Source organism: Pogona vitticeps, chromosome 1 (assembly GCF_051106095.1).
Source record: "Pogona vitticeps strain Pit_001003342236 chromosome 1, PviZW2.1, whole genome shotgun sequence".
Classification (NCBI taxonomy): domain Eukaryota; kingdom Metazoa; phylum Chordata; class Lepidosauria; order Squamata; family Agamidae; genus Pogona; species Pogona vitticeps.
In genome coordinates this window covers 353,944,967-354,228,668 of record NC_135783.1, presented here as the reverse complement: position 1 = coordinate 354,228,668, position 283,702 = coordinate 353,944,967, and the positions used below count along the sequence as shown (strand labels likewise).

Genomic DNA, 283,702 nt, shown 5'->3' with positions numbered 1-283,702 from the left:
TTCTGGCTGCAGTGACTATATATATATAACTAAGAAACAAGCTTCATTCTCAAGGGTTCCCAGTGGTGATGAGGAGTAAATGAGCAACGTAAACAGGAGCCACCTCAGTGGAGTTAAACGCCTCTTTTAAACCATGCCCTTTCGCCAGTGATAAACTTTAGGTTTAGTCGACGGTAAAACCACACACGCAGCCTAAAAACAGCTTGCCGAGCCTTGTCCAGCCTGGCATTCGCCAACATGGGCTGGGCTACCGTATCTGTTACTGCCAACCACTGCTGAGGCTGCTACGCACGGAGATTCGAAGTCCCTGAGGAGGAGGAGGCTGCTAGGCTAGGCCTTTCCCTCCTCCCACATAAGAAACTGGATGCCAACTGCTTGTACGGAGGCCCTGCGAGGTTGGCATTTTGGGATTCAGAGAGAAAGGAGTACAAAGCAGGCCTCCCTGAGTCACCACCAGTGCCCTCATGAGGACAAGAGGCCCCGGGGGACGTGGTGGCTGTTCCATGCCATCAACTCACCTCCATCTTAGGGCAGCCTTAGGAATGTCCTCTCATGAATAGACCCGCTCAGGTCTTGCAAACTCAAGGCTGGGGTTTCTTTGATGAGGTCAATCCACCTCACATATTCTCTTCCTCTTTTGCGTCTACCTCTCCGTTTCCCAGCATGGCTGTCTTTTCCAGAGGGTCTTGTCTTCTCTTGATGGGCCCAAGGTACCACAGTCTCCATTCCAATGTCCTGGCTTCTGTTGGAAGTTCCTTCTTTACTAACGCAATTTAGAAGGCACAAAAAAGGACTTCCTCCAGGAAAGGTGCCCACTGTATGCTCTTGTTGTTTAGTCATTCAGTCATGTCCGACTCTTCGTGACCCCATGGACCAGAGCACGCCAGGCCCTCCTGTCTTCCACTGCCTCCCGGAGTTGGGTCAGACTCATGTCGGTCGCTTTGATGACCCTGTCCAAGTATCTCATCCTCTGTCGTCCCCTTCTCCTCTTGCCCCCACACTTTCCCAACATCAGGGTCTTTTCCAGGGAGTCTTCTCTCCTCATGAGATGGCCAAAGTATTGGAGCCTCAACTTCAGGATCTGTCCTTCCAGTGAGCACTCGGGGTTGATTTCCTTCAAAATGGATAAGTTTGTTCTCTTTGCAGTCCAGGGGACTCTCAAGAGTTCACAATTCAAAAGCATCAATTCTTTGGCGGCCAGCCTTCTTGATGGTCCAGCTCTCACTTCCATGCATGGCTACTAGAATAACCATAGCTTTGACTGTGCGGACCTGTGTCGGTGATGCCTCTGCCGACAAAGTGTGCTCTTACACTGCCTCAAAGCACTCCTCCTCCAAGGAAACAAGGAATACAAAGCACGCAGATGTGACACAGAAGCGATATAGCTATTTTGCACTCTAACCCAGCCCTTCCTTTGCTTTCCTCCACTCCGTGCTTGGGTATCCCACTCTCACCTGATCCAAGCTTAAGCAACAGGAGCCCTAAGCCCTGGCCAGTAAAATAGCTTGTTGCCGTCCAAGCCACATGCACCCGGCACCTTGCAAATCCATTCATAGACACATAATTACCTTTGCAATGACTATACCACACTACAAAGAGTAATAATATTAATAATTGCACGTCATCATGTCCATTTTAACTTATGGTGACCCTCTCCAGAGTTTTCCAGATAGACAATGTAACATCCACCTCTCCCAAAAGAGAGTATGATGTTCGGACAAGGAGTCACTGTGAGCGCAAAACTTTAACTCCAAGGTAGGTCCTTTATACCCCAGATGTGCATAGCGTAAGCCTCATGAACTATTTTGACCTTAAAAGAAAACCTTTGCCTACTTTCCAAGTAACCAAGCATTAGCTCTGTGCTTCCTTCGAATGCACAACAGCCTTACCAAGTAGGACAGTTGGACCTTTTAACTTACAGTATCGACTATTGACCTTCCTTCATCTACCCTGGGTTTAGAAAGCCCTGCTGTTCAAGAGACAAGCCTTCTGTAAGGATTATGTTTGTTTTTATCAAGAAAATAAAAGAGTTCCATTAGTCTACAGTTGTTGCATTAAGCATAAGCTTTCGACATATCCAACCGTTACAACGGTTAAATAAAGCTGCTAGTTCTAAATAAAACAAGAAAAACTAAAATCTAAGCTAAGTAATCATCTTGGCTTCTAAGCTGAGCTATTCGCTCCCCCTTGTCTTCTTTTCAAAAGGCGAACCTCTTTTTTTTCTCTCTTACATTCTGCAAGCATTCCTCCACATGCTAAGAAACCAACATTTCACATACACAAACCATCAGTTTTCTACATGTCTAAGACCTCCTTCTTCCCGGCACTTTCTAGCTGTCGTCCAATTAATTGCAAGAAAGCTCAACACAACTCTCCACCCCTGTTTCACATAAGATCCACAGGTGCCTTGTCTCGCTTCTCATTAAGCGGTATTATTGTTTGGTCTTCCTTCCATCTTCTTTGAGCTTGCTGTCTTACTTCTGTACCGGGCAACTCTGCAAAAAACACTCTCACACATTCCTTTGCTTTTAGCTCATCTCACACAGAACCTAATAGACTCCATCTTTATGTGACTACTATTCCCAGTATCCTTCAATTCATTACAGACAATACGATGGTGCCTCGCTTAGCGACGTTAATCCGTGCAGGAAAAAACATTGCCAAACAAGTTCATTGCTAAACGGATTTTAAAAGCCCATAGAAACGCATTAAAACGCCATTAATGCGATCCTATGGGCTTAAAAACTCACCTTAAGCGAAAATGCTCCATAGGGGCGGCCATTTTCGGTGCCTCTAAAGCGAGGCAACACAGCGGGTGGCCCTTTTGTTTACCCGGTGGCCATTTTGAAACCACCGATCAGCTGGCCGAAAATGGGGGCTTTGCGATGATCGCTTCCCCGCGATCATCGCAAACCGAATTTTCCCCATAGGGACCATCATTAAGCCATCGCTTTTGCGATAGCTTAAACCCCGTCGCTAAGCAATTTCGTCGCTCAATGGAGCGATCGCTAAGCGAGGCACCACTGTATTCAGAAGTGCTTTGCCCTTCCTTTCTTATAGCGGGCTCCCTGGGACTGTGCAGATTCTGCCCAAGGCTAACCAGGCTGGCTCTTCTCTCTGGAGATGCACCACCGGGGAATCGAACTCCCAACTTCTGTCTCCCCAGCCAGGTACATAAGCCACTGAGCTAGGCTGCCACCGTGTCCCAAACTACAGGAACATGCCCGTGTGTGTGTGTCGTCATGATGTATAATTTGGTTGCTTTTAAGAGAGTGGGAGAAATAGATAATTATAAGCGAAGACTACATCATAGAAGACTTTGACGGATGTTGGTTGGGGCTAAATCTTGACAGCCAAACGGGATGAGCAACGGCCGTGGCGGCTCTAAAGACATTATGCTGCAAATGCGGTTTATTTTCTGTCATCCCTAAACTATGCAGTAAATAACACATTATAAAAGACATCCAGAAATAACATTAGGCTCAAATGGAACCATCCATTACTTTTTCCTTGCTCTCGCCTCTTAGAGGACGCTTTGTTGTTCCCTGAAGTATTTCCACTTATTTTTCCCTTTGCTGATAATTCCACATACCCCCGCCCCCCCGCCCCATTCATTTGTTGTAATGGTGGTTGGGCGCTTTTTGCAAAAGGAAAAAAATAATAATAAAGAGGAAAGGAAAGAAAGTACACACTCGTGTTTCCTAAGATGAAACAGGAGGAGAACAATCTTTAAGTATATCTCTCTCCTGCCGCCTTTCATCTGGAACCTCATTTAAAATCCCGCATGCCTTTGATTTCTCCTGCATACTGCGCTTGCGAATGAAGGCCTGTTGACATCAAAGTTCAGAGGCATTTGCCAAAGGAAGTTTTGCTTTTCTACTGCCGGGCTGCGGACCGCTCAGGTAGGCTCGTACGGGCCCTATTCTGCAAAGTTTGACAGATTTTCCCTCCAACATAGGACACTGTCTGATTCAAGTTCCTTCATTCGTTCATTCATCTATAATGTTTTTAACCCACCTTTGTACTTAAAAAAACCCAAAGTGAGTTACGACATTAAAAGACATTATAAAAGCTAACAGCAGTTGGGATGCAAATGCTAAAAAAAAGATCAAACAAATTACGTATCAAAAACAAAAGCAATGTCAAAAAGACATTCCAAGCAGTAAAGGTACAACCATCCATTTTAACAACCCCACTCAGGCCAGCAGTCACTCGGGGAAAGCCTGCCTGAAGAAAACGGTCTTTGCCTGATTGTGGAAGGACAGCCAAGATGGGGCCAGGCTGGCCTCCAGTGGGAGGGAGTTCCAGAGTCTGGGAGCAGCCACAGAGAAGGTCCTCTCCCGTGTCCCCATCGAACGTATCTGAGAAGGTTGTGGGAGTGACAGAAAGGCCTCTCCTGATGATCTTAACACCTGAACCAGCTCATAAAGGGAGATAAAGTCTTTGAGATAGCTGGGACCAAGTCCGTTCAGGCCTTTGTAAGTTAAGAGCCTGAGAAATCTATATGTGGGACAGGAAGCAACAGTTAGAACTGGATATGGAACAACTGATTGGTTCAAAATTGGGAAAGGAGTACGACAAGGCTGTATATTGTCCCCCAGCTTATTTAACTTATACGCAGAATACATCATGAGAAAGACCGGACTGCAGGAATCCCAAGCCAGACTTAAGATTGCCGGAAGAAATATCAACAACCTCAGATATGCAGATGATACCACTCTGATGGCAGAAAGTGAGGAGGAATTAAAAAACCTCTTAATTATGAGAGCCTCGTGGCGCAGTGGTTAAATTGCTGTACTGCAGCCAAAACTGTGTTCACGACCTGGGGTTCAATCCCAGGTAGCCCCAGCTCAAGGTTGACTCAGCCTTCTATCCTTCCGAGGTTGGTAATATGAGTACCCAGCTTGCTGGGGGGGGCAATGTGTAGCCTGCATAATTAACTTGCAAACCGCCTAGAGAGTGCTTGAAGCGCTATCGGGCGGTATATAAGCAGCACGTTTTGCTTTTAATGAAGGTGAAAGAGGACAGCGCCAAAAATGGTCTGAAGCTCAACATCAAAAAACCTAAGATCACGGCCACTGGTCCCATCACCTCCTGGGAAATAGAAGGGGAAGATATGGAGGCTGTAACAGATTTTACTTTCTTGGGCTCCATGATCACTGCAGATGGTGACAGCAGCCCCAAGATTAAAAGACGTCTGCTACTTGGGAGGAAAGCGATGAGAAACCTAGACAGCATCTTTAAAAGCAGTGACATCACCTTGCCAACAAAGGTCCGAACAATCAAAACTTTGCCTGGAGAGGGAAGAAAATCCTTGGGCCGTCGTTAAAAGGAGAAGACTCTGCTGGGCTTCAGTCTCCTGCGAGCTGCTGCCGTTCAGAGTCAACATCACTGGGTGGGATGGACTGTGTGTGGCCCTCGTCTAAGCCAGCTTTCCCTTGTTCTCAGTGTACCTGGAGCCCAAGAAAGTACTTTCTCCTACCTCACTTCAGAACCACTCAGGGAAGCAGAGCAGAACCCAAAACCACTTGCAGGGCATCCTCACCCAACACCCATGGACTCAGACAGCCATCCTGTCCTGCACCCACTTCTCCGCATACCGCACAGGTATTGATTCCAGCAGGGGCAGAAAGCTTCATTTCTGTTGTCTTAGAAGTCAGAGGGCGTTCGTATAGGTTGCAGATCCTCCACACATTGGGAGTGGAGGGTGGAAGGAAGCAGGCCCCATTTTGGTTGGGCGGAAGGTTCAAAAAGTTAACTTCCCCGGCCACAGATTTGCTGTTTCATCGGGGATGAAATCCCTTCCCTGAATCCCCATGGCTATGAACAGGCTGTCACTTTCTCTCTGCCAGGGAGCTGAGCGCTTGGGTGGCGTGATTTAATTTGAATCCGTCGGGGAGGGAAAGACAAACTCTTTGACCGTTTAGGGAGGTCGTTAGCCCGCTGCCTGACGAGCAGTCAGGGCTCATTAGCATAAGGTGCCATCTTGGCCTGAAGGGTTCCTTCATTAGCATCCGAGGGTCAGTCTCTGTTTTAGCTCCGTCTTTGCGGGTGGCCATCGGAATTTCAGATGAGAAGCCTCTTCGGCTCGTCACTCGTGGCGACAGGAGCTGTGCCACGATGACGCACGATGCGCAGAGGGGTACAGATCTCTCGTCACTGCTGACGCTCGGGAGCAGAGTTGGGAGGTGTTCCGAGGAGGTTAAGAAGGAAATGTTGAGGTCTGTGAAGGGTGAAAAGCAAAAGCATGCTCATTATATACCAACCCATAGCATTTAAAGCATTCTCTAGGTCAGTGGTGTCGAACTGTAGCCCTCCAGATGTTCTTGGACTTCAACTCCCAGAAGCCTTCACCACCACCTCTGCTGGCCAGGATTTCTGGGAGTTGAAGGCCAAGAACATCTGGAGGGCCACAGTTCGACACCACTGCTCTAGGTGATTTAAAATTTAATTATGCAGGCTGCATATCCACCCCACCCCCCAGTGAGCTGGGTACTGACCTTGGAAGGATGGAAGGCTGAGTGAACCTCAAGCCAGCTACCTGGGATTGAACCCCAGGTCGTGAGCAGAGTTTTGGCTGCAGTTCTGCAGTCTAACCACTGTGCCGTGAAGTTCAATGTAGGTTTACTCCTGGTAGGAGTACACACATGGTCCGGAAGGCCTTTTTCTCCAGAACCTGAGTCATGAATTTGCTATTTTCACATTAATCCTTCACGTCAGACAGCCATCCTTTTCTTTAGCCTTTTCTCTCTTGTGCGGAATTAATCTATGGAGGTGTGTGAGAAAAATATTGAAGCTGAAGCTGTCCTACTTTGGGGAGAAGGCAGGATTCGCTGGAAAGACAATAACGCTGAGAAAGGTGGAAAGGCAGCAGGAAAAGAGGAAGACCCAATACAAGATGGATTGACTCCCTAAAAGAAACCACAAGTTGAGTTGTCAAAAGCTGAGCCATTGAGATCAAGACCGTCATAGGGTCTCTGTAGCTCAGGAGTGACTTGACACATAACAACGACAGGATGATTTTTGGCAAGTACTACAAGAATTATTTCAAGATTATTGTGATAGCTGAGCTCCAGGCTCAATACAAAAGGCTAGTTTACGGCCACCATGGGAGTCAACTGGAGCTTCGAGGGCTTCAATGGAACTAACTCGTGTTTACTACTGCCAGGAATCTTAGGGACAGACAGCAAAATTTACTACTTCTTGTGTTAAGGTTATTCTTGACCTTAAAGAAACCATTTGAACATTTTCCCGCCCCTCCCATTTTTTTCATTACAGAAAACAAATTCTCCCCACTTCCATCACCACCCACCAATGTTTGATCATCTGTCTCTTCTGTCTAATGACCAAAGTTACACTTACCATAAAACTCTTTTTATTGGGTGAGTAATCGTAAGCAACAGCAGCAGAAGTGACTCCGGATTCCAGATGCCTTGCTTTATTGGCTTGCTCCAGAAAGGTCTTAATATTCATATGATTTAATGATCATTTGGAATGGCAGCTTGGCCATTAGAGATGCATTTTCGTGGCACGTCACCTAATTTCGGAGCACATAATTTCTTTATAAACAGACATGTTATGCTGGAACATTAATCAAGCACCCTTTTCTACCCCCATTAGGAAATGCCATTTGGAGGCGCCCTTGCGAGGGTTTACAAATGATGAACTCCCCTAGCTTAGGAAAGCAGGCGCGTTGGAACGTGGGCCAACTGGGACACGAATGCATTGCATAATGAAACGATGGTCGTGATTTATGGTGAGGATGGGGGAGAAAATTCAAGGGAATCACGGATGGCCTTTCTCTTCTCAACAGTTGGCACAATGTACTGAATGTCAAGAACACGGCCCTTAACGTCCCGCCGTTTGGTTCACTTGCGCACAAGAAAACTCTTTATTTTATTTTATTTTATTTTATTTTATTTCTATGCTGCCTTTCTTCCAACTCCAGCACCCATGACGGCTCACAAATTGCTCTATTAAAAAAAAATTAAACAGGCATTAGTATTAAAATAGCCAAAACTGTTTTAAAAAACCTTGAAACAGATTGATTGATTGATTGATTGATTATTTGTTTGTTTGTTTAGACTTGTGCCCATCTGGAACACAATTACTCGGGGCAATTTACACAAAAAACCTGTGAAAATATAATGTATTTAAAAAAACGACCCAAATTAACAGCAGAATCCAAGATGGAAAAGAGAAAAAAGGAAAATAGGCTAGGTGATGGCTGTAGGGAAGGCCTGCCTGTATAGCTAGGTCTTCAGTTTCGTCTTAAAGGCCCTCAGCGAGGGAGCCAGGTGGATCTCAACAGGTAAGTTGTTCCAGAGACGAGGGGCCACTGCCGAGAAGGGCCGATTTCTAGTTTTTTCCCCTTCGGACCTCTCTTGGCATTGGGCCCCTCAGCCACCCAGCCTGACTGGAGCAGGTGATGTAGGTAGAACTGGGCAGAAGAAGGCGCTCGGCCAGGTATCGAGGGCCTAAACTGTTTAGGGCTTTATATGTAATAATCAACACCTTGAAATCAGTGTGGAAGCTCTTATGTAGCCCATGTAAGGCGGCCAAGGTGGGGGAAATAGAGTGAAATCTTTTCAGGCTCCAGGCATATTTATTTATTTATTTATTTATTTATTTATTTATGTATTTATTTATTTATTTATTTATTTATTTATTCATTCATTCATTCATTCATTCATTCATTCATTCATTCATTCATTCATTCATTCATTCATTCATATAAAGTGTTCTGTTCTGGGTAGGTTACCATTTGATTATGCATGCTATACATTGCTCTCTCCCACCAGCAAGCTGTGCATTCTATTTACCAACCTTAGAAGGATGGAAGGCTGAGTGTACCTCAAGCTAGCTACCTGGGATTGAACCCAGGTTGTGGGCAGAGTTTCTTCTGCAGTCCTGCAGTTCAACCACTGCATCACAAGGCTCCTGTTGAGGACATGAAGATATAGAAGTACTTCCTGCTCTGGTAGACAAGGTCTTCCTGAGCACAGATGTTCTCCAGTATCTTCCTTCCTTCCTTCCTTCCTTCCTTCCTTCCTTCCTTCCTTCCTTCCTTCCTTCCTTCCTTCCTTCCTTCCTTCCTTCCTTCCTTCCTTCCTTCCTTCCTTCCTTCCTTCCTTCCTTCCTTCCTTCCTTATTCTTATATACCACCCAGTTTAGTGATGGGCACTACACTACACTACTCAGACCTACTGGGATCTGCCACACAGTTACACTAAGCTGCCACCAACCATTCCCCGTAAGAAGTCACACAGACCAGGGATGGATTTTTAAACAATAAAAAGAATAAGGTTTATTTAAACACACACATGGAAAAATAAAACAATCAGGTGAATAAATAAAGTAACGTGGCTTATTCTCACTCATACAGGCATACAGTTTGGTTCACCCAGAACCCTTAACTTGAAGCACAGACCCTGAACCTATCAGTTCTGGCTAACCAACAGACACCTGAACCTATCAGGTTGGTACTCTGACACACAGTAGTACCCTGTCTGACACACAGACTCCCACAACAGCTTCTTCTTCCCAGCTGCTGCTTCGTCACAACCCAGTGTCTCTCAGCATCACCTAAACTCTCCACACACGCTTCACATATTTATACAGTACAGCCCCTCCTCCTGATGTCCCGCCTTCCACTCCCCATAGGATGGAACTTTCCCTCCAAACCCATGACAGACAGGTAACATCAGTGCTGTTATGTAACACCTCCCCTCTTTATAAGTTGTTTTGTAGGGGGAAAGCTAACGTGCTTTTCACCAAAAAAACAACCTGTATAAAATACACAACAACAGTTATACATACCATATTATACTTACTCATACTTACATTCTAAGTTAAACATAGCAATTATGCATTTAAACATTTACCATTAACATTACATCAATTTACCTTTATTCATACAAACCAAATTCAGAAAAACCAGGTACATTTAACCTTTGTGTCATCAATATATACACATAGTCCATGTTCTTTCGCCGTCTTCATTCTTCAGGTCTTCTTGATAAGGCGTCAGCAACACAGTTCACTGACCCTCTGACCACCTTCACTTCAAAGTCATAGTCCTGTAGGTTTAAAGCCCACCTCATAAGTTTGCTATTGTGGGTTTTCATTGTCTTTAACCATTGCAATGGTGAATGGTCAGTACACAGAACAAAATGTCTTCCCCAGATGTAAGGCTTGGCCTTCTGGATCGCGTAGACTATGGCCAAACACTCCTTCTCCACGGTTGCCAAATGTCTCTCACCTTTTTGAAGTTTCCTACTCAAGTAGGACACTGGATGTTGGTCACCATTCTCATCCTCCTGGCACAGAACTGCTCCTACCCCGCTGTTAGACGCATCGGTGTAGATGATGAACTCCCGGTCGAAGTCTGGAGCACGCAGGACTGGATAGTTGATTAACGCCTCCTTCAACCTCTGGAATGCCGCCTCACAGTCGCTGGTCCACGGGATGCGGTCATCAGCCTTCTTCCTCGTCAGATCGGTCAGCGGAGCCGCAATCTCGCTAAACCTCGGGATGAACTTTCTGTAGTAGCCCACCAACCCAAGAAATGATTTGACCTTTTTCTTGGTGTTGGGTCTAGGCCAATCACGAACAGCTTCTATTTTGGCCTCCAGGGGTTTTATCATTCCTCCCCCTACCATGTGACCCAAGTATTTTATTTCTGGGCTACCCAGCTGACACTTGCTGGCCTTTACTGTTAGCCCTGCTGCACTTAACCTCTGCAGCACTAACTCCAGGTGTATCAGGTGATCTTCCCAGGTATTACTGAAGATCCCTATGTCGTCAATGTAGGCCACTGTAAAGTCACTGAGCCCTGCCAAGGTCTGGTCCATCAGCCTTTGGAATGTGGCTGGTGCATTTCTGAGACCAAAGCTCAGGACTCGACACTCATAGAGACCAAAAGGGCTGCAAAAGGCAGTCTTTTCTTGATCCCTGGGATCAATTCTTAATTGCCAATATCCCTTTACCAGGTCCAATGATGAGATGAACCGACAACCCCCTATGGTTTCAATCAGGTTGTCTAGCCTGGGCATTGGGTAGGCATCAGGAGTGGTTACACGGTTTAATTTCCTGTAATCAACACAAAACCTAATGCTCCCATCAGGCTTGTCCACAAGGACTATCGGAGAGGACCAAGGACTAGAAGAGGGGACGATTATGTTCTCCCTAAGCATCTCGTCCAGCTCCTTCCGCACCTTGTCCCTATAGGGTCCCGTTACTCGGTATGGGGATACTGCCTGCGGGGGTGCATCCCCTGTGCGGATCCGATGCATCACTCCCTTCACTATCCCCGGCTTGTTGGAAAACACCTGTTGATATTTACTAAGCAGCATTTTTAGTTCTTGCTGCTGGTCTTGGGTGAGCGCAGGACTGATCTTTACCTCCTCTGGGTTGTATTTTACTTCCCCTCTACCCTCCCAGAAGGGTAATTCAGCTTCCTCACTCTCAGCTGCTTTTATCGCGAATAAAACCCTCTGTTCCCCTCTGTAGTAGGGTTTTAGGGCATTCACATGAACCACCCTCCTTGCTTGGTTCTCCTCCTGCTCTATTAGGTAGTTCAGGTCTGACATCTTGGAAATGACCCTATATGGTCCTGCCCATTTGAGCTGCAGTTTATTTTCTCTGCAGGGCCTAAGCCAAAGCACTTCCTCCCCTGGGTCAAAGTGCCTCTCTCTAGCTTTGTGGTCATACCATGTTTTCTGTCTGACCTTCTGAGCTTGCAGGTTTTCTGCTGCCAGCTCTAGATTTCTCCTTAGGTCATTCATCAAGGTGTCTATGTATGTCACAACGTCTTGTGGGTCATCCTGGGTGATCTGCTCCCAATTTTGCTTGATCAAATCAAGGGGCCCTTTCACCCCTAAGTGTGCAGCAGACATGTCAGAGTGACCCCTTTGTAAGATCATGGGGCGATCCTTTTCAGGTACCACCAGCTGACTTCTGATCCCATCTCCCCCTTTTGAGATATTCCTCAGGGTTTCTCTATATAAAATCCCCTTTTTCTCCAGAAATCTCACTGGGGTTTGAGGTGTTAGCTGGGCGTCAGTCACCTGTTCAAAACACTTTTGGAGAGTGGCGTCTGCCTTTTGCTCCTGTCCAAATCTGCTGTCTGTGGTTAAGGTTTCCACCACAGCTTCTGAACTCCCCTCTGCTTCCGTCTCTGGCTCATCATTACCCCCCTGAACTGTCCCTGTGGTGGCTTGTGAGCGTGTAATCACTAGCACCCGTTTCACATGTTCAGCCAGGTCATTTCCCACGAGCACGGCTGCTGGCAGAGTCGATGAAATCGCTAGCCGCCAATCTCCCCTCCAGCCTTGAAAGTTGACAGGTACCTCTGCTACTGGCAGAGAGATTACCTGCCCCTCAATCCCTGCCACCTTTATGCTCTCATTTGGGATTATAAACTCCCTAGGGATGATATCTGGATGGCACAGGGTTACCTGGGAACAAGTGTCCCGCAGCCCCCTATACTGACGGTCAAGTATTCCTACGTCCACCCCTGCTGTCTCAAACAACTGAGAATCTGTTTTTATCAGCAAGCAGCGCTTTACCTCCATAAGAGGACCATTTTCCTCAGCCTGATCAGCATAGGTAGCTGTTCCAGACTGAGTAGCCATGGCAACAGGCTCCCTCAGTGACACTGAGCCTTGCTCTTTCTGGACACAGAACACAGCTTTTGGCTTGGTCCCACTAGAATTCTGAGGCACCATTCCTTTTAGCTGCTTTAATGTCTCACACTCTGAGATTAGATGACCCTTTCCCTGACAGAAATAACATTTTCTGGTGTATTTTGATTCTCTCTCCTCTTGTTTTGGTTTTCCCTCCAAAATCTGAGGTCTTAGTTTCATGTCTGAGGGCTTCCCTTCACCATGGGCCCCTCCCCCTTGCTGGCTTTTCCCTGGTCCCTGAGAGTACTTGCTGTAGGTTTCTTTGGGTTTACCTACAGATTTCCCCTCACCCAAGGGCTTTCTTATTTGGGAAATAAAATCTGCAATCTCTGCGGCTGCTGCCACAGATTTCGGTTTCCTTTCCCTCACCTGGAATTTCAATTCCCCCTGCAGGACTGAATAGAACTGTTCCAGTGCTATCAAGTCTTTAAGCTGCTCATAGGTCTCTGTCCCTTCCTGCGATAGCCATTTCTCAAGCAGCCTCACCAATTGGGCCCCCACTTGGGTAAAAGTCTGTTCTGGTTTTTTGGTAAGGGACCTGAATCTTTGTCTCAGCTGCTCCGCATTTATCCCATGTCTGGCAAACACCAGTTTTTTAAACTCTGCAAAATCTTTCATCAGTTCCTCAGGCATCTCGGCATAAACCTCAGCCAGGCTACCACTGATTAAAGATCGCATGATGGTCATCTTCTCAGTTTCCCTCACTGAGAAGTCCACAAACGCTCTTTCCACTAAGGAAAAGAACACCTCAGGACAATCTCCCTTGTGGTACACAGGGAATTTCTTCAGGTCAGCCTTAGACAATTGGCCTCCCTCAGAATCCCTATTATTATTATTGTTCTGGTTCATCAGTTCCAGTTTTCTTAATTCAAACGCCATTTTCTCTCTCTCCAATGCCAATTCAAATTGTCTCTGTTTCTCCCTTTCCTCCCTTCTTTCTCTCTCTAATCTTTCTTCCATTTCCCTCACCCTCAGTTCATGCTGTTGGGCTAGGAGTATTTTTCTGAGTTCTGGGTCCTGCTCTCCTGTGCTGTCACCTTGCACTGAGCCAAATTCATCCTCAGAACCTTGGTCAATCTGGGGGTCTTTCACTTCACTCATGTCTGCTACTTGGCTTCGAGTCAAGGGCATAATCCCCCCTCAGAACAGGCTGCTTTAAAAAGTCAAGCCTCAAAATAAAACGACCACTTTTTTCCTTTTTGCCTCAGAACCAGCTCTCCCTAGAGATTGCTGCTGTTCTTCAGCACTAACTTGCAACAGTATCGAGTCAGAGCCTACCCCCCTCTGCTGGGCCTCTCAGCTGGCAAGCTAGCTCGCTGTTGCTACGCAGTTTTGCCTCAGCGTTTTCCCGCCAAAACTAGGCTGCCTCAGAGCACCTTAATCTAAGTCTCCCCAGTTGGCACGTTCTTCTACTAGCGCACCTCCCCGTGAGGTACACCTAGAAGATTACCTACGCGCCTCAGACTGTCCCTGACTAGATCCCCCTTGCTCTGGGCACACTTGCCAAGGCTTTGCTGGACCGCTGGACAACTGGACCAGTCGTATCCCACACGCTGGACACCAATCAATGTGACAAACCCAGACCTACTGGGATCTGCCACACAGTTACACTAAGCTGCCACCAACCATTCCCCGTAAGAAGTCACACAGACCAGGGATGGATTTTTAAACAATAAAAAGAATAAGGTTTATTTAAACACACACATGGAAAAATAAAACAATCAGGTGAATAAATAAAGTAACGTGGCTTATTCTCACTCATACAGGCATACAGTTTGGTTCACCCAGAACCCTTAACTTGAAGCACAGACCCTGAACCTATCAGTTCTGGCTAACCAACAGACACCTGAACCTATCAGGTTGGTACTCTGACACACAGTAGTACCCTGTCTGACACACAGACTCCCACAACAGCTTCTTCTTCCCAGCTGCTGCTTTGTCACAACCCAGTGTCTCTCAGCATCACCTAAACTCTCCACACACGCTTCACATATTTATACAGTACAGCCCCTCCTCCTGATGTCCCGCCTTCCACTCCCCATAGGATGGAACTTTCCCTCCAAACCCATGACAGACAGGTAACATCAGTGCTGTTATGTAACACTATTTACCAACCTTAGAAGGATGGAAGGCTGAGTGTACCTCAAGCTAGCTACCTGGGATTGAACCCAGGTTGTGGGCAGAGTTTCTTCTGCAGTCCTGCAGTTCAACCACTGCATCACAAGGCTCCTGTTGAGGACATGAAGATATAGAAGTACTTCCTGCTCTGGTAGACAAGGTCTTCCTGAGCACAGATGTTCTCCAGTATCTTCCTTCCTTCCTTCCTTCCTTCCTTCCTTCCTTCCTTCCTTCCTTCCTTCCTTCCTTCCTTCCTTCCTTCCTTCCTTCCTTCCTTCCTTCCTTCCTTCCTTCCTTCCTTCCTTATTCTTATATACCACCCAGTTTAGTGATGGGCACTACACTACTCAGAGCCGTTTACAGTAAGAGGAAAAGAAGAAACACAAAACTTAGTATACTCAAACCGCAAAAGAACATTAGACAATAAATTACCAACAGAAGAAAATAAAAACACCAAAAATCCAATCTAGTAAGAGAGGGCAGAACCGGCGGCTAAAATACAACATGACTCAATTGAGGATGCCCTGAAAAGCTTCGTTAAATGGCATTGTCTTGAGTATCCTCTTAAAAGCTGGAGGGGGGAGCTTGGTGAAGCTCTAACAGAAGCTTGTTTCCTAAGGATGGGGCCACAATTGAGAAGGCTCTGTCTCTTGTGATGGTCTTCTTGGCCTCTCTCCGTGTTGACAACCCATAATAGCAAGGCCTGTGAGGATCAGATGGCGAGGGCTGACGTTCTTTGGGATACCGTATGCTCCTGCCTCTTTGCTTGTTCTGTTATGGCTTTCTCTTTCACCAGTCTCGTCTTCCAGCTGGTCCCTGTGCACTTTTTTTTTACAGTTCCTGGAAACCTCAAATTGCTGGCCACCCCAACACCTGGTTTTGTGTCACTGTTAAGTGTGCGCCCTGGTGGGGGAGAGCCAGGTTATGGCTTGGGTTTGGAAAGAATAAACCAAGCAACTTCTCCGTTTGAGAAAAAGTATCACGACTTGTTTTTGAGCCTACACTCACACTCCCCATGGGTGGCTCGTACCTCTCTTAACATCCAAATATGCAAGATATTATATATATAAATGGGGAACGTTGGGGGCACAAGGTCTTTGAGTCTACCATTTCCTTTAAACAGCCAGCCTCCAATTTTCCCAATGGGAAGGAATGGCGAAAATTATAGTTCAAAACCTCTAGAATTTTGGCAGTTCTTTGCATGAGTAATTAGCTCAATCATCATTACAAGGATCCCTCACAGTCATCATTACAAGGGTCCCTCAAAATGTTAACGACCATTACAATGGTCATTTTAGAAATAACTCTTTACTTTCATTTCTCTGAAAGTAATTGCAATTCTTCATTTTAGTTACTGAGCGGGGGGGCGGACTGAATGCTACTAATGTCTGGCTTGCAGTACAGAACGCCCTGTCCTCTCATCTCTCACACCATCTTCTCAACACCAACAACGGCGCATGATGCGCACGTGAGCCATGACATGCTCTTTTTTCTCCTCCATTTAGTGAATAAGGCCACCGCCCCCGTAACTCTGAAAGTACCTGAAAAGTTACCCTTCCTGTAAGAAAGGAGCAAAATGATTCTTTATTATTCTTGTAAGGTGATGTCATTATACCTTTGTTACTGGGGAAAGGAATGAATGGAAAGTAAATAGTTACAAATAACTAGTTACTTCCAAGCCCCGACACTGAGGCTCCCACCCCTGATCTAAAAGAGGTGGAAAATTGTCTCGCATCTGAAGCTTGGCTGAGTAACAGAGCAGTTTATTGAAATTCTGCTTATGTCTTAAACTAATCCATGCACGGACACTAAGATAAATAAGAAAGATATGCCAGTTGTTGGTGAGGCATACTGACCATTAGGAGGGAAACGGCTAAGGAAAGTCCATTCTTGTGTGCCAGCGCCCATGGGCCTCTTTCAGACATTCCCTTTCGCCTCAAAGCTGCGCCATGCCTCAGATCTCTCCAGAATCTAGCAAAACAGCCACCAGTAAGAAAGAAAGGAGGCCACCAGGGAGATGTTACTGGCCGCGATGCCTGCCTTTCTCCCTGTCTCCCGATTCCAGAATGAACCCAGGCTTAGCGCTGGCCTTCTTTGTTCCAGATTTTGAAAAGCAGAACATGGAACCGATCCTTCGGAAGCAGCTGAAGTGAAAGAAAGCCATTTCTTTCTGCACCTTCCCTTCCATGCATTCCTGGAGTGCATGGACAGGGAGGCAGGGCAGCTCGGAAAAGACAGAGCAACTACACCATCACGTGAATGGGCCCAAAGACTTCCACGTGGCCAATGGCCAACGTGGAAACCAAGCTTTGTGAGGAAAGAGTGAAGGAACTGGGCAGGTTTATTTATTTATTTATTTATTTATTTGATTTTTACCATGCCCCTCTAGCCTTGAGAAAAGAAGACGGAGGGGTGATAGGATAGCACCTTTCAGATACTTGAAATACAGAGGAGGGCAAGATCTGTTCTTAATCATCCCAGAGTACAGGACACACAACCATGGATTCAAGTTACAGAAAGCCAGATTTCAGCTGAATATCAGGAAAAAAAACTTCCTAACTGTTAGAGCAGTAGGACAATGGAACCCATAACCTCCATAGGTGATGAGCACTCCAACACTGGAAGCCTTCAAGAGAAAATTGGACCACCCTCTGTCATATCTACTTTAATTTGGATTCCTGCACTGAGCAAGAGGTTGGACTGGATGCACTTACAGGCCCCTTCCGTCTCAATTATTCTACAATTCTATGATTCTGTAGTGAAGGGTTTGGAAACCAAGACCTCTGAGGACCAGTTGGCCAAGTTTGAGATGCTTAGCCCAGGTAAGAGAAGATGGTGAGATGCTGTGAAAGCCATCTTCAAATATCTGAAGAGCTGTTGGGTGGAAGATGGGGCAAACTATATACAGTGGTGCTTTGCTTAACGATTGCCTCACTTAATGAGGAAATCACTTGATGATTAGGTTTTTGCGATCGCAAAAGCAATCGCAAAACAATGGTTTAAATGGGAAAAATCCACTTCACAATGATCGGTTCCCTGCCTCGGGAACCAATTTTCGCATTACGACGTCTAAAACAGCTGGTCGTCGGGTTTCAAAATGGCTGCCGGGTGTACAAAATGCCCCCCGCTGTTTTCTAGGACAGATTCCTCGCTTTACAGGCACCGAAAATGGCCACCCCGTGGAGGATCATCGCTGGACGGTGACTTTTCAGCCCATTGGAACGCATTGAAGGGTTTTCAATGTGTTTCAATTGGCTTTTTTATTTCGCTTAACGAGGATTTCGTTCTACAGCGATTTCGCTGGAACGGATTATCCTCGTTAAGTGAGGCACCACTGTAGTTTGTGTCCTGGAAAGCCATACGAGTAGATTCAAATCAAAGGGAAAGAGATTTTTGACTAAGAATTGGGAAGAACTTTCTCACCGCAAGAGATGTATGACAATGGAACTACCTGGAAGGTGGTGGAGTCTTGAGAACCTTCTCAAGGAGAGAAGCCATCTCGTCGGAATGCTTCGGCTTTGGACGGCCTGCATTCGGCTGAAGGCTGAATTCGATAACCCTCAGGATCCCCTCAACTCCACACATCGGTGACTGAGAATCCCAGCTGTTCAAGGTCTTGATCACCTGGTTGCCACTCAAGGCAGCTTGCTGCGCATGCCGAGTGTGTGCCCTGAGAGACGTGAAGGGTGTGGCCACAGGATGGGCTCATCCTGTCCACAGCTTCTGAGTGTGCATGGAGGAGAGGCCATGCTTTCAACAGCAACAACTAATTCCAACATCAATGTGGCCAAGAACCTTAGCCAAAGGTTTGGCCAAGCTGCCACCACCCTTGAGAATGGACTGCCTCATTCCATTCCATTCCATTCCAGGGGGAGCCTCTCCTTCGACCCAGAAGGTTCATCTCTATGCTGAGCGCATTGCAGCCATCCAGCCTTGTTTTCATTCCTACAGACTAACATTGTCTGAGACATGCAATGCTACCTACATGTGTTCAGTCTGTGCCTTTGGTTGTACGCTGTGCAACGCCCGGCTGTTTTTGAGCCTTTCCACTGCCGGAGGTTGGGAAGGATCCGCGGGGCATCCAGGACGGCTGGGTTTTTCTTCCCTTTCCGCAGAGCAAAGAGGAAGCCAGGCATGCCAAAGCAAGGCATCCGGGTCAAAAGGAAACCTTCGGCGATATTAATGGAGGGGAAAATACTCCAGCTCTTCTTTTCAAGAATTCAGCACCTAGAGGCAGACACGGTGGGAGACGGCAGCCCTCAACCAGGTGGCCGGAATTTATGATACGGACTCTTCTTCTTTTTACCAAGCTCCTATTAACTCGGTGAGGGGGGAAAAAAGCAGTTCTAGAATCTCACCTCCTGGACATCAGCTTCGCTGTGCTAATGGAAGCTTTGAACTGAGCAAAGAGATCAAGGTTCAGTGTTTCCACAGTGATGGTTTGCACATGCCGGTCGTATTGATTTACATAATTGGAAAGCATTAAACAAAGAGCCAGAACTAGGTCTTACAGGAGAATTATATCCGTAGCACAGGTGGTGATCCTCGAGTATCCGGAGGCGACATACCTGTATCCCCGGACCTTGAAAAGTCACACCTGCTCCCATGATCCCCATCCCAGGATAATTTTTTTTAACCAAAAGACATTATTTGGACTGAGAGAAAAACCCTTTCACCCTCTAGTGGCCATTTGTCTTTTTTTTAAAAAAAATAATGTTTTATGGAATATCTGACCTACCAGGGCCAGAAGAGTAATTATTGAACCAAAAAAATAGTTTTATATATATGTTTTTTTAATTAGAATATGGGGGCACTGAGGGCCCCTCGGATCTGCATGTAGTCTGTGGGTCATATGCGGGCTAACTGTAGCCATAGGATCATAGAGTTCGAAGGGGTCTCCAACCCCTCCTTGCTCAAGGCAGGAATCCAAATCAAAGCCGATCGGATAGAGGGTGCTCCAGTTTTCTCTTGAAGGCCTCCAGCGTTGGAGTGCTCACCACCTCCCCCTGAGGTCATGGGTCCCATTGTCCTACTGCGCTAACAGTTAGGACGTTTTTCCTGATATTCAACCATAATCTGGCTGCCTGTATCTTGAGCCCATTATGATGTGTCCTACACTCTGGGATGATTGAGAACAGAACCTGTCCATCCTCTGGTTTCACTACCTTTCAAGTCTTTGAAGAGTGCCGTTCTGTTTACCCTCAGTCTCCTTTTCTCAAGGCTAAACATGCCCATTGGAAGGAAATCATCCCTTAAGTGCTCCCGGGAAGGACAGATCCTGAAGCTGATGCTCCAATCCTTTGGCCATCTCATGAGAAGACTCCCTAGAAAAGACCCTGATGTTGGGAAAGAGTGAGGGGAAGAGGAGAAGGGGACGACAGAGGATGAGATGGTTGGACAGGGTCATCGAAGTGACCAACATGAATTTGACCAAACTCCGGGAGGCGGTGGAAGACAGGAGGGTCTGGCGTGCTCTGGTCCATGGGGTCACGAAGAATTGGACATAATTTAATGACTAAAGAACAACAACAAAACATGCCCAGTTCTTTCAGAGCTAAGGGTATTCTGACACTCCTTGCTATACTGCATCCATAAGACAGAAGAACTGTATTGTAATTCAGAAATGTCATGAAACATATAGCATCAAAATTCTAGTGAATAAAGCATATTCAGCTTTGGTTGTCTGGTGAGAATGTTTTGTCCCGGGAGGTGATATCCTGACTTTGAATATGCAGAACTTGGAAATATCCATTTCTGGACTACAATTCCCAGAATCCTCTGTAGCTAGGGGGTTGTGGGCAGTGTAGTCCAAATAAGATTCCCATGCTCTAACCAGCTGCCCAGCCACACTTGTCTTCTTAAGGACTGGTGGGTTTTTTTTTTTCAAAGTTTGCTTGTGCTGGTCTCTAACGGGCTTGGCTAAATGACAAAAATATGCAGATGCCATGGAAGAAATAGGTGCGAAGCCAGATTTTCTCCCAGAGGGAGAAAACAAGGACCCGGACCTTCTTCGCGGTCACTCCTTGGCTTTGGAATCAGCTACCACCCAAAATTCACCTCTCCGGGGGCCTTCAAGAAAACCGTCAAAACCTTTTTATTTTGGCAGGCTTTTCAAATCATGCCATCTGAAGAGCCACTGAGAGAACCCTCCAACTAATTTTAATCGCTTCCTGTTTTTAAATGTAACAGGAACTTAATTTTAATTTTTCACTTTGATAATGTTTGTTGTAAATCTCCCAGAGTGACCATCGGTCATATGGGCATTATAGAAACCAGACAGACAGATGGACGGACAGACAAACGGATAGATAGATAGATAGATAGATAGATAGATAGATAGATAGATAGATAGATAGATAGATAGATAGATAGATAGATAGGTAGGTAGGTAGGTAGGTAGGTAGGTAGGTAGGTAGGTAGGTAGGTAGGTAGATTTATTTATTTATTTATTTATTTATTTATTTATTTATTTATTTATTTATTTATTTATTTATTTATTTATTTATTTATTTATTTTATATCCCGCCTATCTAGTCCCTCAGGACCACTCTAGGCGGCTTACAACAGACATATAACAATATAATTAAAACAATTTTAAATAAGGGGAAAAACATTAAACAAGATGGGGCAAACACTAGGAGAGAAGAAAAAGGGAAAATCAGGAATTAGCTGATGGGAAGGCCTGCCGATAAAGAGAGACAGACAAACAAACAAAGAGGGGAAAGAAGCTCTCTTTAAGAATGAGAAAAGAGCATCTAAGGCAAGAAACCACATGGGGATTTCTGGGAAACAAACAAAAAACGGCACAAAACAATAAGAAGCTGTGAAGGAAATAACAGCCCGGCTGCTACGGGAGGTTTTTAATAGCTTCGAAGCATGGAACGGCGTAATTGTCTTTGCTCTGTTATCTTTGATAAACCTCCTCTATAAATGTCACCCGTGGAATCCAGGTTGGGGCTCCCATATCATTTCTGCAATCCAAGCCATAACCCCGGGATGAACATGAGCTTTCTCCAAAATTAACACCGCCATATCCAAGCAATTTCTCTCTCTAAAGACCATATTCTTGGTTGCGATAACATCTGCCAGACGGGCCAGCGAACTATCAGCCCTTAGATCTGACTCACTTTATATATAATTTCATCCAGATAAAACCACCCTCTACCCTGATGTTTCATTTCTCCCAAAAGTTGTGTCCGACTTTCACCTTAATCAACCTTTAGTACTGTTCTCATCTCCTCAGATGGATACTGAACGCATGCTCCATATGCTGGACATCAGGTGGTCCTTGGCTTTCTACATCGACAAGACTAAGTCCTTCCAAAATTCTCTGGGGCTCTTTATCTGCTTTCATAAAGGTTAAAGGTTAAAGGTTCCCCTTGACAATTTTTGTCCGGTCGTGTTCGACTCTAGGGGGTGGTGCTCTTTCCCGTTTCCAAGCCATAGAGCCAGCGTTTGTCCGAAGACAATCTTCCGTAGTCACATGGCCAGTGCAACTTAGACACGGAACACTGTTACCTTCCCACCAAGGTGGTCCCTATTTATCTGACCCCCAGGTGTATGCAGTGCTATTTGCCTTTCCTAGTTACCAGATCAGAGTAAAAATCAGATCATGGACTTGATAATGGTTGTCGATGTGCTTCGGCATCGTGTGTGATGAAGCTGGTTTTGTCCAGGAGCGTTGAGCGGTGCTAAGTAGGGACGGCAACATGGAAATGTGGACGAGAGTAGTTGTATCTTTGGAGATCAGATCATAGAGATGATCTGTTGGCTGAGCTGTGGGTCTATATATCTGGAGATAGAATGGTGAACCCAAGGTACCCAAAGCAGCACTGAAATCAAAGCCCAGAAGGCATTCCGGCTTTTAGATGGAAACAGAGGAAGGGGCTGGAAACCGAATCCGGGTGTGGTGGGCACGATCTAAATTTCTGGAGGTTACTTTTTTCTGATGCACCCGTCCATTCACATGAAACTCTCCTAAGAATATTACTTCCAACTGAGGGGGGGGGAGAGATTTTTTTCTAGAACAAGGTGTCTGGTGGGGGGTTGAGATCTTGCTTTAGAGAGAGAAGCACAATCCTGGATAGTATTAGAAAAAAACTGTTCCCTTTCCCCTAATTTGAGAGGGGTTTCTGGCCCAAGAGGCAGGAAAAATAGCTTGGGGGGGGGGGGCAGGCAGACTCTGAAATTCTTGATTCTCACCTCTGAACTAGATTACTTTAATGGGATGCTTGAGCCTTCAGCATCTGTCTGAGAACCAGGAGAGCAACAGTCCGACTCTCCACGTCATCCGTACGATGGTCAGAAGGAATGATAAGGAAATGATAAGAAAGATGATGATAAAAACACAGTAAAAGTCACTTGAATTACGGGATCAGTAACACCAAGAAGCCAGAAGCAGACCTTAGAAAAAGAGCCCATTAATGAGATCTGAACATACGTTGCTATTGAAGAGGGGTGATTGAGGTTGTCTTTCTATGTATGTGAAATCAGACTTCAAAGGAATCCTGGGCTGAAGTCCTAAAAACCAAGCACCCAACAAAGGAAACCGGTTTGCATAAGCTGAAAATGACAGAAACTTGTGCTGTGACACTCCGTTAGCTAGGGATCCCACCCTTCCAATCACGGGTTAGCTCTAACATCTGCTGTTGTCCTGACTTCCTTTTTAAATTTGGGGTTCTGGCCTGGAGGACAGTAGAACCTGATGGAGATGACCCTCTCTGAAAATGCAGGATGACTATTAAATTGGAAGAGTAGACCCAATGGAGTAATAGGAGTTGTGTCAATACTGCGCTCCCATGCAGCGAAGGAACCTACAGGCAGATGGGAGCCCTGTGGTCTCACATCCATCCAGGCACATGGCCGGAGCTTGCTCCTTTTGGGTGAGCGGGGCGGGGGGGGGGGGGTTGGAAGGAAGAAAAGATCAAACGAAGCTGAGTTTCCATGAGTTTTCCTTCGCCTGTCCCTCCATCTGTGTTCTTTTCACATTTCACCGCTCCCCAGTGGCAAGATGGTCAGCTGCGGAAGGGCTTGGAAGGGGAGCAAAAAAAAAATAATCCTTCTGGACAACTCATACATGTGCAATATTACAAATATGACCGAGACCACCAACATCCAGATGGAAAGACAGATGGGTGCAGGCTAAGACTTTCTCCTCCACCTTCTGCTCGTTTCCTCCTTTTACCAGTAAGGATTAGATTTCTGGACAAGCTGGATAGGGGACAACAGGAGGAGAATAACTAATTGATATCCTTCTTTCCAAGTTGTTTACACATATAAGCCGGGTGCCAAGCCACAGCTGCTGCAAAACAACGGCTCTCCCGCTTTACTTCTACCAGTGGAAGCTGGCGACGGCAATAGTATTGAGGAAGGGGTCGGATCCGCTTTGGACTTTAGTCCAAACTTTAGAGGAAATATCCAAGGTGCTGAACTTTATTTATAGGGGTTGGAGGAAAGCCCAATGGCATTATAGAAACCGGCTTCCACAGACTCCTAGAGGGGTTAATTAGCGTAATGGCCTGGAGATTCCCTTTTCTAAATGATTCACATCCACATTTCTTTCTAAGAAAATAAGGAAGTGGGTGTTTATGAGAAGAATAGCCATGTGAGAGAAAGGTGTCAGGGACCGTGTCTGCCCCTTTGGTTCTTGGAGAACAACGGTGAGACAAGAGAGACAAAGTGAAAGTGTGAGAAGGAAAAGAAAAGAGCACAGCAACGCTAAAAACAACCGTCTAAGGCAGGGGCTCCCAACCTTGGCTAATCCAGGTGTTCCTGGACTGCAACTCCCAGAAGCCTTCACCACCAGCTATGCTGGCCAGGGTTTCTGGGAGTTGCAGTCCAAGAACGCCTGGGATACCCAAGGTTGGAAACCATTGGTTTAAGGTATAAGGAAGCTCGGCACGTGTCGGACCAGGGAAATGAGGTCACCGGACTACATTTCCCAGCATTCCATGCTATGAGCTCTGCTGGTCAGGGCTCAAGGGAGATGCAACCCCATCAAGGTCTGATGTGCTGATATTGCACAACACACACACACACCCCAGCATTTTCAAGGTGCACCTCCTCACGTGGCCCTTTCAATGGATCCAGGCAGACCAGGACCGCGTTCAGTGGACCCAGTCCCCTTTCTGCTATCCTTCCACATCTTGACCATTGACCCTGTTCCATAGACCACAGTTGTCCTGGGCAAAGTGTTCTTCTTACCATGTTGTCCAGAGGAGGGCAACCAGGAGGACCAGGGGGCTGGAAACCAAGCCTTAGGCAAAAAGACTGAAAGAATTGGCCATGTTTAGCCTTGAGAAAAGAAGGCCGAGGGGAGGTCGGAGAGAGCACTTCTCAAAATGAAAGGCTATCCAACAGAGGAGGGTCAGGATCTGTTCTCCATCATCCCAGAGTGCAGGACACATAACTATGGGCTCAAGTGAGAGGAAGCCAAATTTCAGCTGAATATCAGGAAAAAAACATCTTGACTGTTAGAGCCGTAGGAGAACAGAACCCATGACCTCAGGGGGAGGTGGTGAGCGCTCCAGCGCTGGAGGCCTTCAAAAGAGAATTGGACCACCCTCTGTCCGATCTGCTTTGATTTGGATTCCTGCCTTGAGCAAGAAGAGGTTGGACTCCATGACCCGAGAGACTCCTTCCAACTCAGTTCTTCTGTGATTCGATTTTATGACCTACAGTGGATGCCACCGTGAAGAACATCTGACCCTCCAGCAGGAGAGAGAGAGAGATCCTGATGAGAATCCTGCCCTTCCGCTGGCAACCTCCGTTTTTCAAATAGCTGCTCTCACTCTCTCCCTTCTCCCCAACCCCCCAACAACATTCATTTTAAGGACAGGTAAAATAGATGGGGAAAATATATCCTGTTTCCATGGAGACCCCGGGATGGCAAGGCACGGTGTTGATGGAACCTTGACGTGTTTTTTTTCCTCGATGCTCATTATAACATTATGCAAAAGAAGTTAATTTTTTAAAAAGAGCAAAGTGATTAACATTTTTTCTAGGGAAAACAGTCATCCTGATAGGAACAAGGTAACAATTAACAAGTGCGTGTTTAAGAGTGAATCATCTGAAATAATGATATAATGATGCCCCCTTCAATTAATGAGTAATGGCAAAGAAAAAAAAAGATTATATCAAACTGCAGGGGGGGAAGGACCAAAGATAATGGAGGTAAACTTGTGTGTGGATACCCCCTGCTGTCTAAATCAGCTTTCTTCCAGTCTGGTACCGTTCAGCTCCACCAGACTACAACTCCCAGAAGGCCACATTATGGGATTCAGAGAAATTGCACGCCAACACATCTGAAGGGCATCAGGCTGAGAGCAGCTCGGTAGCTCAGTGGCTTTGGTGAAGCCAGAGGTTGGGAGTTTAATTTCCCCACCATCACCACTGGGCTTCCTTGACAGGGGCCGGGACCCAATGGTCCATAGGGCCCCTTCCAACTCTGCCGTTCTAAGATGATGGCCATGATGGTGATTAGAAAGAAGCCTGGTCTAGCACCAGTTTTCCCAGCACCACTTGAAGCTCTTGAGATCATCAGAGATACCCACTGAAACCTCCTGGGTGTCCATGAACTCTTGTGACATGGTTATAGGATCCTTGGCACAGGAGGCAAACCGATTTCGATCTGGAGATCTTCTGAACCACATGCCTTCTTGGGATGGTCGCCGCCCTAGATCACAACACAGGGAGATTAGGAAAAGAGGGGCCTTCCCTCCACACCCTGCCAGCTCTCCTTCTGGCTGTTTTGATCTCCTGGACGTTAGGTAAAGGTAAAGGTTCCCCTTGACAATTTTTGTCCAGTCGTGTTCGACTCTGGGGGGCTGTGCTCATCCCCGTTTCCAAGCTGTAGAGCCAGCATTTGTCCGAAGACAATTTTCCATGGTCACATGGCCAGTGCGACTTAGACACGGAACGCTGTTTACCTTCCCACCAAGATGGTCCCTATTAATCAAATCACATTTGCATGCTTTTGAACTGCTAGGTTGGCGAGGAGCTGGGACAAGCGACGGGAGCTCACTCCGTCGCGTGGATTCGATCTTACGACTGCTGGTCTTCTGACCCTGCAGCAGACAAAGGCTTCTGCGGTTTAGCCCGCAGTGCCACCACGTCCCTCCTGGACGTTAAGCAATGACAAACCCGGGCTCTGTTTGTGTAGCCAACATGGTGCTGCTCTTCCGTGTCTTCAGGCGCTGCTCTGTGGCAATGGCTGTGCCACGCTGGACGCCATCAGGCTCGGCTAAGAACTAGAGAGCTGAGGTGCAACCCAGACATGAAAGGAACTCCTCTACTGAGCAGTTCTTCGGCTTCAAAGGAGATTCAAGGTGTCCCGAAAGAGGTTCGTCTGCAAAGTTCTCCTCCAGCACCACATTTCAAATGAACCCATCATCTTCCTGCCAGCTTTCTTAATCACCCAGCTTTCACACCCATACATGGCGATCGGAAACATCATCAGAGGGGGGACGGTCTCGGTCTCCAGTAACTCATCCTTACACTTGATGGTCTTTTCTAATTCCTTCATTGCTCTGCTTTCCAAGTCTCCGTCTTCTTCCGATTTCTTGGATTGATGATTGGACCAAGCGGAGCCAAAGGTTGGGAGTTCGATTCCCCGCTATCCATTCTCTTCTGCGGGTGTGACCATTAATTCCTCATCTTGGTCGGTGCCTCAGCTTTGATCCCACCAGGAGCCCGCAGTTTATTATAATACCATCTAGCCTCTGACGGCCTTCCTTGCAGCTTCCCTGACGCATCAAGCTTCTCACCGTGTTGATGGGTGTGTTAAAGAGGGGAAGTATATTGAAGCATATATAAATAGCACTAATCAAATAAAGGACACTTCTAAAAAAAAACCACATGTCGGGCTTCTGGTCACATGGTGAGAAGTCTCCAGATGAAGTTGAAGCAAAGCAAAGACTTTCTGATTATGGAGGGACTTAGCTGCCTCCCCTCCTGGAAATTGCTCCAAGCTTTGAGTTGACTTGGCCACGTACAAGGCCATATGGCTTATCAGCTGCCATGCAAGGATACAAAGCAGGCAGGAGCCAGGGATCAGAGAAAAAATGGTAAGCTGCTTTTCAAAAGGACGCTTGCTGGGCTTTGTATCCTGATGCTTAAGAACACCGGGGCACAGTTGTATGAATGAGCAGCTGGGAAAACCAAGCAAGGTACAGAGAACTAGGTTTGACCTCTCCCCATTAAAAAAAATGTCCTGGTGAACCTCCCCCCCCCCCCCCATCATCTCCCTTCTGCACAGCCTGCCAGAGACAGGAGCGCGGTGCACCTGTTTGCCTTCGATCCCTGGAAGCCAAACCTGGCCCAGAATGGCTGTCAACCAGGCGCGGGGGGGGGGGGGAGGCTCTTGACGAGCCGTGGCTCAACTACAAAACATTCATCAGAGCTAATGAGGCGACACAACAGAACACTTTGATGGCCGGATGTGACTTTGCTGATGGTTTCTTTGCTGTTTCTCCGTCAAAGAGTCTCAAAACAAGAAGTGGGAGGGGTAGAGAACGAGCAAGAGGTGGTCCCCACCCATGGAGGAGGAGAACGTGGACCATCTCAGTGGGTCAGAGCAAAACTCCCTTTCAGGTGCGTGGAAATGTACTGTTCGATTCTGCATTTGTCACCGACAGAAGTTTCTTTACAGCTCAGATGTGTTCTACTTTGAGGAAGGAAAAGACAGGGGAATGTACTAGGAAACTGGACATGGGATCTTTGCCAGCATCTCCTTCCTCCCCAACCAGGAGATTAACGGTAATGTCATAAAGTCCCAAGATTGTAGATTTTTAGGAGTTCCCAAGAGTCACCTGCCAAGGCAGGGATCCAGAACAGAAGCATTCCTTGAATTGAATTCAGAGGTCACCCAGCCTCTGTTTAAAAACCTTCACAAAAGCAAACTCTTTGATTTTCCAAGGTTCTCCATTCCAAGGACAGACAGGACTTTGGCCAGACAGGCGGTATAAAAACAAAACGAAATGGAATGGAATAAAAGACCACATATGAGTTGGACTGATGCCATAAAGGAAAACCCTTGAATTTGCAAGAGCCGAGCAAGGCCCTTAATAGGATGACATTTTGAACCTCAGCCATTCATGGGGTTATTTTAAAAAATCAGCACCGACCTGAAGGCGTATGAGAACAACAAAGCATATCACCTCTTCGTCTTTTCTTCTCTAGGCTAAACAGACCGTCAGCCCCTCCTCTTGGGGGTCCTAGTGTCCAGACTGTTTACCATTTCGGTTCTCCTCTTCTGGACCCATTCCATCTTCTCTCTCTAACCCTGTCTAGCTTTTCCATCATCTCTCCTTCTTGAACGGTGGTGCCCACAGCCGGATTTTTTAAAAACAGGAATATGTGCTCATTTTGATCATCCTTCCCCTCCAGATATGAGGGAATATAATTCTCACCACACAAGCCAAAACATAAGCAAAGAAAACAGTTTGTTTCAAGGTGGCTCAGTTCTGTACCAGCCCGGCAGCCAACCAGAAGACACTCAAAACGCTCTTAGAGGTTAATAAGGTTTGCAGATTTGTGGGTGGATGTGATTCAGCCACTGGATTCTGAAAATGAGGTCCCTTATTTGCCCCCAGGGAGCAAAAGGTGTAGCCAGAGAGGATCTGAGGCCGTTCACAGCTGCAACTCATTGGAAGATTTGTTTAAATCCCAGCAGATCAACCGGGGATAAGCCCCACGAAATGAAGGCACAATATAAAAGAAATCAAAGGAAAATCAATGAATGTCTAATACAATGCAATGCAATGACGGCATGAAAAATACAAAGCAGAACAGTCTGCATTAAAGTATCAGATGAGATTATAGTTACACAAAATCAGCCGATTTATAAAACACCCTATTTGTCCCTAGACTTCCACCAACCTTCTGGTTGAAGGTCACTATGTTCCAGCTGTCTGGTCTAGAGGCTGAGGAAAAAACAGACACCGAGCGAACAGGTTCCAAGGAACAGATTCCTGAAGATGGAGGGGAATGTGCAGAAGAATCCAAATGGGGAAAAAATCAGGAGGAAAAATGAAAAAATAAAGTAGTGAAGTTACTGGTGTGGCAGTGTGTGTAAGGGATACGTGAAGGGAAACAATGAGGGAGGTGCAGAGTCTCCCAGAAGGAGTCATTAACCCATTGTAAAAAAACACTTGAAGTTTCTCAGAAAATAAAGTCAAAATAAGGCACAAAGGCCCCCCGAGCAGCCAAAACCGGCGAGAGTAAAAATTACATGAGAAATAGGGAACAGAGAAGCCTCTGCACGTGAGGGTGAATGAATGAGAGTCTGAGCCTCCTTGGCCTGGGCAAAAAAAGGTGTGTGTTGTTTTTTTTTGCTCCATGGATGCCCCTCATTTTCCTCCCTTCCGGCTGGCTTCTTTACCTTCACCCCTAAAATTCGGTTCTGTCTTGGTCGATGGCAAGCTGGGAGAGAACATGCATGGCACCCCCGATCTTTATTTCCAGAAAGTGAATCATCCCCATAGGGCCGCGACGTGGCTGTAGCATCTGATCAGGGGACCCTCTGGGCCCGGCTGCGTTCTGGAGGAAGGTGGCCAGCCTCGCTGCCTCTCCATCCTGCTCCCTGGTCTTTCGGCCCAGCCTTGGGGCCACAGCAGTCATGGAGTCGTCTTGTGGCTCCTTCCGTCCTGCCAAATCCCAGGTGGAAAGGAATCCTCAGCCCTTTTTGGCCAACAGGAAATGGTCAAGTGTGCTGTGTATGAAACAAACCAAAGATTTCCTCCAGACCATTCCCTAGGCAGACGATTCCATAGGTCCTATATCTATAGACCAGATCAGTCCACAGGATTGTTGTGTAGTGTACCCTTGTCCCTAAAAGTAGGATGTGATTAACAGAAGGGCGCTGTTCTATTAGGAATATTTTCACCGCTTTCATTTTCCGTAGTGTGTCCCAGGTTCTATGCCCTTGCTGAGGAGCAGCACATCAGACCCATGACTAGGCGCAGGATATTGGTGCTCATATCCCTGGGGATACGAATTGGAATATTAGCACCACCAGTGCCTCAGAAGACCAGTACCTCCTCCTCAAACCATCTGGCCCACTCATGAGTCACCTCATGGTCCATGCAGCCCTGGTCTTCATCGTTGCGACAAAGGCAGAAGCCACTTGGCCCGTTCTTCCCTGCCTCCCCACACGGACACACAGAGGAGGCAGGGGGCAAAGTCTCCTTGCTCAGCTGTTGAGCGGTCGGCTGCGTGGGGAGGCAGGGAAGAGCCAGCCGGGCTGCTTCCACGATTGGCGTGACAACAAGGATAGCAGCCACATGCGCCACAAGCCGATCCGTAAGTGGATCAGCCAGTTCGAAGGGAAGGGACTGGATTTCCACGGCATTTGTTTCACCAGGGAAATGAATGCGAATACCCCATGTCATGAGAACAGAAAACATAGGTTATCTCAGCTGCCTGCAGACGTGTTTTATTACGACATGCCATTATTATCATCTTCACCTCAGCAAGCACCAGGGCAGCTTCATTTTTTACCAGGAAGTGAGGCCAGCAGCTCGGCCTTTCTCCAGGTGACCCCCATTTCGGTGCCTGTAGGTGGGGGCCTGTCAGTCACAACTGCCGGGATGAAAAATCCGGGGAGATGAAGTCCAAATAATACACGTATGCATGTATATATGAGGTTCCTCTTCTTTGGCCAGTGTAAATAGAAAGAGTTTTTGTTTTCTGTGGGGGGGGGGAGTTTTATAAGATTTTGCCCAAAATCTTCAAATTGCATATCAAGGATGGGAAAGTATGTAAACAATTTTAAAATGTAAATCAGATTGAGGGAGTGAAACCAGCAGATCTTCCTTTCCATCGCCCAGGCAGGCACCTTGCTCACCACAGAGTGACCAGAAAGTGTACCTTAGAACCAGAAGGTGAAAACATTAAATGATATTGTTCGGTTCTCATCCCAAGTCTGCTACAACTCAGGTGGTCCCTGTTTGCTTCCAGTTTAATCCGATCAAGTTTCAGAGTGGTTGAGTACACATGAACCAGTGAATTCAGCAAAGCCTTGTACAGGAACATTGATCTATAAGGTGTTATTGTTGTTTAGTCATTAAGTCGTGTCCGACTCTTCGTGATCCCATGGACCAGACCCTCCTTCCTCCATCTCGCTCTCCGTCGTCCCCTTCTCCTCTTGCCTTCACGCTTTCCCAACATCAGCGTCTTTTCCAGGGAGTCTTCTCCTCCTCATGAGATGGCCAAAGTATTGGAGCCTCAGCTTCAGGATCTGTCCTTCCATTGAGCACTCAGGGTTGATTTCCTTCAGAACGGATAGGTTTGTTCTCCTTGCAGCCCAGGGGACTCTCAAGAGTCCAGGGGACCCCTCAATAAGATACATTACAGTGGTGCCTCGCTTGATGATGTTAATTCATTCCAGCGAAATCGCTGTGGAGTGAAAAAATCATCAAGCGAAATTAAAAAACCCATTGAAACGCATTGAAAACCATCCAGTGTGTTCCAATGGGCTGAATACCTGCTCATCCAGCGAAGATCCTCCATATGGTGGCCATTTTCGGTGCCTGAAAAGCAAGGAATCCGTCCTAGAAAACAGCGGGGGGCTATTTTCTTCAGCCAGCGACCATTTTGAAAACCGATGTAAAGCGAAAATCGTAAAGCAAAAATCAGTTCCTGAAGCAGGGAACCAATCATCGTTAAATGAAAAAAAAACCCATTTAAACCATCGTTTTGCAATTGCTTTTGCGGTCGCAAAAACCTAATCGTATAGTGATTTCCTCATTAAGCGAGGCAATCGTTAAGCGAGGCACGGCTGTATTTATAATGATCATGAACAGCACATTGGGTTGGAAGCAAACCTATAGATCTAAATTATTGGAATTTGGTGTCAGCCATAAGTACTATAAAGCATGCCTAAATGTTCTGAAACAAAGAAATTCTAAGTACTGAACAAAGAAATGTGTGTGGGTTTTTTTTTTCATTTGTACTGTTTCATTTTAATTGTATGGATCAGCAGCATTTGGAATAGCTGAAAACGTCCATTAGAAGTTTTCCCTGTGAATGGTTCACTTCAAGGGTTTCCCCCCTTCAAATTATTGAACTAAACGAGGGAAGCCGAGGAATCTCAGCATTAAACAGAGCCTGGATTACGATTCTGTATTCCTTTAAAAAGTTTTATACTAGCTTTTGGTCTATTTGATTTTTGATGGGTTTTAAATTCAAAACGGAATGCTCCTTCAGGGCCCTGAGATTTCAGGGGCAAAACCTGAGGCCTGGGGGTGAGTTTGTGACCTTCACAAGGCCACGCAAGGTGGGATTTTCCTGAAACGTGCCCGACAATGGTGTGTGTGTGTGTGTGTGTGTGTGTGTGTGTGTGTGTATGAGTGTGTGTGTGTGTGTGTGTCCTGAGAGACAGAGAGGGAGGGAGAGTACACAAAAAAAGCTTATGAATTTTGACAAATCCTATTCCCATGGCATCTGCCTCACCTACCCACCCAGTAGTATGGCTGCTACGAATTGCAATTCAAGAAAGTAACTTTTCCAAATTCACATGGATGCCAGTCTTAACCTCTTACCTGAGCCCATAGCTGACCCCACTGAATTAACTCACCGCTCTCTTTTTCTTTTGCTTTTTTTCATTGTTCTTTCTTCAAGCCCACAATATCTAGAAGCTACTTTATGGCAGGAACATTGTGAGATATTTACAATAGGATATTGATACTGTATTTCATATGGGTGACACACACACACACCTCAAAAAGATGGCTTTATTGATTGTTTGATTGATTGATTGATTTGATTTGATTTGATTTGATTTGATTTGTACCCCACGCATCTGGCCTATAAGGCCACTCTAGGCGGCTTCCAATATAATCTAAACAATAAAATAATACAAACTATTACATAAATCATGGTACAACAAATACAATACAAAAATAGTATAGAGAATAAATAAGGAGAATAAACAGGAAAATTAGAAAAATCTTTCTTAAAATCTTTTGAAACCCAGCTTTTACTAATTGCTAGTTGAACAGCACATAGCATTCTGAGCAGAGAATTATTGTTGTTGTTGTTGTTGTTGTTGTTGTTGTTGTTGAAGTCAGTGTATTGTTTATTTTGTTTGCTTACAATTCACAAGGGTAAGTTAGGATGCCTTTTTATTCTTTCTACTGCTAACGTCTCAGAGTTACTGAGACCTTAAGTGCCAGTTAACAAGAAAGGGGTGGATTCTCTGGAGAACTTGAAGCTATTCTCCTCTGTGAGTCTCTGTACTTAGCAAAAGGGAATTTTACAAGAAATTCAAAATTCTGCAATGGAAGCTTGGGAGAAGGAAGATTTCTAGTGTGGTGTGGGGAAATCCTTTGATATTCCTCCTTACAATCTTAAGTGGTGAGTTCAAGAGTTGTCAATCCACTCTATTTTCTTCCTCGTTCTTGGAGGGTGGGCCAAGAGGACCGAATCCCTTTGCAATTTCCATTATCTTTGTCTTCCTATTTTGGGGGCCGATCTTCCTCTCCCCCAGCAACCAGTCACACACACACACACCCCAACCCAATTGTGTTGTTGAGTGCTTTCCATCTCAAACCTGCCTCTGTGATTCAATTATTTTTATGAAGTCAATATTTTAGGTTACAGCTTATGCATCAACAACAGCCTCTCCGGGGGCCTGCATTCAGCACGCTGAAATCCCCGGGCCGCTCCATCTAAGAGAGTCGATAAGCGATGCGTGTTTCACTCTTCTGAGCCGCAAAATTATTCTGCAGTTTGGTAAAATTAAGCCACCTCGAAAAGGCAGAACAAGCCCGACTTCATTATTTCCAGGCAGATAACAAGCTGGCAGTATTGTTGTTATCTCTGGTTATTTGTATTTTGAAATAATTCTGTACAACTCCTTGGTTAAATGGGATCTGTTCACAGACACAGCAAGCAGGCTGGCTACATATCCTTTCCAGCAAGCAAGAGAAGCGGAATGCAGGGATGCGGGCAAGTCTTCGGACCCGGGTTCCAAATTCCAAACATTGAGTTCGAGTCTCAAGTCGTTTGCCCCACCCCACCCCCAAGGCTGGGGATTCAGGACTCGGACCCCAAGATTTGGGATGTGCATGCACTGGCCAGCGGAGAGACCGGTAGGTGAGCTGAGGCAGCAGGCCTCCCTACCTGCCACGGTCTGCCCCCACCCCTGCCACCCACCACTGCCACTGCCTTCCTGGAACCAGCCTCTGCCCCTGCGCATGTGCCAGCCTATCGCCTGGCCAGCCCATGCGTGGGCGGAGGCAGCAGCTGGCCCTGGGAGGGAAGCCAAGCCTGATGCCTCTGAAGATGGCCAGCCCACCGGGACTCGACAACACAACTCGGCCAGATGGGTCCCAAGTGGAATCACGCGTCAATTCGCCAGTGCGACTTTCGTCGGACTCAACAGCGAATCGCGAATCATGAGTTTCTATCCCTGGTCACGCGCAATTTGTAAGGACCAGCTTGCAAAATTAAGAAAGAGCATCTTGCAACAGCTCGGTTACTCTCCAAAGTTAACATGAGAACTCAGGGCTAATTGACCTAAGTCTTTAATATGAAAGATACCTTCTTGTTAGGGAAGAAGAGAGCACAGAATACATCCAATGGGTTCACCCTAATATTTTCAAATAGCCATGAATAGTAAGTGGAAACTCCATTATTATAGGATCTACTGGAACCATTTGGCCACAGCCATATTTGCTGGCTTCCTCAGTCCACCCAGGCCTTCCCCCATAATCCCTCCTGTGTGTTTTTTTTAATGATAACAGTGTATATTATAACGCTGGCAATTACCCCAATCGTATTGTTGAAACGGTACTTAAAACGAGAACGTATTACAAGAGTTTAAGTTGGTACCACCAGTTTCCGAGTTTCATTTATGAATTCTTCTGTTGCGTCTCGGACAGCCGATGTACCAAATGAGGGTTTACTAAACTCTAGAGGTTCAGTTACCGGAATCTAGAGTTCTTCCAAATCTCTAGACCATTTTGTGAGGTGCCTCCAAGTCATTTCCGAATTGTGACGACCCGGATACTATTCCCCAGGCATGTGAGATCTTTAAGGCATGTTTTACTACTGCCGCTCTCCGGTCCCCAGTGAGCAGGAAGTGGAACCCAAGCCTTCTGGGTCCTTGTCCAACCAGTTGTCGTCCGAAACCAGTGGCTCCCGACCTTTTTCAACTTGCCGCCCTCTTGGCTCACCGGCCACTGGCCGAAGCTCCCCAAATATGATGCTCTGGGTGGGGCAGGAAGAAGGGAAGGGTGGAAGCCCAGCCTGCATAATGCTTCTGCAGATTCCGTGGCACCCCTGGCTGGATCTGTGCTGCGGCGCACAGTTTGGGAACCACGGTCCTGAAACAGAGATCCAAGCTCTTGAGCGGTTGCCCTGTCAAGTGGTTCTCATTAGAATGCAGAAGTGCTAAGAGAGCTTCCTAGGGAGCTGACCTGTCTCTTTTTTTGCTTTGACGGAGCAAACTCCGCGCTGGCAATTATTTAACTGGGTTGTCAATAGCATCGCACAGGGAGTCATAATGTAGGCCAAAGGCAAAGTGAGCGAACGCTTCAAAGCAGGGAGCGAGATTATTATTAGATTTTTTTTAAAATTGTACTCTTCCTCTGCAGAGAAAAAACAGGGAGGACGCGGGCAGCTCTCTTGGCTAGAAAACGACACCTCACTTTTCACCGGGTCCTCGGCGACACCTCTGCCCGTCAGGAAATGGGCACAACAGGGTCAAAACGGAGAAAATTTACGAACTTTGATCTTTATGCACTTTGGAGTCCCATGTAAGAGGCTGGGAGTTTTTTTGTGGTCGTTCTTTGGTGTCGCATCACCTCTGACTTCCAACAACCCTAAGAAGGCTTTCAAAGAACACGAGATGTTCAAGAAACGGTTTGCTATTTCCGTCACCCCCAGGGAGTTCCTGTGGCCAAGCAAGGATTTCAACCCATCATGAGCTTGAATCTGACTTAAGGCCATCCTCCAGGTATCTCGGCAGGTGGTTTGGCTCGGTTTGGGCTTCCATCTTTCTCCCACATCTGGATGTCTGTAGGGCAGTGGTTTCCCAACCTTGAGTTCCCAGATGTTCTTGGACTAAAACTTCACCCCTAGCTATGCCGGCCAGGATTTCTGGGAATTGTAGTCCAAGAACATCTGGGGACCCAAGGTTGGGAACCACTGCTCTAGAACAACGTCGTGGAAGACCTTTTGTAAAACCAAGGAGATGTCATTATGAGCTCAGTTTTATTCTTCTGCTCAAGTTTTCTTAAACCTCTAGGTCCACATGCGTGGCTCTCTATCTTGTAAGATATCTTTAAGGACCTTGCTGGTCCTCAGCACAAGTCAGCTCTGTGTTTATAGTTTCATTTTTCAAGTTTCAACCCTCTCTTCATGCCATTTGCTTGACCTGATCAATAACTGGAAGTCCTTGACCAAGGATGTGGTGATGGCATCTGGCCTCTAGATGCCTTTCAAAGGGGATCCAAGCTTGTTTTCCTGGAGGAAAAGTCCCAGCGCGTGACAAGTCATGATGGGGATATACAATCTCCAGGCTTCGAAGGAAGGTCCCTCCAAATGCTAGTTGCAGGGGAGGGCGATCAGGTCTCTTGTTGTCTCGTGTGCTCCCAGAGGCATCTGGTGGGGCCACCGTGAGATACAGGAAGCTGGACTAGAGGGGCCCTTGGCCTGATCCAGCACACAGGGCTCTTCTGATGTTCCGAAGGAAGGAAGGAAGGAAGGAAGGAAGGAAGGAAGGAAGGAAGGAAGGAAGGAAGGAAGGAAGGAAGGAAGGAAGGAAGGAAGGAAGGAAGGAAGGAAGGAAGGAAGGAAGGAAGGAAGGAAGGAAGGAAGGAAGGAAGGAAGAATGTAGCTGGTTGAGAAGGAAGGAAGGAAGGAAGGAAGGAAGGAAGGAAGGAAGGAAGGAAGGAAGGAAGGAAGGAAGGAAGGAAGGAAGGAAGGAAGGAAGGAAGGAAGGAAGGAGAGAGGGAAGGAAGGAAGGAAGGAAGGAAGGAAGGAAGGAAGGAAGGAAGGAAGGAAGGAAGGAAGGAAGGAAGGAAGGAAGGAAGGAAGGAAGGAAGGAAGGAAGGAAGGAAGGAAGGAAGGAAGGAAGGAAGGAAGGAAGGAAGGAAGAAACAAAGAGGGAAGGAAGGAAGGAAGGAAGGAAGGAAGGAAGGAAGGAAGGAAGGAAGGAAGGAAGGAAGGAAGGAAGGAAGGAAGGAAGGACAGGGCTGCTCTTATATGCTTATAATGGCCTGGGAAAAGGCCCATCCTCATTGGGAAAGATCTGCTGACTAAAGGCTAATTAATTCAGGACGAAATGTGTTGCACCAAAAGACATAATTAACAGGATCTGGGCCAGGGAGCTGCTATACTTCTACACTGTCCTGGGATGCAAGGACTGAGGATGATTACTGAAGGGAGATAAGCTAGCACTTTTCAATATGACCAGATAGGCGGGGTATAAATGGAATGAATGAATGAATGAATGAATGAATGAATGAATGAATGAATGAATAAATAAATAAATAAATAAATAAATAAATAAATAAATAAATAAATAAATAAATAAATAAATAAATACTTGAAAGATGGTCATCCAGAGGAAGGTACAGGATCTGTTCTCGATCATTCCAGAGTGCAGGATGTGCAACTGTGGGCTCAAGTGACTGGAAGCCAGATTTTGTTTGAATATCAGGAAAAACTTCCTAACTGTTAGAGCAGTACAACAGTGGAACCATCAACCTCGGGAGGTAGTGAGAGCTCCTACGCTGGAGACCTTCAAGAGAAATTTAGGCAACCATCAGTCAAATATATTTTGATTTGGATTCCTGGGTTGGACTCGATGGCCTTATAGGCCCCTTCCAAATTCATTATTTTATAATTATATGATTTTAGAAGATTTGACTACACAATAATCAGCTTTATGTACAACGAACAAGTTTCATTGAGTTTTATGCACTTCCAGAATGACCCGAAACTTGTTCCCCATTCTCGGTGTAAAATATTGGAGTGGGCATGAGTACAGACACATCTGTGTGCAACTTTGAATAAAAAATGCACCCAGATGATACGGCAGCATCTGTCAATATTTAAATAGTCTGTTCTTATGCTCAATCTGCAAGTAATTACCATTTCCCACAACCGTACAATAATTACCCTCTGTCCATTTGCCCATTGCAAAGAGCTTGCCATAACTAAAAACTAATATCATCAAAAGATTTAGTGGCAGCAATTTTAAAAAAAAGGATACCATTTTTATAAAAGAATAAAGTATATCCATTTCAAGATTCTTGCACACAGAGATAACTACAATGTTTGATAACACTGTTAGATTTGCAATCATTTTCAAGCAAATGAGCCATATAATGGGGCTGGTTTTATGTGTTATTCTTAAACGGCAAACTTTCCAATTATGCCAGAAGAGAAATTACTATATGTTGCTAATTACAGAATTTTTAATCTTCAGTTCACATAAAAGTAGGAATGGCAGTTTCACCTAAAATGCTAAAGAGGCTTCTAGCACCTTAAAAACTAACGGGTTTTATTTGGCGTAAGCAGTCGTGGAAAGCTTGCATTGTTGATTTTTATGGCGTTGCAGAAGTCTTTGGGGTTGTTGTTTTCCTGCAACAATCTAAATCAAGGACCTCAGAGTTAAACCAAGATAGGAAAATAAGTAGTACATCACCAGCGAATTCCATACCACAGAATCAGGTCCATCAAGATCTGTCAGTGGCTGTGATCTTAGATGGCATCTTAGACAGCCAGACAGACGGACGGACGGACCCCAGTATCTGCAGGTGATTGGTTCCAAGCCCTCTGTGAAAAAGCGGATTACAACAGTACTACAGTGGTGCCTCGCTTAACGAGGATAATCCGTTCCAGCGAAATCACTGTAGAGCGAAATCCTCGTTAAGCAAAATAAAAAATCCCATTGAAATGCATTGAAAACCCATTCAATGCATTCCAATGGGCTGAAAAACTCACCGTCCAGCAAAAATCCTCCATAGGGGTGGCCATTTTTGGTGCCTGTAAAGTGAGGAATCCGTCCAAAAACAAAGCAGGGAGCCATTTTACACAGCGGGCGGCCATTTTGAAGCCGCTGATCAACTGTTTTAAAAATGTCGTAATGCGAAGAATTGGTCCCCGAAGCAGGGAACCAATCGTCGCAAAGTGGATTTTGCCTATTAAAACATTGTTTTGCGATCGCAAAAGCGATCACAAAACAGTCATTGTATAGCGGTTTCGTCGTTTAACGAGGGAATCGTTAAGTGAGGCACCACTGTATTTTAATAGTGGACATTACACATAGGATGGTTTCTGTCTCCCTCTAATGGCCAGTTTTGGTAATTGCATTGTCAGAAATGTATATGGATTTTTTTAAAAATATTTTCAATATTTTCAGACTGCGAATAAATGAATAAGCAGATACTGTAAGCAGGAATTCGCTAACATTTCTCATTTTATGCTGAAGGCGAACTTTCATATCTGGCCTTTTAGGCCAGATGGGCGGGAAATAAATAAATAAATAAATAAATAAATAAATAAATAAATAAATAAATAAATAAATAAATAAATAAATAAATAAATAAGATATCTGAAGCTAATAGGCTTGCCTGAAAAATTGAACTTCTCTGCATCTTTGAATTGGTCGATTTAGCTAGCATAAAGCACAGCTAGCATGGCACAGCATGAGTCAGACATTATGTCCTTTATCTAAGTTGCAAATAAAAAAGTAAACATTCACTTCACCAGGATGGGGAGGGTTCATGTGTGGTATAAGTAAGGCCACGTGCAACCGGCAACATCAACCACTGCTCCCAGAGCTGAGCGCATTTTGCTGTCTGGCAAGCCTTTTTTTAATAAGCAACATCTGTTTGGCTTCCCCGTGTGACTGTTTCATCCGTCAGCTGGTCCAAAAGCAGTTCCAGGGGCCCCTGACTGAACAACGGCTTGTTCCCCTATGATGTCATAAGGACCCACCTGTGGGTTTTCGGTCCTGGCCCCGAAACCTCGCGGCAAGGGATGCTGATGAACTGGCAGTCTTTAACGAGCACAGCTACAGTTGTTCTCTCATCAGATTTTAATCCAAAAGTTGCACTTTTTGGCACCGATGGTGTGGAAAATGACAGCCTCGAATGTGAGAAGGGGAACCTCGGTGGCTTTTGGTGTTTTTAAAATGTCTTTCTGCAGCACCCGGGCTTCGCAAGACTCCAGCGAACAAGCCAAATCAGCAGCTGGCTGGGAAATGAGGGGGCGCTGCCAGTCTGGGCTTGTCGTGGGCTGGGCATGGCCCAGAGAGCAGCACTGTGGCGCGCGCACCGCACAGATGTTTTTTTTCCTCCCTGTCGGTTGTCACCCTCCCAGAGATGACAGTGACAGCTTAATCCTCCTCTGGAGAGCAGCGCCTGCCAGCGAGTGGCACTGCTCGGCTCTTTCATCATCCGCACAGACGGAGCCGCTTGGATGAATCCAATGTGCCGTGCGCAGGCTGTGGCAGCCGGAGGCCCTCGTCTGAGCCCAGGTGTTGCTCGAAAAGTGGAAGGACTCAGAGGTGATGAGTGGCCGAGTCTGTATCAGAGAAGACCAGAGAGACAAGCCTTCCGTCCACACATCGAGCCGAGCATCCGAAACCACAGTGGCGCGTCCCGTTGCTGCGGCACCCCGGGGCCCCCAAGCAAGGCAAACAAGCCGTCTAATCCCTCACAGTCATTTCCAAATGTGATTACTTAAACAGCATGTGCAAAACCCCTCATTTGGCTGCTTAATTAGCTGGTGGGCATGTAAACGCCTGTTTTGTGTGTCGATGTGGTGAACAGAGCATGGAAATGGTGGGGCTGGGATGGCGCATTAAGGAATCAAGCAGGCAGGCTGGAGAAATGGGCTCGCTCTAACCTGTGCCAAAAACGAACTCCTGCACCTTCAGAAGACCTTCCTTCCTTGGGAGGAGGGAGGGTCTTCTGAACAAAGGGGTCTTCACAACAAAGGGGGGGTTGGGTAACTGTGACCTATGCCTCAAACCCCATTTGTAATTGCCATCCATGTTTTCAAGATGACAGATTGAAAGCTAAACTGTCAACTTGCTAGGAGGCTTACTGTGGGCATCAGGCCAAGCAGGGTGGCATAATTATAGTTTGTTCGCTACTTGTATGCTTATAACCTATCACAGGCAAAAAAAAAAAAAAAAAACATTTGAAGGCCCATTTGGGCCACCAAGGCTGGACACGAGGCTCACTCTTTGGCCAACTAGCATGTCATGTCTGCGAGCAGAACACCCAGTCGGTGGCCTATCGCTGAACTCAACCGTGGTAAGAACTGCAGGAATTCTGTAAGCAAAACACTTTATAAATGTTTATGCAAAACACCCTATAAATGCTTGTGAACTGTGTCCTAGAGCATAAGACATCCGTTTTATTGTATTCCCATTTTTCCTCACCATCAAGACAGCTTAAAATCAAACCTGAAACATCTGACATCACTTTACATGAAGATGGTTCCTTTTGCCACATTCCCTATTTGGACAAGCAGTGGCTTTCCAGGGGATGTTGGCCAAGATTGCTGATGAATGTCTTTTCTAGATCTACATGCAGATAGGGATTCCTAGGTTTCCTTCCCCCTTTTAAAAAAATACAGTCACTTCTTACTTCTTCTTCATCCATACACTACAGGCTGCTTTTAGAGATTTATCAGGGACCTTCCAAGTTCTAGGCATGCTATAACACTCAGCTTTGGCTTCATCTCTCCCTCCATGCAGCTTATTGTCCCAGTACAGAAGCTTTTGGAAAGATAATCGTTCCTGCCTCTGGTGAGCCCTGAAATTGAACAACTGCCCCGGGGTCACCCCCAACTTTGAGGGCCCAGAACTGATGTTGTCTCCGCTCCACAGATATCATTTGGTTTGCTGAGAATGTAGCTTCCGGTATCTACTTTTCTGCCCATAAATTTCTCACTGGTGGCCACTGGTTTGGTTTGCCTGCCTCACACGTTGTCCTGCTTACCTGCTGCTGGTATAATGGCCAGCTTGTGCTGAAAGGCTGTCACACTGCTAGCATTTGTTTAGTCGTTAAGTTGTGTCTGACTCTTCGTGACCCCATGGACCAGAGCATGCCAGGCCCCCTATTTTCCACTGCCTCCAGAAGTTGGGTCAAATCCATGTTGGTCGCTTCAATGACCCTGTCCAACCATCTCATCCTCTGCCATCCCCTTCTCCTCTTTCCTAACATCAGGGTCTTTTCCAGGGAGTCTTCTCTTCTCATGAGATAGCCAAAGGATTGGAGCCTCAGCTTAAGGATCTGTCCTTCCAGCGAGCACTCAGGGTTGATTTCCTTCAGAATGGATAGGTTTGTTCTCCTTAAAGTCCAGGGGACTCTCAAGAGCTTCCTCCAGCACCACAATTCAAAAACATCAATTATTTGGCAGTCAGCCTTCTTTATGGTCCAGCTCTCACTTCCATACATCACTACTGGAAAAACCATAGCTTTGGCGATGCGGACCTTTGTCGGCAAGGTGATATCTCTGCTTTTTAAGATGCTGTCGTGGTTTGTCATCACTTTCCTCCCAAGAAGCAGGCGTCTTTAATTTTGTGGCTGCTGTCACCACCTACAGTGATCATGGAGCCCAAGAAAGTAAAATCTGTCACTCCCTCCATATCTGCCCCTTCCATTTGCCAGGAGGTGATGGGAGTGGCCATGATCTTAGGTTTTTTGATGTTGAGCTTCAAACCAATTTTTTTGCTCATTTTTCTGTGGGCATTGTCCTTCCCTAAATGGTTGAGGGAGTGAGTCTTTTCACCTTTCTCAAAGGAGGGGGTGGCCCATCGGAACTGTCAGAAAGTAGCACACCATCCATGAAGGACTCCCATTTGGTGTGACCCCGAAGGGTGGGCAGAAAGGCTCCAAATGTCCAGGGGGACCCGGCTTCCTTTCCCACTCCCCCACAGAGACCCAAAGCACCACAATGATGCAAGGCTGAGCAGCTGGAAAGCGTTTGGCTCCGGGAGGCAGAGCCACCGGCCAGCTCACCCGCTCTGGGCAGACATTCATGGGGACATCTCACAGAATCATGCTCGGGTTTCCTGGTGACATGACCTCACAAGGGCCACCGTTCTCTCTTTCGGTCTCCCTGAACTTTAAGGAGGGATATTGGCAAGTTTGGGGCTCCAAGTCCCAAGTCTGAGTCTTTGCTCTCCCAAGTCCCTAGTCTAACTCTGAGTCTTGGGTCCTGGGTCCTGAACAAGGGGCCGTTGATCCACCAGAATGAAGGAAGGTATGGGTGGGTTCTACATTTTTGGGGGGGGAGCGGAGTCGAGTCCAAGCCAAGTGAACCGTGCGACGAGTCTGACTTGCCAGCGAGTCCCACGACTCAAGTTCCCATCCCTGGAGAGCTTTTTCTTGGCAACACCGCCAGAGCGACATCCTCTTGAGAAAAACAGCCCTGAGAAGGCCCCGGAGCCTCAGCGGCTCCAGGTACCAATACCGAGTTCAGAACTTAGCTAGCTTTCTTTACCCATTGATTTCTGACAAATTGGGACAAGTTCAGAGGAGGGCAACAAAGAGGATCAGAGGACCTGAAAGACACTCGGAGGAGGAAAGGCGGCAAGAACTGGGCAGGTTTAGCCTTGAGAAAAGTAGGCTGAGGGGAGAGATCTTTTCTGATATGTATTCTTACCTTGAAGTTGGAGTTGATGGCTTTAGAGGCTCCTTCCAATTTCATGATTCTATGATTCTATGACTCCATGATTCAGGGGGTGATGATGGTGGAATGGGATTGGCTTCCTCCCCACTTGCCTTAAGAGCCCAAGCATATCCATTGGGTTCATACATCTATATCTGGCTTAAACATCGCTGTTTGTCTTCGAGGTTTTTATCCATTTCCTAATTTCCTGCATTCGAGAACGTGTCCAGTGTTTGGTATTGCCAAGATCAAAAGTTCTGTTTTTCAGACAACAAGATGGTAATGAATTCAATTACTGTATATACAAAAAGTTTTTTTAAAAAATAAGGCCAACGGCCACTCGAAACAAGCTTCATGCAAACATGGTTTCTGGCTCTGGGTATACGGAACGCATTAGATCCTGCCCATGGAAATACTTGGTTGGCCCCCGAGACATTTTTACACCTCACGCTATGCTGGAGTTCTCATTGATGTTCAGAAAATATCTCTCAAATTTCCCCCGTGCAATTTCTTTTATCTTGCTGGTTGAGGGTTAACCCATGCACATGCATTCCACCTAGGCTGAAATAAACCATGTCTCTTTCTTTCCTCTTTTTCTTTCTTTCTGTTTTCTTTTCCCTGCCCTGGAAACAAAAATCTTATTCCGTGTCTTTTGCTTTTGTTTTTTATATACAAGTACTTTCCAAGTAACAAACCGCGTTTCATGTTTTGTTCTTCTCGTGGAACAACAACAGAAGCCAAACGAAGACTTCCTTTAGGCGAAAAGTCAATTTACGCATGAGAAGAAAAGACGGCCATTTCTGGGGTACAGAAACAAGGGGGAACATTTTCCCCCCTCCTCCACTTGTCACAAGGCACCTGCTGCTACAAAAGCCCCATTGAAATCAATCGGTGACACGTCTCCCATTCCTTTCAGGAGGGCTCCAGCTTCAGAACTTCCCAGGGGGAACGACGCCCACCATCTGCTTCTTGTAGCTGCTCCTGTTTAATCTTTAAAAACAAAACCACCACAGGAACAACACTAGACCTCCAAAGACTTGTAACTGGTAAATAGATCTTTCCACCATCTTGAAGGCAACAGGCATAAGAGAGAGAGAGAGAGAGAGAGAGAGAGAGAGAGAGACGCACCTGTCTTGACAGCTATCTATCAGGTGCTATCACTAAAAATATTATTTTCAGCAGTTCATGGCTCATTTCTTTAAAATTAAAATGAGCCTTGTAGCACAAAAGTGATATATCTCCAGCTGTCTCCATGGAGAAGAACTTGGGCTTCCAGAATTTAATGAATGAAACTTTTTCTGTCATTCAAAGAAAAATCTTCCTGCCAACAGCGGTGATCCACAGGCTCAGCATTTTGTGGAAGGCAGTTCTGTCTTCCCGATGATATCCACGGCAGGCCGAAGTCTGATGTATTTATTCCCAGGCAAGAGAGGATACGATGGCTGTTGCTGAACACTGCCCTACGTAAAATGCTGATCTGATGGATTGGTTTAGTTTGTTGATGAATCAACTGACATTTAGTTGATTAAGTGGGACGCTGACATTAATGGGAAAAACTAGATTGTAAAGAGTGGAGCGGTGAGGCTCAAAGAAAAGCCTCTTCTCTCTTCTGAGACCTTTTCCAGATTGGGTTTAGTCGTGAAGTCGTGTCTGACTCTTCGTGACCCCATGGACCAGAGCATGCCTATCCATTCTGAAGGAAATCAACCCTGAGTGCTCACTGGAAGGGCAGATCCTGAAGCTGAGACTCCAGTACTTTGGCCATCTCATGAGAAGAGAGGACTCCCTGGAAAAGACGCTGATGTTGGGAAAGTGTGAAGGCAAGAGGAGAGAAGGGGACGACAGAGGACGAGATGGATGGACAGGGTCATCGAAGTGACCAACATGAATTTGACCCAACTCCGGGAGGCAGTGGAAGACAGAAGGGCCTGGTGTGCTCTCTGGCCCATGGGGGTCACGAAGAGTCGGACACAACTTAAAGACTAAACAAGAACAAATAAAGCAATGGTCTGCAACCTTGGGCCTCCAGATGTTCTTCAACTACAATGCCCAGAGAACAAACCTATCCGTTCTGAAGGAAATCAACCCTGAGTGCTCACTGGAAGGACAGATCCTGAAGCTGAAGCTCCAATACTTTGGCCATCTCATGAGAAGAGAGGACTCCCTGGAAAAGACGCTGATGTTGGGAAAGTGTGAAGGCAAGAGGAGAAGGGGACGACAAAGGGCGAGATGGATGGACAGGGTCATCGAAGTGACCAACATGAATTTGACCCAACTCCGGGAGGCAGTGGAAGACGGGAGGGCCTGGCGTGCTCTGGTCCATGGGGTCACGAAGAGTCGGACACGACTTAACGACTAAACAACAACAAGAAGAAGTAGGTTTGCCTTACTTTGGGGCCACCTGTGAGGAGGCAGGATTTTCTGGAAGGGACACCCACGCTGGGAAAGGTAGAAGGCAGCAGGACAAGAGGAAGGCCAAATACACAGAGCACCCAGCTACAGTATTCCTCATGTAGGTGAGAGGCAGTGTAAATCTGTTTAAAGGTGTAAAATGGAGTATATTTGCATCAGCATGGATGGGGGGGCATAGATGGCACCTCCACGGAGAGTAGGAAAGCATTGTAAGTACTGTACACCTGGGTGTCCCCTGTGTAAAAGCATGCAGCTGGCAAATCCAGATGTCTTGTTCCGGGGCAGCGTTGAGCCTGCCCACTTGATGGACGCCGACCCCCTAAAAGATGGCTGGAGTCAAGGTCAGGTTTCTGCACACCTCTCTGCTTCTGATCAAGCATCGTCTGATGGTCCTGACATTTAATTTGTTGCGTTTTTTTTAATATGGCCTATGTTACATGTGTGTCCGTGATTTTGAATTCTGCGACGCTCTCATACAAATACAGAAAAGATCTGTATGGATCAGTTCACATATGCAATGGATTTATTTTATTTTATTTTATTTTATTTTATTTTATTTTATTTTTATTTATCTATCTATCTATCTATCTATCTATCTATCTATCTATCTATCTATCTATCTATCTATCTATCTATCTATCTATCTATCTATCTATCTATCTATCTATCTATCTATCTATCTATCTATCTATCTATCTATCTATCCATCTATCTATCTATCTATCCATCTATCTATCTATCTATCTATCTATCTATCTATCTATCTATCTATCTATCTATCTATCTATCTATTTATTTATTTATTTATTTATTTATTTATTTGGTTTTTATACCGCCCCTCTGGCTACCAAAGCCACTCTGGGTGATTTACAAAAGCAGCAATAAACGCAGTAACATTTTTAATCGATAACAACCAAACAAAATATAAGAGCAATGAAAACAAAATATGTTAAGAAATAATGTATCATAAAAGTATGGTGGAGGGTTGAATGTTAGCTGTTAAAAGTACTGTTGTATCGGGATGTTTTAAAATCCCGGAAGGCCTGTCTAAATAACCATGTTTTTTAATGAAGGTTCCCAGTGAAGGAGCGAGGCAAATTTCGAGCAAGAGAAAGGACTATTCCAAAGCTGCAGGACAACCACTGAGAAAGTCCGGATTTTGGCCAGGAATTTCAGCTGCCTGGCCTGAGATCTTACAGGTAGGACAGATCTAATCAGAGGGAGGCGTTCTGTCCAATATTGAGATCCTAAACCATTTAGGGCGTTATGGGTTAACACCATCACCTTGAAGCTGGTACGGAAGCGAACAGGTAGCCAATGCAGGGCAGCCAGGGTGGAGAAAGTACACTGGTGTCCCCTTACTCCACTCAACAATCTGGCCGATGAGCTCTGGACCTGCTGGAGTCTCCATGACAGACCCAAGGGCAGCCCCATGTAGAGACCATTACAGTAGTCTAATCTCAAGGTGTCAAGGTAGGGAGGCAACTGGGCAATCCGCCTGAGATAGAAATACAGTGGGGTCTTGACTTGAGAACTTAATCCGTATTGGAAGGCGGTTCCCAAGTCAAAAAGTCTGTAAGTCAAGTCTCCATTGACCTACAGTGCATTGAAAACCGATTAATCCCGTAACAGGCTGTTTTTGTTCCATTTTGGTTTTTTCTGGTCTGTAAGTCAATTCTCAGTCTGCAAGTCAAACCTAAATTTTGCGGCCAGAGAAGTCTGTAACTCAAAAAGTCTGTAAGTCAAGCCGTCTGTAAGTCAAGGGTCCACTGTAGGTGAAACGGATCTGCGCTTCCATCGACAGCGCTGTGTTCAAAACTATGCCCAGGTTGCAGACCTCGTTCTTTGCAGAAGGAGTCATCCCTCCAAAAGAGAGGGAAGTACCCAGAACAGAAATACTAGGTGCAGCCACCTGCAGGATTGCCATCTTGTCCAGGTTCAGCCTCTGTCTATTATCCCTCATGGCTTGTTTTGTATTGTGAGAACCCGATCAGAGGATCACAGAATCCTGAAGTGGGAAGGGGCCTCTAAGGCCATCAAGCCCAACCCCCTTGCTCAAGGCAGGAATACAATCAAAGCATCTCTGCCAGGGAATTATCCAAGTTTATCTTGAATGCCTCCAGCGTTGGGAGCCCTCGCCACCTCCCAAGCTCATGGGTTCCATTGTCGTACTGCTCTAACAGTTAGGAAGTTTTTCCTGATATTTAGCATAAATCTGGCTTCCTGTAACTTGAGCATAATGTTGCATGTCCTGCACTTGGGGATGATGGAGAACAGATCCCGCCCCTGCTTTGTATGACAGCCTTTCAAACTATTTGAAAAGCGCTATCCTATCTCCGTCTCCTTTTCTCAAGGCTAAACAGGCCCGGTTCTTTCTGTCTTTCCTCCTACAGCTTGATTTCCAGCCCTCTGATCATCGGTGGGTGGGGGGATGGGACGTAAATAAGCCCCTGCACTCTCATTTAAAGATCCTCCTTATGCTTGTTCTGCTAGCCATCTTCCTATAAACAAAAGTCATCCCAGCATTGATCTGGTCAGATGAGGGATCTAGTAAGTGTTATGTGTGGTCCGTCGGAGCCCTGAGGTCTTTCTTTGAAATGAAGACTCTCTGGCGGTCCCCGGCCAGGATCCCCGATCTTTCCAGTCCCTCTCAGCCCCGCAAACGCTCTTAATTCATTGCGAGTGAAATATGTACTCCAGAAAGCCATGTTGCGAGTCCCCGTGGGGGCCTCCCCTGGGTTGCGCCACAAGCAGAATTTGATAGAGATAACTGTCGTTTACATATACATAACCAAAGAGGAAAACGTTGCCGGGAAAAAGGAATCCAGGTGAAATGAGGTATGAAATTGGAAATGTGCGCTCGCTGCACCGTTCCAGCGGCAGGGTTTAGACTGAAAAGTGGCTCTCGCTGAAAAGACAAGCAACGGAAAATTGGATCGGAGGCAAGGCGCTCGAGGGTTGCCCACCTTCCGGAGTTCCTGCAGGCTCCGTGAACATCTGTAGCAGCCACTGGCCGGGAGGGAGAATGGGCTCCGAGGTGCTACGATTTTGGGTATGGGGTGGAGGTCTTTCCTCAGAGATTAAGCCCCCTGTCACCCAAGGCTCCACTCTTTATGGGCTGTGTAGTGCATGGGAGAAAGCATATGTATTTTGGTACAAAGAGAACAAACCTATACATTCTGAAGGAAATCAACCCTGAGTGCTCACAGAAGGACCAATCCTGAAGTTGAGGCTCCAATCCTTTGGCCATCTCATGAGAAAAGAGAAGGCTCCCTGGAAAAGACCCTGATGTTGGGAAAGAGTGAAGGCAAGAGGAGAAGGGGACAGTGGAGGATGAGATGGTTGGACAGGGTCACTGAAGCGACCAACATGAATTTGACCCAACTCCGGGAGTCAGCGGAAGACAGGAGTGCCTGGCGTGCTCTGGTCCACAGGGTCACGAAGAGTTGAACATGACTTAATGACTAAACAACAACAACAACAACAACAACTCTGCAAGCATGGGATTGGTGTGCCACTATTGTCATTATGTGCCATCCATTTGCTCCTGACTTATGGCAGCAACCTCCAACCTGATCAGATCCTGCAAACACAAGTTAATGGCTTCCTTTACTGGGTCAGTCCATCTCATGCTCACTTCCTCTTTTCCTGCTGCCTGCTGCTTTTCCTGGTGTTATCTGTCTTTTCTAGTGCGTCTTGACTTCTCATGATGTGTTGACTAAAATAAAAAAGAAGTTGCCTTTTGTAGAATCTCAGGTCGAACTAGGTGATACAGTTAATCTGTCACGAGAAGCAGACCTCACAGAAGGTCTCCTTCCGGCTTGCCAATCCCTTCAAATCTTTTTCGAATTGAAAGTTCATTCCTGATCCTGAGATCTTTATAAGGATGGGGGGGGGTGAATGGTGCTATATTTGATTAAGCTTGTTGTTCTTTATGGGCTTCCTTGGTTGTGTGGCAGCTCCTCCCATTGATCAAATCTTGGTAGTGACATACACAGTGAATCAATCTCTCTTTCTCTCTCTCTTTCTCTCTCCCTTAACTCCCCTACCACATTTCTTTCTTTCTCCTTGGCTTAAATGAGATGATAGGGACAAATTCTTTTTGCAGAGAGATCTTTTTGTCTTAGCATGTGCTTTTCCTGTCCTCCATATCTCAGATCTTGCATGCTTTGTTTTGTGCTCGGTTCTTGAAATGTAAATGTGGGTTCAATTTGCTTCTTGGTTGGCAGAGACGCAGAGCTCAGAGGAAAGGGAATGCAGTAGTGAATTCATGCTCCCCTTAACACCTGCTTTCTCTCTTTCAAATATATCTTGAGTCTTGAGTTCAAGATTAACCACCTGTGGGAGTCAACATGAACTTGATTTAAAAAAAAAAAAAGAAAGAAAGAAAGAAAGAAAGAAATGTGGGAAGCCTTCCTTGAATTTGAAGCTGAGGAAGAGATGGCCCTGACTTGATTTCAGCCGCCTAGAGTGGTCTTAATCGACTAGATAGGCGGGATATAAATAAATAAAATAAAATAAAATAAAATAAAATAAAATAAAATAAAATAAAATAAAATAAATAAATAAATAAATAAATAAATAAATAAATAAATAAATAAATAAATAAATAAATAAATAAATAAATAAATGCAACTCGATGCTGCAAGCCAGTCTTTGCATTTGTAATCTCTAACCATTTGCATTTAGAACCACAGAATCATAGAATAATGAAGGGGTTTAGAAGGCCATTGAGTCCAATCATCTGCTCAAGGCAAGAATACAAATCAAATCCCAAACAAATTTGATTAGCCTTCCCTGCACCCCCTGATCCAGGTCATTAATGTTGAAGAGCACTGGGCCCAAGACTGAGCCTTGGGGTACCTCACTTGTGACCTCCTCCCAGTTAGAGAAGGAAGCACTAATCATCATCTTATGAGTACAATTCAGTAGCCAATTGTGTATCCACCTGATACTTGATCTATCCAGCCACACCTCGTTAGCTTGCTCATCAGGGTATCATGGGGCACTTGGTCAAAAGCGTTGCTGCAGTCAAGATATACTACATCTACAGCATTCCCTCTGTCTATCAGGGAGCTGACCTGATCAAAAAATGAGATCAAATTAGTTTGGCAGGATTTGTTCTTGACAAATCTGTGTTGGCTTCTAGTTATTACTGCCTTGTTTTCTAACTGCTTGCATTGTGACCGCTTAATAATCTGTTCCAGAATTTTCCCTGAGATTGATGCTAGCCTGACACTTAGTGTTTAACAAAATACAGACTCAGAAATAGTCAGGGCACTAACATCCCATAAGTTGTTCCCACCTTTATGCAGGTCAAGAAGCACACACTGCTCCCCTGGATCAGCATCATCCATAAGCATGTGTCAGAGCATATCCAGATGGGCATATCGTAGCTCATTTTTTGATCGCCTTTGGTGCTGTTTAGTTTGAATTAAATGGTGCATCTATGCATATTTTCACTTAGAGTGACCCATCCTGCCCATTTTTTAGAGCTGTCCTGCTCCTTTTTGGCACAGCACTAGAGGCTTCTTGGGGGGGGGGTCACATGATTGAGTGTGCTCTTACCTCATTGCAGATGATTAGTTTGCATCAAATGCAAACTGTGTTATCTGAGGTCACAACCCTATGGTGTCTTTGGTGGGTTGTGGCATTGAAAGGAGCAATTGAGTAAAAATACACACATCTTCTATTTTCATCTACTCCACACGTGTCAAACTCAAGACCCGCGGGTGGAATACAGGCCACCAGGCCCTTTCATGTGGTGTTTCATACGCAGGCGCTGACTCAGTCACCCATAATGCTCCGCAAGAATGCTGGGAATCCACCCGGCAGGACTTCTAATTCCAAGCAACGAAGAGTCAGAAAGTGATAATGGGATGAGGAAGATTATATTTGATATGATAAATAGTAGGTACATTTACTGTATTTTTTGCACCATAAGACTCACTTTTTCCCCACAAAACAGGGGTGTGGAAAGTCTGTGCGTCTTATGGAGCTAAGAAAACAGATTATATTTTCCTGTTTTCTTCTCCTAAAAAATTGGTGCGTCTTATGGAAAGGTGCGTCTTATGGAGCGAAAAATACGGTATATAGTCTTACAGATACAACCCGCCCTTTGACGGCAACCCTAATGCCGGCGCAGCCCAAGGAGAAATAGAGTTTGACACCTCTGATCTACTCTGACATTTTAATTTTTAAAATCTATTTTCCTATTGATCTAGCACTATTCTAGATTAGGAAAATACTTTGGTGGCATTATGTGTACTAAGTTAGCCATTGCTGTTTTCCTGTGTCGCTTACTTTATTTAACCAAAAAAAAAAGAGAGGAAAGTTGTCACATCCCACTGAATGATGGTCACGGGAAAAGGGGGGGGGAAAGGGGTTGGGAAGGGGAGTGTTATTAATCAAAAGGCAGACAAACTGGAGTGATCAGAAGACCCAATTTGGACTCTTCTCGCAGAGAAGAAACATCAGCCAGCGTGAATCTGAGTATTCTTTACCTGACTGCATCTTGTCAAAGCAAGCACCACTCAAGTGAGAAATAAAACAGACTGCACTAAAGTTAATACCTATCTTTAAGATTTTTAAGTGCAAACCAGACTGTCTCAACGTCCCCATCTGGATGGGCCCTAACTTGCATTAAGTGAAATTTTGTCAGTCCGCAGTGTATGTTCCAGCTTTCAGCAGAGTAGAAAGAGTTAAACTGTATCCTTCTGGAAGAAAACTATCCCTCTGTTGCATCCTTCAGCCCTCTGTGCTCATTCCAGAGTCTGGTGCTTCCTGAGTTGCAGGCTGCATCCAACCGGGGAGGTCAACTGTTGGATGCTCACCTGCCTGGAAAGGAGGAAGCCAACTATGGGGATAGAGCGCCACCTGCTGGATCTAGAAGCTCACCTGTGCAGAAACTCTTCCGCCTTGTTATTTGTGGCCAATTCAGAATTGCAAGCCATTGAGGGGAGGGAGAAAAAACAGTGTTTTTTTTTCTTGCACAGGCAAAACGGGTTCATGTAATCATTCCACCCAGGATTCTTTCAGCTGCATACATACCCTGCAGCAATGCAAACCTGAAAAGCTGTTTTCTGACATGGCTAGGAGAAGCAACAGCGGTGAAGGGACTCTGCTTTTTCTAAGCTGAGAGACACGGCCAAGTGTGTTTAGCTGCAACCTACTTCCAAGAAGTGGCAAAGACTTCTGCATTCTCCTGAGATCCAGTAAACACGAATTGCTTAGATCCACTGCCAGGGAGGCGCTGAAGAGTTCCATTAGAATTCCTTCCAGCGAAAACAAATGCTACCGATATTGCCAAATACAAAACCTCTCTCTGCAGGAGCCTCATTAAACAGTTGCTTTCCTCTGTGGCTGTTTCTCCCCCCCCCCCCCCCAAGACATCCGAATAAAATAAGCCACCTCTTCCAGGAGAACAACAGATTTATTTCAAGGGGCTTATAAATCGGCTGCCGTGGTCTGACCTAGCTTTTCAGATCACGCCCACTCCAGAAAACACATGCACCAATAATTGCTTTTAAAATGTATTATAAACTGGCTGGATCATGTTACCAAGTTAAGAACACTTTTCTGTACTCCCTGGTTGTATAAGATGCCATCAGGCGCTTTTAAACATTGGTTCTAGTGCAACTTTTTAAAAAAGCATCAAATGTTTAAAATCACCTGATGGCATCTTATCAAAGCAAGAAGCACAGAAAAAGTCTTAATTTAGTAATATGAGCCAGCCAGTTTGTTTTAATTTAAAACTGGATGGATAGCTCAGTGGTTTTAGTCTCTGGAGCTGGAGGTTGGGAGTTCGAATTCCCCCACTGTGCCTCCAGAGAGAAGAGCCAACCTGGTTGGCCATGGGCCAACTGCACAGCCCCACGGTGCCCCCTAGAGGAAGGGAAGGGTAAAACACATCTGAGTATTCTTTACCCGGTAAACCCTGAAAATATATATATATTCTGTACTGTTCGTAGTGTTTTGGACTTTTTTGTATTTTAGTTCTAACATACCTTGAGTCCTTTGTAGGAAGAGATGCCCAAGAAGTGTATTAATGAATAATCAATCAATTAAGCAAACAGGTCTCTGGGCAAGGCTAGGAGCAAACAAATCATAGCCCAGGTTAGGGCGTTGGGAAGGCGACGGTGAGCCACCAAGATGTATTGTATCATGGGTGGTCTTCTCTGCAGGGTTTCTAGGCTCAAGGCGTTCTGGGTGAGAAGCCCATGGGTTCTAGGTCACGCAAGGAGGATTAGGGGATTTACAGGCCCACCGATTAGAATAACAATCATTTGCACAATTCAGTTCAAAGCCACAAAAAAGATGAGATGAAGCACAAGAAGATAGTGCCGGCTGGGCAAAATGTTTCGGATACACATGCAGAAAGATTGGACCTGCACAGGTTTAGCAATTACACACAGACACACATATACATTTTAAGCACACAGACACACACACATAGGGAGGTCGTACAGCAATGCATTCCGTTCATTTGAGACTGGGAAAGCAAAAAGCAAAGCGTGCTGCTTATATATCACCCCACAGCGCTTAAAGCACTCTCTGGGCGGTTCACAAGTTAATGATGCAGGCTACACATGGCCACCACAACCCCCAGCAAGCTGGGTACTCAAGTTTATCAACCTTTAGAAGGATGGAAGGTTGGGTGAACCTTGAGCCAGCTACCGGGGATTGAACCCCAGGTCGTGAGCACAGTTTTGGCTGCAGGACAGCTCTGACACAAGGCCTCAGGAAGGAGTACATGGAACTTAAGCAACAATAAAGCAGGTGCTGGGGAAGTCTTGAAGGGGAGAGCCTTTACTTGTCCCACCAGTGCTCAGAACAGGCAGTCGTTGCGGATCACTATCTGCCATATCTACAGGTGAGGAGGCCATCCACCCACTTGTGAGCGGAGGTGGAAGCTAGAAATCCATCGTCTGTCTTGGACCTCCGGTGCTTTCAGTTGAGCTAAAATTCAATTAGGCGTCCAAAAACCCGTGTGGATCTCAAAATCAACCAGAGACTGGAAAAGTTCCTTTTGTACGACTAGACATGGGCATGAACAGGTTCGTCCCATTTCGTCCCAGTTCATAAAGTCGGCAGCACAGATGATGCCTCCACTGGGCTCCATCGGTCCCTCACCAGGCCCAGCGTGCCTGCTTCCAGCTTCCCCTCGACGGATCTCCCAGTCCAGAACAAAAGCACAACTTCTCTGCCCCGCCCTCTCGGCTTATCTGTCACTCAGACAAAAAAGGGCGGGGCCAAGAAGCCTGTGCTCTTGCCTGTGATTGGGAGATCAGCCCAGGAGGTGGGGAAAGCCAGCAACCTGGGCCTGGTGAGTGGCTGGATCAACTGAGGAGGCAGGGGAGGAGTTCTACGAACTCGGATGAACTGGGACGAACCGGTTCATGCCCATCTGGCACTGTAGTTTTTGACGGCTCAACATCAGACCCCTTTGACATCCAAAGCGGAGTGAAACAGGGCTGTGTCCTCGCACCAACACTTTTTGGGATCTTTTTTGCTGTCATGCTGAAGCATGCCTTTGGAGCTGCAACCGAGGGCGTCTATCTCCGGACTAGATCAGATGGAAAGCTCTTTAATCTCTCTAGATTGAGAGCGAAGACCAAAGTCCAACTGAAATGCATGCGGGACTTCCTCTTCGCAGATGATGCAGCCATTGTTGCCCACTCTGCTGAAGATCTCCAACAACTCATGAATCATTTCAGCAAGGCCTGCCAAGACTTTGGACTAACAATCAGCCTGAAGAAAACACAAGTCATGGGCCAGGGCGTGGACTCACCTCCCTCTATTACCATCTCCACACAAGAATTGGAGGTTGTTCATGACTTTGTGTACCTCGGCTCAACCATCTCTGACACCCTCTCTCTAGATGTCGAGCTGGATAAACGCATTGGGAAAGCAGCCACCATGTTCTCTAGACTCACAAAGAGAGTATGGCTCAATAAGAAGCTGACGACACATACGAAGATTCAGGTTTATAGAGCCTGTGTTCTAAGCACACTCTTGTACTGCAGTGAGTCCTGGACCCTTTGTGCACGGCAGGAGAGGAAGCTGAACACCTTCCATATGCGTTGCCTCCGACGGATTTTTGGCATCACCTGGCAGGACAAAGTTCCAAACAGAGCAGTCCTAGAACAAGCTGGAATTTTCAGCATGAATACACTACTGAAACAGCGACGCCTACGTTGGCTTGGGCACATCGTGAGAATGGCTGATGGTCGGATTCCAAAGGATCTCCTCTATGGAGAATTAGTGCAGGGAAAGCGCCCCAGAGGGAGACCACAACTGCGATACAAGGACATCTGCAAGCGAGATCTGAAGGCCTTAGGAATAGACCTCAACAGATGGGAAACCCTGACATCTGACCGTTCAGCCTGGAGGCAGGCAGTGCATCACGGCCTCTCCCAATTTGAAGAGACTCTTGCCCAGCAGGCCGAGGCAAAGAGGAAGTCACATAAGCAGCAAAACCAGGGAGCCGGACAGGGGACAGACTGGGTTTGTCTTCAGTGTGGAAGGGACTGTCACTCTCGAATTGGCCTTCTCAGCCACACTAGGCGCTGTTCCAAGCCCTCCATACAGAGCACGCTACCATAGTCTTTCGAGACTGAAGGATGCCTAACAGCCAGCTACGATTTCCAGAAGGGCATGCATCAGGCTCAGAAATGACCCTGGCCTCGATCAGCAAGTGCCACACTCTCTTCTGCTCATCTCTACAGAGTCCCCTCCCAAGAGGGTTGCTCACCACAAGGCGGCAGATCATTCATTTGCTTTCTGTGTGACACACAAAGTTTGCCCAGGGGGGGATTTGCTTGAGCAAAGGCAGAGGTTTTCAGCAAGAGTCCTATAGGCCAGTTTCCGAGACAGATGTTTTGCGGCTTCCAGAACCCCCCTGATTGTGACTGACATCATGAGCCTGCCTGTCCATTTGCGTCACTCTTTGAAACCGACTTCCTTTTTAGCATTTTTTAATTAAATGGGCTTGCGTCTCCTTGGACAAACTATTATATTCAAAGATATTGCCTTTCACTCAAGTAGATGAAATTAGACTTAATTAATTTCCACTAATTGAAATTCAAGCAGAATTTGAAGAAAGTTGAGGTGCCGTCTCCAGTAACGTGGTGGGTACATCAGATTGCAAATATTAAGCATTCAGGGAGTGTACCTTTCAGAAGAATGAAGAAATGCTGAATTTCGGCTGAACAGGAGAAGAGTCAGTAAATCGCAACATATTAAGGAAACATGCTTTTCCTGATGATGAAGTTATTTCCACGTAGCATCTTCTGCTCCTCCGACAGAGCCAGGAGAGATCCGGTTCCTATACAGTGGTGCCTCACATTACGATGTTAATTCGTTCCAGCGAAATCGCTGTAGAACGAAAACATTGTAAAGTGAAATTAAAAAGCCCATTGAAACACATTAAAACCTGTTTAATGCATTCCGATAGGCTTAAATCTCACAGTCCAGCAAAGATCCTCCATAGGGCAGCCATTTTCGCTGCCTGTCTTGTGAGGAATCCATCCCTAAACACAGCGGGGAGCCATTTTATTTACCTGGCGGCCATTTTGAAACCACCGATCAGCTGTTGGAAAATTGTCATTTTGTGAAGAATCAGATCCCCAAGCAGGGAACCGATCATCGCAAAGCGAATTTCCCCCATAGGAAACATCATTTTGCGATCGCAAAAGCGATCGCAAGAAGTTCATCGTAATGCGATTTCGTTGTTAAACAAAGCAATCGTAATGCGAAGCACCACTGTATTAGCCCAGAGAGAGGCACTTCGGAAAATTGGTTTGAAAACTGGAGGGGATTTCAGTCTCCTGTGGCACTGTAAAACTCACTGGTCGACCTTCCAACCTGCCCTTCCTCACAGGGCTGTTGTGAGACTTGAGGGAGGCAGAGGACAACCTTACAACCTTTGAGTTCAGCGTGGAAAAAATGTTCAATAAATATAGGTTCCTTCGCCCCAGTGGTTCTCAACTGCTATGCCTGTAGCCCTGTCAGGATGCAAACTCAATTTAGGTTTTCATGACAAAGAGAATGAATTCACTGGCTTGCAGCCCACATGCCTTCCTGCAGGGGTGACAGACATGTTGAGGCCCTTCCTTGGGTTGTCCACCTGTGATCTTCTGGCATGGTAGAAGCTAAAGAGTTCTCTCCGAATCCACTCCTCCGATTTGCAGTAAACGATGCTTACGAAAACAGAAGGCTTGGGTACTTGTCCTTCGTGGGTTATTTGTACCTGTTAGGGTCAGATCCAATTTCTTGGCTTCAATGAGCTCAATACAACAACCCTGTGAGGTAGGCCAGGTGGAGGGAGGCTGTCTGCTCACTCAGTGGGCTTCCTGGCCAGGTGAGGATTTGAGCCCATCACCTTTCCAGCCACCCCGTAAAAATCACAGGCATTCTTTCTCCTCCCCTGCATGAAAGGATTCTCTCCAGATGTGGTCAGACAGAGGAAATGTTACTCGGAGCTGTAGCACAACATTTGGGGACCCAAGGTTGGGGAACCACTGCACTAAAATAAGACAGAAGTCTGTGCAATGTTGATCCTTGTTTTTCTTGAGATTAAAGGAAATCTCTCCGAGTGGGGCATTTCTGCACTATCTTGGAAATGGAATCCTCGGAAAGAGCAGTAATAAGGACTCCCAGGAAGCCATAAACAGAACCCAAAAGCTGAATCAGATGAAACGGTTACGTTCATTTGTCCTGCTGTTTCCAACAAAAAAAGCAAGGACCCTTAAAGGTCCCCCATCTAGACACCTTTGGGAAATCCTGCATAATTAACTTGTAAACCGCCCAGAGAGTGCTTGAAGCGCTATGGGGTGGTATATAAGCTGCACACTTTGCTTTGCTTTTGCTTTGCACCAGCTCAGAACAAGCATGTGGCTTGGGTAACAAAATGGGCCGGAGCAGCATCACCTTGGAAGACAACAGAGAACTCTCTTTCTTGCACATGAGAAGTTCCTTTCGCAGTTTGGCAGCTCTCAGATAGAGAAATTCAAATTTGAACAAGTCTCTTCCAAAGTGACTTCCAAAAGGTTGCGACAGAGCGAGTCAGCAGCTCACTGAACCTCCTGGTCAGATTCAGGACCAAGGCCCTTGTTCAGAGAAATGTTCCTCCTCTTACAACATTTTCCCCTCGGCCATATGAACTGCTTTGCAGTGCTCCACTCTAGAACTCGATATATAAAAGAAACCATTGTATACATTCCAGAAGTATTCAAAGGGACACAATTTATAATCATACCTTTTTCACCGCTTGTGGGAGCACTCCATATAGAAACGTGTTTCTCTGAACTGAACTTTGGCCCATTTTCTCAGAAAGCAAAAGGAAGGGAGATCAGATTTGTTACAGAGGTTTCCTTATACTGTAGCTCTTTTACACCTGTTGTTACACCTGACTATAAATCCCCGAAGGATTTGCGAGTCTACCTTTCACTTTGACCTCATCAGCAGGATGGTTGCTAGGAGTCTTCTGAGCTGTGAAATAGCAGTCAGCATGGGCTAGGTGCAGATTATGCCACTCAGGGAGGCGCTCACTCTTCCTTTCATTTTGAAAATGTCCCCATTAAAAGCTGTAATGAGCCTGTATTCTATATACCTCTGTCACGGAAAAGCACGCCACATATTTAAGAGAGAGCTGAAAGTCTCTAACTGTTTTAAAGCCTCGAGCTGATTTTTTCACCATCTGAAAGAAATGCCTTTAGCCTGGAGAACAAAAGGACCCAGAAGTCTATTAAATATTGTACTGGAGAGATAATAGCTCAGCCATTTGTGCTAAGCAGATTTTTTTTTGCATGGTATGTAAGGATGAAGAAAGATCCCTGAACCCTGGATAATGCTGTCGAAAATTGAGAGTTACAAAATCTTAACCGCAGCTGTGACATTTAAACTATAATCTGAACTGCTAGCGCATTCGAAGCTAAGAAATTTTGAAATTTCAAATATATTTTTAAACCTCCGCGGTGGCCAAATTGCAGGAATTTCTTCCTTCCTCCTCTTCATGACTAAGCAGAGACAGACAATCCAAAAGAAGAGTTCATTAATCTCACGTATGACAGCCCTTCCTGGAGTGTACCCTCTCAGATTGCTGAAGGGAGTTCGCTGGTGTTCAGTCCGAGGAGGAACCGGACAATGTGATTCCCCCCTCAGACCTCCTGGAGAGCATACAGTGGTGCCTCGCTTAACGAGCGCACCGTACAATGACAAAATCGCATAGCGATCCCTTTTTTGGGATCGCTAATGCGATCGCTCAACGAGCTTTAGATAGGGCGAAATTCGCTTTGCGAAGATCGGTAAGCGTTTCGCTTACCGATCTTCGCAAAACGAAGCTCCAACGATCAGCTGTTCGGCTGACAAAATGGCTGCCTGAAGCCCCAAAACGGCCGCACACAGCGTTTTCGCGCCCTCCCCTTGCTTAACGAGGGCACGAAAATGGCTGCCGGCCATAGGAAACTTCGCTGAACGGTGAGTAAAGGAGCCTTTTGGAACGCATTAAACGATGTTTAATGCATTCCAATGGCTTTCCCTGTCCCGTTCAGCGATGTTTCGCTATAGCGAAGGTTAATCCAGAACGGATTAACCTCGCTATGCGAGGCACCACTGTATTTGGCTGTGATTGCAAACATCCGATCCGCATTGGGCACTAGCTCTGCCTTTAAGCTCCCAGAAGTGGCCTCTTTGACTGGAGAATTCTGAGAGTTTTGGTCCAAAAACGATTCCAATCGGACTATTTCTGATTGGAAGCACTTCGGCGAAAAGAGACTCTCCTGGCCAGGATGCCCGGGGGGGGGGTTGTTTGCAATGGACCGCTCCTTTCTTCACAGCTGAAGGAAAACAGAGTCAGGGGAGGGGCCTCTCATTAAAAGACCCAACCAGTCCAAGGGAAGTTTAAAGATGAAACCCCACACATTGTGAGACACTTGGTAGAAACAAAGAGATGATGTACAGAAGAGTGGAGCAGCTGAAGAGCTGGAGCCCCAGAAAGAGGAATCTGCGGAGTGAATGTTAGGGAACTTCGTGGTGCAGTGGTTGAACTGCAGTACTGCAACGAAAGGTCTGCTCACGACTCAGGATCAATCCTAACTCGAGGTTCGCTCAGCCTTCCGTCCTTCTAAGGTTGGTAAAATGAGCATTCAGCTCACAAGGGGAGGGGAGCAAAGCAAAAGCAAAGCATGCTGCTTATATACCACCCCATAGTGCTTCAAGCACTCTCTGGATGGTTTACACGTTAATTATGCAGGCTACACATTGCCCCACCCCAAGGAAGCTGAGTACTCATTTTACCGACCTCGGAAGGATAGAAGGCTGAGTCAGTCTTGAGCCGGCTACCTGGGATTGCACCCCGGGTCGTGAGCACAGTTTTGGCTGTAGTGCAGCAGTTTAACCACTGCGCCACGAGGCTCTATTTATTTATTTATTTATTTATTTATTTATTTATTTATTTATTTATTTTATTTTATTTTATTTTATTTATTTTTTTATTTATTTATTTATTTATTTATTTATTTATTTATTTATTTATTTATTTATTTATTTATTTATTTATTTATTTATATCCCGCCTATCTGGTCGGTTAAGACCACTCTAGGCGGCTATGTGCAATATGTAGCCTGCATACCCCTTTTTCTATGTATAAAACAACATTTTTTCCTAAAATAATTAGAGAAAAAATTGAGGGTTGTCTTGTACATGGTACTAAGGAGGGGGGAGGGATTAAAGCACTTTGATCCCTGCTTTCCCCCTCCACTTTTTGCAAAGAAAGAAATTTCGGGTTAGAAAAGTGGGGGGCATCTTATACATGGGGGTGTCTTATACACGGAAAAAGATGGTAATTACGGTAATTCTCCCTGCAAGGAGAAAGCAGGGATCAAAGCGCTTTGATCCCCGTCTTCCCCCTCCACTTTCTTGCAAGGAAAGAAATTTTGGGTTAGAACAGTGGGGGGTGTCTTATACATGGAAAAATACGGTAATTAAATTGTAAAAAAAAAATCCCCAGAGTTTTTGAAGCACTATGGGGTGGGATATAACCAGCACGCTTTGCTTTTGCTATGCTTAGGACTATTCTTTGACTCAGAGCCTTGCAGACAGTGGTTTCTGTATCACCTGTGCAACAAAAAATCAAGGAAGAAATCTGGGTTTCCATAACATGAAATGACGGGATTATTTTTTTCATCGTTGTTGTGATGGACCATCAAGTCTTTTGCAACTTGAGACAACCCAATGAATGAATGACTTCCAAAACGGCCTGTTTCCCTTGTATTGATGCATTTTCTTTCAGTGATTTTTTTTCTCTTTTCTTATCTTTGCATTTGGGATTTTGTAGCAGCAGAGCCTACATTCAATGTGTGTCTAACTATGTGTGGAATTAATATTTGTTATTTGTGTTTCATCCCAAGAATCCTACTGTCTTTTACACTTAATAAATGATAAATACAATACAATGCTACCATTCGCACTTGTCAAAAAACAGCTCTGACCATTGCTTTGTGTTTGGGTGAGAAGTGGTGAACAGATGAAAAAAGGAGCCCATTTCTGAGCGTTTCCCTTGCATGGTTTCCCTTGGTGAAGGGTCGTGAGCACAAGAGGGGATCCTGTAGACCATATTGATGGCTGCCATGGGTGTTGTCCACATTCAAGCTGCCCATTGCTATGCAAAGCTTGGCATCCTTTTTCTTGCTGGCAACATGGGCACAACATTATGCAGCAATATATATTTGAATCACGGGCACAAAACCATAATATTTCCCATTCATAAACCGGCGGGTTGTTTGTTTTTTTCAAAAATTGAATTACGATAAAAGCCTGTCAGAAGCTTTAACAAGCTACAGTTCACATCACAACATGCATGGCTATGCAGCCTGCAGCCCACAGAAAGAAGGGTCTCCCTCCTCCCTCTCATTCCCCATGACTAAAGAAGCCAGCCATGAAGTTGCCGACCTCCGCTTCGAATCCTTTTTTCCTGCTGGCAACACAGCTAGTTCCTGGCATTTTAAATCATGGATACAGAAACACAATGTGTTTCATATCATGGATACAGAAGCACAATAAACTAGAGCCTTTGGAAAAAGAATTTAATTTCCTGTTGTGGTTTTAAAGGAATTTAAGTATACATACACTGCAAACAAATTCCAACAGAAACTTCTCTCATGTAGGCAACTTGAGGAAGAAATGCTATATTCAGCCAAAAGCCCTACAAACAAGTTGTGTGTGTGTTTTCCAAAAGGTAATCATTATCTAGGGGATGTGGTGGCGCTGTGGGTTAAACTGCAGAAGCCTCTGTGCTGCAAGGTCAGAAGACCAGCCGTCGTAAGATCAAATCCACGCGACGGAGGGAGCTTCCGTCACTCGTCCCAGCTCCTGCCAACCTAGCCATTCGAAAGCATGTAAGAATGCGAGTAGATAAATAGGTACCACCTTGGTGGGAAGGAAATGGCGTTCCGTGTCTAGTCGCGCTGGCCACGTGACCACGGAAAGTGTCTTCGGACAAACGCTGGCTCTACAGCTTGGAGATGGAGATGAGCACCGTGCCCTAGAGTTGGACACGACTGGACTCAATGTCAAGGGGAACCTTTACCTTTTACCTTTACCTAATCATTACCATCGTCTTAGACCTGCAGAGCTGGAATAGACCCTGTGCATCATCGAATCCAATCCCAGCATGGAATCAAATTCCCAATCTCTGGCCCCACATATAACCATGTCAATGTCAGTGGAAACGTACATAAGAGTATCTGGGACCTGGGTCAACATGCAGACAATACAGTAATATCAGCAAACAGTTTAGATCTTATGCTGAGGTTCCTCAATCAAGCCAGAGGAGCAAGGAAGTAACAGGGATCTGAAAACGAATGCTAAGGAAAACAGGTTTGTGCTAATTTGTAAAAGGCAAGAAGCCCAAGAAATACAGTTAAACATACAAAATTAAATTGGGAACAGTGTCAATAAAAAATGGGCATCTTGGAATTTGGTTGAAAGTACCGTGGGATCATTGCCACGTGACAGATGTCAAAACAGAGAGGGCCCAGAGCAGGTTCCTCAAGGTGAAAAACAAAATTTAATCAAACTTAAACTTGACCTTGAGATTCTACATCGCAGGGCGCCACATATTTTTAGCTCAATGGTACAGCATGGAATGGTAGACTTTAATAGACGCTACTGTTTTTTTTTTTTAAAGGAAGAAGCGTTGAAATATGGATTTTTTTTCCACAGGCTGCTACAATTTTTTTTCAATGGAGAGGATGACAATTAATAAACGTAAAAACAAATACATAAAGACTGAGAAATCATAAAAGATTCGGGCCAAAATCTGGCCAGAGAAAAACAGAGTATTTATTTATTTTATTTATTTTTTTAATGAAAAGTGACATAGAATCATAGAGTGACTGACTTGGAAGGGGCCTACAAGGCCATTGAGCCCAACCCCTTGCACAGTGAAGAAATCCAAATCAAAGCAGATCGGACCGAAGGTGGTCCAATTTTTTCTTGAAGGCCTCCAGCGTTGGAGCGCTCACCAACTCCCCTTGAGGTCATGAGTTCCATTGTCATACTGCTCTAACCATTTTTTCCCTGAAATTCATCCTAAACCTGGCTTCCTGTAGCATGAGCCCCTTGTTATGTGCCCAACACCCTAGGATGATCGAGAATAGATCCTTCCCCTCCTCTGTATTGCTATCTTTCAAGTTTCCAGTCCCCATGCTCATTCTCGTTGCCTTCCTCTGAACTTGTTCCAGTTTGTTGACATCCTTCTTGAAGTGCGGTGTCTGGAACTGGACACAGTATTCCAGTTGAGGGCTAACCAGTGTCAAATAGAGGGGGACTAGCACCTCATGGGATTTGGAGACTTTACTTCTATTCATGCATCCTAAAATAGGATTGGCCTTTTTTGTAGCCACATCACACTGTTGGCTCATCTTCAGCTTGTGATCTACAACCGTTCCAAGAACCTTTTCACTTGCAAATATTACTAAGTATCACCTATCTTGTTACTGTGCATTTGTGTTGTTGTTGTTGTTTTTAACCCAGGTGTAGAACTTTGCACTTATCCTTGTTAAATTTCATTCCTTTGTTTTCAACCCGGTGCTCAAGCCTATCAAGATATTTTTGAATGTTGTTCCTGTCTTCCAAAGCATTTGCAATTCCCCCAATTTTGTGTCATAATCAAATTTAATAAGTATTTAATAAGTAAAAAAACCCACAACAACCATTAGAACCCAGCCATGAAAGCCTTCGTGAATTCATTTAATAAGTATTCTCTGCACGCTCTCCTTCAAGTCATTAATAAAAAATGTCGAAGAGCACCGGGCCCAGGACTGTTACATCCTCTCAGTTGGCAAACACTCTCTATGGAACCAGCCATGTATACACCTGATACTTGTGCTATTTATTGAGCCCATCAAAGAGGGGGTTTCCCCCCCTCCTGCAGGCAACCTTTTGTGTAGCCAGTTAACACACCTAATTTGCAAGACAAGGTGCACAAAACATAGCCTGCCCCCCCCCAAAAAAGCAGAAAGAAATATTTGCAGCGGATTCATTTTAACAGTAGCAGAAGTTCGCACAGGACTGTGAGCACTCAATGCGGGAAGCCAGCCTGCTCGGGTCACGTAGGACGAACCTGAAAGTACAGATGGCTACACCTGATCATTCAGGAGGAAATACACAGGAAAAGTAGCGCAGAAAGGAAAAGGACCTATTTGTCGAGCAGCCACGGAGACAGGTTTGAACGCAACACCGTTTCATTGTCAAGAGCAGCCACATCCGAAGTCAACCTAAGCACTGCCGCATCCAATTTTTGACAGAAGAGGAACAAGGAGATTTCCCAATTTACATTTATACATATAAATTGGCCCTTTTCCTCAGCAGCGACATGTTGTGTTGTTCTTTTTTTTTTAATTGTCTTGTTCCTCTTGGAAAGGGGCTTGGGCGCAGGGACCTGTGATTTCCTGTGCACCTCTGCGATGCAAGCGATTGTTCTCAGGGGTTTTGGAAGTGATCCCAGAAAATTTTGCTTTCCGATTGTCACTCAGACCTTTTCCTGCTTTTATTAATAATCTCTGCTCAGTCTCTTCAAGAACGGAGCTAAGTGGCTCCGGAACATTTCTCATAGAAATAAGACACACACACCCCGTCTTTCTCTTCAACAGGCTAATTTTAATGTCTCCCACAGCTCTTTAAAAGCACGCCGACACATGAAAATGTCCACGATTTGGTTGTCACTCAGCAGAGAAATTAGAATTCTTGGTCTTTTTTGTCAAATTCGGGAAGGTGGGTTTGTCATTCGTTCACTGCACCCTCCACCGTGGTTTGTGTGTGTCAGAAAAACGTAAAGCAACGCCATCAGGAAGGGAAGACTCCATGATGAGCATGGGACTTCAGGCAGGATCACCGAAGGTGCAAGGGTCACAGCTGAGGCACCAGACTAAGACCCACCCACCTTCTTCAGGAGTAACTTTTGTTAGTACAGTGGTGCCTCGCTTAACGACGTTAATTCATTCCAACGAAATCGCTGTAGAGCAAAAACGTCGTAAAGCAAAATTCAAAAACCCATTGAAACGCATTAAAACTCGGTTAATGCATTCCAATGGGCTAAAAACTCACCGTCCAGCGAAGTGGAATGGGACGCTGAGTTTTTCCTGTGGAAAGCATGAGATGTCCAGAGCTGGCCATGCAGATTCTGACCTAGCATCAAGACCTCGCCAGTTGCAAAGCTCACAGGTTGCTGGAAATTTCAGCCGAGAACGTCCAGTCTTCCATCTGCTCCAATTCAAGTTTACTTAATTCAGAGGTCGGGCTAACCACCTAATAAGGTTTCAATGTCTGCTCAAGAGAGAGGGTTCTGTTTGTTCTTGCAAAACCTTCCTTCCTGAAATCTTCTGAGGCACAAGGAGCTGGCAGGAGGCTTAATGAGAGCAGTTATGGAAAAACAGTGTTTCTCTCAACTTTTGATCTCCAGTTTAATCTTAAGGAACCTTGGTCAACCGAGGGTGGGTTTCTTGACCCAAAGAGTGCTAATCAGTCCCGAGTATTCTGGCTCTTCAAAGCAGGGCACGGCGCAGACTCTTCCACGGTGACACCTTTTTCTACCGTGACTCCCGACCTAGAATCTCTCTTCACCCTTTCATTCATTTTCACCTTGTTCCTGCTAGCCGCTCAGATTGCAGTGGGACTCCACGCTCATGCTCTGTCGCTCCTCCAGGTCATTTCAATTAACCTTGGGTCTCTGAAATCAGATGGATTTGTTCGTCAAAGGTTTGGCACGGATGGACTGCAGAAGCCATTTCCCATTTTGCCAGCTGGCCAAGGTGAGCCGCAGGTCTGGACCTCAAACGGCTGCTCAGTTCCCTTGAGTCCATTGGGGAGGACAGTTCTTGAGACACTCAAGCCTCTGGGAATCACTCCGTTTAGCCATGTGAGCAGGCAAGGAGAGAAACCTCAGAGGGAGTGGTGCTGGCGTCATGTGGCACAGCGGTTAAACTGCAGTGCTGCAGCCCGAGACTCTGCTCACGATCTAGAGATGGGCATGAACCAGCAAAAGGGCAGTTCGTTTTGGTTCGTGGTTCATAAAAGTCTACAAACCACAAACTTCTGAACTTTTCCAAACGAACCACAAATTGGTTCATTTGGGGTTTTTCTTAAGTCAGCCCAATTGGCTACCCCACCTCTCAGCTGAACCCAAACCAACAAACCAGTGATTTTCCACAAATGTTCTGATTGGCTTTTCGGTTCTTGCCTACCTCTCGTTCATTCTTGACGGGCCCAGATAGCCAGCCTGGGATTGACTCAGCCTTTCATCCTTCCAAGGTCGGTAAATTGATAAACCCGCTGGGGGAAGGGGGGAATGTGTAGCCTGCCTATTTATGTTGTAAATCGCCAGCGAGTGCTATGGGGTGGCATATAAGCAGCACACTTTGGCTTGAAGCAGAAGGAGCTTTAGCTCTGAGATTGGGAAAACTCCTCATGTGTAATGTATGATGCCACTAAGCCCACGTTGGAGGTGAGCCTTGGTGGCTGGTTTGGGTGCATTTTACTTCCAGAATCCCCCAGCCAGCACAGATTCCGTGACTTTAGTCCAAAACGTTAGGACAGGACACGCCAGCCTTTGGGGTGTAACTGTTGGTTCTGGAAGGAATATTAGCCTCCCGGTTTGCCTTTGGGAGTAAATTCTCTCGATCTCCGCAGATTAAAGTTTGTAGCCTCTAAGCACTTGAGTGGCCCTTAAGCAGGGAGGCAGATGGGGTGAGACTTAAGACATTTCCTGAATTTGGGGGCAGGGGGTAAGTATGGCTCACAAGCCACATACAGGCACCTGGGAAGCGCCCTACTCGTGTGTCACAACACTTCCGCAGCAACTTTAAACCCTCAAAGCACACACACACAGTATCCCGAGGGGGGGTGAATTGTAATCAAAACTACAAGTTCTGCAGAACTGTGAATATAAAAAATAAAATAAAATAAAAGCAGGTGTGATCAGCCTAGAAGGGGGGCAATGTATGCTTGAGGGTAGAGGTTTGCCTTTAGAGGTCCATAAATTGGAATGTTTTGGAGGGACACAAGTGACAGACAGACCTTTCAAGGGTGAAGAGAGGGGCCAAAACAGCTTCTGGAACCATGACCTTGATCCAGCTCTGCCCTAAACGCGGGGCTGCAAAGGTGCTCACAGGGAAAACGTGGGCTTAAGAGTGAGCTAAATGAGAGGGGTCAGACACCCATCGATACATTGGGGCGGAGAAAAGTCGGATGAAGCCGGTATTTCATGTCAATCCAGAGCCCTGCAGCTCTGCAGGTGTTAAAAAAACGACTCTAGCAGAGAGGATGAGTGTCATGAAAGAGCCATATCATGGAGGAAGTATCTTGAAGGATGGATGATGACCTAAGAAGAGAGATGTTCTTGTTTTATGCTCCTTGCAGGGGGTGTCAGGTTTAGGAGCCTTTGTTTTGTTTTGTTTTGTTTTGAGCATCCGTTTCCTTGGGAGGAACCCAAAATCACAGACTCACAGATTTGGAAAGAACCTTAAGGGCTACTCGTTCTAGTTCCTGTTCTCATGATGACAACAACCGCTGTTCACCTGCCGGTTGTTTCTACGTTAAGAGTAACGGAAGGCACGGTCACCCTAAAGAGGTAGGTTTTGCCATCAAGACTGGTGTTCCCCAGCCACCCACCTAGTCAAGAAAGGGCTAAGAGGTTAACCTGGAGCCACTGTTAGCCAGAAGGAATTTTGATGCAAGCTGAAGACTTGTAGATGTTGTTCTGTTGTGGCTCCCCGTTGCCTTTCCTGGCCACTGAAGGGGGAGGCATTTTGGCTCATTGTGGATTGTTGTTGTTGTTTAGTCATTAAGTCGTGTCTGACTCTTCGTGACCCTCATGGACCAGAACACGCCAGGCCCTCCTGTCTTCCACTGCCTCCTGAAGTTGGGTCAAATTCATGTTGGTCACTTCAGTGACATTCTCCAACCATCTCGTCCTCTGTCTCATAAGCTATCTAATTTTCTTTGCCCATTCTTTAATTAAATCGTTGAGCGTCAGCCCATCTGCGTCTGCGTTTTTCTTCAAATCCTGGAAAAGGCCTTGGCCCTTGGCAAAACACAAGCAGATGGTGGTTTTGGAAGCCAAGCCCCCGACAGGGAGCCGAGTCAGAGAGATGGGTACCCTTTCTGGAGCTCTGGATTGCTCCCTTAGCAAAGCTAATATGGAAAGGGCACATTTTAGGGCATCTGTGGAAGAGCGGAAGCTGCGCCATGTGAACACTTGGGCTAGTTATCCTTTGGCCGGTCCCGGCTAGAGTAAACCTAGTGACTTAAGGGACTTTACATACCTGTTGAATTAACCAGGTGGGAGCAATTGATGCTGTGGGTCTTGGTGGGATCCTGGCTCAGATGGAGTTGCAAATAGACATAAATAGGGCCAAATGCCAGCAAGTGATGTTACGGCCAAGCAGAAGAACACAGCCTCGTGCCCGTGGCATTCATTCCCCTCCGAAAAACTGGTGTGTGCAACTGAATGCCAGAATACGAGGATGTGGATATACTGACCATGACAGTGAGGTTGTCGTCATTTCTCTTCCAGCCCCATCAAAATACTCAAGCATTTTATTTGTCGTTGTCGTCTTCGCTTCTCTGTTATGCCCTGAAGGTTCGCAGGTATATTAATCCCGCTCTGAGGAGCGTCTCTCGCTGCATGCATAAGCAGCTCATTACGCCTTGTACGACTATTAACGGAAGGACTCGGCTTTCCTTGCAGCACAGAAGGAGCCGGTCATTAGAAAGCTTCATAATCACGCACAGTGGCCCGCCTAAATTTACTTCGCCTCGTAAAATCTAATTATCGGGGGGGGGGGTGTTTCAGTCTTGCCATCGTTCAAGGCTGCAGGGGAACAGTGCAGGAGCAAAAACGATGTGCAATTTTCCGGGCCCTTGCCACTGTCGGAGAATGCCCATGCTGTTTGCGTTGTGCTTCGTATTCCGCCACCCTCAGGAAGCAGCACAACCGTTTTCTCCTGGTTCTGCTCTCACGAGCAGAAGCTGCTGCTTTAACATGCTGTGCCCTGCCCTGCATGGCTGGCGAATCTGAAGCAAGCAAGGAGTTGGAAGTAGATGACTTTCAAGGGCCATCCGAGTTTGGGAAAAGGTGACACTTGTTACGACAACTCCAGGATTCAAGCAGCTGACATTCCAAAAAAAAAAAGGCCACTTTACCAAGCTCTCACTCTTTGAGGGTACAGTAAGACCCCCCATTTCCTCGGGGAGTTGGTTTCGCCCCCCATGGATGCTGAAACACATGGATCCTAGCAAAATGCTATGACCCTGTTTCCTCGAAAATAAGACAGGGTCTTACAGTGGTGCCCCGCATAGCGACGTTAATCTGTTCCAGATTAATCATCGCTATGCAAAAACATCGCTAAAAGGATTGAAAAACCCCATAGGAACGCATTAAACTTAGTTTAATGCGTTCCTATGGGGCCCAAACTCACCGTTCAACGAAGTTCCTCCATAGCACCGCCATTTTCGTGCCCTCAGTAAGCAAGGGCATAGCGCGAAAACACTTGCAGTGGCCATTTTGGGCACTCGGCGGCCATTTTGGAACCACCGATCAGCTGTTGTAAAAACATCGCAATGCGAAGATCGGTAAGCAAAACGCTTACCGATCATTGCAATGCGAGTTTTTGCCTATCTAAACGTTGCAATGCAATCGCTTTTGCGATTGCAAAAGCGACATCGCTATGCAGATTTGTCGTTAAACGGTGCGCTCGTTAAGCGAGGCACCACTGTATATTAATTTTTGCTCCAAAAATGCATTAGGGCTTATTTTCAGGGGCTGCTTTTTTCATGTATGATCTACATTTATTCAAATACAGTCATGTCATCTTCTGGTTGCTGCATAAGGGTGGAGGGCAGGTTTTCAGTTAACTAGGGCTTATTTTGGGGGCAGGGCTTATATTACAAGCATCCTGAAAAATCCTACTAGGGCTTATTTTCAGGTTAGGTCTTATTTTCAGGGAAGCAGGGTATAATAGTGAACTCTATCCATAGCATACTGGTTTTTCCAGTAGCGATGTATGGAAGCGAGAGCTGGACCATAAAGAGGGTTGACTGCCGAAGAATTGATGCTTTTGAATTGTGGCGCTGGAGGAGGGTCTTGAGAGTCCCCTGGAGTGCAAAGAGATCAAACCTATCTACTTTGAAGGAAATTGACCCTGAGTGCTCACTGGAAGGACAGATCCTAAAGCTGAGGCTCCAATACTTTGGCCATCTCATGAGAAGAGAAGACTCCCTGGAAAAGACCCTGATGCTGGGAAAGTGTGAAGGCAAGAGGAGAAGGGGACGACAGAGGACGAGATGGTTGGACAGGGTCATAGAAGCGACCAACATGAATTTGACCCAACTCCGGGCGGCAGTGGAAGACAGGAGGGCCTGGCGTGCTCTGGTCCATGGGGTCACGATGAGTCGGACACGACTGAACGACTAAACAACAAAAATGCATAGCATAGTCTCTGGCTCCCTCTAGTGGTAATGTCAACCTTAGAATTAGAGAGCTTCATATTCGTCTCTTGGGAGATATGAATACAAGGCTCGACAGCACAGGTGCCCAGCCCGATTAGACCCTCGCCCCCCCCAAACAGGGCATCATCCCTGCTCGACTGGCCACTCTGGCAAGGGGGGGGCAGCTTCCATGTTCAGCTGCCGAGTGACTGGCTGAGCATTGAGATCAGGCAGTGCCGGTCCGGTTGCTGCCATGCTTAGCACACTTTCAATGATGTTGGCCCCACAAGCTATGTGGGTGAGTGGTCCCTGGGCACCTGGTTCAGGGGGGAGGGTCCTGTGCCGGTGAGCTTCATATTCATCTTCCCCCAGGAGAGGAATGCAGGCTCTCTGGTCTCGTTAGAATGCTTTGATTCTGTGCTGTCACATTTAAATTGTTTTAAATATCTTTTTGCGAGGGTTCGTCACTCTTATCTGGCCATCCCTTATTCTTTCCATCCCTGGCATCAATAGAGGAGTCTTTCTCCAAATTCAAGGATTCCCACATTGATTACAGGCCACTCTAAGAAACGATGGACATCCACTTTAAGGATCTGCTTCTCCTCCTCACTCAACGGAGCGAAGAAAGGCTTCCCACTCTTCGTTGCAACAAACGGGTTTCCAACCACAGCATCCCAACGTCCCTCAAAGTCTGTGGGCTTCACCTCCATTAATGCTGGCTCTGACCCTATTGGCAATAAGGACAGGTCTTGTTCCCCCCCCCCAAGTATCTCTGATTGTGGGGCCCGCTGTCCTGCGTCCAAAGATTCCCAGTGGCTGGGGGCAGACACCCCTTCGACTCCTCCATCGGTCCTTTTCTCTCCTTTCTCTGCTCTCTCTTCTTTTTTCTTGTGGCCCCCCACTCCCTTGCTTTCTTCTCCCCCCAATATGGAGTCTTCTCTTCTTCTTCTTCTTTGTCTTCTCCTTCTCCTCCTCCTTCTTCTTCTCCTCCTCCTTCTTCCTCTTCCTCTTCTTCTTCCCTTCTTCTCCTCCTCCTCCTCCTTCTATCTTCTCCCTAGGAACCATTAACCTTTCCCATGTATTGGTCCAAAGATGCTTAGCTATATATCCGCTCCCAAGCTGGAGGAAGGACCATTTCCTCTTCCTCCGCTTCAACCTCTCCTGCTTCTCCCATCCTTCCACCTGTCCCTGCCTGCCTTATAGTTTCCCGGCCTCCTTCCTCTTTTCCCACCCTTTCTAATGGTTTCGATGCCTTTGCCTGGGTCTTTTCCCATCACTCCGGCCACCTCTTTCTTCTCCCAAGTGGGTGCTGCCTCTTTTTCCTTTCTGGACGGCAATCTGGCGGGAGAGATCTCTATTCCGCCCATTTTATCCTCATTGTTTATACAGCTTTGTAACCCACCCTGAGGATCCTGGACTGCAAGGTGGTCTATAAATGTCTCAATGAATAAAAGAACTAGGGACCACCACATCCCTCCACCCTCCTCTTCCTTGCGTGTGAACAGGATGAACGAAAGTGCTCTTGGTGGTGCCCGGGAATAGTGCGAAGGCTTATGGGAGTCTCAGAGGCTCTCTCCATCTAGAAAGCCTGCAAGGCAGTGAGACTGCCTGAAGCTGGAAGCGACGTGACAGCACACAATTAAATTAATTAATTTGGGGGGGGAGGGTTTCAGCAGCCAGGATCCTGCCTGGGGGAGTTCCTTGCGAATTTGGGGAGCGGCAGTCCAAAAGAAATGAAGTCCCAACCCAAATGTGTTGGGGTGGAAGTCTGGGGCAGCTGTCCTTGTTTGCCCCTGGCTCGGTGCTTGTCACTCTGAGCCTGCCCACCATGGGTGAGCCCCATCAACCCATTCTTTCATTGCCACCCGCAGGGATCTATCGTACCACAGTTGTTGGAGATCCTCTCCCTTGCGCCCTCTTTGCTCTGAGTTGGAGGGGAAGCCTTCCATGGGGAGCATTTCCAGGTTGCCCCCACACACACACCGTGTGGACCATGAAAGAGGATTGATCGTGGGTCTTTGGAAGACAGATGACCGGGGTGGTGGGATGCATTCAGGCAGGCAGGTAGCTGGGCGTAAACAGCTCTCTCCGCGCTCGCCATGCGCCGTGCTCAGTGACACGGGCTGCTACCTGTCTTTGCTGGTGAGGCAAGTTTCTCTCTGGGTACCCCAGAAGGCAGGAAGATTTATGACTTGCTTTCCTGCAGTCAGAATCCAGGGGACAGAGAAGTAACAACACCAAACACACAGAGACACCCATACCCTCCCTTGGGTGGTGTAAATTAGCAACAATGCCCTAGAAAACTCCAGTTATAAGGCAAGCAAGTGTGGGATATGCAGCAAAAAATCACCACGTGGAGTCTCTCACTCACACACACACACACACACACACACACACACACACACACACACCACACACACACACACACACACACACACACACACACACACACACACACACACACACACACACACACACACACACACACACACACACACACACACAGACTCAAACATCTGCTGCTTTCTCTCCTGCTTTTGCAAACCTGTATCCCAGGAACATGATTAAGTTTCTCTGAAAGTGCTTCTTTGGCTGCACAAATATCAGCACCCAAAGAATATCTTTGGTGTTACTGGCGAAGAGGACAAGAGGCCCAGAATGGTTCATTAGGCATAGAATCCTGGAACAATGGGGTTGGAAGAGGGCCTCGAAGGACATCGAGTCCAACCCGCCCTGATCAAGGCAGGAATCCAAATCAAAGCAGATCAGACAGAGGGTTGTCTAAATTTCTCTTGAAGGCCTCCAGCGTTGGAGCGCTCACCACCTCCCCCTGAGGTCACGGGTCCCATTGTCGTACTGCTCTAAGAGTTAGGATGTTTTTCCTGAGATTCAACCGAAATCTGGCTTACTTTAACTTAAGCCCATGGTTGCGTGTCCTGCACTCTGGGATGACTGAGAACGCATCCTGCCCCTCCTCTGTAGGACAGCCTTTCAAATGTTTGAAAAGGGCTATCCGATCACCCCTCTGTCTTGTTTTCTCAAGGCTAAACAGGCCTAATTCTTCCAGCCTTTCCTCCTAGGGCTTGGTTTCCAGCCCCCTAATCATCCTTGCCGCCCTCCTCTGAACTTGTTCCAGTTCATCAGCATCTTTCTTAAAGTGTGGTGTCCAGAACTGGACACAGTACTCCAGGTAAGGCCTGACCAGTGCATAATAGTAGGGAACTAGTACATCACGGGTTTGGAGGCTGTTGGTTCTGTTAAAATAGCACTTGCATTTTTTGCAGTCACATCTCGCTGTGGGATTATATTCAGTTACAGTCATGGCCAAAAATATTGGCACCCTTGCAATTCTGTCAGAAAATGCAACTCTCCTCTCAGAAAATGGTTGGAGTTGCACTCGGGCTTGATTTCCTTCAGAAAATGGATAGGTTTGTTCTCCTTGCAGTCCAGGGGACTCTCAAGAGTCTCCTCCAGCACCACAATTCAAAAGCATCAATTCTTCTAAAATCTTGGAAATCACTAAATAAAATCACTAACTGAGAATACCAGGGCTGGATCTGGCCTCAGGCCCTAACGTTCCCTACCTCTGTTCTAGAGGACCTCAACCAGAGCAAAAATAAAAATAAAAATACAGGCTAGAAGGGCAGCCAAGGTGATTTTGATTCCATCCCGGTTCAAGTATTGGAACTGCTCCAATAGTTCAAACTTCTTCAGCAACTCAAAGACAGAAAGAGTTGGGACAGACAGTAGTCATCACGAGATGCTTCTTTCCTGGAAAGGGCAATTGTCTGTATCAATGATTTTTTTTTAACAGCTGACAGAGTGTCTTCCACCGGTATTAGCAGCAGCTGCCTCTGCCTGGCGCTGGAAGCCTAAAGCGGGCTGGACTTTGGCCAGCCCAGTCTTTTCAACAAAGACGATTTCAGGATTCTTTTGAGCGAGCCATTCGCCCGCTGAACGGCCCAGCCTCGGAGCTGGGTAGAATTCGAACCCAGCGTTCCCGCCTGCATTGACAGCACTCTGCCCCCTCCCCCCACACACACAAATGCCAGACAGATGGAGAAAGGCCACTGCGACGCGACTCCATCTAACAAAAACCTGGCTTTTGCATAAAAAGGGCAGAAGGGAGACGCGCACCAGCTGTGTGTCCGATTCCCGGGTGAGAAATGGAGAAAGATACGGAGATCTGGACAGCTGAACCAGAATTGATCCCCGATCTTTATCCCGGCCACAGCTGCTTTCTGTTAATCATGCAGGAGGAAGATCTCCGGGCACACAGGAAAATGGGCCTGTATGAATTCATTTCTCACACCGGCCGGGACAGATCTGCTCCACGACAACAGCAGCCCGGCTAAATCCCCATTATTCACAAGCCACATTGGAACTGTGGATAATGAGGTTTTCCACAATAGCCTAGGGGCCAAAAGGCAGTCCTTTCAGCGGTGATGGAGTAAATCAGGAAGAAAGCCACCCTAACCCACCCCAAAGATGACTGGGAATATTGTATTGGGTCCTGGAAGCCGCTTCAATCCAGAAGCTTCTCATGGTAATGAGATTTTCGTCCTGGCATCCGATCCTATTTTGTTGGTATCTCGCACCTTATCGGAGAGATAAAATGTATAAAAACAGAAATGACGAATGCTTGAAACGCTCACTATTGAAGGCCGGTTTTCTTCTTGTTTGCTGGAATAATCCAAAACGGGGTTTCGGGGAAGGAAGATCGTACCGATATAGCTCATCAAATGACTGGTTATACAATGGCTTTGAGCGGGAGCGTGTTCTGCTTGGAGAAGTGAAGGAAGTCGTTTGAAATTAACCGTGCAAGACAGTATGGAAATTGCTCACGGCCGTCGAATGTTAATCTTGGAATGGGGAGAAACAGTGTGAAATCAGCCCCTCCGCATTTGAAGAAATGACCGTTTCCAGCCCAAATTAGAGATGAGAAGACCTGCAATATACTACAGGGGCAATCCGTTCTGACCCTTCCGTGGATGCTGGAGAAGGTGGATAACAGCAAGCACTAGGATAATAGCAAACAACATACATAGCATGGTCTCTGGCGCCCTCTAGTGGTCAGCCCTATCAACACCCTATTTAGAAATAAGATTTTATATTTTTTAAGGATGTTTCTTATATTTTCAGACCGTGGACAAGTGAATCAGCAGATACTGATCCCTCATATAAGGGGGCCCTGCTGTATCTTAAATGTTGTTGTTGTTCTTTAGTCGTTAAGTCGTGTCCGACTCTTCGTGACCCCATGGACCAGAGCACGCCAGGCCCTCCTATCTTCCACCGCCTCCCGGAGCTGGATCAAATTCATGTTGTTCACTTCGATGACCCTGTCCATCCATCTCGTCCTCTGTCGTCCCCTTCTCCTCTTGCCCTCACTCTTTCCTAACATCAAGGTCTTTTCCAGGGAGTCTTCTCTTCTCATGAGATGGCCAAAGTACTGGAGCCTCAGCTTCAGGATCTGTCCTTCCAGTGAACACTCAGGGTTGCTTTCCTTCAAGATGGATAGGTTTATTCTCCTTGCAGTCCAGGAGACTCTCAAGAGCCTCCTCCTGCACCACAATTCAAAGGCATCAATTCTTCGGTGGTCAGCTTTATTTATGGCCCAGCTCTCACTTCCATACATCGCTACTGGAATGTCCATGTCTGAGCAGAGATTCAAATGCCTCCTAACATCTTAAATGTTAGAAGACATCTAACTCTAATCCTACAAACTTTTCCGATCTCCTGTCCTTTACATAGCTACCTAGTGTGGTGTAGTGTATAGAGTGAGGGATTCAAACCCAGGAGGCCTGGGTTCGAATCCCAGCTCAGACATGGACATTCATTTGTGAGGGAGTGGAACTGGTAAAGCCACTCCACAAATATCTCACGGACCACGATCCAGCACCCCAGTTTCCCTTTGCCCGGGCTCCTCCAGTGGGCGCCCATTCAGAGGCAGTGGGCCAGCTGCCCAGCCCTGCCTCGGAGGGGGCAATCCTCCGGAGGACCCTGGGCAAAGGGAAGCCAGGGCGCTCACAGAACAGCTGTGCAAGCGAACCACACTGAACCGCCGAACAACAATTCGTGCCCATCTCTACTCACTGACCTAGAAAACCCTATTAGGGTCGCTATAAGTCGGACCCAACTTCATGACACGTAACGTAGCATAAGTCCTTTGCATATTAGCCAGCCTGGTTTCGGGACAGGTCAGGAGGAGTTAAACGCCAGCTTAGTTTGCATTTTATTTGCTTAAACAATTCCACTTAATGAGTGCTTTTCCAGGATGGTGGATTCGGGTTGCTGCAGTCCAAATATTTATAGGGTTTTTTTCCCTTAAGTTCTTCCCTGAGCTATTTTATTTATTTATTTATTTATTCAAGTTTTACCCCGCCCCTCTAGACAACGTCTACTAACCTGCACAATTCTATTATATTCCTTTTTCTCTAAGCCTCCCTTCACATTTTTTGTTAATCAATTGTAACAGAAAGTAAGATTTCCAGAATAAACATGCAAGTGACATGTTGTATTGCAAAAAAAAAAAAAAAAAGACAGGAATAAAGTTGACGTCTTTATGTTTCAAGAAATGCACCAGCACAGAACGGAGTTGAGACGCTTACCTTTCCATCTGGACTAAGCATGGAGACGCATTTCCATAATCACCTTCTCCTAAGACGCTTATTATTGTTTACAGCCTATGAAGAAAGATATTCAAACGTTAAGAAGAAAAGCTATAAAAACAGATGAGAAGCTTCTGGAGAATACGTCTAAAGGATCTACAGAGACTGTGACTTGATTATAATTAAAAGGATACGAAATCTCATTATTTCTATGCAACCATGTGCCAGCCTGTGGCAGCTTTTGATAATAAGGGTAGCTGGAGGTGTATGCTACGTAGAATCATATCATAGAATAACAAAGTTGGAAGGGGTCTCAACCACAGTCACTGCTTCCGTTGTCCTACTGTTCTAACAGTTAAGAAATTTTTTCCTGATAATCAGCTTCAATCCGGCTTCTTGCCGCTTGAGCCCATGGTTGTCCGTCCTGCACTCGGATGATTAGGAACAGATCCTGTCCCTTCTCTGTAGGACCATCTTTTCAAGTATTTGAAAAGTGCTATCCTATCTCTCCTCAGTCTTTCTTCCTGATAAGAGTTTCAGTAGAAAAGCAAAAATTAAAATGGTATACTAAATAAATGAATTTCATTTCGGGTCTGTGCCGGACCACAAAGTTAGAATGGGAGCAACATCTTTTTGAAACAGCACCTTATTTCCCCCACCACCCCACAACTTGCCATGAAGAGGTGGTCTTTGGTGCAGATACTCGTGATTTTAAGCTCTTTAAATTGTATTTACCGCCAAACAGGTACCTCCGTGGCCTTGATGCAGCCCTGATGGGGTGCTTGAAAGCTAAATTCCCTCACCAGTGACTAGACGTTTTCTTTCCCAGCTATTTGAATTTCTCTGGAAGAATGAGAGACGTCTTTGAAGTGGGAAGGCTACGAGAAGCCGGGAGGGGCAAAAGGAGTGTAATTCGAGTCCACATTGGGTTTCCTTTGGGTCAGATCCTGGAAACTTCCCTTCTTTGGACTCTGCCCCTCAGAATCCCCCGGCCAGAAGTTGGCTAGGGGATTCTGGGAGATGTGGTCCAAAAATGTAACATTTCCTAGCCCCGATCCGCTTCCTCGTGTTCAAATGGACATGATGGAAGTCCTAGTCTGGGCTTTACCGATACCCGATATTAACCAAGGAATTGCGCTGACCGATGCAATGGAAGTATAGCCAGATGACCACTAGAATAGATGCAGGTTTTTATTTCTATTGTGTTCTCGGGAGCGCTGCTCAGAAATGGTCTTCCATTTGCTCATGTTTTCCCCGGTTTGGTCTCTGCTGCTCAGGTAGCTGAGCTGAGCCACCTCCCAGCGCTCCACCTGCTCTGAAGGCTGGCCCCAAGTGGGCGGGTGCTCTCTGTGGCCACACCCATCGGCCTTTGATGAGCCCCGCCCCCTGGTTTAGAAGGCCCCACCTCCTTGCCTGGGAGGGTTCCACCCAGAATCAAGCTCTTCTCCTCTATTTATTCAAAGCTCAGGTTCTTGCTTCATTGGTGGTTGGACTTTGTGACCCCTGAGGTCCCACAATGGCATGATTCTGAATGAGCAGGATTGGGCCCTGAGTCAAGAGGTTCCTGATCCCATCCAGAAATTTCCCCGTCCTGCGGTCACGTCTGCCCTGAGCCATCCCTGCCTTGAAACATCTCAGAGGGCATTTAACAGCTTGCGCCGAACAACGGTCATGATTAATAAAACACCGCCCGCTGGCATTTAACAGCTTAGCAGGCTTGTGTGTTATCAGTTAACAACTTTACCTACCACCAGGAACTTTATACTCGGCCGGCCATTTGTAAGTTTATGGCCTGTGTTAATAATGCAGCTGTTCTCATCGGTGCCTAGGTGCACTGTGATCCCACCTCTCCTACCCAAGATGGAGTTCAAGGCTGTGGCTTGAATCCTGTATCGCCTGCGTCCAGGGACGTGGGTCGCAATTGGGGGACCCACGTAGATCTATTCACCTGAACAGACTCCTCTTCCTCTTCATTTCCTCCTTGTTATACCAGAAGACTTTCATGCAGTCACAGTTGGTGGAAAGGCAACTGAGGGTGTGATCACATGGGCAAATAGATCAAAATTTGGATCGCTGGTGGTCTGCTGGTACCCAGTGTGATCTATTTCGTGGCCATCACGCCACCTATAAGGAAAGGATCTCCAGCCGGACCCCAATCAGGGGCCCTGTTTTTTTTTTGGTCCAGCTGTAGGGCTACTACTTTCTGGGGCCCTGCTAGAGCGGGACGAGCGGGAGGGCTCCTTTAAAGGAGATCATCCCCTGAAAAAGTGACCCTTTCTGCAGCAATCCGACGGGCGCCTTTCCTACCGTCTGATGACCCCCAAAGGATAACACTGCGTACGCACGACAAAGAGGCAGAATCGTCAATAAACGCTCATGCTATCATCATGGTGTGGATTTTCAGCTCCTATATCAATCTTTGTCACTGTTTATACAACAGGCTTTATCCACTTATGGTAATTCTAGCCAAAGGGTTTTTCAGCCACAGATTTAATCCTCACATGTAATGACACCAGAGCGGTTCACAGTGAAGATGCAACCAAGGTGATATGTTTGCAGTTGAAACACCAGAATAAGAGGCAGCCACCTTTTTCAGGGTCACGATTGTATTGGCAGAAGAAAAAAGGTCCAGTGGCCCTGGAGGAAAAATACTGGGGGGCAGAGGTAGAAGAAGGTGATGCTAGTGGAGGATCTTCTGCAACAACAGCAGTGACACTCAGACTGACTCTTGTTAGTACTGTGCAGAACACAGCAATGGCAACCCACTGCTTAACCTTTCTTCCCTCCAATGTCCTACAATGAGACAATCCAAACTGACCTTTTTGGAACTCACGAATTCATTGGTGTTGTCATGTGCCCCCATATCGCCTGCAACCTATGGCAACCCTATGCATGAGTGCTCTGGCAAAATGTCCTCTCCTCAGCTTCCTTGCTCAGCTCTTGGAAACTCAAGCCGGTGGTCTCTTTTAGAGAGTCCCTCCATCTCATATTTGGTCTTCCTCTTTCTCTGCGACCTTCACTTTTTCCCAGCATGATTGTCTTTTCCAGAGAATCCCTTGCCCTCTCATGATGTGCTCAAAGTACAACAGCCTGAGTTTCAACCTCTTTTTTTTCCCCTCCAGGAATAGTTCAGGCTTGATTTGATCTAGGACCCCACTTGTTCATTTTTCTGGCAGGCCAGAGGATCAGAAGCAGCCATAGACCAGAATGTGCAAAACAACAGCATCTGGAGAAAGCTTGCTTTTCTGAAACTCCAGCGGGGTTGGGGTTGAACCAGCCGATTTCAGCTCGGCTCAGAGGAAATCAGGAAGTCAGAGGATGAGTGTAGATGATGCCATCGCCCTTTCCTACTTAGAAGGTCCTGGGGCTTTTCACCAGCAGACCCCGGGTTCACTACACGACCATCTTGAAATGGAGTTTGAAAGCATCTTCGTTTTCATCATGTCTCATGATGGTGTCCCCTTTGGATAAAAATTAGCTGGTTTTATCTTTCTTCCCTTGAGCTTTCCTCCTCTTTCCTCCACACAACAGCCCTGTGAGGTAAACCAGTTTGAGGGAGAGGGAATGCCCCAAGGCCAGCCAGTGACTTTTCATGACCTGGTGTGGAGAAAAAAAGGGTTCAAGAGGCTGGAATCTCTCTGCATCTCTGTACAACACCCTCGCCATTATACATGCCTGCCGAAAGAGTACCATTTATGTCAAATCAAGACTGCTATCATCATTGGCTCCCTTTGTCTCTTCCTTTGGCCTGCATGATTTTCCTGTTAGTAGGCATCCTTCAGTCTCAAGAGGCTATGGTAACGTGCTCTGTATGGATGTCTTGGAACAGTGTCCAGTGTGGCTGAGGAGGCCGATTCGAGAGTGACCATCCCTTCCATGCTGAAGACAAATACAATACTGTCCCCTGTCCAGCTCCCTGATTTTGCTGCTTTCGGGACTGCCTTTTGGCCTCAACCTGCTGGACAAGGGTCTCTTCAAATTGGGAGAGGCCGTGATGCAACGCCAGCCTCCAGGCTGAACGCTCAGAGGTCAAGGTTTCCCATCTCTTGAAGTCCATTCCTAAGGCCTTCAGATCCCGCTTGCGGATCTCCTTGTATCACAGCTGTGGTCTCCCTCTGGGGTGCTTTCCCTGCACTCATTCTTCATACATGAGATCTTTTGGAAGATCTTTCGGAATCCGACCATCAGCCATTCTCACGACATGCCCGAGCCAACGTAGATGTTGTTGTTTCAGTAATGTATACATGCTAAAAATTCCAGCTCATTCTAGGACTATTGTATCTGGAACTTTGTCCTGCCAGCTGATGCTAAAAATGCATCGGAGACAACGCATATGGAAGGTGTTCAGCTTCCTCTCCTGCCGGGCACAGAGTGTCCAGGACTCACTGCCGTACAGGAGTGTGCTCAGGACACAGGCTCTATAGACCTGGAACTTGGTCTATGCCATCAGCTTATTAAGCCATGCTCTCTTTGAGAGTCTAGAGAATGTGGTAGCTGCTTTGCCAATGTGGCTTTTTCGCTGAAGATCTTGGACGATGCTGTGCATTTGCCCTTCTGGGCTGCCTTCCCTCTTGCAAATGCTCATGTCACTTTAGCAGACTCCAGGACTATAGCTGAGACTCATTCTAAGCTCTGGATCAGCTCCTACCTTTCACCTTGCAGAATATATTTCATTTTGCAAGAAGAAAGGATGGATGGAGTAGAACCTCTGTGGCCCTCCCGTATTTCTTAAGGCCAGCTTCCTTTACCAGGAATCAAGTCCCATGAAAGGGGGCCATGTCGGTACACACAGGTACACGCGCACAGTGTCTAAAGAGATGCTGCTATTCAGTTCTGACATGAAGACCCAATTTCGTGTCTAGCTGTTTTCCCTCAACACACACACAGGAGAATAGCCCCGTCAACTACCTTGCCCCAACATTCAGCTAGGGTGAAAAAGCTCTGAGTCCTTCCCTTTGTTTCAGGGAGGTAGCAGCCTCTGGTCTCAGTAGCTGGTAGCAAAGGCACTCGATGGGGCGTGCAGTTACCAAGGAGGCCAGCAAAACACGGTCTGGAGATCGTGGTCCTAGTGGGTAAGTGAGAAGACCCACCCTTATTGGTCCAGTACCTTCCAGGTGTCTCACAGAAGAATGTCCCCACAGGTGTACCAAGAAAGATCATGGGATCCTAGAATCATGGCTTTCGGGAAGGCATCTAAGGTCATCGACTCCAAGGCAGGAATACAAATCATAGTGGATCGGACAGAGGGCTGTCCAATTTTCTCCTTAATGCCTCCAGCATTGGAACGCTCACCACCTCGATGGTTTCATTGTCGTACTGCTGTAGTAGTTAAGAGATTTTTCCTGATATTCAGTCTAAATCTGGTTTCCTATAGTTTGAGCCTCTTATTATTTTTTTTATTTATTTATTTACTGGACTTATATACCGCCCGAGAACAGATCCTGCCCCTCCTCTGTACGATAGCCCTTCAAATATTTGAAAAGCGCTTTCATGTCTCTCCTCAGTCTTATTTTCTCAAGGCTAAACGTGCCCAATTCTTTCAGCCTTTCCTCCCAAGGCTTGGTTTCCAGCCCCCTGATCCTCCTCGTTGCCTTCCTCTGAATTTATTCCAGTTTGTAAGCATCCTTCTTGAAGGGCGGTGCCCGAAACTGGACACAAGACTCCAGGTGAGGCCTAACCAGTGCATAATTGAGGGGAACTAGTACCTCGTGGAATTTGGAGACTCTACATCTGCTAATGAATCCTAAAATAGCATTCGCCCTTTTTTGCAGCCACATCACACTGTTGGCTCACATTTGGCTTTTAAAAGATGCAGCAACCTACTGTACGTCTGCTTCCAAAAACAGTCCCCTGCAGGCAGCTCCCCAGATCTGAGCCAATAAGGGTTGCCAAGCCAGCTCTGATTCCAGAGCAAAAGGGTCTCAGCAAAATGGTTTCGGAAAGCAGCAACGGTAGATCTTTATTTCAGCCCAATCTCCTCTGTTTCCAAGGAGAGGAAAAGTAAGAGGAGCCATCCATAAAACCACCTTTCTTTCTCCCTCTCACTACGTGTCCCCTTTTATTCGAAATGTTATATTTGGAAGGTGAGACCAAAAAGACAACAAGGACCGCCAAGATAACTGAGTTTTCAAATTGAATACCAGAAGTCTCTTCAACGTAGGGAACGGACATGCTTGAATGTGGATTGATAGGATCATACGGTGCAGCGAAGCTCATCCAACCCCCATGATGAATACACTTACAGCCTCCTTGTGAGATGGCCCACCAGCTCCCTAAGCAGGCTGTCTGACGCTTAAACAATTTGTGTCAGTTGCACAGTGAGGAAAATACGGTTTGATCAACAGTGTATTTGCATTTTATTAAGCTGGGTTTTCCCGGCTGGATTGCAGTAGCTCTCCAGATGACAATTTGCAAGAGTTTGCAATGAGCACCAACTGCAGAAGCTGCTTCAAGGTGCTAACAAGATGCTAACTGGCAATTTCAGCCTCCTCTCCTTTTTCATTTATTCAGTTTTCCTAAGTGCCTTAGCAAAATGTTGTTCCAGTGCTGAATTTAAAAACAAAAACAAGGGACAGATTAGGAAGAAGATTAGTCTACCAACAGCTATTGTCTGTAGCAACTAACGGAACGCTCATATTTCATAGCAGTACTGGGAACATGCAATGAAAGGGAGCAGTTGTTGCTTTTGTGAACATACTGTGAGCTATCTAGAGGTGTTTGGCTGGCCACTGTGAAACGGTAGGACTAGGGGGGAGAGCAGGGCTGCAGAGGAAAACGCCACATGCTTGGAGACCCTATGGAAGAACTATGCTCCCTGTACTTTCCTCTTGCTTTGTCTGCAAAGGTTGGGGAACCTCTGCCACCTTGTGGCTAGAGGTGGTAACACAGGCTATGGAAAAATAAATACAGTATCCCCAAGGTCACAGATTCAGAGCTATAATGAAAAAGAAACACTGTACAGTGGTGCCCCGCATAGCGACGATAATCTGTTCCAAAAAAATTGTCGCTATACGGATTCGTCACTATGTGGGGCACAAAAAGCCCATAGGAACACATTGAAACCCCTTCAATGCGTTCCTATGGGCAAAAAATTCACCGTTCTGCGGAAATCCTCCATGCAGCCGCCATTTTTGCTGCCCGGTAAGCAAGTAAAGGGCGCGAAAACACTGCAGGCGGCCATTTTTTCCGGCAGCCATTTTGGAACTGCCGATCAGCTGTTTTTAAAACATCGTTATGCGATAATCGGTAAGCGAAACACTTACCGATCATCACAAAGCGATGTTTTGCCATTGAAAACATTGTTATGTGGTCGCTTTTGTGATTGCAAAAACCTCATCGCTATGCGGATTTGTCATTAAACAAATTGCTCATTATGCGGGGCACCACTGTATTTCTGTCCACTTCTCTTGGTGTTGTGAATACTTCCATCCAACATTCATGGCTCTGACTGAATTATCTATACCACTGACAGAGGCAGTTTGATTCTTGACAGCTCTTGCAAAAATCCGAATACATTTTAGCTTGACTTAGTAAAGGCACACACCGACATAATGTATTCCTCTGGACATATACAGAGGAAGAACGCACTCCTGCAGCCCCCTTAGAACATTAGGGCTGCAGCTGATCTGTGCAGGGGTGTTCAGCTGCCTCCGAAGACCTGGCGATGTCCAAAAATCAGCACTAGCGTTAGACCAGGTGATCCAATTCTGTTCTGTTTGGGCATGAGTGTCAGTACAAGTAAAAATTGATTTGGAAAGACTGGCTGTGAAACTGAGTACAATAACCCCAAACACTGGGGGGGGGGGGCACAAACTAACCCTGGTTAAATATCAGCACCTTGAGTTTCCTTGGACTGCACCTTTCCTGCCTGTTGAGCGATGGACCCCTTTGGCAAGAGCGTAGTTTTTGTCTGGCACAGGAAACAAGGCCGCTGCCTGGAGCCGTCCCTTCTTCAGGCTCTATTAAACCCTGTCTCTCTCTCTCTTTATGCACCATGCAGTCAAGGGGGAGAAGCCCCCAGCCCTCCAAAGCCACTTCCCATGATTTCTTGTTAGGGCTCTTTGTTCCGAGCCTCTGCCTCCCATCTGGCTCCAAACATTTCGGTGCTCTGTCCAAATTGTCCTTTTGACGTACCTGTGCAGAGAGAAACCTTTCTCCTAATTATTTTTTTGTTATGGTTGTGTGATGGTTTAACCAGGCAATGGACCAGGCACGAAGGTGCTTTAAATTCATGATGAATCGCTTTTGCATCTCTCCGGATCCATCTCGGCAGAAGGCTCTTATTTGCCCGTGCTTATGAAAAATCATAAATCAACCTGCTCTGCTTCACCCACCCCATCCACTTTGGGATGCAGCAGAGGACACCCCTCGCACGCAACTGGGAAGCACTTCCTTAAGGAAGATATTTCTTCTGCACCCACATCCAGATGAGACGTTGGCACTGCTGAGCCAGAAAAGCCAGGAATATCGGTCTCGGGGTCAGCCAGATCTCCTATCAGGTTCATTCATTCATTCATTCATTCATTCATTCATTCATTCATTCATTCATTCATTCATTCATTTTTTAAATTTTTTAAATTTTCTTTGTTTTCTTTATTTTTTATTCATTCATTCTTTTTATTTTCTTTATTTTTTATTCATTCATTCACTCAGCCACTCCCATTAGTGACGCACATGGGTGGTTCACATTAAAATATACAGTCATAATAAAATAATAAACTAAAAACCACAAAACAAACTAACCACATGAAAACAGAAGGCGCCAGAGCAAAGCTCAATCTAAGCAGAAGATAAATCATTTTGGTCGCTTCGATGACCCTGTCCAACCATCTCATCCTCTGTCGTCCCCTTCTCCTCTTGCCTTCACACTTTCCCAACATCAGGATCTTTTCCAGGGAGTCTTCTCTTCTCATGAGATGGCCAAAGGATTGGAGCCTCAGCTTCAGAATCTGTCCTTCCAGTGAGCACTCAGGGTTGATTTCCTTCAGAACGGATTCTGTAACATACCCACCTCTAAAAGGAATGTGACAACTTTCTTCATAATCCTGAAATATGGTCCCTCCTTTCCTCCCCCTCTAAATCATTTGCTATTAAGGCCATTAGAAATATTAACAGTTAACTGGAATTTCTCAGTTCGCTCTGATATACAGGAAACTGCGCTATGCATTTCTGAGTATTCCAGTTCATTTTAAAGAGAAAACATTTAGGAGGTGTCTTAAAACCTTGCAGTATGACAGATTCCGTAAGGGAAATGGCTGAGGTCAAAATGGCTGACCTCCATTTAAGTCTATCAAATCACTAGAGCTTTCTGCGTTGAATTATGGGGATCTACTGGCCTTAGCTAAAAGGCACATTGCAAGGGGCCGGATCCAGCCGATTCTTGCCCTGTACGAGCCTGCAAGGTCCTCACCGCCTAACTGTAGCAAAGACCAAGGTCTAAATCCAGCCATTCGTCCTGACTAGAGTAGACCCACTGGTCCGGGTTGCTCAACACTGTTGCAAATACCACTGAATCAGTGGATCTACCATGATTCAGACGAGCAATTTGGTATAGGATCAGGTTATCCTGATCCAGGGTATCACTGCATTTCCCCCATGTCCAGTTTAGTTTAGTTCATTTGATTTATACCCCCGCCTATTTGGTCCAATGTGATGCTCTTCTTTCTTCTGTATCTTGATCGTCCTCCTCTTTAATCTCGCACCATCTCAGCTTCTACTGGAACCCCCTTGGGGCAGAGACACCTTGTTTCCCACGTGACGTGTACGCTTGGGTCAGCTGCAGTAGGCATCAAGGGGTATGTATTATTTGCATGAGGTTCTCTCCAAGGGAGGAAGCCGAGCAGCAGAACTTTTTTAACTGAGCTGAAAGTATGTTCGTTTTTATGTGCCACTAAGTCAACTCCAACCTACGGTGACTCTATGAAGGAGCAATCTCCAATCTCCTGCTCAGCTCTTCTAAACTCAAGCCTGTGGCTTCCTTTAGGGAGTCGGTGTATCTCATATTTAGTCTTCCTCTTTTCCTGCTGCCTTCAATTTTCCCCAGCATTATTGTCTTTTCCAGAGAATCTTGCCTTCTCGTGAGGTGCCTGAAGTAGGACAGCTTCAGTTTCACCATCTTTGCCTCCAGAGATAGTTCTGGCTTGATTTGTTGTAGGACCCACTTGTTCATCTTTCTCATGGTGATCAGAAATACAACAGTGTGGATGATCTTGGCTTTGGTCTCCAGTAATACATCCTAACACTTGATTATCTTTTCTAATTCTTTCCTAATCCCTTCATTGCTCACCTTCCAAGTCTTGGTCTTCTTCTGTTTTCTTGGCTACATTCTCCATTCAGATTCAATCTCTGTGGGTCAAAATACTTCTATCAGTATCTCACCTACCCTGTGTGATCTATTCCTTCCCAGTGCTGTCAGAGAAGCTTTCACTTCACAGGATTCCTCTTCAGAGGAGTCTGTCCTCCTTTTATCTCTTTTGTATCTTTGGTATACTGTTTCCACCTTCTCTTTATTTTCCTCTGTTCCAGATAGTGGGTTTCCCTGTTGGTCATTCAGCATTCCTAACCTAGCCCTGAATTTCCCTTTGATTTCTTGGAAGAGATATCTTGTTTTTCAACCTTGTTGTTCTCCTCTATTTATTTCCACTGTCAAGTTATGTCTCTACGTGATCGTTCCATTATTTCCCAATAATATCTCTGTTTTTCAGTTTTTCTGGTTCTCATTCACAGTCATGCAAATTTGTTCTTTAAGCCGGCCTGAACTTCATCAGAAATGTTGCTGAAATTAGATTTTTTGAAAAAGGATTCTTTCAAGGTCGTTTTCCACCTTTACTCTAATGCTGTATTCTTGTCTGTAACCAGCCATGCTGGTAACTGCTGACAGTCATGGAAGACCAAGGGGGGTGGGGGTAATGATATAACTCAAGTGTGCTTCTGAGAGTGATGCTTGTTAGGGATGTACAACTACACTGCACTCATTGTTTGTTTCTGATTCTTCAAGAGGCACGACCTAGGAAGAGTTCTGTGTAACCTGAAAGCCTGCATACTGTCTGAAAATATCTGTGAAAATCCGGTGGTGAGGCTGGAGAACACGTGACCTTCCAGAGAACATTACAACACCCATTAGGCATAACCAGCATAACCCATGTTAACAGATCATGGGAGATGTAGTCCAAAGACATTTGGAGGGTCAAACATTATCCACTCTTACACCAAAGGTGATATACTTTACCAAACTTGTGAAATGTAATTGATACGGATCCAGACATCCGCTTACGTTTGAGCAAGGAAATGTTTGATCTGCGCATTGTGTTTTACCAACACCCCCCTGAAACCACGTGCCTTAAAAATGGAGATCCTTCCCGGCCCACCATCCCATCAGCCACCTGGACGCCGGCAAGGACCTAACATCCTTCCTGATCTGGAGATTAAGCTTTTGGGGTGGCTAACTACCATCTCAAAGGATACCAACGACACAGGGAGAATGGGCATGTGGAGAAACTACGTTAATGACAATATTTCAAGGTCATATGATGGGGAAAACGCAAACATCTCTCTCTCTCCAGGGGCAAATGAATCTTGCTGAAAGCAGTTCAACAAATGAAGGGTCCATCCAAAGAATCCTTTCGAAACAGCTGGCACAAACAACTGGTCTTCCGTGGTTGACGCGCACACACCTGCAAGATGAGAAACTGGAGATCGAAGAGGAAGGAACAGAGGAATCATCTGCCTGACCCCGAGTCAAACCACGGGGTCATCTAGTCCGGTCGGGCTGATGCTGATCCAGGATTTCAGGTGCAGTAAGTGGGATACCGAAGAGCCAAAGCAGGACAGCAGCTGAACGTTAAGGTAAAGGTTCCCCTTGACAATGAGTCCAGTCGTGTCCGACTCTAGGCAGCAGTGCTCATCCCCGTTTCCAACCCATAAAGCTAGCGTTTTGTCCGAAGACAAGTTTCTGTGATCACATGGCCAACACAACTAGACACAGAACACTGTTACCTTCCCACCGTGGTGGTACCTACTTATCAACTAGCATTTTTACATGCTTTTGAACAGCTAGGTTGGCAGGAGCTGGGACAAGCAAAGGGAGCTCCCTCCGTCGCGTGGATTCAATCTTACGACAGCTGGTCTTCCGGCCTTGCAGCACAGAGGCTTCTGCGGTTTAACCCGCAGCGTTAGGTGAACAAAAATCATGACTACAGAAGAATGACACAAGTTGAAATTGTTAAAGGATTTGATCATCAATCCAAAGGGAGAGTGCAGCCAAGAAACCAGAAGAAAGTTGAGACTCGGAAGGACAGCCATGAAGGAACTAGAAAAGATCATCATCAAGGATAAGGATGGGTCAGTGGAGACCAAGACCAAGATCATCCACCCTCTTGGATTCCTGCTCACCGTGTATGGGTGTGAAAGCTGAAGAGTTACGTAAGCTGACAGGAGAAAAACTGATTGACTTGCAATCTGGGATATACTAGGATGTGACAGATCCTGAAGCTGAGGCACCAATCCTTTGGCCATCTCCTGAGAAGAGAAGAATCTTTGGAAAAGACCCTGATGTTGGGAAAGTGTGAAGGCAAGAGGAGAAGGGGACGACAGAGGATGAGATGGATGGACAGGGTCATCGAAGCGACCAACATGAATTTGACCCAACTCTGAGAGGCAGTGGAAGACGGGAGGGCCTGGTGTGCTCTTGTCCATGGGGTCACCAAGAGTCAGGCATGACTAAATGAAACGAGGATGTGACAGGGGACAGAAAAGGAGCTTGAAAGCAGGGGGGGTGGAAACAATATAACCAACATATGGATTTCAGGAAAGGTCTAAAGTGGTCTGAGAGGTGAGACAGGTGACCAATTTCGGCAGCAAGAGTGCGGGCTGGTCATGAGAGACCAAGGCAGAGAGGCAATGAAGAGCCAGAGAAGGGAAGATTTGCAAGCAGACCCTTCCCAAAAAAAACAGTATAATTCCCCAATCATCCTAGCAACATTCCTAAGCTGAATGTCAACCCGCCCCATCCCCCCAAAAAAATATTCTTACTGGACACTGAGAAAAAAAGACCAAGTGGAAATGAAGAAATAAATGATTATAATTATCAAATACAAATTGAAAACTACAGACAAGAAATGGTGACCTTGTTTTGTGTCATGGTCCGCTTCCAAATATCTGGTGGAAAGCCTTGCTTACCCCAGAGAGACGAAAGACAGCAAAGCGGAGGGGGGGAAGCATCCTGTCCCTCCCCGATGAAAAGGACAGACGTGCAAGCGGAACCCGCTGGAGAAGACCAAAGCAACGTCCGGAAGGGCAGCTCCTGATTCCCAGAAATAGCCACAGAGAGAGAGAGAGAGAGAGAGAGAGAGGTTCAGAAACAAGACACAAGATTTGACAGCTTCGTGGCATCAGACATTCTCAGCAATGGGTATTTTCCAAATCAGATGGCTTAAAATCTCTAGGTTCTAGCTTCGAAAAGTTACTGTTGACCAACGGCCATGCTGGGAGGATTCTGGAAGTTCTTTTTTAAAAAAAAACTTTTCCCTCCACTCCAGGAGTTTCTGGTTGCAAACGGTTCAGGGTTTTTCCTTTGTTCTGGGATCTGAAACTTGCCATATGCCAATTTTGCTTAACGACAAGACATCTTCTGCTCCTCTCACTTCACACCCGTTCTCTAAATCCACAACGTCCCAGAACTTTTCATCTTGCTCAAATCCTTTGTTCTTAAGCGCGATGGGCCTCATAGCGTCTCCGAAGACTTCCAACAGCCAAAACCCTGTTGCGTCACTGCGCACGGGGCAACTCAAGGTTTTGCACGCATGCTCCTTGTGCTACTCCTGAGGAGGACGTGCAGTCCGAACAGGATGCTGATTCTTGTTAGGTTTTTCAGAATGCTAGCATTTTCAGTTAGAATTTCAGCACAGGGAGGTTTGCTGAGCAGCCGAGAACGCTTGCCGGACCTTGTCGTGCAAAATTGCGAAGCGATTGCAGTGCTAAAGCAGAGAAGCAGTTTAGTGCCGGACCTCCAATCAAGACACCACTCTCAGTAAATCTCATCTAGTTCGGCCAGTGCACAATATTGAAGGATTGGAGAGAGAAAAACACACAAGTACCAAGTCTAGAACAACAGCCCTCCCACAAACAATAACTTCTGGAATTGTTTTCGGGCCTGAGATTTATTACATCAATTTGATTTCGAGTTTGTTTAAAGACAATTTTGGTCTCGACAAGTAAACATTTATCCAAAGTGAGCGAAAGGTTTTCGGTTTAATCAAGGAGCAGCATCCAATACATGAATCCATAAATATTCAGTTATGGAAATGATGCGATTTAAGTAGATTTCCTTGCATGCCATAAATAAACATTGTCGGAGATGAATACATTCTTCCGAGCAACCAGCAAGAACTAAAGAGCCAATGATGTCTGGTAACAATCGAAGGAGAGAACAACATTTTTATTAACAGACCCTCTTTTCCGCATCAGCTCATAGAAAGCCAAAGATAGCCGAGGACTTTGGAAAACTCCGTGTGCTCCCCTGGATGGGGAAGAACGCTTTTTTTGTTCAGGAGAAAACACGGAGCAGCACTTCCCAATGAGCTGAAACGCAGACCCAAAAGCTGGACGCCACCCCCCAGTATGGGACGGCCTTCATCTGCCTTCTGCCACCAATCATGGGTGCTGGGGGGCAGAAGGCACCATTTCCAGAATTCCCCAGAATTCCCTGGCCATGCCGCCTGGGGAGATTCTGGCAGCCACGGTCCAAAACAAGGCCCTTTTCTCTGCTCTGCACTCCATCCGTTGAGTTATACCCGAGAACTTTTGCGGTGGTCTTTGGCTGCCAACTCATTGCCTGCTTTCCTTTGAAGAGAGAAAGAGAAAGCTGGCGAGCAGAGAAGGGGACATTTGTACCCAATACGAATCTCCCCGTCACAGCTGGCCCTAACGAGGGTCTGGCCCCCTGGGACCGGACTGTCCGCTCGCACGTCCTGCCCCGGCGCCCATCCAGCCAGGGGCGCCCAGAGTTCTGCTCTCTTCCTGCTCAGCTGGCCCCTCATCAGACAGAGGGTGGGAGGACGAGGTTCCCAGCATGACGGCTGGGTGGCTTCTTGGCAATGATCCGGAGGGTCCCTTCCAGTTCAGCTGTTCTAAGATTTTGTATTTGCGAAGGCTTTCACGGCCGGGATCTAATGGTTGTTGTGGGTTTTTCGGGCTCTTTGGCCGTGTTCTGAAGGTTGTTCTTCCTGACATTTCACCGGTCTCTGTGGCCATGGGCATCTTCAGAGGACAGCAGCACTCTGAAGATGCCCATGGCCACAGAGACTGGCGAAACATTAGGAAGAACAACCTTCAGAAGACGGCCAAAGAGCCCGAAAAACCCACAACAACCATGTTCTAAGATTATTTGCTGGCTGGATAGCTCATGAGTGGTTTAGGTTGGGAGCCGAAGGTTGGGAGTTCGATTCCCTCTCCCCCCCCGCCGTCCCCCCCCCGGACCTCCTTGGCAAGGGCTGGACGCGATGATCCACGGGGTCCCTCTGCCGTTCCAAGATAAGGATGATGATTCCTTTTTCCAATGCATCTTGAAGTGTCATGCAGACAAGAAGGGTGCACAATGCAACCACGACTGCCTCGCTTACTTTTAGCATCTTTCCTGATAAAGAGAGGGCGTTATTTCTGCCTTTCTGGTGGGCCTAATAGAGGCAGAAATTCTGCCTGGATTTAACTGCAAGGGCTTCCTGCCACCTAGCGCCTGAAAGAATGCACAGAGGATTCAAGAAAAGTCCTTTTTTCAGCCTGTCTCATTAAATTCCACTCCAGCATATGCACCTATAGGGATTATTGGCCCAGCATGCTGTGACTATTTATGGCCAAGGATAATGGATTTCCTCTCTTTCTCCCGTTTTAAATGAACATACCCACTGGACCAGGGTTTTTACTTTTCCACACTGAATATGGGTTCTACTGCTGGACATAATTCACGGAGCACAAAGGAGGCAGGATGGGTGGACCCACCGGTGTCTTAAGATGCAAGAGGCAGAGTTCTGACTCACACAGAGCTCCTCTCTGCCCTGAAAGACGGAAAGAACAAAAAGTCTTACTCGCGTCTGGAATAAGCGAAAGGGCAAGAACAGTCACGTGCCAGCCGGTGATTCCGATTTAGGGAGAACCTCCCAAATTTTACTAGAGGTGGCTCCCCAGTCTTATCCCATTGGGGGCGCTCTGGAGCCATCCCATAGCTTGCCCAAGTGGCCGTCCATGGATGCCCATCCAAACATGGTGGGTGATCTCCTGGAAAGCACCTGGGGGGGGGGAAGGGTTTGAATCTCGACCGCCCTGCCCCTAACTACAAACCCAGATGCTCCAACCCACTGAGCTACACCAGGACAAGACCTTAATCCTGTCTACGCTTCTCAAAGTCTCTGCCTTCTTTCTCCCAGCATCCCCTGGCCATTGATGGGAGCTGTGGGCCCAAAACAGAAGGTTCCCAAACTCTTGCACCCTCTGGAACGCTTCCCAAAACCTGGAGCACCCTGGCCTTCGTCCAAAGCATGAATCCCTCCTTGCCTTGTCTCTCCTCTTCCCCCCCCCAAAAAAATCACTCCCAAGGACTGATGTGAGCAGGGGTCTGTTTTCAGCCTTTGGAAGCTGCAGGGAAACCCGGCCTGTCCCAGCGGAAATCTTTGGCCAGCTGTGCCAAGCTCTGGGTTGTCCCCTGGGGGGAAGGGGGGAGGGCTCAACACCTCCATGGGGTGAGGGGGTGGGAGTGATTGGCATAGAATATCTTATTGCTGGAAAGGGACCCTTGGGATCATCAAGTTCAGCCCCTCTCGAGGAGACCCAGTGGGGGAATCGAACTCCCAACCTCCGGCTCCCCGGCCGGACACCTCAACCTGTGAGCGATCCAGCCATCCCCTCCCATGTGCAAGTCACACACACACACACACACACACACACACACACTGTTGCGTCCAGGCTGAAGACTGACTTCAGAGCCTGCACATTGCAGACCAGACCTGGTCTATTTCACATAAATATGACAAGAGAGGGGAGGAGGGGAGGAACACGGAAACACGGACATGTGCCCCATCACATATACCCCTTCTGGGGTCCCTTATGGATGCGGGGGGGGGCTGCATTTGGTCCTGGTGCCTGGTCCAGGTGTTGCAACAGATGGGGCATTGTGTTTTTTGTCCTGGGGGGAAGAAAAGCTTTAATCTTCACATTATTTCGAGTCCTGCTCAAAGGCAGGAAGCCGAATCAACGGAGAGCTGACAATGGTGGTTGTCTAATTTTCTCCTGAAGGCTTCCAGCGTGAGAGGCAAGGACCTCTGAACGGCGGGGCAGGGCTCCTCTGCATGGGAGAGGGGGCTCCCGAAAATCTTGGTGCTTCGTGGGAGAAAAAGCCTCAGGGTGCAAATTTTTGGAGGACATCACACGGCGTGGTGCCCGTGAAAAGCGAGCCTCCTACGCTCAGGGAAGTGAAGGCTGAGCGCTCACATATCGAAGGCCTTAATTCTGTGTATGGACTTTGGTGACACTGCGTCCAGCTCATGGTCATCCTGCCCAGGGGATGCTGGGAGCCGTAGTCCAAGCTGATCCACCGTGTCTTCAGCATCCGCCTTGTTAAGCACACCGTGACATTCTGCTGGCATCGGAGAGTCGCCTTCCGATTATGGGCTCCAGGGCTCGGGAACGTTTGCAAACTCCCCTTCTCCATGTTCTGGACCACAGCGTCCATAACCCTTTACCCTGCCATCTGGGTCTCTCTCTGGGAAATGAAGTCCGAAACATCTGGGGAGGTCACCTTCCCCCCCCCTTGGGGGCCATTCGCAGGCCCCTCGGGTGGCAGAGGGTCAGTGCAGGATTGCACCTTCTGTTCAGCATGCAAGACGGAACCGCGTCTTCCGTGGCTCCATGCAAAGTCCCAACACATGTCGATTTGGAGATTTCACAAGTAACAGATGATTCCAGCTTCAGGGTCCAGCAATCGTATCCTCAGATGAACACCGTTTATCTCCCCAAGGTGAATTTCAGAGCACCTGACCTTAATCTGGAATCATGTCAGGCTCTCCAGATGTTCCTGGACTGCAATTCCCAGAAGCCTTCTTCTCCACTCGCTGTGCTGGCTGGGATTTCTGGGAGATGCAGTCCAAGAACATCTGGGGGACCCCAAGATGAGGAACCCCTCGACTAGGAATTACACCACACTGACCCCCCCAAACATGTCTTCTTAGAGACTGATGAATTTGTGAAGGAGCAGGAACTGCAGCTGTTGCCCCCCCCCCTTGGCAGAAGCCATGAATTCAGTGGGGTTCTCCCAGGAAAAACATCCAGAGTTCCATGAGGCTCAGCCCTGACTCTCCACTTTCAAGTGTGATGCCACTTCTGCTGTGGAAAATTAAGATTTTACAGGAGTCTGGCCGGCAAGGCCGCAGTTGCCGCCGCTCGCCAGCAGGAGGCGCTGCAGCATTCCCCCCCACAGCCGGAGCCGCCGCTCTCGCTCCCGCACCGCCTCCTGCTGGCGGCCGAGGGGAAAAATCGGCCTGCTAGGCGGCAGTGCCGCCGCTCGCCGGCAGGAGCCGCTGCCGAGCCTGGCCGGAGCAAGCGAGGGATCGGCAGCCCCCCCTTCCAAGAAAGGAACCCCCCCCAAAAAATACACACACTGTGTTTCTCTCCCCCCCTCCAATTTCTGCAAGGCAGGCAGGGGCTCCAAGCGGATCTCTCTCTCCCCCCCCTCCACGTGTGCAAGAGGGCGCCCACCCACCCCTACCCCCGGGGACCTCCCTTTGCAAGAGGGGGGACCCCCCAATCCCCAAAAGGCAAGCACCCCCTGCTCCCTCCCTCCCTCCCCCCCCCCCCGGCAAATAAAAATAAAACCCAAATTTAAAAATAAAAAGAGAGTCTGGGTCTCGCTGTCTTGCTCAGGCTACGCGGCAGCGGCTATTCACAGGCGCGGTCCCACTACTGATCGGCACGGGAGTTTTGACCTGCTCCGTCTCCGACCTGGGCCGGTTCACCCCTCCTTAGGACAACCTGGCGGCCCCCGGCTCCCCGGGGACCCCCATATTGATGCCGGACTTAGTGCGGACACCCGATCGGCATAGCCCACTGCCGCCCAGAACTCCTGAGCTCAAGCGATCCGCCAGCCTCAGCCTCCCGAGTAGCTGGATTACAGGCTCGCGCCACCGCGCCCGGCTGGAGGGAGAGGCAGCCGGGGAGCCTCTTGGAGCTGGAGCCCGCACGTGACGTCACGCGCGAGAGAGGGGCGGGGGAGGGGAGGGGAGGGACACGCCTCCTCCTCTCGCTCCCCTCCTTCCCTCAAGACACGCCCCGCCCAGGCAAGGCGGAGGAAACGGAGACCACGCCCCCTCCCCGCCCTCTTCCCTTCTGTCGCGCGACGCCTGGGCGCAAGGCCTGCCGGGAGCGCGGACCCCCTCATCTGCGCCTGCGCGGCGCCCGCCGGCCCTTTCCCCCTTTTCCGGCGACAGAGGCGGAGACGCGCTGGTCTCTCTCTCCCTCCATCCCTCCATCCCGCCATTATGGGCCACCAGCAGCTCTACTGGAGCCACCCGAGGAAGTTCGGGCAGGGATCCCGCTCCTGGTCGGTCTTTCCTCCCCCCGCCTCCTCCTCCTGCCCCGACGAGGGAGACCCTTTGGGGGGGGAATGGGGGTGTCTCTCAGGGCTTCTGGGGGGGAGGGAAGAAGGGAAGGCCCCCCCTCCGCCTGGCTTGGCCTGGCCTGTTCCCCCCCCCCTTCTGGGACTAACCCTCCTCTCTCTCCCTCTCTCCCCGTCAGCCGGGTCTGCTCCAACCGCCACGGCCTGATCCGCAAGTACGGCCTCAACATGTGCCGCCAGTGCTTCCGCCAGTACGCCAAGGACATCGGCTTCGTCAAGGTCGGTGGGTGCTCGGATGGGGGGGGGGGGAATGGAGGGAGAGGAGGAAACCCCCCCTACATACACACACACACACACACACGCACCCCTGACCCCCTCCATCCCTCCCTCCGTTCCAGGGACCGGAGGAGAAGTCCTCAACCCCCCCAATCCCAAGAGGAGGCGGTGGGGGACTGAGGGGAGACACACCCACACCCCTCTTTTCCATGGCCCCCCTTCCAGCTTCCCCCCACCCCGGGTTGCCCAAGGATAGCGCTTAAGGATCCCCCCCCCGGAGCTGAGAGGGGGACCACGTGGGGGATTTAAAAAAACCCACAAAACCCTCCTGTGTTTTTTGTTTTTTTGGGGGGGGTCTGGGAGATGCCCATGGAGGACACCAGGACGGAGGCGCCCCCTTGGCCAGAAGACCCCCCCCAAGGAGGAGGAGAAGCGCCTGGCCTCCTTCCTTCCCCGCCTGCCGGGGCTCAGAGGAAGCCTTGGCCTCCCTTCTCCAGGAGGGTGAACCCCAGGCTTCTCCTTGACGGGCCTTTAGTTTTGAACCCCGGGCGGGTCCGTATCTTGCCACCTGTTTTTGGGGTGGGAAAAGTCGGGGGGGGCTCTGATGTCCTCAGACTGTAACCGTCCCCCGTTGAAGTGGCCGCCTGCAGGCCAGGCCCTTTGCTGCCTTAACTGCTTTCCTCTTCGCCCACGCAAGAAGTAGAACATCTTAGGTGTGGCGGAGGAAAGATGCTCTGGGTTAAAGCTTCCGGCGGGAAGGCTTCTGTCCTTGTGATTTGCTAGCCGGGGTCTCTGAATCTGATCAGAGGATTGAGCTGTTGCTCTTTTTTTTTTTTTTCTTGCCTTCCCCCAGAAAGGAGAAATCTCAGAAAACCTTGATGTGTGATACTCCTTCATTTAATTCAATCGGGACGCCACCACAGAAGATGTAGGTTTTCAGAAAAGTACATTATGCTTATACTCATTCATTCCTTTTTCTTGTCTTTCAGTTGGATTAAAGACCAGTTTCTCCAGAAACCTCCCGGGCCACAGAAGCCCCTGTCTTGGCCGATGGAGCTGGCCGAAACGGAAGATGCCGGCAAATGAAGTTCTCATGCTGCGCAAGCTGTTGTATACATAAAAATAAATATGAGATATGGTTTTGTCTACTTTGATCGCTAATCATTTACCCTGCCACTTCTTCAGTCAGGCATAAGGCTGCCATCCGAACCCAAACAGTCCTGGTGTGTTGCTATATTTCTAGTTGAGGTGATGATAGCAATGGTTTATTGTGGTTTCTAAATAATAAACGTGATTGTGCTGTAATAGTTTTGATAAATTTCACAGATGAGATTTAAGGCTGAGTAGTTGTCTGTGAAAGCAGACATATGGATTTACTTTTAGTGTCCCTTCACCTTTCTGTTTAGTGCATGTTTCCAAACAGTAGCTGTGTTGTGTTTGTTGAGCAATGTGGACCCTAAATTAGAAGGTCTATTTGTTTTAAGCTTTCAGTAAAACCCAAGTGTTTGAAAAACTGATGCCAGCTAAAACGGGCTAGTCTGTTAAGGCCATTTATTTAAATGTCTTAAGTTATGCATGAGAATAATGCTCCAGTGCATTATTCAGAGTTCATATCTCGCTCTTGATAAAAGGGCTGCAACCTTTCTCTGTAAGAAAGAACGATATGGCTAGTAGTGTGTGATTCTGTCTGATCATGTTTCATAGGAGTGGGAAATCTGAGATTACATTTTCCTGCAGTTACATTCCACAAATTGAATTTTCAGTTCCATTTGGTCATCTGATTGCTTCTGGTTTATGGTGAATTATCACCCTATGAATTAATGACCTCCAAGAAGCCCTCCCATTAACAGGTGTTGCGGTGTAAAGGCTGTGGCTTTTATTTTGTTCCATATGTAAATATATCCCAAACCACCCCAATTTAAATGAACGTATTCTTTTCGTCTGCAATTGCTGAGGAGAGCTGTTGAGGACATTTTGGAGACCTCTCCTGCCTAGGTTGGAAGTGACTTCATGGCACATAACAAAGCCCTGTTTTTTTCAGTAGCTCTTTGGGAAGCTGCCTTCTATTTAAAGGTACATTGACTATCAAAGAGGCTTCAGGGATATTTCCCTTTGGACACAGTAGAAAGGGGAGAGACATTTTCTTCTGTCGTGCTTTTATCCACGTGTTGCTTGACTGAAAGTGAAGAGCTGGCATGCCTTCACACACAAACATACCCATGACAGCGGACTCACAGGCAAAGGAGGGAATGGCTTGGTCTTCCCTAAGGAGGAGGATGGCCTCTTTCCTCCTCTAAGTGCCTGGTGTGTTAGATTGTGTTCTATGGTGGATTTTGCTTATAAAGGATGTGTTTATAGCAGCCCTTCTTCACCTTTTTTTAGGCCCGTCCCCTTTTTAGGAGGGCCTCTCGGGTCCCAGCCCCTCTGCCAAAGAAAGAGATGGGACACAAACGGGCCTCTTTCAGAGGCAGGTCACCTTTTGGGGTCTGTGCTGCGCATGCCCCCCTTCCATGCGGCAGGGAGCCATGCTGGTTTGGGGCTCAGGGTTTGAAGCGCTTCCCAGGTGCCTAGGCATGAGCGTGGTTGACAGGGTTGAATCCTGAGGTCCTTACACATCTTGGGTGAGGAGCAGGTGCCTCAGGCGCTCTCCCTCTGCAGTTGTGTGTCCAAGGAGCTCTTCCAGGTTTTCACCTCCGGCTGCCGACATTCCGTCCGACGCTGAGCCAGGAAATGCACCCTCCGGGGTCTTGCGTCTCTTTGGCGTACCGTTTGGGCTGCTCCTGACAAGGTGCGCTCGGTGTTGAGATCAGAGGAAACCCCCGTTTTTCCAAATCTGTGAGTAAAGGGATGAAAGCGACTTTCCTTCCCCTGAAGCAGGTGGGAGGATCTGCGTCGGTTCTGGGAGATGAGCCGGGATTATCAGTCCATCACCTGTGGACGGCAATTCTCTTTAACAGGACCACCCCTGCTATAAGGTGGGGTGAGGGGATCACCTCAGGGAGCAGGGTCACCTCAAAGAAGGGCTGGCCCTTCTCGGCCCCCGGACTAGTTCCCTGCTGGGTCCTGCTCTTTGCCCCCCTGCACCAGCTAACCTCGGGTGGCGCTGAGCACCTTTCCGTGCCCCAAAATGGAAGGTGACCCTGTCATGTCTAATCCTCACCTGTGCGTGGGTGTGAGATGGGGTTGCCACAGGCAACATCTCGGTCTTCGCCTCAGGTAGCAGGAAGTGTGGGGCCATCTTCCGTGTCCACTTTCTGGTCTCTGTTGGAAGATCTCAAGATGTTGGTCAGAATCCTACCGGTGTTTTTATTTATTTATTTATTTATTTATATCCCGCCTATCTGATCAACGGACCACTCTAGGCGGCGTTTATAACTTCCCACGGGGAATTGTGGCTGATGAACAAGGTGCTGGGATGTGTCTTGGTTGTCCCACCAAGGTGTGTCTTCTTGACGAGCCACATGCAAACACTGTAGTGGATTCTGGGTTTTAGGTTGGAAGTGCCCACCACGATGTCTTCCTCTCCTCCCTTGGATGTGAGCCAGGCCAGGAAACAGGGTAATCCTTGCAGCCAGAGAGGGAGCTCCTGAAAGGTGTTTCTATTGCTTGAACAAAACAGCCGCTGTCCTGCATCCGCGGCAGCCCGGCTTTTCACTGGAGGTTGTGGGGGAGACCTGGGCTCTTGGACAGCGCCCTCCTCCTCCTATTCCTCCCAGTGGTGGGTCTTTCTTCTTGAGAGGTCGCTTGCTGCCATTGCAGGGGGCATCGGAGAGCGCGGCTGCAAACCCTGCTCAGGGGGAACCTGGGCTGGCTGGCGTTCAGCAGGAGCAGCTCCATGCAGAGATGAAGCAGGAGGAGGCTGGGAACGCCAGGGTGCTGGGTAAGAGCCTCGGGCCCTTATTCTTGCTCAGAGGGCTCCCTTCTCTCTCACACGCACCCCTTAAAACCTGCTGATTCTTGAATAAGGCCAAAGGGAGGGATGTGGGAGAAAACCCCAGAACCACTTTCCCGGAGGGGGGGTCTTTCTCTCTGATCTGGGAGAGTCTGGGGGAGAATATGGGCCAATATGTAAAGGGGCCAAGATCAAGCAATGCCTTTAGCCCAGATTGAAGTTATTCCACGAGGCATCCGGCAGCTTGTTGCCCCCACCCTCCCGTTCAGGTCCATGGCAAGGAAGAGACCGGTGGATGGGGTTCTGCTCGGAACGGGTTCAAAATCCAGGTTCTTAGGAGGGTGGTTTGTGCAAACGAATGGAGCGCAGAGAATATGTGACTTGGGAGTCTCTCCTTTCTGAAGCAGGGAACGAATGGATGCCCAGACATGAGAGGGAGAGAGACGTGGCGGAAGATCCAGAGTGAGCGTGGTCCTGTGGGGCGTCCCCGTGGACGGCTGAAGAGGCGATTCCCTCACGTGGCGTTCAAGAAGGAGCCTTTGTCAACCAGGAGAGAGCGTAGGTCCCGCAACCGATCTACGCAGGGGGTGAAGGGGAGGCTGTAAGGCCCTCGTCGTCACCCAAGTCCAGATTCGATCCGAAACTGGTAGAAAACACAAAGTGTACATTAAGAGCTTCGAGGAGAATCCCAGGATGCTGAAGAACCGCCGCACAGCAAGCAAAGCCCACAAGTGCTTGGTCTGTGGGAAATTCTTCCTTTCCAGCTCCAAGCTCATCATTCACCAGAGGACCCACACCGGGGAGAAGCCCTACGAATGCTCGTCGTGTGGGAAAACCTTCCGGTCCAGCTCTGTGCTTTACCACAGGCTTGTCCAACCTGCGGCTCGTAGGCCGCATGCGGCCCAGGGCAGCTCATAATGCGGCCCGTGCAATTTTTTATTTTTAAAGAAATTCTAAAGTTTCAAGTTACACTGCCGGCGCTTGCGGCCGGAATGCGGCCAGGGCACGTCACAACGGTAGGGGGGGGAGAGAGGGAATGAAGGAGCAGGAGGGGAGGGGAGCTGCATGACTGCATTGTGCCGACCCCGTCAGTAGGTGGACCCCCTCCCAACCCCATAAAGCCATCAGAATGGAAGCTGTCAGCCTCCGCGGTCTGAGATCGCAGCTGCTGGAAAGCGCGCTTGGAGCAGGGCTGCGGAGGATGGCTAGGGCTGCCCCCCATGCGGCCCAAACTATATTTTCATCTTCTAATGTGGCCCAGGGAAGGTGAAAGGTTGGACACCCCTGCTTTACCGTCACCAGAGAAGCCACGCGGGGGAAAAGCCACACAAATGCCCTGTCTGCGGGAGAAGATTCTGCAGCAACTCCAACCTCAGGCGACATCAGAGGATCCACACGGGGGAGAAGCCGTTCGAGTGCCTGGCCTGCGGGAAAAGCTTCGTTCAGAGGGCAAACCTTAATAAGCACCACAAAATCCATGCGGTGGAAGGAAAATGCGGAGCAGACGTTAGTAGGAGCTGAAGCCTTCCGCCTGTTTGCAAAAACCTAGGACGGACTCTTTGGAACTCCTCTCGGTTTTGGACACCTTGATGAACAGCAGGAACAGAATGAGCGCTGGGTGGCCTCTGTTCATTGCTTGCAGGTGCTAATGCTCAGAGATATGATAGCAAGAGCCAGTTTGGGTAACAGCATTTTTCTTGACAGTGTTTGTACCATCACACATTTGCAAAAGACAATTGCATCCTCTTGCCTTCCCTGTCTTATAAGCCATACCTTGCTGCAAGTATGAGTCAGGACTGGCTGAGGATGAGTACAGTTGGACCCCCTTGTCCATAGGATCAGTATCCACCGATTCACGTATCCACAGTCGGAAAATGATAAAAATATTAAAAGAAAAATTTCATAAATATATATATTTCTAACAATGAAGCAGACCACTAGAACGGGCCACTAAGAGGGAACCAAAGACCACGCTATGTATATTGTTTATTTCAATGGCATTTGTTATTATAATCACGCAAGGATAAATAAGGAATAAATTAAATAAATAAGAACGTTCCTTCTTAGATGGATACAAAGAAACACACATAATAGAAACCACACAACAAGGACAGCCATTGAAGAAAACGGCCCCCGGTGCATTTGGATGTCTTCGTTGTGGATAATCCTCCACAACGAAGACATCCAATTAGTTGCAATCTTTGTTCTATAAAACTAAAAGTAGTCGTTACCATTATGGTTACTGTTTTAAAGGTGACTCTTCTCTTATCCTTTTGCTTAAAAGCAGCTAAAGTAATTATTTTTAGTCACTTAAAGACGGTTTCTGAATGGATTGTGATGCAAGGCATGCTTCCCTCCCATGTCAACTCAACGCCCATTAACAGGGCAGGAGGCAGCAGCATGACCTGGTCGTTGAACTATGCGAGAGCCGCTGGATTGCTCAGTGGTCTAGGTATCTGGCTGTGGAGCCAGAGGTTGGGGGTTCGATTCCCCACTTGCGCCTCCTTGACAGGTCGATCGGCCCCTTCCCGTGTTGCAGTTCTATGACGATGACACTTCTCTTGATGAAACCATTTCCATAACTATAAAATACTTAGCTTAAAAGTAGTGGATGCACTACAAAAAGGAGAAAAAGCATTCCTTGTGGAGTAACAATCAAAATGTAACTTGGGATGCAATCAGATGAAGATAGAGCTCACATTTGGGGCTGCTTGTGGCACCGTCCAATGAGAACTAGATGAGAATTAGGTGACATTCTGTACAAGAAATTCTGAAGCAGCCCGACCCTGTTCCATGCCTAGCCTGTCTGTTAGGAAGGGAGAAGCTGCCTTCACGATGCATCCTCCTTGGGTTGAATCCAAAACCCTGTATATAGGTGGAAAATGTCCACAGCGAGATATGCAGCTTTCAAATGTACACAGCACACTGCTGAAACATGTTTTGCTTACAACAGTCAATTTAATCAATATGTACAGCTGAAAAAATGTATATTAAGATATGTACCTTTGAAACCAAGGAAGCACAAAAAAGGGGTGGGCTGGGGTGGGTGTGGAACAGCTCTCATTTTGTTTAAAAGGCCAGAACTTAATAAATACAAGAGACAGAGTGGTAACGTCTACACATGACGACTTTTAAGGGTCTGCACAACCATATACTGTATTCAGGGTCCTATCATGGCCATACTTCCCAATTTTATCCTCTCAACGCCACTGTGAGGGACATCAGAATAAGAGATAAGGCCTATTCAGAGGTTACTCACCAGACTTTACAGAAAATGTAAACAGAAGTGTCAATCAAGTCATGTCACTCCATCATTTGGATGAAGCAAAATTCTCCTTCTTAACTGATATTGTGACTTCAATAGATATGCCTCTAATAAAACAAATATTTTGTTCCATTTAATTGAACAGCTCAGATTGTAATAAATCTGGCCAAAAATCAGTTAGTAATAAATGTGGGCAAAAATCTATATACAGGGAAAGAGTGGTGGTGGTGGTGATGGTGGGGATGAGAGGGGAATACCAGGTCCAGACTGGTTGTTCATGTGGTGGGACTCGCCTCCTCATGTGAGAGAGAAGAAAACACAGGATGCAAGTAGCCAAATCCGAGCCATTTGTAGCCCCCTGGGGTCCTCAGGCCGAAGCTGAGCCCCTTGGTTTGTCAAAACGGAGCAAGGTCTCCTCTGTGGAGAGCTTGATTTCCACACTTTGAAACACGCACACACACACACCCAGACTCCAGAGGTGGCCCTGCCTTTTTGTAGGTGGGGAAAGAAGGTGACTAATGGTGAGCCCTTGAGAAATGTTACCTGAAATATTCCAGTGCTCGCGCACACATGGTGGTGCCACTGATTCTGGAGGCTGAAGGAGGAGCGATCATTCGGAGATAGCCCCTGGCTGATGGCAATGAATGGAGGTCTTCACAACCATACCCTGAGGCAAGGCATTCCACATGCCCCAAAAAGGAAGCCCTGGATGTCCAAAGAGAAAAGATATATAAAATGTTGCTGCTTGAGAGGAAATTCCATGTGTGGATTTGCATGTAAGAGAGTCTAAATTGGGACTGATTTTTGTAATCCATGGCTTGAATGGGGAAAAGTCTGAGCAAGTGAGGGATGTGGTTGGTTGGTGCTGGACGTTGTGGCAGTGGTTGTGAGTGGGAATGGGTGGGAGTGGGCCAGTTGAAAATCCCGGGCTGACCTTTGTTGGTCTTTTGCAGTTGTTTGGAGTGGATGGGCCTTGAAATGCGTCCGTGGTTGGTAAGGTTGGGTCCCCTCCCTGGGTCTGGCGAAGGTGCGGTAGATTTGGTGTGGAGAATTGTCAAGATGGGGAAATGGGTTGTGAGTCAGTCAGGAGGTGGGTGAAGAGCCCAAACAAGAAGGAAAGGCTCCATCATCTTTGACCTGTCACCCCCTCCTGGTTTAGTGTGATGTCTATTTTTCACAAGAGGTGGTGGGTGGGGGGCCTCTTTTTCTCAGGGTTCCCATGGAAGGCAAGAGGCTGGGAGTGCAAGGCATAAGGTGAGGGCCTCAGAAGCTGGGCCTCTATAACAGCAGCAGCCTTTTAAAGAAGGAAAAGCCATGCTGGTGCTAGCCATTTTCTCTGCCCTGTCAGGGATTAGCAGACCTCCACTTCAGGCAGGCAAGTAAAGGACGGCTCTCCCACATAGACAGAGAGAGACCAAGGAGCTGGAAACAGCAGCCGTTCTTGCTGTTGCCCCAAGAGGCCCCCACAGATGATGACAGAGACAAGCATCCAGGGCAGACCCTGAGGCAGAGCAGGGGACCCTTCAAGTCATGGTGAGGTGTTTCAGGGGCACACAAGAAGCAAGCCAGGCCTTCTCTTGTGTTGCCGTTGTTGCTGTTGTTGTTGTTTTGGACCAGTGACCCTAAGACGGTTACCAAACTTCATGAGTGTGTTGATTTCCCATGATCCTCAGTGTCATATTCATGAGCTGATTTGCATGAACCTATGAGAGGACTGGATTGGCGGAGTCAGAACCTGCCTGCGGCTTGGCGGGGGGGGGGAGGAGGACAGAGAGAGAGAGAGAGAGAGAGCGACACACACCTGGCGCTTAGATCCCCCCACACCTCGTTCCCCCCCCCCGTGCATGGTCGTCCTGGGCTTTCCTGCGAGGAGACCCCTTCACCACACAAATGGGTGTCAGAAGGGAAGGAGAGCAGTCCCTAGGGTCCAGGAGGGGCTGCCAGGGTGGAGGGTGGGGTGAGGGGTGGGGGTCCCAGACATGGGGGTCTTGGGGGGGACAAAGACAGGAGAGGAGGAGGGGGCCTGATCCAGGCCGCTTGTCTGGAATGCAGGAGCTCTTCCAACACGCCCTCCAGAGACAGAGGTGGTGGTGATGATGATGATGATCACCCCCCCCCAGGAGCCCTCAGGGAGCTGTGCCTCCTCCAGTTCATGGCCAGGGGCAGCCCCAGGCGGAGAGAAGGGCAGCCCTCCAGCCAGGATCAGGAGAGGAAGTCGGAGCCCCTTCCTCCAATTCGGGGTCACAAACTGGGGGGGGGGAGTCGTGAGGAAGGTCTTTCTGGGCCCCTCCCTCCATCGTGCAGGAGGAAATAATAATAATAATAATAATAATAATAATAATAATAATAATAATAATAATAATAATAATAATAATAATAATAATAATAATAATAATAATAATAATAATAATAATAATAATAATAATAATAATAATAGGGGTCTCGCGGGGGGGGTTCCCGAGAGGCCGATTCCTCCTAAGGGGTCACCAAAGAGGAGCCCCTGAGAAGCCCCCACCCCCACCCCTCCTCCGATGGCCAGAAGAAGAGTCAAGAAAGGGAAACTGGGGGACTGGCCCCCTCCTCCTCTTGAGTAGGCTGTAGGAAAGGGAAAGTCAGGAGAGGAGGAGGAGGAGGAGGAAGAGAAGAAGCCCCCCCCCGGAGTGTGCAGGGGGAGAAGGTGCGCCAAGGGGTGGGGAGGGGTGGTTTCTTTCGTGGTCCTGGGGAGGGGTCCAATAGATGCCATTTTGAGGGGTTGACCATCCAGGATTGGGGAAGGGGGCTCCTCGAGGCCAGGAGGAGAGGCCAGGAGCCACAAAGGAGGAGGAGGAGGAGGAGGAGAGGAGAAACACGTTGCCCTCCAGGATCCGACCCGGCTGGAGAAAGGAGCCCAGGGACCTCGTTTCCTCCGGGGAATCCTGGCTCCTTCTCGGCTCAGATGGTTTTTTTGGGGGGGGGGAAAGCTATCAGGAGACTCCACCGAGGAGCCCAGAGGCCTGCCTGGAGTGTGGAATGAGCTGCAGCCGAGAGATCCGCCTCACAGAGGAGACAACACCCAAATGAATCTCATGTGGTCGAAGAAACAGGATGCTGTTTTTAATTAGAGGTGGGCATGAATCGACGGTTCGTTTACTGTCCGAATGGCTAATCTGTTTTTTGGTGCCCCTCGGCCCCTCCGGCGGCCGCTCAGTCGGAAGCAGCGCCTGGAGGAAGCAGGGTGGGGGTGCTGCCGCCGAACGGGTGGCCCCTGGGTTGGGCCGCCGAACCGCACAGATCCGCTGTTTGGCCGGTAAGCGAACTGCCAGTTTGTGCCCATCTCTTCCCTTCAATGAAAGAGTTTTAACGTTCGGAGTTGCAATCCTACCTTGGCTAGACGGAGTCTGGACCGAACACCAATCAACCACTGTGACACGGCTCAGGATGACCGATGGGTGAAAACAGGGGCAACGAGCTGTACTTTCTCATCCCGTGACATATTCCAGCTTTCTTTCACATTTTATGGGCTTGTTTTTTATTAATTTGTCTTAGTACTTTTTGGGTCCCCTTCTTTATCCAGGCAGTTATTAGCATCCTGCTGTAAATCCATCGCACAGCAGCAACACCATTTTTACACCCTAGAATGCCTATCATGGCAGGTGGCCACGTACGTCTCTGCATAAAATCAGGGGCGGTTGCCTGGCCCGTGGCTCAAGCTTCTAGTCCTTTGTGAAAATGTTTGCCCTTCTAAGTGGATCCTGTTTGGGTGTTGTTCTTGGAGCAATAGGAAGAAAAGGTCTAAACGATGGTTACATGTCTATACCTCAAAACTCAGTTTTCATTAAATATTTCAGCATGTGTATATATTGTATTTTAATGTCTATTCCAACATTTTTATTTGTAAATTTTTCTTTTTAACAACTTTGAAGATACAAGCCGACTGTAAATCGAATGAATAAATGTGATGAATCTTATTTTACTGGTATCTTCAAATAAACCCTCTTGAATGCAGGAAAAAGAAACTTCTTTACCTGTGAACTGTCAGAGGCTTTGGAAATGATTGCTCTCAGAAAGAAAAAGCTTTGGAGATTATTCCATGTACCAAAATACTTGTTATGTATTTGCAGCAGTAACCTTGCATTTCTAAAAATGGTAAGATACTTTGTTGTGGGATTGACATACACCGGCCTTTAAAAGCCCTGAAAAACTTAGGAGGTAGTTATAACTGAAGGCTATGTGTATAGTTCCAGTTGGGTATCGCTAGAATGCATTGTTGCACTTAAAAAAATAAAGATCCACTTCTACATTTAGCGAAGCATGTGAAGGGCATTTTGTTAAACGTTTAAGTACAGTGGTGCCTCGCTTAACAATGAAATCGCATAGCGATTAAGATTTTGCAATCGCAAAAGCGATCGCATAGTGATATTTTAAATAGGGGAAAATCGCTTTGCGATGATCGGTACCCTGTTTCGCTTACCGATCATCGCAAAGCGATGATTTTTTAACAGCTGATTGGCGGTTCCAAAATGGCCACCGGGTAAAAAAAAAAAAAGGCTGCCCGCTGTGTTTTCGCGCTGATTCCTCGCTTACTGGGCAGCGAAAATGGCCACCGTATGGAGGATTTTCGGTTTAAGGTGGGTGTTAAGCCCATAGGAATGCATTAAACGGGTTTTAATCCATTCCTATGGGCTTTTAAAAATTGCATAGCAACTAAGTTGCTTTACAGCGATTTTTGCTGCACGGATTATCGTCGCTGTGCGGGGCACCACTGTATTGTACTGACCCCAAAATGGGCAACTGCATGAAGACAGCGTCCTGCCTGCTGTAAGAATAATCCTGCATGGGAAGCAAGTGATGATTCATGAGAAGTAGCAGCAGAAGTTGGTGTCCAGGGTTTCAGAGTAACCATCTTCTCCTTTGTGACCACATGGCACGTACTTTACAGAAGACCCAGATACTGAACCAGCTTTGGTCAGTTCAGGGTTTCCTGGAGACAATGAAACAACTAATTTTGATCCATAAAGCTCTAAACTGTAATACAAACTTGAATGTGTCAAACTGATCAGAGCACATCCTTCCATTATACACACCCCTGGCTCCTAACTTCTGAGGTGGGAGTGTATCCAGAATAGAGCTTTATTGTTGCACGTTGGCTCTAATTCTCCATAACTCATTTGTAATAAAGCCAAGTGTGTTGCTTATATACTGCTTCCACAGCACTTAAAGCCGCCTCTGGGCAGTTCAGCTATTTTTACCTTGCCTTTCTCTTTGAAAACGTCACTGTCAGGCATATGCATTTTAAATCAGTAAGGGGACCCTGTACAGTACCAGCTATAGCACAAAGGATGCTTCCCTTCACAGGGCGGCCCTAAGGATCTGCTAAACATAAGGTTAATTATGGAATTGCAAAAGATGCTATTAAGATAGTACATCTAATTAGCAGCAGTGATAAAACGGGTAGAGGAACAGGAGCCCCTGCTGCAGACGGAAACTTTTCTTTTTCCTGCCACTACTTCCCTCGAACCAACCAAGGTTCCCCCCCCCAGCTTTGAGGGAAGGGAGAAATCCAGGAATCATTACAGTTGGGAGTCAGGCTGAAAGATTTTGTTTATTTTCATGCACACATTTCCAAGTCAGGTTGAGCAGGAGGAGTTCCAAGGGTCAGATCCTGCAAGGCGCCCCCCCCCCCTCTCTTCGTGCATCTCCTCCGGCAGGTGGGTTTGTGGCCAAGGCAGGGAAGGAGTCTCCAGGGGTCGGCATTCAATCCAGCTGAAATTTGGGAGAGAGAAATAACGGATCCTTGAGCAGGATTGGGGGGGGGGGCACCCAGAGAAGGCATCCCTTCCTCCCGCCACAGAACTCGCAGGAGGGGTTTATGGTCTGGAGGCCTTCAGTTCCTGGGGTGGGAAGAGGCCAACCCCCCCCCTCCAGTCAGGCTGGCCTTGGGCTCCAAGGAGAGGCCCCCCTCCCTAGGCAAACGCCATTCCAGAGAGCAAGGTGGCCAGTCCCTCTCAGCAGCCACAGCAAAGTTTCTCAAGAGGATTTCCCTCCGAAAGGCTGGGGGGGGGGGGTAGGGGTGGACATGTGCTTCATTGTTAGAAATATACAGTGGGGTCTCTACTTAAGAACTTAATCCGTATTGGAAGGTGGTTCTCAAGTTGAAAAGTTCTTATGTTGAATCTGCATTTCCCATAGGAATGCATTGAAAACCATTTAATCCGTATCTGCTCTTTTCCGTCCATAGAAACTACAGTGGAACCTCTACTTAAGAACTTAATCCGTTTTGGAATAGTGTTCTTAAGTTGAAACGTTCTTAAGTTGAAGCAAAATTTCCCATAGGAATGGACTGAAAACCAATTAATCCGTTCTGGCTGTTTTTTTGTAATGTAGAGGTGCGTCCGTACATTGAAGCATTAGTTCCCATAGGAACTAATGCAAAGCTGGTTAATACGTACTCTACCACTAGGGGGAGAATTTTTTTTAACCTAAGATGACCCAAGGTTAAAAAAAGAGCAGGAAAGGTTTTCTTTCCTATTCTTATGTTGGATTTCTGTTCTCAAGTAGAAGCAAAATTTAGCAAATGGAGCTGTTCTTAAGTTGGATTGTTCTTAAGTATAGACGTTCTTAAGTAGAGACCCCACTCTACTGTATATATTTATGGAATTTTTCTTTTAATATTTTTATATTTTAAGAATATTATATTTAATATTTTTATCATTTTCCGACTGTGGATACGTGAATCGGTGGATACTGATCCTGTGGACAAGGAGGGTCCAACTGTACTCATCCTCAGCCAGTCCTGACTCATACTTGCAGCAAGGTATGGCCTCTAAGACAGGGAAGGCAAGAGGTTGTGATTGTCTTTTGCAAACGTGTGATGATACAAACACAGTCAAGAAAAATGCTGTTACCCAAACTGGCTCTTGCTATCATATCTCTGAGCATTAGCACCTGTAAGCAATGAACGGAGGCCACCCAGCGCTCCTTCTGTTCCTGCTATTCATCAAGGTGTCCAAAACCGAGAGGAGTTCCAAAGAGTCTGTCCTAGGTTTTTGCAAACAGGCGGAAGGCTTCAGCTCCTACTAACGTCTGCTCCGCTCTTTCCTTCCACTGCATGGATTTTGTGGTGCTTATTAAGGTTTGCCCTCTGAACGAAGCTTTTCCCGCAGGCCAGGCACTCGAACGGCTTCTCCCCCATGTGGATCCTCTGATGCAGGCTGAGGTTGGAGTTGCTGCAGAATCTTCTCCCGCAGACAGGGCATTTGTGCGGCTTTTCTCCCCGTGTGAATTCTCTGGTGACAGTAAAGCACGGAGCTGGACCGGAAGGTTTTCCCACACGCCGAGCATTCGTAGGGCTTCTCCCCAGTGTGGGTCCTCTGGTGAATGACCAGCTTGGAGCCGGAAAGGAAGAATTTCCCACAGACCAAGCACTTGTAGGCTTTGCTTGCTGTGCGGCGGTTCTTCAGCATCCCGGGATTCTGCCCGAAGCTTTTACTGTACACTTTGCGTTTTCTACCAGTTTCGGATCGAGTCTGGACTTGGGTGACGATGAGGGCCTTACAGCCTCCCCTTCACCCCCTGCGTAGATCAGTTGTGGGACCTATGCTCTCTCCTGGCTGACGAAGGCTCCTTCTTGAACGCCACGTGAGGGAATCGCCTCTTCAGCCGTCCACGGGGACACCCCACAGGACCACGCTCACTCTCGATCTTCCGCCACATCTCTCTCCCTCTCATGTCTGGGCATCCATTCGTTCCCTGCTTGAGAAAGGAGAGACTCCCAAGTGACATATTCTCTGCGCTCCATCCGTTTGCACAAACCACCCTCCTAAGAACCTGGATTTCGAACCCGTTCCGAGCAGAACCCCATCCACCGGTCTCTTCCTTGCCATGGACCTGAACGGGAGGGTGGGGGCAACAAGCTGCCGGATGCCTCGTGGAATAACTTCAATCTGGGCTAAAGGCATTGCTTGATCTTGGCCCCTTCACATATTGGCCCATATTCTCCCCCAGACTCTCCCAGATCAGAGAGAAAGACCCCCCCTCCGGGAAAGTGGTTCTGGGGTTTTCTCCCACATCCCTCCCTTTGGCCTTATTCAAGAATCAGCAGGTTTTAAGGGGTGTGTGTGAGAGAGAAGGGAGCCCTCTGAGCAAGAATAAGGACCCGAGGCTCTTACCCAGCACCCTGGCGTTCCCAGCCTCCTCCTGCTTCATCTCTGCATGGAGCTGCTCCTGCTGAGCGCCAGGCAGCCCAGGTTCCCCCTGAGCGGGGTTTGCAGCCACCCTCTCCGATGCCCCCTGCAATGGCAGCAAGCGACCTCTCAAGAAGAAAGACCCACCACTGGGAGGAACAGGAGGAGGAGGGCGCCGTCCAAGAGCCCAGGTCTCCCCCACAACCTCCAGTGAAAAGCCGGGCTGCCGTGGATGCAGGGCAGCGGCTGTTTTGTTCAAGCAATAGAAACACCTTTCAGGAGCTCCCTCTCTGGCTGCAGGGATTACCCTGTTTCCTGGCCTGGCTCACATCCAAGGGAGGAGAGGAAGAAATCGTGGTGGGCCCTTCCAACCTAAAACCCAGAATCCACTCAGTGTTTGCATGTGGCTCGTCAAGAAGACACACCTTGGTGGCACAACCAAGACACATCCCAGCACCTTGTTCATCAGCCACAATTCCCCGTGGGAAGTTATAAAAGCCGCCTAGAGTGGTCCGTTGATCAGATAGGCGGGATATAAATGAAATAAATAAATAAATAAATAAATAAGAACACCAGTAGGATTCTGACCAACATCTTGAGATCTTCCAACAGAGACCAGAAAGTGGACACGGAAGATGGCCCCACACTTCCTGCTACCTGAGGCGAAGACCGAGATGTTGCCTGTGGCAACCCCATCTCACACCCACGCACAGGTGAGGATTAAACATGACAGGGTCACCTTCCATTTTGGGGCACGGAAAGGTGCTCAGCGCCACCCCTGAGGTAAGCTGGTGCAGGGGGGCAAAAAGCGGGACCCAGCAGGGAACTAGTCCGGGGGCCGAGAAGGGCCACCCCTTCCATGACTTGACCCTGCTCCCCGAGGTGATCCCCTCACCCCACCTCATAGCAGGGGTGGTCCTCGTAAAGAGAATCGCCGTCCACAGGTGATGGACTGACAATCCCGGCTCATCTCCCACGACCGACGCAGATCCTCCCACCCGCTTCACGGGAAGGAAAGTCGCTTTCATCCCTTTAGTCACAGATCTGGAAAAACGGGGGTTTCCTCTAATCTCAACACAGAGCGCACCTTGTCAGGAGCAGCCCAAACGGTACGCCAAAGAGACGCAAGACCCCGGAGGGTGTTATTTCCTGGCTCAGCGTCGGACGGAAAGTCGGCAGCCGGAGGTGAAAACCTGGAAGAGCTCCTTGGACACACAACCGCAGAGGGAGAGCGCCTGAGGCACCTGCTCCTCACCCAAGATGCGTAAGGACCTCAGGATTCAACCCTGTCAACCACGCTCGTGCCTAGGCACCTGGGAAGCGCTTCAAACCCTGAGCCCCAAACCAGCACGGCTCCCTGCCACGTGGAAGGAGGGGCACGCGCAGCACAGACCCCAAAAGGTGACCTGCCTCTGAAAGAGGCCCGTTTGTGTCCCATCTCTTTCTTTGGCAGAGGGGCTGGGACCCGAGAGGCCCTCCTAAAAAGGGGACGGGCCTAAAAAAAGGTGAAGAAGGGCTGCTATAAACACATCCTTTATAAGCAAAATCCACCATAGAACACAATCTAACACACCAGGCACTTAGAGGAGGAAAGAGGCCATCCTCCTCCTTAGGGAAGACCAAGCCATTCCCTCCTTTGCCTGTGAGTCAGCTGTCATGGGTATGTGTGTGTGTGAAGGCATGCCAGCTCTTCACTTTCAGTCAAGCAACACGTGGATAAAAGTACAGCAGAATGAAATCTCTCTCCCCTTTCTACTGGGTCCAAAGGGAAATATCCCTGAAGCCGCTTTGATAGTCAATGCACCTTTGAATAAAAAGGATCTGGCAGGAGAAAGCGGCTTACCAAAGAGTTACTGAAAAAGACAAGGCTTTCTTATGTGCCATGAAGTCACTTCCAACCTAGGCATGAGGTCTCCAAAAGGTCCTCAACAGCTCTCCTCACAACACCTGTTAATGACAGGCCTTCTTGGAGGTCGTTGAATCATAGGGTGCTGATAATAAACCATAAACCAGAAGTAACTGGACGTCCGAATGGAACTGAAAATTCAATTTGTGGAATGTAACTGCAGGAAAATGTAATCTCAGATTTCCCACTCCTATGAAACATGATCAGACAGAATCACACACTACTAGCCATATCGTTCTCTTACAGAGAAAGGTTGCAGCCCTTTTATCAAGAGCGAGAGATGAACTCTGAATAATGCACTGGAGCATTATTCTCATGCATAACTTAAGACATTTAAATAAGTCGCCCTAACAGACTAGCCCGTTTTAGCTGGCATCAGTTTTGCAAACACTTGGGTTTTACTGAAAGCTTAAAACAAATAGACCTTCTAATTTAGGGTCCACATTGCTCAACAAACACAACACAGCTACTGTTTGGAAACATGCACTGAACAGAAAGGTGAAGGGACACTAAAAATAAATCCATATGTCTGCTTTCACAGACTACTATGCAACCTTAAATCTAATCTGTATCATTTACTTATGCCTCTACAGTACTGTTTTATATCAAAAGCTGCATCGATGTTATTGCTACAACAAGACAAGTACGAGTGTTTTCTAACAACAAGCCTTGGCTAAATAGAGAAGTGCGCCTTTTATTAAAAGCCAGAAATGCTGCTTTTCATTCTGGTGATGAACTACAGTATAGCGAGGCCAGAGCTAAACTGAAAAGGGGCATTAGGGATGCCAAAGCTATGTACAGCCAGAGAATTGAACAACACCTTGAAAGTTCTGACACTCGCTGAGTGTGGCACGGCCTACGACAAATCACTGGTCAGAGTAACAAAAACAGTCTGTGTAGCAGCAGTGATTTTTTGGCTGAGCAGTTAAATCAATTTTTCAGCCGTTTTGAGGTGGAAACAGGAACAACCATTATTCCAGCACCTACTGTCCATAATACATCACTAGAATCTACCATCGACAGACAACCACTAGTACTGCAGATTTCAGATGTGAGACGCGCTTTCCAGAATATTAATATTCGAAAGGCAGCTGGACCAGATGGAATCATGGGACGAGTTGTTAGGGGCTGTGCTGCAGAATTAGCTGGAGTTTTTACGGATATTTTCAATCTATCCTTGTTGCAGTGTTCTGTCCCCACTTGCCTGAAGACATCTATTATAGTGCCAGTCCCGAAGCAGTCAGCTGTGGTATCTCCCAATGATTATAGACCAGTAGCTTTAACATCTGTTATTATGAAATGTTTTGAGAGATTGGTGCTGGATTACATTAAGGCTAGTCTTCCACCTTCTTTGGATCCATGGCAATTTGCATACAGGAGAAATAGATCTACTGATGATGCTGTGTCCATCGTACTCCACACTGTATTGAGCCACTTAGAACAACAGGGAACTTATGCGAGGCTGTTGTTTGTGGATTATAGCTCTGCTTTTAACACCATTCTACCAAATAGGTTGTTTTTAAAAATGATCAACCTGGGATTACCTCAGGAGATCTGCATGTGGATAAAGGATTTTCTGACAGATAGGCCACAGTCAGTAAGGATGGGATCCCACCATTCTTCTACCCTGGTACTAAGTACAGGAGCTCCCCAGGGCTGCGTGCTGAGTCCCTTCCTCTATTCCCTGTACACACATGATTGCACCCCACTATATAACACCAATGCAATTATTAAATTTGCGGATGATACGACAGTGGTGGGACTCATAAATAAGAACAATGAGTCTGCTTATAGAAAGGAAGTACAAAGATTGATACTATGGTGTAAAGAAAATCATCTCACACTTAACATCAAAAAAACTAAAGAACTCATAATTGATTTTAGGAGGAAGAGAAATGTACATTTACCACTGTACATAAACGGTGAGGAAGTGGAGAGAGTTGGTAGTTTTAAATTTCTGGGTACTTACATCTCAGAGGACCTCTCATGGACTATAAATGCCAACATGCTAATAAAGAAGGCACAGAAGAGGCTGTATTTCCTGAGAATGCTCGGGAAGTTAAATTTATCACAGCATTTACTTCTGTCCTACTACCGTAGCACCATTGAGAGTGTCCTAACTTATGGCATTCTGGCATGGTTTGGGAGTAGCTCTGTAGCGGACAAAAAAGCTCTACAGAGAACCATTAAAATTGCCCAGAATATCATCGGGCTCCAGCTACCAACCCTGGATGACATCTTCACATCCCGCTGTCTGAGGAAGTCACACAGCATCCTGAGAGACTCTTCCCATCCTGCTTATAACTTTTTTGAACTGTTACCGTCTGGCAGAAGATATAGAACAATTAAGACTCGGACCACACGTTTTCTAAATAGTTTTTATCCTAGAGCTATAATTGCAATTAATAATGAGCTTAAAGACCACCAGTAGTGAATAATTAGTTGGACTGTGTTACTTGGCCTGAGGTGTAGATGTTTGTATTTTTAGTGGGGGACTTCTAGTGGGTGGGGAGTGTTTGGGGAATGTTATGTGTGTGCATGTGTCTGGTCTCTGGGTGTCTGTGAATTTCGTTGTATGGTATACTGTGTATATACTTACAATGACAATAAATTATATTATATTATATATTATATTATCAAAGCAATTACAGCACAATCACTTTTTTTATTTAGAAACCACAAAAAAATGAACCATTGCTATCATCACCTCAACTAGAAATATAGCAACACACCGGGACTTTTTGGGTTCGGATGGCAGCCTTATGCCTGACTGAAGAAGTGGCATGGTAAATGATTAGCGATCAAAGTAGACAAAACCATATCTCATATTTATTTTTATGTATACAACAGCTTGCGCAGCATGAGAACTTCATTTGCCGGCATCTTCCGTTTCGGCCAGCTCCATCGGCCAAGACGGGGGCTTCTGTGGCCCGGGAGGTTTCTGGAGAAACTGGTCTTTAATCCAACTGAAAGACAAGAAAAAGGAATGAATGAGAGCAACAGCCCAATCTTCTGTTCAGGTTCAGAGACCCCGGCTAGCAAATCACAAGGACAGAAGCCTTCCCGCCGGAAGCTTTAACCCAGAGCATCTTTCCTCCGCCATACCTGAGACGTTCTGCTTCTTGCGTGGGCGAAAGGGAAAGCAGTTAAGACAGTAAAGGGCCTGGCCAACAGGCGGCCACTCCAACGGGGGATGGTAACAGTCTGAGGACATCTGCCCCCCCTTGACTTTTCCCACCCCAAAAACAGGTGGCAAGATACGGACCCACCCGGGGTTCAAAACCAAAAGCCTGTCAAGGAGAAGCCTGGGGTTCACCCTCCTGGAGAAGGGAGGCCAAGGCTTCCTCCGAGCCCCGGCAGGCGGGGAAGGAAGGAGCCCAGCCGCTTCTCCTCCTCCTTGGGGGGGGTCTTCTGGCCAAGGGGGCGCTTCCGTCCTGGTGTCCACCATGAGCATCTCCCAGACCCCCCCCAAAAAAACACAGGAGGGTTTTGTGGGTTTTTTTAAATCCCCCACGTGGTCCCCGGCGCTATCCTTGGGGTGAAGCTGGAAAGGGGGCCATGGAAAAGAGGGGTGGGTGTGTGTCTCCCCTCAGTCCCCCACCGCCTCCTCTTGGGATTGGGGGGCTTCAGGACTTCTCCTCCGGCCCCTGGAACGGAGGGAGGGATGGAGGGGGTCAGGTGTGTATGTGGGGGGGGGGTTTCTCCTCCTCTCCCTCCATTTTCCCCGCCCCCCCAATCCGAGGACCGACCGACCTTGACGAAGCCGATGTCCTTGGCGTACTGGCGGAAGCACTGGCGGCACATGTTGAGGCCGTACTTGCGGATCAGGCCGTGGCGGTTGGAGCAGACCCGGCTGGCGGGAAGGGAGGGAGAGAGAGGAGGGTTAGTCCCAGAGGTGGGGGGGAACAGGCCAGGCCAAGCCAGGCGGAGGGGGGGGGCTTCCCTTCTTCCCCCCCCCGGAAGCCCTGAGAGACACCCCCATTCCCCCCCAAGGGTCTCCCTGAGGGCAGGAGGAGGAGGCGGGGGGAGGAAAGACCGACCAGGAGCGGGATCCCTGCCCGAACTTCCTCGGGTGGCTCCAGTAGAGCTGCTGGTGGCCCATAATGGCGGGACTGAGGGATTGAGGGAGAGAGAGACCAGCGCGCCTCCGAGTCTGTCGCCGGAAAAGAGGGAGAAAGGGCCGGCGGGCGCCGCGCAGGCGCAGATGAGGGAAGTTGGCGCTCCCGGCAGGCTTTGCGCCCTGGCGTCGCGCGAGAGAAGGGAAGAGGGAGGGAGGGAGGGGGCGTGGTCTCCGTTTACTTTCCCCCTCCTTGCCTGGGCGGGGCGTGTCTTGAGGGAAGGAGGGGAGCGAGAGGAGGAGGAGGAGGAGGAGGCGTGTCCCTCCCTCCCCTGCCCCGCCCCTCTCTCTCGTCTGACGTCACGGGCGGGCTTGTGTTCCAAGAGGCTCTCCGGCTGCCTCTCCTCCCAGCCGGGCGCGGTGGCGCGAGCCTGTAATCCAGCTACTCGGGAGGCTGAGGCTGGCGGATCGCTTGAGCTCAGGAGTTCTGGGCGGCAGTGGGCTATGCCGATCGGGTGTCCGCACTAAGTCCGGCATCAATATGGGGGTCCCCGGGGAGCCGGGGGCCGCCAGGTTGTCCTAAGGAGGGGTGAACCGGCCCAGGTCGGAGACGGAGCAGGTCAAAACTCCCGTGCCGATCAGTAGTGGGACCGCGCCTGTGAATAGCCGCTGCCGCGTAGCCTGAGCAAGACAGCGAGACCCAGACTCTCCTTTTTATTTATAAATTTGGGTTTTATTTGGCTGGGGGGGGGGAAGGAAGGGAGCAGGGGGGGCTTGCCTTTTGGGGAGGAAGGGGGTCCCCCCTCTTGCAAAGGGAGGTCCCCGGGAGTGGGTGGGCGCCCTCTTGCACACGTGGAGAGGGGGGGAGAGAGAGAGAGATCCGCTTGGAGCCCCTGCCTGCCTTGCAGAAATTGGAGGGGGGGGGAGAAACACAGTATGTGTATTGGGGGGGTGCCTTTCGTGGAGGGAGCGAGGGAGGGGGGCTGCCGGTCCCTCCCTTGATCCGGCCGGGCTCGGCAGCGGCTCCTGCCGGCGAGCGGCGGCACTGCGGCCTGACCCGCCGATTTTTCCCCTCGGCCGCCAGCAGGAGGCGGTGCGGGAGCGAGACCGGCGGCTTCGGCTGGGGGGGATGCTGCAGCGCCTCCTGCCGGCGAGCGGCAGCCACTGCGGCCAGACTCATGAGCAATCTTAATTTTCCACGGCAGAAGCAGAAATCTGTTTCTTTAAGCCGGGTGGATCTGTTTTAGCAGGAGCTTTCCTGGATGGCATCACACTTGAAAGTGGAGAGTCAGGTCTCAGTCTCGGTCCCCAGCTGGCTTGCTCCGCTCCACTCCCCTGTCTTTATTTATTTATTGACTGCATTTATGGTTCACCCAACAACTTTTTGTTTTCATTTGCTTTTACTTTAGTTGTACCGTATATTTTTGTTAGTTTTTGGAAGCCTCCCAGAGTAGTGGCTTGTCCACTAAATAGGTGGGGTACTATAAAGTTAAACAAAGAATGCAAATCAAATAAATTAATATACACTATTTTTCTCCCGACAGTGGAACTCTGGATGTTTTTCCTGTGAGAACCCCACTGAATTCATGGCTTCTGCCAAGGGGGGGGCAACAGCTGCGGTTCCTGCCCCTTCCCGAATCCCTCAGTCTCTGAGAAGACGCGTTTTTGGGGGGGGGGCTCAGTGTGGAGTAATTCCCAGTCGAGGGGTTCCTCATCTTGGGGTCCCCCAGACGTTCTTGGACTGCATCTCCCAGAAATCACGGCCAGCACAGGGAGTGGAAAAGAAGGCTTCTGGGAATTGCAGTCCAGGAACATCTGGAGAGCCTGACATGATTCCAGATAAGGCTGGGTGCTCTGAAATTCATCATGGGGAGATAAATGGCGTTCATCTGGGATACGATTGCTGGACCCTGAAGCTGGAATCATCTGTTACTTGTGAAATCTCCAAATCGACATGTGTTGGGACTTTGCATGGAGCCACGGAAGACGCGGTTCCGTCTTGCATGCTGAACAGAAGGTGCAATCCTGCACTGACCCTCTGCCACCCGAGGGGCCTGCGAATGGCCCCCAAGGGGGGAGGGAAGGTGACCTCCCCAGATGTTTTGGACTTCATTTCCCAGAGAGGCCCAGATGGCAGGGTAAAAAGGGTTATGGACGCTGTGGTCCAGAACATGGGGAAGGGGAGTTTGCAAAGGTTCCCGAGCCCTGGAGTCCATAATCGGAAGGAGACTCTCCGATGCCAGCAGAATGTCATGGTTTACTTAACAAGGCAGATGCCGATGTGAGGCCCCCAAAGTGGAGGCCTTAGTGGGAGTGCCGTCGCTCTCAAAGAGAACCCTACACACCCAGACATCCCCACCTCTGTCCCCAACGTGTCGGGAAGAAAAAGGCGTGGAGACCCCTGATTGGGAACAAGTGGTCGCCGAACCCCTTACCTTGGATAAGGGGGTAGAGACCCAAGACCTGGAGGCAACGCTGAAAGGGTTAACCTTTTCCCCGGGACCCGGGAAGTCTTTGGCGGCAAGAGGGAGGGAGGAGATTGAGGCGGCGGCGGGAGATATAAGAGGGAAGCCAAGAGAGATACCGGGGGGGGGGGAGTGGATCTGGATGGAGGATCCTTGGACCCACAAGTGGGAGCAGGTCCGAGTCCCCCATGAGGAGGCCGAGAAACGCCGTCAACTTGGACTAAAGCCTCGCCCGTCATACTGGGGTGAGACTGAGGCAAAGGAGTGGTGGAGGAAGCTCCGAGAGGAAAGAGAAGCCGTGGCACGGGAACTAGAACGTAAGAAACAATGGCATATAGCCGAGTTGAGGAAGCTGGGGGGGTTACCCGGCCCCTGGGGAATTGATGGTGGAGATGGGTCGTCCTGGGGCGAGTGGAGCGGAGACGAAGAGACTATTCCATTGATCTCTTTGGAGGAAGAATTGGACCCTGGGCAGGGGACTGTGCCGATATTAACAGGACCTTGGAACCCAGAGATAACCAACCCTTTTGTAAATAGTTTATGGACTCTGTTAAAACCAAGTAACGTGTTGCAAGAATCTCTGAACCCCTTCTTAGGAGTAAACCCTGTTGGAGTTGATGTTGCAATAAATACGGAACCTTTTGATTTACCTCCACCGACTCGTCCTTTATTTGGAGAACAAACAGCCCCGAAAACTGAACCCTCACAGCCGAGGACAGGGTGATTCAGCTTGGACTATGGCTCCCAGCGTCCCCTGGGCAGGATGACCATGAGCTGGACGCAGTGTCACCAAAGTCCATACACAGACTTAAGGCCTTCGATACGTGAGCTCGGCCTTCGCTTCTCTGAGCGTAGGGGGCTCGCTTTTTACGGGCACCACGCTGTGTGATGTCCTCCAAAAACTGGCACCCCGAGGCTTTTCCTCCCACAAAACACCGAGATTTTTGGGAGCCCCCTCTCCTCACGCTGGAAGCCTTCAGGAGAAAGTTGGACAACCGCCATTGTCAGCTCTTCGTTGATTCGGCTTCCTGCCTTTGAGCAGGACTCAAGGGCCTTATACAGGAGGTCCCTTCGCGACTCCATCATTCCCCGTTTCCCCGAAAATAAGGCCTAACTTGAAAATAAGCCCTAGTAGGATTTATTTATTTATTTATTTAATTTTATTTATATCCTGCCTATCTAGCCACTTAAGGCCACTCTAGTAGGATTTGTCAGGATGCCCATAATATAAGCCCTAGTCCAAAAATAAGCCCCAGTTAAGTGAAACCCCGCCCTCCACAATTTTGCAGCAACCCAAAGGAGATGACATGGCTGTCTGAATAAATGTAGATGGTTGTACATGGGGGAGGGGAATAAAACATCCCCTGAAAATAAGCCCTAATGCGTTTTTTGGAGCAAAAATTAATATAAGACCCTGTCATATTTTCGGGGAAACACGTTATTATTCCATGATTCTACGACTCAATGACACATGGCCTTTTGAGTTGTAACAACAACAACAACAACATATATATATATGTGAATCACTCCCCCACCCCATGGAGGTGTTGAGCCCTCGCCCCCCCCTCCCCAACCAGACTCTCTCATCGGCACAGCTGGCCAAAGATTTCCGCTGGGACAGGCCGGGTTTCCCTACAGCTTCCAAAGGCTGAATAAGAGACCCCTGCTCACATCACTTTTTGGGAGCGATGGGGGGGAGGGGGGAGGAAGAGGAGAGACAAGGCCAGGAGGGAGTCATACTTCTGAATAAGGCCAGGGTGTTTGGCCCCGCAGCCCCGGGTGCCAGGCCTCCACTGGGGAGGGGGCTGGTTCTCCCCCCTTTTCCTGGCTGGGGCTCTGGGGATCTCCATGCCCTCTCCAGAGTCCTGGCTGGGCCGAGGAAGGGCTGGATGGCCGCCGGGCCCGGGGTGGGAGGCTCCTCCGGCTTCAATGTCCCCTTGGACCCTCCTGGTCCAGGGAGAAAGTCCCAAGGCTGCCAGGGCGAGCCTTTTCGAGTCCGGCAGCTGTGGGAAAATTGCCAGAGAACCAAGGCGGCAGCCCCTTTTTGGGCAGAAATCGCCGGTGCCAAGGGGCCCTTCCTTCCTTCTAACCGTTTAAATATTGAAATCTAAATTTCTTCAAACCAAGTATATAAGCATATATAATATATATTTTCTCTCAGAGTTCTCCCATTTTTGTTTTCTTCCATGATAATCTTATTTACTCTTCTGTTACCAGGCTCCCCCCTTTATAATCCTTTTCTATCAATTTCTTTTTTAAAATATATTTTATTGTATTTTTTCTACTTTTCTATCTGTTGCAACCAGAGTGATTTATTACAATATGTTCCATTCATTTCATCTTGTCTTGTACTCTCTAACATATTAATCTAATCTATTGTACTTAAGTTGGTGCAGAGTTCATCCAAGTATGAAGAGGTTCCCATTTATTATCCAGTCTGTCATTTAGTGTATCTGTCAAAATATCCATTTTCTGCTAGTTCCAAGACCTTCTCAATAAATTCCTTCTTTGTCGGTTTCTTTGTGGTCTTCCACATACTGGCATATAGAACTGTCAGGTGTAAGGTCAAGTAAGTCTTGTTTTTCTCGAGTGTAGTTGGTAACAAATTCAATAAGATGATTTCTGGGGTCAAAGCAATTTTAACCTCTAAAATTTTCTCTGTCATTTCATGGATCATTTCCCAAAAGTACTTAGTTCTACTGCACGTCCACCACATATGATAGAACCTCCCTACTTTCTTTTCACATTTCCAGCACTTGTTAGAAACATTTTTATACATTTTTGCTAATTTCTCTGGTGTTACACACCATCTATAAAACATTTTGAATATATTTTCTTTTAGATTTATAGATTTAGTCATTTTAATATTTTGTTGCCAAATTTGTGACCAGGCACTTAGTTCTATATTATGACCTATATTTTGAGCCCACTTTACCATGCAACCCTTCACAATTTTATCTTCCACTTTTTTGCTCCATTAAAACAGTATATAAAGGTTTATATTAATTTCTTTCCAGATTTTCCCCTTATTTTTATATTTCGCCTACAAACTTATAATTAACCTTTACTGGGAACCCCCTTGCCTATCTTCTTGCAGTATTACTATAACATATATTTAGCCATTATATTTTACAATGCAATTAGCAAAACATCCCCCTTTAAAATAAAATGAAATTTACAATAAAACTGGTATCTCTTATTCTCTTGCTTTTCCTCTTCCTTTCGCTCCTTGTTCTTCTTTGTCCTTTTTGCCTTCAACTGAATCTTTCTTCATCCCTTCATCCTTATTCGGCTCCTGAACCATCCACATTCTTCGAACACTGGGTAGCCCCAATTTTATTTAACATTTCTTTTTGAAGGATGGAAGTAATAACCCACATTTGTCTTCTAAATACCACGATTTCACTGCAAGAATCACTGAACACTTGAATTGCGTTCCCCTCAAATATCAAATTCCCTGGATTCTCTCCTAAAACTTTCATCAGTTCTTCCTTTTTCCTGAGGCTTGAAAATCTAATCAAAATATGACGGGGCTGTCCTCTATGTCAGCGGTCCCCAACCTTGGGCCTCCAGATGTTATTGAACTACAACTCCCAGAAGCCTTTGCCATCTCCTGTGCTGGCCAAAATTTCTGGGAGTTGAAGTCCAAGAACATCTGGAGTCCCAAGGCTGGGGACCACTGCTCTACGTCTTGAACCAACTCTGTGTATTTTATCAAGATCATACACAGTCCAGTCTATTTTTGGTGCTGTTTTTTTTCAGCCAAGCTAAGGCCAGTTCAGGCAGTTCCTTCTCTTTGGAGCCCGGATCCAAAACTCCTTTCACTCTAGTGTTGCTGCGCTGATTATAATCCTGTGATAAGAGCATCTGCTGCTGTCAACCAGTGACAGTAATTTCATTATCCCGTAGTCTAACAGAGTTTTGTTTATCGTCCATCTTTTTAATGCGAGAGTCATTTTTTCCAATTATTTTTCTGCAGCTCTCTTGAGTAGGCTTAAGATCCTTTGTCATATTTTCTACTTTTTGTTTTTTTTATTTATTAAAAGAATACAAAATACACCTACTACTACAGAAAAAAACCTATAAAATACAAAACAAAACAGTACAATTACCCATGTGCACCCATCACCTTCAGGACTAGCATTACACTTCATTCCATCCATTTTCACTCCAAAATTTCATTGTTTCTTCCCTCGGTGTAAACCCCCCTCCCTCTCCGAAATACATGTTCTAAAAATACATTCCATATTTTCTTTAAATCGTTATTTTTCGTTTGGCCTCTACTTATTTTCATATCACATGTCAGTTTATCATTGATTGCCATGTCCCATAATTCTCTATACCATTCCTCCAAGTTAAATTGATTTTCATTTCTCCAATTCCTTGCCATAATTATCCTTGCTGCCGTAATCATTATTATTATTAAATCCTTATTTTCATTCACCAATTGATCTTTACTCAAATTCAATAAGGCTGTTATTGGGGACATTGGAATATTCAATCCCATTATTTCAGTTATTTCCCTAAATATTACTTTCCATTCTTTCTTTCTTTTTTCACATAGCCACCACATATGTAAATACGTCCCCTTCTCTTTTTTGCAACTCCAACATAATGTTGACACAGTTTTGTCCATCATATTCATTTTAACCGGCGTTAAATACCGCTTCCATATTACTTTATAACAGTTTTCTTTTATCCTTACTGACATGTTCCTCATAATTCTCTGATCCCATATTTTATCCCATTCTCTTGCCACATTCTCTTGCCACAGATTTCATTGCATCCCATATTACCTAAGGTTGACTTCCCCCTTTCTCGTTTATTTCCCATGTTTCATATAAATCTTTTTGAAATTTTTCAATTAGGTTTGGGTTCCTAAACATAGGAGTCCAGGAAGGCCAATATACTTGTATCAATTCTCCACCTATTTACCACCTTATAATCACATTTAAACATCAGCTCCATTTTCACTCTGGCGTGATCTGAAATTTGTATAACATCAATAACTGTATCATTTACTCTAGGCAACAAGTCATTAGACACAAATATATAATCTATTCTTGAATATGTGTTATGCACCTGTGAGTGAAAAGAGAATCTTCTTTCCTTTTAGCTCTCTCCATACATCTTTCAAATCAGTTTTACTTATTAATCTATTAAAACCTGTATTTTTAGCTTTCCTTTCCCCAATCTGCAGCTTTGATTTATCTTTCATCAAATCCATTACCATGTTGAAATCTCCTGCTAATATTACTAACCCTTTCCTCAATTTGTCCAGCTTTCTCAATATGTTTTCTAGAAATTCTTCTTGTCGCTCATTAGGTGCATACACATTTACAAGCGTAATCTCTTCCCCTCTCATTTTACCTTGTATTATCAGATATATACCTTGAGTATCTTTTTCTATTTTTTCCGTCTGAAATTCACACTTTTTTGAAATTAATATTGCCACGCCTCGAGACTTAGAGGTTCCAAATGATTTTTCATAAATTTGAATCCATTTACCTTTTAATTCAATGAAACCTTCCCTTTTTTGATGAGTTTCTTGCAGAAATACAATATCATTATTGCTTTTATTCAATACATTCTGTATCTTAGCCCTCTTTGAATTAGATCCCAGGCCTTTTACGTTCCATGTTACAAAATTTAAATGTTTAACCATATTTCATTTTGTTTATTATTATTTTTTTACTACTAATACTAGTCCTGATTGGTGTAACCGTGCTCCCCCAATTACAAAAAAATGAAAATAAAAATAAACCCTTTAAATTCCTAATACATTTATCTACCCCGTGCTTCCCCACTACTAATATTTCTCCCCCCCCCCCCCGTACTCCACAAAAATTCTTCAGGTCTTTTCTACTGACCCTGGGGGGGGGGGGGGGAACGTGTCTGTCTCAATCCGCCGCGACTCTCTCCCTATCTCGCCTTATAGTATTATATAAATCCATACTGTTTTTTTTCAACATATCTACTATTACAACATACACAGGAAAAGCAATGTAAATATTAGTAATAATAATAATAATAAAAGCAAAATATAAAAACAAAGGATGAGAAGGGAATGTCAGTATCTAGTTTTAATAGTTTTTATTTAAAGTTTCTTCCCAGATTTTCCCATCTATATCTATACATCTATTTCCAATTTATTCCTCTATATTCGGTCTTCCCTTTTTGTGTCCCATTTACTATTATTTATTCCCGATTATTCCTCCCCTTCTCTTTTATCTCCTCCACTGCCTAAAGTTACCCTCACTGGATATTTCCCTTTAAATCTCATTATGTCTTCTTCATACAATACCATTCCATTCTCATCCCTTCTTCCCTCCTTTTCTTTCTGGTTTACCCATTAATGCTTATCTTTTCTACTAAAACTTAATCATACCAGACCCTCTCCATTTACCTCAATTAAATTTTACATTAAGTCTATAAACTTTTACTCCTTTGACTTTCCACGTCCCTTAGTCTTCCTTGGTTGTTTTGGAATTGCTCCTTGTTTTTCCTTTTCCTGTTCTTCTTCTTCCTGTCGTTCCTTTTCTTCTTGATCTTGTTGTTGTTCTTGTTCTCCCTCGCCCTTGTCACTCTCAATTGAGTCTCGCTCCATTGTTTCATCCTCCTCTGATTCCTGACTTGACCCTGATTTCGTCAGCAACCTCATCTGCTCCTCCCATTCTCTTTTTGTTAATATTTCACAATCCTTTAAAAAGTCCAAAGCCATTGGGACAGATATAACTTTGTTAAATTTTCCATCATGATGAACCTTTAAAAACAAAGGGTACCCCCAACTATATTTCACACTTTTGTTTTGAAGAATACATGTAATGACCCTAATTTTTCTTCTAAACTGAAGGGTCTCATGAGAAAAATCATTAAAGATCTGTTGCGCATTTACCAGGCTCCCTGGATTCTCCTGTAAAGCTTTCATTAACTCTTCTTTTTTTCTGAGACTTGAAAATCTGATCAAAATATGACGAGGTTGACCTCTGCGTCTGGAGCCCACTCTATGTATTTTATCCAAGTCGTAAACAGTCCAGTCTATTTTTGGTACCGTCTTTTTCAACCACTCCAGTACCAGCTCCGTTAGATCCTTCTCTTTAGGGCCCAAATCTGGAACACCTTTTATTCTGATGTTATTACGGCGATTATAATCCTGTGTTAAAACCATCTGATGCTGTAGATCGGTTGCCGCGAGTTCATTATCCATGATTCTGGTGGAATTTCGATTGGCTTGACTCTGCAGCTGTTGAAGATGTTCTTCAGTTTGTTTAACATAGGAGTCCAATTTTTTACTGATTTCTTTACTTTGCTCATGATTGGCTGAGATCTGCTTACTCATATCATCCACTTTTTGTTCTATATTATCCACTTTTTGATTCATTTGCCGCATGGATTCAGACAGCTTTGAAATTTCTTCCAAGACCAGCCTCATCTCGGATTTCTCACCCTTTTGTGCCATCTCTATTCGCTGTGATTCTGCTTCTTCCTTTAACAAACTCTCCAAACGTTTATTTTCTACTTTTTGTATCATTTCCATCATGATTTCCTTGATCTTTGCAATTGCTTCCAGTACTACAGCCTCAGATTTGTCACTTTTTGGGGCCATTTCTGCTTCTGCGTCTACTTCCTCTTTTGTCAGTCTTGCCATGTGGGAGTCTGAGGGTTTAGACCTTGACTGCGCGGAATAATCTCTTTTCCATACAAATTGACTCTCTTTCTATTCAGTTCTGCCTTGTCTCATCAATTTCAAATGTAATTTCCTTTAACTTTTTTTTGTTGAACTGTTATTATCACTCTGACCAGCAGATGGTGCCTACTAGCTATTGTATATACCGTACTAGGCTTCAAGGTTAAGGAATGTTTAGTTTCTCTTGTGTTCTCAGTCTGTTATCTTTCTTTCTTTTTCTTCCTTCCAGGCAGCTCTTTTAAACAATAACAACTGTTTAAATTGAAATTTTCCCCAGGCACTGAGAGCTAAGAGCTTTACGAAGGCTTGTCTTGCTGGACTAGTTATAGCATTCGCTTACAAAACGCGGTCTGTCGGTTAAAGAGCAGCTTTCCAACCTTATGTTTTGGCTATTTCTTGGCTGGTAGTGGTGAGATTCGTTCCCCCCACATTACATACACAGGAATTCCCACTTGGGGGGTGGGGAGCGTAGTCTTCTTTTCCTTCCTTCCTTCCTTCCTTCCTCACACACCCAGCTGCTTCTGAAAGACCAAACGGCTCTTATAATCCACTTAATCTATAATATATATAATCTATAATATATATAATCTATAAAATATAATTATCTATAATATATAATTATAAATCTATAATATATAATTAATCTTAATCTATAATATATAATTATAAAAGTATAATAAAAACAAATTTAAAAATATAAATTATCATTTATAGTCCTCGAGATTATAAATATTTTGAAGTCACTTACAAATCCACGAGCCCCCCCCCCCTTTTTTTTCTGCTGCTGCCTCCTTTGGATTTCGGAATGAGACCTCCGGGATTTTCAAGCGGCAGCCATTAAGGTCCAAGACACGCCCTCCTTGCCCAAAATTATTTATTTTTTTAAAACAAAAAAAAAGGAAATAGCTTGAGACCAGGAAGAGGGAAGGACCTCCCAAGGCCCTTCAGGCACTGCCTTAGACAACCCGGCCGAGCCTCCGCCCATTTTTATTTCTTGACCCTCTTCCTTGCTTTGAGGACCCGGAAGCGGAAGGGCTTGGGTCTTTCATCGCGGCTTTCCGATTGGCTGGCCGCGTGCTGCGCGCGCAGGCGGCGGGAAGTTCCTTCTAGTAGTCGCTGCCTTAGCTCGGAGGCGAGAGGAGCTCTTGCTCTTTTCTCCGTTGGGGGGGGTCCGTTTGGGGGGGGGGAGAAGGAGGAAGGCGGCCTAGCGACCGGCTGGGAAGGGAAGGGAGAGGCGATGCGGCTGCCCTGCGAGGTGTCGGTATCGAGCCGCCTGCTGCCTTCGGCCGGCTTGACGGGCCCCGGGCGCCCCGTCCGGGCGGTGCTCTCCCTGGGGAAGCCGCCAGGAGGAGGAGGAGGAGGAGGAGGCGGCGTCTGGCTCCTGGTCAGCACCGCCCGCCACCGCCCCGGCGCCAAGTACCAGGTGAGGCGGGAAGGGTTCGAGGCCCGTTTCCCTCCCGCCCTGAGAGTGGGTGGTTTTGCCTCAGGGAGGGAAGGAAGGAAGGAAGCCGGCGGGTCTGATCTTCCCCACACCCTTGCGAGGTAGGACGGGCGGAGGGAGAATCCGAGCGCCGCCCGCCCCCCCCCCAGGAAGTTTCTCGCCTGATCCCCTTGAACCCCGGACCCGATCCTTTGCACCGCAGGGGCTCAGAAAGGGCAGGGCGGAGGAGATTGGCTTAAACGCGGGGGGCCCTCTCCTTTCCACAAACAGGAAAGTCTCTGTCCCCCCATCGTGGTTATTAAAATATTTCCTGACTATTCAGAAGGAATCATAATTGCACACACACATTTAGACATATTATTCAGAAGGCGAGAAATGGCTCTCTTGAGATTTAATTACTGGTAGTACCAGTCCCAAGATAAAGGAATTATGGTGATTCTGGCCCTGCCGTCCTTTTGCTCTAGCCCCCACCCCCAAAACATGATATAACCCGTCTCATTATATTTGAATTGGACTCTGGCTTTTAGGCAGAAAGGTACTTCTCACTCCTTCGCTAAGAACACTCCTCTGCGTGCGTATATGGCATCCGTGTTAGACGGAAACGTATGAAACTATGATCCTGTCTAAAGTTGCCCCTGTCAAATATGGATGCTTCAGTGCTTGGTTTGGTGGGCTTCCTGCTTCCTTCTCCTCTCCATTGATTTGAAGTTCTTTGTCCTATCGGGGCTATTCTAGCAGTGCATGGAGGGGTGAACTGGACAATAGGGGTGACATAGGGGAGAGACGCAAGGTGCAGTTGGTCCAGATGTGAGAACTGCCTTGCTGGAGAAGGAAGAGGATTGTGACTCTCCTCTTGACCGTTTTGTGGCCTCAGCATCTGGTTAGCAACTACTGTACCCAGATCATGGGGATTTTACATGGTTTTTGTTTTTGCTTCAGCAGGGCATGTTTCCCCTAGACTTATATGTTCCTTTTCTTTAAAAACAGCTGAGAGAGAATGTGGAACAAGTTTTTGCCAAGTTTGTGGAGGAAGGAAAAGCCACTGTGAGGCTGAAGGAGCCAGCAGTGGACGTCCGTCTCAGCAAGGTAAGATCGAACTTGGGACAGCCGTTCATCCTGTACTCCCCCACCTGGTTCGTATTGCCAGATTATGGGTCTCGGCAGCCCTGGGTGGAGTCAGACCCCTAAACCTCTGCGCCTGGTTCCTTGGAGTACAGAGGCAGCTGGAAAGGAATCTCACAGGTTTATTCTCTGGCCCTTGCTAAGTAAAGAAATAGCAAGAGGATTTCTGTCACACCTTGGTGGTCTCACAGAGAAAGAAATAAAACATAGGCTTCCCACACATTTGTATATTCTTAAGCTGGCAGACACAACTAGGGTGATATTGTTTAATAAATTCATTCATTCGAGATATCTACTTTCTCCTCAAAGCAGAACTGAAAGCAGCTTTCTGTGATACTAGCAATAGCTGCTATCCCAGTGTTTTAAATTCATACATAATTATGGAATTGAGAGGGAAAAGTTTCTGAAACACTCAAAACTTACAATGATTAAATCATCCAAAGTAACAAATGATTTGCTTTACAGTATGTTTGTTCATAAAAAATTGTATGGTGATACTTTTTATACATTTCCCCCTGAACTTTGTTTCCTAGAAGTACTTTTTTGAAGTTTTTGCTTTCTGCTCAGATTGCTATCTGTTCTGTCTTTACAGCCAGTGTTTAACATCGGGGCGGTTTTATCCCAGACCTCCCTTACTACCACAGTGACAGTATCATTTACATTTGATGAAAACAATGCCAAATAAAGAGAAATTATGTGTTCCCTTTCCGCTTTCCAGCGGCTAGCTGCTTTCTGGTGCACATGGACATGTTTGTGTCAGAATTCAGAAGATGTTTCAGAAAAAATGATATGGTGAATGTCAGTTACCATTGTGTGCTATTTTATCTACAGGCAAATGTCAGCCAGCTGAAGACTTTCCTTTCTGCAGTGAAGCTGGCTCACCGAGGCACCGGTGAAGAAAATTTACCACTGTCTGCTTTAATTCCACCGAAAGCTTCTGAAGTTGAGAAACCAAAGTCTAAAATGACCATACTGTCAAAGAAGGATTATCCTTTAACTCAGAACTTCCCATATACGCTGGAGCATCTCCAAGCCTCCTACTGCAAATTAGCCCGTGTGGATATGCGTATGCTTTGTCTGAAAAGCCTCCGGAAACTGGACCTGAGCCACAATCGGATTAAAAAGCTGCCAGCAACTGTGGGAGACCTTGCGTATCTTCAGGAGCTCAATCTTCAGGACAATCAGCTGGAGTCCTTCAGCGTGGCTCTGTGTAACTCCAGTCTCCGAAAGTCACTCCAGTCTCTGGATCTCAGTCAGAATAAAATGGCAGTGCTTCCAGCCCAGTTTTGCCAGTTGCGGGAACTGACTCACCTCAAGTTAGATGACAACAATCTACTTAGGCTGCCGTTCCAGATCGGTCAACTGAGTCAACTCCGTTCCCTGTCCGTAGCTCGTAATAAGCTCCCGTTTTTGCCCAGTGGTTTTGGAAAGCTTTCTCTCGAGTTCCTAGATTTATTCGGCAATCCTTTTCAGCAGCCCATGCCCCTTGTTCCTGACATGCAGCTGAAAATACCCTTGACTTTATTAGAATATTCTGCAAGAACAGTAATCAATTCCAGGTAACAGCCTTAGGACTAGCTTGGTGGCTCTTTTTCACTCCGTGTCCATCCTTCAACTGGCAGGAGGAACAATTCTAATAAAAAGGAAGCAGAGAAATCCTGTACATGAATTTCAGAAAAGCTTTAGGAGAGCTTTTGCTGTTTGTAGAAAGCCTGCATAACTTGCTATTGCTGATTGTGCCTCGCTGGCTTGGTCATCCTGTATCCAACTGCATAACAGAGAGATACCCAAACTTCTTGACTGCTAGTTGCAATTTTTCACATCCAGTTATGCAGACTTTAAGCTGACACTGGTAGGGTTCTGGTGGATTGTTTTTTCTGGCTTTTCCTGATGATTCCAGTATTTTCTAGCTTTCCCAGAGACTTAGGGAAAAAGCTGTTATACACTACATGTAGGTGACAAGCCATGATGGGGATATTGAATCTCCAGTCTTAAAAGGAAGATACCTCAAAATGCCAAAGGCAAAGGAGGGGGATCAGGAGACAGGGATATTGTGGTCTCTTGTGGGCTCCCCAGGGCATCTGGTGGGGCCACCGTGAGAGACGGTAAGCTGGACTAGAGGGGCCCTTGGCCTGATCCAGCACAGAGCTCTTAAGTTTTTCTGTTCTAACGTGTTCTACATACAAAGAATACACAGGAAAGGTTAGGGAAGTCCCTTGTCTGAAAGCCTTGGGAGATGCTATTGGTGGTGTAGAGTGAGTTGAAGAACTGCCTTGACCCCTGTGGAGTCCTACAGAGGCCACATAACTGGGCAGTACAGTGGGAGGGGTTTCACACTCCACGTCCTAATAGTTTTTATCACAATTGCTGTGGTAGTCGGCTTAACTTCCTGGCCCCCATCTCACTAGGTCTGATTAACCAACCTAGCTTTAACCTCCACCACCATCCCATTAGAGCACTGGTTCTTAACTTTGGGTTACTTGGGAGTTTTGGACTGCAACTCCCAGAAGCCTTCACCACCAACTGCTGGCTGGGGTTTCTGGGAGTTGCAGTTCAAAAACATCCGAGTAACAAAGGTTAAGAACCACTGCATTAGAGTCAGTCTTTGGGTAAAGAAGGCCATCCCCCATCCAGTCTGTCTCCCTCTGCTTTTTTGCTTTTTTTTTTTAATGTCTGAATGTGGGAAAGATTACGGGCGGGGACTCTACAGACTGGGGGGGGGGGAAGCTGTCGAAACACTGCGAGCCATGGATTCTGAATTATGTAGGCAGTGTTTCTCAAGCTGTGTCTCTACAATGTTTTAGACCAGTGGTTCTTAACCTTAGGTTACTCGAGTGCTTTTGAACTGCAACTCCCAGAAACCCCAGCCAGCGCAGCTGGTGGTGAAGGCTTCTGGGAGTTGCAGTTAGGCTTCTGGGAGTTGGGTAACCCAAGGTTAAGAACCACTGTTTTGGACCTGAGTTCCCAGAAGCCCTGGCTGCGTCGCCAGTGCAATAGGAGGTCAGCCATAGAATTTTGGGATGGATTATGACTTTTCCTAAAAGCTCCTGCAAGACTAGTCTTGGAATAACATAGTGCTTCCCCAGTCAGCTGGGAACTCAATTGACCAACATTGGAAAGTTGAGTGAACCTCGAGCCAGCTACCTGGGATTGAACCTGGGTCACGAGTAGAGTTTTGGCTGCAGTACTGCAGTTTAACCACGAGGCTGCTTAATAGAACACAATAGAACGAGTAGACATGGTCTAGAGGGGCAGGGTAAAAATCAAATAAATAAATAAATATTGTGCATTCGTGATATTCTAAGCTCTAAATGTGTATTCTCAATAATAAAGTGGTGATACAATCATTTTGCAAATGGAGGCTAAAGAGTTAAAAGAGCTGTGGTTGGCTACAGCTAAGAAAATTTTAAGTCACACAAGGAACGGTGGTCTTTCTGACTCCTGTTGCACCAGCCCTCATAAAGTTACAGTGGTGCCTCGCATTATGACGTTAATTCATTCCAGCGAAATCGCTATATAATGAAAACGTCGTAATGCAAAAAGAAAAAAACCACTGAAACGCATTAAAACCTGTTTAATGCGTTCCAAAGGGCTATAAACTCACCGTCCAGCGAAGATCCTCCATAGGGCGGCCATTTTCGCTGCCTATGCAGCGAGGAATCTGTCCCAGAAAACAGCGGGAGGGGCATTTTGTTTACCCGGTGGCCATTTTGAAACTGCCAATCAGCTGTTGGAAAATCGTTGTTTTGCAAAGAATCTGTTCCCAAAGCAGGGAACCGATCATCGCAAAGCGAAATTCCCCCATAGGAAACATTGCTTTGCGATCGCAAAAGCGATCACAAAAAGTTCATCGTAATGCGGTTTCGTCGTTAAACGGGGCAATCGTAAAGCGAGGCACCACTGTATTGGAATTAAGAACTGCTTGGTCAATCACCCATCTTTTTTAAGGGTTTCATGCGCTGTTCTTGATGCATCATTGTTACGTATCTGTAGCCATCGGATCCTGTTTCCCCAGATTATTATTTAAGCACAAACAGAAGTACTTGCTTTTAGATTTCTTTTCTGGGGGTGGTTTAAAAGAGGGACATGAAAAGATTTTTGTCAGGCTGGCAAACTAGCATATGTTTTAGCTTTGTTGTAATGGGAATGATGTTGAGTGCAAATTCATTATTTGCTATCCTTTGTTTTCCATCTTGTGTTGCAAGCATATTATTTGGCTTCATTTTCCTTACCTAGTTTTGTGGGTCACTACAAACAAAATGACTGGTACCATGAATTGTGCCATTTTTACATCCTTCAAAAAAAAAACCTAAGTGTTAAGTCTTTACCAGGTAGAGAGGATCTTTGTCTACTAATGGGGAACGCTCAGATACATACATGAAGTAAATAAATATAAATAATTATACAACAGGATGTTTATTAGTACTTCAGATACAGTAACTGAATCTGGCCATCTGGAGCAATAAATTCACTCCTAAACTTGGTTTTCTTTTATAGGATCCCATATGACTCCCACATTCTTCCTTTTCACCTCTGCGATGATTTGGACATGGCGAAGACCTGCCAGTGTGGGCACGCCTGCTTGAGCAGCTTCATTCAGACAACCGTGACTGTGAATCTACACAGTGTGTCACATACAGTTGTCCTGATGGATAGCAGGGGGGGCACAGAGGCCCCCATCCTCCGCTACTTCTGCTCTCTGACCTGCTACTCCCAGTTTCTGGACAGACATCTGCAAAGCATACGGTGACCTTCCGTGGGAGTGCAGAAACCTGGGGCTTGGAGGTTGCGTGCACCCACTCCCAGGCCTTCAAAGCAGCTTAGCAGGCACCTGACACTCCCCCTTCAACTGGACAATTCCCTACCTCTGAGATGTCCTGCAGATGGCTGGCGAAGAGGTGGCTCTCTGCTCCCTTGTGGCAAAGAACGGGTTATAACATGCCCATATGAACCAGCAGCACCATCTCTGGCCTTCTCGTCCTGGAGGGTCCTAGGCCCCTGCCTGCAGCAAATACCACGGGCCGTCTGAGAAGCTGTGTTCAGCCACAAAAGATAAAGCAGCTGCTGAGGTTAAGAGTTTTGAAAGACAGCTGCACTACTTTCTCGGCAAGACTGTCTACTGAACTCAAAAAGTTTTGAAAGACAAGCGCTGCTGTTGGCACGCAGATCTGCAAGCACGTCCCTCACATTTCCTTTTTCCATCACCTAGAAAGAGGAAGGAAAACTAGCTTGGTTTTTCGACACCACACAGCTTGCTTTGGAAGAGACTAGCTGCTGGTTCAGCGAAGCTTTCCTGCCCGAGACGATTTGCCTGCCTGAATTTGGGAGTCTTTGAATTCCGTTCTTGAGGACAAGCATTTGTTTCCTCGTCCCCACTATGTCTTGATGCTTTGATTGGGAGCTGCTGGGACACTCTTTAAAGCTGACACCCTAAGAAGAGCTGCCTCTTCTGCTCCAGAATAGAGACTGGTCCTCCTCTATTTAAAAAAAAATGTCCTTTTCCAGGGCAACGTAACAGGGGAACAAGAAAGATACACTCTCTCGATGGCAGAGATATAGTCTATAAATCTCCAGGAAGTATTGGCAGCATTGAACAGTTCCTCCTGCGTATGGTGCTCACTCTGGACACAGCATTTTTAAGTACAGATGTTTGTGCTATTTTAAAAGCTTTATTAAAAGAAAGTTTGTGATTTGTAGTCCACAGTATTTTCTGAAGCACTAATGCAAAACTGAGAATATTTACTGTAAATGTATCATATGGCGACCTTTGCATGCAAGAACCAATACCCTAAATAGAAAATACATTTGCATAGTGTTTCCGAGCCGAATCCACATTCAGAAATTGTGGCTTTGGTTTACGCAATACACAGCGTAGGCATGGGAGAAAATAAGAGTCCCTGTTAAGGGGGAATTTTGACAGTGAGAAACTAGGGTAATTTGGAAATAGTTTTGAGTATTATTTGGGGCAGCTTTACAGAAAATCCTTTTTATTTAAAATTTTTATTTATGTCTGACAGCATAATTCTGCCGGCATTAATTTCTTTGGCAAATTTCTGCAGCTGAACTCAGTGTCGTGTGACTCCCATGTGCGAGAGCAAATGCCTGTATTAACTTGTGGCAATCTGCTGCTGAAATTGATGTGGCTGGAGTTCTAAGCAGGTGATAGGAGTCCAGCCATTGCTTTTGAAATAGCTTATTGTTGCACTGGAATTGTCATTTTACTAATCATAGTTGGGATACCCGGCATGGTCTAGTGGAGAGTCATGGACTAGGACTCTGGAGACCAGGGGTATGAATTCCACCCGCCCCCCAGCCATGGAAACTGACTGAGCTTGTGGAACTGCCAGAGCCACTCCTTAAATATCCTACTCACCTTAAACGCCCTGCTAGGGCACATAATAATAATAATCATAGTTGGGTACAGAGTGCTAGAGGGACAATAGAGTGAGACCAAGACTCACTCAGCTGCTGTGAACAGATGAAGTTCAAATTATTCCCAATTGTCAAAAATCAAAAGCACAGACCTCAGGATTGTCAGAACTAAAGTAGAACTCCCAAATCCATCAGGACAATGGTGAAAAAAAAATACAATGAATATCCTATTTTTCTTCCCACTGTCAGAACTGAACTGAGCGCACAGTTCTTTCACACACTGTTGGGCTATCCCGATTCCTCATTTCTTCAGTGTAGATGAGGGACATGTTTTTGTGAACTCATGGTAAGCATCTGAGAGGTGAGGCATTCCTTATCTACTGCAAATCATCCAAGTGACCCTGATCTAACTTTAGTGCAGCCATCCTTGCAATACATCATGATGAGGCTGCTTTTTTTTTTTTTTTGGAGCACACAAGACAACTGATGGATATACAGCCCATGGGTGGGCAGTGGGGCGTCTGCCTCTTCAGAGAGGCATCAAAAACATGTGTCTGTCAGATCAAATTGCCTAGCTAGGTTTTCAGATGGGATAAACCAGTGACACTCAAGCTAACTCTTGTTAGTACTGTGCGGAAGGCGGCAATGGGAAACTACTGCTGAATATTTTTCTTACCTCGATGAGGGTCAGCAGACAAGGTTAGTTATTCTAGTTCCTAATATCAAAGGTGCCTCTGAGTTAAAGCTGCTCAGAGTAAGGGGCCCTGATCCTATGCCGGATCCATCAGCTGGCCCTGTCGTTTCATGTCTTCAGTTTTTTATGGAGGTTCAAACTTGATCAGAACCGATGGGTCTTCTTTCATTGAAGGGGCTGCCACGCTGGGTGGTGGCTTTTAGCATCTCTCCTCCTTGTTCCCGGTGCCACAGACCAACTTCCTCCTGGGAAGGCTCCCCTGGACCATGGCTCCCCGAATGCCATCCCTGCAGCTACTGGGCTGTTTCAGTGAGAGACTTGCTCAGTACCTTGCAAGCTCTTGAGCTTGACATTCGGGCCACGGAGTTAAAAGCGAGCGGCACCTTGTCGATGGAGGGCAGCGGTGCCTAACCTTGGGTCACCCAGATGTTCTTGGACTGCAGCTCCCAGAAACCCCCAGGGGGGCCGCCCAGCTGTGAGGGGGTGAAGGCTTCTGGGACTTGCAGTCCAAGGGCACCCGGGGGGCCCAAGGTTGGGAGCCGCGGGTTTAGGCAGCCTTTGTGCCACGAAGCGCCAGTCCCCGTCCCCCTTCCCCTGGTGCCACTGGATGGCCTCTCTCTTCCCCCTTCTCCTTCAGACCTTCAAAAGATGAGGATGATTTTGCCCGGGTATGAACGAGGAAAGGGGCGACTCCGCCGCTCCGGCCCCGGCCCCCCAAAGCCGCAGCGGCCAAGGGGAGGCGGCGGCCAGGGCGCACCGCGGGCCCGGGGGTCCCCTTCCGTGCGCCTCGACGCCAAAGCCGAGTCCACTCGGGGAAGGGGAGCCCGTCCCGTTCACGGTCGCGCGTGGGTCTGCCCCGGGGAGGGAGGCGGCTCCCACCTGGGCCGGGCGGGCAGGCCGGTCTCCCCTCCTCTTCCTCCCGGGCGAGGGCCGCCGCGTCCCGGCTTGGCGCGCCCTGGGCGCAGAGGCTCCGGATCCGGAAGCGGCGGCGCTGGCGAGGAGGAGGCGGAGGGAGGCCGTGACGGCGCGGATCGTGGCCGGCTGGCGCGTCCGGGGCGGGGCCGCGGGCCTCCCTCCTTCCCTTCCTCTCCCCGGCTCGCTCGCTCGCTGCCTGGCTGGCTGGCTGGCTGGCTGGCTGGCTAGTCGTCCCACCGAGCCCGCCCGCCCGCCGGAGAAGGGGACCCGGGGCCGGCCCGCGCGCTCGGCCAAGAAGGGAGCGCGCCCGGGAGGCGATGCGCCCGCCGCCGCGAGAGGAGGAGGAGGAAGAGGAGCAGCCGCCGCCGCCGCCGCCGCAGCAACAGCCGCCGCCGCCTCCGGAGCCGGCGCGGGACGCCCGAGGCTCGTTGGGCGCGGGGCCGTTCCGCTGAGGCGCAGCCGGGCGCCGGGGACCACGCCGGGCCCCGCTCCGAGCCCCCGGGGGGACTGAGAAAGCCGGCCAGCGAGCGACCGACCGAGGCACACCGGGAGCCAGCCAGCCAGCGAGCCCAAGGGAAGGCAGCGGGGACCGGAGCGCCGGCGCCGGGGGGACCATGAGGCTGCGCATCTACAAGCGCAAAGTGCTGGCGCTGCTGCTGGCCGTGGGGGCCGCCGCCGCTTGCGCCCTGGCCCTCTGGGGAAGCGCCGGGCCCGAGCAGGAGGCCCCCGCCAGGGCCGCCGGGGGAGCCGGAGGGAGCGGCGGCAGCAGCAGCAGCAGCAAGCGAGAAGGGGAGCCACCGCCGCCGCCCCCCGGCCCGTCCGCGCCGCCCGTCCCGGGAGACCCGCAGCTGCCCCCTGCCGCCGCAGCCGCCACCACCAGCAGCAGCCGGGCCGGCCTGGCCCCGGGCCCCGGGGAGAAGGCGGCGGCGGCCAACGCGTCGTGGGGGTGGCCGGCGGTGGAGGCGGCCGAGGAGGATGCAGCGGAGGCCGGCGGGCCCAACGCCTCGCTGGCGCGGCTGCAGCGCTACCGGGCGCTGGTCTACCGGCTCAACTTCGACCAGCCGGTGCGCGGGGGCCCGGGGGCGGCGGAGCGGTGGCGGGCCGGGGCCGGGGCGGAGGGCGGCCTGGCGGTGGTGGTGCAGGTGCACGACCGGGGGGCCCACCTGCGCCAGCTGCTGGCCTCCCTCCGGCGGGCGGCGGGCGTGGAGCGGGTGCTGCTGGTGCTCAGCCACGACGTCTGGTCGCCCGAGCTGAACGCGCTGGCCGCCTCGGTGGACTTCTGCGCCGTCCTGCAGGTCTTCTTCCCCTTCAGCCGCCAGCTCTACCCGGCCGAGTTCCCGGGCTCGGACCCGCGCGACTGCCCGCGGGACCTGGGCCGGGCGGCCGCCCTCCGCCGGGGCTGCCTCAACGCCCGCTACCCGGACAGCTTCGGCCACTACCGGGAGGCGGCCTTCGCCCAGACCAAGCACCACTGGTGGTGGAAGCTCCACTTCGTCTGGGAGCGGGTGCGGGCCCTGCGCGGCCACCGGGGCCCCATCCTCTTCCTGGAGGAGGACCACTACCTGGCCCCGGACGCCCTCCACGTCCTGCAAGGCCTCTGGGCGCTCCGGGACCGCGAGTGCCCGGACTGCCAGATCCTCTCGCTGGGCACCTACGCCCCCGTCCGGGGCCCCCTGGCCGGCCGGGCCGACAAGGTGGAGCTCAAGACCTGGAAGTCCACCGAGCACAACATGGGCCTGGCCTTCGGCCGCGACACCTACCGCCAGCTGCTGGCCTGCACCGAGGCCTTCTGCACCTACGACGACTACAACTGGGACTGGACCCTCCAGCACCTGACGGTGGCCTGCCTGCCCCGCTTCTGGAAGGTGCTGGTGCCCGAGGTGCCCCGGGTCTTCCACACCGGCGACTGCGGCATGCACCACAAGCAGCGGGCCTGCCAGCCGGCCGCCCAGGCCGCCAAGGTGGACGCCCTGCTGGACGCCAACCGGCAGCACCTCTTCCCGGAGACGCTGACCGTCAGCAAGCGGTACCCGCTGGCCCCGCTCAGCCCCCACGTCAAGAACGGCGGCTGGGGAGACATCCGCGACCACGAACTCTGCAAAAGCTACCGCCGGTTGCAGTGAGGCCCGAGCCGGACGGGGAACGGGGCCTGGCCTGGCCGCAGCCGGGTGGCTTCCCCGCCTTGGACATGGAGGACTGCAAGGTGCCGGGCGGGCCTCTTCTCTCCAACGACCTGGGTGGCGGTGATCACAAAGGGTGTCCGTCCTCCAGCGGTCGGGTTCTTGAGCCAGGAAAGTTGCCCGCCCCGACACGGAAAAAGTGCCAGTCGTCTGTTGGGGCTTTTTATCGAGGCCTTTTTATAAGGTTTCCAGCACTTCCAGACCAGCCCAACCCCTTTATGTCAAGGGGGGGGGGAAACGTAGTGAAGGCTCACAGCGTTCTTGCTGAAGTTCTCTCAACCTCCCCCCCTCCAGTGCCATTCGGTTTCCAAAGGCAAGCCTTGGGGGGAAAAGGCTTTATAACTCTCTTCCTCCTTTCCCTTAATGTTCAAATGAGAACCAGTATTCCATAACCTTGTATGAAATTTCCTATCTTACTCTCTGCAACAGCATTCTCTTTTGTTTGCTATGTGCTTACTATACCGGGGGAGGGGGCGGCAGGAATTGGACAGCTATTTTGTTTCACTTCAATGTAGAAATATGCAACTTTTTTTAGTTCTGCCAAAATAAAAATTCATGGGAGTTTTTTTTTTTTTGTAATTAAAGTCTTTTAATGGGTTTGGAAGAATACATTTTAATCTTTAGCAACCGAAAAGAAACGAAAAATGCTTCCAATAAAAAACAATGATGGCAAATTGCAATGAGACACAGTTTAGGTTCATTAACAATTCAGTCACCGTTTCACAAACCAAACGGGGGAAAACGGACGGCACCCATTTACCTCCTGTTTATTGAAACCATTCCGTCCGCAGATGAGGCAGCACAAGTTAATGAACAATTTTTAAACATAGGATTGTGCGAGGAAAAAGGACAGAGCCGGAGCAATAAAACCCCAAACCATGTAAAGTAGTTGGTTCTGGAAGAAATCTCCTTCACAAGGCGCTGTGCCCCCCTTTGCGTTAGAGGCTCCGTGCCCTTGAAACACCTACCCTGCGGTGTAGAACACTCGGGAGTGAACCATGCGCACCATGTTCTTCTAGAGCACAACCGGCCAGAAGGTGCTCCAGCCTTAAGCTGAGGTTTTAAGCTCACCTAAAAAAAACCTTCCCGAGGGGACTGGAGCACTTTATTGATATTGGAAACAGAACTGTCTTCCCTGGGCCTTCCCTTCTTGGGCGACATTTCTCGGATACCACTTGCCTAAGATTATAAGGGAGCAAAGACTGCCCGGAGCCTGTCCTGGCCATTTCGGCCTCCAGGCTCTCAAATGTTGGGGGAACTGAAGAATGTAGACAGGTGCTTTAAAAAGCTATCTTAACTGGGAATGAGTTCGGCCAGTGGCGGAACTTTTATCTGAGGAAACGGACAGAATCCAACCGATCACGTAGGCGTTGGCTGGGCCAGTTGCGTTGACTGTTCCTCCGTTTCAAACGAGTGGGACTTTAAAGAGAGCTTCCTCTTGACTCCCCAGCAAGAGGAAGCTGCGTTGGGGGAGTCTGAGGCTTCTTGGTAAACAAGAATCAGCGTAATTATTATTAGATTCAAATAAAAATAAATTTTAAAATATTCCTGTGAAGTGCAATCATTCCCAAAGGTGCCCAAGGAGCTGGAGAGAAGCAGACGTTGCTTTGAAGTGGGCAAATTAGCACGGCTGGAAGTGCAGAAACGCAGGAGGCGCTGGGAAAGCAGCTCTTGCCTTAAAATGTAGCTCCGTTCTTGATGCTGTACCATCCTTGGCATTCGTGGCATTATATAATTTAGGGCATTTGCATCAATGGGTCTGAAAATAGCTTTCGCTCTGAGAGCAGCCGTTACAAAGAGGATCAAGATAGCCATTTTTTCGTAGAAAATTCAGCTTGTTCCTCCTTGTTGTGGCTGACTTTGCAGAGTGCCTGGGTACTCTTTGAGTGTCAACTATTAGTTGTTAAGACGCTCCCACAGGTGTTCTATCCAGCTGTTTGTAGAGGCAGCACATGAGCAGGGCAGAGCCCACGGATGGCACTTAAAGTCATGCTTGCTTTTAAGTTGGTTCCACTGACATCGACAGATCTTCATCTTGAGTAAATGCAGTTGACATTTGCACTTAGAAATATAGCTAATGTAGGGGGTAAACAGATTTCATTTCAGGGAGACTGGTTTTCCCAGAAAATCTGTTTCCTGCAAGCTCTTCTCAGGGATTTTCCAGTCTCTTAGAGCAGCCAAACAGCAATCAACTTGGTGTAAATAAATGCGGAAAGGGCCAGTTCTGGCATGCAGGGAGAAGTCATAATTTTTCTCCTGTCCATCTGCTGGATATTACAGCAGTATGGGCAGGACTCCTCAAAGATCAAGCCCCGCCAGAGGGATGGGGACCGTGAAGCCCCACCTTGTATAGCCAGCAATATAGCCAGTGGAATCTGCCCTTTAGACCATTTCTGGAAGGTCACTTTTTCTGCGACGGAAACTCGTTCTGAAATGAATGATGACGGTGTAAGCCTCTCTGAAGTGTGACCTAAGGGGGTGGCCTCAGGTGTGATGCCTTGGAGAGGGTTGTTTCATCAGAAGAGTAGCCTGCAGTTTGCTGTTCCATTGTGGAGAGCTGGAAGGGTAAATGAATGTACCATAAAAGTCACCCACATGAGCCTTGTAAATGTGACCAGGTCTTAGGCAAGACCCTGGTTTGGACAATCAGGTGGAAGATTTCTTGCAGAATTAGGCTTCTGGGTTTATCCCAGAAGGAAAAACACCAGGTCTCAGCTGAATACATTGAAATCGATCAAGTTCATCTGAAATGTAGCTTGTGCAGACACTAGGTGACCCAGGGAGGTTGCATTTGGCACCAAAAATGAAAAAACAAAAAAAGGGATTGACCGGAATGAGCTGCCCCGTATCTTTCTCTGAAGCCCTCGGAATCGCCAAAACAAAACTTTTAAGCAAACGGAAGACTTGGAGCTGAGTTTTTTCCTCTTAAAAGGAAACCCAGAATCTGAACTTGAGGTCTTTATCGGCAATTAAGCCCGAAGCGCTAAGCATTAGTCCAGTTCATACAACAAAGAATTCTGAAGAGTGACTGCAGAGCGCGTCGCATGGTGGCTAATATACTCTACGCTTCCGTCCTGCATGTTGGTTTCCTTTATCACAGGGGGAGCTGGACGGCTCGGCAACCTTTGCTTGCTTTGGGTGGACTCTGAGTGAACATCCTCTTCCTGGCTTATCTGAGCAGGCTCCTTCCAGTTCAACTGGGCTTGAGCGGAGGGCACGGTGTCTTTGCCAGTTGTTGAAGAATGTCCTGATTCATTCGCTTCACATGTCTGCAGTTTCTCAGGAACTGCCGAGCTGGGACCAATAGGGTCAAGCGCCAAACAATAGTCTGGTCCCCTGCCAACGCTCCCCATTGTTTCCCTCGCTCGACGACGTGAGCCTCCGCTTTGCATGGGACCATTTTCTGTATCGGCTGAGAGTGTGCTGCCCTTTTCATGTGCTTCCCTCTCCTCTCTTCGGGGTTCTGCTTGGTCAGGTGGGAAGCTGTTGTGATCCCGGGCCTGCAAAGAGAAAGAGGAGAGAGCAGAAAGAATTGTGACTGTCCTCGACTCAGGTGGAGGACCTGCTTCTGAAAGTGACCTCAGCTGTGGAACAGGAACCACCTGGGTCTCTCTGACTCCATGCAGTGCCAGTTGGCTTCCTGTAAACACAGCTGGAGACTTTTGCAAGCCTGATAGCAGAACCTGGCTGACAACGAAGAGGCAAGGCTGCATGGCACCTGGTGGCTGCTTGCTCCCTTAGCAGAGAAAGGAATCAGGGTTTGGTCAGGTCAAAGAGCCTGTGGCCACCCAGTGCCCAGGGGCCGCCGAGAACTCGTGTACATCTACAGGGAGGAACTGTGGCTCCCCACCCCCACCCCGCCATGGCTGAGGCTCTAGAGTTTCATCCTGCATGTTCTGCATTCATTGGTTCAGGTTTGATAACTCTTTAAATGTCAGGGTCTTCCGTTTTGAGTTTCAGCACCTTGACTATAGAGCCCCAGAGGGCAGAGGAAAGGAAGCATAGACGGATTTCCTCTTAAACCTTCAGAGTCCAACCTTCTGTCCTTGCTAAAACCTACACTCGCCCTCCCAGGTAAACCCCACCAGCCACCAGCCGATCCTCCTTGTATGAGATCTCTTTACCATCTTTCCTTTAACTTAGATCAACCTTCAGCTGGACTGCTTGTCCTCTGCTGCTACTAGGATAAGACATCGCCTTCCTCCCCAGCCATTCTGTCCCCAAGTGGGTATCCTGACCCCCACCCACGGCTACGTCTGCCTGAAGGCTGGGGCGGCTCCTTGCCCCCTCCCCGCCACCCAGCACCTGACTGCCTTCCTAGTGCGATCCTTGCACACAAGCCAGCCAAAGGTCGGGCCCACTTGAAAGACTTCAGAGTTGCCTTTCTTTTCGTTGCCAAGCCATGCCTTTGGGGCACAATGTCTGGTACTGGATTTTACGAAGTCCTGGTAGAGTTACCAGGAAGTCAGTGTTATTATGTGGTTGCTTTTAGCCTCGTGCTGCCAAAGATACCGATCTGCTCTCTGCCACGGCACCAGCTGGCACAGAGGTCAAGTTAAATTTGCTCCTCTCGCTGCCTCCCTTTGCTGCCGGGCAGAACTCCGAGGGCCTCTGTGTGTTTGGACTCCTGCAGAAGCCTCTGTCTGGTTGAGAACAGAGCAGCCCTGCTCAAAGGCCGTGGGGCCAGTGGACCACCCACAGTGAGAGTCCTGAGCCACCACAAAGGGCTGCAGGTGAAGAGCCACCAAAGGGGGCCTTCAGAGTAGCAACGGAAGCAAGCCGGCTCTTGCGGTCCCTCGCTCAGCTCCAAGAGGGGACGCTGCCCGACCCAGAGTGTGTCTCCTCACCCTGGCTGGGGGCAGCAACTGCACCACCACTTCCCAGGGAGCAAAGCCCCACAGAGCGCCACGGTCTTGGGGGACCCTTGGAATTCTGGCCGCTTGTGAGCACTTAAAACAGAAACTGAGTGACAACAACACGTCACGCCACAGGTAGGAGCCGTGCCCTCAGAGAGCGGGTCCGCCAGTGGTGGTGTTTTCCCGGCCTTGAGTTTCCCCTCCCTTCATGCCACCATGCAACTCTGGCGCTCTGCTCTGCTCCCCTCCTCCTGCCAAGGAGCAAAATCCAAAGTGGGGCCCCTGGGCTTCAGCCTCCCGATCCAAGGTCAGACCTGGCTGGAAAGGAGCTGATCCCTACCAACAGCTCACCCCATTCGGTCCTCTCCTCCTTTACCTATCAGGTTTGTGTACTTCACCGAGGGACTTCCATGTGGGTGGAAAGGGTTGAGGAACGGAGGGGTCCCAGGAATGCTCTGGTCTCTTGGTTTGGGTTTCTGCTCCTAATACCATTAGGCATGTTTCTAGGTTCGCTCAGAGGGCCTAAAAATCACAGAAAAGACAGGTGGAGGCCACTGTCTGGGCCTTTATCATTTCCCAATCAGTGGAACAGTGACTTGCTTCAGGCAGGGTGCAAGGACACCAGGACAAAGGTGATCCTCCATAACCTTTCCTACCATGCTGGGCCTATATTGACTCCTTTGTAGTTTTGAACTCAAGGACCAGAATCCGGTTTAACAGCCGCTCAGCTTGTGTCCACATACTTCCTCTCCATTGTGAAAGCAGGGATCACAAAGCGGGGGGGAGGGTGTGCACGCGCTGCGGGGCTTCCACGTGCAGAAGAGGGCACGGGATGCCTCCTGACATATTTCTCAAAGGTCCCACTGCTCACAGAACAGATTGCTGCCTGGCAAAGGGAGAGAAGAGGGCTCTACCCCCACGGCCCTTGTCCGGAACTCCCTGGAAAACCTGGCTCTGGCCCAACAGCAGATTTCCACCTGCATGGTGGCGATCTGCTCTACGGCGAGGGGCGGGGGAGAGAAAGCAAGCACCTCACTAACAGAGCAATAAAAAAGTAGGAGAGGTGACAGTGAGGGGCCATCTTCTCCGTCTGGAGGGGAACAAACCAAATGCACAGTTACAAGATGGAGGATACTCAGCTGAGGAATACTACAACTCAGAAAGATATTGGAACGGTTGTACATCACAAGCGGAACATGAGCCCACAGTGTGATGGGGCTGCAAAAAGGGATAATGCTAGTTCAGGATGCATTAACAGAAGCAGAGTCTCCAAATCCCGTGAAGTACTAGTTCCCCTCTGATCAGCAAGGGTTAGACCTCACCTAGAGCCCTGTGCCCAGTTCAGGACACTGCACTTCAGGAAGGAGGCCGACAGATTGGAGCAAGTTCAGGGGAGAGCAGCAAGGATGATCCAGGGAACTGGAAATCAAGTCCTAGGAGGAATGACTGAAGGAACTGGGCAGATTTAGCCTTGAGAAAAGATGATGGAGGGGAGACAGGATAGCACTTTCCAGATACTTTAAAGGTAGTCCTACAGAGGAGGGGCAGGATTTGTTCTCAGTCGTCCCAGAGTACAGGACACGTAATAAGGGGCTCAAGCTCCAGGAAGCCAGATGTAGGCTGGCGCCCCTACATCAAGGAGACCAATCATGCAAGAACACCCCCCCCCACGAACCGCAGGCAACAGGACAGGAGATGGGCGACACCGCTGCACTGTGGTTGAGTGATGATGATACAAATGTGTAAAACACGCCTTTACCTTTAATCTGATCTGACTTTTGCCTTCGGAGACATCCAGCACTTCAATCAACGGGCACTGCTCCATCTCAGGTTGGCCAGAGCTGGGTGGTTGTGGGAGGTGACCCAGAAATTTGGACACATTGTTTTCGGTGACAAACCACCTCTCCTGAATCAACGAGACAACAAAGTGCAACTGTTTAAACCTTCCCATGAGGTATTGAAACACTAAAAGATTCTGAGACCCAGCAGGGTTGCTAGGATGGCTGCTTGTCTCCTTTCCTTGAAAAGCCATGTTCAGAATAGGGAGATCTGGAGGAAAAGGCTCCCGAGAATTCCCCCTCCCCAACTCCAATACACTCTGGAGATAAGCTGCCTTTCTGCTATTTCTGCACAACAGCAGAGACAACCAACGGGATCAGTAGCCGCCCATCGCTCAGAAGGAAAAGGTAGGCATGACTGTGGGCCAGGCAGTTGCACACAAGTCCACCTACTGTACGCATCCTTTAGTCTCGAAAGACTATGGTAACGTGCTCTGTATGAAGGACTTGGAACAGCGTCTGGTGTGGCTGAGGAGGCCAATCTGAGAGTGACCATTCCTTCCACACTGAAGACAAATCCAATCTGTCCCCTGTCCAGCTCCCTGGTTTTGCTGCTTTTGTGACTTCCTCTTTGCCTCAGCCTGCTGGGCAAGGGTCTCTTCAAATTGGGAGAGGCCGTGATGCACCGCCTGCCTCCAGGCTGAATGCTCGAATGTCAGAGTTTCCCATCTGTTGAGGTCTATTCCTAAGGCCTTCAGATCCCGCTTGCAGATATCCTTGTATCGCAGCTGTGGTCTCCCTCTGGGGCGATTTCCCTGCACTAATTCTCCATACAAGAGATCCACCAAGTCCACCAAGCAGGATCAAATGATTAAAGGTATTTCTACCCTGCTTTCCCAAGCCAGCTTGAAGAAAATGCAAAAAACTGGACAGTCAAACAGAGGTAAAGGTACTATATCTCAGCAACTTTATGGGTAGAAAGCTTATCTGGTGAAAGAGAAGACCAGCCTGGGTTTCTGTTTCCCCTCCCACCCTCAACAGTACAAAAAGGACTGGACTTTTGAGCTACACTTGTTTTTTAATGCCTCTATTCCAGGTTCAGGGCATAGAAGGTCTGCTTTCCTTAGCCCTAAAAGGTAGGATTCATTCGTTCGTTCGTTCGTTCGTTCGTTCGTTCGTTCGTTCGTTCGTTCGTTCGTTCGTTCGTTCGTTCGTTCGTTCGTTCGTTAGCTCGCTCGCTCGCTCGCTCGCTCGCTTGCTGTTTGGGTTGTGTTTTTTTTAAAGAGTGGAAAAGTGAGCCCATGGAAGGTGGCTGCCATTATTTCTGCAATTGTCCCTTCTCAAATGGTGTGGCATGGGGAAATCAAACAGCCGAAGCACCTGCATGCAGAAGGTAAAACTGAATCAGGGGAGGGGGAGGACCCTTCAAGCCACGGAATGCCTGACTGCCATCCGACGAGCAAGGCAGAGGACCCTCTAGCAGGAAAACAAGTTGACAACCCTTGGGCCACCCCCCCACCCCCGCTGTAGCTCATGTTAAGTTTGGTTCTCAAATGTCAGGGTCAGGTTTTTCTGGAGTTGTCGCTCCAAGCTGTCCCTAATGAAAATTCCCTTCTCCAGACCCAGAGGGCAAGTTGGGCTGAGCTTAAAATGGCGCCCATTGTGGAACAGAAAGAAAAATAAAGCTGATTGATGCACGCTGTCTATGCATCTTCAGGGCTGTTAATTTGAGTTGTTATGCTGCAAAAACTAAGCTGCTTTGGCTGGCATAAACGCAACTAGTCACAAGTCATAACAACCCATTTGTATGAAATATAATTATACACATGGGCGTCATAAAGCCAGCCGAGCTCTGGAACAGTGAGAATTCTTCTGTTCTGCACATCCATCCAGGATGGGAGAAGGAAGCCTGCAGAACATGCCGCTGGTTACAGCCTCAGACCTCGTTCAGAGCGCACGCACACACCCCATGGCTTGGGCTGAAAGGAGAAACAGGACATGGTGTGTGTGTGTGTGGGGGGGGGTGAGTTTCCCAGTATCCTCCCTCTCCTCCCCAAAGCAGGGGGCTGCAAGGTTTGACAGCACATGCCCTGGGGAAGGGAATCGGGGCCACCCCGTTGCCTTCATGGAACACGAAAAGGAGACAAGAAAGAACTCTGCCGTATCAGCCGGTCCAAGACGGAGGGGGTTCCCAGAGGGGCCCATCCGTTGCCTCTGGGAAGCCCACAAGCAGGACATGAACACACACAACAGTTGTTTGCACCGCTTATTCCAAACCAAGGATAAACAGACAGGCCTCTGAAACAGAAGGGGATGAATCGCCACCCAGGCCAGCAAGTTGCCACGGATGGCCATCCCCTCCATAAATCTATCTACTCCTTTTCCCACCATCCCAAACCGGCAGGCACCACTAAAGTATCGGGGTGGCCACTTCCACAGGCTGTGTGGCTCAGGTGTGGTCCTTCTGGCGGAAAATGAAGAGCGGCTGATGGCTGCTGCCTTCCTTATCATCTCTCTCTCTCTCTCTCTCTGCCCAGTAAAAACTGAAGTGGGATCCTGCAGGGTTGCCTGGCCTCGGACTGCAGAGGTGAGGGAAATTTCTGCCCCCCCCAAAAAAAGAAGAGGTTACCTACATGTAACCATGGCTCTTCCAGTGGTCCTCTGTGAATGCACCCAATTGGGCTGCCCTGTGCAGGCGCAGAACCACCCAACTGTGTGCATTCACAGAGGCCACGAAGAAGAACCTGCCACTTGCCGACAGGCCAAAATCTATGCACTATGGGCCTGGCAGGAAAAAAAGTGTGGCCCCAGCAGGAGAGAAACGCCTGTGAGCAACTCCTTCCCTCTCCCCTGGCTTCGTCAAACGCCTCTGCCACCCCCCCACCTTCCCTGCCTCTCCACCCTCCCTTGCCTTTAGCGGATAAGCCTGAAGGCAGCCTGTCTCGTTCACTTATGTACAGATCTTGCAAGCAGAGATACATATTTATCATACGTTTTCGGCAAGTTGCTTTGGGAGGCCATTTCTCTCTGAAATGCAGGACGAATTAATAAATTGTTAGTGGAACCAAACTCCGGCGGAGCAGATGTGCCTTGAACTGTTCTCAGTGGAATTGAAGGCACACAATTCGTGCCGGAATTATTGGTGGTACTTTTTGTGTACAGTACCTCCAGCACCGAAAATTAATTTTCGCACTGACAGAGAGCCCAGGGAACTAAAGGCAAGCTGAGTAAGGCAGCTGAGTAAGACCAGTCCATGAACTCTAGTGCCTGGCAAACAGTGACACACAAGTCTCCAATCCCTACAAATGCATGTGGACTTGGGGGGGTGGGGCAGCGGCGAACATTTTCCCTTTCTCAAACCAAAAAAGCACCGAAGCAGTCAGCTCCAGCACGGCACAAAAATCAGTGGAAAGTAAAAAATTTTATTGTTTAATGGGATTAAGGCTGATGGATAGGACTTCATTTGCACTGTGTCACAATGCAGTACAAACGTCTTTCCTTGCGCTTCTCTGTAAAACAGAGGTAATATCACACCTAGACGCTTTAATAAGTTCCTTGACTTCATAATTTGTCTTAAAAGCACATTCAATCTTACTTCAACTAACGCACTTGATGGAAAAATAAATCTATATAGGCTATATTTCAAGTACAGCTCACACTAAAAATGATCACTTATCAAATGGAAAATCAAACTGAATTATTTACACAGGTAATTAACCGGCACAACTTGTCGACACAGTAAGGGCGTGGGACGGGCCCGGTGGAGGAAGGGGATCAGCAGGACAGCAGGGGAAATGAGTTAGTTCTGCAGGGATATCTTACATGTGAAAGCACTTCTCTATTAATGAGAAATATCTCCGTATCCAAGCTCACATGTTTATAGCCTACAGGCCTACAAAGAAAGAGCCAACCAATACAAGCGAGACCAAAATTTCTAAAAGCCCCAATTTGAAGCGAAAACCACACAGATTTATTGCCTGGCTGCAGTGCTGAACACCAGAGGAATCTAAAATACCATTTCAAAGGAGCTGCCGTCATGCCGGCTCTCTGGAACGAGTGATTGACTGAACACTAGCTTTGAAGTTTGGGCTCAAGAACTCTTCTCGTCCCAGATGGGACAACCGAAAAGAGTTGCCAAAGCCCAAGGACAAGGGCTCCGAACGATCTCCAAGCTGTGGGAGCGACAGTGTCAAGAGCTCCACCTTGATAAGTTTAGACAAAGTTGCTCAGAGGAAGCCAAGATGGGGTTGGGGGGAGAGAGAAGAAGTGCATAATGGCCACACCAGCCAGCCAGGTAGCCCAAGTGGTGAAGCTTTGAAAAGACTGTATTTGCAAAGGCTTTCATGGCCGGTCGGGATCTAATGGTTGTTGTGGGCTTTTCTGACTCTTTGGCCGTGTTCTGAAGGCTGCTCTTCGTAACCTTTCACCAGTCTCTGTGACCAGCATCTTCAGAGGACTGGAGTCGGAACCCTGTGCTCTGGTGCAGTTTGTTTGGGAGTTGAGTACAGTGGTGCGTCGCTTAACGGGCGCCCCGTTTAACGACGACCCGCATAGCAATAGCTTTTTTGCGATCGCTTTTGCGATCGCATTGCGATGTTGCCTATGGGGAAAAATTGCTTTGCGATTTTTCCCCATAGCCCCATTTTCCCCCAGCTGAGTGGCGGGAGCTTCGAAGCCCCCGCCGCTCAGCTGGGGAGAAATGCCGGCGGTGGCTTCGGAAGGACCCTTCCGAAGGGTCCTTCCGAAGCCACCGCTGGCATTCCCCTTCAGAAGGTGCATTTTCGCCCAGCTCAGCGGGAGCCCCACCACTCAGCTGGGGGGAAATGCTGGCGGTGGTGCCGGCAGTGGCTTCGGAAGGGGGCAGGGTAGGGGGGTCCGAATGCCTTCCAGGGGCTCCAAGCGGCGGTGGCGGCGGCAGGGTGTGTGGGGTGGTCCGGATGCCTCCCGGGAGTCCGAGCATGGCTGGGAAACCGGGTGCGGCGCGGCTTCAAGCGGCGGCGGTGGGGGTCCGGATGCCTTCCAGTGCTTTGCCTGGAAGGCATCCGGACATCCCCTACCCTGCCACTGCCGCCACTGAGAACCTTCTGAGCTCTCAAAGGGCTTTCTCCAATGTCGGGGGGAAAGCCCTTTGAGACCTCGGAAGGCAAATGTCGGCAGTGGCTTCAGGGTCCTTCCGAAGCCACCGCCGACCTCCAACATCTTCCCCCAGCTGAGCGGTGGGGCTCCCACTCAGCTGGGCGAAAATGCCCCTTCCGAAGGGGAATGCCAGCGGTGGCTTCGGAAGGACCGCAGGGTCCTCCCAAAGGCCCCATTTTCGGCCAGCTGATCGGCGGTTCCAAAATGGCTACCCACTGTGTTGCCTCGCTTTAGAGGCACCGAAAATGGCCGCATCCATGGAGGATTTCCGCTTAGCTGTGAGTTTTCCCTCCACAGGAACGCGTGCCCCGTATAGCGACCAATCCGGATAGCGACGATTTATCTGGAACAGATTATCGTCACTATGCGGGGCACCACTGTATTTGTAACTGTGGGATCAGCTTTTGCCCTTTTCAGAAGATGGATGTCATGTTTAAATGAAAAACTTTGTGTGCGACTTTTTAAGATGTACTACACCTTCTGATTGCCGGAAGAAATATCAACAACCTCCGATATGCAGATGATACCACTCTGATGGCAGAAAGTGAGGAGGAATTAAAGAACCTTGTAATGAAAGTGAAAGAGGAGAGTGCAAAAAACGGTCTGAAACTCAACATCAAAAAAACTAAGATCATGGCCACTGGTCCCATCACCTCCTGGGAAATAGAAGGGGAAGATATGGAGGCAGTGTCAAATTTTATCTTCCTGGGCTCCATGATCACTGCAGATGGAGACAGCAGCCCTGAAATTAAAAGGCGCCTTCTTCTTGGGAGGAAAGCGATGACAAATCTGGACAGCATCTTGAAAAGCAGAGACATCACCTTGCCAACAAAAGTCCGAATAGTCAAAGCTATGGTTTTTCCTGTCGTGATGTATGGAAGTGAGAGCTGGACCATAAAGAAAGCAGACCACCGAAGAATTGATGCTTTTGAATTGTGGTGCTGGAGGAGGCTCTTGAGAATCCCCTGGACTGCAAGGAGAACAAACCTATCAGTTCTAAAGGAAATCAACCCTGAGTGCTCACTGGAAGGACAGATCCTGAAGCTGAGGCTCCAGTACTTTGGCCATCTAATGAGAAGAAAAGACTCCCTGGAAAAGACCCTGATGTTGGGAAAGTGTGATGGCAAGAGGAGAAGGGGACGACCGAGGATGAGATGGCTGGACAGTGTCTGCGAAGCAACCAACATGAACCTGACACAACTCCGGGAGGCAGTAGAAGACAGGAGGGCCTGGCGTGCTCTGGTCCATGGGGTCACGAAGAGTCGGACACGACTAAACGACTAAACACACCTTCTGAATGCTTTGGAGACCATGTTTCCCCTTAAAAACAGGATGTACAGGTCTTTTTACCTGTGCATCCTCCTTTTTACCATAACACCACTGTGCTGCCCAAATGTGGTAGTAGGATGGCAAATGCCCAACTCTAGTTTAGCGACCCTGCTCATAACCTGAGCTTGATCCTGATGGGCTCAGGAAGCCAGCTCAAGATTGGCTAAGCCTTCCATCCTTCTGAGGTCAGTAAATTGAATACCCAGCTCACTGGGGTGGGGGGGCAGTGTATTGCCTGCATAATTAAAACTTGTAAACAACCCAGAGAGTGCTTTGGGTACTGGACAGATTAGGCCTCCTTCAGACAGATTACGCCTCCTTCAGACGATGGTAACGTGCTCTGTATGGAGGACTTGGAAGAGCATCTAGTGTGGCTGAGAAGGCCAATTCGAGATGGACGATCCCTTCCACACTGAAGACAAATACAATCTGTCCCATGTCCAGCTCCCTGGTTTTGCTGGTTTTGGGACGGCCTCTTTGCCTCAAAATGGGAGAGGCCATGATGCAACGCCTGTCTCCAGGGTGAACGCTCAGATGTCAGGGTTTCCCATCTGTTGAGGTCTATTCCTAAGGCCTTCAGAGCCCGCTTGCAGATCTCCTTGTATCGGAGCTGGGGTCTCCCTCTGGGGCGATTTCCCTGCACTAATTCTCCATACAGGAGATCTTTTGGAATCCAGCCATCAGCCATTCTCACGATGTGCCCAAGCCAACACAGACATCACAGTTTCAGTAATGTATATATGCTAAAAATTCCAGCTCCTTCTAGGACTACTCTATTTGGAACTTTGTCCTGCCAGGTGATACCAAAAATCCATCAGAAGCAACGCATATGGAAGATGTTCAGCTTCCTCTCCTGCCGTGCACAAAGGGTCCAGGACTCACTGCAGGACAAGAGTGTGCTGAGGACACAGACTCTATAGACAAGATCTTGGTATATGCCGTCAACTTCTTATTGAGCCATACTCTCTTTGTGAGTCTTGAGAACATGGTAGCTGCTTTGCCAATGCATTTATCCAGCTCAACATCTAGGGAGAGAGTGTCAGAGATTGTTGAGCCAAGGTACACAAAGTCATGAACAACCTCCAATTCTTGTGTGGAGATGGTAATAGCGGGAGGTGAGTCCACGCCCTGGCCCATGACTTGTGTTTCCTTCAGGCTGATTGTTAGTCCAAAGTCTTGGCAGGCGTTGCTAAAACAATTCATGTGTTGTTAGAGGTCTTCAGCAGAGTGGGCAACAATGGCTGCATCGTCGGCGAAGAAGTCCCGCATGCATTTCAGTTGGACTTTGGTCCTTGCTCTCAATCTAGAGAGATTAAAGAGCTTTCCATCTGATCTAGTCTGGAGACAGAGACCTTCTGTTGCAGTTCCAAAAACATCCTTCAGCATGACAGCAGAAAAGATCCCAAACAGGGTCGACACGAGGACACAGCCTTGTTTCACTCCACTTCGGATGTCAAAGGGATCTGATGTTGAGCCATCAACAACTACAGTGCCCTTCATTCCCTCATGGAAGGACCTGATGATGTTAAGGAGTCAAGGTGGACATCTGATCTTGGGAAGTAATTAAAAAAGGTCGTCCCTGCTAACCAAATCAAAGGCCTTTGTGAGATCGATAAAGGCCACAAAGTGGCTTTAATTGTTCTCTACATTTCTCCTGCAACGGTCTGAGGGAGAATACCATGTCAGTGGTGGATCTATACAAGGTTATAGATTATAACAAATACGCAACCCCAGTTACAATTGTGTGGATCCTATGTTTGAGCAAATATACCATGAAAACCACAGAATTACAGCAAATATTTTTTTAAAGGTGGCCGCATGTAAAACTCGTTCATCTAAGTTTTATGATTTATTTATGTTTTGTCTCTTTTTTTGTGGGGTTTTTTTTGTCTTCTTCTTCTTAATGGACTGAATTCTTGTTAGTCTCTTCTTTAGCAGCTCTAAGTATTTCTAGTTTCCATGGGAGTAATAATAAAAGCAATAAACATGAAAATACGCTGAAGCTGGTGACAATTTTGAAAATTAAAAGTCTCTCAGAGCCAACTGTCAGCAGAAAAGCAATCTGACTGTAGCTGTCATGAATAAATATGGTGCCAAGAAAAGCTGCTTTTGCAAAAGAGAAAATAATGAGTTCAATGACCTTGAACAGTATAAACCTTGACCTTGAACAGGTCAAGGAAATTCCTCACAGATGAGGAGTGGGACGTCCCACTGCTCCAAGATGATCAATTCAATCACATATAGCATTCAAAGAAGCCTCTGTTAAGGGCTTTTCTATTTTTGCAGATTTCTCCCGCTGCGCTACAAGTCAGGAAAAAAATTACAGTCTTCCATCCCATGCCGGTTAGAAAGAATGTGCAAAGCAAGGGCCATCATGTTATGTGCAATGGTTATAACTGTTAGACTGAACTCCCAGAATCCCTCACTCAGCAGGAACCAGCATTCAAAAGCTAACTATCCCAAGCTTTGGAACCAAGTAACTGTAACCATTAAAACAGCCAAGTAACAAAACCAATCCGTCTGGCATCTCTCCACTCAGTTGGAAGCCATCAGAAACCAAGTGACTTCAAAAAAGCATCTTGGCATAGGCTAGCAAAAATTTTAAATGACTCAGTTTTGCAAACAAATGGCTAAACCAACATGCAATTTCAGAAGTGGAAAAACTCTTAGTGGAAAAACTCTTGCACCTCAGAAAAGCAGCAAGACAAAGTGAAAACTAGAATGCTTTATGTTGGCATGGTTGGCATTCAGAACATGCAAGATGCCAGCGGGTCCAGCAGATACAAAACTATTCATTAATATTAATAAGATAAATAAAATTAAACTAGTTGCACCGGCTGGAAATAACAGAAAACCTATTTGGTCAAATTCCTGTGCTGTGCTTCTGCTGCTTCTCTCGCTGTTTTCACCAGGCCTGGCAAACTTTTCCTCCACACTGCAGCTTCCTGTAGACTCTTAAAATCGTGCTCAGGAAGGCTGGGAAATCATGGGAAGCAGAGAGTTTTTGGGGCATCATGCCAGAGGACAACCAGGGAGGACGGGAAGGAAGCACCCACTGACTTTCACTGGACTTAGATTCCAGAGTCCACTCTTAGATCTTGAGCACAGTTGGTTATAAAACTGCCATATAAAATGAGAAAAATTGATTTCTTTTTTTCTTCACCAAAAAAAAAAAAAAAAAAAAAAGCTTTCATATAGAAAATGCAAGTATTTGTGCTTGGATTTATAAACTGGAGAGGACCTCCTCTGTGTAAACCGTTCATTGTGTGGATACGTGAGGAAAAGCTCCCCTTGGAAGCTCAAATGACATCAAGTCAAAGCATACTTATTGATTAGAGTCTTAGGATCCAAGGTGCATTAATCACTTAATACAGTGGTGCCTCGCTTAACGGGCGCTCCGTTTAGTGATGAAACCGCATAGCGATTAAGTTTTTGCGATTGCAAAAGCGATCGCATTGTGATATTTTTAATGGGTTTTTTTCACTTTGCGATGATCGGTTCCCTGTTTCGCCTACCGATCATAGCAAAGCGATGATTTTTAAACAGCTGATCGGCGGTTCCAAAATGGCCACCGGGTTAAAAAAATGGCCGCCGCTGTGTTTAGGGACAGATTACTCGCATAAGAGGCAGCGAAAATGGCTGACGTATGGAGAATCTTCACTTAAAGGTGAGTTTTAAGCCCATAGGAATGCATTAAACAGGTTTTAATGCGTTTCTATGGGCTTTTTAAAATCGCATAGCGACGAAATAGCTTAGCAGCGATTTTTGCTGCACGGATTAATGTCGCTATGCGAGGCACCACTGTATATTGATTAGGTATTTGGTATTATACCTGATCGCTAAAGAGTGACTAATCTAAAATATGGTTTACTGAAACAAGCTAGCTTTATAAACCAAGTTCTGAAGTAGCTTATTTCATTAGAACATAGTTAAACTACAGTTTGTCTAGGTTCAACAAGCTCTGTTGGCAGGAGTGGGAGCGGAAGGGCTGGCAAACTCACAGCTTGTTCCTGTGCTCCTTTGAAAAGGCCGCTATGGCTCAAGGTGGCGAACTGGGAAGAACTAGCGGGTGGGAGAACTCACCTTTCAGTAACAGACAGGCTGGGGGAGAGTTGGGGAGCGATCCAAAAACTTTAATCATGTGGGAAGATAATTAGGTCTGCAGCCACATGTATTATCATCAAAAGAGTATCCGCTCACCTCGGATTTCCTCTTTATGGAGCTAATTTTTCATTACTGCATTATAGGTCTCCAAGCACAGAACAAAACTAGATTTCTCCTGTGGAATCTGCCATTCCTTGTCTGTTTCAACAATCTCAAATTTATACTGTAGCTTCCTTTAAGCCAGGTGGGGAATGCTTGGCTGGACTGATGTTTTGACTTACAAGTCCCAACAGGCCCAAACCCAACACAGAGAAAGATAAGAGGCTGCAGCAGTCACAACTCAAAACAGCTGAGAGTGTCAAACACTGCCCCAGCCTGTTTTAAGCCAAAGGAGATGATTAAGTGAAAGAGGTCAGAAATGTTGGAAAAAAAAACAACCTTCAAATATAACTACAGGTATCATTTCTGAGTGCAGTAGAAATACACACCTCTTGTTCCACACACTGAATTTATCTAAAAGCCAGCACAGCAATTACAGAATGAAAGAACAGCCGTTATTTATTCTTGCCCATAAGCACAGGCATCAAAGGGATCTGTGCTGTCCAGGAATAACTTTAGAAGTCTCCAGTAAATAAGCAAGCAGAGCTATACTGGTGAAGCAGGATTTAAAAACATAAATAAATTAAATTAATAAATTAAATTAAAAGAACAAGCAGTTGGTCCAGTGTTAGCTTGTAGATCCTACAACTCACTGGGTGATCCCAAAAGGATTGCTATGCACTGTGGAGCTAGACTACGATGTTGTCTGAATGACTTGTGCTCTAACAACAGCAATTTCTCCTACTACCGATGAAGAATTTCATTCATCTCATAGATAATCTTGTACCATCATAACACTGTGCCTCAATCATCTCTTTGTTTTTCTTTTAAGAAATAAATCTTTGCTTAAAGACGCTTTATAGGAATGTTACTGATCTTTGCCTCGACACGTCTGAGGTCAGCCGCCTGAAACCATTAGACTCTCTAAGACCTAGAGGACGAGACTTTAGTAACTAAGGACACTGCAAATGTTAACTGATTTTAAGTCATTGGTTTAAATTAATCAGATTGTTATTAATCCAATTTAATTGGAGTCTGCTCCATTCATTTAACTGTTAACTGCCATTGTAGAGAAACATGGAAGTTAACAGCATACAAAGACATTATTCCCATTTTTTCAGGGTTCTTAAAAAGCCTCCAAAAGTGTGGGGTTTTTTTTAAGAAGGATGGGACACTAGGATATTTAGTCATGCTGAAAATTTTACTACAAAATCTACATAAATAAAAATGTCTGTCCATTTGTTAGTGTGTCATGTGAAATCTGTGGAACAGATTTTCACAAAATTTGGAAAGTAGGTTTGGCATGCTATCTTTAAAAAGACTATGTACTGTACTGGAAAAAAAATCACAAAATTTGGAAGGTATCTTTGAGGTAATCCAACTTAAAATATAGGCTATGTACCTATCCAGAAATGACTTTGTGGGCTCTCAGAAACACCCCAATTATTTTTTTTATTTTCTACAGTGTCATATTTTCTACAGTTGTCCCAGCTCCCGCCAACCTAGCGGTTCGAAAGCATGCAAATGCAAGTAGATCAATAAGTGGGAAGGTAACGGCGTTCCGTGTCTAAGTCGCACTGGCCATGTGACCACGGAAGATTGTCTTTGGACAAAATGCTAGCTCTATGGCTTGGAAACGGGGATGAGCACCGCTCCCTAGAGTCGAACACGACTGGACAAAAATTGTTAAGGGGAACCTTTACCTTTACCTTACAGTGTCATATAGCTCAGCTTTTTAAAGATTTCAACAGGTTGAGCACAGAGTTTTACAGGTCTTGAATTATGCCATCATTTTATGAGTAGGGCAGGCACTCCAAAAGTTCATTAATTAGCAGCCACACTAGCTGGGAGATTTTGGGAATTGTATAAGATGAATTAGATAAAGAGAGACAGAGAGAAAGAGACTTATGTGAAGGAAATAAAGGGGTACCTAGAGAAGAGAAAGGGCAAAGATTTTAATCAGTGTAAAGCTGCGTCCACTGGCTGGTTCAGTAATTAAAAAGTTGCAATGCAACAGAATGGTTGACCAAACCACACAGAATGCAAGCCCGAGAGTAATAGAATAACAAGGTCAAATAAGGCAAGGCTTTGTACATATCTCAGTTCCAATTTCATCACACCCTGAAACTGACACAAGCAAGCAGCTTCTCCACTATCTACAGAAGGTAGGAGGATCCATGAGCACAGGGGATGGTCAAATTCCCCCACACACACCTAGGAAGCTGTTCTGCATATTTGAACATTTTGACCTTTTTTTGGGGGCGGGGGTGAACTCGTCTTTGGCATTGTGGCACATCTTGGTTGAAATGCGGATGAAATGAAATCAGGCACCTTCCATTTCATCCCGGCCAATGTGGAGTTTTCACACCCAGTGGCAATGTCTGACATGAGACATTAAGGATTTCTGTTAGCATTTGGATTAATGACCTTTCAGAGACCTTTGATAGAAATGCCACAGTTATTTTTTTTCAGTTCTCTGTCGTCACTGATCCATACTGCAGGAGATAATTAAATTATATTATCTCCTGAGGATATGGATCAAGATTTTTACTCAAAAGGGCACTTGGTCTGTTAAAAAGTCATTCAACAAACTGGTGACCTTTAAGTAACCTCTGAGTGTAAAGTCACATTGCATCTCCAGAAATTGCAACCGATGAAGAGGTAACCATGGAGAAACTTCATCTTTACTTGGAGCTCCCATTCAAGACTTTTACAGGTTGAGTCAGTTTCCTCAAATGAAAGAATTTGTTGTTGCCTGCCATCAAGTCACCTCCGACTTACGGCAACCCTGTGTGAAAGGAGAGACATACAGAAACAATAAAATAACACAACACCACAAAAAGATATTCAGCACAGAATCGTGGGCAAAACCCCAAGATCAAGATATCCATCAAGAAATGCTCCAGACATGCTGCTCTGTTGGATGATGCAGAGCTGCCAAAACAGAAGTAGGTAAATTTGCTGCAGGAAGGAAAGACCTTCTGCCAAAAACCTCCTGCTCCTTTCTAGAAGATTCTACGCTGGCTCTCCACAGGAAATCCCATATGGGTATGTCACAGACACCGGGACGAAAAACTTGGCCCATGCCAGAACTGAGACTCCAGACTTAAGACACGAAGTCTAGCCCTTCCAAAAGAAAGACAGATCGAAAACAGCATGAACACGTGTGACGTAAGATACTGCACTCTCACACAACGCAAGAACCAGGAGAGAACCGCAAAGCAGGTTTGGCCGGCGCTGGGGGTGGGCTTACAGTACAGGCTCTTCTTCTGCATATCATCTACCAGGGTTGTATAAGGATGACCACAATGGTTTGAAAAGGTGAACATATTCTCAGCCCAGCCAAGCATAAGGAATGGCCTCTTCTTGGTGGTACGGCGCACCCCTTTGAAGTCTCAGTTTCATATGCTGGCGGTTTTGAAACATGATGGTTCGGGGGGGGGGTGGCTGGGGCCAAAAGTGACCTTCCTTAAGTGTGGTTAGTCATCGTTCATTTGCAAAAACAAACAAACAAACAAACAAACACCCACATCTTGGCCCCAATACTCGTTATACAATTACCGGACTGCTATCATGCGCTCTTCGTGGGGTAGGCCTTTGATTGGCAGGCCCCAATGGCTGGACGGATTGTCTGTTGACAAGAGCACCTTATTAGGAGCAGGTCACTCCCTTCCTACCCAGCTTCACTGGTGGGTGATTCTGTTTGTCCTCTTAAGCTGAAACCAGAGCCATATGTCTGAACTACATACTATTCTGCTATGAGATCTGGTTGGAGTTCACCGGGGCCTTGGCAAATCAGCCGCCACCCTGTGGAATACCTTCTAGCCACATGTAAGCCTGTAACCACGCTTCTCTCCGCAGACAAGTACCTCCCGAATAATGCACGCTGTTCTCAGTCTTGTCCAAGGCAGACCTTTCAACATCACAGTAATCCAAGTATATGCATCAACCACCGATGCGGAAGAGGCTGAAATTGACCAATTCTATGAAGACTTACAACACCGTCTAGAAACATCAAAGAAAGATGTTCTTCACATTACAGGGACTGGAATACTAAAGTAGGGAGTCAAGAGGTAAAAGGAACAGCAGTTCTGTTTGGCCTTGGAGTTCAAAACCAAGCAGGGCAAAGGCTAATAGAGTTTTGTCAAGAGAATAAGCTGGTCATCACAAACACTCTTTTCCAACAACACAAGAGGCGACTCTACACATGGACATCACCATGATGGGCAATATTGAAATCAGATTGATTATATTCTCTGCAGCCAAAGATGGAGAAGCTCTATACAGTCAGCAAAAACAAGACCCGGAGCTAATTGTGGCTCTGATCATCAGCTTCTTATAGCAAAACCCAAGCTTAAACTGAAGAAAGTAGGCAAAACCACTGGGCAAGTCAGGTATAATCTAAACAAAATCCCTTCTGAATACACAGTGGAGAACAGATTGAGGGAACTCGATTTGGTGGACAAAGTGCCTGAAGAACTATGGATGGAAGCTTGTGACATTGTACAGGAGGCAGCAACAAAAACCATTCCCAAAGAAAAGGAAATTCAAGAAAGCAAAGTGGCTGTCCAATGAGGCGTCACAAAGAGCAAAGAAGAGAAGGGAAACCAAATGGAAGGGAGATAGGGAAAGTTACAGAAAAGTGAATGCAGACTTCCAAAAAATAGCAAGGAGAGACAAGAGGGCCTTCTTAAATGAACAATGCAAAGATATAGAGGAAAATAATAGAAAGGGAAAAACCAGAAATCTTGTCACTCTTTGAAATAAGTAGCCAGGCAGTGATTTCATATATAACTAAGAAGCATATCTAAAATGTATTCCCCTTAATACTGTAAAATCTAGACATAAGAAATATGCATCATGCATAAAAGAGTCCACTCTAGAATCCTTCAATTCAATATGTGTTTGTGTGTGTGTTTAGTCGTTTAGTCGTGTCCGACTCTTCGTGACCCCATGGACCAGAGCACGCCAGGCCCTCCTGTCTTCTACTGCCTCCCGGAGTTGTGTCAGGTTCATGTTGGTTGCTTCGCAGACACTGTCCAGCCATCTCATCCTCGGTCGTCCCCTTCTCCTCCTCCTCCTCTTGTGGAGTGGGTGGAGCAATAGATTATGTTAGCAAGGAGTCGCCTACAGTGGTCATATTGACCAAATAGGCGGGGTATAAATAAGATAAATACAGTAAATAAAATAAATAAATGTGTATTCCTTCCTCCCCCTGCAGTACCCTCAACCAATTTCAGAATGACGCTGCAGACATCAAAGGCCAGAGAGAAGACAATCTACTAAAGTCATGGGTGTTCAGCAGGCATCTGCTGAGACTCTACAGTTATGAAGCAAATGCTATCTTCTAAGAGCAGGACTGAAATTGAGCTAATTTGGGAGTCAGGCAGAAAAAGGACACTTTTAACTTTGCCTCTCTATTTCTGAACAATCCTGGAATTGAAACTCCACACCTGTTTGTTCACTAAGAGATGTCAACAGGAGAAAGAGGGGGAAAACAGCTTCTGCTTACTACTATCTTACTAAAGCATGAAGACTTTAGATCTAGGAGCAACATCTGCATTTGCGGAATGAGAGCCCCATCACGTGCCACTCTCCAATCTTCTCCGGGGACCCATGGAGGGGGCTGGCAAAGGGCAACCCATGGATTCCTGCTTCCAGTACCTTCATTCTTATTAAAAATAATGTGATGTTTTTAATTTGTTTTACACTGAGGCTCTTGTGAGGGGTGATGTTTTTCCAAGATGTTGTAGTATTGATGCAACTGCTATGGCCCTGTTTTTAAAAGCTGCTTTAAAATGGAAGCAATTTCCAGAGACAATGACACCGAAGGCCCTCCAAAAAACGAAACTTATTTATTTATTTATTTATTTATTTATTTATTTATTTATTTATTTATTCAATTTTTACCCTGCCCCTCTAGACAACGTCTACACACAATCTCATTCTCTAGACGTACTTTCTACGAATGCTGAAAAACTGGAAACATACTCGTTTGTGCTACACCGTGAAGCCTTAACAGAGGCACTCATCACGTGAAGTGAGAAAGCATGTTCCTCCCCATGGCCTCAAGGCGAAAGTACACAAGCCATTGTGGATTTTTCAAATGCTTATTATTATTAATAAACCACTCTTTGGAAGCAGTACATGGGATGGTGGGCAAACTCTTTCCTCCCTCGCTGCAATCCTGCCAATAACTGCCTTCCTCTGACTGTGATTATTTTTCAAAAAGGCCGTTGAGGAAGCAGCCATAAAGGCCAACATGAAGGTGGCATTTGTTAGGCTTGTAACAAGGGGAAAAAAGGTTACTCTCTCAACCAGTACTGCGCTCCAACGCACAATGTGGCCCGTTTAAAATGCAAAACCGCCATGTTCAAAGAGGGGATATTCAGAGCCATACATCTGGATGTCCCTCCCAGGAGATGTCAAAAAAAAAAAAAAGAAGCCTGGGTTTTGTTTATATAAGCCTCGTTTAGGAGGGAGTCAAGTAGCAAGAGGGTCACTCATAGATTAAGAGGCCCTGGTTCAGAGCGTTTCTCAACCTATAAAACTCTGCACAAAGTCCACAGGCCGAATTCACCTTCACCGCTGCAGGGGGGCTGCTGAGACAGATCGTGAAACCACAGGGTGGCCCAAGTAAGAATAGGATGCGGGAGACCTGCAGGAGGAAGAGGCACAACAGAGTTGGGAAATAAGTTACCTGCAAGCTCTCCGCGTTGGGTCCAAAGTCCAGTTTGGTCCAAAGTCCAGTGCTCTCGGGAGACTTGGCCAGGACGATGACCGCATTATTGGGAGTCACGCTGACTTCCACCTCCGGAGGGGTCAGTTTATTTTCAGGAAGAGTCTGCAAGAGGAAACTGTAGGAAGCCGCCTCTTGGCTGGCAAAGCTGACTCCGTAGTGATTTGTGCCCACCTGCCCTTTGAGGCTCTGGGGAAGGATGCTTGACACCTCGAAAAGGAGGGTCAGGGCCGTTTCATCCTGAGTGCAGCGAAAAGGAGGGCAGAGGAGCGGGGCTGGGCCGGCAAGGAAGCCGGGAGAGTTTCCGGGAGCCCCTGGGTCGAGGTCTCCCGCAGGCAGCGAAGGCGAGGCAGAGGTTTGGGGACACAAAGCCGGCGTTGCAGGCGCCCGGGGGCTGGCGGGCCGGGCCGGGGGTGCCGGAGTGGGGTCTGCGCTCTGCCCGAGGAGGCCATCGATGGGGCTGGCAGGGCTTGACCCGGGATGGCCCCAGCCGATCTCGCCGGGAAGCGCAGCCGGAGTCGCGAGGCCACCGTGGGGGCGTTCCGGGAGATCGGCAACAAGGCACGGGGTGCCGCCGGGGGGCTCCGGGCTGTCGCCGCCCGCGCACACCGGGGCCGCGTGGGGATCGGGGCCGGCCTCCTCTCCTGCTCCTCCTCCTGCACACGCCTCGCCGGGGCCGCTCATGGTTGCGCAGACCGGAAGCGCCGGGCGAGCCCTCCCCTCGCCTTCTAGAGAAGCGCCCTGTTGCTCACAGGGCGGAGGCTCCGGGCTTTCCCAGGCGGGATCCACGGGGAGGTGCGGAGGGGAACGGCCCCCTTCGGAACCGGGCAGGGAAGGCGAGGCGTCTAGGCTCGTGGCCGCTGCCGCCTCCGCATCTCTTTGAAAGGCGCACCCCGGAAGAGCCTCGCCGCTCGCCCCCACGTGGAGGACCGGAGGCGCCGGCTCGGTGGGTCGGGCTTCGTCCCCCGCTGGGAGGGCAGCGTCCTCCTCCTCCAGCGGTTCTCGGGAGGAAGCCGAGGGCCCCGCGCCTTCACCTTCCTCCGCTCCGGCCTGCTCCTCCTCCTGGCCGCTGGCGAAGGCTCCCGGCGGGGGTTTCGCCAGGACGGGCAGGACGACCATCAGCTGCCCCTTGGCCTTGTGGAAGGTGGCCCGGCCGCCGTCCTCGTCCACCGGGTAGGGCAAGCGGAGGCGCAGGCGGTAGGCGGCCGGGCGGGCCGAGTCGAGCTGCAGCTCCCGCCCGCGGATCTCCAGCCGGGCCTGGGCGGCGGAGGTCAGCAAGGGCAGCTCCACGGTCACCACCAGCTCGCGGGGCACCGGGCTGGGCGCCGAGTCGCGGCTGCAGCGGTAGTCCTGCAGGTCCACGTAGGAGCGCTGCCGGAGGGTCCAGCGCGGGGTGGTGGCGGCCGGCGGGGGCGAGGGTGGCTCCGGCTTGGCGGGGGGCTCCGTTTCGCGCTCCGGCCCGGGAGGCGGATAGGTGTACGGGGTGGGGAAGGGAGGCAGCGGAGAGTCTTGGCCGCCTTCTTCTCCTCCTTCTTCTCCTTCTCCCTCTCCGGGGGTGGCGGGCGGGACGCCTCCCGGGAGCGGCGTCCGGAGCAGCGTGGCCTGCGGGACGCCCTTGTACTTGACGCCGCGGAGCGGGACGGCGTTGGCGCGGTCCAGGCCCGGCGAGAAGTGCTTCTCGACCGCCTCCAGGGCCGTGTCCTGGACGAGGCGGCGGAAGCGGGCCGAGCGGGCGGCCAGGCGGAGGGTGTCCGGGTGGAAGAGCACGTCGTAGACCAGGCGGCGGGTGCCCTTGGCCCCGTGGCGGCGGCTCAGCTCTTCCCGGCCGGGGGCCAGGCAGTGGGGCAGGGACCAGCTACTGCCCCCGGGCGCCGGCCGGCACTCGGGCCGCCCCACCAGCCGGTTGGAGCAGAGGTTGAGGTAGCAGCGGCGGAGGCCGGCCTGGCTGGTCCGCAGCACCCAGCCGGGGCTCGGGTGGAGGAAGCGGGCCTCGACCCCTCGCTGGCGCTCCAGGGCCGCCACCTCGGCCTCGTAGATGGCCCGCTGCGCCGGGTCGGCCAGCTCGGCCGCGTACTCGGCGAAGAGGGCGCGGAAGCCCTCGTCCTGGAAGGCCTGGCTCAGGCGCTCCACCTCCTCGCCCGTCAGGTCCAGGTCCTCCAGGCTCGAGCGGGCCGCCATGGCGGAGCCGCCTCCCGTCCGCTCAAGGCTGGGCTGGCCCGAGAGGAGCCCCTTCGGCGGCTGTCTCCTGAGGGGGGAAAAAAAGAGCCCAAAGCGGTTGCCATGGAGACGGAGGGAAACAAAATGGCGGCGAGAGAGCCGCGCGGAGAGATTGCCATGGGAACGGGCCTAACAAGATGGTGGCTGCCGTTGCCATGGCGAAGGTGGAGGCTTCCTTCCGTGGGCCAAAGGGATTCCTCGTGGTTGCTGCCATAAGAGAATCCTATTCGAGAAAGCAGACGTTGGCGTTTACTGCGGGGGGGGGGGGGGGGAAGTACCGTTGGGACCCTTCCTGGGGAGCCAGTCCTCCCCACAGCCTCACCAGTCTGGAGAAAGGGGAGAAATGTGGGTGAGAGTTGGGTTCCCAGGCCCTAGCTGGAAGGTGGTCCTTTGGGGCCAGTGCGGCAAGAAAGCTTCCCTCTCTTGGACCCTGGTTAGGTCTCGCCTCCAGTCCAGTTCTGGACATGACACTTCCAAGGAGGACGCTGACACATTGGAGCAAGTTCAGGGGGAGAGACGCAGTGAGGATCGGGGGGGGGGGGGGCCTGAAACCAAGCCCTGGGAGGGAAAGAAATGGACCTGTTTAGCCTAGCGGAAAGAAGACTGAAGGGAGATACTATGGCAGCACTTTTCAAATGCTTGAAAGTCTGTCGTCCAGAGGAGGGGCAGGATCTGTTAGTACAAGGCACACAACAATGGGCTCAAGCGGCAGGAAGCCAGATTTCAGCTGAATGGCAGGAAAAACTTCCCAAATGTTAGAGCAGTATGACGATGGAGTCCATGACCTGGAGAGGTGTTGAGCGCTCCAACCGTGGAGGCATTTCAAGAGGAACTTAGATAAACAGTACAACAACAGTAACCGAGACCTCAGGAGGTACTGAAAGCTCCACCACCAGAGGCCTTCAAGAGAAAACAGGGCCACCCTCCTCGATCCGATCTCCTTTGGCTTGGATTCCTGCCTCAAGCAGGGATTGGCCTTGGTGGGCTTTAGAGGCCCCCTTCCCGCTCCATGATTCTAGGTAGGACTTCTCAATCCGTGGCCCACTTCCCGGAGGCACCTCTAGCCTCTTTCCACTGAACCGGCATCTACACACACAACACACACTGCCTGTGGCTTCAGGGGGCCAAGCAGGTGCTCCTTCATCCCTCCGTGTCGTGCGGCCCAGAGAGGAGGGGTATGAACAGACGCCATGGTGTGCCCGTAGCTTCTGCCGACTTGCAATGGAAAGGGGGAGCCCCAACAGGCCCTGCCAACAGAAGCACACGTGCAAATGGTCCTGCAAAAGTTTCTTATGGAAACGGCCTTCCCTCTTTCTGGAAGCCACAGAGAGAATGCTTGGAAGGCCAATATTTCAAATATGCGTCTCAACAGCAGTTGGTTTGACAGTGATGGGTATTCTTGCCCACGGATAGGAATCTGTTACATTTCTCATTTTCCTCCAAGGAGCTCCTATTGCCCAGCTGCCCCTTACCTTTTTTTTTTCTCTACGAGGAAATTTGGGATAAAAGCAACTGGACAAATATCACTCAGTGGACATCGTACCCGAGTGTGGGATTATACTCTGATTTTCCCAGCTCTTTATCTGGCACTGTAGCGTTTGTAATGAGAGCTCTCGGCATCAGCTCTTCCAGTGACTTGAGGGAATTTGCTTCTTTTTTAAAATATTCATCAGATTCAGCCTTTCCCCAGCCTGGCATTGTCCAGATGAGGATACCTCCTGTAATTTCCTGAGCAACCAGGGGTTTTTGTTATTTTGCTTTAAAGCATGTGGTTGGACACCGATACCAATGTAGTTGGTCAACTCAGAAGAAATGGGTTGGCTATAATAATGATGCATCGGGACTTCTCTGTTTCCAGATGCACATTTCCCCCCCACCCCAAATGTGGGCTTTAAAAAGCTTTACTAGCAACCATGGCTGCTGCAGGATTGTGGGAAATGTAGTCCCACCTGTCTGGAAGCCAAGCTGAGACTGTGCTGCAAAATCTTCCAAGCTTCTTTTTCTTTGAAATGGTTTCAGCCTTCCATCCTTCCGAGGTCGGTAAAATGAGTACTCAGCTTGCTGGGGGGGGGCAATGTGTAGCCTGTATAATTAAATTGTAAACTACCCGAAGAGTGCTTGTAGCACTATGGGGCGGTATATAAGTCCAATAAATAAATAAATAAATGAATGAATAAATAAATAAATAAATTTCATGGACAATAAAAAGGCTAACCTGAAACAACGACTGGAGTATTAGAAGCACACACGTTTCCCTAGACTGGCAACTGACAATTGATCTAGGTATTCGTGATTTTGCACGACTTCTGTCTCCAGCAGAGCTGTTAATACATAGCGCAAATATACAACACCTTTATTTAAAAATCTGTATCAAAAGGTTCTGTATCAGTATAACTGCACATTGCAAAAAAAAAAACATCATCCTAGAAACAGGGCTGGTGTCATATTATGAACAAGATGTTGATTCTGTTCATTCTTCATGGAGATTCAGAGACCTTGAAGTTTGCTGAAAATAAAACCAATTTTATGTTATTAAAACTGCACTGTTTTTTTCCTTGGAATTGGCTTACTACTGTCTATCTTGAAGCTAAACAACTGAATATTGAAGTTACTGAACAGAGTATGCCCTACAGAGACGTCTATTCCTATGGTTACAGAGTCCAACTTGTACATTTAATTAAAGTTCCCTAAGTCTTCTAGATCCGTGTGGGCACAGAGGGCCTCCTTCACACAGATTTGTGATGTTTTGTCCCGGCCGCCCTGAGGATTAAGTTCTATTTAATGCAACAAAAGGGGCTCTATTTACATTTCACATAGAGGCCTCGCATCAGCTAGCCATGCTTTTAGATTTAATTCTCTTAAAATTCATCTTGGCTGTTTTCCAACAGCTGGGTTCGCCACAAGTTTAATAACTTAAGAATTAAAATGTTCCCTGTACACACAAAGGCACAGTTTAATTAAAATAAATATAAATAGACTGGGCTTCAAGTCACAAACAGTTGCAATGAGATTGCAGAGCGGTGCTGGAAAAGTATACGCACATTTTATAGCACCCACAGTTAACTGAACAGTCTCCAGCGTCACTGCTGGTGTTCAGCTCTGTTCTGCTGCACATGCTAGCACAAAAAACATGCAGTGCATTTTATCACACAGCAGTACTACAATCCCTTTTGTTATTTTCTTTATATGCTGTCTTCCAGTAATAATACTCAGAAACCACGTCATTTAGTTAAACTATAAGGAGATCCCTAATCCATATCACCTGAGGATACAAATCATTTTCGGGTTTTTAAGACGTGAAATATTTAAAGAGTGGTTCTCCCCTTGCTACCTCCCAGTGATTTTCCACGGCTAAGCAGGGATTTGAACCGAGATGTCCTGAATCCTACCCCAACACTTCCAGCAATTATTTGTAATTGTTAAAATCCTATTAAATTCCTGAACTTTATGCACCACTGAGTCTTCTTCGTGCACCCTGGCAAGAGAAACTGGGATAAGCAGTTCTATAAGTTAAAAGGTGGACATGAAGAAGAATGCTGAACTGGGGGGGGGGGGGGGGGGAGGCTCAACTCATATGGGGCAAATCTCAGAATTTTCTTCCTGAAGAGGCTTGTCTGAATCTACACCTTCCCTTTCAGAGTGTTCTTAAGAACTGGTTTCAGACAAACATTTGCTGGCCAGCAGCAGGTCAACGGGGGGGGGGGGGGGATGCGATTCTGGAATTCTTTGGAGTAGCTTGTTCTCTGTCATTTCATTGCTGTGGATTTCCCCTTGTCCTTATTCTTATTTTTGATTTGGGAAGACCTTTTGCTTCCACATTTTGCCTTTCCTTCCCTGCTGCCAAGGAACTTCCATCTGCCGACAGCAGCCCAGTATATTCACATGTAAATAATATTTGGAAAGAGAGGTGGCATAACTCAGTGGGTCGGAGCTCCTGGCTGTGAAACTGAGTCTATGAGCTGAATCTCTCCTAGAAGTGGATCCATCCAAGATCCTCCCAGAGATTATGCAGGACTGATAGGGTTACATCTAGTCCCACCTGTGGGGCCATGGGCATGAGGCATGTTCCCAAAGCAGCATCAGGCGGGATGGGTAAACTATCTCTGAGAACGTGATCCATAGAAAACCCTAGGAAGGATCGGCATCAATCAGAATCCAGGAATTGACTCAATGATCTAAAAACAGGAGCCGAGACTGGCCCACCGGTTCAAAGCAAAAAAACTAGGCCTTACCTGTCCTCAACGGTTTTGTTAGATGGGTAGTATACTTTAAATGAAAAGCCGCTTCTGGGAAAAGACCCCTACCATGAAAAGAAAAACATGGAGGAAATAATGTTAGTTTTAAACCCAGGCCTTTTCTTAAAGCAGTTATCTTTCAAGTTAGAAGCCACTTTCAAATATATATTTGCCTGTTTACCCACTCAATCCTGAAGAATAATTAATTCTGGCCCAACACCTAGCAGCGGTGTTCTCAGGAATAATGCAGTTCTAATTAAATGGTCTAAGGGCACAGAATTAACATTAGTCCTGCAATGTTAACGGCTGAAAAAATAGTGTGTTGGGGAAAGGGATGCATGGAATAAATCCAGAGCTTGGAAACTTGGCCAGACTGGCCCCATATTCGCTGTCCTTCCGCTAACAGGCAAATACTTTTCTCTTCAGGAAATCTTTCCCTCAGTGACTGGCTCCTGAGTGGGATTTTTTATAGATGGAATGTTGTACCTTAATGCCTTTTTAAATATAATTGTTATTTAAAAAGAACTAGGGACAGGGTAAGGGGTACAAAGGGTCAGGGAAATGGACAACAAAGGGGGAAGAAGGGGGACATAAAATATACTGTCATTAAATCCTCCTGTTTGTGTTACAATATCAAGTGCACTTTTTCCACCTTTCTACACTTCGATTGTCCTTCCAGATTTATACTTGCAGTTACCTCTTCGTTTAATTCTCTGTTAATGAAGCTCTATCTACTGACTCAAGCCATTTATATAATAAATCCCATTGTTCAGTTGCCTTTTGAATGTATTTTGGTACTGCTTATACTATCTGTATAGTGTCTGATTAGACCTTTGGTCTAGAGGGGTGGGAAAGAAATCCAATAAATACATTTGTATATGTTTAATGCTTTGAATGTGTTTTAATATTGCTGATATTATTTTATTGGTATTTATATGATCCTTTTTAGAATTTGTAGACTCGCTGTTGTTAGCTTTAATAGTCTAATGATGTAAGCCACTTAGGGCCTTTTAAGGAGAACGGTGGAGTAAAAATATTTTAAGTAAATAAAAATAAGAGCCACACAGCAGAAACCAACAACATTATCAGTGAGCATCAACCATCAGATGGATGACAGCATGATTTTTCCTCTCTGGATTCAAACTGGCTTGACTGGGTGAGCAGTTAAAATAATTTTCTGCACATCATCATAATGCGCTTAAAGGCTAAAGATTTCTTAAAGCTATAAAACCTTTTACTTATTAATGATATTTTTGAGACCCATATTCTTGCTTTTCAGTGCATCCTATTAGGTTATGCACTCATGCATTTTTAGAATGTAATTAAAACATCCTTTTTCACATAGCGAGCCGGTGTAAAAGCTCTAGACGCGTCCGCATCTCTGCGCAAGCCCACGAAGATCCACTTGTGTGCATTCACAGAGACCACGAAGAAGAATCACTCCCCTCAATGTTTGTTAAAAATCTAATAGATATAGGGAGGTTTTCTTTCCTGTTCTGCAAGTTAAATACACAGGTTTCCGTCATGCGATAAGAAAACGGCAAGACGAGAGCTCTTACAGGATTTATGCAAAGGCAGTCGGTGTTGGTCACAGTGAAGGGGTCGTATTTGTCAGCAAACACAATCATGTCCGGCAGAGGGTAGGTTCTCAAGGTGTAGTCGTAAGCCCAATAGACAGGGCTGACGTTAAGAGGCAGTGGTGTCAGGTGCCCTTGCGAAAGAACGGTCTTCACAAACTGCAAAACAAAGCAAAGCACAAGGTCCTTGAAGACGGGAGAGATTCAGGGCAGCTGTCAGGGATCAGAATCCAGATCTAGAACGGTTCCTGAAGAACCGGACTGTAATCCATGAAAGACCAAGCTACATTAAATCCATGTGAAGGCTACCGTTAAGATTTCAGTCGGTGGTTTGGTTTGCCAGTTGCACGTGGGCCAGCCCTCTAGAGGTCTGGCTCAGATGAAATTCTGGCTCAGTTCGGTGGGATTTACTTCCAAACAGGATTTTAGAATGGGTGCCTAAATTATGTTTTCCTCAACTGATCAGCAGCACACATCAGGAACTGCCGCCTTTTCTTCTGGTTGCTTTATTCCAAATTCTAGACCTCTTGAGCGCTGAGGTTAGACTTCAGACGAGCCTGAATCCCTGCAAGTTTTGAACTGTGAGCCCTGTGGGATGATGAGACTTCCCACAGAACTATGTTATCTAAAGCAGACTCTAGTTACTATGCTTCTGTGAAGCTTTTATATTTGCCATGCATAGTAGCTGCAGAGTCTCTGGTTTGGAGACTCCCTTAGATAACACAGTCTCCCTAAGGAATCTCATTAAGTCATTTAAATCATCCGTATCTTGATTTGGGGGTGCTCACCACTTTGGTCCATGCACTCGTAGTCTCAGAATTAGAGTACAGTAGTGCCTCGCTTAACAACGATTATCCATTCCAGGAAAATCGCTGTTAAGCGAAAACATCGTAAAGTGAAATTAAAAACCCCACTGAAACGCATTGAAACCCGTTCAATGCGTTCCAATGGGGTAAAAACTCACCGTCCAGTGAAGATCCTCCATACGGCGGCCATTTTCGCTGCCTGTATAGCGAGGAATTTGTCCCTAAGCACAGTGGGGAGCCATTTTAAGCACCCGGCGGCCATTATGAAAACCCGACGATCAGCTGTTTTTGATCATCATAAAGCAAAAATCGGTTCCCGAAGCAGGGAACCGATCATCGCTAAGCAAAATTCCCCCATTTAGACCATCGTTTTGCGATCACAATTGCGATCGCAAAAAATCGTCATAAAGCAAATTCGTCGTAATGCGGGGCAATCGTTAAGCGAGGCACCACTGTACTGTAATGCGCTCTACATGGGGCTGCCTTTGAGACTGACGCGGAAACTTCAGATGGTACAGAACGCGGCGGCTAGACTTCTGACTGGGGTGAAGAGGCACCAGCATATTTCCCCCATGCTGGCCGCCTTGCATTGGCTGCCCATTCGTTTCCGCATTGATTTCAAAGTTCTTACGATGACATATAAAGCCCTACATGGTTTAGTACCTCAATACAGTATATGGCAGAGCGCCTTCTCCCACCCAGTTCTGCCAGAGTCACTTGTTCCAGCCAGGCCGGGTGGTTGAGGGGCCTGATGCCGAGGGAGGCCCAGAAAGAAAGAACAAGGAGCAGGGCCTTCTTGGCAGTGGCCCCTCAACTCTGGAACAACTTGCCCATGGAGATCTACCTGGCTCCCTCTCTGGGTGTTTTCAGGAACAAACTTAAAACCCGGCTATTTGGGAAGGTATTCCCTCCTGCGGTATCTTAATTTCTTTTTCTTCGCCATCTTGGACCTATATGTTTTTGGTTTTATTGATTTTAAATTTGTAAACCGACCAGAGTAGACTTTTGGTCTAGATGGGCAGGATAAAAATCCAATCAATCAATCAATCAATCAATCAATCAATCAATCAATCAATCAATCAATCAATCAATCAATCAATCAATCAATCAATCAATCAATCAATCAATCAATCAATCAATCAATCAATAAAGCAGTCTCCCTAAGGAATCCCATTAAGTCATTTAAATCCATCCGCTGTTGCTGTGATGTGCCATCAAATCGCTTGCAACCTACGGCCACCCCTATGAATGACTGATCTCAAGAAATGTCCCGCCCTCAGCAACCCTGCTGCTCAGCTCTTGTGGACTCAAGCTGATGGCATCCTTTTTTGTAGTCACTGCACCTGAACGACCTACCTCTGGAGGCAAAAATGTTGAAACTGAGGCTGTCCGACACATCGTGAGAAGGCAGGGCTCCCTGGATAAAGCAATCATGCTGGGAGATGGGGAAGGCAGCAGGAGAAGAGGAAGAACAAAGATGAGATGGACCGACTCCCTCAAGGAAGCCAGGGGCTCGAGTCTACAAGAGCTGAGAAGAGCTGTGGAGGACGGAACATTCTGGAAGTCACTCATTCATGGGGTCACTGTAAGTGGGAGGTGGCTTGGTGACACACAACCATCACCACCACAGATACAGCAGAGGGGAAGTTATTCAAAGTTTTCCCCTCTTTTAACTGACTGACATTCTCCGCTGAAAGAACTTTTGCACACTCTTTTGTGCTTCACATCAAGAACTGAAGAAGAAAAACAAAAAAAATAAGACAATGTCTTTATGGTAATATACTTGTTTCCTGAACCAATTACACAGGAGTATATTAGGACAAAAACAAGCCCACAACCACCAGAAATTTAACCCCAAATGTTGGATATTATTTTGTTTAGTTTTTCCCTTACGTGGTTAGGGATGTCCAAGTTGTTGCTAGGAAAACGGATACAGTTCCGGCACATTTTATTTACCAAGTCTTCTCGGAATATAACTATTTCCTGGGTGCAATACTGGACCCTAGAAGAAATACACACAAATCTGTTTCCTCAAAACGCTTGAACGGACATCCAGGAGAAGCTATCAGGGCAGCAGAAGTGCTGATATTTTGGGAATATCAGTCTGACCTAAATATGCTACTACAGTGGTGCCTCGCATTACGACGTTAATTCGTTTCAGCGAAATCACTGTAGAACGAAAACATTGTAATGCGAAAATAAAAAGCCCATTGAAACACACTGAAACCCCTTCAATGCGTTTCAATGGGCTGGAAACTCACCGTCCAGGGAAGATCCTCCATAAGGCGGCCAGAAAACAGCGGGGAGCCATTCTGTTTACCCGGCGGCCATTTTGAAACCGCCGATCAGCTGTTCTAAAATCGTTGTTTTGCAAAGAATCGGTTCCCAAAGTAGGGAACTGATCATCGCAAAGCAAAAAAACCCCATTCAGACCATCATTTTGCAATCGCAATTGTGATCACAAAAAGACGTCGTAATGCGGTTTCGTTGTAATGCAGGGCAATCGTAAAGTGAGGCACCACTGTATATGTTAATGATTTCAGCACCCCTGGGATGTCATTATTTACCCCCTCCCCCAATTGTTGAACGGGTGCATTTACCTGCAAGGATTTGTTGTGAAAACCGAAGAGGGCACCTGCTGTCTGAATTCCTCAGTGATGCTTTCTGTGAGTGGGGGTCTAAAATAAATTAGTGTGATATGCATCAAAAAATATAGAAGATATACATATTCTCACAGCGACACTTCCAAGGAAAGAGTTTTAACACAGGCATTAACAATCATACCTTGGCAATATGGAGCCTGGGCCAGGATCTTCGGAGCCAGGAACAAACACGAATCGGCTGCTATAAAGAGTCAAAGGCGTATACACTGTTCAGTGGGACCGAAATGGAAAACGGACGCTCCAGCAAAGCAAAAGGGCAACATCACTCAAAAGTTGACAGGGGTGTCGGGAGCTGGGCGCAGGCAACCTCCTCTCCTGCCAAGATTCATCGACAGAGCCTGCCTTCCCACCTCAAAAGGGATCCGTGGGAATAAACTGGGGGAGCCTGGCTACAGCTCCCAGGCCTGGCTACAGCTGCTACTCCAATTTCATGCTTACTCAAGAGTTTCTAAACAAAAACTATACTGTAAGATATAAAGGAAAAGCTTTTTAGCAGCTTATTCATTTGGGTCGCATTCAATGTGAATGAACCAAAACTTCTTTCTAAGCGGGAATAATATTTCTCCTGGGTTGTTCTCTGAGCAAAATAATAATAATAATAAATAAAAATAAAATAAAATATGTTCCATTAAGATTTTTCACCAAGCAAATAATGCAATACATACCTCTCATGGATGCTAGGATATTCACATATTATGTCTGCAAGAGTTTTCAGTGAACCTAGAGGCACAACAGTAAAAAGGCTTCCTGTGAGGCTGTATAATTATCCCCACAGTTTCTTACCTTATCAAATAGGACATGCAGGGAGATGCAGCTGGCATTCAGCACCAAATAACAGTGTCATTACATAGAAGAGCAAAAGCCTGGAAAGGTAACATACAAACACACACTTCTCTCTCTCAGGGGTCAAAGGGCAAGTAAGAAAAGCCAAGCCCTTCAGGCTTGGAGATCATACCATCAGTGGGCACCCAAGCTGATTTCAAGATATTAATTACAAATTTTAATGGGTGCACAATGTCAGGGGCCTTTGTCACTGTGAAAGATTGAGAAACTTAGCTGTAAGTATTTTTTGTCACACCTCATAGTGTATAGAATGATTGGTTTGTCTTCTATAGCACCCAACATTTTCTTGCTAAGCCAACATAGTCACCCATTAGCCATTTCCAAGTGTTAATCTACCGGGCAACGGATGCACACTGCAGAAGCAAGAACATGACAGTCAACACATGTTGAAATGCTCTACTTATGCTCTAACAAACATGCCTACGCCAGGGAAAAACCCGCTGCCTTGCAATGCCCACCCATTTTTGCCCCAAATAATACACTCAAAAGATTTGAATCTTAAATCTGAAGGAAGGCAGCGATCATTAAACCCCCCTGGACTCATCCATGTTATGTCCAGGGAGCAAAATCCCTAAGGAGCCACCGCCTCGCCTTCCACCACAGGTTTCTATTTTAGATCCCTAGAGAGAACGAGCATGCCAATTCAAATATGAAATATAATGCGACAGAAAAAATACAAGCTAATGTACTGTTCATTCATAAAACTGGGAGTACGGTGAAGTCCCTGAAGTGCCAGGTACCTTTCAGTGACTGAATTTGATTTTTCCCATAGGGAGCCGAAGAGAAGTTTCCACAGAAGAAAAAACAGGTAGGAGGCATGGAGGAGTAACCTGGATAGATGAAACAAAGGACGTGATTCACATTTGGTTTGCCTGCGCTCCCTCCCTCCAACTCAGGCTGTGTACAGTCATCTCTTCTTTGACAAATCCAAAACAAAAATCTCATACGCATCAAACTGGATGAGGCCACTCACTCCCCTTGAGGAAGGTGACCTTGGTCATTTCTCAAGCCCATCCATCCGTCAAACTTGTTCTGTTTAACCAAAAGGGTTTACTTAACAGTATGTCAAAGACCGGCTAGCAAGGTGAAGCCCTGCAAGACATTTGTAAGAGCCCGACTCAGTCAGTGTTGAGTCCTTTGACTAAATGAGACACGTCTGGAAAGCTCACAAGCCGGTCATAAAAAGCAACAGCCTCCAGCCTGACCTAAGATAAGTTTCCCTCTTATCACCTAGACCACTGCTTCTTAACCTTGGGTTACTCAGGTGTTTTGGACTGCAACTCCCAGAAGCCTTCACCACCAGCTGTCCTGACTGGGGTTTCTGGGAGTTGCAGTTCAAAAAACACCTGAGTAACCCAAGGTTAAGAACCACTGACCTAGATCATCATGACGAGGATTCAAGTATCTGCTTATCGTAGGAAGCATTTCAAAGTCTTTTAGTAAAAAAAGGATAGGAGGAAGTTCAAATTGACAACTTCAGCAAGCTTGGGCACAAAATTTTGGGAGTGAAGCCCCACCATGGGCTGTACCAAACCCAGAAATTACCAACCACATCCTATCTGGTTTTTAAAAGCTATGTTGTGGCTTTGATATTTTGATTTTTTTTAAAATAATGTTGGTGGTGGGGGTCTCTTTGGTTAAAAACTGAGATAATAGCTGTTTCTGGAAATCGCCCGGAATGGAAACAGGCCTTTGCCCCACAGAAAGTCTTTTTAAAAACGGAAATATCTCGGGTGCCTCTGAGGTGCTCAACACAGTCCATGGACAGCCCAGCGCCTGCCCTGCAACATCAAGTGGTGAACTGGATCGTTCCCAGTAGCGCTGTGTTCAGAAGTGTCGTGCAACGAGGAAGCACGACGCTCATCCTCTTCCTCTTAGCCTCAAACCTCTTCAGCAGCCCAGTGCCAAAACAGGCCAAAGCTGTTCATTGATTCATTCAAAATATTTTTTTTACCCCGCCTTTCTCCTTTAAAAAAAAAAAAGGATCCATGGCGATTTACAACATTAAAAGACGACATATAAAGCTAACAACCGTGAGAATACAATACTGAAAGGATCAAACCCATACCACATAAACACAGAGGACACGGGATCATACCTGCAAGAGTCCTGTGTTTCTACCATTGTGGAGATGTGTGGTTGGAACTAGGAAGAAAATCTAGAGGGGCAGGACTTGGGCAACCCAAGACCAGCCCGATTCAATGGGCTTCCGGCAAAAGTTAGGCATCCTTCAGTCTCAAGAGACGGTGGTCACGTGCTCTGTATGGAGGACTTGGAACAGCGTCTCATGTGGCTGAGGAGGATGATTCAAGAGTGACCATCCCTTCCACACTGAAGAGAAATACAATCTGTCCCCTGGTTTCGGGACTGCCTCTTGGCCCCGGCCTGCTGGACAAGGGTCTCTTTAAATTGGGAGAGGCCGTGATGCACCGCCTGCCTCCAGGCTGAGCACTTAGAGGTCAAGGTTTCCCATCTGTTGAGGTCCATTCCTAAGGCCTTCAGATCCCGCTTGCAGATCTCCTTGTATCGCAGCTGTGGTCTCCCTCTGGGGTGATTTCCCTGCACTTATTCTCCATACAGATCTTTCGTAATCAGTCATTCTCACGACATGCCCGAGCCAACATAGACGGCACTGTTTCAGTAGTGTATACATGCTAAAAATTCCAGCTTGTTCTAGGACTACTCTATCTGGAACTTTGTCCTGCCAGGTGATACCAAGAATCCGTCGGAGACAACGCATATGGAACGTGTCCAGCTTCCTCTCCTGCTGTGCATGAAGGGTCCAGGACTCACTGCAGGACAGGAGTGTGCTCAGGGCACAGGCCTCTCGGGCATCCTGGGCGGCGTTGGAAGCTTGGGAGGCCACCGTGCCACACAGCGGTCGGGCAACCACACAGGACCAATACCTGCTATGCAAAGCAGCTCTCTCTCTGAGAAGACCAATCTATTACATGGCAATCTTTCACCCAAATACCCCATTTCCAGTGTTACAGGAAAATGTTTTATCTCCCCCACTGTAATCCTAGTTTTATAAACCAGTCAATTTTTTTTTTCACAAATGGATATTTTCCCAATATCAACTAAACAGTCCCCAATGCTTTGGCATTTTCTTAAAAGGTTCTATCACTCCTATACTGATCGACAGAGTTACCTGAAAACATAATGCGAAGCTTATCCATCACGTCGGCTTGGTCCAGCCACACATCAGAAAGGAAGACAAACATGGCATCTTCGTTTTCTTCCTCCATCTGCTTCAATTTTGCAGAAGCTTTTACAGAGGTGGAAGAAGGCCCTCCAAAGAAGTTTGGGTTCCCATAATATGCCCTGCAGCAGGAAAAGCAAACATTATCAGTCTGCATGTAACTGCATCCATGACCTTTGCTCGGCAATATGCAGGGGATGTGATTTAACATGTAATCTTTAATTTGGACACTATAATGGCCATCATTCCACAATTTTAAAATAACAAATTCCATCCATTATCATCAACACCATACTAAAGTTCACCGTGTCCTACACCAGCATGTTTCTGGAGGGTGGTTATTTCATTTTAATGACAAGCATTGTGAAGTTTATACCACAAAATGCTTTTTCAAGATTTTTTAAAAATAGTATATTCCTAACCAATGCTATAGTGATTGTTGTGGGTTTGGGGGGCTCTTTGGCCGTGTTCTGAAGGCTGTTCTTCCTAATGTTTCGCCAGTCTCTGTGGCCGGCCTCTTCAGAGGACAGAGGTCAGAACTCTGTCTGTGCTCTGTTGCAGTTTGTTGGACAGGTGAGTATTTATAGCTGTGGGATCACTTTTTGTCCTTTTTCAGGGGTTGGGCGATTATGGTGATCAGCGTGTTTTTTGTTGTGGGTGTATTGTTGTGATAACAGGGAGAGACTAGCTATAGCGTTTGGGCATATCCTGAGGAGAAAAGATTCACTGGCAAAGACAACTCTTGTGACAGCTGGCTAAGAGCTTTACAGACACCACAGACTGACAGAAAGACAAACAAATGGGATGTGAAATCAAATCCTAACTCTCCACAGAAGAAAGCATGACCCAACTGAAGGGATAATTTTGGAGGGCACACCATGGAACTCTTGCGAAAAGCCAATAACGGGATAGGAGGTGGAGAAAGCATGACAGGCAGACTGAATATGAGGTGGGTTAACTCAACAAAGGAAGCCACAGCCTTGCGACTGCACGACTAAAGCAGCGCTCGTAATGGCAGGGGTTTTTAGAGGTCGCTAATTGATAAGACAACCCTAAGTCAGAAACACCTCGATGGCACCTAACAAGAAGAAATCTCTATATGAATATAGCAAATGTTACACTGAAGTCCTTAAGTTAATATTTGTCTGGGAGATGTTCTGGGGGATAATTTTAGATGTGTTCTCTTGCATACATGAACGTTATGGAGGAATTTTGACCGGGTATTCAAGCCAGGTTCCACTCCCCTCCTCGCCTCCAGGAAATGACACTGCATAAGGGTCTAATGCTGTGGAACACCCCTGCAGTCTCACTGCAATCGACATTTATATATCTAGATCCCTCTTCCTCCCTCTATGCTTTTCCAGACACGCCAACCAGTGATTCAACAGGACATGCTACTGCGTACTTATCGGGGCTCTGTGGCAATCCTCTCCTTTAGGATTTTCTTTTCCTTCCCTAAAAATATTTCAAACTCCCACTGAGTTTGGGATTCCTCTAAGTCTGAACATGGACATGGACACGGCAGCTTTAATGGCATAAACAAGGGGACGTTCCACGGACGTGCAGGGACAGAGGAGACCGTACCTAGTGGTAGCAGAAGGTTCCGTTGGGGGAAATCCAAAAGCATTGACGTGAAATATTTCATCTTCATACCACCCTAAAAAGTAACATTGGTTAATGACTAGGAGGTCAAAAATTGGTGTGTGTCTTTTTTCGAACATGTCCAATCCTAAGAATTATTTATTTAAAAATAAACCCTCTGTTGAGTTTAAGGATCAACTTACATTTCAGTTCTGGACCTATTTCTCATTGATTTTTCCACATTACAAGGACATATGCAACATGATGAGAAAAGATTCTTTTTAACCTAAATAAATAGATATTGTAATAAAACTACCCTGTTTCCCCAAAAATTAGAAAGACCTAACTTGAAAATAAGCCCTAGTATGATTTTTCAGGATGCTCATCATATAAGCCCTAGTCCAAAAATCCCCAGTAAAGTGAAACCCCGCCCTCCACCCTTTTGCAACAACCAGAAGATGATGACAGGGCTGTCTTTGAATAAATGTAAATGGCTGTACCTAAGAAAAAAATAAAGCATCCCCTGAAAATCAGCCCTAATGCATTTTTGGAGCAAAAATTAATATAAGACCCTGTCTTATTTTCAGGGAAACAAATTGAGGGAAAAACGAATGTCATTAAAATACCTGTGTCTGTTAACAGGTGAAAACAGAGTTCAGCACAAATAGGCACATACCCCCCCACACAAAAGAAGCAGAAACGAGAGACAGCAGCACAGAGGCAACAAACAGAAATCATGGATTTCCATCCATAGATGCTTAAAGGCTAAGAACTGTATTTTACTTTCATATGTTTTTACTTCTAAGACCTTTGATATTTTAAGAGATGTGCCCTTTAACCCTATAATAAACTGCTTTTAAAAAATATGTACTGTATGCTCCTTCCATTTTGAAAATGGATTATAACATGATTTGAATCTACTCGCGGACGAAGGGTGTACACATGTTCCTACTTTGTTTTTGGTATGCTGTTACTGCAGGTACAGACTGTGTGTGTAGCCAGTACGTAAAGAGGCCATTCACAATTGTTGTTCGAAACAAAGGGAGGCTAGAGAACAATCCTCTCCTCCCTACATCACTACTGTTACTCTTCTTGGATACAGCCTTGAATTCGCAAGACCTAAGCAAAGCTGCTAACGACAGGACAATCAGGAGGTCTTAATAATTCATATGGTTTCCATAAGCTGGAAACAACTCAACAGCACAGAACATAAGTTATTATATCAGCGTAACTAGCTGATGCACCAGCCTGCCAATGACTCATAAGATTGTGAATATGGCCTTAAGGAGATGAGTCACAAGATTTTAAGAGGAAAAGTGCTTGTCTTACCTTCTGTTAAAACAAAACATGACTCTGTGTACAAGCCACTGTGGAACTGGTGCAAAATAGTTAAGGACAACGTTCTTGCTTACTAGGCAGCACTACATGAATAATCATTAGATTTAAAAGAAAATTCAACGGCTATGGCAAAGCAATTTTTAACCAAAGGAGGAAGCTTCTATCTATCCCCATGCAAAGGGGTTTGTTGTTGTTTAGTTGTTAAGTCGTGTCCAGCTCTTCGTCACCCCATGGACCAGAGCATGCCAGGGCCTCCTGTCTTCCACTGCTTCCTAGGGTTTATTTCAATTCGTGTGAAGGCAAGAGAAGGGGACGACACAGGATGAGATGGATGGACAGTGTCATCGAAGCGACCAACATGATTGTGACCCAACTCTGGGAGGCAGTGGAAGACAGGAGGGCCTGGCGTGCTCTGGTCCATGGGGTCACGAAGAGTCAGACATGACTTAACAATTAAACAGCAACAAAGGGGAATAAGCCCATATCATAAACCACAATTTGAAGCTTTCTGCCTTTAAGTAGTTTCTTTAGGCAGGCAGGCTAACAAAAGTGTAACTGATCTAAACACACAATGTTAAAATCTGATGAGTTCGAAATGGAAGCAAAAGCTTCAACGCCTTCTCATGGAAGTATGTTAAATCACATGGTTGTTCATACAACATCAAAACATTTTTCAACATCACATTAGAACCAGACTGAGAGATCTTGGTTAAATTCATGATCCAGCCAGTAAGCCATATTTCTCCTCCATAACAACCCAATCTGTTTCCCCCTCTTCTCCAGTCTCCTCTTCTGCTCTCCACTCCATTCCAGTCAGTCTGCATCCCACGGCCACTAAGCAGGCTCAGCTCTCACTGGGTTGCTTTCATAATACTTTCCCCATAAAGATCTGTTGTACTTTTGCAAACCTTGGAATTCTTCCGTGGCTTCCGCAACCTCCTTTTGGGGGAGTGGGAGCTACTCACACCGAATAATTGGTGAAAGTAGGAACCCTGAGCAGGAAATAATTATAGAAATAAAAGTGGTCCCAGTTCACAGCTTACTACCAAAAACCTTACATAACAAAGTACTGCTAAGTTTATGTAAGGGAGAAAGAAAAAAATTGCACTAGTTAGCAGGTTAGCAGAATCTGACAGAGAATTAAAAAAAGAAAAGGCAAAAGTAAAACCTATATAAAAAGGAACCTACAAGCAAGAGAAAAATGGAAGAAGTAAAAAAATCAAGAAGGAAATGCAAGAGGTGGGCTCCTCCCAATAATAAGAAGTCTCTGCTTTAATTGAACATGTGCAAAAAAGGATATTGCTTTACTGATGTCCAGCTGGACAACTCCTGTAGGGTCTTCCAAGAAAAATTTCCCCTTAAAAATACAAATAAAAGTCATTATGATCAATTTATTCCATTTCAACCTTCCTCACAAGGTCACATTGCTGTATAAAAGTGGTGTATCCCCAAATCTAATTCGCGGAACATGGGGGTAGATGACCATTTCCTTCCCTCTGCCAACCACGTTAAAACCCAGTACGTGCATGATTGTCAGAACACCCAACAGCGCAGCTTACCTCCTTCATCTGGGTGATCATCCCGAGAACAATCACTTCGCCAACTTTAGCCGAGTTGCCCAAGAGAGTTTCTATAGTTTTCAGCTAGAATCAGAGAGAATGAATTAAGGTCAACACCCTCCAGACTCAAAAACCAGTTGTAATACTGTATCTCCAATATATACACCAGGACCCACAGTGACGAAGCTCATTTTCCCCCACTGAATTACAGATCTTTCATAAACTGCTTGAAGACATTTAAGTCCCCTGAGTTTCAGAAAAGGTTTTCCATCCGGCTATTTGAATAACACCAAGACCAACTCCCCGAAAAGGGCTCAGGAGGCACACTAGGGAATCCAATGGAACAACATGATAGCACCAGTATCCCACATACAAAAGCAAACATGGGGGGGGGGAACCCCAAGCCATAGGGGGGCCCATCAGGCCAGCAAAATTCTCCACCTGACCCAGCCTAGTCCCCCAAAGGAGGGCCAACTTTGATCATCAGCAAAGAGACACCCTCTGATCTGTCCAAACTGCTCATCACTACCACCACCGTAGTTAGGTTTTTGGCAAGGGGGGCCTGGACGGGGCAGCGAGATTTGTTACTGCTGAGGAAGGGAAGCCCAACCCAACGAATGCAATTCCTTGCATTGCAGTCAGTGGTTTAAAAAAGCAAGCAGTGAGTCAGTCGGAAGTATGCATTTTCATGAAGCAGAAGAGATTGTATGCATGAGTATGTACGAGCATGAAACTGGATCTATGTAGGTGCGTATGCGAGTATGGAGGGCTCGTACGCATGTGAGGGGTCGCCATGCCGACAGCGGCTTATACAGGCCCCATAAAGCCAATGTGGCCCTTGGTCAGAAACGGATTCCACTTTCCTTCCCTATGCGAAGAACCACCAAATTCCGCGTGACCTGAACACATTCGGTTTACCTGGAATTTATTCCTGCTTTCATCCGGCGCTGTACCAATTGCAGAAGGTGTGAACAATTCATGTCTATGGGTTCTCTGCACAGAGATAAAGGTGATCCCATTTTTTTAAAAAGGCATCACACATCAGTAAGATCTTCCCCCCCCCCGCCATGTCATTCTCAAATTCTTAATTCAGTAGTAACCACAGCTCTTACAATAGCACGTCCTCTAACTCCATGCACAGGAAAAACAATCTGATCATTAAAATAGCTCTGTCAAGTGTATCAGCAGTAATGAAATAAAGCAGTCACTCCACAACCCCGAACAACTGAACCTGTTTCTTTAACACATAATTAAGTTATCGAATTCCTGCCAAAGGAAGAAGTTTAAGAGGAACCTATTTTAAGATGGGTTTAGAAGGGAGTAACATTCGAGGACGAACTTTATCAACAACGACCAGGAACGGCAACCAGAATGTGAAATATTCATTTTTGGCCTGCAGCTCTTAGCCACCACGTGGGACATGGTGGCACTGCGGGTTAAACCGCAGAAGCCTCTGTGCTGCAGGGTCAGAAGACCAGCAGTCGTAAAATTGAATTGACGTGACAGAGTGAGCCCCCGTCGCTTGTCCCAGCTCCTGCCAACCTAGCAGTTTGAAAGCATGTAAATGCGAGTAGATAAATAGGGACCACCTTGGTGGGAAGATCACGGCATTCCGTGTCTAGTTGCGCTGGCCAAGTGACCACGGAAAATATCTTCGGACAAATGCTGGGTCTACGGCTTGGAGACGGGGATGAGCACCGCACCCTAGAGTCAGACATGACTGGACTAAATGTCAAGGGGAACCTTTACCTTTACCTCTTAGCCACTAGGGTCACAGATTTTGCATGCTTTGGTCCAACCAAGTTCTAATAGTAGCTAAATAGAACTTCCATGTTCAGGGGCAGTATACTTCAAGATACCATTTGTGGGGAGGGAAGGTAGGGAGGAAAGGCTACTGATTGTGAACATCCTCAAAGCATCTGTCGGCGGGCCCATGCAGGAACACGGCTGTGAATTACCCAGGCCTTTGATCTGATTCAACAAAGTCTATCTCATATTTTTCTTTAATTACAATATAATGTGTCTTATGAAGTAAACCCTATTCCACGAAAGGTTATACCACAACAAGTGTGTTTTTAAGGTCCTACAAAAGGTTTTGGCTGCAAAACTTCAATCTGCCAGAACAAAAGTACAGTGGTGCCTCGCATAGCGAACGCTTCGCTATGCGATGAAACCGCACAACGATGGGTCCCGGGCCATCGCTGGAGCGTTCGCTCAGCGATGGCCCCTATGGGCTTTTTTCGCTATGCGATGATCGCGCGGACGCGATCAAAGCATAGCGAACAGCTGATCGGCGGTTCCAAAATGGCCACCGCTAAAACAAAATGGCGACCGCTGTTTTGCCTCGCTAACGAGGCATCCAAAATGGCCGCCGCAATGGAGAAAACTCGCAGAACGGTGTTTTAATACGTTCCTATGGACTTTTTTGTTTCACTTAACGATGGATTCGCTGAGCGAGGGTTAATCCGGAACGGATTAACCTCGCTAAGCGAGGCACCACTGTAATTAACAATACAACCTTATTGCACTTATTTGGAAATACAGTGGTGCCTCGCATAATGGGCGCCCTGTTTAACGATAAATTCGTATAGCGATGAAGAATTTTCAATCACTTTTGCGATCGCATAACGATGTTTCCTATGGGGGGAAATCGCTTTACGATGATTGGTAAGCTGTTTCGCTTACCGATTTTCGCATAGCAATGATTTTTCCCCAGCTGATCAGCGGTTCCAAAATGGCCGCCGGGTAAAACAGGGATGGATTCCTCGCTTACTGGGCAGCTAAAATGGCCGCCGTATGGAGGATTTTTGCTTAAAAGGTAAGTTTTAAGCCCATAGGAACGCATTGAAGGGGTTTCAATGCATTCCTATGGGCTTTTTAATTTCGCATAGCGACGAATCCGCATAGCAACGATTTTTGCTGCACAGATTGTCGTCGCTATGCAGGGCACCACTGTAATGTATCAACAACTATCATCCCACAGTGCTCAGTAAGACTTACTCTTGTGTTTGGTACTATAGACATAATCTATCAAAGAGCAATAAAACCAAACCAGTTACCATAGCAGCCATAAATACACTTGTCTTTATTTCTCTTTCTTTTTTGCATTTAACGTTATCGCTGGCCGCGTGACCACGGAGGATTGTCTGCGGACAAACACTAGCTCTATGGGTTGGAAACGGAGATGAGCACCGCCACTTAGAGTTGGACACGACTGGACAAATTGTCAAGGGGAACCTTTACTTTTACCTAATTCACATCAGTATAGCAATTATGTGCAAGAACACAAAGGTGTTCTTTCTGCAGTTTGCCCTGAGCGAGCAAGTCGTATAACCTTGGATTGATCGTCAGGTAATTTTGTACTCTTCTTTCTTGAATTACAGGATTATCCTATCTTTAAATATCTGGTGGATGAATCCTTTCTCCCTTTTCCTCACCTGCTGCAAGATGATGTAACGCTCACGAAACAATTCTGCTTTATCTCGGGCACAGCCAAATAAATTGGGTGCCGGGTGGCTGGTCATTGAGAGACTGAAAAGAAATTTTGCAAACTTCAGGGTTAAGGTGAACTCCAGAAGAACAAACATTAAAACGGTTATCTTCTAAAACAGGGAACAAGAAATCTTTCATATCAGAAATAAGATTTGGCCAAGGGGTTGGAAAAGATGGTTGTAACGCGTAAAGCAAGAACTTACGGTAGAAATTTCTTTCTTTCAGAATTGTAAATATATCTAGGAATATCAAAAGCACCAATGATGTTGAAAATATGTTCCCTGCGGGAAAAACAAATGCATATGCATTGAGAACCTTTGCAGAATAGTTGCTTGAAAAAATAATTTGTTTCATGGTTATGAATAAGGAAATCATTTAACATTATCTTGAACAAAGGGAACACAGGTGTCACGATGTTTCAGTTTCTTCAACCAGCTAAAAGGAAAATTGGCCCTCATGAAATACCTATATAGAATTAAGTAGAAAGGTTAGAGTTTATTGCCTATTTTTTCAGCCGCGCCATTACTCTTAGTGGCGTACAGCAATATTAAAACTTTAAAAACGGTATAACCATTAAAAATAGGCAATAAATAAATAAGGAACAGCAGAATCCGATCAATTCACTGTGTTACATTGCAGAAAACTTCCCAGTCATTTATTTCTTGAAATGAATTTATGCAACCATACATGGTTTCATCTAAAGACCGGCTGCACTCCAGAACTGCTGCTTCCACCATGGACTTTTCGATCATGTTACAGGACACTAGAAAGAAAATTTCAAAAAATTAAAAACGGTGACCTCTACCATTAATGGAAGCAAGAAGTACTTCACAAAGCATTGTTATATTACTTCAGAAGATACCACTACAGAATTATTATTTTTTTAACAAGGCATCTACCCAGTACTGTACAAACCAGTTGCATGTTACAGAAGACAGCACCTGGATTACTCTGAGGAACACAAGAACAGAAACGTATAAACACAAGATTCTTTCCCCTTTACAGTTACGCTACTACAGCGCAGGGGGAAGAGGGGAAGCGTCCGTGATGTCCCACGGATATTTGCTGATTTCTATTGCGAGAAGACAGAAAAGAACAGAAGAAAAAGGAAGCACAGCCAGGAAAGCGACCACATTCAGCTGCAGGAAATCCAAGATCATCCAAGGAGCCCACGCACTAATCCCTCTTCTGCCACCTGTTCTATGCTGGTGACCCAGTGGTGGGGTTTCTAATGAAATGTCAGAAAGGCTCAAAGACCTCTATCTATCTACACACGCTTAGCAGGGCGTCGTAACAGGCTTCCTGCCTGCCTCCCATCGCCTTACACATTACGACTGGGCTTTTCCAGTTTGCTTTATACAAAGACCAGAGTTTGCACCGGCCACCTATTATGCAAATAAGACAGCCCATCAAGCAGGCAGGGTGGATCACACAAATTTAAATCACCATTTCTACTCTGAAAATCCGATTGTTATTATTATTATTTTGCAATTTAAATCAAACAATTATTTTTTTTCATTTATGTCACTAAGGAAATCAGTATGATTTCTTTAAAACTGGATTCTTATCTACCCTGAAAGCAGGGGAGGCCAGCCTTCAGTCCCAGATGTTCTTGGATGAAAACTCCCTGAAGAGTTCACCCCTCACTCACTGTGCTGGTCAGGATTTCTGGGAGCTGTAGTCCAGGAAGAGTTGGCATTACCCAAGGCTGGGAGCCGCTACCCCATAAAGCAACGGTGACCCTCCCAGATGTTCCTCAACTACTGTTTCCAGTCATCCTTCTCCGTTTGCTACACTGACAAGGTCAGACTTCACAGTTGCTCCCTTCTGCCATAACAGTATCCATATACTTGTGATCATAAACCTCACAATAAAGAGGAAGACCCCCTAAAATCTATCAGCTTCCCTTTTTTCCTCCTTGAACCATTTTTTTAAAATTAAAAACCTACTCACGTGGCTGTTTTTCAACCGCATCAATTATATTTTCTATCATGTCTTCAAGTTCCACTTCATTAGCTGTTTGAAGAACTTCTGTGAGGTATTTCGTAGCGTCGCTGAGTAAAGAAGAAAAAAAAGTTTGTCAAGATCACCAAAGTGAAAATTTGCAGGTCTCATATTTCTAAGAATCCCACTTAATTCTTCTTATACAGTAGTTTAATTTCACTTTGGCTGTCAGATTTTTTTTCCTCTTCCTACATAGAAATGTATTCTGTGCCTACTTATACACATTTTTATAATACACACATAGACTAAAGTGTGTGTCAGCAAATATTTGTCAAATACATGCATTTTCATTCCCAAAATACACATGTAGTTTTGCCCGAGTCAATTACTTAACCAAACAACATTTCCAGCAACTGCTGGACACCACTGGACATTCTCAGGTGGCACAATAATGGCAATATCATCCCGGTCTTTTTTTTTCTTTAGTATTTTGTAGTTAAGAGGCAAACGTTGTGAGTGACCCACAACAGCAACAGCTTTTCCCCCCTCTCCCGTGGATTGTCTGATCCCATCTGAGTTAACCAGCACTTATGCCTCCACTTCGATACACACCTTAAGACGGTTTGCATGTGTCAGAAAAGCAGAAAGCTCTCTGTCAGCAGGCTAGACAATGTGGTGTGGACTTCTAGCAAGGCCAAACAGTGGTCAAGGCGGCCACATCGCTTCAGGAACAGCTGCACACAGCAGAAGGGATTGTTCCACTGGTGGTCGGAACAAAGATCCTTCTGCTCTAAGGCTGCAGCAGTAGTTGAAGGTGAGGCTAAGAGTCAACAGCAGAAACACTCAAGCTAACTCTTGTTAGCACAGAAGGCCCCAGGGCTGAGCAACAGGATTTTATCCACTATAACAGAGCAAAGTGGGCTGCTTATATATTGCTCCATAGCGCTTAAAGCACTCGCTGGTTGGTTTATAATTCTACACATTGCATACCTGGGTTTTCACGTTACCAACCTCTGAGTGAACCTTGAGCCAGCTACCTGGGACTGAACCCAGGTTGTGAGCAGTTTGAGCTATCACTTCACTACTGAGCAAAATAATGTAGACTGGAACCGGTCCTTTTCAATGTGAAAATTACAGTGCGTTTTATTCTGGAATGACAAACTCAGAAGGTAGAAGGTGCCCCTAATTGCAAAGCACAGCTGGGAACTATAGGGCCAAGTCTGATCAACTGCTAACAATCAAACTTCATAGAAAGCTTCTCCCCATAACCACCACTCAAGTTTATGCACCAACTACAAATATGGAAAAGGAAGAAACCAAAAGCTTTATGCAAGTGTCCACAAGGAAACTGATCACACACCAAAATAGAATGTCCTTATATTCATTGAGGCCCTTTAAGGGAACAAAATAATGACTACAGAAGACCTATTGGCGACAGGATCGTACTCAGAGGGTGATGATTAATGGGTCCTTCGCTAACTGGGAAGAGGTCACTAGTGGGGTACCCCAAAGCTCAGTCCTGGGCCCGATGCTCTTCAATATTTTTATTAATGACTTGGGTGAGGCAGTGCAGGGAATGCTTATCAAATTTGCAGATGATAGAAAATTGGGTGGAACAGTTAATATCCTAGAAGACAGAAACAAAATTCAAAATGACCTTGACAGGATGGAGCAGTGGGCTGAAAGCAAGGAGGGGCAGGATCTGTTATCCATCATCTCATATGACAGGACATGCAACAATGGGCTGAAATTACAGGAAGTCAGATTTCGGTTGAATCTCAGCAAAAACCTCCTAACTGTGAGAGCAGTACGACAACGGAACCAATGACCTCAAAAGATGGTGAGCGTTTCAACACTGGAGGCATGCAAGATAAACTTGGATAATCACCTGGCAGATCTGCTTTTATTTTTATTCCTGCCTTGAGCAGGGGGTTGGACTTGATGGCCTTTATAGGCCCCTTCCAACTTCTTTTCTATGATTCTATCCAACTTTAATATTGATCATTGGAAAAAAATGAAATTGTTACAGTTTTTTCATAACTTGGCTCAATCATCAATCCAAATAAAGACTGCAGTCAAGAAATCAGAAGAGTGAGACTTGGAAAGATGGCAATGAAGGAAATGGAAAAGATTCAAAAGGACACACCATTGCAAACCAAAGTCAAGAGTGCCCATAGTATGGTATTACTGATTGCTAACCGTGAAGATGAAAAAGCTGGACTGTGAAAAAAGCGGATGGGAAAACATTTATTCACTCGAAATGTGGTGTTGGAGGAGAGCTTTACAGATTGATCAGATCACCTGAAGGACAAATAAGTGGGTGCCAGATCAAAGCTGAACTTTCTAGAAGCAAAAATGATTCCACAGAGAACCATCATGTCTGGGACACATCATCAGAAAACAAGATCCACCAGAAAAGGCTGGGAAAAATTGATGGCAGTCAAAACGAGGAAGACCAAACATGAAATACAATGGATTCCATGAAGGAAGCCGCAGCTTTTGAGTCTCCATGACCTGAACAAGGTGGTTAATGCCAGGATCTTTTAGAGGTCACTCATTCCTAGTGTCACCATCAAGTCAGAAGCGACCGGTCAGCGGAGCATAATTTTGTGCCACATCCCGCAGCGGCTGCGGATTCCTTCTTCCAAACTAAAATCAAGAATTGGGTCACAGGACTGGCAAGATATGGCAAAGATGGCCCGTTGTGTCCATGCTCTCTAGAAACGTGTGGCTCCTTCGCAGACATGTGTGATGCCGATGCTTTAGACTTTGGATGACCCTCATCGTTTTTGAGGCACCTGAGATGTTCAAGGAGGGGGTTCCCCAATGCCACCCCTCGCTGTGTTTCCACGGCTGGGGGTTTGAACCCGGGTCTCCTCAGACTCTCCCTCGATCCCCAACCTACAGACCACACTGGCTTCTGTTTCGAACTGTAGGGACCCTCCTGAATAGCTTGGGTGTAAAGGAGGAAAAGCCCCCCCCACCTTGGCTTTTAGAAGGACTGGCTCTGCAAGACCCCCCTCCCTCCAAGGCCCTGTGCGGGGGGGGGGGAGAGAGAGAGAGAGAGAGAGAGAAAGGAACTCTTCCACCCACCCAAGAGCCTCTCAAGAATCCCAGCTTCTGTCTATCTATCCCCTTTCAGAAAGGGAGTTCAAGGGATCTTGTAGGGACCCCCCCCAACACCCCCACCCCGAATATGGCTGCAATCTCATGAGACACCCCCCCCTTCCAACTCCCCGTTATTCCAGCCCCAGTTTGTCAGAGGGGGAGGCCTGTCACTCTACGGCGGCCAGCATACATGCAACCAAGCAAGCAAATAAATACGCAAAGCAAAGCAAAGGCCACCAAGAGCCACTTTTAAGATTTTTTGTTTTTAAAGGAGGCAGCCGGGCTCGTCCCGGGGGCAGCACGAAGCCCAGTGGGCGCGGGGGTGGGGGTGGGTGGTGTGCCTGCTGGGTCTCTCTTTGGAAGCGGCCCCCGGGGGGGGAGCGGCTTCGGCCTCCCCTCTGCCCGTGCGTGTGCGTGTGTGTGTGTGTGTGTGTGTCGGTCGAAGGCTGTCTCTCTCTCTCTCTCGCTCTCCTGGGGGGGGGAGGCTACTCACGCGCGGAGGAGGAGGCCGTGCATCTGGAAAGCGGCGCCCAGGCGGGCCCTCCGCTTCTCCGCCGCCGCCATCTCGAGCCGGGCCGGGAAAATTAAAAAAAAGGGCGCCTTTTCTCCCCGGGAGGAGGAGGAGGAGGAGGAGGAGGAGGAAGAGGAAGGTCCCGGCTCCTCCTCCTCCTCTTTCCCCCCTCTCCCACGCCTTTCTCTTTCCCCTCAGGCGTCCCGGAGCGTCTTTTGACCGGGGGCCCTTCCTCCGAGGAGAAGCGCCTTCTCCAAAACGGGGTCTGGAGGCACAACAAAGGGAAGCGAGGCCCGCTTTCAGGGAAAGCCCCCCCCGGGGGGCGGGCAGCGGTCGTGGGCACAAAGGGGGGGGGAGATCGATCCCCCGCCATCGCGAGGGGCTGTGGAAGGAAGGTGGTGGGCCCCTGAAGAAAAAGAAGATGATGATGATGATGAACGGGAAAACGGGTTCTTTGGAGCTGCGGTGGCGCTGGAAGGAAGGAAGGAGGCCCTTTTTTTTAACGGACTGTCAAGATCACGAAGGGAGAAGTGCTGCTGCTGAAGCGCGCGCATAAAATCACCGAACTTTAAAAAAAAAAGCCTTGGTTGTTTGAGCCCTGCCCTGCGATCAGCAGCATCCCCGGAGGAAAGACCTTTCGCAAGGAAAAAAAAAAAAAAAAAAAAGGAACATCAGTGCCAGACCTGGGCAAAATGCGGCCGCCCCAGATGTGGCTGAACTGCCACTCCCAGCAATCCTCACTATTGGCTGGGTGGGCTAGGATTGCTGGGAGTGGCAGTTCAGCCACATCTGGGGCGGCCGCATTTTGCCCAAGGAGTCGGGGGGGGGGGGTTTGAGGTCGATCTAGGTACACAGGACATCCACCCATGACAGTATATTGTATTTAGAATTTTTCTGCTGGTGAAACGGAGGTTCCCTCCAGCCGTTCATTCTGTTGGCGTCTTGCCAGATCAAGAGCTCTAGTGTCTTTCAAGACGGCCCGTGTTTTTGTCATTTTTTTAAAATTTGTCTTTGTTTTGGACTTTGCCTAATAGGCTTTGCAGAGACGACACTAGCCCGGCTACCTCTTGCAAAACCGAAATGAGTCTTCATGCCCCCCCTTTTTTTTCCTTAGGGTGCTGAACCACAACATCGCGGTCCTTTCTCTGCAGGCTTGCAGGAACCCCCCCCCCGCTTCCTGAGGTGGGGGGGGGGGTCCCTTTGATGGAGGGAAAAGTGGGATTGACTCCAAAGGCAGAAAGAAGCCCTAGGATTTTTATGGGGTTTGCACCCTCGTCCCGGGTGGTGCTTTTAGGGGGACAGGATACCGAGAGAACTGGGCTTTTTCTGCAGGTGCCTCCCCTGCAAAAAAGCCCCCCTCCCCGGTTTCCTCAGCAGCAGGAATGGATCCAGAGGAGCAGGACTTGACTATGAAACCTGGACCCCAGGACCCTTCGGAAGGAAAGGGCCGCCCTGGGGTCATCACTAAATAAAACCTAAATGCAAACTTAGGCGACACCTTGGTAGACCCCCTTTTTAAAAAAAATCCTTTAGGTTTGCTTTTCTTGTTATCAGATAGGTAAGACGGTGATGATAAATCGATATATATCTCACACAAATACGCAGGGGTTTTAATTATTTTAAATAAAGAGTCGCGAGTGGAAAACCCCCTTTATTTTTGACGGAGAGCCCAGCTCCCAGAACCCCCTTCGCCGGGAGGGCTGGTCGCCATGTTGTACCGAAGGATTCTGGGAGCTGTAGTCCCAGGAAAGGCTGCCTCTCCTCTCCCTGCTGTGGGCGGGCGGAGTGGTGCGCGGCTTGCCGGGCGTGAAAGCGAGCGAGCGAACGGGGGTCCCTGAGGGAGGGGAGTGGGTGGAAGAGCGAGAGAGAAAGAAGGTCGCAGCCCCTCCTCCGGCGCGCTTCACGTCCACACCAGGGGGAAGCCGAGAGGGAGGCGGGCGGCGTTCGAAGGCAGGGGGCGCGGTTGCTGAGGGGACAAGAACGGCGAGCCGCGGCACACACGCACACACACCCCTCGAAGATGGCGGCGGAGGGGCTCCCTCTTCCTCCCTTGCCTCAGCAGTTCTGCGTGGCTGAGGAACGGAGCGGCCATTGCGCCGTGGTGGACGGGGACTGCCTTTATGTGTGGGGAGGTTACGTGGTAAGCGGGTTGGGGGGAAAGGCGAGTAACGGGCGGGGCTGGTGGGGGGGCAGAACAGAGAGAGAGAGAGAGAGAGAGAGACACCGGTCGCACCTTGCACTCCCCGCGGGAGAAGTGTGAGGGAATGGGGTGGGCGGGCCGGTTCGTGAGGGAAAGTCGCTCCCGGGGCCGAAGGCGCCAGAGACGCCTTCTCGCCTCACGAGCGGGGCGGGGAGGGGGAGGCGAGGGGGGAGGGTGTGGTTGGCCTCCGCTCGGTCGCTGATTGGCCGCTGGCGCCTCGAGGAGGAACAGCGCGCGCGCCCCCAGAGCTCTGGCGCGTCCTCGTGGAAGCGGGGGGGGGGGGGTTGGGAGGGAGGGAGTGGCTGTAACGCGGGGGATTCTGGGAGCTGTAGTCCCCAAATGAGTCAAGCAGGCCCTCCTGCGTCCCTCGGACCTGTGGCGCTTTTCAGGGCCACTCAGCTTGAGGTTCTGTGGGTTATGGCTCGATGGCTTGCTTGCTTTATTACTGTATTTGACTTCTATACCGCCCCATCTGGCTGCCAGGGCCACTCTGGATGGTTCACACCCCTGATCCTGTCTGATAATAAAAAAATAAATAAAAATAAACAGTGATGTGGCACCTTGAAGAAGAACATGTACAGAAGCTTTTGCAGTCTGTGGGTGAAGAACCTGGTTAACCAGGAAGTGGGCTGTCCTCCTTTCCTGGGGGGCGGGAAAGAGAAACGAAGGGATCCCAGATTGAATCAAGCCTGAACTGTCTTTGGAGGCAAAGGTGTTGGAACGGAGGCTCGCATCCTTAGAGCGCCTCATAAGAAGGGCAGGATTCTCTGGGAAAGACAGTGATGCTGGGAAAAGAGGAAGGCAGCAGGGAATGAGGAAGACCTGGTACAAGATGGATTGACTCGCAGTGGTGTCCAACCTTGGCCCTCCAGATGTTCTTGGACTTCAACTCCCAGAAATCCTGGCCAGCAGAGGTGGTGGTGAAGGCTTCTGGGAGTTGTAGTCCAAGAACATCTGGAGGGCCAAGGTTGGACACCACTGCAAGGAAGCCACGAGCTCGAGTCTACAAGAGCTGAGAGGAGATGTTGAGGAGGGGACGTTTTGAAAGTCACTCGTTCATAGGGTTGGAGGCAACATGATGACACATGAAATCAACCATCCCAAAGGGTGGGATACAGATGTTGCAGGCGACACACAAGATTAGCTTTTTCATTCTTTCCCTTTAATGCTAAAAAAAAATAGTTTTAATTGTTAACTGTCTCTCTTACACAGCTGTTAAGAGTATTCAGTCCAGACAGGAGCGTGAGGAAATCTAGCAAGATTACGGTCATTCTTTCAGTTTATTACTTTGAGTTCAAACTATGCGTAAAATAATTAATTCAGAACACTGGGTTAAAAAGAAACTTACCAGGGCTTCTAAAAGGACACATATTTTGGGGGCGTCCTTCTGAATTTCTTTGGAGAGGTTAATGTTCTTTTATTTGGGCTCAACACAACCCTGAGGGAGACATGGCTATTTGTCTTCCTTAAATTTACAAAACAGCTGTGTTGCTGCCTAGTCTTGTGTCTGTGTATATACAGAAGCAACTCCCACTGTACTCAGTGTAGTCACACATGCCCGCTGTGGCCAAAATCAGTCCATTTGGAAACAAAATCAGGCCTGCACGTGCCAGAAATGAGATTCCCCCTGCGGTGGGAAGTGAATTTTGCTTTTTTCAGAATACAGACAATGGGTGTTGCTGAATATTTCCCTGGGGAAAATAATTTCAAACAGTCAGGGTGGTCTGGATGAGACCACTTTCTTGCTATGCTAGTTTATTTGTTTGAGATTTGCAGACACATACATAATGGACTTTTTTCCAGAGCCACTGAAGAAGGTAGAACATTTTGCTTAAATGTTTTCTTTCTAAATCAAGTCTGTGTGAAAGAGAAAGAGACCATATACTTTATAGCCATGCCAAGAACGCTGTCTCCTGTTCACAGTATGAATTGCATTTTGTCCACCTCACAGCTCTACCGCTTTCTGTTGCTGCCCATTTGTGAGCAAGACTTTCATCCACAAAACAGCCGGCCCTTGGAGTCACCAAGTCCACAAATACATTCCATAAATAAAAATCCTTGATAAGGGGAGATAATGCTGTTTATGTACTGGGATTTGAAATGAAAAGCACCTTACAAAATGCAGTTTGAGTGGACCTAATGAGATATTATGTGTGTCTTTTGGGGGCAGTCAATTGAAGAGAATGAAGTTTACTTGCCTAATGATGAGCTTTGGATCTATGAGATGGAGAGTGGATTGTGGTAAGCCATATTGTTTATTTTTAAATGTTGAAAGCAGTCTTGGTATTATCACAGGTTTGGTACCTACAGAGTACACAGAGCAAAAAATTGGCATCTTAAGGACAGATTTTATCTGGCATCAGCTTTCATGAACTTTAGCCCACTTTTTCTGGTGCTTAACATGCACCAGAAGATATAAACAGGAGTATTTTAGATGGATCTCTTTTATTCTTATCGTTTGGTGTAAGAAAACATTTATGAGCCTAAAAACCTGATCCTTTGGAAACAACTCTGCAGCTTTGTGATATCCTTGGATAAAAATCTTTGAAATTCACTTTCTTGGCTGCTTAGTGCCAGACTGTTATCCCAGAATAATTCTAAGAAAAAATAATAATTGTTGTTGTTGTTGTTGTTGTTGTTGTTAATGTGATTTATATTTTGTCCTTAACCAGAGGTGGCTCCTAAATAAGACACATTTAAGGTCACCATCTGTTGTAAATACTAAACACACAAATTGCAAATGGCTGTCTAAAATAATGGCCAGAATACTATTGATATTTGTGTAAAAATTGTATACTTATTGTGGCTATTTGCAACTAATTTGTGAGGTGCCAGACCATGGCTTGGTCATATGCCTGACTGTGCAACTGAGATGGGCTCCAGCACCCCATCAGTTAGCCACAATGATGCACAGGAATGTATGTGAACCTTATGCAATCACCAATTAGATTCTGGCTATTATATAAGAACAACGAAACCAACAGCGAAGACAAGCAACAAAAACTTAATGAGCTGAAATAGAAATTAATCCAATTATGAGTACTGTTTGGAACCCAGAGTGAAAACATAGGAAGCTTTTTAGACATCAATTTTAGGCCATCTTTTACTGACAAAGGTATTTTATGTGGACCTTATAAGACTTTGTTGATAAATAAGAGGTATTTACAGTATATTTACTGGTTTTATTTATTAAGGTAATTTTATGCCATTGTTTAGGGCTGAAAGGCCTCTAAATTAGTTCATTAAAATGGTGTACATTTTAACGCAGTACTTATAGATAATAATTAAAATGACAAACCAGCTATTGTATTCCAATAAATACAGTACTGTATAGTAGAACTAGGTCTTCATGGCCCATTTTAAAACACTAAAGAGGAAGCCAGATGCACATCCTGTGGGAGGTAATTTCACTTGTCTTAACAAGCACATCATCTCCTGTTTAGTTTTTAAGTTACATATTGTAGGAGTTAGTATATTAAATAGTTGTTCTATTAAATGTCTGTTTCTTTGGATAAAATTGGCATTATATTTAAATCACATTGAAATGTTACCCATCCCTAAGAGTAATATCTTATTTTAACTTGTTTTTTTCCCCATTTAGTGAAGGCATTGCCGCTTGAGGTGGTTTTACTCTTCTTTCTTTTACTCTCCAAGAAAACTGATGAGATTCCTTGTGTTTGGTGAACTGCAGGTCGATGCACCTCATGGAAGGGGACTTGCCTCCATCTATGTCTGGAAGTTGCGGGTCTTGCCTTAATGGGACGCTATACCTCTTTGGAGGATTTGACGACAAAGGATACAGCAATCGGGTACTGGGTTCCTTCGGCTTTTCACAAACTTCAGGGACCAAAGCTGTTAAGGATCAAATGATGCATTAGAAATAATTTATATTAGTCATGCAATCTCAAGAGCATGGTATCAGCTTCTCCTGGTGCAGGTGGAGCCATAAAGATTGATTTCGGGTCCCAAAGAGTTTTGCTGAGTATGCTGCCTCTTTGAACGTAGCCAGGCCCTTAATGATTCCAGCCCCAGATACACTTACAATGGTGCCCCGCTTGACAATGACCCCGTTTCACAACAAAATCGTTTAACGATGAGTTAAGCAATCGCAAAACGATGCTTCTATGGGTTTTTTTCGCTTAACGATGACTAGTTCCCTGCTTCGGGAACGGTTTTTTTCGCTGCATGACGATTAGAAACAGCTGATCCTCGAGTTTTCAGAATGGCTCCCCGCTGTTTTCCGGACCTATTTCTGGAAGACAGCGATCGAAAATGTCTTCCCCTATGGAAGATCTTCGCAAAACGAGCAGGTATTTCCCCCATTGGAATGCATTAACCGGTTTTTAATGCATTCCAATGGTTTTTTTTACTTTCGCATGACGACAATTTCGCTTTACAGCGATTTTGCTGGAATGGATTATCGTCATCATGCGGGGCACCACTGTATATTTTTTTCCCACGTGTGGTAGCACAGTTGCACCATTTGCAGTGGCCAGTTGAAGCTAATTAGCAAGGTTTCAGCCAACATCTGTATCAGCCTAGGATGGCCGGGAGAATTTATTCACTCAGGCATTTAAGAATCCTTTCCCATCAGGACCTGAACCAGTTTCTGTCCTTTAACATGAACTGGTACTATAAATAATTTCTGGAGAGATTATGGCCAATAGTACAGTGAAAGTTCACATTTTGCTACTTCTCCATTTGGACTTCTTAGACTTGTAGTTGGTCTTGCTGAAGAAGTAGTTGAGATGATCTGATTCCCAACAGCTGGAACCAAAAGACTTTGGTTTGTTTGTTTGTTTGTTTGTTTGATTATTTATTTATTGGATTTTTACCCCAAGTAGACCATGTCTACTCAGGGCGGCTTACAAAATAAAACAGAACAGTGTAAAAATATATAAAATCATAAAAATTACAGATTACAGTTTCAATTAGAACACTTAATTTAAAGAAAGGATTACCAAGATGGAATAGCATAAGAAAGGAAAAAATAAGAAAGACTTAGTTGATTGGAGGGAAGGCCTGCTTGAATAGCCAAGTATTTAACTGGCTTTTAAAAACACCCAGGCATTTAACATAAGGGGACCAGTAAATTGATTCCTCTTCTTTGTGTAATGAATTTCCACCTGATCAGTACTTGTTCTGATATAAGGTGGTGGTTCTCCAGTTCTATAACCTCTTAAAGGTTTCAAGCTTGCAAGTTGCTATCAGCTCCACTTTAATGGGACTAGTTTTGGAAGAAGGAGCCCTGTTAGCCCGTGCTTAGCATATCAGGCAATAATAATAATAATAATAAAGAAGATAGACTGCTCTAGGGCTAGTAAGTCTTTTCATGATAGAGAACTCACCCTGGCCTCCATTCAAAGGTAGTATCACTGTATAAATACAATACAAAAGCCTTCCATAAAAAGTTAAAGGTGCTTTATGCAATAAAATAAGATTGTAGGGTTGGACCAAGAGTACAGTGGTGCCTCGCATAGCGATCGCTCCGTTTAGCGATGAAATCACATAGCGATGGAGTTTTGCGATCGCTTTGCGATGTTCCCTATGGGAGAATTTCACTTTGCGATGATCGGTTCCCTGCTTGGGGAACCGATCATCGCAAAGCAATGCTTTTTTAACAGCTGATTGGCGGTTTCAAAATGGCCACCGGGTAAACAAAATGGCCGCCCGCTGTTTTCTAGGAAGGATTCCTCACTTAAGAGGCACCAGAAGTGGTGGTGCTATGGAGGATCTTTGCTGAACGGTGAGTTTTAAGCCCATAGGAACGCATTAATCGCATTTTAATGCATTTCTATGGGCTTTTTTATTTTCGCATTGCGACATTTTTGTTTAGCAGCAATTTTTTTGGAACGAATTAACGTCGTAATGCGAGGCACCACTGTATTGCAAACCACAAAGGAATGAGTGTTATTGGTTGTTATTTATACTCACCACTTTTGCAATTAGCACTTCATTTTCCCAGAGTATTTATTGCTGTATGTTGAAAGTGTTCTACTTTCCTTTTAAGCTCTATTATGTTAATTTGCGGTCAAGAAATGGAACCTATTTGTGGAAAAAAATCACAGACTTTAAAGGTCAGCCTCCTACACCACGTGACAAACTTGCCTGCTGGGTGTATATGGACAGGTAATTGTCATGCGTGATTTCAGAAATGAGGAGGTGGCGATGGCTGGTGAACAGTTTCAACTTCTCATTTAGTGTGTGCCTTTGTCAGCTTCTCTCAGTTTATCTCTGCTTTGCTCCTCAGACTTCAAGAAACGGAGGAGGAGGAGGATAGTGGTGGATTGGCTGTAGAGCCAAGATCACAATAAAACATTGTGAAGGGATAGTCCCCTCGCTGTTGGGCTCCTGGCAGGCGAGCCCGTTGTGTTCCACAACCTGCATTTTGGTTAAACTGCTTTTTAACTTGAGGGGAAGCTGTCTTGCGTCTTAGGGTCCTCTTAGAAGTGCCTGGCCAGGAGGGACCCTCTAGATCAGTGGTGTCGAACTGTGGCCCTCCAGATGTTCTTGGCCTTCAGCTCCCAGAAATCCTGGCCAGCAGAGGTGGTGGTGAAGGCTTCTGGGAGTTGAAGTCCAAGAACATCTGGAGGGCCACAGTTCGACACCACTGCTCTAGATCAATGGTCCACAACCTGCAGCCTCCAGAGGTTCTTGGACTACAAATCCCAGAAGCCTTCGCCACTAGCTGGACTGGCCAGGATTTCTGGGCATTGCAGTCCGAGGACATCTGGGGACCCACAGTTGGAAGCCACTGCTCTAGATCATCACGGATCATGGTCTTGGGAGGAATAAAATTAATTTTAAAGTGTTTCAGTGTGGATTCCTCTTTGCCTATTTCCTCAAGTGATCTATTAGAGCCGAGGGTGGATTTGATTTAGATCAAATTGATTTAAATCACAATTTAAATGTAAAAAATGGGATTTTTTTTACAGTATAAATGTTTTTAAAAACCCTCTTTTTTCATTTAAATTGTGATTTAAGTAATTTGATTTTTCTTTAAAAGTCATCAATTTTTTTATCTACCCTGATTAAAGCATAGGTAATATAAACATTTTATCTTCAGGTCCTGATCCAGTAGCTCCTTATGCATTTAGGGTTAGGGGTGCAGATAAGGAAACTTTTAAAAGATGATGACAGGTAGTGCCGAAGAATTCCAACAGTTAATTGACCATTTTAATTCTGGTCTCCTCAGGCTAATCTATTTTGGTGGATATGGCTGCAGGAAACAAAGCGAACTGAGCGAATGTTTTGACGTACACGATGCATTTTGGGTAAGAGATGTCATAATCAATGGTTTTTATCAGAAGCTAAGAAGGCCCAGACGGGAGGGTCCCTCTGGCCCATATTCTGTCCCTCGTTGACCCACCAGTTGCCCCTGCGGGGTGACCATCGGTAGAACATGAGTAGACCTTTCCTGCTTGTATTTCCAGGCCACTGGCGTTCAAAGACAGATACTGTATTCCAGTGGCTCTCCAGCTTGGATCTCCAGAAGTTCTTGGACTGAAATTCCCAGAACCCTTTTCCCCACCACTAGCTGTGCTGGCTGGGATTTCTGGGAACTGCTGTCCAAGAACCTGTTGGGACCTAAGACTTGGGAACCACTGCTGCAGGTAAGACACAGCGTTCATGACTGGCAACCTTTGATAATGTTACCCTCCATTTCTTTTGTTACCCCTTTTCTGCTCTTCTTCCTCCTGTAGGAAGGTCAGATATTCTGGGGGTGGCACAATGATGTCCACGTTTTTGATACAACGACTCGAACGTGGTATCAGCCCACAATTAAAGTAAGTATTTTTGAAATCTTGCTTTTCGTCTTTTAATATTGTTTGATTAGGTGACTGTGAGGGCATTTGGATTATTATAAAATTTTGGTGTATGCCATGTTTATGTGATTTAAACCACCCTGAGTGGTGATTTCACTAAGTTGGGAGGGCTATAAAATGAACGTGTTGTTGGCCTATGTGTGCAGCCGCCTCCTTTGGAGATCATCCAGATACAGTCCAGATACAACCTCCTTTTTCCTCTGTTGATGTCTCGGACGGCGACCAGCGATCTGAGCTCTCTTGTGTTGTTTTGCATTGGCTTTTGCAGCATGGACTTCCCCCTCAGCCTCGAGCAGCCCATTCATGCGCAGTCCTAGGAAACAGAGGCTACGTATTTGGAGGACGGGTTTTGGTTTGTATTTATATCTGTTTATTTTCTTCAAAAGTGAGGGGGGGGCAGGAAGTTGCCTTAAGAGGAACAGTCTATCTCTTTGAAAGAAAGAAAGAAAGAGGAGAAGTTTCATGAAATACTGAGGTATTGCTATGTAGAAGGGCATAGTTTTGCATGGCTTTTTTCTGTTTTCTTTTTGAAAGAAGAATCATGCACCACAAGGAGGGAAGGCGTGATGAACTGGTGATTTCTCTGGGTGCAGCTTTTTTTGTAGAAGAAAGGGCCTTGTCTTTTAAATCTAAGCACTTAAGCCAGTGATTCCAAACTCTGTGTCCATTACTCACTAACAACAGAGATAATTGTTCCCTTTTGCCTCACTTGTGCTAAATTCCAAGGCGTGCAAATATCTGTGTACACAACGCAGTGACTCCGTGTGAAGGTAAATAGACTTGAACTCTCCGCTTGCTTTAATCCATGGCAAGCCCAGTCTGAAATGAAAGAATGGGAGTTTCATCCTGCGAGGAGTTCTCAGATGGAATGGTGTAGTGGTCCGCTGCCTTTTAAAATCTCCCTGTAGCATCACATTGACCTCTTGCAATTTCTTTCTTTAAAACAGCAAACAAGAATGAACGATTTACATTCTCTGAATTTAGACACCTGGGCTTGGTCGGGAAAGTAAGTTTTTCTTCATGTTCTATTTTATTTTATTTTTTATTTTTTTTTATTTAGGAACAGGGATAGAGGGTACAAAAAGAAAGAGGGGATAGGAAAGGAAAAATGGTTTTGGGGGATAGGAGAGCATAAAATATAACATCATCCAATCAATTCATATTACTAATACATATCAACTTTTTGCTTTTTCACAATTTGATTACCCTCCTGCTTTTATCTTATCATTTAACTTTAATTTTATTCTATGTTATTCCAACATTGTCTGGTAGCTGCTGCCATTTATACAATACATCCCATCGTTCAGTTTCTTTTTGAATTGAACAGTCTTTCAGCCCATCTGACAGAATATTCATTTTTTTCACTTCCCATATTTTCACCATAAAATTTTCTGGTTTCAGTATCTCTGCCTCCTTAAGATTTTTGTCATAATGCTTTTTAATTTTGGAAGCTGCATGGGTCACTGGATAACTCTACTACATTCATATTACCTGGTGTCATGTCTAATACAGACGATTCTAAAGTCTGTACAACTTCATTTAAGTTTTGTTTGGCATCTACTGTCCCCTCTTTCGTCCCTTTCATCAAATCTTCTAATTTGCTAAGACCTGCGTTCACTTGCTGGAACCGTGTTAATATTAGCCTTTGTGTATTAATCTGCCATTCCTTTTCTATTTCTTGCACCTCTATTCCAGAACTTTGGGATTGAACAGACCAAGTCTCCATTTGTTCTTTTGAATTTTGGGGGTCCATCTCAGGCTTTGGGGTTTATATAAATACCACAATAATCACCCCCTAGAAATTCTTCCACAGTTTCCACAATTTTATCAACAATTCAAACCCCTCATCATAAACCTCCCCTTAGATCTCCCTCCAATCTTTGTCCAAATATTGTACGCAGTTATTTCTTCTTCTCCTGAGTTCAGCAAGCTTCTATTATTAGACTCACACGCGGTCTGCAGTCCGATAAACTAAACAACAGTCACAGAGTCTCAAACTGTCCAGTAGATTGTCCTTGGAGCTCGTCTTGTGATCTTCATTAACCCCTTAATGCTCCTTAGTCCAGTCGGCCACGTCAGCTCCTTCTCCCGAAAACCACCAAATTCTATTATTTATAGTTCACAAAGTCCAGAGAAGGCAAAGAGTAACGTATCCCAGCCACACTGCATCCACCGAAGTCTCTTAAATCCAGTCAGACGGTGTTGCTGTCTGGGATTCTTCTCCAGAAACATAAGATTTATTTTTCCATCTCAGACTCTCGGCTTTAGAATCAGCCTGCTGTTTTAATAGTTCACTTGGAGAAGCTTAGTTTCGCTTTTGAGTCAGACTGATAAGATAAACCCGCCGCTGCATTTATTCTTTCCGCCAAATATTTTCATTCTTATTTCAGCTTAATGAGGCTGTTTCATAAATCAGAGGCTTCGGCTTACTTACTTGTTATATATTTTTAGTTTATATTGATTGCTCTCCTCTCCCCCGGTAAAGGGTTCCTCGCGGCTCAGTGCCCAAAAAATGGCGCCCGCTCCAGTCCGTGCACGGTGATTTCTTCAGAAGAAAAAAGTCCGGGTCTGCCTCCCTTTCTTCTCCTTCTGCTGCTCACCATCTGCTTCAGAGAGACTTCTTCTAGACTCTCCTTTGATCCCCATTTCAAAAGGGGGATCCCGGGCTGGAGGGGTCCAGCTTTTCCAGAGAGCTCCTCTCTAGAGTTGCTGGCAGCACCGCAACAAAGCCCCGCCTCTCATGTTCTATTTTATTAAACTGTTCTGCTTAATGGTATTTGTAATTCAGTCCTGAATATTTCCACCGTGGCTTTTCATTATGGAAAGTTGTACTAAAAATTGCTCTTAGGAGAGGAGACGTTAAAAATGGAGACTTGAAACAACAGTGGTTTTGTGGTGATAAGCAGAAGGGAAGCCAGTACGGTGGGTATTGGACTTGGGACTCAGGAGACCAAAGTTCAAATCACAATTCAGCCGTAGAAGTTATTGGAAGTAGCAATGATAAACCATTCCTTAAACATCTCATGTATCTCAAAAACCTTGTGAGGGATGCCATACTTCAGAAGCTGCTTGATGACATCGTAATAAATCAAAGTAGATTATAGGCAAATTTCTTTAGATTGTGTGGAAATCTCAGTTTGATGTTTCTCCAAACTATTCCGGTGTGGAAGAATGCTCTAGTTACTTTTAAAAAGCAGGGCCAGAAATAATTATAATAAGGAATTTTTACTGTGGCAAACTTTAATCTAGCTGTCTTTCTAAGAAAAGTTCCATTTAAACATAGTTTGATTTTTTTTTAATTGTTCTGAGTGTCATAATAATACATCACAGGTTTGAGGTTACACGTTGGTCTGATATTCTTAATCAGAGTGCTTTTGCCTTAAATCTGCATCCTGATCCCTTACGTTCTGCTTTTCTGGCTTTGAGAGACAAGTAAGGCACCCAAGCAAAAGAGGGAGATTTTGGGATTTTCAGGGGATCAAAGCTTTGCCCCAGAAGAGACTCCTAAGACCATCATCCTGCAGAAAAGCAAATAAGTTCTCAAAAATAGGGAGCTGGCCGCCTGTTACTTGGCAGGGGCTGACAGTCAGGCTTAGTGGTGCAGCACATGCCTTCTCCAATAGCCAGTTGGAATGTGGCGGCAGTTGTCCAATGTTTGCCTTCAAACGCAAGTCATTTTGCCAGTTGAGGAATGTTCAGGAAGCAGTTTGCGCTCAGCTACTGTATCTCTCTGGCATAAAAATATACGTGCCGGATTCAGTCCCAGCACCCTCACTGGTGTGTTTCATAAGGACATACATAAGAGTGACTTTCTCTGCTGATGCTCTCAAGCTGTGGAACTCCCACCCACTGGAGGCCAGGCTGACTCCATTTTTGCTTGCTTTCCACCGGCAGGTATCTGGCTGCCTAGGGAGGGAGGGAGCTTTTAAATGTCATGTCTTCATACTTTTAGTGTATTTTTAAAATTCTTTAAAACCATTTCTACCTACTGGTTTGAAATTGATACCGTTGAAATTGTTTTTTTTTTTTTTAAATATTAATTTATGGGTGGGGGGTTAGCTTTTAAACATAGCCTGTTTTAATATTATAAGCTGCCTTTGGTCATCTTGGGCGAAAATACAGAGTATAAATAAAAGAATGCATAAAATAAGATTCTGAGTGGCAGTGATTCCATAATAAACTCAATGGCTGTAATCCACCACTAGACTCAGCCCACTGAATACGTAGGGATTTGGTCAGTCAAGTCTTCTGTGAGTGCCATTCGTAGAGTGGGTGTGCTCTAGTTGCAGCGTACTACTGGGTTTCAGCCATTGTCACGTGATATATTCATTTCGGGTTTTTGCTGCTTTTCTCTTTTAGAATTTGTACAAATGGAGAAAAACCAAGAGACAGATCGTGGCACACTTTGACCCCTATCACAGATGATAGGCTTTTCCTGTTTGGCGGGCTGAGTTCAGACAATGTGCCCTTAAGTAAGTAGCTTTTGTTCAGAAGGATCGAAGCTGCTATGCAAAGTAGAATGCAAGTAACAGACAACTGGCATAATGAATGAACAAGATTACAATGTGTTTCCTGATGGAACTGATGGGAGGAGGAACCACATCTTGGCACTTTGCACAACAACGGGTTGAAGGGAAAACAACTCAAGAATTGTCCTGGTTTTATCAAACACCAGGTGGTTTCCCCCTTACACCGTTAAAACTACCGTCTTCCATTGTGTGAATGGAGGTTCCCTCTCATGATGTCGGGTTTAGCTTGTTATATTCAATGTAATTTTCTCCTTTTCACACTCCTGGGGTCAGAATCCTATTCATATTTGTGTAAAGTTTGCATTGCCATGGCTAATGGCATCTCAGGAATGAAGTGGTAAGCGTGCATTGGAGGTGCATGATCAGGCACATCTGTTAGCCCCAATTAGCCACGTCAAATTATGCAAGCCTGAGACAAAGATCAGTAGGAGTCTAGCTTTTTTTTTGAAAGTTTGGAGAGTCCTAGCCCCCCAAATAAGTAACTTTTTCCATGAGTAGCTTTTCTCAGATAGCAAAGCTTCTCTGAGTCATACGGCAAATATATTTTTTAGAAACTGCGTGAGTTTCTAAAAAATATATTTTAACTTTTTAGTAATCATGTGGCCTGAAAGTCAGGTGTTCAAAGCAAGAAAAAAAGACTGCACCTCTCCATGAGTAAGCTAAACACATGCTATTCTTCAGCTCCTGCCCAAACGTACACCAGTTTTTTATGTTCAGCATCATTTCTTTCATGTTCATCATAAAACATTACACAGTCACTTAGAATTATCAGAGATAATTAACAAAGGGAAGTAGTAATACTCTGTGTATTTGTCTTTCTTTTCAGGTGATGGCTGGATTTATGTCGTTACGACAAACAAATGGGAACAACTTGCTTACTTACCGAAAAATATACCGAGGTATAAAAACGTTCGTCAAAATTTGCGGAAATTGAGGAAAGTATGAATAGATCATTCTGAAATGTTCAAGATCAGAAAGCCGATGTAGAACAAGTAGTAAGGCACTTCTTGTTGGGTTGGAGGGATTAATCAAACGCTGTTCCCATGAGCCCCTCAGAAGTTCACAAGGAGAGGGAGGAATCCCACCCATGAGAGGGAAATGGCAGGAAGATCTCTAGAAATCTGCTCACATTTCACAAGATCCAAACTGTTCTAATTCTTTTTTTAAAAATTGAAACATGCACATTTTAAAGCTTGTGTTTTGAAATAACAGCCTGTGTGTCTAACTGAATCATTAACATGTTTAAATATTTTCCGTACTATACCAAATAAGTGTCAGTACTGTGAAGAATTTACTATGAAGAATTTTAAGGTTTTAACATTTGACTAAATTACAGTCTTTCAAAGACAGAAGACCCGACTGGCATTTATTGATCGTTCAGATTTCCATTCTAATGCATTTATTTGGAATGATTTCAGCAAAATTGGCAGAGTCCTGGCCCAAGTGATAGACAGTTAGGGTAAATAAAGCCCCAATTCAGATAAAAGAATCTGGTTTAAATAAATAACCCAGGAGCATGAGGGAGGCTGGTCAGCTGATTGAAGCTGAACTGTGGTCACCCGAAGACTCTTTGGGTGAGTCCCTTTTTGGCCTGTTCTGGAGAGGGCTGTGTCTCTGCTGAAGATGCAGGTGCAAAGCTTTGGATAATTCCAGATCTAGCAAAGGTGACCTTTGTGGCAAAGGAAACCTCTGACCATCGTGATTCACATATAGGAAGCCTCATTGTATGACAGCAACCTGCCATATTGTTAATTAAGCATGTGGAGTCGCTGGATTAGTCATGTGGCAGACACCTCTCTCTGCATGCAGTTCCATTCTCTCTCCAAGTAGAGGGGGGGTGTCGGTAGGTCTCGCCTGCGCCATCCATGGGGGGGGCTCTCTCCTTGAATTAGAACCCTGGAAAACTGGGGATGTGGCTCATGGGAAAGCTTCAGAAAGCCCCCCACTGCTGGAGAAGATGATAGTGGAGACAGGGTGAGCCCCTTCCCCCTCCTTGTGGGTTTTTCCCAGCACCCGTCACTAACCGTTGGATGGGGCTTATCGATGAGGCCTCCCTGGATGTTCACCTCTAGAACCTGTGGCTGTTTGCAGAAAATGATGGGGCGGTCTTAATGTGGAGCACCAGAGCTATGCACACACATTAACACCTTTGCTGAGGAAACTCTGCATGTCCCCTTTTTGGCTACTGGAGAACCTTCAGAGTCTTGTTGGTAACTTATAAAGCTTTGAACAACTTGAGACCAGGTTACCTGAGAAATCACACAGACGCTTCATACTCCCATTCGATCACAACAGTCAGCAGAGCAGGCCTTACCGTTACAGGGTCCAAAAAACCCACAGTAATAGCCTGGAGCATTTTCCTCTCGGCCACAAACAAAGTGTTATTTCTGATGCCTTTTTCTTGTCTCTTGAAGACACACCTTTTTATTTAGGCTTTTCCTGGCCAATGTATATAGAGGAGCTGTTACTCCGCATTTTATTGTTCTCTTATTCTGTATCAGATTTTTGTCCTGTTTTTATTACGTTTTATATTGTACACTGCTTTGGGATTATTCAGAACAACAGGCAGATGGAAATATTTTTAAAGTGAAACAAGAAACGAAAGCGTACATTAAAATGCTAAGGAACAGAAAAACACCAGGTCAACAGATGTTTGCAGAAAACCTACACCCTGAAGTTTAAATGTGTCCAGTAAAAGCAAATGTGATAAACTGCCCCTGTAGACCCGAAGGTTGGGCAGCCATTTCCAAAGCATGCTTTGCTTTGAGAAAGCTTGGTTCACACATGTTTGTTCATCACGCGACACAGGGTGATTATTCTATCCTGATGCAGATGTAACATCCCATATCTCTTAGCCCTGGTTATTAGAAGAATGCTTCAGTCTTAGTAGTCCCTTTTCCTTCACTTTTACAGATAAACCGTCCTTTTTTCCCCCCCGGTGGTGTACCATAGCATTGATTTTATGTACACTAACTTTATGCCAAAACTTTGTTAGACCATGGTGCTGTGTTAAGTCTTCACTGATACTCATTTCAACCAAGGTTAACCCAAACCAGAATTTGCAAACCTGCTTTTAACTGAAGATGGACGCAGACATACTACTGCACGATGGATACCTCCAAAAAGGGAAAAGTGAGAAAGAAGGGGCGTCAAACTGATGGGAAATTTACAGTCTCCCGTCTGTGGTTAGGTCATCTGCAGCATTATGTCTACGCTGTGCTTCTGATACTTGAGATGAGCTGGTAGATTGCCAGAAAGGACCTCGATAACATTGTGGAACATTTTTAATAATAATAATAAAAACATGGCTAGCTTCTACATTATTGTCCTGTGGCTGCCAGGCTGCCATCTTTTTATTTCCCTGGTGTATTCCTCGCTCCCTCTGGGCTGTGCCCCATCCCTTCGCATAGCACCAGCCTTCAGAGAGAGAGAGAGAGAGACACACACACAAAAAAAGAATCCTTGAAATAGAGTTCAGTAATATCTCTGAATGTTTGACGTATAACAGCTACTATCGTTCTAGGTGGAGGGTTTGTTTTAAAAGATGGTTTTAATGTCGTTGATTAACGATGCAAATAACATGCTTTATTAGAATGTCTAGGTGCTAAGTTAGAGCAGCTGTGAGAGGACATAACTCTGGTCAGTCTGTAGAGAAAAAAAGCATCAGGTTGCAAGCTAGGAGTCCAGGCACAGAACAGAGACCAGGCAGGAAAGACATTCCAGTGTTCGGCGATGACCCCACCCAAGGCCAGAATTTTCCTAATGCAGATAAGACAGAGGCAGACCCACCGACAGGTATGAGGAAGAGAACAGGTGGGATAAAGTGTAGTGTAAGGAGAACCGTGTGTCGTTGCTGAAATGAATGATATAAGTGCTTTTTAGTGCTGAGACATGTTAACGATAGCTGAATAAACAAAAGGGTGGGGGAAAATCCAGCAGCCCTGGGGACCGCCGTGAGCTCTGGTTTGTCACTTAACTCCCCAAATAAAATCCATTTCGGTGCAGGAAAGCCCTCATAACACAAATTATTGGCACTGACCTGTATGAATTGGCTGCCTTTTCCATGGCCTGTGTCTACGCAGACCCATTTTGCTTATTTTGCACTAGCATGTGCAAAAAAACCTCTACACTTCTTCCTTAGATTGTGTTAAAACTCAGAAATGGAAATAACTAAGACTCAGTAAAAACCTTCTTGAAACATGCTGAGCAGGGGATGGGAGAACAGAGGGCCCCAGGTTGCTCCCGCTGTTATTGCTGTTTGGCCCTCAGTCACATCTTGGGTGGCAGGGTGCAAGAGAAGCCCGCTGTTGCAGCTGAACTATGTGGAAAGGGGGCCTCTAGACACAATGGGGGGTTGTGTGTGTTGTCCATGTTCCACCACCCCCGTCCCTATTCTTTTCAGTAATACTGTTTAAGCAAACTCCATCTCCGCACTTCTCCATTCGCTTGATTCTTTGAGGACAGTTGACCGTGGAACATGGGTTAGAATCAAGCCAGTGCCAGTCCACATTCCTGCAGAGGGACAGAGGAAGCACAGACAGTGAAGCCAATATGAGTTGCTTCCCACAGTGATCGTAAGAAGGCCAGGAGGATAAGGGTCACGGAAGGGAAGAAAGACTTAAGTCTTGCCCAGGGATCCCCAAGTGTTGCCTACTATAAAAGAAGCAGAGTTTGGGTCTCGTAAGTGGGTTTTCATGAAGGTCAAGATGAGTAAGAAACTAAAGAATCTTCCGAGGTGACTTTGATTTTAAGGGTTGTCACGCTCACACCCTTCCTGTTCTGATGTTTATGCCATCTGTTTGGGGGCAACGTTGAATAACTGCTAAAACGTCAATGTGCACCGTGGCCATCAAGAATAGGAACTTTCAGGTCAAGCCCATTATAAACTGTGCTTGCAGAAGTATCTTGAAGTCTGCTTTCTCAAGGCAGAAAGAGCTCTTGTGTTTGCTTTGTGCGTATTAAATTCTGTCTTGTAGATCTGGACTTTTAGAATTGCAAGCACTGAATTATAATCGAAATTTCAAGAATTAAAATTGCATGTATTGTAAATGTTTAAACTCTTGAGTAAGTCCACTCATGGTAGGTAGTGAAAGTCGAATATGATTTCAAGTCTTGGCTGATGTTCTAAATTTTTTAAAGATCCAATTCTGGTTAACTAGCTAGCTGATTAATGTTCCGGGAGACACTGTGTTCTAGAATATGTGTTTTTCCCACATTGCAATTTAAGGGGGAAGTCTCCTGTAACACAGAATTGATAGATATGCCTCTGTGATAAAACCTAACAGGTATTTGAAAGTTTTTGAAGTCTCCCATTACTTAAGAATTCATTTCAGCTCTGTTTTTTAGGTTATGGCACACTGCCTGTCTTGGTAAGGAAGGCGAAGTGATGATTTTTGGAGGAAGTAAAGATGACTTGCATTTCATGGACACGGTCAGTCAATGTAGTATTTGTTAAATGACATCATTACTACCAATTAACTTTTTTAACTATAATGTAAAATGTTTATTTTTTTTTATGGCAGAGAATTTCAGTAAGACAAAATCAGGTCCTTTGGCTTCTGTTTTCTTATTCTTAACCTTCATCAGTCTCAGAGACCCAGAAAGAGAATTCTCTTTCTTGCTTTCTGACCATCACTCTGGCTAACCTTTTTACGCTCGAGGAGAAGAAAAAAGGAAAAGGCCCTGAAAACAGAACAAAGGATTCAGAGAAACAAACTTTTCAAAGTGTCTTTTATCATATTGCCAGATGTCTGTTATTAACAGACTATATAAACTGTGAGTTTCTCCTTAACAAAGGAATTAACACTTTTTTTTTCAAAATACGTTGGCCATTTCCACAAACACAGACAGTTTAAACATTTGTTTCCTTTCTGTTTTTCAGTAATTTTAATAAATATCATATATATGTTACTTCTCACAGCAACAGTAATGAATGTATAGTTGGCACTCCGACTGAAGCTGATAAAAAAGTTGTTTTAGTTTTGGGTTTTTAACTATTGCCATTCATTGCTAGTGTGGTTGATTTTTCTTTAGTTTTATTCGTTTTTCTTTCTTTCTTTTTTTTTTTTTTTTTTTTCTTTTTTTTTTTTTTTTGGTATCTTGCTTTGGATGCATTTGTAGAAAATCGCCCTGTAAATAATCAAAATTTTCTGGTGTTTTTTCTTTCTTTCATTTGCTTAGGGACATTGCAGTGATTTGCTGATTTTTCAGACACAACCTTATTCCCTTCTCAGGTGAGCTGAGAAAACATGACAAATAATTTTATTTATTTATTTCCATATTGTATTTATATCCCACCCATCTAGTCTATTGACTACTCTGGTTAAATTAAATAAGAATACGATATGTAATATTTAGCAGATGTTCTGTTCTAAATGAATAAGAAATAGTTTTCCTGAGCTGGCCGTTGTGGTTGTGCAAGTAAGGATTTTGATACCTACCGAGCTTTCTATATAGAGTGCCTGCCCAAATGCCTTCTGTGGGAATCTAGAAGAAATATCATATTTACTGTGGCAGGTGCATTTTGTATTCACTGCATTTGCCTGCCTAGAAAAGGAGCCGGGGATTATGTTCTGCAGAGGGCAGTGGGTCTTAAATTCACTGGAGTGGTCGTCCAGTGGTGTACTTGTTAGCTTCAGAGCACTTCCGTGAGTTGTAGTCCAGAGAAGCTTAAGCCGAATAAAACGGCTAAATCTTTTGGGTGTCGTAGGCTTTCTTTAAAATCGGGTTTGCTGCCACATACCAACATGACTGATCTTCTGGAAACTTTTACACAACACGATGTGTATGTCTGAACCTGTGCTGACGCACAAATCCTGGATTGCGAGGGCCTGTCAAACTGTAGCCTCATGGTGGCTTTCAGGCCCAAGTTTGTGCTGCTGTTTGTCATCGCATATGAAAACATAAATCACTGACAGAATACGGCACTGCCCCTTGCCGGCTGCACAATAAAGACTAGAATGATCTTAACAAAGCCAAACGGATAGAAAAAAAACAACAACACAGGAGCTGTGGCGTTGGTTTGGAAACGCGATGAAGCTGAAGAAATGGTTTGGATTAAAAGTGTGCCAGTGTGTGTTTTGGGGGCTACCATTCTCTAGTTCTTGGAGTTGTAGCCAAAAAAAATACAAGTTTGCTCTCTAGTTTAGAGTAGTGGCTCGGCTGAGCTGTTACTCCTCGTCTTAAGCTACCTGGTGGGGTGAGAATCAGTTTCCAGACTTTGTTGAATGGTACAGTATATAGATCAACATATGGACATGGTTAAAACGGTGTTGCTCCTGCATACTTTCTGTTGTAAACCACAGTGTTTAGTACTTCTGGATTTATTTATTTATTTATTCATTCATTCCAGACTGACTCTGGATTGCATCGGTAAAAATTCTGTGCTCTTGAGAGATCAAATATCCTGGTTGCCATCTCGACTTCGGGAGAACACGGTGACTAAAATAACATTTTGGTCCGCCGTTAACCATCGCCAAGAAAGAAAAGCCAAAGCAGAAGAGCAAGAGCGGGTTCGTGTCTCCTAGCCAGGGATTTACCATGGAGCTCGGAGGATGGTTGAGACAATTTCAAAATGTTAAGCGGTCGGCTGTTGGATGGTTGGATGGCCTGAATGTCTAAGGTTAGGGTCAGGTCGGGAGACCTAGAGATGTGCTCAGATTTCTTGAGACATAAGAAGCAATTGCAGATGTTATCCACGTTGTAAGAGTTCCACTTTGGGGCAGTGAATGTTAAGAGCTCGGCAACTTTATTCTGTGACTGAGGCAATACAGAAGAAACAGTTGATTCAGTTAGTAGTATTAAAAAAGCTAAATTGGCTAATGATGCTTGGTACCATCACGATTTATTTTGGTTGTATTCCTGTGTATGTTTCTGCCATTGTCTGAAAAAGGGGAATCTATTGATGCGGGGGGGGGGGGAGATGGATGTTATGATGTTATGAGACGGTTCTGGAGAATAACTTTAAAGCTGCTGTTTACTGTGCAGCGTCAAATGCTTGCACTAACCCTTAGTTGACTTTTGGAAATGTTCTACATATCCCATGTTGGAAGTGTAAAGTTTATATTGAGCTTCGTTGAAAACATTTTATTTATTGTAAAAAGTATTTATAAAATAACTATTTTCCTATATGTTTCAGGGTATTTAGTTCATAAGGATATTGTTAAGATTTGTTGTGTGTTTAAATACCATGTTTTTCTGAATAGCTTTTGCCACTCGCCATTTTCAGCACAAATTTTGTCGATTTAGTGCTACTTATTAAACAACTAAGTAGATACCATTCTTAGCAAACTGGGGGGAAGGGGTTTGCTATTGTATGAGACATTACTTTGTAATTCATTATGACAGTCAAGCTGTGTGTTCTTTTAAGGATATTATAAAATAGTGGGTTTGTTCCTGTTGAGGAAAAGGTAGCGCCAACTCTTTATATACAGTATCTTTCCCTCTTTATCCCCGATGGTGAAACAGTAAGCTGAAATTGGTAATGTGACTATTTCTTCTTGAAGTTTATGGTGTAATCTAAGAAGGAAGATATGCCACACAGGTAGCTGAGCCGCTAACGTTAATTATTGGACTGTTCGTTTTTACAGTGCATCAACTACTTTTTGTACCTGAATAGATCCAGCACTTTTAGAGACACCGTTCACATACAGCAGGGCCGACTTTTTCCATGTGATATATGTTAAAAGCACTGTAGGGGAGAAAAACGTATATCACACACAATGGATTCTTTTGTCACCAGAGCCACTTCCATTCTGCTTACTCCTAGGCAGTCCTTGGCATAATGAGGACAAAGCAAATACAGAATGAATCTTGATGCCCTCCTGGCCGGCAAGGCAAATGTTGTGTAAATAACTAACATCCAGGCAGATGGGACTTTTCTACCCTTTGTTTTTTTTTTTGTTTTTGTTTTTTTTAAAATTTTCCTGGGCCATTAACAGCTGCATAACCAGCTGAAGCACAGTGGCAATGTTCTGTTGGTGTCTTTATAGAGATCTTTGTACGGCGTGCTGTTGTTAAAGGCAAAGAGGGTCTATCAGACTGAAAAGTTGGCAGCCCCAGCACCATTTATGGAAGCAGCCTTTCCATAGTTAGAACAGGGCCTGAACCTTTCATTGCCAGAGGGGTTGTTTTTCTCAAAGAGCCGGAAGTACTAAAACCGTTCCATCGTGGAGACCTGCTCAGATATGGGTTACTTACTGAAAAGGAGGCATAGGCTGAACATAGTGGAAAGCCTTTGTTTTTCAGTCTGAAAAGGAAGGAGCAGGCGCATGTGGGACGTCAGGAAAGGCTGCACAAGAGCACCGAGGTCTGGTGTTTATGCCCGTAGATCTATGAGTCTCAAGATTAGGGTTTGGGGTTTTTTTAAATTACAATTTAGGCGTTTGAATCCAAGAAAATAATAATTCTAAGCTGTGAAGATCAGACTACTCCATCTATCAGGAACCATTCACTGGCAGACTTGACTAAAATTGCAACCCATTTGGGAAGTCGTCGTACACCAGCTTTGTGGAAATGAACAGAAACACAACGATACTCTCAGAAAGCTCCTGAGCGTGTATGACAGAACAACTTCCTTTTCAGTTGGAATTGTCCCTGGTTTGAGAAGACGCTCTATACGTATAATGTTCTTGAAATTTGCATGAGAATTCTCTGCACTTCCAGATGGCACTTAAGCAACCGGTTGGCCTTGTCCCTATGGCCAGCATCCTCTTGGCGATTGGGGCAGGCCTCAGTTTAAGTTGTGCAACTCACTGCGGTGAATTGCTACCAACGCACAGGATGGCAGTCGTGTTTCCGGGTTTATCTCTGTTACACACTCCAGTGCACGCCTGAAAAGGCAACTTGTTAATTTGGGGCAATTTGTGATGCTGAATGAATGCAATTTAGCTTGAACACAGGTAAATTGGCAGGATTCTGGCCTATGTTGTCATCCAGTAAAATCCTGTTCAGGTCAAAGTTCGGGTAATTCCCCAGGAATTCCACTCTCTGCATCAATGACAATTTCAGATGAGCTAGGAGAATCAAATGAGATAACTCATATGTTTCTTTTAGGGTGATTGTGTTCAGAATCACATTCAAATAAAAGTGCCTTTATTGTTGTACTTTCGTTCATATTTTATGTAACCTGCAAAAGTCTGTGGATTTTCCGTCTTGTGAAATAAATTACTTGGAGATTGCTTTGCCTCTACTTGCCTTTATGCTCAACGGGAGCACGTTCTCCCCAGTTAACTATCCATGCGCAGGCAAAACAGTAGCACCCACCCACACTTTTGCATCATCCGCAGTTCAGGCAAATGTGAGCAAAAGGAATCAAAAGTATGGGGAGAGCAGCCCAAGGAAGATTGAGTTTCCAGGATGTGGAGGGGAGGCAGGAGACGGAAAACGGAAGGGAGGGGGAAACGGAATGGAATATTTCAGAATTTTGGAGGTCATTTGTAGGTTGCCAGGACTTGAGAACACAGCGCAACACATTGGCAGAACCTGGCATGGCTGGCAACGTTTGGGGCAAAATCCTAATTCTGCTGGGGTAATGTGAAATCACACCCACGTCAAGTTGCCAGGCATTGTAATACCAAGACATGCGCAACAGTCCGATAGCGTCCAATCCTGGAAAATACTGCAATACAGAGATTTTGGAAATGCAAAAAGGGCCAGCTCTCAGACCAGCGATACGCCATCTCCATACTTACAGGAATGTATACGCCTCCTAGCTAAGTTTTGAAAAAACTACGAGTAAACTATCTCCAAGCCACACTTTGAAATGGACCTTCATGTTCAGTGTAGTTTTAATGCTACCTCTATTTCAATAGACCGCCATGATTTTTAAACTGTGCAACACTCTTGATACGAATAAAGATGTTCAGTGCAAGTTTTTCTGCACCCCTCTTAACTGCATTTTAATACTTTAACCATACCAAAATTTAAATGCGGACAGAGCCATCTCCAAAAGGACCTGCCCTCAACAGCCCTCTCTCAGCTCCTGCAAACTGAAGGCTGTGGTTTCCTGGAGGGAGTCTGTCCATCTCGCCTTCCTCTTCTCCTGCTACAAGAAAGGGGTGTATGTATTCCCGTTCTCTCTCTCCGGGCGAGCAATGCCCCTCCTCTCCGGCGGGGGGCGGAAGAGCGCAGTTCTTTCCCGTCCGCTCTTTCGCGCGCTCTCGCTCTCATCATAGCGCCCAATAGTGGGGACGGGAGGAGGCGGGACTTCCTCTCCGGCCCGGGGTGGGCCGGATATCCGCTTGGCTCCGCCGGATGTTGACAGTTGGAGAGGCCGGGCTGAGGTGAGTGGGGGGGGAATGTCTGTTGCCCCCTCCCCGCCGAGCTTCGGGGGGGTGGGGCAAGTGCCTTTCATGGGGTGGGGGTCCCTCGACACAAGCGAGGGGGGGCTGGTTTCTTCTCTGAGGGCCGCCCCTTTTTTCCTCCTCCTTCATGGAAACTGGGGGGGGGAGGTGGCTTCACACACACACCCCACAGAGGGTAGGATCGATGGGTGCGTCCCTCAGGGCTGTGGGGGGAACGGTGTGTGTGTGGGGGGTCACCTTTTGGGAAGCCCCCCCCCCTTCGCCCTGCAAAGCAGCCTTCAGCCAAGCCTCTCCCTTGGTGGGGGGGGGGAGGTGGGTGGCCATTCACGTTTTGTGGTTGCTGCTACTACAATTCCCATAGTAGCTGGCTGGGGGATTCTGGGAACTGTAGTCCGAGGGTCTGCAGCTCTGGGCGAAGCACTCTTGTTAGGCCCAGCAAGCTGCCCGAGTGCTTTTCCCTCTGTAGGAGAGGAGCTGCCCCGACTCTCCCGTGGGGGGGGGAAGTTTGCTTGTGCTTTTATTTATTTGTTTATTTGTTTATTTTATTTGAAGTATTTTTACAAAAAAAAAAACAAACCCTCGCCTTTCTCCTCCAAAAGGACCCAAGGCGGCATTCCTCCTTGAAAGGCCATGCTTGAAAGCGGGAGGCCATGAGGGGTTCCCATCAGGAAAAGGCGATGTTTAAAGACTCTTGAGACTCTTTTGGGGTGACCTTAAAGGGCAAGACGGGACCCCCCCCAGAAACGGCGTTTTCCCCCCCTTCTCTCCTCTCCGCCTGCTCCAACCCTCCAGGCTCTTTCTTTCCCCTTTGAGGCTGCAGTGGAGTAAAGAGGAAGGGAGGGGGATTTGTTTGGGGGGGTGTCAAGCAGCAAGAGGGAAAAGCATTAGCCTTTGAGACAGGATTAAAGTCAGGTATCGTTTGGTGCTTATTTTGAATGGGTTCTTTTATTTATTTATTTTATTTTATTTATATCCCGCCTATCTGATCGGTTAAGACCACTCTTTTAGTGTTGTTTTAATGTTAAATAATAATTATTATGGGCCTGAACGAGTCAATTCTGATTTATTCAGAATTATTTCCCCGGTAGAGCGTACTGAGGGGGGGGGGTCTAACCTTCCCTGCCATGAGAGGCGGCAGCTGGCCCAAGGCTGCCCAGGCTGGCTCATCTCCCAGGAAGATGCACAGTCAGGGAATCAAACTCCCAACCTCTGGCTCCACAGCATGGCTTTGTGTACAAGGCATATTGAGGTTGAGCAAGCGAATGGAGTTCTTACACAGCAGATTTGTGGTGTTTTGGAGGAAAAGGGGTTTCTCAAAAACCAGTTTCTCACAATCCCAGTTATAAATGGATAAAACGAATACTGGGGGACTTTTCCGAGTACTGTATTGCAAAAATATTTCTCCATTGCTGCCGTCTTAACTTGCTCTAGTAAAAAGAAGCTTCTCTTAGGGGGCTTCCTTCGTGGGGTTCCCCCCCCCAGCACTTCGCTTTCGTGTCAATGTCATCTCCTCTTTTTTTCCCTGCCTTGCCTCTTGAAGGCTTAGACCCTCTTCCCCTTTTCATCATGGCGGAGGACAACGAAGAGCTGCCGATGGATGAAGAGATTCTGGCTCCTGCTGAGGACAACCTGGAACAGCTGGAGAGCGGCAGCCCCGCTGAACGCAGTGGCCACGTGGCTGTGACCGACGGGCAGTGTATGTTCGTTTGGGGGGGATATAAGGTGAGTGGGAGGGGGAAGGTGGTGCTTTGAAGTGCAGCAGGTGGGAAAAGGAAGCATAGCTGTGTCCCTTGACCTCTTCTCCCTACTCCCACGCAGAAGATGCAGGGGATATAAAGGGAACAGATGCAAGATGGTGGGGAGGCTTGGTGTGGGTTAAGACAGGCTTGCTTTCCAGGTGCCTTCCTCATCTAAAATAAAAGCCTAGCAACCCCATGCGTCGGTGATGCATTTCTGGTTTTCCAGAAAACAGGAAAAAAAGAATGAGCAGCAAATGTGCAAAAACTTGAAACACTAAGCAAAAAAAACAAAAAACAACAACAAAACCCCAAGGATGAAATGTTTCAAAGTAATACACTAGCTTTAGTCGCATGGATGGAATGAATCAATACACGTATATTAGAAAAGAATGCATGACTGAATTCCATTCAGAGCACCACAAGGAGTTGAAAAGACAATTTCATTTGGAGCTCCTGCTGCTAATGAAATGCTGTGACCTGTCCTTCCAGATATAAACCAGGTGATTCATTCTACCTGTAGGGCTGCTTCAGTCATATTGTTTTGGAACATTTCCCCATGATTTCATCATGTTCGATTTTATGTACATTGCTGGCCCATGGGTCTCTTTTTGAAAACAACTGCCAAGAGCCTCGTGGCGCAGTGATTAAACCGCTGTACTGCAGCTAAAACTGTGCTCACGACCTGGGGTTTAAAACCCAGGTAGCCGGCTCAAGGTTGACTCAGCCTTCTATCCTTCCCAGTAAAATGAGTACCCAGCTCGCTGGGGGGGGGGGGGGGCAATGTGTAGCCTGCGTAATTAAATTGTAAACCGCCCAGAGAGTGCTTGAAGCGCTATGGGTAAGTATTGTATATAAGCAGCACACTTTGCTTTGCTTTGCCATCTCTAGAAGCAGAGCCTTTAATGGACTGTGGCACCAACCTTGCAGAATAGTGTCTGCCAGGAAGATGTTCAGGAAATGAGCAGAGTAGACCCTTGGTCTAGATGGGTGGAATAGAAATCGAATAGATTAACTAAATAAATAGAACTGCTGGTCCTTTTGCGCACCTGGCTGTCCTCTGAGGTCCTTGAGGGGGAGGCTCGGCTTCACATCCCAGCTTGGTCAAATGTACACCTGGTGGGGACATGAAGTAAAGGCTTTCCCCGCCACTGGCCCATGTGGGGGAAACTCCTTCTCCCAAGAGGCTTCGTTAGAGCCTCCTTTGTCAGTCTTTCAAGGTTTTATGGGGATAATTCTTAAGACGTGTTTACCCTCTCAGGTTTGTTGTCCGCACTGATTCGTATTGATCAATTGAGGGATGGCGGGTTTGTTGCCTCTTTCTTTATACGCCTCACTCGTTTGCTGATGCACTTTAGTGTTTGTTCTGCTGTGATGCTGTTCTTCTTTATCATGTTGATTTTCGATGTATTTTAAGTCTTCCGTTGTGCTCTGCCTTGAATGCTCTTTTGGGCAGACACAAGTTTTAAATTCGAAGAAAAGAGCCTGGAATTTGGTACATTTTTGGAAGCAATGTTCACTCCCTCCCTTTGTGTTACTGCCCAGGTTGCTTTTATTGAATTGGGTGAATATATTTTATAAGTAGCACTGAAAATATTTACCTTTGCTGTTGTCAGACACCTGTTGGCTCAGTGCTTTGAAAGACAAGGGTTTAGATAAATTAAATAAATAGAATTCTGTGCCTAAATATATTCCAGATGTTGCCAAGTTTGGCTTACTTCTTACGATTTAAATATTTGAGGGGTTCTTAGCAATACTGGCTTTTTAAAAAGAACTGAGGATGCGTTTAAATTGTTAAATTTAATAATGTCTTTTTCTTTCTTTTTCTCTTTCTATTTCTTTCTATATTTCTTTTTCTTTATTTCTTTCTCTTTCTATCTATATTTCTTTTTCTTTCTCTATTTCTTTCTTTCTCTTTCTTTTTCTTTCTCTTTCTCTATATATTTCTTTCTCTTTTTCTCTCTCTTTATCTTTCATTCCTGCTTCAGAATGCACAAGTGAGAGATTTTAATGACTTCTATCTGCCCAGAGATGAAATCTGGATCTATAACATGGAAACTGGAAAATGGTAAAATACTTAAATGACATCGTAAAATTCACATACGCCACCTTTATTTCTTGGGGCTGCTTTTATGCCATGTTTATTTTTACTGTTTTTGTTTTCCTGATATTTTAATTGCTTTGTTTCTTGTTGTCAACAGTCCCGAGAATTTTGTTTTCAGGCAACCAGTAAACACTATAAAAAGTTGAGTGCCATAAGATGCACAGCAAGTTCCTAGGAACTGGGGAGCTTAATCTAAGTGTTTAAAATAAGTACTGTGCAAGATTCCTATTATATAAATATTCCTATGTAATTTCCTAAACATAACTTTCAGCAGTAAATTGCTTCCACTTAGGGTGTCTGCACTGGTTTTTATATTTGGACATGAAGTCATGTTGTTGGTTGTACGATAAGAAGAGACAGCACTGCTAAAAGTTACACTGGTGGGGTTACTCCCGGCCAACATAACTCGCAGGATTCTGGCTGTTCCCGGTTTATAAGAGCGGAGTTTCATTTAACAGAACCCCACTTCTGTTGCCAGGACGAAACACAGAACGTCCGGGGATGTTCCCCCTTCCATGTCGGGAAGCTGTGCCGTCTGCCTGGACCACGTCTTGTATCTATTTGGAGGGCATCACGCGCGTGGGAACACAAACAAGGTCAGAGCCTCGACGGGGTGGATTTCTTTGGGACAATCCTGTCCCTGTGGGCGCCAGAGGTGCCCATGTATACGCTGGCCCCACGTTCTCTTTTACGCTGCTAGTGGCAGCTGCATCAGAAGAAAGAAGGGAAGGGGTGAACTTCCTTGTTCCCCAGAGACAGCGGTGGAGATGAAACAACCGTTGCCGGAGTTCAAATTAAATTTGTTAAAAGATCCACCTCAGAAACCAGGGATCAAAAGGGAGTTGGTTCTTCAAGAAAAATTCTTACTCTATGTATGTCTTAAAACATTTATACCTCCTCCTTCAGCTGGAAAGTCCCCCTGAACAGCTTACAAAGAATAAAACAAAGCAACCGCCACTGTCAGGTTGATAATGGAAAAATGATGCTACCCAGAAAGGAAAAAAGAGGGGTGAAAAGAAAGTGAGGGGAAAAGGCACCCGTGTCTAATGTCCGATGTGGCCTGTGTTTGTTCCCTCTTGCGTTTGAGAGAGGCATTTATGTAGGGTTGCGAATTTGTGGGAGGACCCCTTTGGCAATGACCTCGGTCGGTGTGAAGCGAGGGTTCTAAAATGTGTTTTTCCAGCTGCTGGAGGGCCCCTTTGCCCAATCGGCAGGCTTTGGAGAACGTGCCCGAGGAAGGCAGTGTGGGTGACGAGGAAAGGCCTGGCTAGAACAACAGGCCCCGCCTGAGTCAAGCGAGTCAGTCCCCAGTGAAAGTGCCTCGAGGACTTCAGTGACCTGGCCTCCCAAGGCACTTGGTTGGCTTTGAATGGAAGGGGGAGCCCTCGCCATGCGTTCAGGACTCGGAGGAATTCATGGCAGGGCCTGCTTCGAATGGGCTCTGTTTCCTTCTCGCAGTTCTACATGCTGAATTCCAGGACGAAGGACGAGGCCTTGCGGTGGGTCAGAGTGGAGTGCCAGGGGGTCCCCCCATCATCAAAGGACAAACTCGGAGTTTGGGCCTATAAAAACAAGTAAGCAAGCCATGGATTCCGGGATTTGCCCTAAAGACCTTGTTAGCACTTGACTTGGATATTTTGGATATTTTCTTCTGTGTTGTTGTTGTTGTTGTTGTTACAGACCTCTGTCTTAGGGTGACCCTATGAATGAATGCTCTCCAAAATACCCGGTCCTCCCCAGCCCTGCTCGGGTCTTGTAAATGCAAGGGTCCGGCTTCCTTGAGGGAATAAGCGCTTGCAAACTCAAAGCTGTGGCGTTCTTTATGGAGTCCATCCAACTCCTGTTCAATTTTCCCCTTTTTCCTGATGCCCTCCACCTCTCCCACCTTCGTTGTCTTCTCTTTCCCGCGTGAGGAGAATTCTAGAATGTTTAATCCTCTAGACTGAAAGTTTTGTTTTAAGCCTTTATTGGTGCATTCGTGTTTGGCCACCCCCTGCCTGTAAGGGAAGGTGGCATCCGGATGGAAACTCACACAGAGGGAATCTCAAGGATGGTCAGAAGTTCTGTAAGGAGAACAGGGTTGGAGCTGAGCTGAGAAATGGCACCTAATGTGCCAGCCAAGCGATAGGACTCTGCTTTCCTGCGGGTTCTCTCACTCTCCATGCATTCCGAAAGGTCAACAGCCAAGTTCTCCTCTCGACCTCTGCTTGCAGTCCATTCCATGGCTGTGGAGTGGACCTGGCGGCTGTCTGGGAGCTTGTTTTAATTGTCAGAGCTGAGAGATGCTTTGAGTAAAAGCGCTCCCCATCTGACACCAGTGACCATAGGTGGGGACTCTTGAGAGCCATAGGTCTTCCATTGAGGATCTACAGCTTAACCTTTAAGCCTTACAATGTAAGTTCTGGGGAGGCCTGGACGCTGCCCACCTTGGCTGAAGCGGTAACAGAAAATGGGCAGCTTCCTTCTTTCTTGGAAAGGGTTAATCTTTATTGGGTGCTCATTGATCACTAGGGTAACATCTTGCTTTTTGTTGTTGATCCTCCCACCCCTTCTGTTGATCAGGCTCGTCTTTTTCGGTGGCTACGGCTATTACCCTGAAGGGGAACAGATTGGAAAATTTGAGTTTGATGAAACCTCTTTTTGGGTAAGTCCTCTGTATTTCCCCGCCTGCAATTTCTTCTGATTTGGGGACTGCTGCTGTGAAGAAAAACTGCAGACCTGCCAAGGTCTTCTTGCAGAAATGTATTAATTTTTTTTCTTCCTATTTATAACCTGCAACATCCATGAAACTGCTTTGAAAATGCTTTAAAGTAGGGGTCGTCAACCCCTGGTCCGCGGCCCAGTCCTGGTCTGTGGGCTCGCCGGAACTGGGCCGCGGATACGGATCTCCACCACCACCACCCCACCACTCCCACGCATGGAGCTCGCTCCCCCCCAGCCTCAAAAAGGTTGGGGACCGCTGCTTTAAAGGACACAGTAAAACCCTCTGAGGCAGAATGTCATCAGATGAAAAGCCTGCACGAACCAGAATTATTCCCAGTGCTAAATCTGCTCTAGATGCCCAAAGATGTCTCTGTTTTTGTTCAAGAATTCCGGTCTTCCTCGAGGATGGAACGATCACGTGCATGTCCTGGACACGGAGATGTTCACGTGGAGTCAGCCCGTCACCACGGTAAGTCTCAGGGAGGCTTCTGTTGGGCACCCCAAATACGTTTTCCTCTGCTGGAGGAGGATGCCCTTCTTCCTTCTGTGGCCTTGGCTGAAGTCTTTCTGCCTCTCAGTCACCCACATCGTGTGGATGCTCGTGAGAAGGAACCAGTTGAAAGCTCGCTGCTTCCTTTGGCCGCCTCCCTTCCTCATGAGGACTGGACTTTTTATTCAGAAAAGCTTTTAGAAATGGATGAGGTGCTTCAGATGAGGGGCTTTTAACCAGGGGGTGTTTTTTTAAAAAAATAATCCAGTTTTAAAATTGCTTTTAGTTTAGGTTTTTTCTTTTCTTTTCGGTGCTATAATTCACTAAATGTACTTTACTATGATTGTCTCACGAGCTTGTCTCTTCCATCTTGCGAGTGGCCTTGAATCTCAGGTTTAGAAGAAGGGTGAACGATGTGAATCGGAGAGATAGAGTCCCTTTCTCGGGAGAAAGGCAGCATATAAATAAAACAAATAAATAAATATATATATAATAGGGAGTTGACCCGGAGGCCCAGAGAGCTTTTTCTTCCAGGAAGCCGTCAGCTTCTGAACAGCTCTAGCAGGCCCTAGTTTCTCTCACCATCCTTTGGATCTTCTCCCCCTCTCTCCCCTTCCTGCCTCCTGCTTTCTGCCTAATCCTTTCTGAAATCCTGGCCACAGGGTAAATCGCCGTCACCCCGAGCAGCCCATGCCTGCGCCACGGTTGGCAACAGAGGCTACGTCTTTGGAGGCCGATACCGAGTGAGTGAAAGACCGGGGAAGGAGCAGGGGCCGCTCTTCCAAGCGCCAAGGGGCGCTCACCCTCTCTCTCTCTCCCCCCCCTTCTCAGGAGTCTAGAATGAACGATCTCTACTACCTTGACCTGGACACCTGGGAGTGGCATGAAATGTACGGTGGGCCTTTCCTCTGCTGTATTGTCCAGGGGCTCTGTGTCGCGCATGCAGGCACGCTGGTCCTGCTTTCGAGCCTTCCCTTTTCTTGCATGAAGCCAGTGAGGAGGAGGGAGAGGGGTTGCCCTCCCAGACGTGGGGTTCCCTCGTGTCAGCACCCACCCCAGCCCAGCCCCTCCCATGTCTAGAAACTGAGCAGGCTTTTCTGTGTCCTGGCCACAAAACAGCCCTCGTCAGCCTTCTTTCTGTCCCCTTCCCTAGAATCGTGCAAGGCCTTAGTCCCGTTGGCCGTTCCTGGCATTCGTTAACTCCCGTTTCGTCCGATCATCTCTTCCTCTTTGGCGGGTTCACCACAGACAAGCAGCCGCTCAGTAAGTCACAAAAAGCCTTTCAGCAGAATCACTCAGATTTGGGCGTGGGGTGGGGTTTCACTGGCAACAGGACCTCTTGCGGGTGGGCTCTCAGGCTCCAGAAAGCCAGATTGAGGCTGAATGTCAGGGAAACAAGCACACATTCCCCATCTGTTGGAAAACGTTTATCCTCCTCCTTCCCGTTCCACAATGAGTCACTTCTTCCTCCCCACTCCGACAATTCCATGTCATTGAACAGATAGTGTGGACTATAGAGAGGAGGGTTGGGGTGTGTCCTGGAAATAAATGTCAGGATGGTGGGGTTGAGACGAAGAGGTCGTGTTTCCGTCTTGAGCTCCGGTGGCTTAAAAGCCACCTGCCTCAGGTAGGAGGCTCTGACAGCAGGTCCTCTTCACACCTTCCAGCAACACCTGTGAGTTTCTCCCCCGATCACACGGACCCTAGACATGCTGTTAACCACGATTTCTGTGCCTCGTAGGTGACGCCTGGGTCTATTGTATCAGTAAAAATGAATGGATACAGTTCGAGCACAATTATACAGGGAAGCCCAGGTAAGGAACCCGCCGGCTGTAACGATGTCGTCCAGACGGCTCCCCGTCCTTCCTCTGACTTCCTTTCCTTGTCAGCCAGGGCTTGGCTCTGCATGGATGGCAGCCAGTTGGTCTCCTTGCAGGGTTTCGGCATGAAGGCTCTGTCCAATCTTCCACTGTTGTTGTCAAGAATCTAGAAAGGGAGATGTTCATGGGCTTTTGGACAGCAGTCCTCTTCCTTAATTTGTTGGCCCTTGAAGTAAAGCCGAGCTGTGACTTTCTAAGTTAAGAAGCAGGTCACGTGAGCAGAAGGGCTCCCACGGGCTTCTCAACTTGCTGCAGCTCACTGCTGTGATGGATGCCCATGGAGTTAAGCCTATGTGAGTTTTCAGTTGAGTTTTGGCCACGGTGTCCTTCCAGCCGGCAATCACCGGGTTCAGATGAAAATGCCATCAGGCAGCCGTAGCGTGCCATCGCGAAATCATCCTGTCGATACATGTGTTTTGTTTTTCTTTTTCTCCGGCATGCATCCAGCGGGTGATTTACCAAAGGGGGCGGGATGTGAGGTCTGCTCCACAGGCTAAAGCGTTTCTCTGTGGAACGGTGTTGTCCCTGACGTTTGTGTTTTCGGCCCTTCCCGTGTTCCCTTTGCAGGCTCTGGCACACAGCCTGCGCGAGCGACGAGGGAGAGGTGATCGTGTTTGGGGGCTGCGCCAACAACTTACTGGCCCATCAGAAAGCTGTAAGCCCTTTCCCCCTTCTCTGCGTGTGCTCTCTGAGCTACTGGGGAAGTCATTTTTTAAAAGCCATGTATTATTCAGCTAGTTATAAGAAGCTCCCTCCCTGAACATGCAAGTCTACTCTGTGTGTGTGGACATAGGTATGCTTTGCTGTATTGCTTGCTCATGTGAGATGGATGGACAGGCTCATCGAAGCCACCAACATGACTTTGACCCAACTCCGGGAGGCAGTGGAAGACAGGAGGGCCTGGCGTGCTCTGGTCCATGGGGGTCACAAAGAGTAGGACACGACTAAATGACAAAACATTACTCGCTACTTTTTCATTATTTCTTGTTTAAAAAAACAACAACCCCCAAAAGCTTAAGGATTGAAAACAGAAAGGCGTAATACTGGGCAAGTGTCTTTTCAAATGCCTTGTAAAGCCCTTTAAATGGAACTAAAAGGTAAATGGAAGATATTCCTCATTACCATAAGGGAGAATGACTTCTTGTTTTGCTTTCGAAATGTAACTTCATCATACTCTCTTTAGCCTAGAAAAACAGTCTGTTTTCAGGTAGATCTGTGGCGTATGATGTGTGTTAGCTTCTGTGTAAGCTCTGGAACAGCTTTTGACATGCAGGGGCCATGGGGGGGGCAAGTGCAGAAAGCAGTGAGAACCCCCCGCCTGCCCTGCCCGGAGAGCCTCCATGACACACACACACACACACACACCGTCCCACATGACTTCATGCAGTCCACGGGCCAATTCTGGAGCCATTTACCCCTTGGTTGGATTGAGACTGAGCGGGACCACTTTCAATCCAAGGCCACTTTCTTCTGAACCCCATGATCCTGCTGTTTGCCATGAAGGGAAATGCTGTTGGTATTAGCTAAAATAATGATGGGGAAAAAAACGAGTGTCATCTTGTGGTTTCCACAGAATCTCGGTGTGGAGGGGGTGGGTGGATAAAGAACTTCTGGCTGACCCGTAAGACCCGCTTGGTGTGCGCTTGGCCCTTGCATGGAACAAGATTCAGTATGAATTGCTGCATCTCTTTCTCTGCCGCCCCTTCTGCCCCTGCCTGCAAAGTAATGAGATACTGACGGATGAAATTCAGTACTAATTGGTGTTATTGTTTTTCCTCCCCTTCCAGGAACACAGTAATGAAATCCTTGTGTTTTCTCTTCAGCCCAAATCCCTCGTAAGGTACAGTCTGAAAACAACACTTATCTCGTGCCCCTTAACCTATTGAATATATAAAGTGAGAAATGGGGGGGAGGGGCTTTCTCGTGGGATGATGCCATCAGGGAAGTGAGGCTGATGTTATTCCACTGGAAGCCACCTTTCCCACCTGGATGTCTGCGAGAGGGTGTTCAGCCCGGTCTGTCTGTAGACGGGGAGCCTATCCTGTCCACCGGCTGGTGCTGTGCTCTGGCAGGCAGCTCAGCGAGAGCCTGGCAGCTGTGGTGGTGTGGTGTGGAACCAGAAGGCAGTTCTCAGCCCATCGAACAGTGTCCATAGTTTGGCCAGCCCAGCTCCCATCAGCCCCACCCATCGTAACTGGTGACCCAGCTCAACTCAAGGGTGTGCCAGACTGGGAGAGGCTGTGCTCGACAATCGACAAGGATGTCAGTTTGCAGAAAACACCGTCATGTGCACCTGTGTCCCACTCCTGGCCTGAAAAGAGAGGAATCCCCTCTCTGGTCAGCTGAAAGACAGCAACAGGCCCTGCACCGTTTTGTAGAACGGCCAGTCACAGTGTTCAGGGGGCAGGAGGGGGAGTTTTAAAAACAGGATAAGGAGGGGAGGGACGGCTGCACCCCAATGGGCAGCTTAACCGAACCCTTCAAAGGTGTCTGACCAAGAGCAGTAGAAATGGATAAAATCTGTTTTGCGCCCTGGGGTTCGGGAGGGGGGCAACTTCTTTTAACGCATCCATTGAGGGTCCCCCAGTGGCCCCACAGCACAGCCCGCCGTCTCTGATCCAAACTCTTTTTTTCCCCACTTCCCTCGAGACTCTGCCTGGAAGCCATCCTGTGCTTCAAAGAGCTGCTGGCGAGCTCCTGGCACTGCCTGCCCAAGCACCTCCTGCTCAGCCTCGACCAGCGCTTCGGGAGCAACAACACGTCCGGCTCGTAAGAGAAGAGGAGGAAGAGGAAGGAGCCGCCAGTCCCTCCGTGGTGGCAAAACACGGGCAGCCTCTCCCCGGGATAGAGGAGATATTTTGCATCGTAGGTCGTGGCTTCTCTGCTTCAACCTCTTCTGTTGCATGTGAATGGCTTAGAGAGAGAGAGAGAGAACCTATTTTTGTGTTAAAAAAAAAAGAACTGTTGGCAATAAAGGTATTTAATGCAAGTATGAAGAAGATTCCCTCTTTCAGTGACCCCAGAACGCTTGCCTCCACTCAGCAGGGGCCTCGTGCGGATGATGAACATTTTGTTTGGAATGCCTGTTAAAAGTTTTGACCACAAGTAACCTCAGAAACACGAGGCCTGTGGATTCTCTGTGGGGCAGACATGGATTAACTGCTTGCTTAGGGCCTCCTGCTTTTCTGTAGACACATCCACATACATTTATAGTGTATACAAACACTAGCCTATCTTACACAGGACTCCTAGTAAGGCAACGTTTGTGAAGCCCTGCAAGAGCTGCATTCGTTGGAAATATTACTTTTTTTCCTACTGTGCATCCATCCATATAGAGACAGACAGACATTTGTAAGAATGCTAAGATGTTCCATAGTAAGCTAGCATTTAGTAACTTTGGTATGAAAAAGACATCATACCTTGAATGGTTCTTAAACTTTTCACTCGAGGGAAAGTTGCTGGAGACATAACGCAGCTGCTCCCTTTTGCTTCCTTGGAGAAGGATGGCCATTTGCACAGCCAGAACTTAAGAAAAAAGGGGCTTTCCCACCAAAATGACTGGAGAGGAGATTTATCCCGAGGGATTCAGAACTTTGAACCAATCCAATTGAAATCTAAACCAACTAAACGGGGCTACTCAACGCTCTCACCATTTTTTGAACCTGACACGAGACCTGCTTACAGGCAGGCTGGGCTCAGAGGCTTCAGAAGACAATCTGCTGGGAAAAGGATGCGTTCCCACGGTAGCCATAAGAGCATCAGCCAGGTCTGACGTAAAGGTAAAGCCTGTTCCATTTCAAAAACCTCACTGCGGGCTGGTAGGTCGAAATGACTAGATAGGCGGGGTATAAATACAATAAATAAATAAACAAACAGAGAAGGTGTATCCGGTTGTTGTGGTGGTTGTTTCTGCTGCACAGTTCAGGAAAGTGGCTCAGGAAAGTGAGCAGAAAGGGAAGGCAGCAGGAGTTTCTTCCAAGCAGATGCTCAGCCCAGGAATCCGCTCGTATTCCTATGGTGAGCTCACACCTACAAAACGCTCATGCACACACCAACACATTTCCTGCCAAGTTTTTTTAGAATGAAAGCAAGTTTTTTTAAAAAAATTGGTTTGTTTAAACTAGAGAAAGTCAGAAGCACTTGGTGAAGAACTGCCGAATATCACCTGGCAATTTACCCATTGGTCTTTTATCGGCCTTTGGTCACCTCTGTACGGGGAGTCTCAACCCTTTTCAAATTTGAGTCCACTCTCGGGGCAAACACGGGAGAGCTCCCTTGAAACCATGCTCTACTTCGCCTTCTGCAGATTAAGAACAGAATATAGAACAGAATAACACTTTATTGTCATGGCATGTGCAACGAAATCACCAGAGTGCTATCCAGACAGCTACAACAGCACTTTATTAACAAAACTGGAAGGGGCTCCGGTGAGACAGTTCAAAAGTGCAGGTGGCGATGCTAGCGGCCGCGGGGTGTCACTTCTTTTTCACATTCAGGAGATTAGGGGCCGATACCTTCACCTTCCCTGGAATGTTTCTGGACAGATCTGTATCCTGGACAAAAGAACCACACAGGGATATTAATTAGATCCACGGAATAAAACGCCGATCTGCTAACTGGAGACCCGGACAGATGCAAGGGACATGCGATAAATGACAGGCGAACTTGACATTGGCTGCAAAATAGGGTGTCAGGGCTTCTTTGAAGAATCCAAAATTCTAATAATACTTCCATCAGGGCAGAGGGAAAATTTATGCCCTTACTGTATAAGGCAGGAAAGAGGAGAAGGAACACGGATGAATAAGGAATATGTACTAAAGACACTCTTCTTGGCAGCCATTGGGACCTGAAATGATACAGTTTTCTGATGGCAAAGGAAGGGAGGCAGCTGCCAGAGTCCAGTTTTACACACTTCGCAACTGCAGTCACAGAACATTTTGGCCCCATGCCTTAGCTTCACCCCCCCCCCCACACACACACACACTGTATTCTGAGTTTGCATCGAGATCATCCACGTGTTTTTACCCAAGAATAAAACCGAGTATAAAAACAGTGAAATCCAGAGCAGCCGCTCAAAGCGATTCAAGCTTTGCAGGCAAATCCCCATCTCGGCGCTCCGAATGGTGTTCAGGAACATACAACCGCCCATTCGGCTTTTAAAGCACCGGTCAGATGAGTTTCCAAAAAGCCTTCCCAGGTACAAACGGGCGGCCCCTGCCAGCTGCACCACCTGTTGCGTCCAAAGAGGGACAAAGTCAATCCCACCCAAATGGCCTGATGTCAAGTCACGTGTCCAGGGAGTAATTATTTGGAAGGGATGGGGGGGGGAGGCACACAAGCCATCATGGGACACCTTTTTATCCCATGTATTAGCTGGAAGTCCCATTTATTGTCAATATCACTTCCTTTTAAGGCAAGCCCCTTTGATACTTATTTATAAACACACACCTCCCAAATTTTCCTATGTAAAAGAAGGTGGTTATCTCAAATTTGAGATCTCACACACTCTTTATCCCAAAAACTGGACACAGGAAACAAATGCACAGCAGCCCTTCTTCTCTTAGACCCCCGGATCTGACACGGGAGTCCACCTCCTCTCGCGGAAAGGGAATGACCGCTCCACCCCAGGTGGACAGAGAGGATGACTGACCTTCACACTCCGGAAGAGGTCCTTCTCTCTCGGGCTGGCCTCCTTGGACTGCATGAAGCTATGCAAGGCCGTCTTGGCAGCTGTTCGAAAGACAGAAGACATTGTCAGTACAGACAGAAGGACGGAATACAGTTCATCCCGTTTGAGCCTCCGGGCAAGTAAGTAGACAACAGCAGCAAGTCAACACGTTTCTCCAATCCTGTCTGCTACAACGTAGGTTGTCCTTTGGACGCATCCACAGCTGATGACAGGGGGAAGCACCCCACCACTTCTTAATTTTTTCTCCCCGGTCACCTAGCGGTGATTCTAAGTTGCCCTAGATGAACAGGGGTCACCCACCCCTGAGTCTCCATCCTTCCCCTTCCGGTTGGCCAAGCATTCAAGCATGGTACACAAGAGCATTGAAAAACCAACTGGTTAACACAATAAGGTCAAAGAGGAAATAAATAAATCACGAGGTTATATTGACACAGAAGGAAACACAAATGGAGAGGGCAGGATTTGGGTGAGGGGCCTGAAAGGAGGTAAAGAGGACCAATGGGTGGTCAGCCCAGGCAAAAGCAGAGCAGGTGGGGGGGGGGAAGATTAGTCGAGTCGGATCTGGTGCCTTTAGATATAATGCCCTTTTGCGCCATAAGGCACTTTGTATGGTTTTTGAAATCGCCAGCGGCTAACAGGACGCACCAGGAGTAAAGGCAAGACCGACGAGGATTGTGCAAATTACCTTTTCCCTTCCTCTGGGTGCCGGGCGTCAGCTTGACTTTGTATCTTTAAAAAGAAAACAACAGGCAGCGTTGAGCCAGCGACCAAGGAAGTCCGGCCACTCTCTCACGGCCAGTCCGGCTAGCCCACTCACTCACTTGTAGTTGGTCATGGTGGTGTACGGAGCGCAGATGGGAACGGCGAAGAGGAGGAGGTCTTCGGGGTGGGGCTGCCCCGTCAGAGAATCAAAGAGCATCTCCCCTTCCTGGAAAAACCAGAAGACAGACTGGCATCATGCAAACAGGCCGGGAGAGCAGGGGCCGTCTCCCCCCCCCCACAACCACCGGATTTTGGACCACGCGGCTTTCTTTCCTGCAGGCCCCTTTGCACCGTTGGTACGGACAGTGCCATTGAGAGGACAGTCCTGGGGAGTGTTTTCCCTGCACCAGCCCTGCTTGGTGAAACCAAAAACCTCCTTTCCTTTTCTCTAATTGAGGTTTTTATGTTTGTTTGTTTGTTTGTTTGTTTGTTTGTTTTAAATACAAAGCATGGAAAGAGCCACTCCTTGTTTCAGGGGCCAAATGGGCTTGCAGTAGGTTCCAGGGGGGGGGGGGTCCGGTGGCAGCGCCAAACGGCCCCCGAGGGGCCCCGTGCAGTTCACGAGACCTCCTTTCCATGCCTTTTCCGTACACGGGCCCATTTTGTTGATAAAGGTGGGGCGGGGTGGAGAGAAGTGCTCTCTGTCTCTCTCTCTCATAGATAACAGCACCCTCGACCATCCTCTGCTCCCCAGCTGGGCCCTTCCGCCTTTCACCCAGCTCATCCGTCCCGTTGGTTTCCTGCCTCCGCTTGGCTTGTGGGCCACCACCCCACGCTCTTCCCCCTTCCCGGGGACAGCCTCTTCCAATCCCCACTGAGTGACACTCCCCCCCCCCTTTCCCTCAAAGCCCTTCCACAACACACACCAAGAGAGCGTTGGCTTGGACCGCCCGCCTGCCTCCCTCTGCATCCGTGCCAAACGAAAGCTTTTGCCCACAGCTTCTGCCTCCTGTTTTTGCAGAGGCCCTGCTGAAGCTGCCTTTGGCCAGAGGGTTGTTCCTCTGGGCTGACCGGAGAGGCCGGCCAGTGGTCCTTCCCCACCCCCACCCCCAGCGCAATGGCCTGCTGAGACTCGGGGAGGAATCCTGTCTTTCTATTAGGAATCAGGAAGGGGGCATTTACCTCACTCATGTGCTGGTCTTGGTCCTGATCCTCCTGCAAAAAAACAAACAATGAGACTTCAACTGAGACACATACAGAGGGGGGGGGGGAGATCCAAGCCAATTGACACCCTGCCCAACGTAGCCTGGGGCGATGCCAATCTCAAAATTGCTATCCTCGCATTTTCAGCCTGGTATTTTTAAAAGACAAGAAGATCAGCTTCTCGTGCGTAACCTATGGCATACCATACGTTACAGTTTGTCTTATGTTTCTACAATTCTTCCGAGATGCTTTACGGATCTTCCATCAACGGGTTACAAAGCTAAATCTAATCACTCCATTTCATAACAAACTCAAGCAGCGAAACCCAACCGAGACTGTGAAATAAGTGGAGGTGTATCGGCAGGACAGGACAGGGGGGTCTGTGGGTGTTGCGTGTGTGCGGGTGGGTGGCAACCCTGAGTGTGATCTCCTGAGAAGATTATCCAGAGCGACACAGCCCAGCGAAGTCTGAGGACACTCGGAAGCCACATGTCGGCTAAAGAACAAAATACAGGAAAAAAATGCACACGCCGTCGGCTTTTTGAGTGGGCCTTTGTGCCTCCAGGCCTTCATCGTTCCTGATCCTGACCACAGAAGAGGGAACACTGCAAAATTTTGCTACAGAACACCCCCCAAATGCATGTGAATGACAAAAACAGCAGCCGTGGCCCCAGAGAACCTGCCGGAGCGGCATGACCCCCCCCAACCAAGAACCTGGAGCTGGTCTGGATGGTCGTCTCCCTCCCTGCAAAGGGGGAGTTGGAGTGGGAATCCCACGCCAAGTGGGGAGCAGAACACGCCTCCTTTCCCTCTGAGCACAGAAGGGGGTCTCCCAGCCTTTGCCCTGCAACTTGCCCTCGCCCCCCGCCTCCGCACCCTCCCTCCTTCTTTGGCAAGGGGTCCTCCTCGTTCCGTCTGGCCTGGGAGCCTAGAAGCACACTCTCCCCCTCCCTGTGCCACGCCACCCGGAAGTGGTCCAAGGAGGGGGGGAAGGGGGTTGTCGGAGGAATAGGCCACTGGGAGCCGATGGAGGGCCCTCGGCCTCCGACACCCTGCCCTCTCCCCACACCCCAACCTGGCCATGGTCCCCGGCGGCCAGCCTCGACTCTAAATTTGGCCAGAGGGAGGGGCCACGAGGGTCACAAGGGCCCCCCTCCGTTTATTCTCAAAGCCCCTACCTTTCGAGGCGGATGTCTCGCCCCGAAGGGAGGCTCCACGTCATCCAGAGGGGACTCCCCATGGAAACCTTCCCCAGGGATCTGCCTGGCCTCTCCCGGAGGAGGGAGCCCACGAGGCGCAAGGCCTTCTAGCCAACCCAATGCACACGGCCAGACACACACACACATCCTTTCCTCCCCCCCTCGGCCAGCCCCCGGGCAGGGAAGGTCTGCAGCAACCCAGCGTGTCCTTGAAGGGAGGGCAGCCCCCCTCGGATCGCCTAGCCCTCCGGGCCGACGGAGGGAGGGCAAAAAGCACGGTGGGGGGCAGAGACCCCAGGGCTTGAGAACCACCTCCTCCGTGGCCTTTACCTTCTCGTCGGGGACCTCTTCCAAAACGACGCCCTGCAGCTCGGGGGTCAGTTCCTCAATCCGGACCCCCATCCCAGGCCTGAGGCCCCCACGTGGCTTTGGGGGCGGCCTCTTGGCAGACTCTGGATTCCCCTTGCCTTTTCTGGATTTCTTGGGCTTCTCCTCCTTGTTCGACCCTGCAGACTGGGGCGGCCACAAAAGAGCAGGCGGGATGAAAACGCCCAGGATCCCAGACAAAAAAGGACACACATATGGGGTGCTCAGGAAAAGGGGTGTTTAAAAAAAGAAAGAAAGAAAGAAACAAAGAAAGAGAGGGAGGGAGGGAGGGAGGGAGGAAGGGAGGGAGGGAGGGAGGGAGGGAGGAAGGAAGGAAGGAAGGAAGGAAGGAAGGAAGGAAGGAAGGAAGGAAGGAAGGAAGGAAGGAAGGAAGGAAGGAAGGAAGGAAGGAAGGAAGGAAGGAAGGAAGGAAGGAAGGAAGGAAGGAAGGAAGGAAGGCTTTGCACATGAAACTCTCCCTTACTCCCAGCAGCTTCATGATGAGTTCACGATCCTCCTCGTCCTGGTCCTTATACTTCTCCTTGATTTTTTTCAGCTTGCTCTGAGGGAGAGGGGGAGAAGAAAAGGAGTGAAGGGGCGCCACGGAAAAGGAGGCAACCCGCCACCCCCCAAGCCTGAATGCCGAGCTTTGAGGCGCCCGGCCAAAAGGTCAGCGGGACTCACTGACAGCTCCCAGCGGCCGGCTGTCAACGTTTGTGGCCAACGTTCTCCCAAAGCCACCGCAAAGAACACACCAGCTAGCCGCCTTCGGATACCATGAGCGAATACCAGCCAGTCATGTTCTTGCAGCTCAAACAGAGCCCTCAACGCACGGAGGGCTATGGCTCCATGAGGACTAGAATCCGCATCTCCCACAGGGTGGTACAACATATATTTTAATGTGAGCTTTCACGGACAAGCGCCTGAGGAAATCAACCCAGAGTGCAGGACACGCAACCGTGGGCTCAAGTCCCAGGAAGCCAGATTTCGGCTGAAGACCAGGAAGAACTTCCTAACGGTTAGAGCAGTACGATGGTGGAACCCCTGACTTCGAGAGGTGCTGCTGAGCGTTCCAACGCTGGAGGCGTTAACTAGAAACCTAGACCACCCTCTGTCAGGTCTGCTTTGATCTGTATTTCCAAAATGAGAAGGGGGTTGGACGCAATGGCCTTACAGGCCCCTCCCAACTTCACAATTCTATGAAAGGGGCTCGTCCACAAAAGCTCACCATAAAACGTCACGTTAAGAGATAATAAGCCTGAGGGGTCATCGTGGCTCATGTACAACGTCAAGAGAGCCTTCCCATCAGAGAAGGTTCTCCCTCCCAAGCCTTCATACGGGTTCCTGAATTTGACCCCTTTGAATGTGGGGAGTTAAAGAGGGATGGAGGGGTTGACATTAGTTTCACAAAGGTAGAAGAACTTTGTTAGTCCGTGCTAGCGTATCAGGAAAAATACAAAAGAAAAACAAAGAAGACAGAAACATGGTGGCCCCTTAATCTCCACGTGGAGACACACAACTGCTAAGTGAACGAGTTATGCAAATCCACCTCAGCCATCTGTGGGAACGGAATTCTCTTCGAAGCGAGCGGAAAAACGGCGAAACCACTAAGACGACGCAGGAGGGCTGACCAGACACAGGCTCTCCTCTCCGCACAGACGGAGCCGGCTCTACGGAGACGCGAACCCTCGCGCGCACGAGGCTCAAGGGGCGCACAGACCTAACCGGACAGCCCTCTCTTTTAAAGCACATGACCCTCTCCCGGCTTCATCCTGCACACCTTTTGCCCTCTCTTGACGGCCGGCTGGGGGCCCGCGCTCCTGTTTGCCATGGGAGGAGGGGGTGGGAGTTGAGCCCGCTCCTGCTCTTCCTTCGGCTTCGGCATCTCAGCCTCTGGCCACTCGCTCTGCTGCTTCCTTTTCTTCATTTCTCTGCGGGAAAGCAACCCTGTCTGTCACCGACGTCCCGAGGGCTCAGACTGGCAGACCGGCTTCCACCTTGGCAAGCAAACGCACCCCTGCTGACAAGAGCCAGCGGCCACGTTCCGAGGGCCAAGCCCAGAGGCAGGAGGCACAAGCCGTCGCCACGACACCAGGCCGGCTGCCTCCCGCCTTCACAAGCGGCCACAAAAAGGCTCCTCCCGGATCCTCAGGAGAGCCACGCCAGGCGCCTGCCCACACCCCCCTCACCTCTTCTCCTTGGCCGAGAGATGCTTGTGGCCTTGGGACTTGCCGTCACTCTGCACGGGGAAGAAAAGGAGGTGGATCACCAGAAGACATGACCCACGCCGGCCGATCTCCAGGAAGAAAAGTGCTTACCAGGCTCACCGCCTCCTCTCTGGCAGCCGCTGTTCGCAGGGGTCTGTAACAGAAGAAAGGGGCCGTCCATCTCCCGCACAGCACAGGCTGAAGGGAGCGCCCTCCGGGGGGGGGCACACTCCACATTGGGAGCGGCCAGGCAGGTCAGGGAACCCTTCCGGGTCAGGGCCAAAATGGCGCCTGTCATGCCAAGGGCCGGCCTCTGGCTTCGAGGTGGAAAAGGGTCGCCCACATTCCCCACGACTTCTTCCCGCATCTGGTTCGCCGCAGCTCCACCGGCCCAGATGCTCAAAAGGGGCACGATGGCGGGGTAAGCGTGGATCCGTCTGGATCCTCCACACATGCCAAGGAGCAGCTCCGGATGCTCCAGGAGGATGCCAAAGAGGGCGCTCCTGCCCCCTGCCACCCCGAAAGGCTTGCCCAGAGACGCTGCCTCTGTGTAGAGCAAGCCTGACCCCCCCCCACCCCCCAGGCAGGCTCTGGCCCCTCCAGCCCGCTTGGCCTTATCAAGGAGCAAAGGTGTCTGGACAGCCGCCTTCCCCTCTCGGAAACAAGAGGGCGTCTCTCTCTCTCTCTCTCTCTCTCTCTCTCTCTCTCGGCTGACAGCTTCAGTCCGTCTCCCTTACCTTTGGGGCTGGAGGTGGGAGAGGTCAATGGTCGTGTCTGGGAAACGGACCTCCCCGGAGGCCTCTTGGGCTTCTTCTTCTGGCTCAGATTCTGCGTCCTGCTCGTCGGACGATCCCGCCAGGCCCTCGGCCGGCCCGTTCCCTTCGCCCTCTGGCGTCTCCGCATCTTCTCCAGCCTCCTTCTTCTCCTCCTCCTCCTCCTCGTGCCCGGGCTTCTCGGGAGGTTCTCCCTTCTCCTCGTTCTCGCTGCTGCTCTCCTCTCCCTCGGGAGCGTCTTGGAAAAGGCAAAGAAGGAGCCCCTTTGCCACTCGGAACGAGGGCACCCTGGCCTCCCAAACGTTTGCGACAGCAAATGCCCCGGAGACCTTGACGAAGCCAACGCCACCCACAGAACAGGCGAAGGCATTTGCCCACAGAGCGCCAACCGCCCGTTCCTGGCTGGACCGACCCTCCGACGACCTGCAACCTTAAAGGAAGGGAAGGACCTTCTCACGGAGCAGGAGATGTGGGGTGCCCCAGAAGAGAGTGGGTTTGGAGGCACTGGGGTGCCCTCTCTCTGCTCCTCTCTTCCTCCTTCGGACCTGGGCGATAGATGGGTCAGTGCCTAGGTTAAGGGGAGAATTCTCTCTCCCTTATGGACTAACTACACCACCACCAGTATCCCCCCATGGGATCCACAAAGGGGTCTCCTCAAGCGCTGTTTGGCCATTCGGGAACACGCTGAGTCTGCCCATGAAGCGCTCCGCAAGAACCGAGGCCGCCTGCAAGCGTACCTAAGGGCTCCGTCTCTTCTGCCGCCAGCTCGCTGGCGCTGCTGGTCACCGTCTCCATGTCCTCCTCTTGAAGTTTGACCTTCCGCTCCCCCTTGTGTCTCCAAACACAGGATTCGTCTACCTGGAGAAGGACCAAGAAAATGACGCTTACGGGCAAGACCGTCCGGCACCTGCCTGCTGTAACCTCGAGACGTGCCGGAATGATAAGCTGAGCTTATTTTAGAACGGCAGGGCAGGAAGGGGCCCAACAGATCCCCCGAATCCATCCCCTGTCCAGGAGGCCCAGAGACCTGAACTCCCAGAATCTCTGGCTCCCCAGCCAGAGGTCGAAAGCCCTTCTGGATCCACCCGTCTGGCGAGCTCTGTTTGTGAATTGGCGCATAAAATTTAGAGTTCCAAAAACTGTACCTGATAAACACATGGAAAATGCATCAGGGTCCCTCTCGGGGGGCCCCCACGCCCCCACTTCTACATTTGTTCTTTTGGCATTTCGAAGAAAACAAGAAAAAAGCCGGTCAAGCCATTTTTGGAAGTCTCTGCTCTCTCTAACCCCATTTTTTGCCCAAGTCTGCTCACGAAACTCCTTCCTGAAATTGAAATCTTCTGCTCAATCTCTCTTTTCTCCCAAGGGTTTCAGAGCACGCCGAGGTCCCGCTTCTGAGTGGAATGGAAGGGCACAGCGCTCCCTGGAAAACCAAGGGCTAAGACAGAACCTCCATGTTCCTGGAGTATCTGATACCAACAGGAGGGAAAGGGCATCGTCTCCCGCCTGCTCCCCTTGAGGGATCTCCCGAGAATACGGTGAGAGGCATGGCTAACTCAGCCTTCTCTCGCTGCAGACAGGCTGGGCTACAATTCCCTTAAATTTGTATTTCCGTAAATCAGGAGGGTCCCCCGCCCTACCCTCAGGATAGGCTGCAGTCGAAGGACCTGAAGTCTTCCGAGCTCCTCATGTTTGTGTTTTTTTTTTAATCCATGAAATGCTTGATTCATTTATAAATGAAAATCAAGAGACTTGACGAAGCAAGAGCTGGGGGCAGGGGTTGGGGAGAGGTTCCCCGCCTTCCCCACAGCTACGCAGGCCCAGGGCTGGAACCCCGGGCCGAGCAACGCTCCACCAAACCAGAGGAAAGGGTTGTGGCTGCGGCTGGTCTCGTTCACCACTTGAGAAAGAGCCTTTTCGGGACTACAATTCCCAGGCTGATCTGGAAGGCTCAGGGAAGGGTAGTTCTCAAAAGCCATTTTTCTACGTTCTCATCCTTTTCACACGGCTGGACGCCGAAGGTTAAGGACAGCCGGAGAGCTCGGTGGTTTAGCCCTCTGGTTACAGGACCAGAGGCAGGGAGTTCAAACCCTCCCACTGGGCCTCCTTCACAGGGGCTGGACGTCCGGCTTTGCCGTTCTTATTTATTTTTCAATTAAAGGAAAATAACAGCAACAAAACTAGCCTAAGGTACACGGTTCATACACAATATAAATAAACCGTTCTGAAGTCATTATTATGGCAAGGGAAGAAGGGGAATGGGGGGGCCCCTGAACAGTGTCACCTCCCAAACTCTCACGGGGCCGCTAAAAACATATGAAGGGGCTCACGGCTGTCCCCGAAGATGTTTTAGCTCTTCGCCTGGAATACTTTTTCTGCAAATCTAGAGCATGAACTCAATCTGGAAACAGAGAAAACTGATTTATACCAACTCAGGCTTATCTGCACTGGCTGGGCAACCAGACAGCCCTCCGTGGGGCTTCCAAAAAGAGTCTCTCCCTGCACTGGGTTGATTGAACCCGGGACCTTCTGACCCTGAATGACAAAGCAAAAAAAGCAAAGTGTGCCACTTTTATACACTGCCCCATAGTGCTTAAGGCACCCTCTGGACAGTTTGCAATTTTAATTATGTAAACAACACATTGCCTCCCCACTCCAGCGAGCTGAGTACTCCCATTGACCAACCTTGGAAGGACGGAAGGTTGAGTGAACCTTGAGTTGGCTACTTGAGCGTGTCAAGATCGAACTCAGGTTGTGAGCAGAGTCTTCACGGCGGTCCTGCAGTCTAGCCGCTGCCCCACAGCCCTTGCCCCCCCTCCCATTCCATCACAGAACATCTGACATCCTTCTCAATTCTTCTCTTACAAAAGAGGCCGCAACAGGGACCCCAGAGCAGCTTTCTGCTCTCCCAGAGCTTGAAAGCCCTGCTTTTGCACTCCCAGAATTGTACAGCCAGCTAGCAGGGGATTCTGGGCATCATGATCCAAAAATGTAGCCACTCCAAGGTCTGCCCTCTTTTACACACACACACACACCCCTACCGTTCCCCAAAGAAGCTACGCTTTTTCTGTAGCAATTTATTTACTACTGTTTACCCCACACACACACACACACACACATAGAGGACAGAGAAACACACAACACGCACACACACGCAGCAAGACAGAGGCAACGAATTGAAACCAAAGTACCTTAAATAAGAAGCTAAACCCCATCATCAGATAGGAAGGGGGCAGAAAATTCTTTTTTCCTAGAAAATTTAACCAGAAAGACAAAGACAGTCAATTCCGCTGCTTGGGAGGCTCAAGAGCGGAGTTCATCCTGGCATCTCGGGGACTTTGCGTGAAGGCCTCTGAAGGCCAGACCCAACGTTTGCCCCCTTCCCACAGGCAAAGCCCAACATGAACGGCAGGACCCCCCCCCTCCACACGTCGTGGGTCTTACCTCGGACCATGAAGCTTCCCGTGGTCAAATATTCGCCCGTGGGAGCGGTCTTAGATACCTGCACAAAGGGTACACAAGAGATGTTGACGCAGCGTCAGCAGCCAACACAGCCACAACAACAACAATGCTTGTGCGGAACAGAGAGGTGTCGTCTTTCTGCTGGGAGGGAAGATCCCAAACCAACCCCTCCATGAGTATTTCCTGATAGGTCTGTTTCCCCATAGTGAAGAGTTTCTCTGTAGGTGCCCTTCGGAAAGTCCCTCTGCCATCTTTTCCAAAAGTGCGGCTGGATCTCCCCACAAGGCTGGCAGTCCTGCCTTTATGCTGAAAGAACTCGGACCGTAAGGGGGGGGACAGAGGAAGGAAGTGCTGAAGGCAGAGATACAGGGAGATACAGAGAGGATGGGAACTGGGTTTCCTCCTCTCTTGCCGAGGGGGCATCTCTCTCTCTCTCTCTCTCTCTCGTCTCAGGACGTGAGCTGGGGCTGCCATGGGCTCTGCAGAGCCAAGGGGCTGCCTACGCCCAAGACAGATGGGCAGCATCTCAAACCCACCTCTGTGGCAGGTGAAACCTAAGCACCTTGGCCTTTGTGTTGACTGGGATGGGAGGCGGGGTCTCTGAGAACCACGCACATTTTCCCAGTGTACCTGCCCCAACCCGAAAAAGTAGGGGTCATCCTGGAAGGACACACATCCTAGGAACGGGAAGGAGACCCTCAGGGAAATGGACCGAAAGAAAGAAGAGAAAACGAGCTGGGGTGTTCGGCTCCACAAAGTCCAGAGAGGTGGCAGCATCCGTCTACTCTTTAAAAGAGGCCACGTTCTTCTTGTGGCCCCTCCTTTAAGGTCTGGCTTATTTATGGCGAAATAAACGTTTGGGGACGACAGAGTCCACTTCATCGGCTGCTCTTTGGCCCAGGCGTGGGATCCCTTCTGCCTCACTCAGACGGCTGTGACGCCGGGTCCCCCCGTCCGCAAGCAAAGCGGCCCCAAGCCGAGAAGCGCAAGAAAGCGCTGCTTCTGCCCCAGCCCCGCGATCAGAGACAAGGGCCTCATTACCTGATGATGATAGACCCACCAGGCGCTGGTGATGATCCGGGCGTCCCAGGCGGCGCTGTAACACAGGGCCATGGTGCCGGTCTCCATCAGCGTCCGAGGGGGGACCGGCTCCCCTGCCGAGTCCAAAGGGCAGAATCCAGAGGAGGCCGCGAGAAGGCCGTTCCCAACAAAAGGAAATACAGGAAACATTTTCTGTAAATGTGGGTTTCGGCATTCATTAATTACCCTGACGGGCAAGAAGTGAGACACTCAGGAGGATGCAGTACATTTTGAGTTCATTTTTATGTTCTGAAAGGTGAGCCAGTCCGTGAGGGGGGCCTAAAGAGCGGGGGGCAGAGGGGGGAAGAACCCAACTTTATCTGCCTGATACAGTCTGCTCTCTTGGAAACAAAAACAGACGGTAACTACGGAACAGCCCAACATGGCTTCAAAAATGTGCCCTCTGCACGGTAAGGGAAATGCACCAAACTGACCCCTGTGGGATTCAGCAGCCACGTGAACGGCTCCAAAATGAACATCCCAGTCCCTACAACCCAGACACGGCGATGCTCAGGGCCTTCGGTGTTTGGCCCTGGGGGGGGGTGTCGAGAGGGGTCGGCAGCTTTAGAGGAAAGACACAGAAGAGCCAAAAACCTCTTGATGTGTGCTTCAGATTTGCTCAACGTTCATGTGCCACGTGAACGGCTCAAAACTCCTCAGAACTCGTCCGATTCCAAAGGACAGGGAACCGTCATGAGCTGGGAGAGCTGACCGTTAGGACAGAGAACCACCCGTTTCTCTAACTGGGTGGGGGGAGGAGAACCTCAGGATGACCCAAAGCTCCTCGAGAGAACCTGCCAGACACCTTTTGTGAGCTCCACAGGGAGGGACGAGGGGAAGGGACCCCTTCCCTCAGGTTCACTGCTCAGCAGCTGGAAGCCGGCCGTTTTTTTTTTTTTTTTTTAATACAGCGCTGGCTGACAAATCCTGCAAGATGAGTTCTTCTGGCCCACAGCAGGGGCAGGGCAGGCGAAATATCTAATCAAGTTATTAGTCAACATTTACTTTTCAACTTCTTGTGACCACCTGAGGCCGTCCGGGAAAAGCACCCCATTATCTTAGGCAGACAGAGAAATGTGGACTTCTGCCTGCCACCCAGAGAGAAGTGGGTTTGAATCTGAACGGCTCGATGGCAGAGTGTTTTAGGTCTCTGGCTGCAGAGCCAGAGGTGGGGAGTTCGATTTCCCCCCCCCCCACGGGGCTTCCTGGAGAGGGGCTGGGCTCCATGAGGATCCACAGGGTCCGTTCCACCTCTGCTGTTCTGAGATTCTAAGCAGCAACTCACTCGCCGATAGCTAAGTCACCCTGCCAGTTTACACCCTTGCACTTGCGCTGGTGTAATTAACTGGCGAGATTCTGGCCCAAGACAATGTGGAGAGTGATTACACTGAGTGCTGACAAAGACTTTTGACAGGCTTCTGTGGTCTTGCATACCCAACCAGCTTCAACAACTCGATGAAACAAGAGATTTGTTCCATGTCCTAGGTCTCAATGAGCAAACCTCCTCTGGGCTTTATTTAAATGCACTGAAAATACCACAGTGATTCAGCTCCCACCCTCTGCCTCACCGTCCCCAGGGCACCCCAAGACCAACATTAACAGACACTCGACTTGAGGTATCGAAGCGGCATAAAAAAAGAGGGAGGCCCCTGATTGTTCAGTCTTTCTGTGCTAAATCGTCCTCCCCCTAAAAGCATTACCTGTTGGATTCTTAATGACGCAGCTGGTCGCTCCATGGATGTCCGCATGGACATAGAGATCCCCTGTCAAAGAAAGAGCGGCAGAGATAGAGAGGTCAGGAGGAAGGATCAGAACATGACTGATTAAACCCACAAATCTGGAGCTTTAAAAAAGCCATCCACACCAGGGACAAAGGCCAAAATCACCCACTCAGTCCTACAGAAGGATGAGGAAGTGGCCCGACGCCACGCCAGACAAGACCCTCTCCGGAGTCTCAGGCAAGACTTCTTCCAACCACACACAGCATTCTGAAACACAACGCTCCTGATACCAAAGATCAACAGCTACATCACAAATTCCCCTTCCGTGAGCATCCCAGGGTGAATAAGAAAAGAAATAATATTCAGCTCTGCTTTTCCGACTACATCCTCTTTTTCTTTTTTCTTTTTTGGCACAGGCATCCAAGCAAAGCTCCAAACTGTTTTAAGGAGTACAAACACACACACCCTGGATGAATGACAGCAGAGTGCTTGCCGTCTCGCATCGGCGGAGGGAGCCAGACTCACCTGCCTTCATGTACCTCTTGACGATCATCTCGTTTTGTTGTTGGTCTCTCCCAGCTATGACGAGGTAATTTTCAGAGCTAATGAACCACAGGAATTTCTCAAACCTGTCAAAACACGGCAAAACACACATCGTCACGACAGGAGAAAAAAAAGGAGCCCCACATGGTGTCAGAGATGTTTTTGGGATGCTGGGCCCCAGCGCTCTGAACTTCCTGAGTTGTCACCACCGAACTCCCTGCCTCAGATCGAGAAGAAGAAAAACTAAGACTTGGGGAGGGGGAGAGACATTTTGTGCTACTCGGTTCCCAGAGGTTCTGACAAGCGGCTGCCCTCATGATCTGGAAACTCGGGGCCCTCCTGGCAGTGAACGCCTGCTCTCGTGGGCCCAGAGACGTGACAGCTAAGTGGGAGATACTTCTGGAGAAGGGGAAGCGAAGGTCCCACCGGCTCCCCTTCCATCGCAACCGTTCAAGCAGCCGAGAAGGCTCTTCCAAGTGGCACGATTCTCAGTCCATGCTAAACCCCTCTGGAAAAGGTCGGCTGTTTTTAAAATACCTGATCGTACTTTGAAAGATGAACACTAAAGGTATAGTTTCAAACGTTGGAGCCCAGAATTACTTTTTAGTTGGAAAAAGTAGCACAGCGAGAATCAGAATCACCTACATGAACATTTGCCTAAAATACAGCAAAGGCAGGGAGATAGATTAGGCATCCTTCAGTCAAGAGACTATGGTATCGTGCTGTGTATGGAGGACTTGGAACAGCATCTAGTGCGAGAGTGACAGTCTCTTCCACACTGAAGACAAATCCAATCTGTCCCCTGTCCAGCTCCCTGGTTTTGCTGGTTTCGGGACTGCCTCTTGGCCTCGGCCTGCTGGACAAGGGTCTCTTCAAATTGGGAGAGGCCGTGATGCACCGCCTGCCTCCAGGCTAAACGCTCAGAGGTCAAGTTTTCCCTTCTGCTGAGGTCCATTCCTAAGGCCTTCAGATCCCACTTGCAGATCTCCTTGGATCATAGCTGTCGAATCCCTCTGGGGTGATTTCCCAGGGAGGCAAGGGAGACCTCCGGCTGATCCCACATGGGATGGGGTTGGCAGATGGGTGCAGCTGAAGACGTCTTAGACCACAGGGAACTGCTCCATAATGATGATGATGATGATGATGATGATGATGATGATGAATGCCCCCCATCTAATGCCGGTAGAACCCAGGTGGGGTGGGAGGAAACCCCTTTCCAGAAGTGCCTCAAAGCTATGCCGTGAAAGAGACCTTGTTCCAGATACTTCTAGGAAAACAAGGTTGTCTCAACAGAATACTCAAAGCCCGAGCGCTGAAGCATCAGACATTTCATTCTCTGCCCTCCTGAAGAGGAAAAGGTGGTACTTTGGGGACGTCAGAAAGTCATCCACGCACACCTACTCACCAGTACACTTTCCTGGCTTTCTGAATGGTCGTCACCGTTTGCACTTCTTTTAGCGTCTGCTTGGTTTTCTTCTCTGCCGACTTGAAGGCCTGTTTAGACGCAGAAGAAGAGACACACTAAGCCAGAATCCAGTGAGACAAACTGAGAAACAGGTACCGTCAACGTTATTTCAGGTATGGACTAGCTAGCTGGTGAGAACACAGCGTTCTTGCTTTCAACTGGCGGGCCGACAAGAGCCTTCTGATGCAGGGGTTAAACTACCCGACAGCAGTTAAGACTCCACTCGCAACCAGAGTTCGATCCCAATGGATTCAGGTAGCCGGCTCAAGGTTCACTCAGCCTTCCATCCTTCCAAGGTTGGCAAACTTGGAAACCCAGCTTGCTGGGTGGGGCGAGGGAGGGTTGGCCATGTGCAAGCCTGCATAATTACCATAAATTGCCAACTGTCCAGACAGGGCTTCATACTTGGACCACCCTCGGTCAGAACTACTTTGATTTGGATTCCTGCCTTGAGCAGGGGGTTGGACGCGATGGCCTTACAGGCCCCTTGTCCACCTCCATCATTCTAGGATTCTAAAAGCAACACACTTTGCTTTGGGCTGGCAACTGACACAAACACTTTTGATCATGAATACCTTCTCTGCAGCTTCCACTGTCTTTTGGGTTTTTCTAGCTGCATGCCTCTTGTGATCATAATACCTGGGAAAGAGAACAACCATATTAGGTCTGGACCGTCTGCTTCTTGTTACTATTCCCTGACATTCACTTAACACACATACACACATACACACACCATTTGCCGAGGGGCACACCAGACTGCCTAACAGGAAGTTCACCAGCAGGAGACAAGAGCAGCCACAATTTCCACCATTTCCCTTCAGCCAGCAAATGGCAAAGGGCGTCAGCCGTCTTCCGAGACCAGAGGTGACCGCAAGCCATCCTGAGGAGCCATCATCATTCAAGGCCCTGACCTCTATGAACGTACAAACGATGTTTCCAAACCAACCCTGGGGCAGTCTGCCAGCAGTGCTTCCCATCCTGATCCGTTCTGCTCTGCCTATCGGCCAAAGTCGTTTTACATTCAAGAGGCTGTATTAGTCCAGCTAGACGACCGAACACCAGCCATTCATTCACTGCTAGGGGAGGAAATGCTCTGCAAAGCTCGCTGGGATGGGTTCTCCAGCATTTAATAGCCCGTGATCACTGAATTCAAGGGTTCCCGACCTTGGGTAAAATCAGGCCTTCCTGGACTCCAACTCCCAGAAATCTTGGCCAGCAGAGCTGGTGGTGAAAAGGCTTCTGGGGGATGCAGTCCAAAAAGCCACCTGGGTGACTCCAGGTTGGGAACGACTGAATTCATTCTTCCACTAAGGTGCCCGTGGATGGGGGTCTCGGTCTAACCCTAGGCACAGCCCTTTTAAAAGATATGGCTCAGTGTGTGCTAAACTAATCAAAAACAACGCAAAGTCCATGATGGATTCCACTTCTGGTCCAAACTGCAAAGATGCTGGGCAGAAACCCCAAAAGCTGGCAAGAGAGAAACAGGTGGGAATGCAGTTCCACCTACAAAGGCTTTATTCTGTCTGGTGATGAAGGCTGAGAGTCAGTACTTAAGCGGGAAGATCCTGTAGTCGAGTGTCAACCTGCCCCGCAAGGCAAATAATAATAATCCTGTACCATCAAGTCCATTCTTACTTAGGGCGACTCTTTCCAGAGTTTTTCCAGGAGAGAATACTTAGAAGTGGCTCTTCTCCGAGGAGAACCGGTGAGGAATTGAACTCCCAACCTCTGGCTTCACAGTCAGAGTCCTAAACCACCGAGCTATCCAGGCAGCGCAAATTAACATAAAATGCGCTTGATTACAGAGAAAAGCCCGCAGGCTGATGCTCCAGATGCTGGCATTACGAGATGGAGGAATCTGGCAGCGACAGCCAAACATAGCCATCATTCTCCAAGCTCGGGGGGGGGGGGATGCAGGGCGGGGGGGGGGGCTTCTGCACTGCTGGAGGTCCTTCAAGCCCTCTGAGCACGAGGGCCCCCATGGTTTTGGAGACAGGCCAGAAGGGCTGAAGCAAAGGAAAACCATCCTGCAAAATGGGCAGATATCTTTTTCCCTGCGAGGGAGAGGGGTGTGTGTAAAACGACGTCCCTGCCCTGGCCCTGGCTTGCCTCCACACACGGCCCAAGCGCACCTTTCCGGGCTCCCTACCTTTTGGCATTTGCATACGCAGACAAGCTGAGGTCCACGTCCACCAGCAGCGGCTTGTTCCTCTGAAGCTTCTTGAGCGGCTTGGCCTTCTTCTTCTTTTTCCTCCCCTTCAGCTCCTCCTCGGCTTTGTCTTCAGCCTCCCCCTCGTCCTCCCCCTCTCCCTCGTCTTCATCGGAGAAGGCGTAAGGGTTCCTGACCGAGAAGAAAACATGGTCGCTGCTTTCAGAACCCACGTCCCGAAACACCTCTGGCTTTCCTCGGCGAAGTTTGTTTTCACTGCCTCGGTCAAGAGGGAGGCACAAAGGGGCTCTTTTGGATCACGGGAGCCTAAAAACTTTCATTTCACAAACAGGAAACAACCCCCCCCAGCATGTTGTCAAAACATAAGGGCTAGAAGCATCTCTCAAAGTGAAACACTACGCTTTTCAGGGTCCTGAGTTACCCAAGTTACTCTTCAAATAACTTCTGTACGTGTACAGTAACGGCTGCAGAGGCCTTAGACCTTCGACAGAGCAGAGTCAAATTCCCAAAGGGAAAAATGTCAGTCTGCAGCCGGCAGCAGCCAAAGCAAGGGAGACGTTTGCCGCCTGCAGGGTTTCGGTTCCCACAAGGCCCTTTGCGGCTTTGGCTATAACCTGGTGGTACAGCATCGCCGCCTGCAGGAAGCATCTCCTTTATTCTCCAGCCTCCTGCTGAAAAGAGTTTTAAAAAGACAAAAATGTGGCGGCACCTTGAAGACTAACTTTGATATCTTTTAACATGACCTTTCGTGGACAAGCAGACTTGTCCACGAAAGCGAGCGTTAAAAGATATAAAAGTTACCCTGTTTCCCGGAAAATAAGACCTAACCTGAAAATAAGCCCTAGTAGGATTGTTCAGGATGCTCATAATATAAGCCTTACCCCAAAAATAAACCCCAGTTAAGTGAAACCACCCCAAAAATAAGCCCCATTTAAGTGAAACCCCGTCCTCCATCCTTGTGCAGCAACCAGAAGAGGACAGGATTGTATATGAATAAATGTAGATTGCTGTACATGAAAAAATTAAAGCATCCCCTGAAAATAAGCCCTAATGCGCTTTTTGGAGCAAAAATTAATATAAGACCCTTTCTTATTTTCAGGGAAACACGGTAGTTTTTAAGGCGCCTCCACGTTTTTGTCTCTTTTCCCTTTTTCTTTTGTTTTCACCTATCAGGCTGGCGCAGACCCACAGGGCGAACCCCTCCTTCTACAGCTCCTGCTTCAAAGAGGGGGTGGGCGACACTGCCCCCGCCTCGTTTTAAAAACTCAAAAGGGTCACTTGTTCAAAATGCTGGCCGGGAGGATCCATGCCTCTCCGGAGCCCAAACGGAGAGGGCCGATGGAAGAGGAGGAGCGAGGACCACGCCAGAAGGAAACCTCTCTCTTTCTCTCTCTCTTCCCCCCCGCCGCCACCCCCCCAGGGCTTACTTCAGGAGCATCGTGATGTGGTTGGTCTGCAACTTGAGCTCCTTGATGGCACTGGCCACTGGGTCCCCTTGAGCCTGGGCTTCCTTGACAATGGCCCCGATCTCTGTCCAGTCGATCTGGTTGGCCAAGGCACTCCGGACCACCTGGATGGCCCGATCCACCACCTCCAGGTTCATCTCCACCAGTTCGCCTTTCATCTTATCGACTTCCTTTGGGAAAAGAAACAGCACAGAGCCGTCGGTCTTCTTTGCACCACAGAAATATTCTGTACTCCTAACCATCTGGCCGCGGGCAAGCAAACCAGGGAGAAAGGAAAACACAGAGATCGCAGCTCGGAGCTGAGCTGGTCCCCCTCACCCGGGACTCTCCTCCCAAAAATCTCACCCCACTCTGCGACTCCACTCACTGGCCATCAGCTACCCTTCAAGCTCCTCCACTTCCAGAATTATATTACAGGAGTGTCACAACAGCAAAAGGGGGGGTCCCCTTTCCTTCTTCTGACAACGGTGCAGCTGGCCCAAGGGAACGCAGGCTGGCTCCTCCCTCCCAGCTGGGGAATCGAACTCCCAACCTCTGGCTCCACAGCCAGAGGCCTAACTCAGTGAGCTATCCAGCCAGCTGACTTTTAAGGGAAGTCTTATGTTTTAATTCCAACGACGCTTGTCTTCTCCCGGGCAGAAGACCCTTCCATGCCTTGAAGCCCTTTTCTCTCGGCTTTCCTTCCCCGCTCCATTTTGGAATCGGCGTGCTACCTGAGCTTGATGAAGAGCTTCCAGCCTGTGCTCGTGGTCCTTCCGGACGTTCTCCAGCTTCTTCAGAGCCTGCTTCTCCTATCAGGACAAAAAAGCGCAGAGTGGAAAGGGTGGGCCGGACAAACGGGGACCAACGTGATGCCGCTGCGGACTCAAGACAACACAAGCCAAGGGCAGAGCGAAAGGAAGGCCACGCAGAACCGGCCACGCAGAACCGGCCAGAAGGGGCTCCCCCCAAAAGGTTCCACCGATCGAGCACACGGTGTTCCCACCGGCAGCCAAAGGGTTTCCCCATCCTGCCTGCCTCTGGACTAGAAGAAAGCCAGTCATCAGGATGCATCACTGCCAGCAGAGCACATTTAAGGCTTGCTGGGGAAGTAAACCGGTCTCCCCACAAGAGGCGACACCCCTGCGCTACATCTTATTCTCCGAACCTGGGGAGGTCCTTTTTTCCTAGTCCTGCTTCCAAGGTGCCTAGGGCATTCTGAAAACCTTCCTTCAGGAAACTAATTTTCCAAACTCTATTTACTCTTTCCAAGACCAGCCTCATCTCTGATTTTTCACCCTTTTGAGCCATCTCTGCTTCTTCCTTTAGCAAACTCTCCAAACGCTTATCTGAGGGGTTACTTCTTGATTGTACTGAAGAATCCCTCCTCCTTGATCCTTTATCATCTAAATTTTCCTGCAAAGACCGGGGCCGGGGCATGGGAGCAAACCCCCCTCCTGCCAATGCTGTAGATCTCAGGAACGCCAGCCAGCAGAGGTCGGCTGCCCCCCCCAGGGGGAAAGGGGGGTGGACGACACCAGGAAACCCATTTTCCTACAGTCAGCCAGCAGCCCTCGAGAGGAGCCCATGGGTTTCTTCATGCGGCCAGTACCTGCTGCAATGCCTTCAAGTCGATCTTCTGGCTCTCAAGCTTGGAATAAAATTCATCCACTGCCTTTTCCAAAAGAGAAAAAAAAAGGCATATACGTTTCTCAAAAAAAAAATTAGGAAACCGATTTTAAATATCATAGAAAACACGTCTACAAAGAACAGAACAGAATGAAACAGATTACATCGCATAAGCCTTCATTGAAGCTTCCTCGAAAACTGAAACTAGATCGTCCCAAAAAAACAAAGTCAGATATTTGTTTCATCTTATTCTTAATTCTGTCTCCTTCTGGTGTTTTGCATCAGACTACAGGAGCAGAAAATCCAACCATCCCACCCACCCACCATTGCAAGAGCACCGGGCCAAACAAACGCCACCCTTCCTCAAAAACGTGTATTCAAATCCTTCAGCTCTGTTCTCAGGCTATCAAATCCGAGATCCAAAGATTCATCCTCCTGCAAGCGAAGGAACCAAGCAAGACTCTTTGTTCCAAGCTGACTGATACAAGGCTGACCAAACCCCACGTACCTTGTTGAAAGATTCGAACTCCACGTACGGACACTTTGTGTGTTGCGAAAACAGGAAAGGGTGAAACTCCTCGTACCTGCAAGACAGACATTGGAGAACGCGGCTTCCTAAGTGGGAGAGCAGGAAAGGCCACCCTCCCAAAGGGCCCCCCCACCACCACCAAAATACCTACGTGAAGATTTCTGCTGCAGGTTGGTCCGGCTCCAGGCTTGGCTTCTTCTCCCTTTTTTGGATGATATAGCCCTGCCAAAAGAAAGTGAACGGGAGCAAGAGTGAAGGGCTTTTTTCCCCACGTGCTTTCCCAGGTTGAAAGAACAGGTGCGGGACGGAGGCTCAAGGGTCCACTTGCAAAGACTGGCAAAGAAGAACGAGGCCAGAGCTTGCCGACAGCAGACAACGAGACACACTGAAAGTTCGATGAGCCCCTCCTCTCCCAAATGGTGAGAAGAATCAAATCATCCCCTTCTCCCCATTTAACTCCACCACCGCCCTCTTCTCCCTTGGACCTCCACTCCTGCCTTTTGCATGAGACTCCTGGAAAGGCTCCAGAGCAATTCCTTTCCCCTTGGCAACCCCGCGAAGGCGATGTTCCAACACTCTCTGCATCGCAGGGTCTGCCGGGACTGGAAAGGGCACAGCATCGGCTGCCAAAAGGCTGAGCTACCTGGCCCTGAAAGCTGTCCATCATCTCCATGTAGCCTTCGGCTTTCTGTAAAGCAGCAAATATCCTTTCAATATCTGGAAGAGGAAGAGGGAGAGGAAGAGAGAGAGCACCTATTTAAGACAAGATCATTTTAAAAGTTTTACATGTTTTTAATAATGCAAAGTATTTTAATCTGTTTTATAGATTGTTTTAATGTAAAACTTCCTGTCTTTTTATTTCTGTTTTTTAAATACTATGAGCTGCCCTGAGTCCCCTTACTGGGAGAAAGGGATAGATAGATAGATAGATAGATAGATAGATAGATAGATAGATAGATAGATAGATAGATAGATAGATAGATAGATAGATAGATAGATAGATAGATAGATAGAAAGATAGATAGAAAGATAGATAGATAGAAAGATAGATAGAAAGATAGAAAGAAAGATAGATAGAAAGAAAGATAGAAAGAAAGATAGAAAGATAGAAAGAAAGAAACAGATGGACAGATGGACGGACAGAAGGAAGGAAGGAAGACAGACAGACATGAAACTCTGCATTTGTACTGTTGCAGTGCAGGCAGCATCTTGCACACCAGAGGTCGCCTGGTGGGTGCCTCGTGGCAGGAAGCTGGAACTAGTAGAGGGTGTGTTGCTCGAGGCCAGCTCAGTGCCCTCTACAGCTGCCTGGAATTGCCAGGTAGAGGATCTGAGGCTAAACACGCACTCCCGCCGCTCACATCTCAGCAGGCAAAGGTGGGGGAGACCGAAACCTCCCTTCATCGGCTCCTTGGACAGGAGATTCTCTGAGAAGAGGGGACCGTTCAAAGCTTCTCCCACATCCCCAACAGTAGGAATCCAGGTCCCTGCTGGCTCTCGGCTGTCACTACGGCGCTACAGGACACAGAGAGAGTGACCGTGGGGTTGCCCCAGATTTTATCTCCAGAGATTGGCAGGACTCCCCCGCAATTCCCAAGAAGAGGCCTTCCCCGATCAATGAATTGATTTAAAATATTTTACCCTGCCTTTCTCCTTATAAAGGACCCCAGGCGGCTTACATCACAAAAAGGACAGCATCCAAAAGCTATAAACAATAATTATGCAAATATTTAAAAAGAATTAAAGAAATGATCGTATTAAAACAGTAAATAAAATCAATACTAAAAGCACCTTTAAAAGCAACAGCACAACAACCCAAATCTGAAAAAAACCCTCTTAGACTGCCAGTCCCTAAGGAATTAAGCAGACCCAGGAAGAAGAATTAACATGACATTGTACAAAGCCAATATGTTTTTATCTCTGCTCTCGTCCAGCGAAGCTGCCAGACAGGGGAAAAGGTAAGCCGTCTATTTCACATTCAAAATTCCGGCACGCACCTGGTTTGTCCACCTGTTCTACTCTGACGTTACTTGGGAATCCAGTTTCTATAAGGCAGTGTTCAATAAGGGTGGCTCCATATGCTGCACAGAAAAGGGAAGGGATACATTTAGAAGGCAGGCAAAACAGCAAGACTGAGACCTTTTTAACACTTGGCCCAATCGGCTTTAGGTGCACTGGCCCCAGAACAATGAATTTCAGCTCACACCAAGGGAGAACTGAGACATTTTGTACATATTTACAGCAAATTCATTTGGACCGTTTCCTCTCCCAACCCAAAGATCATCTGCCATTTTCAGATGAGATACACGGTGCTTGGACATCTCATCAACAGGAGTGATCTTAGGATCCTACAAAAGCAGTGGAGAATTCCTGGTATCAACGTCTCATTATTTTATACGCCATAGTAGCATCTTTTAGTACATCTGTACTTTCCTATTTCAGAAGAAGTCAAAGGGGCTAGAAGCTCACCATTTGTTTATGTATTTAAAATATTTTTACCCCCGCCTTTCTCCTTAAAAGGCCCCAAAAACAAAGCCAAGCATGAATAGTTCTTACGAAGATGTGGGTTCAGAACTCTCCTGACGTGATCGGCTTTCGGTGCGCTGGTTATTATTTCGGTCAGCCTAAGAAAGAGGGCGAGAAGGTCACCAAAGGAGAGCACATCCCTATGGGAATGCTTTGAAATGCCAGTCCGTGACAAGTAAAATCAGACAATATTCCGTTCATGAAGAACCTGCCCAGCACCATGCCAGTCTCAGAACTGGGCAAACGGAAAGAAGTCTCGCACGGCAGGCATTAAAAGAGGTGGCTTCTGGGCCACGAAGATTTGGCCACCCGTGCCTCCTTCGGGTGCCCCAAGATTTTCTTTCACACACCTATTATAACGGGGCTGAGCATGGCTCTCGGGATTAGGGCACCTTTTACTGAAGGGCTAGGAAAAGGAGGAAAATCACTCGCTGAAACCAGAAACCAGAGTAAAAGGAAAGGTCAAAAAAAAGGAAGAACACCGGCCAGAGAGGGTGACCCTTACGAACAGCAACCTTCCCGAGGGTCTTAAAAGAGGTCAGCGGCGTTCAGCCTTTGAGGACAGCTTGGGTCCCAATTCAAATCCCGTGACAAGGAAAGACCTACCTTTCTCGATCGGGCAAGGGGGCTGCTCCTTTGGCAGCATCGACTGGGTAGTGTTCCCGCACAGCAAACTTCACGTCGTCCGCTTCATCTGTGCGGAACCTCAAGATATTGAGGATGAGGTACTGGTGGTCCGTCAGAACAATGTTGCCCTGCAACCAACCCAAGCACTGCGTCACCAAAGGAGCGACCCCCAGAGGTGGCAAACGATATTGCAATCTGGATTTGCTCCCAAACCCAGGACGACAGAGGGGGCAGCACACAGGCAGGTCTAGCCTAGACCCAATATTTGGCACCCTTCTGAAGGCTCTCCTTAAGAACCCATACAAAGAAGGCAGGAGAAGGGCCAGGCATTCACTGGGAAGAACCCCCTAAAGCTGTGATCCCCAACCTTGGGCCTCCAGAGGTTCTTGGACTTCAGATCCCAGAAATCTTGGTCAGCAGATAGAACATCAGAAAGAGACCTCTCACTGGTTTTCTCCCCAACACAATACAGTACAGACACAAATATATGTTCAAATGCATTACCAAAACTGGCCACTAGAGAGCACGAGAGACCATGTTATGTCTTCTTCACTAACAAGTATTCATAGTGTGGTTTCTGACTCCCTCCAGTGGAAGGTTCTGGTAATACATGTGAAAAAAATTTAAATGTTTTTTTCTTTTAATATTTTTGATATTTTCAAACTGTGGATAAGTGAAACCACGAATACTGATCTTGTGGATACAGGGGTCCTATTGCACATAGTATCAGATGACAAAGTAAGGGCCCCCTGCTGGGAAGAAGTGGGAGAGAAAGCAACCAAAGGTCCACTCACCACAATGGCTGTCGTTGTTATTTGTGCCATCAAGTTACTTATAGTGACCCTAATAATATTTTCACATGTACTACCAGAACTTGCCACTGCTTGCAAGATCAGTGTAATATTTAAGGAGTGGCTTTACCAGTTCCACTCCCCAAGTGAGTCTACATGGCCAAGTGGGGATTTGAACCCAGGTCTCCAGAGGCCTAGTCTGTCACTCGCTCCACTACGCCACACAGAGTATCACCACAAAGGGGCTTTCCCAGAACTCTCAGCCTCCACTTACCCTGTCGTAAAGCTCTATAATCAGATGGTAGGCGGCTTCATCGCTCCCAAACTGGAAATCTACTATTCTGTCAACACCCAGCTGCTTCACACTCACAAGCCGCCTTGTCTTTAAATGTTTGCGACACTGCAAGGAAAACACAAGAAGGTATATGGAGAGCCGTAGGTACTCAGTAACAACGTTGTGGGCCACCCTGCTCACAAACCTACAAAGCCATCATAGCCCCCACCCCCACTTGGCCACCTGGCCACTTCTTCTCCCCTGGCATCCTTGAGAAATGTTCATTAGCAAAAGATGACAGCATTACCTTCATTGCAAAGCCCGAGGGCAACATGTTCTTCGGCCACTCAAATTCTGTGGTGTGAATCCTGATTCCAGATTCCAGGAGAAGTGTCGCCTTGACGTCGGGCCTAGAGACAGCAAAAAAGCATCAGGGGAAGGGAGGGAGGGGTCTCTTGACCATGCCTCGTTTCACTTTTGCTTCTTAAGGTCCCAGGACCGATCAGGCAGGTTCGGATGCACAAAACCTGTCAGCTGGTCTGTCAGTTTTCACTAAATCAGATCTTGCTAAATCTGCATAACTCCATCAACATGATTTGCCGCCCCAAGTAGATATTGTCTAGGGGGGTGGGGTAAAAATCTAATTCCTTAATTAATTAATTAAGGAAGGAAGGAAGGAAGGAAGGAAGGAAGGAAGGAAGGAAGATAAAGAGAAAGAAAGAAAGAAAGAAAGAAAGAAAGAAAGAAAGAAAGAAAGAAAGATATCATGCTTCCCCAAAAATAAGACAGGGTCTTTTATTAATTTTTGGTCCAAAAAACGCATTAAGGCTTATTTTCGGGGATGTTTAGAGTAGACCTTTGGTCTAGATGGGCGGGATAGAAATCCATTAACAAATAAATAAATGTGGGTTTTTTTCATAAACAGCAATCTACATTTATTCAAATACAGTCATGTCATCTTCTAGTTGCTGCAGAATGGTGGGTTTCACTAAACTGGGGATTATTTGGGGGGTAGGGTTTATATTAAGAGCATTCTGAAAAATCATACTAGGGCTTATTTTCAGGTTTAGGGGAAACAGGGTATATTTATCCAGTTTGCTATACAGAGAGCTGAGGCATGAGGTAGGAGGGAAGTATTTTAAAATGTGTTAAGATTTTAAGAGAAGGCAAATCTTTCGGTTCCCTTCTGCCCTGACAAACATGCTTGGCAAGTAAGAGATGCCTCCCTTTTTAGCAAGGATTTCAGCAACTGAACAATTGCCTAATATTACAAAATTAGAATGTGTAATCCTTAATCCAAAGTACCATCATTGAATTATAACACCATTTAAGTTAAAACTCTATTCATTACGCAGGGCTTTTTTAAAGAGATTTTAAAAAGAAAACATATAAACATCCAATGTAAACAAAAGCTCCAACTGGAATTATAAATCCAACTTTCAATTTTTTAAAAAATTGTTTTTTCCCCTCTGTGCCTCCAGAGTAAAATTTGACCAAAAAAAAGGAGCAACACGTTTCCTTTCAAGTGGAAGGAATACTTTCATTTTTCTGGAAGAACTGTGTCATCATTATATGGAAGCTGGTTTTGAACTGCTAGGACTGACCAGGCTGTGTGTTCGTGTCAGTTTGCATACACAGAGGGCAAACAGGATCAAACCTTAGCAATATTTCAAACAAGAAAGATTTAGCTCTTACTTCTGAAGGCGAATGAGGTATGTCTTGTTATCGACGTCATACACATTGTTTACCCTCATTCCCAACAAGCTGTCAAAAAGAAGAGAGACATATCTATGTTGTCACACCATAGCATACACACAGTTTCAGAAGACTGTTAAGACACTGTTCAAAGTTGCTGGGGGAAAACATTATATTCTGACTGTAACTCAAAGGCAGGTCTTGCCAAAGACTCGGTAGTTTTTAACAAGAAGTTAAATGATGGTGCGACCGTCGTTCTTACGTGAGAGCAGCAGAAAGCGACAGCAGGTGTCGGGAGGTGGAAGAATGCAAAAGAAAGGCTTTGAAATGTTTTTGCTTTACATTCTTAGAATGAATGGAGTGAATTGTCTCTAGAGAGAGTTACTACCTTTCACTTGGTCATTAGGATCATAAGTTAGCCATAACAGAGAGTCAAGATTAAAACACAACACCCACGCCTATCACCTTTACAAGCAAGACAAAGCAGACTGAAATTCAGATTGCAACCAAGTATAATTTCTTGATCTTATAAAGGCTGCTATTTAGTCTCCTCCAGTCTTTTTGAACAGCCCCTGCACGGAGGTTTCCACCCTTGGTGGCGGTGGTTTCGTTGGAAGAATCAGAGAGGAGGGAAGAAATACAAAATCTGACAGCCGGTCTACCTGGATATTTAACAGTTTTAAGCGGAGGGAACAAGCAGATTACAGGAATCCAGGAAGAGGAGGAGGAAGAGGAAAAGGGAGGAAGAGGAATAAGAAGAGGAAGAGGGGAAGGAAGAGAGGGGAAAAGGGGGAGGAAGAGGGGAAGGAAGAAAGGGAAGATGGGGAGGAAGAGGAAGGGAAGAGGACGGGAGGAAAAGGTGGAGAGGAAGGGGATTAAGAGGAAGATGGGGAGGAAGGGGGGAAGAAGAGGAAGAGGGGAAGGAAGAGAGGGGAGGGGGAGGAAGAGGAAGGGAAGAGGAGGGGAGGAAAAGGTGGAGAGGAAGGGGAGGAAGAGGAAGAAGAGGAAGATGAGGAGGAAGGGGGAGGAAGAGGAGGAGGAAAGGAAGGAAGGAAGGGGAAGATGGGGAGGAAGAGGAAGGGGAGGGGAGGAAAAGGTGGAGAGGAAGGGGGAGGAAGAGGAAGAAGAGGAAGATGGGGAGGAAGGGGGGAAGAAGAAGAGGAAGAGGGGAAGGAAGAGAGGGGAGGGGAAGGAAGAGGAAGGGAAGAGGAGGGGAGGAAAAGATGGAGAGGAAGGGGGAGGAAGAGGAAGAAGAGGAAGATGGGGAGGAAGGGGGGAAGAAGAAGAGGAAGAGGGGAAGGAAGAGAGGGGAGGGGAAGGAAGAGGAAGGGAAGAGGAGGGGAGGAAAAGATGGAGAGGAAGGGGGAGGAAGAGGAAGAAGAGGAAGATGGGGAGGAAGGGGGGAAGAAGAAGAGGAAGAGGGGAAGGAAGAGGAAGAGGAGGGGAGGAAGAGGAGAAGAGAGGGAGTCCCAAAGGGGGGGCCAGACCCCCACCGGGCCCCCTTCCCTTCCCTTCCAATCCTCTCCCTCCCTCCCTCCCTTCCTCGCTCGCCCGCCCGCCCGCCGGCCCCTCCCCGCCCGCGCCTCCCACCGGCCTCACCTCTCCCGCAGCTCGGCTATGACGGCCCGGATGTCGACGGTGCTGAAGCGGGTCTTCATGGCGGCCCAAAGGCGCAGGACGGACGGCGGAGCTCCGCTCGCTTGCCCCGACAGGTGCCGAATGGCCCGCACGCATGCGCGAGGTGCCTCCTGGGCTACGGCGAGGCCGCGCGGCCAAACCTGTGCCGCTCCGAGCCGGCGAGTTTGGGGAGACCCAAGGAGGGATGAACGGGGGCGGAGCCAAACGAGAGGCGGTCTCCGTCGCCCTCTATCGGAGACTTTAGGAATGGCAGGCTGGGGCTGCGGTGCTCCTGCGGGACAGGTGAGCCGGACAGGTGAGCCCCGCCCGGGCCAAAGGGCATCCCAAGGAGGGGCTCTGGGGCTGGGAGTGAGAAGGAAGCGCCATCCGCAAAGTGATTGAGAAGGATGGTCTAGCAGCCCCTCCCTTGGGGGGTTTTCTGTGAACTTTGCCCAAGGTAAACACCCCCCCCCAAGAAGACCTGCGCTTCTTTCCAGGAGCATTGCTGGGAAAGGCTCCTTTTCAGGACTAGAACTCCCAGAGTAGCCACACTGTGGCTGATGGGTTTTGGGAAGAGTTCATCCTAGGTTTGCCGGCTAATTTAATGGTGCAGTACGTATGTTCTGCTGTAACCTGCCCTGAATCTCTTTTGTGGCTCAAAGGCAGAATAAAAAAAAATAACTACAAACTAAGCACGCATAGAATTGCGTTGTGGCAGAATAAGTGACACCAAGGATCCCAGGGTCTGATTATCCCACAGATGTCAGGATTAAAACTAGAACGTTGACACCGGGCTTTCTCATTATAATCCAAAAAGCTGCACGCTCCATGGACTAGATTTCCCCCACTGGTGGCTTCCCACCAGTTTGAACAACAAGTCCCATTGATCGGTGGTTCAGATGACCCATTCCTGCTGTGTCTCTTTTTCTGCGTCTGCCTCCAACTTGGCTTCAATCAGCTGAATTTCTTCTGGCTGCTTCCCCTCTGCTCTGCATACATATATTCCAGAGGTATCGGTTCCATGAGGATTTCCTATGCTCCGAGTATGCACCTTCTGCTCTAAAGCCCACGCCCAGGGAGAACGACTGGGTTTCCTCACCTTGCCTCCAAATGACACTTTGCCAGGGAAGCAGAGCTGTGCCCCCCTACCAGCTGCTGGACTACAACTGCCATCATCCCTGCACACCACTGACCTGGCCATTGATTGATGGGAGTTGGATCTGGAGGGCCACAGTTCTCCTGCCCCTGCTTTAAAAAAAATCTTCTAAATTACATCCCCAAGGTTTCCTTGGCCAGTTCAAAATGGAAAGGCTGGGTCCCACTCTCTTGCTCAAGCTAGGCCACAGAAGCGACTCACGGGTGCAGTCCCCCCCCCCATTGCTCAGCACGGGAGTTTTGACCTGCTCCGTCTCCAACCTGGGCCGGTTCACCCCTCCTTAGGCAACCTGGTGGCCCCCGGCTCCCCAGGGACCCCCATATTGATGCTGACTTGAGCAGGGACACCAGCTCAACATAGCCCACTGCAGCCTAGAACTCCCGAGCTCAAGGAATCCACCAGCCTCAGCCTCCCGAGGAGCCAGGATTACAGGCAGGAGCCACCCTGCCCGGCTGTTTGCTAGCTGCCTGGAAGCTGCGTTTAACTTCCTGTGGTCCACCAGCCGGAAGATGGCAGCAAAGAGCAGGAGACTGAAAGAATACTTCTAGGTGCATCCTTTACCTGGAGACAGATTCCACACATGCCTGTGGATGATTCCCAGAGCAAAACCCCACCCCTTCTATCAGCTTACCCTCATATAGTCTGAGCCACAGTGATGGACCAAAAATGGATCTTAGAATATGAGGGGAAACACAAGGAAACATAAACTCCTGCTGCAAATAAATTAATAAACAAACAAATACATACATACATACGTACGTACATATATACATACATAGATACATAAAAATCCATGTTGGAAGTTGTCACAAAATAATTTATTTTAAAAGATCACGCTAACAACTATGTACTGTACAAATCTAAAACGTGAACATACCTGTGCACACGTTTAGTTGCTGTGCCTCAAAAAAGAAATATGAAGGTCTAGCAAAAGTGTACCCACTATGTTGGGTCTGTATGTGTGGAGCGACTCATGTATGAAGAATGGTTACAACACTCAGAGATTTTATGTTAGATACAGTAGGCATGTATAAGGGACATGGCGGCGCTGCGGGTTAAACCGCAGAAGCCTCTGTGCTGCAAGGTCGTAAGACCAGCCGTCGTAAGATCGAATCCACGCTACGGAGGAAGCTCTCGTCGCTTGTCCCAGCTCCTGCCGACCTAGCTGTTCGAAAGCATGTAAAAATGTGAGCCAATAAATAGGTACCACCTTGGTGGGAAGGTAATGGCATTCCGTGTCTAGTCACACTGGCCACGGTAACTGTCTACAGAGAATCACTGGCTCTACAGCTTGGAGACGGGGATGAGCAACGCGCCCTAGAGTTGGACACGACTGGACTAAAATGTCAAGGGGAAGCTTTCCCTTTACCTAGGCATGTATGCAATTTATACATGGTGTGCTGAAAAGATACAGAAACAGCTTTCTACTTCCCTGATACTACTAAAAGCCCGAATCCCCACCCTTTAGAGCTGAATGGTGAGAGATTCCATGCAAAAGCAAAAGATTGCATCAAGTATAAGAAGTCATTTCAAGTCCTTGCTGTTTCGTGCCAGCAAGATGACGTTGTCTCTATATCTTAAATTATTTATGTTTCTTCCACTTATTTCCATTCCTCCGTCCTCTGAATCTATTCCGGCTTTCTGTGTGAAATGCTCTGTGTGCAGATTGAACAGATAAGGAGATAAAATGCACCCTTGTCTGACACTTTTGCCTATAGGAAACCATTCTGTCTCTCCATAGTCTGTTCTTGCCCACAATATAGGTTACACATCTGGAAAATCAAGCGGAGAGGCATATCCATTTATTTCAGAACCCATAGGTTCTCATCATCCACACAGTAAAATATTTTGCTTCTGTGTTGTTTCTTGCTTTTGTATTCCAGTCACCTATAATTATAAGCACGCCTCGTTTGGTATGTGATCCCTTTCCTGACATCAACATCGCATTAAACTTTCAATGTCATGCTGATGAATTTTCCCAGAAGTCTGACTGATATTATCTGGTCTGACTTTGCATGAAACCCCCTAGCTGCCTGTACTGCGTCTTCCCTCAGTTTGAGAGCCACTCCATTTTAATCTGAGTTTGTCATTTCCAAAGCAAAACACTTTGTAGTTGTGTGACTGAAAATATCCCGGTCCAATCCACTTTAATTCATCAAGCACTGCAATATTTAAATATTTCCAGTTTACCTGGATTCATATCTCTTACATTCCATGTCCTAATTTATGTGTTGTGCGGCACCGGACTATCCTTTCATCTCTGCGCAGTGGTCTAGTTCTACAGTTCAGGCAGCTGTACTGGCTTACTTTGCAAGCGTTTTACCCTGCCCTGTTCTGAGACACCAGATGCGGTGTAAATACACTGGAAACACAGGGCAGCCCTAGAACCGAATCCATACCATTTCCCAATGGGTTCCCATCAACAGAGAAACTGTCACTACGGGGGCCCCTTCATGTGAACGCACGCCTCTTAGCGATAAGAACCACAGCCCGAAACACCAGCTAAAACTGCACACAAAGAATTTTCTGCAGCTTCACTGCAGAACACAACAAGCAGATTAGCAACCAAGCAGATTAACAGGAAGATTAACAATCATGTTTACTCAGAAGGAAACCTTCTGCCCCATGAACTGCATCTTATATCCTAGCAAGGGTGACAACAAGTGGCTCATCAGTTTCCTTCACTATCCCAGTTACACACCCATACAGGTTTACAATTGTGTGGATGAAGTTGGTCTTGGTCTCCAGCGACACCTCTGGATCTTTTCTAGTCCCTTCACTGCTGCCCTTCTGAGTTCTCTGCATTCTTCATTCAGTACATCTAATGCCATGAAAAGTTTGCAAGATTCAAAAGTCTGCATCCTGTTGTGTGATATTTTGCTTAGCCTAACAAAAGTAGTGCTTTAAGAGGGCTTTTGTAATGTTTTGCCTTGTTGTGGTTTTGTTGTTTAGTTGTTAAGTTGTGTCCGACTCTTCGTGACCCCATGGACCAGAGCATGCCAGGCCGTCCTGTCTTCCACTGCCGCCCGGAGTTGTGTCAAATTCATGTTGGTCACTTCAATGACACTGTCCAACTATCTCATCCTCTGTCATCCCCTTCTCTCCTCTTACCGTCACACTTTCCCAACATCAGGGTCTTTTCCATCTTCTCCTGAGATGGCCAAAGTATTGCAGCCTCGGCTTCAGGATCTGTCCTTCCAGTGAGCACTCAGGGTTGATTTCCTTCAGAACGGAGAGGTTTCTTCTCCTCGCAGTCCAGGGGATTCTCAAGAGTCTCCTCCAGCACCACAATTCAAAAGCATCAATTCTTCGGCAGTCAGCCTTTTTTATGGTCCCGCTCTCACTTCCAAACATCGCTACTGGAAAAACCATAGCTTTGACTATGCTGACCTTTGTCGGCAAGATGATGTCTCTGCTTTTTAAGATGCTGTTGAGGTTTGTCATTGCTTTCCTCCCAAGAGGTAGGTGTCTTTTAATTTCGTAGCTGCTGTCACCATCTGCAGTGATCATGGAGCCCAAGAAAGTAAAATCTGTCACTGCCTCCATATCTTCCCCTTCTATTTGCCAGGAGGTGATGGGGCCAGTGGCCATGATCTTAGTTAGAGGGAATCCCCAAAACCCATGCTGAACGCTGCCATTCCCAAAGGACAGCGTTCCCTGGAAAATCCTGACGGAAAAAATTGGCATTGCACATTCCCTTTTCTCTATTTTCCAAGGAGGATCCGCTCAGACCTGCTGGCCAGGGAGAAGGGGTTTCGCCGTTTATCTCCTCTTCCTGAAACAGAATTAGCCCCCCCCCCCCGTTGGCCTTGCTCTCCCCCACTGCCCCAGGTCATTTTTTTTATGTGGAGAAGGAAGAAATCTTCGGTTTCAGGCAGGGGGTGAATTAAAAAAAGGAACAGAGGCGGGAGAAGGAGCGTGGATTCCCCAGAGGAAACGAGGCCCCTGGGCTTCTTTCTCGAGCCAGGTCGGATCCTGGAGGGCAACGTGTCTCCCTTCCTCCTCCTCCTCTTCCTCCCTGCGGCTCCTGGCCTCTCCTCCTGGCCTCCTCAGGAAGCTGCTCACTCCGCCCCTCCAGTCCTCTGATAGGTTCATGCAAATATGCTCATGAATATGGATATAAACCGCTGAGGGTCATGGGAAATCACCTCTGTCATGAACTTTGGAAGCCCTCTTAGGGTCACAGTTTTGACTTAATCATCCACAAAAAAAAAACAGCAGCAAGATGGACAACAGAAGAGAAGCCCCGACTTTCTTCCTCTATCCCTCTGAAAACGCTTGCCATAACTTCAGGGTCACTCACTCTGCATCAGGCACTCCCATGGATACCCTTCTTTATGACTCTAAAAGAGAGCAAAGCCATGCTGGTGCTGGCCTTTCTTTCTGCCTTTTTGATATTTTCTGTCCCCTTCAGGGATTAGGGTGTTGCTGGGCCTGTTGGACCACTGGTGAAGCATCAGGGCAAAAATCCTGTTGGTTTATTGCCTCAGAAAGAACTCTCTGGCTGGCATAAGGGAGCTTTTGTAGGCTTAGGTGGGGTCCCATAACTCTCCTTCACCCACATGAAGGGAGAGGGGGCTCAGGAAGCACCTGCTAAAGCTCCTTTCCCTTCACCCACTGGCAGAATGAGACCATCACCCCAGGCACACCACTATAAACCTTGAGGTATATGGGGTGCTGTGGGCTAAACTGCAGAGGACTGTGCTGCAGGGTCAGAAGACCAGCCGTCGTAAGATCGAATCCACGCCTCTCGCCAACCTAGCGGTTCGAAAGCATGCAAATGCAAGTAGATAAATAGGGACGTGGTGGCACTGTGGGCCAGAAGCCTGTGCTGCAGGGTCAGAAGATCCGGCAGTCGTAAGATCGAATCCACGGAATGGCAATGGAATGAGCACCTGTCGTTTGTCCCAGCTCCCGCCAACCTAGCGGTTCGAAAGCATGCAAATGCGAGTAGATAAATAGGGACCACCTCGGTGGAAAGCATGCAAATGCGAGTAGATTAATAGGGACCACCTCGGTGGAAAGGTAAACAGCGTTCCGTGTCTAAATCACACTGGCCATGTGACCACGGAAAGATTGTCTTCGGACAAAACGCTGGCTCTATGGCTTGAAGAGCGGGATGAGCGCCGCCCCCTAGAGTCGGACATGACTGGACAAAAAAATTGTCAAGGGGAACCTTTGCCTTTACCTTTAAATAGGGACTACCTTGGTGGGAAGGTAACAGCGTTCTGTGTCTAAGTCGCACTGGCCATGTGACCATGGAAAGATTGTCTTCGGGCAAAAAACGCTGGGTCTGTGGTTTGGAGATGGGGATGAACACCATGCCCCTTAGAGTCAAACACGACTGGACAAAAAAATGGTCAAGGGGAACCTTTACCTTTTTATACAGGATATTAGTTTCCCCAGTCCTTGCCTTGGGGTCTGGAGGGCCTGACACAGGGATGCTCACCTGAGCCCCATCCATTCAACCCTGACTGCTTTTCCTGCTCGCCTACCTTCATTTTCCACACTTTGCCTTACTGACAATATGAAACATCTTCTTAAGGAATGATTAAATAATGGTTTTCAGAGGCAGGAAACCTGGAAGCAGAACAACACCTAACACTTTAAAGATTTTTTTTTAAAGGCTAGGAGTGTTTCCTTAGATATTATAATAGAAGGGTCATTTCACTTCGACTCACTTCCGGGATTTGCATGGATTTATTTATTTTTTTATTTTTTATTTATTTTTTTGGACTTGGAATACGACACTTTGGTTTACTTGATGGAGTCATCCGCTAACACTCAGAACACCTTCATTTCAATCCCTCCTCACCTGTGAAACTCACTGTATGGGTGGGCGTTGGTAAAACCACTTCTTAAACATCTCTCAGGCTTCAAACCCCCTATTAGGATTGCACTTCATTAGGTGCAATTTGGCAGTACATCATATCATAGTAGTGAACCCAAACCATTTCCTCCAGCTTTGCTACTCACCGTTAGCAAAAACTGTTAAACAAAGCAGAAACTTTGCTTGCTGTTGGTTTCTTGCTTCAAACCAAGCCATGTATTATACATTCTCAGCCTATTTTGGTTTGCAATTCTGGCCAGTGATGAAAACAGCAGGCCAAGATTTCCAATTCAACTAACATATTAAAGAAACTGTTCCTGGTTGCACTAGCAGGATTTAGTGGATGCCTGGTTGGGATGGAACAAAACTGAAGTAAAAATATGGGAAGCAGCATTTTCTGCTTTGTCTGTCTATGAGTAAGTGGCTAGTAACTTGCACGAGATAGCGCTGCATGTTTCCTCCTTATTGTTAAAAGTGCAGGGCATAGATCAGAAATGTGCTATCTGTGTTTGCTACACGTAGTGGCAGGGGAAAAAGTGTAGCTGGCCTTTGCAGGGTAGGATAGAAGCGGGTACATGTTAGATTTTCAGTGTTCACCGACTTTTATAGTAATAAATGAAGCATTTTTTACAATGGATCTGTAAGACATCTAGTAAATTTATGTTGTCATTTATTTTTTGTTGGCTTAGTATTTAGATAAAGCATTGCAGAGGGACGAGAAATAGGAAGCTTTGAAAAAAGCTTTGACTGCTGGAAACTTGCCTGCCATTGAAGAACTCTTAAATTCAAGTAAGATAAGTGGATTGTGTTTTTAAATTATCAATCCACATATTTAATTTTTTAAATGTTGCTGACATGTTCAAATCTTTACTATAAGATGGATCTGCATTTTTAATATAGACACACAGTAATTTAATATCTCCTTTAGGTAAGTTCAAGGTTTTGTGAATTGGTACTGGACTTTTTGATGGGGTTGTGGTGGCACTGCGGGTTAAACTGCAGAAGCCTCTGTGCTGCAAGGTCAGAAGACCTGCAGTCATAAGATGGAATCCACGCGACGGGAATGAGCCCCCGTTGCTTGTCCCAGCTCCCGCCAACCTAGCAGTTCGAAAGCATGCAAAATGTGAGTAGATAAATAGGTACCACCTCAGTGGGAAGGGAAGGGCGTTCCTTGCCTAGTCGCCATGACCACATGACCACGGAAACGGTCTTCGGACAAATGCTAGCTCTATGGGTTGGAAACGGAGATGAGCACCCCCCAAACACAGTCGGACACGACTGGACAAATTGTCAAGGGGAACCTTTACCTTTCTGGACTTTTTGTCTCCTTTTCACCAACAACACTTTATTTTTAATTATCCTTCTGAATATCTTACTACTGACTGCTTCTCTGAACAGCTGAATGACTCCTGTACAAAGTGAATAAAAATCAATGGTTTTAAAGGGTTTTTTGCTTAAATTGGATTTTTAAATGTTTTACTGTTAAAATGCTTTTTGTTTAAAAGCTTTAAATGACGATAACTTTAATTCAAAATGTCTTCTGTATTATGGAACCGGGATTGTAAATTACAATTCTGTATTATAAAGCAATTTAAGCTTACAAGCTTTAAAATGTTTTCTAAATAGAATTCAAAGTTCTTTCTTTGGGAATCGCAATTTTGTCCAGTCCAATAGACTTTTTAACAGATTGTTTGGGGTTAATTTTTCTGTCTTCCCTGTTATTCAGTCTAGTAGATATAATTAGAAAAATCTGCAGTCCTTTTTGCTTCTCAACATAAAATATTGGAAATTCTGGAAAATCCAAGATCGTGTTCAGTAAATTCTCCAAGTGATGCAGAGTTCTTCAGAATGAGTAGAGGGGCAGGGTATAAATTCAATCTCAGGGAGATTGTGAGAAATAAGTATTATGAAAAATGTGTATTAAAGTTATAGCAAGAAAAAAAAATTTCAGGGGATATCACAGTTAAACCAAGTCTTTTCAAATAGCGATTTAAATTGTAATTTATATGACTTTAATCAATTTGTTTTATATCAAATTTTTCTGTAGTTCCAGAACTACATAACATCTCAGGTGGTCTAGTGGATATTTGAATATAGGCCTCCTGAGTCCGAGTCCGAAGCTCTTTGTACTGTAACGTGCTAGTTCTAACTACTGTTTAGCGCACCGTTTAACGATGAATCCGATGTTTCCAATGGCCAAAAATTGCTTTGCGACGATTGGTAAGCGTTTCGCTTACCGATTTTCGCATAGCGATTTTTTTAAAACAGCTGATCGGCGGTTTCAAAATGGCCACCGGGTAAAGAAAATGGCCGCCTGCTCCGTTTTCGTGCCCTGCCCTCACTTACCGAGGGCGCGAAAATGGCGGCCGCATGAGGGATCTTCGCATAACGGTGAGTTTATCCCCCATAAGAACGCATTAAACGTGTCCACATAGCGACGTTTTTCCTGGAACGGATTAACGTCGCTATGCGGGGCAGCACTGTATATCATAGTAGATACATTTGGAGTGATATCTGCCACTGTTATATCTGGAATTTTATATCCAAGACATTGCAGTGCTCTTCTCTGGAAGACCAGGGGTTTGACAGTAGCATCAAACAGAGCTATTATTATGGCTTCTTGAAATTGTAATATTACATCTTTTGCTGCAGATATTTTCAGAGTTTCACAATATGCTTTGCTGCCACTGTTAGAAGTGTGGAGGTAGACAGTTATTTGTAGAGTCCTTTGTAAAGTTTGTTTTTGCTATGCGAGCTGAAGAAAGGGGATGTTTCCTCCATGGGGAGATTCAAAAGGGAGGGGGGCCAGGACCCTACCCTTGGAAACCATGGGGTGACACACCCCCTCCATGCAAGGCAGCAGGGCCCCCGCAGTGAGGGGGAGATTGTGCTCTTTTTTTCCTCCGAGGAGACACTCAATGTGACAAACCCAGACCTACTGGGATATGTCACACAGTTACACTAAGCTGCCACCAACCATTCCCTTTAAGAAGTCACACAGACCAGGGATGGATTTTTAAACAATAAAAAGAATAAGGTTTATTTTAAATACACACAGGGAAAAATAAACAATCAGGTGAATAAAATAAAGTAACGTGGCTTATTCTCACACACACAAGCATACAGTTTGGTTCACCTAGAACCTTTAACTTAAAGCACAGACCCTGAACCCATCAGTTCTGGCTAACCCACAGACACCTGAACTTATCAGGTTGGTACTCTGACACACAGTAGTACCCTGTCAGACACCCAGACTCCCACAACAGCTTCTTCTTCCCCAGCTGCTGCTTCGTCCCAACCCAGTGTCTCACAGTCTGTCTCAGCATCTCCTCTTCACCACACAGGCATCACATATTTATACAGTACAGCCCCTCCTCCTGATGTCCCGCCTTCCACTCCCCATAGGATGGAACTTTCCCTCCAAACCTATGACAGACAGGTAACATCAGTGCTGTTATGTAACACCTCCCCTCTTTATAAGTTGTTTTGTAGGGGGAAAGCTAAGGTGCTTTTCACCAAAAAAACAACCTGTATAAAACATACAACAACAGTTATACATACCCTATAATACTTACATATACTTACACTCCAAGTTAAACATAGCAAATAGGCATTTCAAACATTTACCATATGCATTACATCAATTTTACCTTTATTAATACAAACCAATTTAAAACCAGGTACATTTTACTTTTTGTCATCATTATATACACATAGTCCATGTTCTTTCGCCGTCTTCAATCTTCAGGTCTTCTTGATAAGGCGTCAGCAACACAGTTCACTGACCCTCTGACCACCTTCACTTCAAAGTCATAGTCCTGTAAGTTCAAAGCCCACCTCATAAGTTTGCTATTGTGGGTTTTCATTGTCTTTAACCATTGCAATGGTGAATGGTCAGTACACAGAATAAAATGTCTTCCCCAGATGTAAGGCTTGGCCTTCTGGATCGCGTAGACTATGGCCAAACACTCCTTCTCCACGGTTGCCAAATGTCTCTCACCTTTTTGGAGTTTCCTACTCAGGTAGGACACTGGATGCTGGTCACCATTCTCATCCTCCTGGCACAGAACTGCTCCTACCCCGCTGTTAGACGCATCGGTGTAGATGATGAACTCCCGGTCGAAGTCTGGAGCACGCAGGACAGGATAGTTGATTAACGCCTCCTTCAACCTCTGGAACGCCGCCTCACAGTCGCTGGTCCACGGGATGCGGTCATCAGCCTTCTTCCTCGTCAGATCGGTCAGCGGAGCCGCAATCTCGCTAAACCTCGGGATGGACTTTCTGTAGTAGCCCACCAACCCAAGAAATGATTTGACTTTTTTCTTGGTGTTGGGTCTAGGCCAATCACGAACAGCTTCTATTTTGGCCTCCAGGGGTTTTATCACTCCTCCCCCTACCATGTGACCCAAGTATTTTATTTCTGGGCTACCCAGCTGACACTTGCTGGCCTTTACTGTTAGCCCTGCTGCACTTAACCTCTGCAGCACTAACTCCAGGTGTATCAGGTGATCTTCCCAGGTATTACTGAAGATCCCTATGTCGTCAATGTAGGCCACTGTAAAGTCACTGAGCCCTGCCAAGGTCTGGTCCATCAGCCTTTGGAATGTGGCTGGTGCATTTCTGAGACCAAAGCTCAGGACTCGAAACTCATAGAGACCAAAAGGGCTGCAAAAGGCAGTTTTTTCTTGATCCCTGGGATCAATTCTTAATTGCCAATATCCCTTTACCAGGTCCAATGATGAGATGAACCGACAACCCCCTATGGTTTCAATCAGGTTGTCTAGCCTGGGCATTGGGTAGGCATCAGGAGTGGTTACACGGTTTAATTTCCTGTAATCGACACAAAACCTAATGCTCCCATCAGGCTTGTCCACAAGGACTATCGGAGAGGACCAAGGACTAGAAGAGGGGACGATTATGTTCTCCCTAAGCATTTCGTCCAGCTCCTTCCGCACCTTGTCCCTATAGGGTCCCGTTACTCGGTATGGGGATACTGCCTGCGGGGGTGCATCCCCTGTGTGGATCCGATGCATCACTCCCTTCACTATCCCCGGCTTGTTGGAAAACACCTGTTGATATTTACTAAGCAGCATTTTCAGTTCTTGCTGCTGGTCTTGGGTGAGTGCAGGACTGATCTTTACCTCCTCTGGGTTGTATTTTACTTCCCCTCTACCCTCCCAGAAGGGTAATTCCGCTTCCTCACTCTCAGCTGCTTTTATCGCAAATAAAACCCTCTGTTCCCCTCGGTAGTAGGGTTTTAGCGCATTCACGTGAACCACCCTCCTTGCTTGGTTCTCCTCCTGCTCTATTAGGTAGTTCAGGTCTGACATCTTGGAAATGACCCTATATGGTCCTGCCCATTTGAGCTGCAGTTTGTTCTCTCTGCAGGGCCTAAGCCAAAGCACTTCCTCCCCTGGGTCAAAGTGCCTCTCTCTAGCTTTGTGGTCATACCATGTTTTCTGTCTGACCTTCTGAGCTTGCAGGTTTTCTGCTGCCAGCTCTAGATTTCTCCTTAGGTCATTCATCAAGGTGTCTATGTAAGTCACAACATCTTGTGGGTCATCCTGGGTGATCTGCTCCCAATCTTGCTTGATCAAATCAAGGGGCCCTTTCACCCCTAAGTGTGCAGCAAACATGTCAGAGTGACCCCTTTGTAAGATCATGGGGCGATACTTTTCAGGTACCACCAGCTGACTTCTGATCCCATCTCCCCCTTTTGAGATGTTCCTCAGGGTTTCTCTATATAAAATCCCCTTTTTCTCCAGAAATCTCACTGGGGTTTCAGGTGTTAGCTGGGCGTCAGTCACCTGTTCAAAACACTTTTGGAGAGTGGCGTCTGCCTTTTGCTCCTGTCCAAATCTGCTGTCTGTGGTTAAGGTTTCCACCACAGCTTCTGAACTCCCCTCTGCTTCCGCCTCTGGCTCATTATTACCCCCCTGAACTGTCCCCGTGGTGGCTTGTGAGCGTGTAATCACTAGCACCCTTTTCACATGTTCAGCTAGGTCATTTCCCACGAGCACGGCTGCTGGCAGAGTAGATGAAATCGCTATCCGCCAATCTCCCCTCCAGCCTTGAAAGTTGACAGGTACCTCTGCTACTGGCAGAGAGATTACCTGCCCCTCAATACCTGCTACCTTTATGCTCTCATTTGGGATTATAAACTCCCGGGGAATGATATCGGGATGGCACAGGGTTACCTGGGAACAAGTGTCCCGCAGCCCCCTATACTGACGGTCAAGTATTCCTACGTCCACCCCGGCTGTCTCAAACAACTGAGAATCTGTTTTTATCAGCAAGCAGCGCTTTACCTCCACAAGAGGACCATTTTCCTCAGCCTGATCAGCATAGGTAGCTGTTCCAGACTGAGTAGCCATGGCAACAGGCTCCCTCAGTGACACTGAGCCTTGCTCTTTCTGGACACAGAACACAGCTTTTGGCTTGGTCCCACTAGAATTCTGAGGCACCATTCCTTTTAGCTGCTTCAATTTCTCACACTCTGAGATCAGATGACCCTTTCCCTGACAGAAATAGCATTTTCTGGTGTATTTTGATTCTCTCTCCTCTTGTTTGGGTTTTCCCTCCAAATTCTGAGGGCTTGGTTTCATGCCTGAGGGCTTCCCTTCACCATGGGCCCCTCCCCCTTGCTGGCTTTTCCCTGGTCCCTGAGAGTACTTGCTGTAGGTTTCTTTGGGTTTACCTACAGATTTCCCCTCACCCAAGGGCTTTCTTATTTGGGAGATAAAATCCGCGATTTCTGCGGCTGCTGCCACAGATTTCGGTTTCCTTTCCCTCACCTGGAATTTCAATTCCCCATGCAGAACTGAATAGAACTGTTCCAGGGCTATCAAGTCTTTAAGCTGTTCATAGGTCTCTGTTCCCTCCTGCGACAGCCATTTCTCAAGCAGCCTCACCAATTGGGCCCCCACTTGGGTAAAAGTCTGTTCTGGCTTCTTGGTGAGGGACCTGAACCTTTGTCTCAGCTGCTCTGCATTTATCCCATGTCTTGCGAACACCAGTTTTTTAAACTCTGCAAAATCTTTCATCCGTTCCTCAGGCATCTCGGCATAAACCTCAGCCAGGCTACCACTGATTAAAGATCGCATGATGGTCATCTTCTCAGTTTCCCTCACTGAGAAGTCCACAAACGCTCTTTCCACTAAGGAAAAGAACACCTCAGGACAATCTCCCTTGTGGTACACAGGGAATTTCTTCAGGTCAGCCTTAGACAGTTGGCCTCCCTCAGAATCCCTATTATTATTATTGTTCTGGTTCATCATTTCCAGTTTTCTTAATTCAAACGCCATTCTTTCTTTTTCCAGAGCAATTCTCTCTCTCTCCCTCTCCATTTCCATTCTTTCTCTCTCTCTCTCTAATTCAAATTGCCGCTGTTTCTCTCTTTCCCTTTCCTCCATTTCCCTCACCCTCAGTTCATGCTGTTGGGCTATGAGTATTTTTCTGAGTTCTGGGTCTTGCTCTCCTGTGCTGTCACCTTGCACTGAGCCAAATTCATCCTCAGAACCTTGGTCAATCTGGGGGTCTTTCACTTCACTCATGTCTGCTACTTGGCTTCGAGTCAAGGGCATACCCCCCCCTCAGAACAGGCTGCTTTAAAAAGTCAAGCCTCAAAATAAAACGACCACTTTTTTCCTTCTTGCCTCAGAACCAGCTCTCCTAGAGATTGCTGCTGTTCTTCAGCACTAAATTTGCAACAGTATCGAGTCAGAGCCTACCCCCCTCTGCTGGGCCTCTCAGCTGGCAAGCTAGCTCACTGTTGCTACGCAGTTTTGCCTCAGCGTTTTCCCGCCAAAATCAGGCTGCCTCAGAGCACCTTAATCTAAGTCTCCCCAGTTGGCACGTTCTTCTACTAGTGCACCTCCCCGTGAGGTACACCTAGAAGATTACCTACGCGCCTCAGACTGTCCCTGACTAGACCCCCCTTGCTCTGGGCACACTTGCCAAGGCTTTGCTGGACCACTGGACAACTGGACCAGTCGTATCCCACACGCTGGACACCAATCAATGTGACAAACCCAGACCTACTAGGATATGTCACACAGTTACACTAAGCTGCCACCAACCATTCCCTTTAAGAAGTCACACAGACCAGGGATGGATTTTTAAACAATAAAAAGAATAAGGTTTATTTTAAATACACACAGGGAAAAATAAACAATCAGGTGAATAAAATAAAGTAACGTGGCTTATTCTCACACACACAAGCATACAGTTTGGTTCACCTAGAACCTTTAACTTAAAGCACAGACCCTGAACCCATCAGTTCTGGCTAACCCACAGACACCTGAACTTATCAGGTTGGTACTCTGACACACAGTAGTACCCTGTCAGACACCCAGACTCCCACAACAGCTTCTTCTTCCCCAGCTGCTGCTTCGTCCCAACCCAGTGTCTCACAGTCTGTCTCAGCATCTCCTCTTCACCACACAGGCATCACATATTTATACAGTACAGCCCCTCCTCCTGATGTCCCGCCTTCCACTCCCCATAGGATGGAACTTTCCCTCCAAACCCATGACAGACAGGTAACATCAGTGCTGTTATGTAACACTCACCACCACCACCCTCCGGTTCCTTCCTTCCGGCAAATCCTCCATGGACCAGAGGGTGTAAAATTAAAATGGGGGGGGGGGGAGAGGAAGGAAGGAGGAAAAGGGGGGAGGGGAGGAAGAGTGTTGAGTTAGGGGAGGGGAGGAGGGGGAAGAGTGGGGGCCCAAGGGGGAAAAGGAAGTTTAAATCTTATTGTTTTATGATTTTGGCGGTGGATGAAGGGAAGGTGGGCATTGTTACATACAGCACTGATGTTACCTGTCTGTCATGGGTTTGGAGGGAAAGTTCCATCCTATGGGGAGGGGAAGGCGGGACATCAGGAGGAGGGGCTGTACTGTATATATATGTGAAGCCTGTGTGGTGAAGTTCAGGAGACGCTGGGATGTGAAGAAGCAGCAGCTGGGAAGAAGAAGCTGGTGTGGGAGTCTGTGTGTCAGACAGGGTACTACTGTGTGTCAGAGTACCAACCTGATAGGTTCAGGTGTCTGTTGGTTAGCCAGAACTGATAGGTTCAGGGTCTGTGCTTCAAGTTAAGGGTTCTGTGTGAACCAAACTGTGTGTATGTATGAGTGAAACTAAGCCACGTTACTTTATCTTATTCACCTGATTATTTTATTTTGCCTGTGTGTTGTTTTAAATAAACCTTGTTCTTTTATTTGTTTAAAAATCCATCCCTGGTCTTCTTATAGGGAATGGTTGGTGGCAGCTTAGTGAAAGTGTGGCAGATCCCAGTAGGTCTGGGTTTGTCACATTGATTGGTGGCAGCGGTGGGATACGACTGGTCCAGTTGTCCAGCGGTCCAGCAAAGCCTTGGCAAGTGTGCCCAGAGCAAGGGGGGTCTAGTCAGGGACAATCTGAGAGCACGTAGGTAATCTTCTAGGTGTACCTCACGGGGGGGTGCACTAGTAGAAGAACGTGTAACCTCAGATTGGAGACTAGATTAGGGTGCTCTGAGGCAGCCTGTTTTGGCGGGAAAAAGCTGAGGCAAAACTGTATAGTAACAGTGATTTAGCCTGCCTGCTGAGAGGCCCAGCAGAGGGGGGTAGGCTCTGACTCGCTACTGTTGCAAGTTAGTGCTGAAGGAACAGCAGCAAGCTCTAGAAGGCTGGTTCTGAGGCAAGAAGAAAAAAAAAAGTGGTCGTTTTATTTTGAGGCTTGACTTTTTAAAGCAGCTTGTTCTGAGGGGGGATTATGCCCTTGACTCGAAGCCAAGTGGCAGAAATGGGTGAAGTGAAAGACCCCCAGGTTGACCAAGGTTCTGAGGATGAATTTGGCTCAGTGCAAGGTGACAGCACAGGAGAGCAAAACCCAGAACTCAGAAAAATACTCATAGCCCAACAGCATGAACTGAGGGTGAGGGAAATGGAAAAAGAAGAAAGATTAGAGAGACAGAGAATTGAATTGGAATTGCAGAGAGAGAAAATGGCGTTTGAATTAAAAAAATTGGAACTGATGAATCAGAACAATAATAACAATAGGGATTCTGAGGGAGGCCAACTGTCTAAAGCTGACCTGAAGAAATTCCCTGTGTACCACAAGGGAGATTGTCCTGAGGTGTTCTTTTCCTTAGTGGAAAGAGCGTTTGTGGACTTCTCAGTGAGGGAAACTGAGAAGATGACCATCATGCGATCTTTAATCAGTGGTAGCCTGGCTGAGGTTTATGCCGAGATGCCTGAGGAACTGATGAAAGATTTTGCAGAGTTTAAAAAACTGGTGTTTGCCAGACATGGGATAAATGCGGAGCAGCTGAGACAAAGATTCAGGTCCCTCACAAGAAAACCAGAGCAGACTTTTACCCAAGTGGGGGCCCAATTGGTGAGGCTGCTTGAGAAATGGCTATCTCAGGAGGGGACAGAGACCTACGAGCAGCTTAAAGACTTGATAGCACTGGAACAGTTCTATTCAGTCCTGCATGGGGAATTGAAATTCCAGGTGAGGGAAAGGAAACCAAAATCTGTGGCAGAAGCCGCCAAGATTGCAGATTTTATTCACCAGATAAGAAAGCCCTTAGGTGAGGAGAAATCTGTAGGAAAACCCAAAGAAACCTACAGCAAGTACTCTCAGGGACCAGGGAAAAGCCAGCAAGGGGGAGGGGCCCATGGTGAAGGGAAGCCCTCAGACATGAAACCAAGACCTCAGATTTTGGAGGGAAAACCAAAACAAGATGAGAAAGACTCAAAATACACCAGAAAATGTTATTTCTGTCAGGGAAAGGGCCATCTAATCTCAGAGTGTGAGAAATTAAAGCAGCTAAAAGGAATTGTGCCTCAGGATTCTAGTGGAACCAAGCCAAAAGCTGTGTTCTGTGTCCAGAGAGAGCAAGGCTCATTGTCACTGAGGGAGCCTGTTGCCATGGCTGCTCAGTCTGGAACGGCTGCATCTGCTGATCAGGCTGAGGAAGGTGGTCCTCTTGTGGAGGTCAAGCGATGCTTGCTCGTGAGAACAGATTCTCAGTTGTTTGAGACAGCAGGGGTGGACGTAGGAATACTTGGCCGTCAGTATCGGGGGCTGCGGGACACTTGTTCTCAGGTGACCCTGTGCCATCCAGATATTATTCCTAGGGAATATATAATCCCAAATGAGAGCATGAAGGTGGCAGGGATTGAGGGGCAGGTGATCTCACTGCCAGTCGCGGAGGTACCTGTCAACTTTCAAGGCTGGAGGGGAGTTTGGCGGCTAGCAATTTCATCGACTCTGCCAGCAGCCGTGCTCGTGGGAAATGACCTGGCTGAACATGTGAAACGGGTGCTAGTGATTACACGTTCACAAGCCACCACGGGGACAGTTCAAGGGGGTAATGATGAGCCAGAGACGGAAGCAGGTGGGGGGAGTTCAGAAGCTGTGGTGGAAACCTTAACCACAGACAGCAGATTTGGACAACAGCAAAAGGCAGACGCCACTCTCCAAAAGTGTTTTGAACAGGTGACTGACGCCCAGCTAACACCTGAAACCCCAGTGAGATTTCTAGAGGAAAAGGGGATTTTGTATAGAGAGACCCTGAGGAATATCTCAAAAGGGGGAGATGGGATCAGGAGTCAGCTAGTGGTACCTGAAAAGTATCGCCCCATG

At 47.4% G+C, this 283,702-nt stretch overlaps 9 protein-coding genes and 4 long non-coding RNA genes across 15 annotated transcripts; 5 read left to right on the top strand and 8 right to left on the bottom strand.

Moving 5' to 3' along the window:
- Positions 1 to 98,872: 98,872 nt before the first annotated feature.
- On the top strand, positions 98,873 to 100,471 carry LOC140703298 (small ribosomal subunit protein uS14). The gene is made up of 3 exons (XM_072986934.2): positions 98,873 to 99,032; positions 99,227 to 99,326; positions 100,313 to 100,471. Exons 1-3 carry the CDS (start codon positions 98,971 to 98,973, stop codon positions 100,319 to 100,321), a joined length of 171 nt encoding a protein of 56 aa, XP_072843035.1. The 5' UTR covers positions 98,873 to 98,970; the 3' UTR covers positions 100,322 to 100,471.
- A 12,504-nt stretch (positions 100,472 to 112,975) lies between these two features.
- Positions 112,976 to 115,206, bottom strand: LOC140703299 (uncharacterized). Its single transcript, XR_013545109.1, has 2 exons — positions 114,628 to 115,206; positions 112,976 to 114,208 (listed from the first exon to the last, which is right to left on the bottom strand). It is a non-coding gene; the product is annotated as an uncharacterized LOC140703299 (long non-coding RNA).
- Positions 115,207 to 119,355: 4,149 nt separating this feature from the next.
- On the bottom strand, positions 119,356 to 120,751 carry LOC140703300 (small ribosomal subunit protein uS14). Its single transcript, XM_078384397.1, has 3 exons — positions 120,589 to 120,751; positions 120,302 to 120,401; positions 119,356 to 119,514 (listed from the first exon to the last, which is right to left on the bottom strand). The coding sequence occupies exons 1-3, from the start codon at positions 120,648 to 120,650 to the stop codon at positions 119,506 to 119,508; spliced, it is 171 nt and encodes a 56-aa protein (XP_078240523.1). The 5' UTR covers positions 120,651 to 120,751; the 3' UTR covers positions 119,356 to 119,505.
- Positions 120,752 to 129,606: 8,855 nt separating this feature from the next.
- On the bottom strand, positions 129,607 to 131,728 carry LOC140703297 (uncharacterized). The gene is made up of 2 exons (XR_012082734.2): positions 131,506 to 131,728; positions 129,607 to 131,278 (listed from the first exon to the last, which is right to left on the bottom strand). It is a non-coding gene; the product is annotated as an uncharacterized LOC140703297 (long non-coding RNA).
- A 212-nt stretch (positions 131,729 to 131,940) lies between these two features.
- Positions 131,941 to 139,016, top strand: LRR1 (leucine rich repeat protein 1). The gene is made up of 4 exons (XM_020778379.3): positions 131,941 to 132,180; positions 133,186 to 133,284; positions 134,152 to 134,879; positions 137,818 to 139,016. The coding sequence occupies exons 1-4, from the start codon at positions 131,995 to 131,997 to the stop codon at positions 138,068 to 138,070; spliced, it is 1,266 nt and encodes a 421-aa protein (XP_020634038.3). The 5' UTR covers positions 131,941 to 131,994; the 3' UTR covers positions 138,071 to 139,016.
- LOC144586325 (uncharacterized) lies at positions 134,825 to 138,265 on the bottom strand. The gene is made up of 2 exons (XR_013541101.1): positions 138,186 to 138,265; positions 134,825 to 134,953 (listed from the first exon to the last, which is right to left on the bottom strand). It is a non-coding gene; the product is annotated as an uncharacterized LOC144586325 (long non-coding RNA).
- A 2,738-nt stretch (positions 139,017 to 141,754) lies between the features above and the next one.
- Positions 141,755 to 144,054, top strand: MGAT2 (alpha-1,6-mannosyl-glycoprotein 2-beta-N-acetylglucosaminyltransferase). The gene has a single exon (XM_020778375.3). It carries the CDS (start codon positions 141,916 to 141,918, stop codon positions 143,422 to 143,424), a length of 1,509 nt encoding a protein of 502 aa, XP_020634034.3. The 5' UTR covers positions 141,755 to 141,915; the 3' UTR covers positions 143,425 to 144,054.
- On the bottom strand, positions 144,044 to 169,813 carry DNAAF2 (dynein axonemal assembly factor 2). Its single transcript, XM_072986932.2, has 3 exons — positions 167,484 to 169,813; positions 150,097 to 150,243; positions 144,044 to 146,981 (listed from the first exon to the last, which is right to left on the bottom strand). Exons 1-3 carry the CDS (start codon positions 169,698 to 169,700, stop codon positions 146,472 to 146,474), a joined length of 2,874 nt encoding a protein of 957 aa, XP_072843033.2. The 5' UTR covers positions 169,701 to 169,813; the 3' UTR covers positions 144,044 to 146,471.
- LOC144586326 (uncharacterized) lies at positions 155,430 to 156,671 on the bottom strand. Its single transcript, XR_013541102.1, has 2 exons — positions 156,542 to 156,671; positions 155,430 to 155,728 (listed from the first exon to the last, which is right to left on the bottom strand). It is a non-coding gene; the product is annotated as an uncharacterized LOC144586326 (long non-coding RNA).
- Positions 169,814 to 172,075: 2,262 nt separating the features above from the next.
- POLE2 (DNA polymerase epsilon 2, accessory subunit) lies at positions 172,076 to 196,733 on the bottom strand. Its single transcript, XM_072986933.2, has 19 exons — positions 196,581 to 196,733; positions 192,989 to 193,089; positions 191,723 to 191,798; positions 191,239 to 191,316; positions 190,981 to 191,074; positions 188,462 to 188,536; positions 187,544 to 187,627; positions 187,285 to 187,341; positions 185,976 to 186,024; positions 184,650 to 184,722; positions 183,015 to 183,187; positions 180,604 to 180,693; positions 179,686 to 179,740; positions 179,142 to 179,201; positions 178,958 to 179,035; positions 178,251 to 178,359; positions 175,534 to 175,710; positions 173,972 to 174,039; positions 172,076 to 172,245 (listed from the first exon to the last, which is right to left on the bottom strand). Exons 1-19 carry the CDS (start codon positions 196,649 to 196,651, stop codon positions 172,227 to 172,229), a joined length of 1,587 nt encoding a protein of 528 aa, XP_072843034.2. The 5' UTR covers positions 196,652 to 196,733; the 3' UTR covers positions 172,076 to 172,226.
- Positions 196,734 to 198,409: 1,676 nt separating this feature from the next.
- Positions 198,410 to 221,331, top strand: KLHDC1 (kelch domain containing 1). 2 transcript variants are annotated; one of them, XM_020812015.3, is made up of 13 exons: positions 198,410 to 198,738; positions 200,969 to 201,039; positions 202,490 to 202,607; positions 204,809 to 204,927; positions 205,994 to 206,072; positions 206,502 to 206,585; positions 206,893 to 206,976; positions 207,572 to 207,630; positions 210,984 to 211,096; positions 211,980 to 212,052; positions 216,500 to 216,584; positions 217,334 to 217,386; positions 218,505 to 221,331. In XM_020812015.3, exons 1-13 carry the CDS (start codon positions 198,619 to 198,621, stop codon positions 218,677 to 218,679), a joined length of 1,233 nt encoding a protein of 410 aa, XP_020667674.2. In that variant the 5' UTR covers positions 198,410 to 198,618; the 3' UTR covers positions 218,680 to 221,331. The 2 variants fall into 2 exon arrangements, with proteins under 2 accessions (XP_020667674.2, XP_072843032.2); XM_072986931.2 differs by lacking the exon at positions 204,809 to 204,927 and having other exon boundaries at positions 198,580 to 198,738.
- A 1,006-nt stretch (positions 221,332 to 222,337) lies between these two features.
- KLHDC2 (kelch domain containing 2) lies at positions 222,338 to 234,368 on the top strand. 2 transcript variants are annotated; one of them, XM_072986928.2, is made up of 14 exons: positions 222,338 to 222,435; positions 223,997 to 224,178; positions 226,181 to 226,260; positions 226,775 to 226,892; positions 227,755 to 227,870; positions 228,859 to 228,940; positions 229,385 to 229,468; positions 230,152 to 230,232; positions 230,321 to 230,379; positions 230,643 to 230,752; positions 231,231 to 231,303; positions 231,937 to 232,024; positions 233,157 to 233,209; positions 234,019 to 234,368. In XM_072986928.2, the coding sequence occupies exons 2-14, from the start codon at positions 224,023 to 224,025 to the stop codon at positions 234,140 to 234,142; spliced, it is 1,224 nt and encodes a 407-aa protein (XP_072843029.2). In that variant the 5' UTR covers positions 222,338 to 222,435; positions 223,997 to 224,022; the 3' UTR covers positions 234,143 to 234,368. The 2 variants fall into 2 exon arrangements, with proteins under 2 accessions (XP_072843029.2, XP_072843031.1); XM_072986930.2 differs by having other exon boundaries at positions 222,405 to 222,435; positions 223,997 to 224,152.
- Positions 234,369 to 235,690: 1,322 nt separating this feature from the next.
- On the bottom strand, positions 235,691 to 265,209 carry NEMF (nuclear export mediator factor). The gene is made up of 33 exons (XM_072986927.2): positions 265,065 to 265,209; positions 263,466 to 263,534; positions 262,078 to 262,180; positions 261,771 to 261,896; positions 260,685 to 260,833; positions 260,109 to 260,176; positions 259,550 to 259,633; positions 258,196 to 258,269; positions 257,704 to 257,774; positions 257,532 to 257,607; positions 257,007 to 257,069; positions 256,129 to 256,206; positions 255,377 to 255,585; positions 253,929 to 254,120; positions 252,355 to 252,418; positions 251,720 to 251,808; positions 250,297 to 250,400; positions 249,751 to 249,813; positions 248,012 to 248,124; positions 246,953 to 247,010; positions 246,700 to 246,758; positions 244,246 to 244,366; positions 243,473 to 243,746; positions 242,847 to 242,889; positions 242,718 to 242,767; positions 242,309 to 242,459; positions 241,013 to 241,090; positions 240,493 to 240,675; positions 238,943 to 238,975; positions 237,880 to 237,986; positions 237,744 to 237,787; positions 237,020 to 237,099; positions 235,691 to 235,922 (listed from the first exon to the last, which is right to left on the bottom strand). Exons 1-33 carry the CDS (start codon positions 265,121 to 265,123, stop codon positions 235,845 to 235,847), a joined length of 3,213 nt encoding a protein of 1,070 aa, XP_072843028.2. The 5' UTR covers positions 265,124 to 265,209; the 3' UTR covers positions 235,691 to 235,844.
- Between the last annotated feature and the right edge of the window lie 18,493 nt (positions 265,210 to 283,702).

Bases quoted from the DNA above. Each gene is read 5' to 3' on its own strand.
- LOC140703298 (XM_072986934.2), top strand. From the start codon at position 98,971: ATGGGCCACCAGCAGCTCTACTGGAGCCACCCGAGGAAGTTCGGGCAG. The intron at 99,033-99,226 runs GTCGGTCTTTCC...TCTCCCCGTCAG, and splicing joins GGGCAGGGATCCCGCTCCTG to CCGGGTCTGCTCCAACCGCC.
- LOC140703300 (XM_078384397.1), bottom strand. From the start codon at position 120,650: ATGGGCCACCAGCAGCTCTACTGGAGCCACCCGAGGAAGTTCGGGCAG. The intron at 120,402-120,588 runs GTCGGTCTTTCC...CCTTCCCGCCAG, and splicing joins GGGCAGGGATCCCGCTCCTG to CCGGGTCTGCTCCAACCGCC.
- LRR1 (XM_020778379.3), top strand. From the start codon at position 131,995: ATGCGGCTGCCCTGCGAGGTGTCGGTATCGAGCCGCCTGCTGCCTTCG. The intron at 132,181-133,185 runs GTGAGGCGGGAA...CTTTAAAAACAG, and splicing joins GCCCCGGCGCCAAGTACCAG to CTGAGAGAGAATGTGGAACA. The intron at 133,285-134,151 runs GTAAGATCGAAC...TTTTATCTACAG, and splicing joins TGGACGTCCGTCTCAGCAAG to GCAAATGTCAGCCAGCTGAA.
- MGAT2 (XM_020778375.3), top strand. From the start codon at position 141,916: ATGAGGCTGCGCATCTACAAGCGCAAAGTGCTGGCGCTGCTGCTGGCC.
- DNAAF2 (XM_072986932.2), bottom strand. From the start codon at position 169,700: ATGGCGGCCCGCTCGAGCCTGGAGGACCTGGACCTGACGGGCGAGGAG. The intron at 150,244-167,483 runs GTAACTTATTTC...TCGTTGATTCAG, and splicing joins CCAACGCGGAGAGCTTGCAG to GAGAGGTGGTTTGTCACCGA. The intron at 146,982-150,096 runs GTAAAGGCGTGT...TTCTCTTTGCAG, and splicing joins AAAGTCAGATCAGATTAAAG to GCCCGGGATCACAACAGCTT.
- POLE2 (XM_072986933.2), bottom strand. From the start codon at position 196,651: ATGGCGGCGGCGGAGAAGCGGAGGGCCCGCCTGGGCGCCGCTTTCCAG. The intron at 193,090-196,580 runs GTGAGTAGCCTC...TTCTTTACTCAG, and splicing joins CACGGCCTCCTCCTCCGCGC to CGACGCTACGAAATACCTCA. The intron at 175,711-178,250 runs GTAAGGGAAAAA...TTTGTTTTGCAG, and splicing joins ACTTGGACATCCCTAACCAC to TTTGTGAAGACCGTTCTTTC.
- KLHDC1 (XM_020812015.3), top strand. From the start codon at position 198,619: ATGGCGGCGGAGGGGCTCCCTCTTCCTCCCTTGCCTCAGCAGTTCTGC. The intron at 204,928-205,993 runs GTAATTGTCATG...TGGTCTCCTCAG, and splicing joins TGCTGGGTGTATATGGACAG to GCTAATCTATTTTGGTGGAT. The intron at 206,073-206,501 runs GTAAGAGATGTC...TTCCTCCTGTAG, and splicing joins ACGTACACGATGCATTTTGG to GAAGGTCAGATATTCTGGGG.
- KLHDC2 (XM_072986928.2), top strand. From the start codon at position 224,023: ATGGCGGAGGACAACGAAGAGCTGCCGATGGATGAAGAGATTCTGGCT. The intron at 226,261-226,774 runs GTAAAATACTTA...TTCTGTTGCCAG, and splicing joins AACATGGAAACTGGAAAATG to GACGAAACACAGAACGTCCG. The intron at 226,893-227,754 runs GTCAGAGCCTCG...TCCTTCTCGCAG, and splicing joins CGCGTGGGAACACAAACAAG to TTCTACATGCTGAATTCCAG.
- NEMF (XM_072986927.2), bottom strand. From the start codon at position 265,123: ATGAAGACCCGCTTCAGCACCGTCGACATCCGGGCCGTCATAGCCGAG. The intron at 255,586-256,128 runs GTAGCACGCCGA...CTTTTCCCAAAG, and splicing joins AAGCTCTTCATCAAGCTCAG to GAAGTCGATAAGATGAAAGG. The intron at 242,890-243,472 runs GTAAGGGAGACG...CTTCTGTTACAG, and splicing joins TCCCACCTCCAGCCCCAAAG to ACCCCTGCGAACAGCGGCTG.